The sequence below is a fragment of the Jaculus jaculus genome, chromosome 6 (assembly GCF_020740685.1).
Source record: "Jaculus jaculus isolate mJacJac1 chromosome 6, mJacJac1.mat.Y.cur, whole genome shotgun sequence".
NCBI lineage: Eukaryota > Metazoa > Chordata > Mammalia > Rodentia > Dipodidae > Jaculus > Jaculus jaculus.
Window position 1 is genome coordinate 107,893,193 of NC_059107.1, and position 288,358 is coordinate 108,181,550.

The following is a 288,358-nucleotide window of genomic DNA, read 5'->3' on the forward strand; positions in this document are numbered from 1 at the left end:
CACGACACCCTCATGTCAAGAACTCATGGCTATAAGCCACCGACACTTGAATCCTATCTGGTAACGTAGTGTGAACCTGAGGCCGACACAGGGCGCACACGTGGCCTGGGACTTTATAACCAGGAACAGCTCAGGTATCCAGAGGGACCGGCAGGCCGATGCTCCATCCCGGCATGCATCACACGCCCGGGGACCACGCCCCCCCGCCCCCCCCCCCCGTGAGCTCCCGGGGCTCGTGCGGCGGCCGCCCGGAAGCCCCGCAGCACGTTGCATGCTGGGAGTTGTAGGCCCGGGCCCCAGCCCGCGGGCGGCAGTCCGGACTCTCCATGAGGCTGCTGGCGCCGGTCCGCGCGGCACCGACGCGGGGAGCGCGCTTCGCGCTGACTCAGCGGCGGTGGCGGCGGCGGCGGCGCTAGCAGGTCCTCACGCTCTGTCCCTTCCTCGGGCGCCGACCCCGCCCGCTGGCCAGCCGGCCGGCCTGCCTGTCTGCTCAGTGCCCTGCTAGGGAAGGCGCCCGGGCACGCCGAGCGGGGAAGGGAGCGCGGCCCGGCCAGCTTCGTGTCGGTCGGCAGCGCGGCGCTGCGGCCGTGGCGGAGGACTATCGCCGCCTGGAGGGCCGCTCTCCCCGCGCCCTGCGTGCGCGGCCGCTCGCTCGGCTGGCCGGCCTTCGGGAGTGCAGGCGGGCGGCGGAGATGGAGTGATAGGGAAGGTGAGTCGGCTCGATCCGCGCCAGGCTGCGAAGAGCTTTGCCCAGCCAGGGCGGATCGGCCCCGGGAGCCCGGCGCTGGGCTGCGGGCCGGGGACCCTAGGTGGCGGGGCGGGTTGGAGCGTCCCGAGTGCGTGGCGGCCAGTGGCTGGGTGTGTTTCATCACCCGATCGGCCACGAGGCTTCGTTTAGGGAGGGATCCGGGAGAAGGATGGGGGTGAGTCCGTGCCCCCCAACCCCATGTGTACAGTTGGAGTGTCTCCCACCAATTTCAACTGTACAGACCGCAAAAGTTGATTTGGTCCCCAACCCAGGATAAAAAGGAAAGTGTTATTTCTGTGTAATAATTTGCCAGCAAGGACATTCCATTTCCCCTCTTTCCTTCCTGCAGTCGTGTAGCCGTGGAGAAGCGTGATGTTTCCCTGTAACCAGAAAAACGAGTACTTTTTGAAAGCACTAATTAGTTGTTACTGGGGGAAGTTACGTTGTATTAAAGCGACTTGTCAGCCTGATGTTAAAAGACTGGGAAGATTAAGTCCTAATCTTTTAAACAGTCTTAAGTAGGTGTGGAGGAATTTTTCAAATTGTTTGATTCTTGACTTCATGGCTATCCAGGCTTTATATTTTAAAGGTTGCTCTCGCCCCACCTTTGCAGGATGTAAAATTGAAATGTACCATATTGTAACAAAAGTGGAAACCTGCAGTGGCTATGTCCTGTTAGAGTACCATGTGCGCCTGCCCAGCTTTTTTTGTTTTGTTTTCCGAGGTAGGGTCTCCACCCAGGCTGACCTGGGATTCACTGTGTAGTTTCAGGGTCGCCTCAACTCATGGCGATCCTTCTACCTCTGCTTCTGGAGTGCTGGATTAAACATGCCAGCTTTTTTATTGAGAAGCTTGTTACCTTTTTACTCAGGCTTAACTTTTTAGTTCTTAGCTCCATTGCATATTGATCATCCAAGTGTTTTTTTCTGGGTTGTGTAACTGTAACAAATTTGTTCCCTTGGGTTGTTCATTGACCATGTTTTTCCACAACACTTTTTTTTTCTTTTTCCCTAGGCAGGGTCTCACTCTAGCCCTGTCTGACCTGGAAGTCACTGCAGCTCTAGGTTGCCCACAAACATTAGGATCCTCCTACCTCAGCTTCCCTAGTGCAGGGATTAAAGTTGTGGGCCACCATTCCCAGTTTTCCGTTATCAAAACTCAGAGTGGAGTAACAGACTTTAAGTAGTTTTACCTAAAGCTCTGACAAATTAAGAAGGGCATCACAAGATTTCTCAGACTGAAATTCCAAAATTGCCTTTTCTATATATAGAGAATTGGTACTCAATTTTTCTTGTCATTTTTGTCCCAGGCAGGAAAATATCTTTTTTGTTTTGTTTTCCTATCTGTTCAAAATATTGTTTTACTAGTTTAGGAATGTTCCAGATAGTTCCCATCCCCTGTGTCCCCACCTCTGAATTTATAACCTTTTGAGGACCACTATGTCCCCTTTGCAAGCATCATATCATTAAACCGTGGAATCTTTGCAACTTTATAAAGTAGATTGCCATTTTCCTATTTCAGTAGATAGGAAAGGGATATCAGGTTTTGTTTGTGGCTCTAGTTTAAAAAGAAAATGGCAAGATTGGACTGTAACTTCAGAACTTTTTAAACCTCAATCCTAGGAACATGGTGATGAGTATTCCAGACAGCCTTGCCTTTGGAGATTACTGAGAGATAACTAACTGGCAGTGCCAGCATGGTGGTGCTTAGAAGGGGTAGCTCATCCAATTTGGTAGGGTTGGATAGTAGTCAAAGAAACGTTCTTGAAAGAGAGGACCTATGAGTTGAGATTTGAAGGACTTCTGGAGTTTAACCTAGTAACTGAAAAGAGCAGTGTGTGCAAAGCCAGAAGGCAGAATACTACTGTAGAACTGCCATGTGATACAGTGTTGCAGACCTTCCTGAATTGGGGTGCAGGCTGGTAAGGAGTTCATTCAGAAGTACTTGGATCTTAGTCCTGTGGGACAGTAGGGAGTTACATTGCCTTGCCTTGGTCTTCAGGTGTGCTATGAATGGTAGGAGAAAAGGGTGAGCTTTCTTCCTAAGACTCTTAGCTCATATCCTGATTTATCATTTGATCCCAGCAGGCTCAGGGAAGGCAAAAAAGCCTAGGCTTCCTGTAACCTGGATCTGATCCTGGCTTCACCATTGCTAAAAGGTTGTGCTGCCTACCCTACCTACCTTGATTAGTCTCTTGGCCTCTAATGATTCTTTTTGGTTATGGAAATTTTAAAAACAAAAAAGCCTCACAGCTTTGTAACAGGAACAGTAAGGAAACAAAGTTATCTCTTTGCCCTCACAGAGTTGCAGAAAATGTGGTTTTCACATTGTTTTGAGTTTGCCACACATTTGCTCAAAACAAATATATAGTCTTTCTAAAATCATATGCATTTTGGGGCTTTCCATGTTCTGATTTGAAAATGTTAGATTATATTGTAGTATTTTTTTTTAAAAGAAGTTCTTACGAGACATCAGTGTAAGTCATCTATAAATTCTGTATGTGCTGTTATGGTTTTCTTTGAAATACATTTCTAGAATTGGCTGGCCAGAGAAGAGATCTGTGAAGGCAGAACTAGCCCATTGTTGAAAAGCTAAATGATTGGTTTTCACTTGTATAGCCTTCCCTCTTTCATGTGGCTTCTTGTTCAGTATTTTGTAAGCACTCCAGTAAGAGATCACTCATTCTCGTTATTTAAAAGATTTTTATACTGTCAGAGTAGGGAAATTATTGTAGTTACTACAAGAAGACATAGATTTGTCCTTTTTTTTTTTTTTTTTGGGTTTTTCGAGGTAGTGTCTCACTCTAGCCCAGGCTGACCTGAAATTCACTATGGAGTCTCAGGGTGGCCTCGAACTTACAGTGATCCTCCTACCTCTGCCTCCCAAGTGCTGGGACTAAAGGCGTGCGCCACCACGCCCGGCTAGATTTGTCCTTTTTTAAACCTAAGCACACAGTTGGCACTTTAAGAATAGCAGGTAAGTAATCACACTGCTTACTTCAGAGACTAATGCTGTTTGAAGAAGAGAATTACTTTCTGTACTGTGTTGAAGATTTTGCAGAAAAAAGTAACTTGAGTACCTTAATGACATATTTTAGCATTTTCAAGATTACATTGGTATAGTAGGTATCAGAGCCCATTCTTCTAAGACTTTATGCTCCTTTAATTGTCATATGGGTGAATTTCAAAAATTCTATAAACATTTAAATCTGTATATTTTGCATCCACTTAATATATCCTGAATAATCGAGTATTGTTTTACTCTTATTTTTATGTGCAGATGTTTGTGGATTTTTCTGTGGGATCAGAGGCCACAACTATTGTACCCAGAGAACTCCACGTTTAACAGCAGGGATGGATGAACAGGCTCTCTTAGGGCTAAATCCAAATGCTGACTCAGACTTCAGACAACGGGTAAGTTAGCTTGATCACTTTTTAAAGCCAAGTTACCACAAATGTGCATTAGAGGCTTTGAATAAAGACTCTCTGAGAAGGTATAGGAGTAAACAAGTTTGCAGTAAGTATATTCTAAATGTGATTTATTTTTGTCTAGTTGGTTGATGTGAGATAGGTTTATTAAAAGTTATACTACAGGACTGGAGAGATGGCTCAGCAGGTAAGGTGCTTACCTGCAAACCTAAGGACCGTGGTTCAGTTCCCCGGTACCCTTGTAAAGTCAGATGCACAAAGTGGTGCATGCATGTGGAGCTCATCCCCAGTACCGATGTAAAGCCATGTGCACAAAGTGATGCATGCACATGGAGTTTGCTTGCAATGGCCGTGGCTGAGGTTCTGGAGTGTCCATCCCCCCCCTTGTCCCCTCTCTGCTTGCAAATAAATAAAAATATTTTTAAAAAGTTATACTGTAGAGCTCAGGAAACTTTCTTTAGTAGCACATGTACATATTTTATTTTCCCATGGGTTGATTTGAATTATGTGCGTTGTAAAACCCTTCGATTAGTGACATTGGTTACTTAGAACAGGTAGACATGTGAATAAACAGTTTGATATGTCATGTCTTGAGTTACATACAATGACTGCATGATAGGAAATTCATTAAGAGATGTTAATACTCGGATAAATGTAAACAATTAAACATATTACAGCCTATAACTATGAGACTGACTCTGAATGATAAAAGAATCCAAAGGACAAACCTTTAATTAAATTTTTTTTTACAGACATGTGGGTGTTCTGAAGTACAGGATCAGAGGATAGAGAGGAATTTTCATTCTTCTCTACTTCTCATAGCATAGGTTACTTTCTATATTATTTCTATGTACTTTCTGGGCTAAAATCTTTTCACTAAATAGTGTAGTCATTTTTGTTTTGCTTTTAAGCAGAGACTTTTTTTATTGTGTGTTGTTTTTCGAGGTGGGGTCTCACTCTGGCCCAGGCTGACCTGAAATTCACTATGCAGTCTCAGGGTGGCCTCGAACTCATGGCAATCATCCTACCTCTGCCTCCCAAGTGCTGGGATTAAAGGCATGTGCACCATGTCCAACGAGATTTTTTTTTTTAAGTAGTAAAAAAAAGTTCAAGTAGTTTCTAATGTAGTGAATGCCTGTGTTGTTAATAAGTAGCCAGCTTACTGCAGATGCAGGAAATAACAGGATTGAGACTTCATTGTCTGGCCAATTCAAAGATACCTCTCAAACTAGTTAGAACATCAAAAGACATGAAAAGCCTATGTCATCAGTGTAAAGGTTTCTTTTCACAGGAGTTTAAGCTATCTACCTTCAAAGTAATTGAAACAGAATCTTACTTTTAGTCTACATTTGTGTTACATGCTCACTATAATTACAAGCCTTTAGCTGTCTTTTACATTATTAGATGAAGTTCCCTGTTTTGTTTGTTTTTATTTTTGATTGTGTTTGTTTATTTGTTTTTATGCTGGAGATTGAACCTAGGTCCTCCTACTATATACTAGGCAAACACTCCCATTAAGCTACATCCTGGAATTTTGAGACAGAGTTACTATGTTACCCAGACTGGCCTAGTACTCACTATGTAATCCAGATTGGCCTCTAATGTGCCATAGTCCTCTGCCTCAGCCTCCCAACCCTGAGATTACTGGCATGAATTACCACATCCAGCTATCCCCCCCCCCCCCCACCACCACCTTTTAAAAAATTTATTTGCAAGTAGGGAGAGAGAATGAGCATGCCTGGACCTCTTGCCAATGCAAATGAACTCCAGATGCGTGCACCACTTTGTAAATTTGGCTTTACATAGGTACTGGGGAATTGAACCTGGGCCATTAGGCTTTGCAGGAAGTGTCTTTAACCACTGATCCATCTCCCCAGCCCTGACGTTCACTTTTTGAAATCTGCTTTTTTTAGAAATTAAGTAACAGATACATAAAAATGTGCTATACTTTTCTTCAGAAAAGAAAACTGGTAACATTATTAGTGGTTTTAATACAGAAGTTGTACTTTTTGTCAGTAAAAATGCATTCTGTCATAGGAATATTTTAAGCATGTAAGCTTAACCTGATATCCCATTCATCAACCTGAGTAACGATCAGTGAGGATGAGAAGAAAGGACTCTTGTAGAACAGTGAATCTGGATAGTTCTGATGTTACAGTTCAGAACTAGGGGAGCTTTTCAGTTTGGTGTTCAGGTGACTTAACGGTCAGCCCCAGTTGCTCAGATGCCCATAAGTAGCTCTCTGTTTTCTGCATGGGCGATGTGAGGTAGCTGAATGTCTGTGTTGTCACTTGGATGCAGAGAAGAGGGATGGGCTAGAAGAACAAGGTGATGAAAGTAATCTTGTACATCATTGCCCCAAAAGTTTTTTGGTTTTTTTAGAAGCAGGGTCTCACTCTAGCTCCAGACTGGCCTCGATCCTCTGCCTCCCAAGTGCTGGGATAAAAGGCATGCACCACCATCCCTAGCTCACAGAAGCTTTTTTTTTTTTTCAAGTTTGTTTGTTTTTTGTAAATATTTTATTTTTATTTGTTTACTTATGAGAGAATGGGCACACCTCTAGCCATTGCAAATGAACTCCAGATGCATGTGCCCTCATGTGTATCTGGCTTACGTGGGTTCTAGGGAATCAAACCTGGGTCCTTAGGCTTTGCAGGCAAGCACTTTAACCATTAAGACAACTCAGCAGCCCTCACAAGTTTTTTTTTGTTTCTTGTTTTTTTTTTTTTTCTTTTGAAGCAGGGTCTCATTCTAGCTCAGGCTGACCTGGAGTTCACTGTGTATTCTCAGGATGGCCTCGAACTCACAGCGACCCTCTTACCTCTGCCTCCTAAGTGCTGGCAATAAAGGCATGTGCCACCACATCTGGCTCAAAAGTTTTTAATGCTAGTGATACAGGGACTGAGTATACAAACAAAAATGTGAGTGTCCAGGTTATTTCCCTTCCTCCCCACTTTTAAAAAATGGAATGCTCCTGGGCTGGAGAGATGGCTTAGCTGTTAAGGTGCTTGCCTGCGAAGCCTTAGTACCCAGGTTTGATTCTCCAGATCCCATGTAAACCAGATTCACAAGGTGGTGCATGCATCTGGAGTTCATTCACTGTGGCTGGATGCCTTGCCCATTCTCTTTGTCTCTATCTTAGGCTTGAGATACTCTTCACAAGTTAGGGTGACTTTACTATTTGCTTGTTATCGATCGTCTGTGAATTCTGCACATAGTGGACTATGCAGTGTACAAGGACCATGTGACACCCATGCTCCCAGGTGTCTGGGAGAGCAATGTAGCCAGCGTGGCATCCATTCAGCAGTGCACCGCTGCTGGTGGCAGTCTAGATTGTGATTGTGAGAGTGCTGAAAAACATTTCCAAAAGCTTTTACTTTTAATTTTGATATTTCCCAGAGTTAATATCATGCACATGTATGCCATCCTTCATTGTTAGAGAATTTGCATAGATGAAATAATGTATGCATTATTTTCTCTTACATAATGAATTTAATAGATTTGCTGTGAAATAAGAAAGTACCCTCATGTGTTGTTTGATAACTGCACATACCACAGTGTTAACTGTCCTTGATAACTTGCTTCAGTATTCTCCCTCAGATACTGTGATAACTGACATCTGCAGGCCAGTATTGTGCTGTAAAGAAATAGGAGTTTGAGTATCTGATAGACTTTGTCATGGATTTGGTCTTTTGTAACATACATACATATGTACATACATACATACATACATACATACATACATACCATACATACATACATACATATATATTTATGTGGGGGCAGATAGAGAAAGAACAGGTATGCAGGACCTACTAGCCACTGCATATGATCTCCAGATGCATGCACCACCTTGTGCATCTGGCTTATCTGGGTACTGGGGAATCAAACCTTGGTCCTTAGGCTTCACAGGCAGCACCTTAATCATTAAGCCATCTGTCCAGCCCTGGTATGTGTGTATGTATGTATGTGTTTATTTATTTTGAGAGGGAAAGTGGAGAGAGAGAATGGATGCACCAGAGCCTTCAGCCACTGTGAACTCCAGACACGTGCGCCCCCTTGTGCACATGTGTGATATTATGCATTGTGTCACTGTGTGCCTTATGTGGGTCCTGGAGATTGAAACATGATTTCTTAGGTTTTGCAAGCAAGCGCCTTAACCACTAAGCTATCTATCCAGCCCCATGGTCTTTTTTTGAAATTATTATTAATGATTTGCATGTTGTACATATTCAGAAGCCTGAGTTGGATTAGTTTTTCTATTAAATTTGTTGATTTTTCTACTCTCAAAATATTCAGGACTAGTAGGACATTGAAATTGACTATTCCAAATGCATTTCTTTGTTTTGCAATTTTACAGGCCCTGGCCTATTTTGAGCAGTTAAAGATTTCCCCAGATGCCTGGCAAGTGTGTGCAGAAGCTCTAGCACAGAGAACATACAGGTAATTACAACAAAACTGCTATGTCATGTAAAAGAATTTAAGTTTCTGTGAATATGATAGGATCCTTAATTTTACCTGTATTTGAAAAGTGTACATGAAAACATTTTGTGACTTGCCTTTTAGAAAAAAAAATTATATATCTGTTTAATATACAAGTGAGAAAAGTAATGGGCCAATAGTTGGGCCACTCCAAAGCTGATATTTCAGTAAAATTATCCTTTGCTCTATGTCATATACCTGATAGCCAATCCCAGCTGGAATAGACTAAAGGAAACGCTTCCTTGTCTTACAATTGGGAATGAAGGAGGTGATCATGAATGGTGTCTATCTTGACTTGAAGCCTCAGCCTCCAGTATGTCCATGCTTAGTTACCATTCTGTGGTGTTATACCAAGGTCATCTTCACCTCTGGCTTGTTGATCAGTTTGCAGCATGGATCTCTGCAGTGAACTGAGGGACTGTGAGTGTAGATTCCTCCAGTTCTCAAATCCTCTGCTGGTTGAGGCCACATCAAATTTAGGCAAGTTCCCCCTTCAATGTGACTTCTTATGAAGTCTTTATAAAGTAACAAGCTTAAATTAATTTTTTTAATTAAAAAAAGTAGAAGCCAGGTGTGGTGGTGCATGCCTTTAATCCCTGCACTCAGGAGGCAGAGGTAGGATTGCTATGAGTTCAAGGCGAGCCTGGAGACTACATAGTGAATTCCAGGCAGGTCAGTCTGGGCTACAGTGGGACCCTACCTGTGTGTGTGTGTGGGGGGGGGGCACACAAGGAGACATGGTGGAGCCTGCATGTATTCCCAGCAATTTGGATGTTGGGGTAGGAGGATCAGAAGTTCAGGGCTAGCTTCTCTACACATAGCAAGCTGGAAGCCAACCTGGGCCACACAAGACCTTGTCTCAAAAACCAAAAATGATAGAAACTCTTTTATTCATTTGATCATTAGTTGTTAGCTTCTTATTAACAGAAATTAACATCATAGGACTATAGGAAAGAGCAGACTAGCAGTACACAAGCAACCCATCAGTGGGAGCATGCTCACATGACTTTAGTGATGGCCTTCTGACTAGAGTTGTTACAGTGCTGTCTGTTATCCTGGTTGACAGCTGAAACCTGTTGCTTGAGTTGATTGAAAATTGGTTTTCAGAACATGTTAGATGCTTAGAGTAATTAAAAGGTCGCTCCCCCTGCCCCATGGGCCTTTATGAGAGAGACAGGAGAGAGAATTGGAGTGCCAGGGCCTCTAGCCATTACAGTTGAAGTCCAGATGTGTGTGCCACCTTATATGTATACACAGACTTGTGCATTTGTGTCACCTTTGTGTGTCTGGCTTTGTGGACCTGGAGAGTGGAACATGGGTCCTTAGGCTTCGAAGGCAAGTGCCTTAACCCCTAAACCAACTCTGCAGCCCAAGAGATGGTTTTTAATTGAAGGCTTCCTCTAGTTTCTTGCTTAAATTAAAAAGACCTTACATAATTCAGTTAAGGTGATGATGTTATTCACAGTGAAGACAGAAACCTATGGTCTTAGAAGAGATATTAATTAAATCTCACTAGAAATCTCCATTATGGAGATTTGGACTAATACTTTATATAGGAAAAACTGTTCCATGACTAAGCTTGTCCTAAACCTACTGCCTTGACGGAGCAGACTGTCATGCAGACTCTGCAGGGATTGATCAGGGTTGGTATCATGCCCATTACAACCCTACATCACCCCAAGAGACAGTGGGAAGTGGAAAATTTGTGGGTGCTCATTTTTGTTCCTATCTTATAAAGGAACTGTTCTTGTAATTTAATTTCCTGAGTGTACTTTGTGGGTGGACGCATAGTCATCCACCTGGCTCTGCTTGTTTTACATTTATCCATAAGAGCTCTGGCTAGGCTTGTGTTCCCAGAAGGCTTAGAGGTACATCTGTGATTTGACACGGTGCCTTGTTTGTCGTACTATTTGTCATCTTGCATTATTCTGGGAGTCCTGAATCTTCACATCTAGAATTTAGGGGAAATGGCTTGTACTTATAAAGCACTTTATATAAGATTTATATTGAATGTGTGGTTGTGGCTGTTTTACTTGCCAGATTTTAATAGAAGTATTAAATATCGCATATAACTTGAGTTCTCTTTACTTTTTAAACAAATAGATTTGAATGAATGAGATTGGGGTTGAGAGTATGGCATGTTAGTACAATATTCGCCAGGTATATCAGGCCCTGTTTTAGATCCCTAGCATGGAAAAATAAAACAAAACAATAATAAAAATAAACTGACATTGGTAAGTAGAAAACAATTCAAGGGGTTTCATTTGAAATACTAGATAGTTGTTAATTCAGTAATATTTTGTTGTTGTTTCCCCCAGTTTACATTCTGATTATCTAACTTGTTTTTATTTTTCAGTGATGATCACATAAAGTTTTTCTGCTTTCAAGTATTAGAACATCAAGTTAAATACAAGTAAGGCTTTTCTCACTGTTTGATTCAGATTCATGGAGAGATTTTTGTTTGTTTGTTTGTTTGTTTTGGTTTTTCAAGGTAGGGTCTCAATGTAGCTCAGGCCGACCTGGAGTTCACTATGTAGTCTCAGGGTGGCCTTGAACTCACCACGATCCTCCTACCCCTATCTTCCAAGTACTGGGATTAAAGGCGTGCACCACCGCACCTGGCAAGATACTTTAAAAGAAAAAACAAAAAACTATTTGTTTGAGAGAAAGCAGCAGATAGGGAGAGAGAATGAGCATGCCAGGATCTTTAGCTGCTGCAAACAAACTCCAGACGCATGTGCCACCATATGCATCTGGTTTACATGGGTCCTGGGAAATCAAACCTGGATCTCTTGGCTTTCCAGGCAAGCATCTTAACCACTAAGCCATCTCTCCAGCCCAAAAGATACTTTTTAAATTTGTTTTTTCTTCCTTTAAAGAAACAGTAATGCAAGTAGTCAATTACCAGTGTGCACAGGTTACAAAATTGTTTTAGGGTTTAGAGAGATGGCTCATCAATGAAGGGCACTTAACTTTCAAAGCCTAATGACTTGAGTTTGATTCCCCAGTACCCACATAAAGCCAAATATTCAAAGTGGTACATGTATTTGGAGTTCATTTGCAGTGGCAAGAGGCCATGGTGCACCTATTCACTGTCTCTCTGTCTCCTGCTATTTCTCCTTGCAAATAAAAATAAGATGTTGGTTTTAGAAAACATTTTGACTTGCTCACACTGACTTGGCTGGTTGTAAAAGTACAGACATTTCATACACACAAAGTAAATTTAAATTTCCAGGTTCTCTAAAAGAATCAGAAGATGTAGCAATAGTAATAGTATGCCTTTTTCTGTTAGTCTGTTTTTGTTTTTCAAGGTAGGGTTTCTCTAGTTCGGGCTGACCTGGAATTTACTGTGTCGTTTCAGGATGGCCTCGAACTCACAGTGATCCTCCTACCTCTGCTTCCCGAATACTGAGATTAAAGGCGTACACCACCACGCCCAGCACCCTATTTTTCTTTTTAATATTATTTTATGAGAGAGAGAATTGATGATCTAGGGCCTTAGCCACTGCAAACAGACCCCAGACACATGCACCACCTTGTGCATGTGGCTTACATAGGTCCTGGGGAGTCAAACCTGGGTCCTTAAGCTTCGCAGGCAAGCGCCTTAGCTGCTAAGCCATCTCCCCACTCCAATTGGCCTATTTTCTAATGTAAGGAGTAGCTCTGTGTTTAAAACCCATTTTTTCATAAAGGAAAAACAGTTATCTGCCAATTTATCCTTTTTTAAAATTTATTTATTTGCATATGTGTGTGCATATTGTGCATGCATGCACACATGCCAGAGTCTTACCAGACAGCAGGAGATGCTGTTGCTACTTTTTGCACCTGGCTTTATATAGGTAGCTGGGGAATCGAACCTGGGACAGCAGACTTTGCAGTGCTGAGCCATCTCCCCAGCACCTTTTCTGATTCTGTACACCACAGAACATGGATTAATTTTTCTATTTGAAAAGTTGCAAACCTAGTTGGGCATGGTGGCACGTGCCTTTAATACCAGAACTCAAGAGGCTGAGGTAGGATTGCTGTGAATTCAAGGCCAGTGTGAGACTGCATAGTGAATTGCAGAGCAGCCTGGGCTAGAGCAAGACCCTTCTTTGAAAAACCAGAAAAAAACAAAAAGAAAGAAAGATTGCAAACCTCCCCTAGCTGATGCTGTCATTCATGTGTTCTTTATAACAATATTACTAGGCATTTGTAGCTTATTTTAGACTTGAGATAACTGAGTGCCATAAAACTTTACACTTCAAATGATTTTTCAAAGCCATAGACACCAAACATAGCCACTCTTTTTCTCTCTTTTGAACAGATATTCAGAACTAACCTCTGTTCAACAACAGCTAATTAGGGAGACACTGATATCGTGGCTTCAAGCTCAGGTAAAATAGTTAATTTCATTCAATGCCTCATATTATCAACTATTTCATTTTTAATATTAATAGAAAAGTGTTGGTTTTAAAGATCACAGACAGGAAGAAACTTAGTTTTAATTACTTTCTATATCATATTGTAGAAACTTTGGCTTTAAAAGGCACTATTACTATTATATTTTTATTATTTATTTTTAAATTCATTGTCAGTAATTGCTTTTCTCATTGGCTGTTACAGCTGCGCCCTATTGAACAGCCTCTTTACAAGAACCTTTTCAAAGAGATGATTTTTTTATTCACAACATGCTCCTTTTGATTTATTGTAGCTAATCTTAACATAAAGCAGTTGTGTAGCTAGTTTTTTTTTTTATCTTCTTTGACGACCCGACAGACAGAAGAAAAATAAATTTTTTTCTTAGAGGAAATTATATGAATTATTAAAACTCCTGAAATATGAGATGTAACAATGAACCAGTTTTGGTGGTTCATGCCTATAATCCTGTAATTCAAAAGGCAGAGGGAGAAGGATTGTGAATTCAAGGCCATTTGGGGTATATAACAAGATCAAGGACAACATGAGCTGCATAGAAAGGCCGTCTCAAAGAAACAAAGGCTGGGATGTAGCTCAGTGGTAGAATGCTTGCCTGGCATGTACAAGGTCCTGGACTCAATCCCTAGTACCATAAGACAAAAACCACTAGGAGGCAACCATCATTCGCTTGTTACCTATCTGGCTGTTCACTTAATACTTAGGTAATTTTGACACAGTTTTGTGACATTGCTAATGTGAGTAATGTTGAAGTTTACTTGGGATTTGCTTATTAATGAAAGGGGGAAAATAATTTTATTTTTAATTTTTTTCAGCTTGAATTCAATTTTATGCAATATTTCTGTTTGTTAGATGCTGAATCCCCAACCAGAGAAGACTTTTATAAGAAATAAAGCAGCCCAAGTCTTCGCCTTGCTTTTTGTTACAGAATATCTCACTAAATGGCCCAAGTTTTTTTTTGATATTCTCTCAGTTGTGGACCTAAACCCTAAGGGAGTAGATTTGTACCTCCGAATCCTCATGGCCATTGATTCTGAGTTGGTGGATCGTGATGTGGTCCATACATCAGAGGTAAGTCACTTCCTTCAGTTTTTAATGCAGATCTGTAGGAGAAAAACAAACTTAATGAAAGGGAATGGTAACTCTTTTTTTTTTTTTTTTCTTTTCTTTTAAAGTTTACTTGAGAGAGGAAGGGAGGGAGAGAGGGTGAGGGAGAGGCAGATAGAGGCAGGACCTCCAGCCACTGCAAATGAACTCCAGGTGCATGGCTACCTTGTGCATCTGGCTTGTGTGGGTGCTAGGGAATCGAACGTTGGTTCTTAGGCTTTGTAGGCAAATGTCTTAATTGCCAAGCCATTTCTCTGGCCCAATAAATCTTTTTACTTTTACACATTCTTTTTTTGGCTTTTTAAACTTTTTTTAAAAAATTTTATTTTTGGGCTGGAGAGATGGCTTAGTGGTTAAGCGCTTGCCTTTGAAGCCTAAGGACCCTGGTTCAAGGCTTGATTCCCCAGGACCCACATTAGCCAGATGCATAGGGGGTGCACACATCTGGAGTGTGTTTGTAATGGCTGGAAGCCCTGGCATGCCCATTCTCTCTCTCTCTCTCTCTCTCTCTCTCTCTCTCTCTGTCACTCTCAAATAAATAAATAAAAATGAATTTAAAAATTTATTTTTATTTATTTATTTGAGAGAGAATGGGTGCACCCAGGGCCTTCAGCCACTGAAAATGCACTCCAGACACACATGCTCCCTTGTGCATCTGGCTTACATGGGTTCTGGGGAATCAAACCTGGGTCCTTTGGCTTAGTAGGCAAGTGCCTTAACCGCTAAGCAATCTCTCCAGCCCTCTTTTACACATTCTTATGAATAATTACAATGTACCTAGTATCTTGAGTTTTGTTGACAGAAAAAATTGATTTTTTTTTCCCACAGATGTAGACTGACTGACAGAGCATTCATTAGATATTTAAAAGCTAGGAAAATACATTCACCAGAGAAATGGCACAAGTTGGCTTTCTCATTAATTTCTTGAGTGTGGCCTGTGGTTAATACTTCTGAAGGAGCAAGCTGAGTGTTGCTTACTGCTCCAGGTTAAGTCATGTTGTACAAGCAGTACTTATACTGTCTGCTGGTAGCTTTGGTTCTCCTTCCTTACAGGTGATGTTGCTGGTGGTTTTTCAGGATTGCAGTTCAACATAGTGCTCACACCTACCTCGGAGCACTTGCCTAGTCTGCACAGGGCCCTGGGTTTGATACTGAGCATGAAAGTGTCGGGAGGAAGAAGAGGAAGTTGTTGCAATAGTAGTAAGAACTGGGGATTTTAAGCAGGAGTTCCTAACACTTGGGAGATGCAGGCAGGAGAAACAGAGGTTTGAGGACAGCCTGAGTAACGCAGCAAGCCCTTATCTCAAAAAACACACACTAAAATTAGCTATAACTGTATTTAAGTTGCTGCCATTTCCTAAAACGTGTTTGTCCATGACTCAGAATATCACATGCTTAAGATTTCTAAGCTGTGCATGGCAGCACATGCCTTTAATTCCAGAACTCAGGAGGCAGAGATAGGTGGACTGCTTTGAGTTTGAGGCCAACCTGAGACTACATAGTAAATTCTAGGTCAGCCTGGGCTAGAGTGAGACCCTTCCTCAAAAAACCCAAACAAACGAATAACAACAACAAAAAGATTTCTAAGTAGTACTTATTTATAGCTTATATTTAATAAATTAAGCCTGGCACCAAGGAATAGAACGGAAAAAGGAAATGAAAAGAATCACAGGATATGGTTTTAGAGCTGATAAATAGGAAACCATGGTAGGGAATGTGTTAACAAGTCTAGAAGATAGTGCAGAGGAAATTACTGTGTGCAGATCTATTCAGATGTCAAAAGTTATTTTGGGGCTGGAGAGATGGCTTAGCGGTTAAGACACTTGCCTGTGAAACCAAAGGACCCAGGTTCAATTCCGCAGGACCCATGTAAACCAGATCCACAAAGGGCACATGCATGTGGAGTTTGTTTACAGTGGCTAAAGGCCCTGGTGCACCCATTCTCTGTCTTCTCTCTCTCCCTCTCTCTCTCTGCTTGCAAATAAATAAATAAAAATAAGTTAAAAAGAAAAAGAAAAAGAAGGCAAGTGTAAGAAGAAAAAAGTTATTTTGTAATATACTTCATATTTTTGTGTTTTTTAAGAAGTATCTATTTGTTTATTTGAGAGGTAGAGAAAATGGGGGCACTAGGGCTTCTAGCCACTGCAAATGAACTCCAGGCATCTGGCTTCATGTGGGTATGGGGGAATTGAACCCAGGTCCTTAAGCTTCGCAGGCAAGCACCTAAACCCCTGAACCATCTCCAGCTCTTTATTTTGTGTTTTGTTTTTTAGGAGGCTCGTAGGAATACTTTGATAAAAGATACTATGAGGGAACAGTGCATTCCAAATCTGGTGGAATCGTGGTACCAAATCTTACAAAATTACCAGTATACAAATTCAGAAGTGACATGTCAGTGCCTTGAAGTAGTTGGGGCTTATGTCTCTTGGATAGATTTATCCCTTATAGCCAATGATAGGTAAGTACGCCTATAATTTTTTTTTTATTTTTATTAACATTTTTCATGATTATAAAATATATCCCATGGTAATTCCCTCCCTCCCCACCCCCACACTTTCCCGTTTGAAATTCCATTCTCCATCATATTACCTCCCCATTATAATCATTGTAGTTACATATATACAATATCAACCTATTAAGTATCCTCCTCCCTTCCTTTCTCCACCCTTTATGTCTCCTTTTCAACTTACTGGCCTCTGCTACTAAGTATTTTCATTCTCACGCAGAAGCCCAGCCATCTGTAGCTAGGATCCACATATGAGAGCGAACATGTTCGCCTATAATTTTTACAATAGAAATCTAAAGAGTACAGAAAATAGCATTGAAAACTCATGTGTGAAAATAATAAAAACAGTTTTGTTACCCTCTTACTAGGTTTATAAATATGCTGCTAGGTCATATGTCAGTAGAAGTTCTACGGGAGGAAGCATGTGACTGTTTATTTGAAATTGTAAATAAAGGAATGGACCCTATTGATAAGATGAAGCTAGTAGAATCCTTGTGTCAAGTATTACAGACTGCTGGGTTTTTCAGCATTGACCAGGTCAGTAAATTTATATGGAATTTTGAAATTTGCAGATGGTAAACTAAATATAATAGCTTCTCCCCCTAAACATTGGAGCCTATACTTGAAGTGACAGTAAACGACTATGTCTAGAGAGCTAGCCATAAATGTTACTTAGAACATTTCTCTTACACAATCTATTATACCAGTTTCTCAATGTGAAGATCTGGATAGCACACTTCCCTGTGTGTTCTTTACAACTGTCCAGTGACTATAATGTAGCAAGGCAACATACTATTTACACAGAAATGCATGTTGACCAATTACTCCCATAATCATAAGTTGTTGGTTTTTTGTTTTTAAATTTTAGGCTTTTCAAGGTAGGGTCACTGTAGCTCAGGCTGATCTGGAATTCACTATGTAATCTCAGACTGGCCTCAAATTCATGTCTGTCCTCCTCCCTTTGCCTCCCTAATGCTAGGATTAAAGGCATACACCACCATGTCTGGCAATAAGCTGGGTTTTAATCTTATGTTTACATTCTAACACATTTGAGCTGTATCTGGTTTTTTAAAGAAAAACAAAATCTAAGACTTAATGTAGAGCCTGTCTGCCAGAGAACAGCTTAAAGGTAACTAATGAAGACATCTTTGTTCTGGCTTTAACACTGACAGTGACCTAAGTAAGCTAGGTTATTATAATAGCATTTTCATGTCTTTATAGGGAAGTTGAGGCCCAAATCAAATAGTCAGAAATTTTGCTACAGAACTGTTCAGCAAATTGAACAACACGGGGAGGAGATGGTTCTGACACAACTGCTTTCTTTTATTTAAGCTTTTATAAAGTTAGTAATGTCCACAGGACAGTAATAAAAATGACTGCTTTTAGAGTACTGTTAGATGTTAATGGTAGCAGAAGAATAACACATTCTGAAAATCCTCCTGTCAGAACTGATAACTGTCTGCTGTCTTAAAGAGAACCCTGTAATAGTCATTGGGTTCATCTAAAGGCTAGGGTTTTCCCTCCTACCCTTGCCCTAGATGGCTGTAATTGAGTTCTTTCTTGATTGCTTATAGGAAGAAGATGTGGATTTCCTGGCAAGATTTTCTAAGCTGGTAAATGGAATGGGACAGTCATTGATAGTTAGCTGGACTAAATTAATTAAGAATGGAGATATCAAGAATGCTCAAGAGGCACTCCAGGCTATCGAGACAAAAGTGGCACTTATGTTACAGCTGCTAGTTCATGAGGATGATGACATTTCTTCTAACATTATTGGGTTTTGTTATGATTATCTTCATATTTTGAAACAGGTAAGTTCTTGTTTTATTTTTTTTCCAGCACATTATATAAGGAGCTATAGCCATGGAAAATTGAAAACACCTGTAATTATTTAGTCCAGTGATATTTACCATTAATTACATAATGTATTTCTCTCTATTTTGTTTTATTATTGAAAAATTAAGAACACTGGACTTTCATAATTACATAAATTTAAAGTATTTACTAAAGAGAGAGAGAGAGAAAGAATGGGTGCACCAGGACCTCTAGTCACTGCAAACTAACTCCAGCTTGATGCGCCACCATGTGCATCTGGCTTACGTAGGTTCTGGTGAATCAAACCTGGGTCCTTGGGCTTTTCATGCAAGCACCTTAACCACTAAACTATCTCTCCAGGCTGAAAGTGTTTTATTAAAAAATCAAAAATGTAGCCTGGCATGGTGACACACACTTTTAATCTCTGTAGAGGATAACTAAATTTGAGGCCAGCCTGGGAACACTGAGATCCTAACTTGAAACCACCCACCCCCAAATAAGTAGCAAATGCTAGAAGACAAGAACAATAAAAGTTCTAACATTCACTAGATTGCACATGATGACATGCCAGTAATTCCAGCGCTTGGGAGGTGAAGGAGACAGGAAAGTAGTTCAAGTTTATCTGTAGTCCCAAAGGTGTTCATTGGAAGGGGGAGAGGGAGACAACAGAAGTAATGGGGGGAGGAGGGTTGAATATGATCAAAATACATTATATGAAAATGGGTCAGACATGTGTTAAGTACATAGGTGCTGCCAAATTCCCCTGCAAATTGAGATTCTACTTGTTGTTGCTGCTTTTATTTTTTTCTAGGTAGGGTCTCACTACAGCCCAGGCTGACCTGGAATTCACTATGTAGAACTCGTAGCAATCCTCCTACCTCTGCTCCTAAGGTGCTGGGATTAAAGGTGTGTGCCATCACACCTGGCCGAGATTTTTTTTTTCTTTCTTTCTTTCTTTTGTTTTTTTGAGGTAGGGTCTCACTCTGGTACAGGCTGACCCGGAATTCACTATGGAGTCTCAGAGTGGCCTCGAACTCACGGCAGTCCTCGTACCTCTGCCTCCCGAGTGCTGGGATTAAAGGCGTGTGCCACCACTTCCAGCTATTTTTTGCCTTTTTTTTTCTTTAAGTTTTTCTTGGTGTTGAGGATTAAATCTGGGGCCTATACATGCAAGGAAAGTGCTCTATAACCTAGCCATATGATCTCTGTGTATGTTTTAGAAGATCTTAGTTGATTAGAAAAACACTCTGATCTGTGACTAGAACTTCAGAAAAACTAATTATTGCTTTTTAACAGCTTACAGTGCTCTCAGATCAGCAAAAAGCTAATGTAGAGGTAAGTAACTCCCTTATGCTTTTTTAAACCAATGAAGGATTCATTTTCTGGAGTCTGCCTTGAAATATAGCTTAGTTACAAAATAAAACTAAAGAAACTGATTAACAAAAGTTATTTTATTCTTAACGCTTAGGCAATCATGTTGGCCGTAATGAAAAAACTGACTTACGATGAAGAATATAACTTTGAAAATGAGGTAAGGAGTTTTGCATCAAAGACATGCTAGTTTGATTGTTTGTTTACATTAAATTAATTATTTTTCACACTGCTTTTGGAGCCTTTTAAAACAAAAAATAGTATTTTATTTAAAAGTCCAATTCAGAGCTGGAAAGATGACTTAGTGGTTAAGGCATTTGCCTGCGAAGCCAAAGGACCCAGGTTCTATTCCCCAGGACTCACATAAGCCAGATGCACAGAGGGGCTCATGCGTCTGGAGTTTGTTTGCAGTGGCTACAGGCCCTGGCATGCCCATTCTCTCTGTGTCTGTATGTCTGTCTGTCTCTCTCTACCTCTGCTTGCAAATAAATAAATAAATAGTTTTAAAAATCCTATTCATACTGGTGTCAGTTTTGGATAACACTTTAAGACCTCTTAATCTTTCACTTTTGATAGTTTGTCGGTTAAGGTCCTTTTTAAGCTGGGTGTGGTAGCATTATGCCTGTGATCCCAGCACATGGGAGACAGATTTAAGGCTAGCTTATATTGGATAATGAGTTCTATGCTAGCCTGGGCCACAAAGAGTGCCAGACGCCGTTTCAAAACAAATAAAAAGAATTCTTTATTATTTTTTAATTTTAAATTTAATTTTATTTATTTGCAAGCAGAGAAAGAGATAGACACAGAGAAAGTGGGCATGCCAGGTCCTCTAGCCACTGCAAATGAACTCCAGGCGCATGTGCCCCCTTGTGCATCTGGCTTACATGGGTACTGGGGAATTGAACCTGGGTCCTTTTGGCTTTGTAGGCAAGTACCTTAACTGCTAAGCCATCTCTCTAGCCCAAGAATCCTTTCTAAAACACACTGTGGAGCTCAGGATGTAGCTCAGTGGTAAAGACTTGATCTACCATGTGCAAGGAAGGCCTTAAGCATAACCCCAGCACCCAAAGGAAGAAAATACTCCTTGACAGTCTTATTGATGAGATAGTAAGAATAGTGAATTGAAGCCCAGTCAGCAAGCCTGGAGTCAACAGACTATGTGGGGAAAATGAAGCTTAACTGTCTGGACTTACTGTAGTTAAAAATGCTGTCCAGAATTATGAGAGTCAGTTTTCCATAAAATACAACTCAGTGGTGGCTTGTGCTGTTTAGATGTGTGCTAAAATAGTCTGTTTCCCATTTCAAGCATTCAGAAACGTTGAACTGTTAAAAGATGATGAAAATGACCAACTTGTTGCATTTAGGATGTGCTAGGCTCCTAATATTTTATGTTTCTAGTCATAGAATACTATTATTACTTTTGGGGGTAATGATGAGTGAAGAAGATGGGGAAGTCTTGAAGCCTAATGTGAACCCATTCTTGCCTGCTTTACCATCCACCTTAGGATATCCTGACAGAGGCCTGTTTTTTGGGGGGGGATAATGTTCAGAAGTACTTACTTTTGAATAAGATAGGAAGGGCTGCTAAGCATGGTGATTTTTCTGTATAGATATTGATGACACTTGTAAATGCATAATCCATAGAATTGAAGATTTATGCGAACCTTAAATTCTTAAAATTTTAAAACAAGGATTTTTAACTGGTATCCTAACAGGGTGAAGATGAAGCCATGTTTGTAGAATATAGAAAACAACTAAAGTTACTGTTGGACAGACTTGCTCAAGTTTCACCAGAGTTACTGCTGGCTTCTGTTCGCAGAGTTTTTAGTGCCACACTGCAGTAAGAGATATTGCTTTCGTAACTTCTTAGTTTTTATCCCTGACTATGTTACCAAATAAATGATTCAGATAACTTATTAGTCTGTTTTTATATATATCTCTGAATACAGTGTATTTTTCTTCTATAACTTATGTTTCTACTTTTGTGATAAATTACATTGCTTGGCAAGATTAAAAATGCTATGACTTTTTAATCATTAGGGAGGTTTTGGTTGGTGGGTTATTGTCTTGTGTCTAGAGTGCTTGTTCAGATATCACTGACATATTATAACTTGGTAGGAACTGGCAGACTACACGGTTTATGGAAGTTGAAGTAGCAATAAGATTGCTGTATATGTTGGCAGAAGCTCTTCCAGTGTCCCATGGTGCTCACTTCTCAGGTGATGTTTCAAAAGCTAGTGCTTTGCAGGATATGATGCGAACTGTAAGTATACTGAAGATAACTTATTTCAAACATAATTTTTTCTTGTCATTATAAGCTAGTGGGAGTTCCTTAATGTTAGAGTTTGATACATGTTTATACTGGGACTTTTTGATGTTGGAATAAACATAAATAGGTTTCTTCATTTTCTGCCTCCTCTAGTTGGTAACATCAGGCGTTAGTTCCTATCAGCATACATCTGTGACACTGGAGTTCTTTGAAACTGTTGTTAGATATGAAAAATTTTTCACAGTTGAACCTCAACACATTCCGTGTGTATTAGTAAGTATACACTTTACTCTGGGTCCCCCCCCCCCCCCCCCCCCCCCCCGCCTCGAACTCCTCCTACCTCTGCCTTCCAAGGGTTGGGATTAAAGGTGTGCATCACTATGCCCCAGCCTGGGTTTTTGTTTGTATGTATTTCAGCTAATTGTTATATGATGTTTTTTTCAGTCTGTCTGTCTGTGTGTATGTGTGCATTCCTAGGCCATGCCTTCTAGTATTCTAAGTAAACTGATGTGACTAAATATAACATGACATTAGCAATGAAAGCTTTGATAAGGACACAAATAATTAGTGTCCCTCTCTTTAGATGGCCTTCCTGGATCACAGGGGTCTGCGGCATTCTAGTGCTAAAGTCCGGAGCAGAACTGCCTACTTATTTTCTAGATTTGTCAAATCTCTCAAGTAAGTTTACAGTTTCAGCCATTATGTTTAGCTTTCCTTTTTTCAACTATAAAGTAGGCATATAAAGGATTGTCCGATCCTCGAGTAGATTTGATTTATTCTTTACTGCGATATGCTCTGCCTTAAGCCTTTCCTGCTTACTAACTAGATTCTTTGTTTTGTTTGCGTAGTTTTGTTTGTTTTCTTGGTGCTAGGCACATGCTCTGACCCTGATTGCATACTTCACTGTTGGCAATTGTTAGACATTTAATCAACAATTTTATTGCAGTAGGTCACTGTATAGTTTCCTTAAAGTTCTTAAATACCCTTGAAAACACATTTTTAATTTTTTTAAAAAATATTTTTATTTATTTACTTATTTGAGAGAGAGAAAGAGGTAGAGAGAGGGAGAAAGAATGGGTGCTGCAAGGCCTCTAGCACGGCAGACAAACTCCAGATTTGAGATAAAGAGGCAGATAATGAGAGAATGGGCATGCCAGGGTCTCCTGCCACTGCAAACGAACTCTAGACACATGTGCTACCTTATGCATATGGCTTTGCATGTGTACTGGAGAATCAAACTTGGGTTCTTTGGCTTTGCAGGCAAGCACCATAACTGTTAAGCCATCTCTCCAGCCCCAGCCCCACATTTTTAATTTAATATGTTCTATTTTTTAGTAGTATCATTTTTTTTCTTAAAACTTTTTTTTTTTTTTTTCAAGGTAGGGTCTCACTCTAGCCCAGACTGATCTGGAATTCACTATGTAGTCTTAAGGTGGCCTCAAACTCACGATGATCCTCCTACCTTTGCCTCCCAGTGCTGGAATTAAAAGTGTGTGCCACCACACCCGGCAAAACATTTTTTTAAATTTGCGTGTGTAACTGTCAGTGTGTGCCTGTCAGATGTGCCAGGGTCTCTTGCCACTGCAAATGAATGCCTATCCACTTTATATGAGTGGGAAGACAATTACACCCCAGCCACCAGGCTTTGCAAGCAAGTGCCTTTTACTCCCAAGCCATCTTCCCAGTCACTAGAATCTTTTTTTTTTTTTTTTTTTGTATTAAGAGGTTTATAGTATAAGCTGTCATGATAACCCATTATTACAGAGCAATTTTAATTAAAAACTTAGTCATGGGATAGTCTACATTCAGATTGGTAACCTAGAATTGAACTTTTCTTCTTCCTGTCTTAAATGGAAATTTGGTATTTTAGCATATTTTGAGGACCATTATTTACCTATGATTTTCCTTTTGCCTTTATTCAGTAAACAAATGAATCCTTTCATTGAGGATATTTTGAATAGAATACAAGATTTATTAACCCTTTCTCCACCTGTAAGTATTAGTCCTTCCATGGTATTTTCCCAAAATAACATTGAGGCTACATATGCCATTGGCTTTGCCTCTGGGTGTTATATTTAGCTGTTGTGAGGAGAGGTGTATGTGCAAAATACAGTTGGTTTTATTTACCAGAATTATTTCGATAATGGTAATGGGAAGGAATCTAGAGTTGATTAGTAAATTTGACGGTGTACAGTATTGTCAGATTTGCTTGTTAAATGTAGCTGGAATATTTTATAGAGAAGAAAAGTTCATTGTCTGTCCTGTATTACTATGATCATGTTTGCCCTTCTCAGCAACTGCTACTGTTAAACTAATGTTTTTCAGTGTATTTTAAGCTTAAAGCTAAAAAAAAAAAAAAAAAAAAAAAAAAAGTGTTTGGTTTTATTTCACTAAAAAGACTTATGTTGAAATAGTTTGTAAGTACATTTGACTTGTACCTTAAAAAAAAATATATATATATATATATATACACATATATATATATTTATTTATTTAGTTAGTTTGGTTTTTCAAAGTAGGGTCTGTAGCCCTACTAGGTAGGCTCTCACTCTGGCCCAGGCTGACCTCAAATTCACTCTGTAGTTGGGTGGCCTCGAACTCATGGTGATCCTCCTACCTCTGCCTCTCGAGTACTGGGATTAAGGGTGTGTCACCACGCCCAGTTATGTACATGTTTTTGTATAAAGTAAAATGCTGACATTTACTTAATGAAAGTCAATACCCTTGATGTTCAGTTAATGCCAGTTTTTCTCAACTGATTATGACCCATGCATTCAAAAACAGTCTTTGTACCAGCAATCAAGACTTTTTTTTATAACTGAAACATAATTAACCCAAATAAGATTTTTATAAAAATAAGTATGAGGTCTATTAATTATATGATTAGTTGAGAAGTTTTTTTGTGACTAAATATTACTTCATTTATTCATTTGTGGTACAGGGGATTGAAACTAGGCCTTCGGTCATGCTAAGCACATGGCCACTGAGCTGCAGCTCTAAAAAAATTAAAACCATGATATTTTAAAGTCTTTTTTTTTTTTTTTTTTCCTTTGGTTTTTCAAGGTAAGGTTTCACTCTTGGTTAGGCTGGCCTGGAATTCACTATGTAGTCTCAGAGTGGCCTAGAACTTGTGGTGATCCTCCTACCTCTGCCTCCCAAGTGCTGGTATTAAAGGGGTGCACCACCATACCTGGCTCTAAAGTCTTTTTTATATGTTTGTGGGAGAAATTGTGTTTTTAATAAGTGCTTGATATATAAGTTGATGCAACAGATTTTTATCTCCAGTCCCCTCTTACCCTTATTCTGATTAAATTGAATTTTAAAAAGTTAAAGTCAATTAAGACTAAATTTCATTCTAGGAGAATGGTTACCAGTCCTTATTGAGTAGCGATGATCAACTATTTATTTATGAAACAGCTGGAGTGCTGATTGTTAATAGTGAATACCCAGCAGAAAGGAAGCAAGGATTAATGAGGAATCTGTTGACTCCACTAATGGAAAAGTTTAAAATTCTGTTGGAAAAACTGATGCTGGCACAAGATGAAGAAAGACAAGCATCTCTTGCAGATTGTCTCAACCATGCTGTTGGATTTGCCAGGTGTGTCTGTTTGCACTTGAAACCATGAAGCCTCTATCTACACACAGGCAGAACCACTGATTTGGATATTCTAACATGGACACAAGGAAATGTGTTTACTTTTGAAGCTACGTCACTCAAGATTGTCTAACCTTTCTCTTTTCAGTGAAGTAGATGATGTTAACTAACAAAAGAACAGATCACATGCCTACAGTATTAGTTAGCTGGAATGTTTATGCAGCAATGATATATTGGGACATTTGCGGTTGGGATTGGTACCTTTAAGAATAAGTCCTGAGACTCCTTAGTTGTTGTATTGTGTCCTTCCCAAGCAGCCATTTCTTCGTTATTAACAGCCTGAAAGTTGCAGTGTTTGCTAATCAGAAGTTATATAGAGAAACTGTTCTACATAATACTTCAGAGTAAGAGTTAGGTTATAGGTTATATACATGATTTGATTCTAAAGATTGTTTTCTAAATTTGAATGAGTCACTTGCAGAAAGCTTAGCTAGTCATAATTACAGGATTTTTTAACATATTTTAATCAGAATGTTAGTATTTAGATAGAATCAGGAATTATATTAACTAGATCTCATTTGCCTAATTTGCTTTGGCCATTTTGTTACCTAGTAATAATATCTGGAAGCAATAGTTTATACATAATTACTAGCTAAAGATGGAAATAATTGTGATGTGGGAAATAAATTGGTTTTGCCGGTTACTTGGCATGACGTTCATTGTATTTGAATATACCATAAACTTTAAGGAACAAATTTAAATCTACTTGCCTGGTTTTTGATTGATAGTCGAACCAGCAAAGCTTTCAGCAACAAGCAGACTGTGAAACAGTGTGGCTGCTCCGAAGTTTATCTGGACTGTTTGCAGACGTTCCTGCCAGCCCTCAGTTGTCCCTTACAAAAGGATATTCTTAGAAGTGGAGTTCGCACATTCCTTCATCGAATGATTATTTGCCTTGAGGAAGAAGTTCTTCCATTCATCCCATCTGCCTCAGAACACATGCTCAAAGACTGTGAAGCAAAAGACCTCCAGGAATTCATTCCACTAATCAACCAGATTACAGCCAAATTTAAGGTAGTACGAACCTACAGAGATATATGACTCCTGATTTCACCATCTTCTAGCTTAAAAATTAGATGTAGTTATTTAAAATACCCCATAGGTTTTGTCTTTTTATTTGCTGTTTGTTTACAAATAGTTTCATGTAGCCCATGCTAGCCTTGAACTCAACTTTGTACCAAAGGATGACCTTAAACTTTTTGTCACCCTGCCTCTACATTCTGAGTTGGAATTACAAGCATGTTCTACCATGCTGTTTATGCAGTGCTGAAGATGGAGTTCAGGACTTCATGGATGCTACTACTAACTGAGCTACATGGATCATAGGAATTTTTAGCATCCCCAGTGTCTAGCATACTGACACAGAAGTCAGGCTCTCTAGATAATTAAAAAAATTTTTTTTTGTTGTTGTTGTCTGTTTGAAAGCAACAGAGAGAAAGAGGGAGAGAATGAGCACACCAGGGCTTCCAGCCACTGCAAATGAACTCCAGATGCATGCACCACCTTGTGCATCTGCCTAACGTGGGTCCTGGGGAATTGAGCCTTGAACCGGGGTCCTTAGGCTTCACAGGCAAGCGCTTAACTGCTAAGCTATCTCTCCAGCCCCTCTCTAGATATTTTAATAAAAATGCCTTATTACTTGATGTACCAGAAGAAAGCAACTAAGAAGAGCAAGTAAGTGAAAGGAAATTTAGTATTGAGTACTAAATATTATAAGCACCATAAATTAGGTACCCACACAAGCATCTTGAAGCAACTGTATATACTGAAGTCAGTTTTATTGGCAAAGAAATTTAAATCAGGTATAAACTGACTAATAAAATGACCGGCACTTAAGTGATAACTTTCTAAATTCAAAACTGTTCTAAGTGTTTTTGGACCTTATCACTTAATCCTCATAGTAACCACAGGCAGTAAGATTTCTGTCTTACAGATAAGGAAAATTGAGTCTGATAGGTTTGGGAATTAGAATAAGGTAAGTCATATAAGTTGGTTGTAACTTTGCAGAATACATTTCTCAGGAATTTAAATTTGAAAACATTTCATAATAACTTTTGCTTGGGACCGTTATTTTAACCCAAATCTTAAGATGTAGGCAGTGGCATGAATTTAATCTTGAGTCCCTCAGTAATGTATATGTTGTATAGATTTTGTTTTAAAACTGGCATTCACTAACTTACATAAATATATAAGTGCATTTTATAAATATATCCTACATAGAAACTGAAGAAAAACTTTATGTAACATCTTCTCTACATTTCACTTGAAGGGTTTCTTACTTCTGAGATAGTAATAGTTTTTTTCTTATTTTCAGATTCAGGTATCCCCATTTCTACAACAGATGTTCATGCCCCTGCTTCATGCAATTTTTGAAGTTCTGCTCCGGCCGGCAGAAGACAATGACCAGTCTGCAGCGTTAGAGAAGCAGATGTTGCGGAGGAGCTATTTTGCCTTTCTGCAGACTGTCACTGGCAGTGGAATGAGCGAAGTTATCGCAAATCAAGGTAGCATTTGTGCCATGCCTACTTTGTCTGCTTCAGTCCTTTTCACAATTGTACATCCATGTGAGCAAGAGTGAATAGAGTAAATACGAAACTTGTAAGGTAGTGATATGTTGGTCCTTAAAATTAATTTGTATTGAATTAATTTGTATTTCTCTTTGCTGAAGTCTTTAATTGCTTCATTAATAATAGTGACTGTGGGGCTGAAAGATGGCTCAGTGATTAAGGCTCTTGCCTCCAAGGCCTAGACACCCAGGTTTAAATCCCCAGTACCCAGGTAAAGCCAGATGCACAAAGTGGCACATGCATATAGTGTTCATTTGCAGTGGCATGTGGCCCTGGTGTGCCCATTCTCTCGGTCTCTCTTCTCTTCTCTTCTCTTCTCTTCTCTTCTCTTCTCTTCTCTTCTCTTCTCTTCTCTTCTCTTCTCTTCTCTTCTCTCTCTTTTTCCGCTTCTAAGTAAATAAATTTTTTAAAAAAATTATTCTTAAAAAAAAAGTAGCGACTGACAGAACTGACCTGCCCATATAGTCTGGCTGGGTTTGTACTTGGGAGGCTAAAGCAGGAGATCCAAAAGTTCAAAGCCAACCTGAGCAACTGTTGACCCTGTCATAAAAAGAAAGAAAAAAAGATGGCTGGACAGTTCAGTGATAGAACACATGCCTAGTTGCATAAGGCCCAATTTTTAATCTCCTGACCAAAAAATAGAGAGGACTGTATAGATCAACATCAAGAATTTTATCCTAGAAGATGAACATTGGCAGACTATCAAGGAATACTGGTTTTTCAAATGCTTAAAATATAGGTGCCTAGTTAATGAAAATCAAGGGATCTTACCAAGCATAAATATTTTATTTTATTTTATTTTTGGTTTTTCGAGGTAGGGTCTCACTCTAGCCCAGGCTGACCTGGAATTCACTATGGAGTCTCAGGGTAGCCTTGAACTCACGGCGATCCTCCTACCTCTGCCTCCCGAGTGCTGAGATTAAAGGCATGTACCACCAAGCCCGGCTAAGCATAAATATTTTTGACTTGTTAATATATGTGAAACAAAAGGTTCAGGTTGCCTTTTGCTTTTCAAAATTGAACTCTACTTCCTCTGTCAGGTGCAGAGAACGTAGAACGAGTGCTGGTTACCGTCATCCAAGGAGCAGTTGAGTACCCAGATCCTATTGCCCAGAAAACATGCTTCATCATCCTCTCAAAGCTTGTGGAGCTCTGGGGTAAGACACATCACATTCCAAGGTTTTCACTCTATTCCCCAGCCCTCCTAGAGCTGGAAATCAAACCCAAGACCTTACATTTGCTAATGAAGTACTCTATCACTGAGCAGCATCCCCAGCCTGATAATGTTTGTAAACCTTCATTCCCCAAATGTCTTATAAGAGTCTTAGAAGTGAAATGGAACTCTTGACTTAAACTTAGGCAGCAGCTGGGAGTATTTTTCTCTGATGTTGATTCAACTGCGTTTCTTTCTTTCTTTTAGGTATATATTGACAACTTCTATACTTACAGACAACAAACCATGATATTTCCTTCCCCTCCCCCACTTTCCCTTTCATAATTCTGCTCTCCATCATATCTCCTCTCTTTCTCCATTAGTCTCTCTTTTTTTAATTTGATGTCATCATCTTTTTCTCCTATTGTGAGGGTCTGTGTAGGTATTGCTAGGCACTGGCAGGTCATGGATATTGAGGCCAGTTTCTCTCCGGACAGTTGCATGTAAGGAGTGGTCACCATCCTTTGGCTCTTTCATTCTTTCTGCCACCTCTTCCACAGTGGACCCTGAACCTTGGAGGGTGTGAGCTGTTTCAGTGCTGGACACGCCTCCGTCCCTTTTTCTCACCACTTTCTTGCCTTTTGGGTCATCCCAGTGGTCATGGCCATCTGAAAGAGAAGTTTCTCTAACAAGATGGGAGAGTAGCATTAATATATGAATATGAACATTAAGTGTAGTGCTTTCAGGGCAATTTGGTGAGAATAATATATGCATTTATCCAAACAAGAGCAGACTATATATCCCTAAGGCTCATTACTTCCCCTGCCATAGGCTTTCAATTATTAAGTTTTCAGTACCAGGCATGTATTCCCTCCCATAGAGCAGGCTTTCAGTCCAATAGAGAGCAGACATGCCACTGTTGCACTTGTTCAGATATTTGGCCTGTCTGGCCAAACGTGAGGCTTCCAGTGTCTACTGTTTTTACCAATGATGACTTCTGTCTCCCATAAAGCTGCATACAGTACAGTTTTTTCCAGCTTTCAGTGGGCTGGTCTATAGGGAGAAGGTTTTCTGCTTGTCACTAGCTTCATTTCTTAGTGATTTTGCCACTCAGGCATGTGAAGTCTTCAGCAATAGGGTCTTCCCATCTCTTTCTCAAGGGAAACCAAGGGCCTTTGTAATAGCCTGTAATGTTTTGGAGGCAAGAGGGACCTACGTGGCCAACAACTCACTGGAAGGCATCCCATCCCAAGCACTGAAAATTTTCTAGTAACAATCTATGGCTTCTGGATGTTCCATTATTCAAAAAAGTAGGTTTTCATATGTCTTATTCAGAATATCTTGAATTTTGATAGACCTCCCTCCTCCCTTCTTTTACACAATCTCTTCCCCTGATGTCACTTAGGCCTTTCCTTTCCCTGTAATCTGTTCTTCTACTGACATATATACAATACCATGCCCTCAAGTTCTTTCCTATTCTCCCTCCCTTATAGCCTTTTTCTAGCTTACTGGCCTCTGCTACCGATTTTTGGTTCCAGCTTACACACAAGTCTATACATTTGTAGCTAGGATCCACATATGAGAGAGAACATGCGATGTTTGGCTTTCTGGGCCTGGGTTAACTCATTTAGTATAATCCTTCCCAGATCCATCCATTTCCCTGCAAATTGCATAATTTCATTTTTCTTTACTGCTGAATAGAACTCCATTGTGTAAATGTGCCACATCTTTATTATCCATTCATCTGTGGAGGGACATCTAGGCTGGTTCCATTTTCTAGCTATGGTGACTAGAGAAGCAATAAGCATAGTTGTGCAAGTATCTCTAAGGTAGTGATGAATCATTATGCCTAGGAGTGCTATAGCTGGATCATATGGCAAATCTATTTTTAGCTGTCTCAAGAACCTCCACACTGATTTCCACAATGGCTGTACCAGATTACATTCCCACCATCAGTGTAGAAGGGTTCCCTTTTTTTGCATCCTCACCAACATTTATTGTCATTTGTTTTCTTGATGGTAGCCATTCTGACAGGAGAGAGACGGAACCTCAAATTAGTTTTAATTTGTATTTCCCTAATGGCTAAGCATGTAGAATACATTTTTAGATATTTATATGCCACCTGTATTTCTTCCAGCAAGAACTCTATTTAGTTCCAAAGCCCATTTTTTAATTGGGTTGTTTGATTTGCTATTGTCCTGTTTTTTGAGTTCTTTATATGTTCTGGATATTAGTACTCTGTCAGATGGGTATGAACTGCTTTCTTTTTATACAAGGTAAAAATTTGAATTCTCTTGACAGGAGGTAAAGATGGACCAGTGGGATTTGCTGATTTTGTTTATAAGCACATTGTCCCTGCATGTTTCCTAGCGCCTTTAAAACAAACCTTTGACCTGGCAGATGCACAAACAGTATTGGTAAGCATCTAAGAATCTTATGTTTACTTTTTTTTTTATCTTCAAGGTAGGGGCTCACTCTAGCCCAAGCTGACTTGGAATTCACTATGTAGTCTCAGGCTGTCCTCAGACTCACAGCGGTCCTCCTACATTGGCCTATAAGTGCTGGGGTTAGAGGCGTGGGCTACTTTACTTTCGGTTGTTTACTTTCGGTAGACCTTACATAGTTAGAAATTCTTCCTTCAGCGCATGCATCTAGAGCTTGTTTGCAGCAGCTGAAGGCCCTGCATGTCCGTTCTCTCTCCTTCTATCTGCCTATTTCTCTCCCTCTCTCAAATACATAAATAAATAAATTTAATTAAATACTTTTTTAAAAAAGAAATTCTTCCTTCATGCTTCTTAAATGTGTCTCATTGATACTTTTTAATGTAATGATTTCAAGTTAGGATTATATATTTATTGTTCCTATGCTAGGAATAAAATTGGGGACTTTGCACATAGCAGGCAGGTGCTCTGTCCCTGAACTATGGTCTCGGGTCCTAAGATCTCACAATGTTACCCTAGAAGATGTGAAACTTGCTCTGTAAACAGAGCAGGCCTCAATCTATGTGTAATCTCCCTGCCTCCGCCTCCTGAGTACTGGGATTACAAGTGTGCACCACACCTATAATCCCAGGCTCTCCTACGACCTTTTAATGGTTTTCTCTACCTTTTAGAGTGTGAAATAGAAACTCTTCTCTCCATGATGGTTTCCCACAATCTCTTCTTCAGAATACATTATGTGAAAGAGTTGCCAGTTTCTTACTTTGCTGCAGTAGAGTAAAAGCCATACTTCATCACTAAAATTACTACATTAAGGCAGCAGTTTTCATTTTTATTTACTATACACTTATTCCACTTACCTATTATCATTCCTTCTGTGTCTGGAAGCCTATACTTAGCAATACATGTTTTCCTGGGAAATTAAAAGTTGGAAAGATTGACCATAACTTTTTTTTTTTTTTTGGACAGGCACTTTCTGAATGCGCCGTGACATTGAAAACAATTCATCTCAGACGGGTAAAGCTGGCCTTTTTCTCCATGCTGACTCCATAGCTATCTGTCATGTGCCTGGCTCATGTTTTTGAAAATTATCTTTTATAAAAGATAATTCACTTCAGGCCTGGCTTCTTTGAATACATGGGAGGGACTGAATGAAAGTAGTAGTATCTGTGTTGTCCTCCTTATTTTGGGTCATAACAAGATTAAAATGTGTGTTTGTTTTGGTTTGACAGAGTCCGAAAAAAAACCAAACATTATTTAAAATCCCAGTACTCAAGTCTTTATGACCAGATTTCTCTTATCTTCTTTGTGTATATTTGTGTATGTTATTTGGCTTTTTATAAAACTTGTTTCATTTATTTGCAAGCAGCGAGATATAGAAGAGAGACAGATGGAGAGAATTGGTGTGCCAGGGCCTCTAGCCACTGCAGACAGATTCCAGATGTATATGCCACTTTGTTCATCTGCCTCTATGTGGGTCCTGGGGAGTCAAACTCAGGTCCTTAAGCATTGAAGACAAACACAGTAACTGCTGAGCCATCTCTCCAGCCTTTATTTGGATTTTTAAAAATATTTTTGGGTTGCTAGAGTGATGGTTCAGTAATTAAAGGCAGCCATGCGTAAAGCCTGACAGCCCGCATTGGATTCCCCAGTACGCAGGTACAGCCAGATGTACAAAGTGGTGAATCTATCTGGAGTTCATTGGCAGTGACAAGAGGCCCTGGTACTCCCATTATTCTCTTTTCCCCCTTACGAATAAATAATTTAAAAAAAAAAAAAAAAAAACTTTTTTTGAGGTAGGATCTTGCTCCGTGCTGACCTGGAATTTACTGTGTAGACTCAGGCTGGCCTCAAATGCAGTGATCCTCCTACCTCTGCTACCCAAGTGCTGGGATTAAAGATGTGCGTTACCACACCCATCCAATTTTTTTGTTGTTGTTTTTTCAAGTAGCATTTTTAAAAAATTTTATTTCATTTTTCAAAGGTTTATTTTATTTATTTATGAGAGACCTAGGCAGAGAATAGGCATGCCAGGGCCCCTAGCTACTACATACAAACTCCAGACACATGTATCACCTTGTGCATCTGGCTGTATGTGGTTACTGTCGAATCAAACCCAGGTCCTTAGGCTTTACAGGCAAGCGCCTTAACTGCTGCACCATCTCTCCAGCCCCTAGTTCATTTTTTTTGAATTTGTGTGGTTCGTTGTGTGTGGAGACCAGAGGCTGAAGTCAAGGATCTTTTTAATTATTCCACCTTATTTAATGAATCAAAAGTACTAGATTTGGCTAGTCTAGTTGGCCAGTTGGTCTTGGGGATCCCCTGCCTCTGCCTCCCAAGCCACAGGAATACAGGCAGGTTCCACACTCACCTGACATTTATGTGTGTACTGGGTATCCAAACTCTAGTCCTTATGTTTACATAGCAAGTATTTTGGGTTTGTTTTCCACTATGCCATTTCCCCAATCCCTTAATTATTAAAATGATTGTTAATGTCCAGAAAGAAAATAACTTAGTTACTATTATCTTTTAATCTTCAGGGTCCAGAATGTGTTCAGTATCTCCAACAAGAATACCTGCCGTCTTTACAAGTGGCTCCAGAAATAATTCAGGTAAGAGCTGTCCTAACAGACTTTGCTCTCAGCTTAACTTGGTATGAGTATATCTTCGGTGTAAATGTTAATTCAAGACATTTACCTTGATGTTTTGTCACATAGCAAGAATAGCTAAGTAGTCTGGAATCCAGACTTAAGGGAATCCATGAAATTGAATGGAAAACGTCTAACACATACTTAATTTCCTGCTGTTTTGGAAGTGACACATCCTAGTAATAGTAACATAGCCTGTAACTATGTTCAGTAGGAATCATAGATATTTTCATGTCACATTTGTGGTAGATATCTCAAAATAATTTGTGCTTACAACTATTTTGATGTGAATTACTAGGTAATGTCACACCTTGTTACTTAGTAAAGTTTAAATATTTTTAAAATTATAATGCATTATAATTTCATTTGTAATCCAATGGTATTTTATGCTTTTAAAAACAAAATATTCACTGGGTGTGGTGGTACACACCTTTAATCCCAGCACTCAGGAGGCAGAGGTAGGAGGATCGCCATGAGTTCAAGGCTACCTTGAGACTACATGGTGAATTTCAGGTGAGCCTGAGCTAGAATGAATGAGACCCTACCTCAAAAAAAAAAAAAAAAAAAATCATCTAGGTGTGGTGCTGTACTCCTTAAATCACAGCACTCGGGAGGCTGAGGTAGGAGGATTGCTGTGAGTTCAAGGCCAGCCTGAGATTAATTCCAGGTTAACCTAGGCTAGAGCAAGACCCTATAACAACAAAAGAAATCATAGCATATAATCCCTATCAAGGGTGGGGAGAGGGAGGAAGGAAGAGAAGAGAGGAGAGAGAAATAGACTGTTCTAAAGGTTTGCACCAGGTTTATCAATGTTCAATTGTACATCTATGTTTTGAGGGAATGGCTAGAAAGTAACTTGAATATATACTAAAATTTTTTCTTCAGTGTTTTATTTATTGGGCTAGAGAGATGACTCAGCAGTTGAAGGCACTTGCTTGCAAAACCTTATGGCTTGGGTTTGATGTTCCAGTACCTAAGAACAGTCAGATGCACAAAATGGTATACATTGGGAGTTCATTTGCAGGAGCAGGGGTCCTTGTGCCCATTTTCTCTCTTCTCTTTCTCAGATAGATATATAAAAAATAAATTACATTTTATTATAGTAAGATTTGACATGAGATATACCTTACCATTTTTAAGTGTACAGCACAGTATTATTAAGGAACAATATTGTCCCTGTACAACATTAGATAGGGCTTTAGAATGAATTCATCTTGCCTTATTGAGATTTTATTCCTGCTAACAAGGCTGTTTCCCCCTTCCATAACCCCTGTTTGACCACCCTGTTCTCTGATATTCTATAATCCTGTTTTCACTGCCTCTATGTAGAATCATGTAATACTTGTCTTTTTGTGACTGGCTATTTCACTTAGCATAATACCCTCAGAGTCCATCCATGTCTGTGTACATAGCAGGTTTCCTTGTTAAGGTTCAATAACAGTCTGTCATGAGTTTACCATATTTTTCTGTCCTTATTCCATGGGAAAGCATTTAGGTTTCCAAATCTTGTCTGTAGTACTGCAGTGAACGTGGTAGTGCTGACATCTCTTATTAGAGTTTCTGGTTTCAGGGGCTGGGGAAGGTGGTTCAGTGGATCAAGAGTGCTTGCTGCACAAGCATGATGACCTGAGTTTAGATCCCTAGCACCCATGTACAACGTCAGGCACTGAGTGAAACACTGGATTGCTAGGTCACGCTGTCAGCCAGTCTAGCTAGAAAATGGCGAGTTGCAGCTTCCAGAAGAGACCTTGTCTCAAGGAAATAAGGCAGAAGAGTTACAGATGATACCCAGTGTCACCCTCTGGCCCCTGAATGGGAATACACATTTGTGTACACATGCACAATTTATTTTGGGTAAATACTCAAAAACGAGATTGCTGGGTTGTGTGTTAGTCCTATTAAAAAGTTTTTATGGGGTGGAGAGATTGCTTAGTGGTTAAGGCACTTGCCAGCAAAGCCAAAGGATCCTAGTTTGACTCTCCAGGTCCCAGGTAAGCCAGATGCACAAGATGGCACATGCATCTGGAGTTCATTTGCAGTGGCTGGAGGCCCTGGTGTATCCATTTTCTCTCTGTCTCTCTTCCTCTTTCTCTCTCTCAAATAAATAAATAATATATATTAAAAACTGTTTTTATGGGGCTGGAGAGATGGTTTAGTGGTTAAGGCATTTGTCTGCAAAGTCAAAGGACCCAGGTTCGATCCCCAGGACCCACATAAGCCAGATGCACAAAGTAGCACATGTGTCTGGAGTTTGTTTCCAGTGGCTGACAGCCCTGGCTTACCCATTTTCTCTCTCTCTCTCAAATAAAGTAAATAAATTGAAAAAAATTTAATAAGTTTTTACGAGTGTGGTGGTACACACACACCTTTAATTCCAGCACTCTGTAGGTAGAGGTAGGAGGCTCACTTGGAGTTTGAGGCAAGCCTGGAACTACAGAGTGAATTCCAGGTCAGCCTGGGCTAGAATGGGGGGGGGGGGAAGAAAAATGTTGGCAATCTTTATAATGAACTGGGGATATAGCTCAATGAGGTCATTGTATGTGCTTAGCATGATTGAAAGGCTTAATTTCAGTCTTTAACATCACCTCTCAAAGAAAAAGAACTTCCATACTTTTTTTCTACACTACAGTTTCTTCAGCAGCTGTACCATTTTATTATTTATTTATTTTCTTTTTCAAGGCAGGGTTTTACTCTAGCCCACTCCAAGCTAGCCACTAATTCACAATCCTTGTACCTCAGCCTCCCAAGTACTGTGATTAAAGGCATGTACCCCCACAAAGACTTCATTTTGTATTCCTACAGGCTGTGTGGATAGGCTACAATTTTTCTACATCCTCATCATCTTTTTGGGGGAGTATGTAAGGAGATGTTATGCAAGTTTGTTTCAAATTTGCAATCCTTCTATTTCAGTATCCCAAGTACCTGAGTTTACAAGTATGTGTCACTGTGCCCAATTATTTTGTTGTGGTTGGTTTTAGTTCACATTTTGAGAAAAGGATTTGCCATGTTGCTCAGATTAGCATTGAACTCCTGGGCTCAAGCACTCTCGCTTCTGATTCTGGAGTGGCTGAGTACAGGCATGCCACTATGCTTGACTTCCTGGAGGGTGTTTGGTGGTGCCCATCCTACCAGATATGCAGTAACTCGCTGTGCTTTGGATTTCTATTCCATGATGATTAAAGAGATTAAGCATCTTTTCTTGTACCTTTGACAAATCTTCGGCACTTTGTCTGGGTAGGTTATTACCTTTTTACTTTTGAATAGATTGTGTTCCTGACATGTATTAATTCTTCCTCAGATAAGTGGTTTATAGTTCTTTCATTCCATTTCCATTCTATAGGTTATTTTCCCACTTTATTGGTCTTTTTTAAAGATATTTATTTGAGAGGAGGGCAGGTAGAGAATGGGCACACGAGGGCCTCTAGCCACTGGAAGTGAACTTCAGATGCATGTGTGATCTTATGCATCTGGCTTTATGTGGGTACTGGGGAATTGAACCTAGATTCTTTGGCTTTGTAGGCAAGCACCTTAACCGGCGAGCCATATCTCCTGATTCCCAGAAGCTTCTAGCTTGATGTAGACTAGCTTTTACATGTGTGCTTGTGGTTTTTTTGATACTAATTAAAACACTGCCAACATGAGTGTCCTAGAGCCTTCTCACTGTTTTCTGTTTGTACACTTTGAGATCTTAAGTCTTTACTAGGTGTTAAGGTGATTGTGTGTGTGGTATAAGGATCAATTTTCATTCTTCTGTATATGAATATTCAGTTTTCCAAGTACCACTTATTGAAGAGACTTCTTTCCTCATTTTGTATTCTTGGATTGATTATCAAAACCAATTGACCACATAGGCATGAATTGATTTCTGGGCTCTATTCTGTTCTGTATTTCTGTATCCTACTTGTATGACTATAGCCTTGAAATATATTTGAAGTCAGAATGACTGCATTCGTTCTTTTTCAAGACTGTGTTGGCTGTTTGGGAGCATTGTGATTTCATGTGCTCTTTATGTTAGATTTTTTTTTTTAATTTTTTATTTATTTATTTGAGAGCGACAGACACAGGGAGAAAGACAGATAGAGGGAGAGAGAGAGAATGGGCACGCCAGGGCTTCCAACCTCTGCAAACGAACTCCAGACGCGTGCGCCCCCTTGTGCATCTGGCTAACGTGGGACCTGGGGAACCGAGCCTCGAACCGGGGTCCTTAGGCTTCACAGGCAAGCGCTTAACCACTAAGCCATCTCTCCAGCCCATATGTTAGATTTTTTTTGTTGCTGTACACTGTCAGTTGAGATATTGGTGATGGGGTTGCTTACGAATCAGATTTTTTGGCCTCAGAATGAATAAGAAGCAGTTTGTTGAGATGATGGAGCAGAAATATTTGTTTTGCATCTCAGAAATAGATACTACCGTCCGTAGATATTTATAAACACATGTACAAAGAGACTGTTTAATGCAGTGCAATATTTCCCATCTCTGGGGATGGACGTCATCTTCCTTGTGTTCAAAGTAATTCTGTAGCCTTGGGTTTTAGGCCTCCACACTGAATCACAGTTTCTTAGTAATTCCCTGTCATCTTGGGTGATAGCACTAAGTACTGGGTCTGTGCACTTCACATATAACATTCATTCCTCCAGGAGATATTTCCTGACCAGGGTGGGCTGGGTGAGAGTCTGCTTCTACCCCTGCCCCTCTTTATGATTACACTTTGTTTATTTTTCGAAATAGGGTTTCCCTCTAACTCAGGCTGACCTGGAACTCTATAACCCCCAAGCTGGCCTCAAACTCACTGTGATCCTCTTACCTCAGCCCCCTATGCATTGGGATTAAAGGTGTGAATCACCATGCCCAGGTCATGAATGAATAAATAAATATGTATTTATAGGTTTTTTGTTTTTCCGAGGTAAGGTCTCGTTCTAGCCCAGGCTGACCTGAAATTCACTATGTAGTCTCAGGGTGGCCTCGACCTCATGGTAATGCTTTTACCTCTGCCTCCTGAGTGCTGGGATTAAAGGAATGCACCACCACACCTGGCTCATATTTTTTATTTTTTTCTTTGAGAAACAGAATGGACGTGCCAGGGCCTCTTGCCATTGCAAATAGTATTACTCAGCCTTAAAGAAGGAACTAGTCAGGGCTGGAAAGATGACTTAACTGTGCTTGCCTGCAAAGCCTAATGATCTGTGTTCAATTCCCCATGTAAAGCCAGATGTGCAAAGTGGCGTGTGCATCTGGAGTTTATTTACAGTGACTAAGAAGCCTTGGCGAGCACAGGCTCACTCACTTTCTTTCTCCCTCCCCCCTTGGAATAAATAAAGTATTGGGGAGAAAGTGCCTTAACATGGAGGGCCCTAGGGATGTCATTCTAAGTTACAGAACTCAGACACAAAAAGAAATGCTGCATAGTTGCACTTACATGAGATTATATAAAGCAGTCAGACTTAATAGGCTAAGGAGGGGAAATGGGGAGTTACTTGATAGGCACACAGTTTCAGCTATGCAAGATGGAAAAGCTTGAGATCTGCTGCATATATAATCAACCCTGCTGCATTTCATGTGTAAAAGTGGTTGAGAATAGTAAATTGTGTAGTTTAATCACAATATGAAAACAAAAGGAATACTATGGGTTTGAAAGTAAGTTTTCCTTTCTCTTTCCTCATTGCCCCCAGGAGTTCTGTCAAGCACTTCAGCAGCCTGATGCTAAAGTTTTTAAAAATTACCTAAAGGTAGGTATTTGGGGATTTCCCTTATCTTTACACAGTCAGGTAATTTGAGGGCACAGAGTTTAACTGACTGACTTTGGGATCACTTTTTGCTACTTCTAAATATGTAATCATAGAAGTCCCGGTAAAGCCCCTTTCAACTAAGCTTATGCAAAAGATTGTTTATACATGCCCTGAATGTTGACATATTGAGTTTACTGGTTTGAAAATTATCACTTTCTCTTTCAGTTTCATGCTGTCATTGGGAACTAGAGGGTGGGAGAACAAGAAGTATTGAGAAAAGATGTCTATATAAAGTTAAGGAAAAGTCTAAAAATATAAAAACTGAAGTAGGATTTATTTGCCTATATTCCATTTGAAGCATTTGGATTGGACAACAGTAAAACAGTTCTCAGATTTGGTCTTCAAAGCTCATTTTACATTCAAATACTATAGAATTAAAAAGGAAAAGGAAGACAAAACTGTCAAGGCAAGCATGTGGTGCCTACTAGTAATCCCAGCAAATGGGAGATAAAGGCAGGAGAATCATGGATTCCAGGCAAGTCTTTGCTACATAGTGAGACACTGTCTTAAAAAGAGATGTAAGAGGGCTGGAGAGATGGCTCAGCAGTTAAGGTGCTTGCCTGCAGAGCTTAACAACCCAAGTTCGATTCCCCATTTCCCCACATAAAGCCAACTGCACAAAGTGGCACATACATCTGGAGTTCATTTGCAGCATCTGGAGGGCCTTGCATGCCCATTCTTTTTGTCTCTCCTCTCTCTTTCTCTGCTTACAAATATTTATTTGAAAAAAAAAAGAGAGAGAGAGAGAAAGAACCCAATAGATTGGCCAAAGGCTCCATTTGGTATTTATGTTTGCAGACAAATTCATGAGCTAAAACTTGCTCTCTAGTCATTTCACATTTCATGACAGCTTTTTTGTTGTTGTTTTGTTTTTTGATTTTCAAGGTAGGGTCTCACTCTAGCTCAGGCTGACCTGGAATTCACTCTAGTCTCAGGGTGGCCTCGAACTCACGGCGATCCCCCTGCCGGCCGAGTGCTGGGATTAAAGGCATGTACCACCATGTCCAGCTGCTTTTATTTTTTATCCCAATGATAAATAATTCTTAATATTCTACAATCTTTGAGATGTTAAAGTAAGAAAATAACTGTCAAGAGGTGTTAGAACCAAAGAATGGCATACAACTATTGTCTCAGCAAACCTGAGTTACAAAGATGAAAGAATTCTACATCCTGTCACACTGTAACTGTTTCAAGACCATAAGCAACTGGGGCACAGAGAAATCAGTAATCTTGGCATTTGCAGCAGTTATCTAGTACCTGGTACATAAAAAGCTGTTATAAGTCAGTGCAGGCCTTTAATCCCAGCACTTGGGAGGCAGAGGTAGGGGGATTGTCGTGAGTTCGAGGCCACCCTGAGACTACAGAGTGAATTCCAGGTCAGCCTGAGCTAGAGTGAGACCCTACCTTGAAAAACAAAAAAATAAAATAAAAGCAAAGTGCCCATGGAATTCACTTTTGTTCAATAATTGTTAAATTTGATCAAACTACTCAGAATTGGATTAGATGGATACTAGTCTAGATACATTATGGAAGGCTTATGTTCATCTGTACAGCACTTATGATGCCATCCTCTCAGGCCCAACTTCTCTGCAATGCTAACATGATGTTAGTTGACCGACCACAGTAATGTGTTAACATTATTCAACTTGAAAACATTCTTTCTGTTCTCTTCTTCCTTCTAATGTGGCTGATCTTACACCTTACTGACTTTTTCTTCCTTTTTTGGGTAGGAAGGCCTGCCTTATCTAATTCCAGTATCCTTTCCCTTATTCTAGCAGTCATTTTAAATTCAATGTCCTTCCTTAGACCCTCCTTAAACTAATGTATGTTAAAACAAATTCATGTTTCTGTTTTGTTTGCTTTTTGTTTTTTTAAGGTAGGGTCTCTCTCTAGCCCAGGATGACCTAGAACTTACTCTGTAGCCCCAAGTTGGCCTCAGACTTACGTCAATCCTCTTTATCTCTACCTCCTGAGTGTCAGGATTAAAGGTGTGTGCCACCATACCTGGTTTACAAGTTCCTATTTCTTACTTGTTACTTAAATATCTTTCACACTCTGATATCAGACTACATTTCTGCTTTCTTGCAGAACCCATCTCTGCTATTTTTGATGTTCAAAAATCTTGCTGTATTAGCAACTCTTCCCTCTCTTGCCTTGTGCCCTTTCTTCTAGGCTTACCTTAGCATGGCCTTCTTACAAGGCTTTCTTATGCTTATACAGTAGCCATTCTTTTCTCTGTACTTCTTGGTTTTGTTTTCTTTTGAGAAAGGTACTCTTAATAAAGCTCAGGCTAGCTTGGAACTCAACATCCTCTTGCCTCAACCTCCTGAGCACTAGAATTACAGGCGTACATTACCATGCCCTTTGGTTCTATCTCCATAGTAGAAAATAGTGATAGATGTAGTCCTTGTCCTCTGTGAGTTCACTGGCCACCATGTAGCACTCATGTAGCACGTACACCACTAAATGTCATGCTGGGCAATGCCTACAACTGCCTCTAGCTTCTTGAAAGTCTAGGTGTTGAATAATAAAATTTCATAAGGCTTAGAACTTCTATCAAAATTTAATTTCCTAGTGTTAATTTTGACAGTAGTGGCCAATCAATAGAAAGATACCATTTTTGACATTTATATTTAATTTTTTTTTTTTTTGGACAGGTATTCTTCCAGAGAGCAAAGCCCTAAGAACTGGATTTCCTTGTGCCTATTTCTTGATCAAGAATTCCAATTAATTTATAAAGAAACAGGTTTACGTGTGCCATCCTCACTCATCCTTTTAACATTGTTCTGAGCTTACTGCAGTGTATGTATGGGGATTTTTCTGTAAAATGGGTGTGAATTGCCCCTAATTCAGGTATGTGACAACAAGAAAAGTTGCTTGCATGCCAACTCAAATTGTTCTGTATACAAATGCTGTTAAAGACAGAGCAGAGCTATCCTAGTACCTTAATTTTCTTTATTTGAAACTTTAAGACCTTTATAAAAATTATAGCAGTGGAAAACTGTACTTTTTAAAAAAATGCTTAATGTAAAGTTTGAAAATTTATAATTTTATGTGTGCATACACATAAGGTATGGGGGTAATACAATCAAAACTAATTTTTTTTGTAGATAGCCATTACATTTCTTTAAACTGGTTCAATGCCAATATGTATTCTACAAGAAACTGGGCACATAAATTAATTGATTTAAAAGTAGGTGTCAGTGTTACACATTTTTATAAAAAAATAATAAATTTTATGTAGTGAAATCAACCAAGTCTTTTCTGGAATTATTATGCATACTTTTTAACCTCATTTTCCCACCAGTCACTCCAGTTTCTCATTCAAAGTTGTGCAAATAGGTGTGTGGATGCTGTACTTCATTTACTGTGCTCCCAAAGGTAGCATGGCAATTTAGCTCTGGTAAGTCTTTTAAAAGCACTGGAAACAGGCTGTGTGAATCTGCTGATAGAATTATAAGTCCCAGTTTTTCTTCTGATGTTAGATATACTTGAAGCACACTGTACCTATGAGTCTATGATGTTTGTAAATACCAGCTGGATTACAACTGGAGAAAGCAAGAGAAAAAATAATAGCATCCCTAGTAGCACTGCAAGAGAAAGAGAACATTAGAGCAGAATAACTACAGGCATTTTAAGTTTAAACTTTAAAAGCCCATTTAGGATTTTAAGGGGAGGTCTGTTGGTAGACCTAAATGTAGAGCATTTGCTCCATGCCTAAATTTGATCCCCTGACGCCACCAAAAGAGGGAGGGGGACAAAAAGATTTGCAGTAAGGGTTTGTTTTGGTTTGTACCTTGGACATGTGTTGCTTGCAGTTTAGTAGATGAGTTTCAGTGGCCTGTAAATTCCCTAAAATTTTAAATTGTGCCCATGAATCTAATTCCTGAAAGCATTTTCCAAAGGCATTAAACTAAATGACAGTTAATTATCAAAATAGATCAGTTATATATAATATTCAATAAAATGATTTTTAAAATGGGCTAAGTGTGCCAGGTGTGAAAGCTCACATCTTAATCCCAGCCAAGGCAGGAGGACATGCATACCAGGCCAACCTGAGCTGCAGAGTGAAAACTGGGTGTTTGTTTGCTGGACTCTTGTGTACTGTGGAACAGGTAAATGCATTTATTGCCATAATAATAGTTGTTTAAAGTAAACTTATGAGTAGCATAGCAGTCAATAGCTCATACAACATGGGCTCTGGACCTCTGTACCTAGATTAAGGATGTTCAAACAATACTTCCACCAGAAACGGATTTTAAGGCTTCAAGCAAGTTAAATAGCTTTCCTGTCTTAGTTTCCCTCTCAAAAATGGGGAAAATAATGGTAGTTACCTCACAGCTCATCAAAAATTCAATGACTAGTGCCCAGAAAGACAGCTTACTAAACTAACTGGCAACTGGCACATAAGCCTTGACATCAGCATATATACTGTGCTTCAGTCCACACAGAAAAGTACAATCCCTTTCCCTATCTATATAAATCCTATAGCAGATTCATGTGTACTTGAAGCTGAGAATTTGGGACATGGAAATCAGACTGTAAATAAGAATTAAGCTACATGTTATATATAGTAATTCTCATCCTTATCCCAAACACCACAATCAAAAATCCGTTTCAGGGCTGGAGAGATGGCTTAGCGATTAAGCGCTTGCCTGTGAAGCCTAAGGACCCAGATTCAAGGCTCGATTCCCCGGGACCCATGTTAGCCAGGTGCACAAGGGGGCGCACGCATCTGGAGTTCCTTTGCAGTGGCTGGAGGTCCTGGCGCACCCATTCTCTATATCTGCCTCTTTCTCTGTCTCTTTCAAATAAATGAATAAAATAATTTTTTAAAAATCCGTTTCACTATTAAGAGCCATCTTTCTAAAAGGAAGCACCAAAATAATTATCTCAAGTGAATCTCACTTTAGGGTGAGAAAAGTGAGGAAAAAGACGTAAGGAAGACATACAGGGTTTTGTATGACTTACTATGCTGTCTGACTAAGTCTTATACCTGTTTGTTTCAATTTATGCTAATGTCAGCTACACCTTTTAAGAAAGTAGTACCTAGTGGTATTTTAATGTGCATCACATATAACGAAGTCCTTTGGCTGTGACATTTCCTCCCAGTACTTTTGGACTGTGGGTTTTACTGTTGGATGGAACTTTTTGGTGGGCATTCAGTCCTGACATTCAGTATCAGAACTGAAATTGGTGTTAGTTGTAAGCGGTAAACACGTTTGCTGTTACAACGATTTCATCACTTAAATGTTTAAAATTGTAATAAAACAGCTTCCTTTCTAAGACCTCACTGGAGTGGGCTTTTGTGATCGGCATTTTGCATTGGATTTTTTTTTTTTTTAAGTGGATAAAGAGAAGGATCTTGCTTTCAAAGTCAGTAACTGGCCAGAGGTGGTAGCACGACCCCCGGGTCTGTTCATTCAAAGCCTCCGCCTCGAACCTCCGTCCGCAGTTTGCTGGCCAGCAGCCCCCCTTCCTGCCGCAGAAGCCCGCTTTGCGCAGGCAGAGGCTTCGGTGCTGCCCTGTGCGGAGCTCGGGCCTAGCGCTGGTTTCAGTTAGGCTTAGACGGCCGTTTCCTAAGGTAGCATCCGGCCGGCCCTAGTAAGTGAACGCGCGGGGGGTCCTGTGCGACACAGCCTTGGCTCCAGGCTGGCACTGCCCACCTGGGATTGTGTGGCGTCCGGGTGTAGTCGGCGCGGTGCCCGCGCGTGCGCGGGGCAGCGTTCGGTGGCGCTCGGGGACGGCAGCGCTGCCGCGGCGGGCTCTTCCCCAGCGCCACCCTGGGCAGGGTGGGTCCGGTCACTCGCGCTGCCCTCGGCCTGCGTCCCCACAGGCGCCCGCGCGTCTCCTCAGCCGCAGCGGCGACCGCCGCCAGGGCTGGCTGACGTGCGCACGCGCAGCGGCCGTCGGTCACGTGCTCGCCGGCCGAGGCTCGCGAAGCCGGAAGTAGCCTGGGGCGCGAGAAGGCCCCGGGAGCCCGCTGGCGGTGGCGCGGCCGAGAGTCGCCTGGTAAGTGGGGCGGGAGGAGGACGGGCGCGGGGTCGGGCGGGGCGGCCTGCCGCGCCCAGCGCCCCTCCCCGCGGGGACCCGGTGCTGAGTCAGCGGGGGCCGAGCGAGCGGCGACCCCGGGAGCCCGCGGGGCCGGAGGCCGAGCTCGCCCGGGACCCCGGCTGCGCGGACACCGCCTCCCCGGTGCGCGAGCCCGCGAGGTCCGGGGAGCGGCCGTCGCCGCGGCCCTGTCCTCTGCATCTCCGGTCGGCCCGCGGCCGGTCCTCTGACCCGCTGCCCCGGGCCTTCCCTTGTCCAGCGGCGCTGGGCGGACCCGGGCCGGGCCGCCCCGGGAAGAAGGGCTGCTTCTGTCGGGTGGACTTAGGACCCGCCACTGCCTAGCCCGCGGTGAGAGCTTTGACAGGACGGAGTTTCTAACTGCGCTGATTGTTCTGAGCAGTAAATAACGAGACGGTCAGCCAGCGTTGGAGTGCTGGGAACTGCCGAGGTTGACTCACCGGAAGCTAGAAACAAGGCGTTTATAATATACGCTGAAAAACTGCAAATTCCCAACTGGTTTCTTTGCTCCTGCCTTATGAGTGTAGTTCCTAATCCGTTTCCCAGGTAGTTTCAGCAGGTAGCCCCAAAACAAATTCTCCCCAGTAACTCGGATGTTATGATCAAAGCCTGACTTTTTCCACTGGAACCTCTTAATATCTATGGAATAAATGATTGACGTGGTGGAGTTTGGAAATCGTGTAACTTTGTCCATAGGCCATGTCACCAAACCTGTTTTCATTCATGGTAACTTTCGTTTTGCATAGGTAAGGGAAGTAGGCTTAAGGCAACATCACCATTAACGTACTTGTTGAGTGCCTGCTTATAGCTCATGCCCAAAATTTGGTAAGATGTATATAACAAGTACCTGGTGGGTGTGCTGAGTCATGTTTCGGTAATGAGGGTTAATTGAAAGGTAGTTTTAAAAGACATTTGCCCTCGTCACTCTTGTAGAACTCTGTTTTTATATTGGCATATGCAAAGCAGCTAGCTGATAAGTGTGTTTTATATTATCCACTAGATACATATATGGACTTAGTGGTACTGATTTGCCTTTCATAGTTATCTGAAATAGATTAATCAGGGAAGATTTTTATTACATATTTGAGTATATTACATCTTGAGTGGAAGGTAATAACTGGATTCCTTATTTGTGAAAAGGGAATCTTATTTTTGCTTATTTAAAATAAGTTAATGAGTATACAATTCCTTATCTAAATTAGACAGGTGATAAAATTATAAAATATGCCGTAGTATATACGAGAATGCTGGAACTTGGACCCTTGACCATTCTGCATGTTCCCAACCCTTCTTCAAGTGTTGGCAGTCATTAATTCAGCATGGAATACCTTGTCTGGTGTATCTTGCTTTTTGTTCTAACTTACCATGAGGGGATACTAAAACTTATGTTTTGATTTGACAATCACAGCAGGTTTAAAGGAGTCTGTTGAGGCTAGTGTTATGCCATTTTTATTATAATGGAGAGCTCAAATCTTTGTAATAACTTTATAGTTCCATAGCTTTTCTGTACTAAGGCACAGATAAGAGGATGATGCTTGCTTAAGTCTTGGTGATGTTTAGTATGTGTGTATTTATGTACTCAGAAGTTAAGGCAACTCCTTCAGCAACTTAAGAGGAGTTATTAACTTTACAGAAATAATTCTAGACCTTTCCATTATGATAGCTCTATGTAAATGAGGTTTTTTTGCATTATGGAAATGTTATGCAGTAACAGCTGTTTACATTAGTGTTGCCCCACCCTTGAAACAGAGTCATTTTTCTTTTATATTACTACTATATTTTTCTTTAAAGTATTAAATAATATAAATTCTCTTCCAGCACTTGGGAGGCTGAGGCAGGAGAATTGCAAGCTCATTTTCTTGCCTGGAATTACATCAGGAGACCTGGTCTCAAAAAGTTTTTTTCTTTTATCATTGATTGTTTTTTTTTTTTTTTTTGGTAGGATCTCACTCAAGCCCAGGATGACTTGGAATTCCCTGTGCAGTCTCAGGGTGGCCTTAAACTCACAGTGATCCTCCTACCACACCCTTCCAAGTGCTGGGATTAAATCATTTATTAATTTTTTAAAGCATTTGGAAGAGCCAGGAGTAGTGGTACAACCCCTTTAATCCCAGCACTGGGGAGACAGAGGTAGGAGGATTGCTGTGAGTTCAAGACCACTCTGGGACTACAAAGTGAATTCCTGTCAGCCTGGGCTAGAGTGAGACCCTAGCTCAAGGGGAGAAAAAAATTGCAGGTGGCAGTAGTAGTAGCCAATATTATGCTGTGCTCATTGTTAGACACAAAATCAGAAGGAAAGTAGATGCCTTTTTAGCCCTGAGACATGAATTAAATTGAATGTATGAAGAAAAAAAAAAAAGCGAGATGTGATGATACATGCCTGTAATCCCAGTACTCTGGAGGCCAAGACTGGAAGAATTGCTGAGTTTTTGAGGCCAGTCTTACATGCATAGTAAAACAGTATCTTAAAAAAATAAATAAATAAAATAAAATAAAATAAAATAAAAACTGAGCCAGGAGAGGTGGTGCAACACTTTTAATCTGAGCACTGGAGAGGCAGAAGTAGCCATGAGTTGGAGGCCACCCTGAGACTACGTAGTGAGTTCCAAGTCAGCCTGGGATAAAGCAAGACCTGACCTTGGAAAAAAAAAAAAAAGAAAACCTGAATGCATGTCTGGTTTAATATGTTATTTTTCTAGTGCCCACATAACATTTTAAGCCCTTAATGTTGTTAGAAACTTGAATATTTACATTGGACTGTTTATACATTTCATTTTAGAAATAAATAATGGATAGTCCTACTTCACACTGAAAATAGCTAACATTTGTTTCTTAACTATGTTATTTCCTTAACAACGTACATGCAAATTTTTCTTTTCTCTTAGTTTAATGAGAAGCGCCTGACCAAGCCGAGATGCAGAGCACTTCTAATCATCTGTGGCTTTTATCTGATATCCTAGGCCAGGGCGCTACTGCAAATGTCTTTCGAGGAAGACATAAGGTAGGTACACTGAAACCTTCAGACTTTTTGTCACTTATTCTCTGCATAGAAGCACATTTAGGTTTAAATGTCTGACTTAATGATTTTGATCCTTTTTTTTTCTTTTCTTTCTTTCTTTCTTTTTTTTGGTCTAAAAGAAAAAAATTTTAGGATATTTTTGGTTAAGGCTTAGTGTGTCAGAGACACTGAGCATGTCTATGTACTGATACCAGAGCTTATGTTTTACCAAATACAAAATATCAGAAGGTTGGCTGATAAGCGCCGTTGTGCCTTTTGGTTCTTTCCCCACCTCACACTCCCTATGGTAGTTTTGTGTTCTCAGTGACAGAGTGGTTTTGGGTGGAGAGAAACATAGTGAACAGTCGTAGAATGGCAGGAACATATAGGTGATTCTCATCTGCTTCCCCCTCCAATGATAAGGTGAATTAGAGTATAATGCGATTCCCAATAAGGGGCTGAATTAAAGGGACTATATCCCGGTATAAGCTAAGTGAGACTTGGGAATTAAAAGGGCAAATGACAGACTGGAGAAATGGTCCAGTGGTACTAAGGCACCTTGCTTCAGTTTCCAGATACCCACATAAAGCCAGATGTACAAAATGGCACATACATCTGGCATTCATTTGCAGTGGCAAGAGACCCTATTGTGTCCATTTTTCCTGTCTCTCTCTCTTTCTCTGCTTGCAAATAATAAAATATTTTTTAAAAGACAAATGACAGAAGAATTTTACTGAATTCTATATTGGAGGATGAAATTAAAGGTAACTAAAATAATGTAAAATGAGGAAATGAAGATTATTAAAGCCAGGCCTGGTTACACATGCCTCGAATCCCAGCACTCAGGAGGCCCAGGTAGGGAGGGTTGCTGTGAGTTTGAGGCCAGCCTGAGACTACAGAGTGAATTCCAGGTTAGCCAGGGCTAGAGTGAGACCCTACCTCAAAAGCAACAACAACAAAAGATTATTAAATCTTCTTGGAAGAAAGCTAGGAAATAATGGAATAAAAAAAATCTTACAAGGCAAGCAGTCACTAGTGTTTCAGCACAACGAATTTTAACATTATGGTGTTTGGAGTATTCTAATTCTTATTCTTAGGAACAGGGACTCTATAAACACTTTAGTAAGAAGAAACTTTTATTTTCCTATAGCCTTGAAGTTATCATTCAGTTCTGTCAGTGGTAATGAGACAAGCATGGATGGAGGAGGGGCTGTTGCCTCTGGGAGGAAATATAATATTCTACATACTTGAAATGAATCATAAGTGTCATGTGGACAGCTTTTAAGTTTTCCCCCCCTCTGATTCTGGAATTGTCCACAGCGTCTTGTGACCATTCTTAGATACTCCTATGCTAGAAATTATTTCATGCCAAGAAAATAGTGGCACAGAATTTAGCATGACAACACATCAATTGTTTCCCTGTGTTCCAAATTAGCAAACAATCTTTTGATGTGTAATGGTCTTGACTAAGTTTGCTGAATGTAACTCCATGCAACTAGTAAGCAATCCATACACTTGAAAAGTCTTGATTTTGAAGCATAGTGGCATTAGAAAATACTTAAATTAGCTGGGCATGGTGGCACACACCTTTAATCCCAGCACTAGGTAGCATGAGGTAGTGGTAGGAGGATTGCCATGAGTTCAAGGCCACCCTGAGACTACAGAGTGACTTCCAGGTCAGTCTGGGCTAGAGTGAGACCCTACCTTGAAAAAACTAAGAGAGAGAGAAGAAAGGAAGGAAGACGGGAAGACTTAAATTGGGGCTCGGAACATAGCTCAGTAGTTTAAAACACTTGAAAAGCTTGCTGGGCCAAATTCAGTTCCCTAGCATCTTTGTCAAGCCAGATGCAAAATATCACTTGCATCTTTGATCCCAGTACACCTATGAGAATGGGAAGCAGAGACAGGAAAATCCAAAGCTTGAGGGCCAGCTCATCTAATAGTCATTTGTAGTCTGGCACTTCATTTGCAGTGGCAAGAGACCCTGTCTCAAATAATTTAGAGCATAGGCAGCTCAAAATTGTCCTCTGGCCTCCACAAGCATGTCCACACACACACAATAAATAATTTTTTTTCTTTTTTCCCAGGGTAGGGTTTCACTCTAGCCCAGGCTGACCTGGAATTCACCATGTAATCTCAGGGTGGCCTCAAACTCATGGCAGTCCTCCTACCTCTGCCTCCCAAGTGTTAGGATTAAAGATGTGAGCCACCACACCCGGCAATAAATAAATATGTTAAAATAGGAAATAACTTGGAAACTAACTGGATGACAATAGTGATAAGAGATTGAGTGAGGAATATTTAAAATGCCCAACAGTAAATATTTCACATTTTCTGGTCCTTTTTCTTTAGTATCCTTTACATTTCACATTTTCTGGTCCTTTTTCTTTAGTATCCTTTACATAAGTACGTGTACATATTAGATCCTTGGAGAATGCTCATTGACTGAAAGAAGAATGAAGAAGGATAGATTAGGTACCTTAAAACATGATAAATTTATTTCTTAAGGTTCTTCAAAGAAACAAAGGTGTATAATGTGGAAATATAAAGGATGTGAGAAGAATAGAATTGACTAAAAAGGTTTCTGAGGAGTCCCAGCTTACTATTTGGCCCTGAACAATCTTTCTAGAGCTATGTTTTGAGAAACACTGTTCTTAGTGACATCAGTTTCAAGTATGTATAACTGCTAAAAACTTGCTTCCCCATAACTCTTCAAAGAAGTTTTAATCATGCTAGGCATTTTCTATATCACTTAAAATGACCATTTTTAAATATAAAATTGAAAGTATTATACTTAATCATTCTCATTAAAGTTACCTTTAGCAATTTTATTTTGTATTTCAAGATCTTTAATATAATTAAATCTGCACAGAATACATTTATCCACATAAGGAACATTTATAGATTCCAAAGATTAGACCTAATGTCTTTGGGAGCAACTATAGGAGGCAGTATATCAAAATTATTTTTTTATTTTGGTGTGGGGAATCTCTAGACTAGACTGCCCTTAAACTCAAGGATGTTCTTGAACTTCTTATCCTCCTGCCTCTGTCAATCTAATACTGGGATTGCAGGCATGTGTTTATGGGTGCTAGGGACCAAGGGTCTCATGTAACCTTTAGCAGTTTTTTATTTTGGGGAGTGGTTTAGATCTCAAGGAAGGGTCTCACTCTAGTCCATGCTGATCTGAAACTCTGTAATCCCAGGCTGGCCTCAAACTCACTCTGATCCTCCTACCTCTGCATCACAAGCACTGGGATCAAAGGCATGCACCACCACACCAGGCTCCTTTAGCAACTTTTCTCTTGTGTGGGTGAATATGTGTGTTTGATTACCATGGTGATGGTAAAGAAAGCTGTAGGAGGTATGGTGCTAATCTGCACATGCGTATATGCCTTCTGGTGTGTTAATGACTACCTCTGCAACTACTATACCATTTGTAAATTTTGTTTATAATATTAAAGAAGGTAACCTTTGAAAAGTCAAATGTAATATATGAAAGAAACATTGAGTAGTTAGTTGTTTTTTTTTTTTTTAATCTTTTAGGATGTCAGGAATACTAATCCTGAAGCTCTGTCTAAAGGATGCTTAGTCTACTATAATAAATATAAATTGCTATCATAAGTATTAGAGATACCTTTCTCTTCTTTTTCTTTTAGAAAACTGGTGACTTATTTGCTATTAAAGTATTTAATAACATAAGCTTCCTTCGTCCAGTGGATGTTCAAATGAGAGAATTTGAAGTGTTAAAAAAACTCAATCACAAAAACATTGTGAAATTATTTGCTATTGAAGAAGAGGTAAGTAGCTAGGCTATTCCACCATGTTCATGTTATTAAGATTTGAGAGATAGAATCTAACAAAAAAAATGGTTACACAATTGGTGAAAATTACAAAGAATAGGGCTGGAAAGATGGCTTAGCGGTTAAGCGCTTGCCTGTGAAGCCTAAGAACCCCGGTTCGAGGCTCGGTTCCCCAGGTCCCACGTTAGCCAGATGCACAAGGGGGCGCACGCATCTGGAGTTCGTTTGCAGAGGCTGGAAGCCCTGGCACACCCATTCTCTCTCTCTCCCTCTGTCTTTCTCTCTGTGTCTATCGCTCTCAAATAAATAAATAAAAAATTTAAAAAATAAAAATAAAAAAGTAAAAAATTACAAAGAATAGGGTATAAAAGTTGGTTACCTGTATTATAACTGGAAAAAAAAGGGAAAGCTGACAAATAAAATAATTATTAAAAGAACTAAAAGATTCTGTCTGTCTCTCTCTCTCTCTCAAAAATTTAAAACAGGCGGGGGGGTGGTGTCCTGGAGAAATGGCTTAGCAGTTAAAGCACTTGCCTCTAAAACCCAAGGATCAGTGTGCGATTCCCCAATGCCAGATGCGTATGGTGGTGTATGCATCTGGAGTTTGTTTGCAGTGGCTAAAGGCTCTGGTGTGCCCATTCATTTCTCTTTCTCTCTCTCTCTCTCTCTCTCACACACACACACACACACACACACACACACACACTTTAAAAAATAGAACCAAGCTGGGTGTGGTGGCGCACGCCTTTAATCCCGGCACTTGGGAGGCAGAGGTAGGAGGATCGCCTTGAGTTCAAGGCCACCCTGCGACTACAGAGTTAATTCCAGGTCAGCCTGGACCAGAGTGAGACCCTACCTCAAAAAACCAAAAAAAAAAAAAAAAAAATAGAACCAAAGAGTCAAACAATACATAAACTTTCTCTCTCTCTAATAAATTATTTTTAAAAAGAACCAAAACAGAGTCAAACAATCATAAAAGTCATTTTAAGAGCATAAGCTTCCTAGTAATCTAGAGATTAACGTGCAAAATTTGCTTATAATTGATTTCAGGGGGAAAATATCAAAAATTAAGGATATCATTAAGAAAATAACCTAGATGGGCTGGAGAGATGGCTTAGTAGTTAAGGTACATGCCTGTGAAGCCTAAGCACAAAGGTTGGATTCTCCAGTATCCATGTAACCCATATGCACCAAGTGACGTATACATCTGGATTTTGTTTGCAGGGGCAAGAGGCCCTAGCAGGCTCATTCTCTGCTTCTCTCTCATAAATAAAATATTTAAAAATTAAAAAAAAATTAAGAAAGAAAATAACCTAGAAACAATGGAAGTAGAATCCTGTTAGACATGGATAAGAATTTCCTCTTTTGAAAACATGGTTTGATAGTTTGTTTTTTTTTTTTTTGGTTTTACGAGGTAGGGTCTCACTCTGGTCCAGGCTGACCTGGAATTAACTCTGTCATCTCAGGGTGGCCTCGAACTCATGGTGATCCTCCTACCTCTGCCTCCCGAGTGCTGGGATTAAAGGCGTGCGCCACCACGCCCGGCTTGGTTTGATAGTTTTTAATCCTTAGTGATTTCATTTCCAGTGATTATCTTATGTGTTAAAACATTAATTGGTATTCTGTCATTATAATAGACTGGTTAAGAAGTTGAATAAGATAAAATATGTGGTGTCTAGTTAAAAACTAGTAAAATTCAAAGTGAAGAGCATAATCTTTCAACCAGGCTTAGTGGTATGCGTCTGTCATCTCAACACTTGGAATGCTGAGACAGGAGAATTGCCGTAAGATTGAGGCGAGCCTAGGCTACAGAGTGAGGCCTTATTGCAGAAATAACAAAACAAAGCCATGTGGTATGGTGGCCCATGCTTTTAAAACTAGCACTCAGGAGGCTGAGATAGTGAGTTCAAGGCCAGCCTGAGACCGTGTAGTGAATTCTAGGACATCCTGGGCTAAAGCAAGACTCTACCTTGAAAGAAAAATGATGACAACACAAAGAGCATATCTTCAGATTGCATGTCTGTAGGAGACTAGAGTTTGGCAGAGTGAGCAGAGAGTGAATCCCCAAGGCTACTCTCACTTCACATCAGATGGTCACAGTGTTGAAGATTCCTAGAACACTCAGATATGGTAATTTGCAAGAGTGTAAACTATTGCACAGAACTCAGAAAACTACAACAATAAAAACTAGAGTAGCCTAAGGATCCTATACATGCACAGAATAGGCTAAGAGAGGTTTCCAAACATGAGCATGTGGCCCTCGTTAAATAAAGAAAACTTAAAAACCACAACAAAGAGTGTTACTAACCTGACAGTGCCCCTCTGTGCCTTTAGTATGTAGAATTTTTATGGGATTCCTTCACATACTGCCCATATAGCTAACCTTTAGTCCTGGTTATAGATTTGGACTAATTTCTGTTGTTTATATTTCTCTGGAGGTCAAAATTAATATGTGGCCTAAAGCCTCCACAATAAAACCACATTATTAGCTGTGTAAGTGTTACACCCTTATAATCCAAGCACTTAAGAGGTTGAGACCAGAAGATCACAGATTCAAGGCCAGCTTGGGCTATATAGCAAGACTGTCTCAAAAATTAACAGTATACTAGTAAGGAAATTCATATCTATAATCCTAACACTCAGAAAGCCTTGGGTTTAATCCCCAACACTGCAGTAACACCAAGAGTGATGGTTCATGCCTGTCATCCTACCATTCAAGAGGTGGAGACAAGAGGATCAGAAGTTCAAGGTCATCCTTACCTACTTAAGGAGCTCAAGGCCAGTCTAGGCTAGAAACTATCTAAAAAGTAAAAAAATAAAAAAGGGACTGTTCACCTATTCTGCAGCCCATTTGTTTTTTCACAGAATCATTAATCCCAGGTGAAGGAATTCAAAGTTCCTTTGTCATTGTAGCAACTCTTACATGTAAATGAGTCAGATAAGTACTTTTATATAGACAAAACCTGGTTTTTCTCTTGTAAATCAGTGGCTTTTCTTTTCTTTCAGACAACAACAAGACATAAAGTACTTATTATGGAATTTTGTCCATGTGGGAGTTTATACACTGTTTTAGAAGAGCCATCTAATGCCTATGGGCTACCAGAATCAGAGTTTTTAATTGTTTTACGAGATGTGGGTATGTTTACTTATATGATTTTAAATATGTGTGTGTGTGTATGTGTGTGTATATATATATGTGTGTGTGTGTGTATATATATATACACACACACACACACACACATATATATATATGGTTTAATGACATAAAATAAGAAAGTTAATTTCTTACATTCAAAACAAAAGACCTTTATGCAATGCTTTCTTAGGTATGACACCAAAAGCACAAGTACCAAAAAGAAAAATTAGATAAATTGGACTTTATCAACATTAAAATCTTCAGTACTTCAGAGGACAAGTAAGTGAAAAAAACAACCCATAGAATGAAAGAAAATGTTCGCAAATCACATGAAAGGTATTTTTATTTAACAACCCAACAAGGCAATCCCAATTTTAAAATGAACAAAGGATATGAATAGGCATTTGTCAAAATACATTTATACAGGTAGTAAGTACATTAAAAGATGCACAACTTCATTAGCTATTGGGGAATTCGAATCAAATCCATACAGAAATTCCACTTTACCCACTAAAATGGCTAAAGTCACAAAAACAAAAACAGGGCTGGGAAGATGGCTCCTTGGGTAAGAGTACTTGCCACAAACATGAAGTTCTAAGATCACTTGAGTTGGATCCCCCAGGACCCACGTAAACAGCTAGATATGGCTGTGCACTTCTGTAACCCCAGTCCAGTGGGTAGGGATGGTAGGATCACTGAGGCTATTGAAAACTGCAGCTCTGCATTCATGGAGAGACTCTGTCTCAAGGAAGTAAGTGGATAAGTGATAGGCCTGCCTGTGCATCTGCACATACATGTGCTATACACATACCACATCACACATACTAAACATAAAAAAAAAAAGACAAAAACAAGTGTTAGCAAAGATGTGGAAAATTGCATCTGTGATACATTGATATAGCCCCTTTGGGAAACAGTTTGGCAGTTTCACAAAAGAGAAAATACAGAATTACTATATGATGTAGCAGTTCATCCAGGCATATGCCCAAAAGAATTTAATTTAAAATAAATTCATGTAAAAATTTCCATATCTGTAGAGTTTATATGCATTGTTCATAATAGTCAAAGTATGTGGACAGCCCAAATGTCTATTAGCTGACAAATGGATAAAATGTTATATATCTAGCTGGGCATGAGAGGCAGAGGTAGGAGCGTCTGTGAGTTCAAGGCTAGCCTGGGACTATAGAGTATGTTCCAGGTCAGCCTGGGCTAGAGTGAGACTCTACCTTGAAAACACCAAAAAAGTAAAATTAAATAAAAATGTCATATATCCATACAATAGAATATTATTCCAAAAAAGTAATAAAACTAGGTATGGTGGCACATGCACAGAGCTTGGGAGGGTAGAGGTAAGGAGGATCAAGAATACAAGATTGGGCTGGAGAGATAGATGAGTAAAATCACTTACTGCATAAGCATCACTACCTGAGTTCAAATCCCCAGATCCCATGTGAAAGCCAGATGCTGTGGCAGATGTTTGTAATCTAGCCCTCTTACAGTGAGATAGATGGGAGGCAGAGGCAGAAGATTACCTGGAAGCTCAGGGGTCAGCTGGGCTGATGTAAACTGTGGTGAATGAGAGACCTTCTTCAAACAAGGTGGAATGTGAGGAGTGGCTCCTGAAGTTGTCTGAAACCTAAAGATCTCCTCATGGGTACTGTGGCATGCATATACCTGCCCTCACACATGAATATATAAAGATTAAAAGCAAAGTTCAAGTTTGGTGTGGTGGCACATGCTTTTAATTCCAGCACAAGGACAAGGTGGGAGGATCACTGAGTTTGAGGCCAGCCTGAGATTACATAGTGAATTCTAGGTAAGCCTGGGTTAGAATGAGACCCTATCTCAAAAAAAAAAAAAAAAAAAAACAAAGTTCAGGATCATCCTGGACTACATTGTAAGATCAAAACTGACTTGGGTTACATGAGACCCTATATCAGTAAATAGATGGCTGGGTGAATAAAATGAAGTAGTAATGCATACTAAAATGTGGGTGAACCTCATGGTTAATTAAAGAAGCCAGAAACAGAAGGCCACAGTTTTCTGATTCCATTATGTGAAATATTCAGGATAAAAACAAGTCCATAGTGGTTGTTTGGAGTTAGAGGATAGAGTTCAAGAGGAGTTGCTAGTGGGTATTGGGGCTATTTTTGGCATGATAGAAACAGGATAGTTACTTTGAGCATAAGTGTTTGATATTAGTGGTGATGGTTACATAACTCTGACTATACTAAAAATTACTGAGCTGCCTGGGGAGATGGCTCACTGGTTAAAGGCACTTCCTCTGCAAGGCTGCCAGCTGGAGTTTGAATCTGCAGAACCCACATAAAGCCATGATGTAAATGTATAATCCCATCACACTTGCAGGAATAAGGGGCAGTCAGTAGAATCCATAAGGTTGGTTGGGATTGGACAATTAACCTGGCTTTCCCAATAGCAAAACAAGAGAGGCCTTGTCTCAAGGATAAAAGGAGAGGACCAATACCTGAGATTTTCCTTTGACCTACATACACACACACAGTGACATACATACTGAATTATATATTTAATTGTTGCCTAGAGGTTTCTTTGAGAGTGGGGAGGAATGGTGTTTTGTTTTGTTTTTCCTGAGGTAAAGTCTCAGTTCTAGCCCAGGCTGACCTGGAGCTCACTCCATAGCTCTAGTAAGTAACCAAAGGAAATAATATCTTCTTGGAAATAAATACTTGAGGAAGCCAGGCATGTTGGTTGATGCATGCTTGCAATCTCAAATTCCAGCAGTATAATTTTGTTGGCCTTTAAAAATAATAAGAAAGAAAAGAAAATGGGCTTCTTAAATGGTACTAAGCATATGTGAAGTACATCTTAGGGAAAAACCTCTGACACTTTGCCTTCCTTCTGCTACTTTTTTTTTAAACCATTTTATATGTTGAACCAGTTTATTTCCTATGGATTCCCACCCCCAAGGAAAAAAATGTGTGTGTGTGTGTGTGTATGTGTGTGTGTGTGTGTGTTTTGAATGATTGGCATCTTTCTAAGAGTTTCCTTATTCTTACATCACATGCACATACACACGTACATCTCCAAAAGTAATTCAGGAAATAATATATTATTTACTCCATTTGACTGGTAGTATCATGAACAATGGATTCCTCTTTGGACCATCTGATTCTTACTCTGAAAACTTCTTGTTCTTGAAATGAGATTTGTATGCATGTACATGGGTAGCAAGGAAGAAATAGAGTCTATTCGAATAAGACGATTTTGGACCAACTTACAAAAAAACAAATTTGAGTAAATATGAATGAATTTGAGACTTATGTACTACAGAGGCATACATTATGATTTCTCTTGTTTTATGTGTATTGCCAAAGTGGGTGGAATGAATCACCTCCGAGAGAATGGCATAGTACATCGTGATATCAAACCAGGAAATATCATGCGTGTCATAGGAGAAGATGGGCAGTCTGTGTACAAACTCACAGATTTTGGTGCAGCTAGAGAATTAGAGGATGATGAGCAGTTTGTTTCTCTGTATGGCACAGAAGAATATTTGGTAAGTTACGTACCACTAGTCATTACATTTTAATAAGCTAGATGTATTATGCATGTTACTGCTGCTCAAACAGTTGACCATCTCTAAAATTCTGTATGATTTTAATGACAAAAGTTGAATGTTCTATTCTAATGAATGTGATATGTAAGGGAATTAGGAATTGGTTTCTAAAGGTACTGTTCCCCAGAACCCACAGTCCCTGCACTTGAGAGGCAGAGGCAGGAGAATTGTCCTAAATTCAAGACTAGCCTGGTCTACATAGTGAGCTCTAGACCAGCCAGAACTACATAGCAAGACCATATGGGGGGGGGGGGGAATTAAGGCTGGAGAATGATTTTATTAGATTAAGAGAAAAGAAGGAGGAGAGAGTATAGAAAGCTCTTGCACATGAGAAAGTAGGAGTGGTTAAAGCCCATCTAGAGACCCAAATTGGGGTCACTTAAAGGTTCTGAATGGGGACTGGGCTAACCAGTCCTGATGCTAAATTTTGGGCCTAAACTAATGAAAAAAAAATTCTTAAAGTTTTTTTTTTTAATTTATTTATTTGAGAGCGACAGACACAGAGAGAAAGACAGATAGAGGGAGAGAGAGAGAATGGGTGCACCAGGGCCTCCAGCCTCTGCAAACGAACACCAGACGCGTGCGCCCCCTTGTGCATCTGGCTAACGTGGGACCTGGGGAACCGAGCCTCGGACCGGGGTTCTTAGGCTTCACAGGCAAGCGCTTAACCGCTAAGCCATCTCTCCAGCCCCACAATAAATTTTAAAACATTTTTCTTTTGAAAGTGGGAAAGTGAAATTATTAGGAAAATAGAATTTCTAGGCATCATTGTCTACTCATAGTTTGTGTGTAGTACATTAAATAGATGGCAAATTCATTATTTTTTCATCCTTTTTCTTAGCATCCTGATATGTATGAGAGGGCAGTGTTAAGGAAAGACCATCAGAAGAAGTATGGAGCAACAGTTGATCTTTGGAGTATTGGGGTAACATTTTACCACGCAGCTACTGGATCACTGCCATTTAGACCATTTGAAGGGCCTCGTAGGAATAAAGAAGTGATGTAAGTGGTTTCTGCACTTCAAATTAGAATTAGGTTTTAGGTGTGTATCTAACTTTGTTTCCCCGTATGTTTGAAGTATACATTAATGAAAATAGGCCATTTTTGATATTTGAAGCTATCTGTGTTTTAATAATGCAGCCGTATAAAAGTGCATAGGCATTGTTTTCCATATCATGTTTAAATGTCTTATAAGTGAGGTATAAATATTTCTAGTCTTGGACCTGTTATTACAGTATACTGCTTTCTGAGTTTTACTTTAGCACACTATTTTACATTGTGTGCTTAGCAGTTTTCCTCCATACAGGTGAAAAGGAAATAATTCTGTAGAGAACTAAAACTAGAGAGCTAATAATTTTAACCTGTACTGAAATGATTCGTTTCACCATTTTAAAGATGACATTTTGGCAGTACTGTAATGTTAATTGTTTTACGTAGTGTTGCAGATACAGACCAGTGACAGAATGCACCTTATTAGTATAATATTCATGTCACTAGATTATTAGGAAATAATTGGTATACAGAGTCAAAAAGAGATTATTACAGAGTGAAATTTATTATCAAGTTCATCTGAGTACTGAATGTTTTGTTTTACTTTCTAAATTGGCAACAAACCTTGCTTCATGAAAAATGGGCAGTATGTATTTGCATAAAACTATGAGGTTATGAATGTTTAGTGAATGGTTTGGGACAATAACTTACAATCTAACTTCACTCACATCATTCTTTTAAGTCTCCACACATCTCTCAAACCTTTATATATGTAATTATCATTTTTTAGGGTAAGAGACTGGAGTGAGAAACAGTCTTGCCATGTAACTCTGGCTGGTATGGTACTATGCATATGTAACCCAGGCTAGCCTTGAACCTGAGGCAATTTTCCCATCTTAACCTACTGAGTTGCTGATATTACCGACATTCACTACTGTACCTGACTGACAGTTTACATACACATATAGTTTATAGTAATTACAACTGTAAAATTTTACTGAAGGTTTTGGTTTAGTATCAACTTATGTTTTCTTTATACCAGAGCACTTTTTATAAAATCCCTTATTGAGCTTCATTTCCATAGATGTTTTTAAAGTAGTATCAGCATTTATTGCTGTTCTAAAACTGGATTAAATGAGTGTGGTGCTTCTAATAAAGGAAATGTGACTCATAAGCATCCTGATGATTTTGTATGATCTCTATGTGGACAGTTATGCATTAACAGAATTGTGTTTGTTTATTTGTATAGCAACTCATTTTCTTATGAACACTGATTGTAACAAATGTCTTGGAGTGCAGAGTCAGTCACTAGTGATGACCCTCACTAACAAATGGTGCATTCATGTCCATTATAGCAGAGTTGCTCCTTCACTTTACTTGCTGGTTAAAAATATTTATATGTGCCAGGTGTGGTGGCACACGCCTTTAATCCCAGCACTCGGGAGGCAGAGGTAGGAGGCTTGCCATGAGTTGGAGGCCACCCTGAGACTACGTAGTGAATTCCAGGTCAGCCTGGGCTAGAGCAAGACCCTCCCTTGAAAAAATGAAACAACAAAAAAAAGTTTATATGTGAATCTCACCAAAATTAAACACTGGAAGCTGGGCGTGGTGGCACATACTTTTAATCCCAGCACTTGGGAGGCAGAGGTAGAATCGCCGTAATTTCGAGGCTACCCTGGGACTACATAATGAATTCCAGGTCAGCCTGAGCTAGAGTGAGACCCTACCTCGGAACAAAAAAAAATTAAACACTGGGGTTAGGGAGATGCCTCAGTGGTTAAAGATGCTTGCTTTCAGAGCCTGATGGCCCAGGTTCAGTTCCCCAGCACTCACATAAAGCAAGATGCACAAAGTGGCACATGCATCCACAGTTTGTTTGCAGTGTTGGGAGTCCCTAGCATACCCATTCTTTCCCTCCGTCTCATGCTTTCTCCACCCCTTTCTCTGCAGATAAATAAATACAATATTTTAAATTAAACATTTTTGAAATGTGTAAAGCACTTCTGCTGTTCATTCTGTTCACTTCTCTTGTACACTCTCACATGTCTCCACCTAGTCCTACATAGTCAGATCCTTCACATGTGAACAAGCACACCTTATTTTCTACAGTCATTCCCTTTGAAAAATACTGTCAGGTAGAAATTATGGCTGCCTGTGCTTAGTAAGCAGCAAACATGTAAATTTGTCTCATTGGTTGGGGTATGCTTGACCAAGAAAAAAAATTTGGTTTACTCAGAATACATTTAGATAATAAACCAAAGAATTGAAACAAAATATGTATAGGCTTTTAAAAATGTTTTTTATTTATTTGAGAAAAATAGGAGGGGAACTAGTATGCTAGGGCCTCTAGCCAGTGCAAACAGACTCCAGATGCTATCTTGTACAACTGGTTTATGTGGGTCCTGGGGAATCAAACCTGGGCCCTTTGGTTTTACCAACAAGAACCTTAACCACTATGCCATCTCTGCAACCACAATATACATAGGCTTTTGTAAGGCTCTGCTATATTGTGTCCTACATTTTTCTGTAGGTAAAAGTGTTCTCAAAGGCATAAAGAAAACAGTGTGATATAGTGCACATCTATAATCCCAGCACCTTACAGAGACAGTAGATTCCGAAGTTCAAAATAATCCTGGGCTTCTCTATAGGGCATTCTGGGATACATGATATCCTGTCTCAGAAAAAAAGAGAGGCCAAAAAGCACAAAGCTATTGTATTTTCTCCTACTTCTAGGTTTAGGAAAGTTCAGAAACCTAAATGACTGCTTTCATTGACTTACTATATCATGACATTATTGTGTTTTTTTTCTTTCTTCATTGATCTGTCATCAGTTCATCCTTTTTTTTCTAAATCATGCTCATCAGAAATCATGTTGATTTAGCTTATAACTTTGGTATGTATATTCCTACATGTTTATTTTTTTGATATGCAAGGAATTTTTCAGAAACTATGCTATGTATAGTTTAACCTTATTTATTTATTATTTTTAAAATTCTGTTGTTGATTCTGAGTAATTGTATGGTCCAAATTGACTGTGCCTTTGGGTAATTAGTAAAAAGGATTAGATGCTTTTTTATGGTCTAGAGATATTCTGTGACATAACTTTTTTGTGTTTGCTCCATTTTTTCAGATGGAAAAATTAATATTTTTGTTGTGAACATCAAGATGCTGTTAATGGCACTCTGGGATCCCAAATGAAAATTAATTATGGCATATATAAAGTAATCGTACAGCCACTATTCCACTTCAGTCAGTCAGATTCAAAGTATTTTGGTTGTTTTATGGATCCTGTGACCATCAATCACAAAGTTTCGTCTAAGTAGATAATTGTAGGTGCGATTGAGGAAATACTTTTGCAAAGTCCATTAGTAAGCCATGCAATAAGGAACTGCTTATTTTATTCTGCTTTTATTCCTCCCAAGGTACAAAATAATTACTGGAAAGCCTTCTGGTGCAATATCTGGAGTACAGAAAGCAGAAAATGGACCGATTGACTGGAGTGGAGACATGCCCATGTCTTGTAGTCTGTCTCAGTGAGTATGGTATACCTTGTTCTCATCTTTTGCACTTTGGTATTTAATGCTTAAAATCACACACATTCAATATTTAGATACAGTGAAGGGATGGCAGGGTGTTATTATTAGCTTATTGGTGGTGTTCCCCACCCTACCCCCTCCCTGTGTAGGGTCTCACTCTAGCTCAGGCTGACCTGGAATTCACTATGTCTCAGGCTGGCCTCAAACTCATTGTGATCCTCTTTCCTCTGCCTCACAAGTGCTGGGATTGAAGGCGTGTGCCACCATACCTAGCTGGTAGGTTTGGTGTTTTTTGTTTTTTTTTTTCCGAGGTGTTTCACCCTAGTCCAGGCTGACCTGGAATTCACTATGTAGTCTCAGGGTGGCCTCGAACTCATGGTGAACCTCCTACCTGTGCCTCCTGAGTTCTGTGCTTAAAGGCATGTGCCACCATGCCTGGCTTGGTAGTTTTTTTGAGAGAAAGTCTTGATGTATAATAGCCCAGGTTGGCCTTGAACTCAATATGTGCATCCGAGATGCATAATCCTCCTGCCTCCACATGTGGCTTTGTAGTCTACTTTTAGGGTTTCTTTTTAATATTGTTATTGTTATTTATTTATTCACTTTTGACAACTTCCATAATATAAACAATGAAGTATGATAACCCCCTCCCGTCCCCCTTCATAAATCCACTCCCCTTCATATCTCTTCCACTGTCAATCAGTCTGTCTTTTATTTGGATGACATCATCTTTTCCTACTATTATGAGGGTCTTAGGTAGGCAGTACCAGGCACTGTGAGGTCATGGATATCCAGGCCATTTTGTGTCTGGAAGATTACATTATAAGCAGTCATGTTCTTCCTTTGGCTTGTTTTTTATTTACTTACTTCCAAGCAGAGAGAGAATGAATGTGGGTGCATCAGGGCCTCCTGCCACTGCAACTGAACTTCAGACACATCAGTCACTGTGTACATCTGGCTTTATGTGGGTACTGGGGATTCTAACCCAGGCTACCAGGTTTTGCAAGCAAGTGGTTTTGACCTCTGTGCCATCTTTCCAACCCAACGTGGTTTTTTTTTTTTTGTTTTGTCTTTTAAAGAAAGAAAGCAGGGTCTCACTCTAGCCCAGACTAACCTAGAATCTACTGTAGCTCAGGCTGGCCTCAAACTCACAGGAGTCTTTCTACCTTAGCCTTCTGAGTGCTGGGATTAGAGGCATGAGCTACCTCATCTGCCTTTAGTTTTGCTTTAATTAAATAGTAAAGCATGTAATTTTTGCATTTTTAATGATATAAAGGTTTATTCTGAACTATTTAGATAATGTCCTCAGGATATAGGACATCTATTTTTAAGATTATTTATCACTTGAACTATTTCCCAAATGTGGAGAACCTACGAAGAATTTTGGTATATTTAATACTGACTTTCATATTAGTGGACCACAGATAGTGGGCATAACTATGAATAAACTTAGCACTATAAAGTTGAATATTCCTTTTTTTGTTGTGTTTTTGTTTTTTCTAGGTAAGGTCTTGATCTAGCTTAGGCTGATGTGAAATTCGCTATGTAGTCTCAGGGTGGCCTCAAACCCATGGCAATCCACCTACCTCTGCCTCCCGAGTGCTGGGATTAAAGGTGTATGCCACCATGCCCAGCTTGCAAAGTTAAATATTCTTAACTTTAAAAAGTATTTAAGTGCTGGATGTGGTGGCACACACCTTTAATCCCAGCATTCGGGAGGCAGAGGGAGGAGGATCATGGTGAGTTTGAGGCTACCCTGAGACTACATAGTGAATTCTAGGTCAGCCTGAGCTAGAGTAAGACCCTACCTTGAAAACCCAAAAAAAAAAAAAAAGTATTTAAGTTATCCAAGGTACTCATTTTCTAGTACTGTTTTCAGCATTTTTTAATCATTATTGGGGTCTTATTTACTTTTCTTGTTGAATTTTTTTTTTTTTTAAGGCAGGCTCTTACTTAGCCAAAGTTGACCTAGAACTCACCCTGTAGCCCAGGCTGATCTCAAATTCATAGTGCTGTAACCTGCACACACCCGTGGTGGTATATGTGCTTCCACACACCCACATACAATTTACATAGACATCAAAACTGTATTGGGAGGCTGGGAAGATAGTTCAGTGGATAAAGCTCTCACCACTGAAGCTGGAGTATGTGAGTCCAATCCCAAACCCAAGTAAAAAGCCAGAAGCAAACTTCTATAATTCCAGCACACTGGTGGCTAGATTGCAGGCAGAGACAAGAGAGTATTCTCAAAGTGCATGTCAAGTACAGAAAAGAAAAGCAGAGGGAGAATCCAAAGCAAGAAACCCTGCCTCAAAAAAAAGTTGGAAAGGCAGGGACCAACTGGAAAGTTATCCTCTAGCCTCCACACACACAACATGGCATGTGTGTGCCCACATTCCCATAGTCACACACATGAGCATGTACACATGAACACACAAATATTTTTTTTTCAAAAATTTAAAGGAATATCTTAAACTGTGTTTTATGATTTTTGTCTGTATTAAATAGAAAAGATTTAAGTACTACAAATGAAAGTATAATGAGTTGCAAAGAAAATTATATAATGGAAAAATAACCATCCTATTTATTTATTTAATTATTTATTTTGTTTTTTCAAGGTAGGGTCTCATTCTGTAGCCCACGCTTACCTGGAACTCACTATGTAGTCTCAGGCTGGCCTCCAACTCACAGAAATCCCCCTATCGTCACCTCTTGAGTGCTGGGATTAAAGGCATGTGCCACCACATCTGGCTTCCATCTTCTTTTTTATAGTCAAGACTGATAGTAAAAGAAAGAAACCTAACTCAGCTGATTTAAATGAGAAGGGACTTTGTAGTTAAAGGTTTATGTGTGTTTACAATTCAGAGCTCAACTGAATCTTTGGCCTCAGAGTATGTGGTCAAGATTTGTTCAGATCTGCTTTTCTCTGCTGTTTCTACACTGTAGCCATAGATGGCTGTTACGATGCTGGTTTTCCCAGACCAGCATTCTCATGACTTCAAAGCCCAACAGGAAGAAAGACTTGCTTTCTTATCTGCTTAGTAAACATATATTGGTTCATTTCTTTTCATTGAACAAACATGCCACCACCTGGCAACCTTCAGTTAACTATAATAATAAAACCTTGCTGTCATACCCTCTAGTGCTCAGGGAATAACACTAGAGAATAGAAAAGTTTGGAGTCCTTACGAATGGAGAGAGAATGTTTGGCAAAAAATAGAAAAATATCAGCCAGGCATGGTGGCGCACACCTTTAATCCCAGCACTTGAGAGGCAGAGGTAGGAGGATTACTATGAGTTCGAGGCCACCCTGAGACTACATAGTAAATTCCAGGCTAGCCTGGGCTAGAGTGAGACCCTACCTTGAAAAACATATCACCGTGTGCTTTAGACTAATAGACAAAGGATTATTTTTAGTATCTGTTACAAAGCCAGATTTAAATTTTTTAAATGTTTATTATTATTATTATTAACAATATGTTTTATATGGATACATCATGTGTGGGTACCCTCTTTCCACTCATCCCTGCCCCCATTCCATTGGGGACACACCTCAGTAGGGTTGTAGGTATTCCCCATGGGGTTGTGGTTTATGTGTTGTGGGAGCAGTAGTCAGTTATTTTGAGGGGGGAGGGAAAGAATGCCTCTGGGTATGATGTCTCAAACCTGTGGCTCTTACAATCTTTTTGCCCCCCCCCCCCTTCCACAAAATTCCCTGAGCCATGGTGGTTGAATTTTAAGTTACTTCAGTGATGAGCTCTTAGGAACCTCTGGGTCTGCTTTGGTAGGTGTTGAGTATCCTCAGGGTCTGTCTCCTAGACCCTGGCACTGATTATCAGGTTCAGCATGGAAGTAGCACTCTTACTAGTCTCCCCAACTCTTCTGTGGATTCAGCTGTGGTTTGGCTGAAGTTTGAGGGGTAATTTATCTCCTCTGGTCTCACTACCTTCTGAAAAAAAAAAAAAAAAAAACCAAAAAAACAGATTTTCCAACAGAAAGTGAAATCAGCATAGTTTAAATGGTATGGAGCATACCTTTAATCCTAGCACTTGGGAGGCAGAGGTAGGAGGATCACCATGAGTTTGAGACTAGCCTGAGCTAGAGTGAGACCCTACCTTGAAAAAAAAAAAAATTTAAATTTTGATGGCTTTTTGAAATTCCACATTTAAGATTCTATTCAAACATGCTTTATAATGTGAAAGCACAGGAAACATTAAAGGTTCTGAACCTTAATTTTTAAAAGTATATGTATTTTTTAGTCAGATGATTCCTTTAATGAATTGATAGTAATTGATTACTAGATCATCACAATAATTTTATTTCCCAGAGCTATATACTAAAAAGGCTACATATAAAAGTATGTATTGGGGACTGGGGAGATGGCTTAGCAGTTAAAACACTTGCCTGTGAAGCCTAAGAACTCATGTTCGAATCTCCAGGTCCCACATAAGCCAGATGCACAGTGATGCAAACACGCAATGTCTCACCTGCACACCAGAGGATGCATGCATCTGGGGTTCTTTTGCAGTGGCTGCAAGCCCTGGCATGCCCATATATTCTCTCTCTCTTTCTCTCAAATAAATAAATTAAAATAAAATATTTAAAAAGTATGTGTTGGAGTGTCATATTACAAGGACAATAAAGACCTTTGCTAGAAACTAAACCATTATCATATCCTCTTGAACATCTGGTTCTGATTATCTGCTGCAACCTGGGTAGCCATATGTGTAGATAATGTGTTTGGAAAAGTGAGGAAACTTGATAAGGAGAGAATAAAAGAGAATAATAGGGAAGTTAACATGAAATGCTGCAATCATTAATTCATTGTCAAGTGCTATTAAATGAAGGTTATCTGGATTTCTGAAAAGTTTGTAAGTGAGGGCTAGCAAGATGGCTCAGGGGTTAAGAGCACTTCCTATACAAGCATGAGGGCCTGACGGGGTCTGAGAGACTGCTCAAATTCAACCCCAGGACCCACATAAACAGCTGGGCATGGCTACATGTCTGTAACCCCAGTCCTGCAGGGGAATAAAGACCCAATAATCTTGGCAGTGCTGGCAGAGCAGTGTGGATCCCTCAACAAACTCTGGGATCAATAAGTGACTGTGCCATAAGAATGGGTAGAAGAACAAACACCAACTTTCTGTTCCACCACCATGGGTGTGCATATGGGGCACCACAAGAGCACATGCGTATGCATACACCACACGTGAGCATATGCACACAAGCAACCAAAAAACTCTAGTGATAGAGTCCATAATTTGTTCTGTGCCAACATGATACCACAAATGGAAAATTCCACACCTCACCTAATGGGCACACAAAATGCAGACTCACTAAAAAGACTGAAGTTTCCTTTAGGCTATGTGTCTAGTGAGTATATGAAACATGAATAAATTTCATATTTTGACTTGGGAGACAAGATATATATTCCAAAATCTTTAAAATAGTTGTAAATATGAAACACTTATGGTCCCAAGCATTTCAGATAATGAATATGCAACATACAGTAATAATGATAATAGCAATATTTTGGATTTGTTGCAAATATGTTGTACCTGGATAAAAGCATAAGATTCGGGATTGGAGAGATGGTTAAGTGGTTAAAGTGCTTGTTTGCAAAGTCTGACAGCCTGGTTTCTATTCCCAATACCCATGTAAAAGCCAGATGAACAAAGGGGTACCTGGATAATAGCTTGAGATTTGGGATTGATGAGATGGTTAAGTGGTTAAAGTGCTTGCTTGCAAAGCCTAATAGCCTGGTTTCTATTCTCCAGTAACCATGTAAAAGCCAGATGTAGTAGTATGTGCATCTGGAGTTTGTTTGCAGTGGCAAAAACACTGGTGTTCCTATTCTTTCCCTCCTCCACCCCTCCCTTCGCCCTACGTGTGTGTGTATGTGTATTTTTCCAAATAAATAAAAAATATTTTTTGAAAACTAAGATTCACTTTTAAGTCACTTTTTTCCAATACTATTTTAGGGGACTTCAGGTTCTACTCACTCCTGTTCTTGCAAACATCCTTGAAGCAGATCAGGAAAAATGTTGGGGTTTTGACCAGTTTTTTGCAGAAACTAGTGATATACTTCACCGAATGATAATTCATGTTTTTTCGCTACAACAAATGACAGCTCATAAGATTTATATTCATAGCTATAACACGTAAGTACCTCTTTGTGTTTTGTTCTTATGTCCACATGTTGTGTGATAGAGAAAATAGAGAAGATGCCTTAGCTTCACTAGTGGACCCACTCCTCTAGAAAATGAAGTTTAAGTGCTTAGTAAATTCCTGCTCACTTATCTCTGGAATAAAAAGGATTAATTTTCTTAAATGTGCAAGTTTTACAAAGCTAATTTTATGACTGCTTTCAGATGTTATATACTAGGAAGTGAGCTACGCTTTACTAAGTATATTATCCTGTTCTTTTAGAAACCAAAAAGTCTGTGTCTTAAAATGTGTAGTTTTCATATTAAATATGGTCTAGTTTTTATTTGCATTTGTACCATAAAACATTGAGTACTAGAAAAATATTCAACATTTGATTTACATTAAATTGTTTTGCATTAATGAAAATAAAACCATGTGATAAAACATCATGTAACTAAATCTAAACACATGTATACTTGCATGTAAAACTGGAGAAATCTGAGTTATCAAAGTTAATATCCTTAGTGGTGACATTTTACATGTTGAAAAATGCTATCACTGAGGGATACTGGATGAGGGTATAAGAATCTCCACGTGTTATTCTTACAACTAGCTGTTAATACAGTTACTTCGGAGTAGGATGAAGAAGCTGGGTATGGTAACTCAGTTTGTAATCTCAACACTCAGGAAGCAGAAGCAGAACTTATGAAAATTCAAGGCCAATGTGATCTACATAGAAAGTTCCAAGCCAAAGGGCCAGACATGGTGATGTATGCCTTTAATCCCATCACTTGGGAGGCAGAGGTAGGAGGACTGCTGTGAGTTTGAGGCCACCCTGATATTACAGTGAATTCCAGGTCATCCTGGGCTAGAGTTGAGACCCTACCTCAGGAGGGAAAAAAATAGAATGAAGAATCAGACCCATGTTTTTGTTCTTAGTTTCTGTTTTGATAAAATTCTAATGGCAGGACTGAAGAGATGGCTTAGCAGGTGCTTGGCTGAAAAACCTAACAACATGGGTTTGATTCCCCAGTAACCATGTAAAGCCAGATGCACAAAGTAATGCAGGTGTGTGGAGTTTATTTGCAGTGGCTAGGGGCCTGGCATGCCCATTCCATGTCTCTGTCTCTCTCTCTCTCTCTGCTTGTAAATAAATAAATGAAATTAAAGAAATTCTAATGAAAGTGTTTGATGTCTTATAAAATTCATAAAAGAGGGACTGAGGTATAGCTCAATGGTGAGTGTCTGCTTAGCATGCATGAAGCCTTTAGTCAACCCCAAACACCAAAAATCCCAAAGAATATAGATAAAATATTTTAGATACTCAGATCAAATCTATAGCTAATACAAAAGAACTAAAAAAATATAATAGTACTAGTAGTATAGCATTAGATTATAGCAAAATTATTTTGCTACTTAGTAGCCTAAATAAGTTGACATGTGGTAATGTGCTAGCCATCATTTTTATTTTCAAAGTACAGTTGAACATAAAATGATCTACCTAAGCCTGAGCCAGTCAAAATGGAAGCTTAAGATAGAGCCATATCACAGCAGTGGCATCCTTCAATTTCATAGACTTATTAAGGGTATTCTCACTTTCCCCCCGAATATCATTTTGAAAATAACATTTTCTTTTTTTTTGAGGTAGGGTTTTGCTCTGACCTGAATGCACTATGTAGTCTCAGGGTGGCCTCAAACTCATCAGTACCCCCTATGTCTGCCTTCCATGTGCTGAGATGAAAGGCATGCAACACCATGCCTGGCGGAAAATAACATTACTTACTTACCAAACATAGGTTTGTTCAGGTACTATCTCCAGTTCTTTAAAAAAAATTTTTTTTAAGTAGGTTCTCACTCTAGCCCAGGCTGGCCTGGAATTCACTATGTAGTCTCAAGGTGGCCTCGAACTCACAGCAATCCTCCTACCTCTGTCTCCCGAGTGCTGGGATTAAAGGCGTGCACCACCATACCTGGCGAAAAAAAAAATTTATTATTTATTTGCAAGAAGAGAGAGAGAAAAATGGGCATACGAGGGCTTCCTGACAGTGCAGACAAACTCCAGAAGCATTGCCACTCTGCATCTGGCTTTTGTGAACACTGGGAAATCAAACCTGGGCTTCCAGGCCTTGCAAGCAAGCATTATAACCAATGATCCATCTCTTCCATCATTTAAAAAATATTGTTTATTTGCAAGAAAAGAGAAAGAGAGAGAATGGACATGCCAGGGCTTCCTGCCACTGCAAATGAAATCCAGATGCATGCGCCTCCTTGTGCATCTGGCTTATGTGGGTACCGAGGTCCTTTGACTTTGCAGGCAAGTGCCTTAACTGCTAAGCCACCTCTCCAGCCCTCCTTTTCCTTTTTTTTTTTTTTTTCTTCGAGGTAGGGTCTCGCTCTAGCTCAGGTTGACCTGGAATCCACCATGTACTCCTCTTAGGGTGGCCTCGAACTCTCAGCAATCCTTCTACCTCTGCCCCCCAAGTGCTAAGATTAAAGGCATGTGCCACCATGCCTGGCTCCTTTTCTATCATTTTTAAACATTGAAAACTATGTATTACATAAGTGTTTATATTTTAATATTGACTACTGAGGAGTCAGGTTACATGGAATTTCTATGTTAACAAGCTTTTTTTTAAAATTTTAATTTATTAGTTTTCTTTTCAGCAAATACAGGCAGTTTGGTACCATTGTTTAGACTCATCTATGATCTACCCCCTCCCATTAGACCCTCCTTGTTGATGTAAATGGGTCGTGCATTGTGGAGTTAGCCCACGGTTATTGGTACGATAAATGTCTTCATATATCATGACCCAACATGTGACTCTGACATTCTTTCTGCCCCCTCTTCCGCAAAATTTCCCTGAGCCATGTTGGGTTCATTTTTGGTCTGCTTCAGTGCTGAGGTGTTGGGGGCCTCTGAGGCTCTGACTCTCTGATTTGGTAGGAGTTGATTTTTCTCTGTGTTGGTCTCCTTCCCCTTTGTGCTGGTATCCGGTTCACAGGAAAACATCACCCTTGCTTGTTTCGCCAATTGTCCTTAGTTTCAGTCGGGCCCCTTTTGAGGTATGTTGGGGCAGCTCTCTTCTTAGGATCTGTATCTATCTGAAAAAGAGAAGCAGATTCTCCAACGGAGAGTAAGTTAGCACCCGGAAAATTGAGATAACACTTACTTTTTTTTTTTTTTAACACTTTTTTGATAGAGAGTTTGATAGGTGTAGGCCCTCTTGTACCCCATGATTGATGGTAGCTTGATATTGGTGAGTGGGCTTATGTTTGGGTATGGTTCTGACTTGTTTCCCAGCTCCAGCTATGGGTCTTGTACCGCTGAGGGGATCAGTTAGCTAAATCAAGAGCAGTTGGTTCCCCACCATGGCTGTGTGCCACTATTGCACTTGTGTGGGCATCACATCAGGTTATTTGTTGCTAATTAGGTTAGACAATGAGTTGCTTGGACAGATATTGGTCATTTCCCCCAGTCGCCCATGTAGCACCTTCTGGCACTAGACACGCTGACTGACTGGGGACTGACTCTCTCCTGGCTTCCAGCCATGCCATTCCATTTTACATGTCAGCTTCATATGGAGTCTTACCACTGGCCTTTGGTGGGTCATCAAGTACTCTGACAGAAGTCTGTCATTGTTTTGGGAAACCTTGTAGGTTTCTCTGATCAAAAGCTCATTGTGGATGTTAGCCCCAAGCTGGAAGTGGGGGTTACAGGTCAGTGCCCACTAAGAAATTGAGGAAAAACATGTCTAATATACAAGAGTTGGAGAGAAAGAGGGGTGAGGGGAGAGGGGGAGAGGGAGGGAAGATGTGTTTATAGGAATTGCTTATGATCTTAGAAATCACTTAGAAATAAATGTTACTGTGCTCAAAGATTTTAAAGCCAGATTTTCATCCAAAATTTTAAATCTCTTTTTTTGAACTTTCTTTATGCAGTGCTGCTGTATTTCATGAATTGGTGTATAAGCAAACTAAAATTATTTCTTCAAATCAAGAACTTATCTATGAAGGGCGTCGCTTAGTCCTGGAACTTGGAAGGCTGGCACAGCATTTCCCTAAGACCACAGAAGAAAATCCTATTTTTGTAGTAACTCGGGAATCCCTGAATACCACTGGATTAGAATATGAAAAAAGTAAGTTGGGATTTTTCATATTGTTTTTACTGGCCATTAAAGAAACAGGGCCCAGAGGGATGGCTCAGTGGTTAATTGTGCTTCCTGTGAAAGCTTGAAGGCCTGAAACTGAGTTCAGATCTCCAGATCCCACAAAAACCAGCTAGTTGGGAACACTGTGTACACCTGTAACCCGAGTCCCACAGGGGAACAAAAACCTGAGACTCTTTAGAGCCTTCCAAGCTCTGGAATAGTAAAAAGGAGGCTCTAGTTCAAAACAAGACCAGGCAGAAGAGCTTTGGAGCAGTTCATCCACAGGTAAGCAACCTCCCACAGGCAAGCATGAGGGCCACAAAGCACTTATACATATGGACAACACACGCTTGCAAAAATAGAAGAAAGAAGACCATCATTGTGAAACTGATGATAATTTTTAGAAAGTTAATTATGTTAATGTAAAGCTTGCATAAACATTAACATTTTATAAAAACTGCTACTAAATTGAAAGATACATATATTTTAGATATATATATATTTTAATATAATTATTTGCAAGCAAAGAGAAAGAGAATGGGCATGTCAGGGCCTCCAGTTGCTATAAACTCCAGACATATGTGCCATTCTGCATCTCTCTTTATGTGACTACTGGGAAATCAAACCCAGGTTGTTAGGCTTTTCAGGCAAGCATGTTAACTGCTAAGCCATCGCTCCAGCCCCTCATAGATACAATTTTATTTCAATGTCTACCTCAAATACTTTGTTTTGCAAAGTAATAACTTATTGTGTAATATTTTATTATAATTGCTTTAGTACTTTGATAACATTCACAATAGTGTTTCTATCATAAATTTTAGCAGATGTTTAGTATATCTTATATGTATATATCATATATATATATGGTGGTGTGCCAGGCTTTAGAATCTGTTGCTTAAACTATTCATCCTCAAGGAATTACCCAGATTTTTACACACATATTTGAGTCTTTTGTATTTGATTTAGATATATAGACAAGTATTGAGCTCACTATGTTGGAATATATCTATATCTATATCTATCTATCTATATATATATATGTATATATATATATAATTTGTTATTTTTGTTTTTTTGAGGTAGAGTCTCACTCTAGCCCAGGCTGACCTGGAATTCATTATATAGTCTCAGGCTGGCCTTGAATTCATAGTGATCCTCCTACCTCTGCCTCCCAAATGCTGATGTTAAAGGTGTGTGCCACCATACCTGGCAGGAATTTTTTTTTTTTAATGATATGTGTAAGGAATATTGGAGTTACTTAGAGGATGAGCATTATTGTTTCAAGAGATTTTGTTTTGTGTTTTTTAACCAGTAAAAGTTTAAACTTTAAGACTTTAAAGTGTTTTTCCACTTAGACTTAATTTAGACCTGTTTGCCATATAGAGGATTTCTAATTGTAAGTCTTCTACTTCATATTTCAGTTTCCCTACCTAAAGTACATCCACGTTATGATTTAGACAGTGATGCTAGCATGGCTAAGGTTAGTATTTAATTAAATTACTATGTAAACACTTGTGTTATCTTACCAGTAATGAAAGCAGTAAAATGTATTTTTTTTTATGTATTATGTTTTACCCATATGACTCAGGAAATTATTCAAATTGCTACCCTTTCCAAGTTATGTTGTTCTTTCTACTTTCTTTAACTCATAAGATAATTCACTCCATTGAGACAGTTCATGTTTAGCTAATGTTAAGAATGAAGTACTTATTCTAGTCTCATCTCTCCTTAGCTTTTAGACATTGATAGCTTATTATGTTTTAAATTTACATGATAGAAATATATAAGCCCGAAATTTCTTTGTGTGTATAAATGTTTTTCTTACCCTATTCCACAGTTGGCACCAAATACTTTTTTTTCTCATTAGGCAGTTACAGGAGTTGTGTGTTATGCCTGTAGGATTGCCAGTACCTTGCTACTTTATCAGGAATTAATGCGAAAAGGGATACGGTGGTTGATGTAAGTAGTAAACTGAAATTTGAAAATTACCTTCTATGACCTCACTAAATAACTGGCCATCATCCTGTCATTGATCCTTTCCCACTTCAGACTAATGAGGGTCACATGCTTGATTTTGTTATATTTGCTTTGCACTTAGTTTACAAAACTAAATTGAGCAGCTATTTTTCATGCATTTTCTACAATAACCTTGTGACAGACAGGACAAATAGTCTGAATTATAAAACATAAACAGCTTTTTAAAATGTGAATTCCTGGGCTGGAGAGATGACTTAGCAGTTAAGCGTTTGCCTGTGAAGTCTAAGGACCCTGGTTCAAGTCTCAATTCCCCAGGACCCACAAAAGCCAGATGCACAAAGGGGCACACGTGACTGCAGTTTGTTTGCAGTGGCTGGAAGCCCTGGCATGCCCATTCTCTCTCTCTCTCTCTGTCTCTGTCACTCTCAAATAAATAAAAATAAAATGTGAATTCCTTTTCCAAAGAGCTTAGCTTGGTGCATGACTATCTTGCTCTCTTGGAAGGTTTTAGCATTGTCCTAATCTAAAGCAGTCTATTCTTTTTAGGCACTAAGTCCTCAGAATCTTCTGATCTTCCTTCATTTCTTACCTTTTTCTCAAGTCAAGTACCCTTTCTATTTTTTTTCTTTTTGACAGCATTATTAAGTCCTAATTAAGTAATTCATCCATTTAAAATGTACAATACATAGGCTTTAATGTATGTTCAGAGTTATGTAACCATCATTACTATATTTATAACTTTTTCATCACCTCAAAAAGAAACTATAAGCCAGTATGGGCGTGTACATCTTTAATCCTAGCACACAGGAGGCAAAGGTAAGTGGATCACTGTGAGTTTGAGGCCACCTTGAGAATGCATAGTGAATTCCAGGTCATCCTGGGCTAGAGTGAGACCCTACCTCGAAAAACCAATTAAAAAAGTAACTAGAACATTAGCAGTCATTCCTTATTTTTCACTAAACCCCCAGTCTTAGGCAACCACTGACATACTTGTCTGTGTAAATTTGCCTATTTTATAAAGGTAGATGCATTCATATGAGTTTACACTCACCTTGACAAGCAGATTTTTAATTTATTTTTTTTGTTCATTTTTATTTATTTATTTGAGAGAGAGAAGGAGGCAGATAGAGAGAGAATGGGCATGCCAGGGCTTCCAGCCACTGCAAACAAACTCCAGACGTGTGCGCCCTCTTGTGCATCTGGCTAATGTGGGTTCTGGGGACTTGAGCCTCGAACTGAGGTCCTTAGGCTTCACATCAAGCACTTAACCGCTAAGCCATCTCTCCAGACCGACAAGCAGTTTTTAAACCTATTTTTCTCAGTCATTTTATACTGATAGTCTAGAACAGAAATTTGATCTCCTTACTCCCTTCCTAAAAATGACCATAAGAAATGTAAAGTGTTTATGATTTTGACCTCTAACCTTTTATTATTTCTAAATGTCATTTTTCCCAATGAGTAGAAAAGTTTAAGAATTACTGCTTTCTGAGCGTGGTGGCGCATGCCTTTAACCCTAGCACTTGGGAGGCAGAGGTAGGGGAATCGCTGTGAGTTTGAGGCCACCCTGAGACTACATAGTGAGTTTCAGGTCAGCCTGGACTAGAGTGAGACCCCACCTCACAAAAACAAACTGCTTATTGGTCTTCATGTAGTTTGAAGCTTTTTTTTTTTAATGAGAGAGAGAAAGAATTGGCATGCCAGGAACTCCAGCTACTGCACTTGAACTCCAGACACATGTGGCCCCTTGTGCACATGTACAACCTAACGTGCTTATGTTACGCTGTGTCTGGCTTATGTGGGACCTGGAGAGTCAAACATGAATTCTTAGGCTTCACAGGCAAGGGCCATAACCGCTAAGCCATCTCTCCAGCCAACTTTTGAATTCTCACGTCAGTTTATCTTACCTCCCTCACAACTGCCCTAACTGTAGGGTCTCATTGTAGCCCAGGCTGACCTAGAACTCACTCTGTAACATAGGGTGGCCTTGAACTTACAGTAGTCCTACCTCAGTCTCTTGACTGCTGGAACTAAAGACATGCACCATCATGCCAAGCTCTATGAAGGATTTTATCATTCTTATTCTTACCTCTTGGGTTTTGAGATGTTCCCACTGAATATCTTGAGCTGGCCTAGAACTCTTTGTAGAGTCTAGATTGCCTCCACTTCCCAAGTGTGCTGGAATTAAAGCCATTTATGTCCCCAGCACACCTGACTCTTATTTAGACATCTTTGCTGTTAATAATGTATCTGTCAAGCTTGTGCTTACTATAATTTTCAAACTATTTGCAAGTCCATCTCTAAGCCTACTTTCTCTGTTTCCATTAATAAGTATTGTAGTGTTGGAGGTATGGCTCACTAGTAAGTAGAGCTTGTTCTTGGCATATTCAAGACCTTTAGGTTCAATCCCCAGAAACACCCCACCCCCCACATACACACACACTCACAAAAAGCTATTTGCAAGTCCATCTCTAAGCCTACTTTCTCTGTTTCCATTAATAAGTATTGTAGTGTTGGAGGTATGGCTCACTAGTAAGTAGAGCTTGTTCTTGGCATATTCAAGACCTTTAGGTTCAATCCCCAGAAACACCCCACCCCCCACATACACACACACTCACAAAAAGCCTCCTTGTTTTTAATAGTTTCTGAAAAAAAATCTAAATATGTTAATACCATGTGTTCTTCCTGTTCTGACACTGCTCAATGAAGCTTTTCTTGTTCTTATTTATTAGTTTATAGTTTTTTAGACTTTTTTTTTTCTTTCTGGGGTAGGGTCTTGCTCTAGCCCAGGCTGACCTGGAATTCACTATGTAGTCTCAGGCTGGCCTTAAACTCACGACTGTCCTCCTACCTCTGCCACCACACTGAGCATGTGCCACCATGCTGAGGAGCTCTTTATTAGTTTTGATTTGTGTGTGTGTATGTATAGGTATGCACATGCCATGGTGCATGATGGAGGTCAAAGGACAACCTTTGTGTGTTGCTTCTCTCCTTTCCACCTTGTTTGGAGACAGGATTTTTTGTTTGCTGCTGGGAAGGTCTGACCTGGTGCCTACTCAACTTCCTGATCCTCCTGACTCCATTTCCCACTGCATAGGCACCTTAGTATTACATATGTATATATGTCACTTTGGCATCTGTCATTACTTGGTTGGTGGGTATCCCGACTCCAGTCAGCAGGCTTGCAGAGCAAGCACCTTTAACCACTGGGCCATTTCCCTAGCACCTCAAAATACTTCTATTTTTTTTTTAATTTTTTTTGTTCAGTTTTTATTTATTTATTTGAGAACGACAGACACAGAGAGAGAGAGAGAGAAACAGAATGGGTGCGCCAGGGCTTCCAGCCACTGCAAACGAACTCCAGACGCGTGCGCCCCCTTGTGCATCTGGCTAACGTGGGTCCTGGGGAATCAAGCCTTGAACAAGGGTCCTTAGGCTTCACAGGCAAGCGCTTAACCGCTAAGCCATCTCTCCAGCCCTACTTCTCCTATTTTTAAAATTTTTTAAAAATTTATTTGAAAGAGGCAGATGGGGGGAGAAGGTGGAGAGATGGCTTAGCAGTTAAGGCACTTGCCAGCAAAGCCAAAAGACCCAGGTTCGATTCTCCAGTACCCATGTAAAGCCAGATGCACAGGGTATAGTATGCATCTATAGTTCACTTGCAGTGTTTGGAGGCCCTGGTGTACCTATTCTTTCTCTCCCCCTTTCCCTCTTTTTCTTTCTCTCTCTCTGAGAGAAAGAGAATGGGTACAGCAGGGCCTGTAGCCACTGTAAATGAATTCCAAACGCATGTACTACCTTGTACATCTGGCTTACATGGGTCCTGGGGAATCACACCTGGATCCTTTGGCTTTACAAGCAAGTACCCCAACCGCTAAGTCATCTCTCTAGCCCCAAAATACATTTTTTTAAAAAAATATATTTTTGTTTATTTTTATTTATTTGAGAGCAACAGACAGAGAAAGAGGCAGACAGAGAATGAGAGAGATTGAGAATGGGCACACCAGGACCTCCAGCCACTGCAAATGAACTTCAGACATGTGTGCTGCCTTGTGCATCTGGCTAACGTGGGTCCTTGGGAATTGAGCCTTGAACCGAGGTCCTTAGCCTTCACAGGCAAGCACTTAACCATTGAGCCATCTCTGCAGCCCCCCCCCCCAAAATACTTCTTAATGTAGATCTCTGTTGGCAGAGTTTTTCTTTAAAAGATCTACCAGTATGTTAGGCTCCATTAGCTAAGAGATTGATGTTCTCTCTCTTTATTTTGAAGTTTTCAAAAGGGTAATAGTACTTATAGACATGCAGAAACAGGCCTTTTGCTTTAGTTTGCTGATCCCTCATATAGTCTACAAGCCCTTCACATACATAAGTTTCACTGTTTATCCTTTTTCAGAGATCATCAAATCAGTTGTTTAGTAATTGAAACCAGACAGCCCACTATGAGTAGAAAAACAATTCTGGTGATACAGTATTTTAGACCAAAAAAAAATACTTTCTGATACAAAAAGTTATATATAATCTATATAACTTATTGTATATTTTTAATTTTATTTATTTATTTGAGAGAGAGAGAAAGAGAAATAAGAAGATAGAGAGAGAGAAAAGAGAATGGGTGTACCAGGACCTGCAGCTACTTCAAATGAACTCTAGATGTGTGTGCCACCTTGTGCAGCTGGCTTATATGGGTCCTGGGGAATCAAACCTGGGTCCTTTGGCTTTGCAGGCAAGTACCTTAACTGCTAAAAACTATCTCTCCAGCCCAACTTATTGTATAATTATAGATTAATATTTGCTCCCTAATGTAATTTAATGTCTTAGGTTTCTAACTGTACCCTAACTAGTAGTAATGGTTTGTAAAAATATAAATGTCCTAAATATATATAAGTGCCACAGAAATACTTTAGTGTCCTAAAACATGATGATTTTGACTTTTATAATTTGTCAAGAATGTTAATAAGTACATTTGAATAATAATACAGTAGTGTAAATAGTGATAAATTGTAAAAATAGTTCCAAAGATAAACTTACAGGAATAAATTTTTTTTCAGTGAATTAGTTAAAGATGATTATAATGAAACTGTTCATAAAAAGACAGAAGTTGTAATCACATTGGATTTCTGCATCAGAAACATTGAAAAAACTGTGAAAGTGTGAGTAGATACTTCTTTACTAGCAGTGTTTAAAATATTGTGTTCTATTTCGGTTTCATTTAAGTACCTTTAACATGGTTTGGTATGCCATGACTCTACTCATTGTGATCAAATCCCTGACCAAGGAAGGACGGGGTTTATTTTGGCAAGAAGCAGAAGCCAGGGTCACATTGATCCATAGACAGGAAGTGGTACCAGGCTATAAAACCTCACAACTCAACACCAGTGATTCATTTGCTGTAGCAAGCCTCCCCCTCCTAAAGGTTCAACTACCTTCCCAAACCACCAACAGCTGGGGACCACATGTCATGATCCTGTGGGGGACATTTTACATTCAACACATGCCAAGTGTTTATGTTATGAAGCTAACCCCTAAGTTAGTGGTCACTTTGTCTCAAAGGGAGAATGCCAATTTTCTTAGTGAGAAGTGAGCACCATCTTTTTGGTGGCATTTTCTCCCCCCCTTTCTGAATGACAAGGTGGTGATCAGTAGAAGCATCTGGTATCTGTCTCACAAAACAGAAGATCTAGGAAAATACAAAGCCTGGACTCAACTAAGCAAGTAAGCACTATCTAAAACAGACTTTTGATATTATTTTTTAAATTTTTAGGAATGACTTTTAGACTGATTGATTGCTTACTTGTTTGTTTTCATTTTTTAAGTATATTTTTTATTAATTGCAAAGACAGAGAAAATGGGCACACCAGAGCCTCTTGCTGCTGAAAACAAATTCCAGATGCATGTGCCACTTTGCGCATCTGGCTTTACATGGGTAACTGGGGAATCGAACCCCGGCCAACCTAGGCCAGGTTGTCTTTGCAAGCAAGTGCTTTTAACCACAGAACCATCTCCACAGCCCCTGTTTGTTTGGTTGATTGGTTTGCTTTGAATCAGGGTTTCACTCTAGCTCAAGCTGTCCTAGAACTCGTTCTGTAGCTCAGGTTAGCCTCAAACTCATAGTGATTGTCCTACCTCAGCCTCCTGATTGCTGGGATTAGAGGCATTAGCCACCACACCCAACTACTATTCTTAATTTACTAATTTTATATCTAAGAATATATTGTGAAATATAGTGATAATTTAGACAACCCTCCTTCTAAGATAATACTGTTTATACTGTAGGAGAAATATAGTAAATGAAATCAGCATTATTGACCTCTCTTAATTCTGAACTCTGGTATTTTCACAATTATCCTAGCATAAAATGATTTGAAATTAATTTGGCTTCTCTATTTTATCTTAATCTGCATATTTAGAAGTAGAAGTAGGAGCCGGGCGTGGTGGCACATGTCTTTAATCCCAGCACTGAGAGGCAGAGGTAGGAGGATCACCAAGAGTTCAAGGTCACCCTGAGACAACTTGGTGAATTATAGGTCAGCCTGAGATAGAATGAGACCCTACCTTGAAAAACCAAAAAATAAAAATAAAATAAGTAGAAGTATGTATAACAGGTACTCCTCAGTTATGCCTGAGGCATACATTCCCAGAGTCTCAGTAGGTACCTGTGAGAGTACCAAACCCTACATGCTAGCTCTGCAAGCAACTTGACAGTTCATCTCATGACTGATATCACTCCTAAGTGACTCAGGAGTGGGTAACATGCTGTGGATCCACAGGACAAAGGGTGATTCATATCCCAGGCTGAAGGAACAGATAGTATGTGACTTCATCACAATTGTCAGAATGACATGAAACTTAAAACTTGGGAAGTGTTTGTGGAATTTGTCATACTGGCCAATAGTAACTGACACGATGGAATACAAAAACCAGAGATAGTTGGGGAGTTTCTATATATAAAATTTCTTCTTCAGGAAGGCATGATTTTCTTATAATCTGCTGGTTTATAGACTTTGAATAAAGTTTTTATTAAATGATTATGATATTAGAGCAAGTTATAAAATATTTTTTAAAATCCATTATACTCATTTAATTTTTCTGGTGATTTATTTTTCATATAGATATGAAAAGTTGATGAAAATCAACCTAGAAGCAGCAGAATTAGGTGAAATTTCAGACATACACACCAAGTTGTTGAGAGTAAGTATTTGAAAATTTATAAGCATTGTAAAGACATGAGCTATTCCTTTACTGTCAAGAATTGATGTAAACCTACTTAGAATAGGGATGTTTCTAAAGCTTTTAATGGGTTGGTTGGTTTGTTGTTTTTGGTTTGGTTTTTTTCAAGGTAGGGTCTCACTTCACTGTAGCCCAGGCTGATCTGGCACTCTGTAGTTTCAGGGTGGCTTCGAATTCATGGTAATCATCCTACCTCTGCCTCACAGTGCTAGGATTTAAGGTGTATGCTGCCACACCCAGCAGTAATGTTTATAAATAGGATAGAAAATATTGCATGTATCATATACTAGGAAATCACTGTTCCATGAAACTTTCCTACTGTTAGTCAAAAATTTGGAAAATATTGTTATGAAATAAAGTAATTAGAAGTCAGAGAAACGAGATAGTCTTCCCCAGTATTTGCCCACAATTCAGTATAAGTAGTCATTTTATTATAAAAGTTTTGCATTCTCTCCCTGCTTTTGGCATACAACTTGTCTTACCATCTCCTAGGCCTAATGGATACTTACTTCAGTACCAGCATATGATGAACACTTTCAATTGAAACTGGTTTGTTTGTTTGCTTGTTTTGAAAGCCTAGAGCTTCTCATTTTAATGGAATTTTTGTGAGATTTAGATTTCTTATGAGAATCTAAGCACAGATAAGTAAATGGCTTAATGACACGAGTCTAAAAACATCAGAGTAGCTAGATTAAAGTTAATTTTCACAATATTGCATTATGTTTATTCATAAAGTAATGATTTGTATCTCCTTTCCCAATAGAGACCTGAAAAATTGTTTTATCCAGGAAGGTACCTTAACCACTGAGCCATCTCTCCAGCCCTAAAAATTATTTTATGAAGGGTGAATTTATAAACCAAAAAAAAAAAAAAAATAGCACCTATGTCTACCGACCCCCAAAATGGTTTGTTTTTCTTGTTTTTGTTTTTCAAGGTAGAGTCTCCCTCTAGGCTGACCTGTAATTCACTATGTAGTCTCAGAGTGGCTTCAAACTCATAGCAATTCTCCTACCTCTGCCTCCTGAGTGCTGGGATTAAAGGTGTGCACCACCACACCCAGCCCCAAAATGATTATTTAAAGTTTTTTTCAGTGTCCTCCAGCAGTGTTTCACAGAATAATGCCTGAACCATCAGGACCAGCCTTGCCTGGAAACTTGTTAATAATATAGATGTCAGGACCCCACTCCATAGGAAATTGTAGACGAGGCCCAGCAGAGTCTCTAGATGATTCTGACCCTGCCAACAGCCACTGTTTCACTTTCTTCTTACGTATATTCAGTGATTGTTACTCATAAACTACCATTGTTTTGTTGATGATGATGATGTTTTGAAACTATTAAGCCCAGGGTAACGTCACACTTACTATCCTCCTTCACCCCCTGAGGAAAGATATATACCACCGTAAGCCGGGCGTGGTGGTGAATGCCTTCAATCCCAGCGCTCGGGAGGCAGAGGTAGGAGGATTGCCCCGAATTTGAGGGCACCCTGAGACTATATAGTGAATTCCAGGTCAGCCTGAACTAGAGTGAGCCTCTGCCTCAAAAAACCAAGGTCCCCCCACCCCCCCCAAAAGATGTATACCACTGTGAATCAGCTCAAGATCTAGTGGGGTGAGGGGAAGTGTGGTTTATGTGTGGTGTGTGCATGTGCCCATGCAGTAGCCCTTGTAGTGGGCATACTTCCCTGTGGTAACCATAGCAGAACATTATCAGGTATCCCACTTCATCACTCTTTTGCCCATTGTTATTTGAGCCAAAGTCTCTTACTGATCCCAGAATTGGCCATTTTTCTGTGAACTTCAGTGATTTTCAGGTCTCTGCTCTCCTGTAGGACTGGGGCTACAAACATTCATGGCCCAGATTTTTTTTTTTTTTACAAACTTTTTTTGTTGACAGCTTCCATAATTATAGACACTAAACCATGATAATTCCCTCTCTTCCCCCACTTTCCCCTTCACAAATCCACTGTCCATCATGTCCCTTCTCTTTCTCCATTAGTCTCTTTTATTTCAGTATCATCATCTTTTCCTCCTGTTATGAGGGTCTTGTGAAGGTAGTTCTAGGCACTGCAAGGTCATGGATATCAAGGCCAATTTCTGTCTGAACAATTACATTGTAAGCAGTCCTACCCCTTCCTTTGGCCCTTACATTTTTTCCATCACCTCTTCTGCAATGGACCATGAGCCTTGGGAGGTGTGATAGAGATATTTCAGTGCTGAGTACTCCTCTGTCACTTCTTCTCAGCACTATGGGTTATCCCAGTGGTCACCACCATCTGAAAAGAAGCTTCTCTAACCAAAAGTGAGAGTAGCATTAATATATGGATATGAATATTAACAAAAGTGCTTACAAGGCAGTTTGGTGAGCATAGTGTATGCATTTAGCCAGACAAGAGCAGGTGTTACACTCCTAGGCTCATGACCCTCTCCCACCATAGGCTTTTGATTAGGTTTTCAGTACCAAGCATGTATTCCTTCCCATGGAGCAGGCCACCAGTCCACTTGGAGAGCAGTTGGTGTCCTCATAACAGACATGTCACTATTGTACCCATTGGGTCATTTGGCCTGGTTGGCCAAACTTAAGGCTTGCAGTATACACTGTTTTCACCACTTATGACTTCTCTCTTCCATATGGATGCATTGTAGCTTTTTCTGCTTTCTGTCAGGTAGTCTACAGGGAGGAGGTTTTCAGCTCAGCTCCAGCTTGATGTCCCAGTGACCTTACATCCCAAGCATATGGAGTCTTCAGCAGTAGGGTCTTATCTATTTCTGGTGGGAAACCAAGAGCTTTGGCAATAGCCTTTAATGTTTTGGGGGCATCAGCCACCTCCCAAAAAAGTAGGTTTCCATATGGTTTATTCATGCATAACATCTTGAGTTTTGATTACCCCACACACACACACAAACACACCCTTCTTTTACTCAGTCTCTTCCTATGACCTCACTTAGGTCATGGCCCAGCTTTTATGTGAGTCCTGAGAATTGAATTCAAGCAGTCTCTTATCCCTCCTTTGGCCCTCATGCTAACACAGGAAGTGAAATGCTCTTAGCCACTGAGTCATCCCTCATGTATGTATATATGTGTTTGTTTTTTGACTTAGGGTCTCACTCTAGCCCAGGCTGGCCTAGAATTCACTCTATATCCCAGGCTAGCCTCAAACTCATGGCCATCCTCCTACCCCAGATTACTGAGTGCTGAGATTAAATGTATGAGCTACCATATCCAGCAACAGTACTTTTTAGTAATAAATGTGATATTGCAACCATTGGAATTACAAATTTTAAGTACTATTCTCTTATTGTTCCTTCAGCTTGCTTGCTTCTTTTCTCTTGTCAATGTAACATAAATACTTTTGCCACAAAAGTTCTTTCAGCTGGGTGTGGTGGTGTACACCTATAATCCCAGCACTAGTGAGGCAGAGCTAGGAGGATTGCTGTGAGTTCAAGGCCAGCCTGAGACTACATAGTGAATTCCAGGTCAGCCTGGGCTAGAGTGAGACCCTACCTCAAAATACCCTCTCCCCTCAAAAAGGTTTTTTTTTTTTCATATATGATAATTCTGTAGGGCTGGAAAAATGGCCTAGAAGTTAAAGACACTTGCTTGCAAAGTCTAATAGCCCAGGTTAATTCACCAGTGCCCTATAGAAGCCAAATGTACAAAGTGGCACATGTGTCTGAAATTTATTTGCAATAGCAGGAGGCCCTGGTGTACCCATTCTTTCCTTCTCCTTCCTGTTCTCTCTCTCTTTCCTTGCAAATAAATAAAATTTAAAATATTTAATGTTAATAAAAATAAGTTGGGAAAATGTTAATTTTTCATAAAAATAATTCATGCAATTTGGTAAGAAACATTAAATCTAGCTGGGTATGGTGGCACACACCTTAATCCCAGCACTCAGGGGGCACAGGTAGGAGGATCACTGTGAGTTCAAGGCCACCCTGAGACTACATAGTGAGTTCCAGGTCACCCTGAGTTAGAATGAAACTCTACCTCAAAAAAAAAAAAAGAAGAAGAAAGAAATATTGAATCTATAATGGATGAGTAAAGAATATATAAAAAAAAGATTATAAACCCACTGTGGTAGCACATGCCTTTAATCCCAGCACTCAGGAGCAGAGGTGGGAAGATCACTCTGAGTTCAAGTCCAGCCTGGGACTATAAAGTGAGTTTCAGAACAGCCTAGGCTAGAGTGAGACCCTATCTTGGGGGATATATCTATATCTACATATCTATCTATTTATATATAGTGGGAATACTTCACAGGTCCAGGGATATATTTCTTTTTTTTTTTTTTTTTTTTACTGGAATAGGGATATATTTCAATTGTAGATTACTTGCCTAACAGACCCTGAGTTCAATCCAGAACAACAACAACAAAAAATTCAAAATTCAGGCCTAATAATAGTAGAAAATCATATATTGTAGTAATGGTACATTTTGCCACTCAAATTACAAAATCTTTAAACAAAAAAAAAAAAAGGCTGGGTACTGGAGGGATGGCTTAATAGTTAAGTGCTTGCCTATGAAGCCTAAGGACCCATGTTAGCCAGATGCACAGGAGCACACATGTCTGGAGTTTGTTTGCAGTGGCTGGAGGCCCTGGCACACCCATTCATTCTCTCTCTATGTCACTCTCAAATAAATAAAAATGAACAAAAAATTTAAAGAAATGGGCTGGAGAGATGGCTTAGTGGTTAAGATGCTTGCCTGCAAAGCCTAAGGACCCAGGTTCAGTTCCCCAGTACCCACATAAGCCAGATGCACAAGGAGCCACATGTATCTGGAGTTCATTTAAGTAGCTAGAGGCCCTGGTACGCCCATTCTCTCTCCCTTTCTCTTTCTTCCCTCCTTCCCTCTCTCTCTCCTTTCTGTCTCTCAAATAATTTAAAATACTATAATGCCAATATTGACAATAGTGTGCTAAGCAGGACTCCCTTATCTATTTATTTGAAAAGAGTAATGTATATCAGGACCCCTAAAATATTTAGATACATTTATCCTTTAAGTCTTCTACCCTTTCTTGTTAAGTGTTACAAATATGCAATTCTGTGATGATACATTTATTAGACTTAAAATGGACATGATCTTAGATGGGGTTCTCTATTCTTCTCTCCTTTTTTGCATGTATGTGGTACGGATGTGTTACGTTTATGCAGGTACATTATGTGGAGGTCAGAAGTCAATGTCAGGTGTCTATCACTCTTCACCGTACTGTTTTTTATTTTATTTTTGACAGTTTTTATGTGTAGAGAATGTGTTTTGATCATATTCACCCTCCTCTCCATTACCTTCTCTTGCCTCCCTTACCTTTCTGCTAAACATCTACCCAAATGATCCCACTTCCTCTACTGAGTTTAATTAGGGTTGCTTATATGAGCATGAGTGAAGGATTATTTTGAGACATGTTTTCTCACTGAAAACAGTTCACCAGTTCATTTAGAAAAACTAGACATTGAAGACTAATTATTAGAACGGGCATGGTGGCACGCTTCTTTAATCCTAGCACACAAGAGGTAGAGGTAGGAGAATTACCTTGAGTTCAAGGCCAGCTTGGGGTTACAGAGTGAGTGCCAGGTCAGCCTAGGCTAGAGTGAGACCTTACCTTGAAAGAATAAAAAAAGAAAGAACCTTAGTTTCCCTTGAACTGAAGTAATCTAAGAGAAAATGGTCTGGACTCTAGCCTCCCTTGTACGATTATGATCATATCTGACTTTGGCCATCTGATCTAAACCCATTGGTCTGTTTAGCTTTCCAGTTCTCAGGGAACAATAGAAAGCAGTCTTCAGGACATCGACAGCAGGTTGTCTCCAGGTGGATTGCTGGCCGATGCCTGGGCACATCAAGAAGGCACCCATCCAAAAGACAGAAAGTAGGTTATAGTTTTGTAGGTCATTTCTTCTCTTAGTAATTGTCCTTTGTCACATCAGTTCTGTTCATTTACTTGGGTTTTTCTTCTTTAAATAGTGTAGAAAAACTACAAGTCCTGTTAAATTGCATCACAGAGATTTACTATCAGTTCAAAAAAGACAAAGCAGAACGTAGTAAGTAAAACTTGCTATTTGTTAATCTGATGAGTCAGGCTTAGTAGTTGGGTTACCTTGCTGTATTTGTGACTTCTTATTTAAATGTGTCAGAGGTTGAATGAACTAAAAAAAATACTGGTATTAAAACCAACCTCAACCAGGTATGGTAGGGCACACCTTAACTCCCAACACGAGGGAGGAAGATTGCTATGAGTTTGAGGCCAACCTGAGCTACAGAGTAAGTTCTAGGTCAGCCTGGGCTAGAGTAAGAGCCTGCCTCAAAAAGAAGCCAAAAAAAAAAAATCTATTATTTTAAGTCAAGGTCAGGAAGTTGAGTCTCTGTAACTGTAGGAACGAGAGCCATCAGTGGGATTGGAGTGTATAGCTCATCTGAATTGGGGCACATGGCTCTGAGTCATTCATTATTGCCCAGATCCCCTATTTCTTAAGAGCTAAAACTAGCATGATTGATAAGTATTGACAGATAATTGCTATTTTAAATCTTAACATTGTACAGACAAAATAAAAACATCTATGGGTCATATATGTAGGTTATGAGCCTCAAGTCTGTGATAACTGTTTCAAGCAGCCTTTTTGAAGCAGTTATCTGAGAAGAGAAAAATATTGTGTATGATATTATGATTCTATATGTACAAAAGTATGGTATTTTCTTATTTCTAGGACTAGCTTATAATGAGGAACAGATCCACAAATTTGATAAGTAAGTATTTAAATTATGTTTAAAATGGATTGATTTGCTACTATTTTGGTTGTCTTTATTAATATTAATACGATTCTTGTTAAAATTGTACATCACTATAATAAATATATACTTTAGTGCTGGAGAGATGGCTTAGTGGTTAAGGCACTTGCCTGTGAAGCCAAAGGACCCAGGTTCAGTTACCCAGTATCCATGTAAGCCACATGAAAATGGTGGCAAATGTGTCTGGAGTTTGTTTGCAGTGGCTAGAGGCCCTGGTGCATCCATTCTCTCTTCCTCCCTCTGTCTGTCTGCCTCTTTCTTTTAAAATAAATAAAAATTTTTTTTTAAATATACTTTACTCTGGGGCTGGAGAGATGGGTTAGTGGTTAAGCACTTCCCTGTGAAGCCTAAGGACCCTGGTTCGAGGCTTGATTCCCCAGGACCCACGTTAGCCAGATGCACCAAAGGGAGCACGCGTCTGGAGTTCGTTTGCAGTGGCTGGAAGCCCTGGTGCACCCATTCTCTATCTGCTTCTTTCTCTCCCTCTCTGTCACTCTCAAATAAATAAAAATGAACAAAAAACATTTTAAATATATATATATACTTTACTCTTGACTTTTTGGGGTTGTTACTGTGGGTACACATTTTGGGCCCACTCACCTGATCCCTTCTTGGGAGATTACCAAGAAAGGATAATGAAGGGAGAAGGGTCTTGTTGTACAACTGTCTTCTATCTCAAGTGTAGTGTGTGTGTGTGTGTGTGTGTGTGTGTGTGTGTGTGTGTGTGTGTAGAAATGTTTCTCTTTTTTGTGGAAATGTTTTTTTCCTCTCAATTTTTATTAACATTTTCCATGATTATAAAAAATATCCCATGGTATTACCCCCCCCCCCCAAGTGTCATGTTTTCTAAAGGGTAGAGAAGAAAGGACAGAGATAACGATGCCACAGCCACCATCTTAACTTTTTACTCCAGCGAATAAGTAACTTTTGAACATTATCCATTTTGGACCTTCTTTCTCCCTTTATTGCTAAAACATCTACCCTAGAGACTTGTGATTTTTACCATAAATATTTAAAAACAGTAATCATATAAAATGGCTGAGTTTCATATATGAAAATTTTAATATTGGAGGTAGAAGCTATGAGATTACTTTAAGCCTCTGGTTATTTCTAAATTGCAGGCAGAAGCTGTACTATCATGCAACAAAAGCAATGAGCCACTTTACAGATGAATGTGTTAAAAAGTATGAAGTATTTTTAGATAAGTCAGAAGACTGGATGAAGTAAGTAAAATTGTTTGGTGGTAACTGGTGGTCAGCTGCACAGTGTAGTGTATGTCATGTATTTTAATTGAGAATTTGACACTGCTGCTTACTAATGGATTGTCTTTGGTTTTCAGAAAGATGTTTCATCTTAGGAAACAGTTATTATCTCTAACTAATCAGTGTTTTGATATTGAAGAAGAAGTGTCAAAGTATCAAGACTATACAAATGAGGTACAACTATCAAAAGTATCTAGAAAGAAAGCTTTTGACTACTAGAAAATATTTTAAATCACCTGAGGAGAGAAATGGGGCATTTCATATGCCTGTGTTCAGCTCTACTACCTGTTTTCAAAAAGGGTATTAGCTGGGCATGGTGGCGCATGCCTTTAATCCCAGCACTTGGGAGGCAGAGGCAGGAGGGTTGCTGTGAGTTCGAGGCCACCCTAAGACTCCATAGTGAATTCCAGGCCAGCCTGGGCTAGAGTGAGACCCTACCTTGAAAAACTAAAAAAAAATAAAAATAAAAAAGGGTATTAGATTAACTTACTGCATCATTGATGGTTATGAGACAGGAATTCAAAGCTTTAAGCTGGGAATTTAGCTCAGGTGGTTGAGCATTTGCCTAATATGCATAAGATTCCCCAGCGCCACAAAAAGAAAAAAAAAAATTAAAGCTATTAAAAGGACATATTAAAACCTGTGGGAAAAAAGCTGATCTATAATCTGCAATAAATACTTTTGTCCACTTAGTGATTTTTTTTTTTTGTTCTGTTTTGTTTTTGTTTTAGTTACAAGAAACTCTGCCTCAGAAAATGCTAGCAGCCTCCAGTGGAGTCAAACATACTATGGCCCCAATTTATCCAAGTTCTAATACATTAGTGGAAATGACTCTTGGGTAAGAATCTTATTTGGAAATTATGAAGTTTCCATTTGCTTTTATTTCTACTTATAATCTTGCTCTTATTTTGAAATTCTTGATGTTTATCATGAATGCAGTGATAACATTACTTAATGACTGGTTAATTCTAGGGAACATGAACATAATGTAATTGTGATCTTAAAACTTTTGCATACTTTTTTGAACAGAGGTGCTTATTTATCCTTATTTTGTATGTTTAGTATGAAGAAATTAAAGGAAGAGATGGAAGGAGTAGTCAAAGAACTTGCTGAAAATAATCATATTTTAGAAAGGTGAGTAATGCAGAACTCACCCTGCCTTATGATTTTGTATGCAGTTAAACATGTGCACATGAGCCGGGCGTGGTGGTGCATGCCTTTAATCCCAGCACTCGGGAGGCAGAGGTAGGAGGATCGCCATGAGTTCAAGGCCACCCTGAGACTACATAGTGAATTCCAGGTCAGCCTGGACCAGAGTGAGATCCTACCTCGAAAAACCAAAAAAAAAACCAAACAAAACATATGCACATGATGCTTGTACCTATCTGACATTAGGTAAAGCAGTGAGAAGGGCGCACAGAATTGTGCATACTGATATTTTCTCTATCATAATGGTGAATTCTTTTTTTTCCCCAAAGGTAGGGTCTCACTCTAACCCATGCTGACCCAGAATTCACTATGTAGTCTCAGGGTGGCCTCGAACTCACGATGATCCTCCTGCCTTTGCCTCCCAAGTGCTGGGGTTAGAGGTATACACTATCACACCCAGCAATGATGAGCTCTTAATTAAAAGCCTGTTTGTGATTGTTTTGTTACTAGAATTATTTGAACCAATATGTAAAAACTAAAATCTTCTTCACATGATTTCTCATAATATCTGTTCATAAGAACATTGACCTTGAATTTTGGAATTCAGAGTTGCCTATACAATACCAGCACTCAGTAGTGCTGAATAAACTTGCAGGGCCCTCAGTATTTCTACTTGCAGGTAAAGTGTCTGATTGCCATAGAATCTTAACAGATAAGACTGAAAAAGAGTTGAAAATATACAGAACCAAAATGCCACTCTGATCCCTCAGAGAAGTCCACTTACATCTGGCTCTGAAGATCCACTCTTTTAAAGCCTGTGGATACTACAGTAGAGTAGGCTTCTTAAATTTTTTCCCACTTGTGCCCCCTTTTCACCAAAGGAACTTTTATGTGACCCTGGGCGTATAGGTATATAAAATACATATGCAAGTTGAACATTTACTGGTAATCATAAATTTAAAACAGCTTATTGGTATAAATATAATCTGACTATTTATTAAAGATGAAAGCAGGGCTGAGGAGATTGCTCAGTGGTTAAAGGCAATTAGCTTGCCAAGTCTGATGGCCCAGATTCAGTTCCTGAGTACCCACATAAAGCCAGATGCACAAAATGGCTCATGCTTCTAGAGTTTGCTTGTAGTGACAAGAGGCTCTAGCAGCCTATTATCTAGGGATATGAATTTAATACCTCTCCCTCCCCCTCCAACAAATAAAAACTTTTTTTAACAAAAAAAGATGACATGCTGGGTATGGTAGCACACCAGAGGCAAAGGTAGGAAGATTACTGTGAATTCCAAGCCACCCAGTTCCAAGTCAGCCTAGGCTAGAGTAAGACCCTACCTGGGGGTGGGGGGAATAAACAAAAGAAGATAATAGCAGGGGCTGTCAGTGGTTAAAGCACTTGCTTGCAAAGTCTATGGACTCATGTTCAGTTTCCTAGTACCCACATAAGCTGGATACAAAATGTAGTGCAAGCATCTGGTGTTCATTCAAGCAGCCCTGGCTTCCCCACACTCACACACACATATATACATGCAAATGTTTCTTTAAAAAGATAAAAGCAAGGGACTGGAGAGATTACTTAGTGGTTAAAGTGCTTGCCTGAAAAGCCTAAGGACCCATGTTCTACACTCCACGTCCCACATTAGCCAGACACAGAGGTGAAGTAAGCACAAGGTCGCACATGCCCACTAGGTGGCACAAGTAAGTGTCTGGAGTTCAATTGCAGTGGCTGAGACCCTGGCACGCCAGTTCTCTTTCTCTCTCTGTCTATATCTCTGTCTCCCTTCCTCATTCAGTTGTATCCCGCACAGTTTAAGAGCTTGATTCACCTGGGCATTGTGGCTCATGTCTTTAATCCCAGCACTTGAGAAGTTGAGATAGGAGGATCAATGTGAGTTCAGAACCAGCCTGGCTCCAGAATGAGTTCCAGATCAGCCTGGACTAGAGTGAGACCCTGACTCAAATGAAAAAAGCCAGGCGTGGTGGCGCACGCCTTTAAACACAGCACTGGGGAGACAGAGGTGGGAGGATCACTGTGAGTTCAAGGCCACTCTGAGAGACTACATAGTGAATTCTAGGTCAGCCTGGGCTAGAGTGATACCCTACTTTGAAAAATAAAAATAAAAGCTTGGCTCTAGAGGCATATGCATGTCATTAACATGCTGTACCACCATGCCTGGCTGTACTTTACAATTTCTTCACAACTTTTTCAAATTCCTGTAAGAACTAAACAGTAGAAAATAGAAACTGGGCTAGAAAGAAGGCTCAGCAGTTAAGATACTTGCCTGCAAAGCCTAACAACCCAGGTTCTCTGTCTTTTCTCTGTCTCTCTGCATGCAAATATATACATGCGCGTGCATACACTATTTTATTTATTTAAAAGCGAGAGAAAGAGGCAGATAGAAAATGGGCAAGCCAGGTCCTCTAGCCACTGCAGTTGAAGTCCAGATGTATGTGCTACCTTGTATATCTGGCTTTAAATGAATACTGGGGCATGGAACATGGATCCCTTGCTTTTGCTGTCAAGTGCCTTAACCTCCAAGCCATCTCTTCAGCCCCAAATTAATTTTTTTTTTGAAAATTTTTTTTTTAATTTATTTGAGAGCGACAAACACAGAGAGAAAGACAGAGAGAGAGAGAGAGAGAGAGAGAATGGGCGCGCCAGGGCTTCCAGCCTCTGCAAACGAACTCCAGACGCGTGCGCCCCCTTGTGCATCTGGCTAACGTGGGTCCTGGGGAACCGAGCCTCGAACCAGGGTCCTTAGGCTTCACAGGCAAGTTTAACCGCTAAGCCATCTCTCCAGCCCTCAAATTAATTTTTTTTATTTTTATTTTTATTTTTTTTTAATTTTTTAATTTTTTGTTTTCAAGGTAGTAGGGTTTCACCCTAGCCCAGGCTGACCTGAAATTAGTTTCAGAGTGGCCTCAAACTCATGGTGATCCTCCTACCTCTGCTTCCCAAGTGCTGGGATTAAGTGCATGTGCCACCACACCCAGTTAAAATATTTTTAATTAATTAATTTTATTTGCAAGCGGAAAGAAGAAAAAGAGAGATGCAGAGAGAATGGGCATGCCAGGACCTGTAGCCTCTGCACATGAACTCCAGATGCATGTGCCACTTTGTGCATCTGGCTTTACATGGGCACTAGGGAATCGAACCAACATTGTTAGGCTTTGCAGGCAAGCGCCTTAACTGCTAAGCCATTAAAAAAAGAAAACAGAAGAAACTATTGAGATATGCTTTAGCAGACTTTTATATTGAACCTTGTGGAATAATAAAATCCCCATTTCCTAGTCAGGCATGGTGGTGCAGCCTTAAATCCCAGCACTCAGGAGGCAGAGGTTGGAGGAGCACTGTGAGTTTTAAATTCCAAGTCTGACTGGGCTAGAGCAAGACCCTACCTCAAAAAAGCAAAAAATAGGGCTGGAGAGATGGCTTAGCGGTTAAGCGCTTGCCTGTGAAGCCTAAGGACCCTGGTTCAAGGCTCGGTTCCCCAGGTCCCACGTTAGCCAGATGCACAAGGGGGTGCACGTGTCTGGAGTTCGTTTGCAGAGGCTGGAAGCCCTGGCACGCCCATTCTCTCTCTCTCCCTCTCTGTGTCTGTCGCTCTCAAATAAATAAATAAATAAACAAAATTTTTTTAAAAAAGAATATACTTTAAAAAAAAAAAAGCAAAAAATAAAATAAGGATTATTGTGAATTTAAGGCCAGTCTGGACTAGAGTGAAAGCCTGCCTCAAAGCAGAACAAGAGAGAAAGAAACAGAAGCTAGAGGGATGGCAGAGTGGCTGAGCACTTCCTAGCATGCACAAATCTGAGTTCATCCCTAGCTCTGCAAGAAAAGAGAACAGGAGACTGGTTCTGTCCCAATGTTTAGTTACTAAGAATAGTAAGGGTTTATTTAGAGAAAGTGTTTCCAGAGCTATTTGTTAATGCTTATATCCTGGATATTGAAGTTCAGAGCTTTCAAGTTCAGAACCATGTGTTGGAAGTCATGGAATCACTGAGACACTGCCATTGCTCGCTCACTCTCTTGTCTCCAGCATATACATATATTGGTCACTGGGAAAAAAGAGTGAATGCAGTGCAATCTTAGGTGGTCCTCTTTTCCTCTTGGTGTTGGGGATGGAATCCAGGGCAATGTGCATGCTGGGCAAGTGCTGTACCATGAAGCTACCCCTAGCTTTCATGTAGTTCATAGTACTATGTGGTATTTCAAAAAAGAGAAAGAAAGAGCCTTCAATAATATTTAAATTTTGTAAGAAAGGAAACAAAATCATTGAATGCTTTCATTACAGTATCATTTTATATTGGCTAAGTCTCTAAATGAAATATACAGACAAGCTGTTTAAAATGGCTTTTTTTTTTTTTTTTTTTTTTTTGGTTTTTCAAGGTAGGGTCTCACTCTGCTCCAGGCTGACCTGCAATTAACTATGTAGTCTCAGGGTTGCCTCAAACTCTCGATGATCTCCCATCACTGCCTCCCAAGTGCTGGGAGTAAAGGCGTGCGCCACCACACCCAGCTTTAAAATGATTTTTATATGAAGTACTGTATGCCAAATATGAACTTTCTTTGAAGACATAAATAAATTTGTAAGTCACTCTCAGTAGAGTAAGTTAATAAGATAGTGAGGTGATTGTATGCTGATTGAGGTTTATCAGTTTTTGCTGTACATTACTCCTTGACTTGATGTCATGTAAAATCAGAATTGGTAGAAAATATTTTGAATAAATAACTTTTTAATTTAAAATATTAATAAAATAAAAATCCCTGTTTCCTAAAGCACTTTCTTTAAGTTCCCTCTGTTTTATTTCAAGGCTTATTTGGCAATATATGGGTGATGCATTACATAGTCTGAACACAAATATAATGTGACTAAAATAAGTTGAGTAACCCTTTTCAAAATGTTTGGAACCACAGCATTTTAGAGTTTAGGTTGTTTTCAGATTTTGGAATATCTATATATTAGTAATGAAATACCATGAGATGGGACCCCAGTCTAGACCACAATATATCCATGTTTCATATGTACTTTATGTACATAAATTGAAGATAATTTTATGCAAAATTTTTAGTGTGCCTATAACTTGTCATATGAAGTCAGGTATAGAATTTTCTTGTTGTAGCCTCTTGTCAGTACTCAAAGTTTCAGATTTTAAGATTAGTTTTGTTCAACCTGTAATTCCAGAGGATATGGTGCATTGTATCTAACCCACTAATACTTCCAAGGTTTTAGTATCTAAATACATCTTTCCCAGCTGAGTTTCCCATCTGTTATTTTGTGCTTTTCAGTGGGACTGCCTTTCTGCTATTTTTTTTTAATTTTTTATTTATTTATTTGAGAGCGACAGACACAGAGAGAAAAACAGATAGAGGGAGAGAGAGAGAATGGGCACGCCAGGGCTTCCAGCCTCTGCAAACGAACTCCAGATGCATGCGCCCCCTTGTGCATCTGGCTAACGTGGGACCTGGGGAACTGAGCCTCGAACCAGGGTCCTTAGGCTTCACAGGCAAGCGCTTAACCGCTAAGCCATCTCTCCAGCCCCTTTCTGATATTTTTAAAGGAGCTAGAGAAATAGCTTAGCCAATAAAGTACTTGTCTGTGAAGCCTAAGAATGCAGATTCTGTACCCCTGTAAGCCAGATGCACAAAATGGCACATGTGTCTAGACACCCTGGTGCACCCATACTCTCTCTATCTGCCTCACTCTTTCTAAAATAATAAATAAAACATTTAAAAATAAATATGTGACTTACTTGGACTGGAGAGATCAGTGGTTAAGGTGCTTGCCTAAAAACCCTAACAACCAAGGTTTGATTCCCCAGTACCCATATAAAGCCAGATGCACAAAGTGGTGCATGCATCTGGAGTTCATTTGCAGTGGTTGGAAGCCCCGGCACACCCATTCCCTCCCTCCCTCCGCCGTCTCCTGTCTCTCTGTGCATGAAAATAAATAAATAACTTCATGAGCTTATTCTACTCTGTCTGTCTGGTAAGCTTTCTTGAGAATGCTTCAAAAAATTCATTTAACTTTCTCCTTTTCAGGGAAGCTGTGATAATAATTTGAGAACCTGTTTCCTTAACTGCACTCTTCCCATCTATCTTGGGCATTTGTTTCCAAAATAACCTTTGGAAATACTGATATAATAATAATGCCTCTCTCCTTGACTCAAAAGTATCTAAACCCAGCCAGGCATGGTGGCACACACCTTTAACCCCAGAACTTGAGAGGCTAAAGTAGGGGGATCACCATGAGTTTGAGGCTAGCCTGGGCTAGAGTGAGACCCTGCCTCAAAAACTGTGTGTGTGTGTCCTAAAAAGTATAGTCTTGCTGGGCGTGGTGGCGCACACCTTTAATCCTAGCACTCGGGAGGCAGAGGTAGGAGGATCACCGTGAGTTCAAGGCCACCCTGAGACTACAGAGTTAATTCTAGGTCAGCCTGGACCAGAGTGAGACCCTACCTCGAAAAACCAAAAAAAAAAAAAAAAAAAAAAAAAAAAAGTATAGTCTAAAGTCATATTTTCAGAGCTGGAGAGATGGCTTAGTGGTTAAGGCTGTTGCCTGTGAAGCCTAAGGACCCAGGTCCAATTCCCTAGTACCCATGTAAGCCAGATGCATAAGGTGGCACATGCGTCTGGAGTTTGCAGTGTCTGGAGGTCCTGGTGCACCTATATTCATTCATTCATTCTCTCTCTCTCTGCCTCTTTACCGTCCCCTCTCAAATAAATTAAATTAAAAATACCTGAGACTATATAGTGAATTCTAGGTCAGCCTGAGCTAGAAAGAGACCTTGCCTTGAAAAATAGAAAAACCAAATAATAATAATAATAAATTTTTTAAAATAAAGTCATATTTTCATTCAAGGAATAGAATAGTCTCATTGTAGTCTGTGCACTCAACTTTATTTCCTAGTACTCTTCTTACATTCTCTTCTAACAAGATTCCATTCCCAAGCCACTGAATTGTAATTTTTCATGTATCTATGATAATGCCATTCTTTTTTAGTGAGAAATAGAGTAAATTACAGTTGTTTCAACTCTTTTGTTGTTGTTGTTGCTGTTGGTTTGGTTGGTTTTTCAAAGTAGGGTCTCACTCTAGCTCAGGCTGACCTGGAACTCACTCTCAGGGTGGCCTTGAACTCCTGGCAATCCTATTACCTCAGTCTCCCAAGTGACAAGATTAAAGCCATGCACTACTACACCTAGCTGCTTAAACTCTTTAAAACTAATTATTTCAGGCTGGGGAGATAGCTCATTGGACAAAGTGCTTATTGCACGAGCTTGAATGCCTGAGTTTGGATCCCCAGGCCCCACATAAAAGCTAGAAGCTATGGTATGCTTCTGGAATCCTAGCATACTGACTGCAAGAAGGGAGACAGAGACAGGAGAATTACCTGGAAGCTTGCTGACCAGTTAGCCTGGCAAATGAAGCAGTGAACAACAGTGAGAATAAGAGACCCCCACCTTAAAGTGGAAGGCAAAGGCTGATGCTTGAAAGTTGCCCTCTGACCTCTTACGTGCATAGTATGGTATGCACACACCTGTACTCACACACATACACAAACACATGATACAGATTTACATACCAAAATAAATACATAAAAATGCCTATTCCTGTGAAATCTGTTCTGAATTTTTATCTGAAGTGTTGGGGACAAGGGCTGGGCTTGGTTCACTGGTAGAGTACTCACCTAGCATGCACGGGTTCAATTCCCAAGATGTTAGGTATGTGGATCTTGGAGACCAAATGAATGAATCTGCTGAGATCATCCTTTTTTCTCTCTCTTATATGTTTACTTGTTTTTGCTTGTTTTAGGTTTGGGTCTTTAACAATGGATGGTGGCCTACGCAATGTGGACTGTCTTTAGCTTTCCAAGAAGTTTCAGAAAAGTCTTAGTTTACACAAGAAGATATTGCTGGGGCGCTAAAGAAATGCCTTTCTAGATGGTCTCTTATTTGTACAATTCAGTATTTGATGTGGTCATGTAAATATGTACAATATTGTAAATACATAAAAATATATAAATTTTTGGCTGCTGTTAAGATGTAATTTTGCCTTTAACATTTATAAGTACATGAGGCAATTTGACCTCAAATGAGCACTAGAAGAAAGCCATGACCAGCCGATGCATTGGGGTGCTGGTCCTCCACTCTCCAAGCAAGGCTGGAGACGTCATATTGCGCGGTGCCTACTGGGAATATTTTTAAGTGCATCCAAAATTGGCATCCTTACAAGTCAGAAGAGGCTCATAATTGACACATCTGTAACTGTTAGATTAGCTAGGGGCTTCTGCAAGTGGAGAGCAGAACCAAACCACTGGTTTTACTAGGATCAGTTTCTTTGAGAAGGATAAAGTGGCATTATTTCATTTTACAAGATGCCCAAATCCCAATTTTCCTTGTATGTTTAATTGCAGGTGAATTATTGAGCAAGTTTTTAAGGTGAATTCATTATTTAAAATAATTCATCTTTTCTTTGACCACAGGTGTATAATTGTCAGTCAAATTCTAGGATCATTTCAGTTGTTTTAAGTTGTATATTTCTTTAATTCTGCTTACTATTTCATGAAAAAAAATAAATTTCACAATTTTAATGTAAGAAATTGGTGTGTGTTTGTTTTTCTGCAGATCTAGTTTGAGAAACAAAAGGGTGAGGTTGGTTGGTTGAAACCTAGGACTCAAGTATGCTAGGCAAGTATAAATACATGAGGTCAAATTGCCTCATGTACTTATAAATGTTAAAGGCAGTGAACTTCATTGCAGTCTGAAAGTTACCTTTTTTTGAGGTAGGATCACAACTCTAGCCCAGGTGACCTGGAACTTACTGTGGCTTTGAAGTCATGGTGACCCTCCTACTTCAGCTTTCCAAGTGCTGGAATTATGAGCATGAGCCACTGCACCTGGCTCAAAATTTATCTTCTAAAGGGAGAAATTGGGTAGTGATGATAAATTACTCTCAGAATACTGGGTATAAGAACAACTTGGCGACTCTTATTATAAATACCACTTTCAAACTTAATAAAAGTTCTTCTGTCAATTTATGCTATACACACAGAAAGGAAATATTTTGTTTGGAAAACTTACCCAGATTTCTAGACTGAAAGAATTTGCTCATCAAGAAATTGATCATTGTCTTACCAGTAACTTAATGCTAGTCATTGAAATTTGAACTCCTACAAATCAGAGTAAGATGACTTCAAGAATATTGTCTTTATGTTGGCCAACATAAATCTGCCTGGTTAAAACACATTACTAGGGGCAAAAGTTGAATTTTTAATTCTATCCTGAAGCAGAATTGGAGTATATCAAGAGATTTTTAAGAACAGGACTCAGGCTGGAGAGATGTGTTGGTGTTGCCTGCAAAGCCTAATAACCTGAACTCAGTTTCCCAGTACCCACATGAACAACCATATGCACAAAGTGGCACATGCATCTGGAGCTTGTTTGCTGCCGCTGGAGGCCCTGTTGTGCCCATTCTCTCTGTCTCTCTTCTATTGCTCTTTCGGCTTGCAAATAAATAAATGAAATAATTTTAAAAAGTGGAACTCTTCATGAATTTGTGTATCATCCTTATGTAGGAACCACGCTCATCTCTGTCATTCCAGTTTCAGTGTCTGTGCTACCAACACGAGCACAGCCAGAAATTATCATCAGTTAAGATTTTTAAATGTTTAGTTAGTTGAGAGAGAAAGAGACAGAATGGGCATGCCAGGTCCTCCAGCCACTGTAAACAAACTCCAGATGCATGTACCACCTTGTGCCTCTGGCTTTACGTGGGTACTGGGGAATCGAACCAGGGCCCTTTGGCTTTGTAGGCAAGTGCCTTTAACCACTAAGCCATCTCTCCAGCCCACCTGTCAGGATTTTTATTGGTTTGGGTTTCTGTCTTGTCAAGTTATTGAAGTATGATTATACAGAACTTGTTGACCATAACGTTTGAGTTCTGTGAACAAAGAACTAAGTCCTCTCAAAGCAGAACTGCACTGGGATGTTATGAGATTAGGATGTGTTATTGGAGAGATTTTCAGTGTCACATGTTGTATTAGTTTGAACGGGACCTGTCTCATAGCCTCGTGTTTGTGGTTGAGCTTTATACTTGGTCCCCAGCTGATGCCAGTTTGGAAGGTTGAACCTTGCTGGAGGAGGAGATGGGTCACTGGGGGCAACCTTGCAGGTCTGTTAGTCTAGCTGGCTGGTGCTAGTCTCCTCAGACAGCTCCACCTAGGCCTGTGACAGCGGCCTGCTCATACCACACTGTCCCACCATGATGCAGCTTCCTCGTAGACTGTAGTCTACCCTCTCCTCGCACCAGCTGCCTTTGGTCGGTGTTTTGTCTCAGCAGTGCAAAGCTAGCGACAATACAAGAACACATGATAGAAATAAGCACAGTCATGGAGCTGATGGTTATTTAATCTTTGCTTTTGATTTTCCATTTCATTGTTTAACATTATATCTGGAATTGTATAACTTGAGTTTGTTGAACAGTAGATAAAATTGTCCTCAAATTCTGTCATCAGTTGATATATTTGCAGATTTAGTTTTTACTGTATACCTTTTTTTTTTTAATTTTTATTAACATTTTCCATGATTATAAAATATATCCCATGGTAATTCCCTCCCTCCCCACCCCCACACTTTCCCGTTTGAAATTCCATTCTCAATCATATTACCTCCCCATTACAAACATTGTAATTACATATATACAATATCAACCTATTAAGTATCCTCCTCCCTTCCTTTCTCCACCCTTTATGTCTCCTTTTCAACTTACTGGCCTCTGCTACTAAGTATTTTCATTCTTTTTTTTTTTTTTTTAAATTTTTATTTTATTTTTTTATTTGAGAGCCACAGACACAGAGAGAAAGACAGATAGAGGGAGAGAGAGAGAATGGGCGCGCCAGGGCTTCCAGCCTCTGCAAACGAACTCCAGACGCGTGCGCCCCCTTGTGCATCTGGCTAACATGGGACCTGGGGAACCGAGCCTCGAACCGAGCTCCTTAAGCTTCATAGGCAAGCGCTTAACCGCTAAGCCATCTCTCCAGCCCTTTTTTTTTTTTTTTTTTTTTGAGGTAAGGTCTCACTTTGTAGCCCAGGCTGACCTGGAATTCACTATGTAGTCTCAGAGTGGCCTTGAACTCGTGGTGATCCTCCTACCTCTGCCTCCCAAGTGCTGGGATTAAAGGCGTGCACCATCACGGCCAGCTTTTTTTTTTTTTTTTTTTTTGTCATTTTTTTTTTTAACTTTTAAAAATTTGTTTGCAAACAGAGAGAGAGAAAGAGAAACAAAGAGAATGGGTGTTCCAGGGCCTCCAACTGCTACTGATGAACTCCAGATCATGCACTGCTTTTGCTTCTGGTTGTATATGGGTACTGGGGAATCAAACCAGGGTCATTAGGCATTGAAGGCAAGCAATCTTGCCATCTCTCAACTCTCTATGTTAGCATTTTTTAATTATTGAGTTCTTATGTTCACTTTTCCCATTGTAACATGGAGGGTGCTTGAAATGTAGCTCAGTTGGCAAAGCACCCTGCCTAACATGTACAGGTTTCCTGAGTTCCATCCCCAGCCCTACAAAATACATTTAAAAAATAAAAATGGGGGAACAAAACATAAACACAGACTTCAGTTTTCTTCCTTTTCTTTTTCTTCTTTTTTTTGTTTGTTATTTTTAGGGAGAGAGCACAAGAGAGAATTGGCATGCCAGGGCCTCACTGCAATTGAATTCCAGATACTTGTGCCACCTAGTGCACATGTGCAATCTTGCACTTGCATTACCTTTCTGCATCTGGCTTTTGTAGGATCTGGAGAGAGATTGAACATGGGGCCATCTCTACAGCCCTAAGCCCTAATTTGTTTTTTGGGGTTTTGTTTGTTTTTTTCAAGGTAGGGTCTTGCTCTAGCCCAGGCTGACCTGGAATTCACTACAAAGTCTCAGGGTGGCCTCAAACTCACAGTGATCCTCCTACCTCTGCCGCCCAGTCTTTCTTTTTTAAATATATTTTATTTATTTATTTATTTATTTGAGAGAGAGAGAGAAAGGCAGATAGAGAGAATGGGCGTGCCAGGGCTTCTAGCCACTGCAAATGAACTCCAGAAACATGCACCACCTTGTGCATCTGGCTTACATGAGTACTGGGGAATAGAACCTGGTTCCTTACGCTTTGCAGGTAAGCACTTTAACTGCTACACCATCTCTCCAGCCTTTCTTTTTTTTTTTTTTTTAAGTATTTATTTGAGACAGGCATGGTGGTACATGCCTTTAATCCCAATACTTGGGAGACAGAGGTAGGAGGATCACCATGAGTTCAAGGCCACCCTGAGACTACGTAGTAAATTCCAGGCCAGATTGGGCTAGCCTATCTCTAAAAACAAACAAAAACAAATTATTTGAGAGAATGGCCAGGCCAGAGCCTTCTGCTACTGTAAACAAACTCAAGACACATGTACCACTTCGTTCATCTGGCTTTACATGGGCACTGGGGCAATCAAACCTGGGCCATCAGACTTTGCAAGCAGGGGCCTTTAACGGCTGAACCATCTCTCCAGACCCCTTGGTTTTCCTTTCAAATGACGTTTTTATTCTGTTTACAGATACCATTTAGTTACCATTTAGTTCCACCTCATTTGATTTTGGACATACTCAGAGGCTGATGAGAGGAGAGACACGAGCCATTTCATGGGCTCAAAGTAATTTCTGAGGGCTGAGGAGATGGCTCAGTGGGTAAGAACACTTGCTCAAGAATGAGGGCATACAGCTATACATCTGATAGAGGATTAATATCTAGGATATACAAAGAACTCAAAAAGTTAAATAATAAGGAATCAAACAAGCCAATCAAAAAATGGACTATGGAGCTAAATAGAGCATTCTCAAAGGAAGAAATACGAATGGCATATAAGCATCTAAAAAATGTTCTACGTCACTAGTCATCAGGGAAATGCAGATTAAAACTACATTGAGATTCCATATCTTGTCAGGTTGGCCACCATCATGAAAACAAATGATCATAAATGTTGGCAGGGATGTGGAAAAAGAGGAACCCTTCTACACTGCTGGTGGGAATGCAATCTGGTCCAGCCATTGTGGAAATCAGTGTGGAGGTTCCTAAAACAGCTAAAGATTGATCTACCATATGACCCAGCTATAGCACTCCTAGGCATATATCCTAAGGACTCATCTCATTTCCTTAGAAGTACGTGCTCAACCATGTTTATTGCTGCTCAATTTATAATAGCTGGGAAATGGAACCAGCCTAGATGTCCCTCAACTGATGAGTGGATAATGAAGATGTGGTACATTTATACAATGGAGTTCTACTCAGCGATAAAGAAAAATGAAGTTATGAAATTTGCAGAAAAATGGATGAATCTGGAAAGGATTATACTAAGTGAGGTAACCCAGGCCCAGAAAGCCAAGCACCACATGTTCTCCCTCATATGTGGATCCTAGCTACAGATGATTGGGCTTCTGCGTGAGAAGGAAAATACTTAGTATCAGAGGCCAGTAAGTTAAAAAGGAAAGAGAAAGGAAGGAAGGAGGGTACTTAATAGGTTAATATTGTATGTATATAAGTACAATGATTGTAATGGGGAGGTAATATGATGGAGAATGGAATTTCAAAGGGGAAAGTATGTAGGGGGGAGGGAGGGAATTACCATGGGATTTTTTTAATAATCATGGGAAATGTTAATAAAAATTTTTTAAAAATAAAAATAAAAAAATCTATGTAAACCTGCTCTAAATCCTGCCATAGCATACTACTGATTCTTATCAATGATTTATGGATTAGATTACACCTCTGATTTAAAAATGTAATTGAATTCATTTTTATTCAGAGCAGCAAATGTCATTTTGTTTTTTAAATCCCTCCTATGAGTTATGTTTTAAAAGCACAAACAGGGCTGGAGAGATGGCTTAGCGGTTAAGCGCTTGCCTGTGAAGCCTAAGGACCCCGGTTCAAGGCTCGGTTCCCCAGGTCCCACGTTAGCCAGATGCACAAGGGGGCGCACGCGTCTGGAGTTCGTTTGCAGTGGCTGGAAGCCCTGGCTCGCCCATTCTCTCTCTCCCTCTATCTTTCTCCCTGTGTCTGTCACTCTCAAATAAATAAATAAAAAATGAACAATAAAAAATAAAAAAAAAGCACAAACACAGATGCCAACAGTGGAGGTCTAAGTACACCAAAGAGGAAGACATGTGAGTAAACAGGGACAAAGGAATATGCAAAGGCTTTTAAAAAGACACATAGACATGTATATTCTCCCTGTAGTAGTCTGCCTTTAGGGAGTAGGACTTGAAAGACATTGTAGTAAGATAGACCCAGAATATGTAGACTAGAAACAGCAAAGCTGTGTGGTGAGTAAACAAGTGTAATTCAAGCACAAATGAGCAGTTAACAGATGAGGAAGGTATCACTGGTACATCTACAAGGGACTTGTCTGCTGACACATCTGTACTTTTCTTCTGGGTGCACAAGAGCTATCACCAGGTTTTAAGCAGCGAGGTTTCATGATGAGCTCTGAATTCTTTAGAATAAATATATTTTGAAATAATGCTATTTGAAATTAAAAAAAAAATGAGGGCATAATGCAGTTTCTAGTTGTGAGGACCAAGGTCTAAAGGAGAAGCCAAAGGAATGACAGAAGAAGATTCAGGGCTAACAGATGGCCCCTGACATGGTGGCTGAGAAGAAATTCTCAGCTGAAGTGTCACAAGTGGGTGTGTGACTGATCCATGTCCATGCTGTGTGGAAAGTCATTCTGCCACAATTAGTCACAGCTATGTCCATATATAAGAAGTGACTTTAACAAGACCTTCAGAAGGTTATCCCGGCTCTTTTACTGGTTCCCCAAATCTCTGGCCTGAGTAAAGAATTGGAAATCCAGGTTGTTCTGGAGCCAAAGAGGTAACTTGCTTCCAGCTAATCCTTAATTTCAAATATTTTCTGTACCAAAGTGGATCCTACTTCAAAGAGGGAGAAAATAAAAGGTCTTAAAGTCCTTAGAAATTATTGACAGTCGTTTGGGGAGGGGCTGAGAGAAAGCGAAATAAAGCACACACACACACACACACACGTGAATGCATCAGGGTCTGTTGCTGCCGCAAATGAACAACTATCGGGCTTTATGTGGGTTGGGGAATTGAACCCCAAGCAGGGAGGTCCTGCAAGCAAGCACCTTCAACTGCTGAGCCAGCTCTCCAGCCCCAAGAAGTTTTCATAAAACAAAAACAGCCTTTGCTGTCATTAAACCATAACTTGCTTCCAGTACTAAAATCTCAAAATAGCTGGGTGTGGTGGTCCATACCTATAATCCCAAGCACTGGAAGATGGAGGCAAGAAGATCTGGAGTTCAAGGCTAGCCTGGGCTACATGATATTCTGTCATGGGGGAAAAAAGTGACTATGATCTATACTCACCCATTCTCTCTGAGGATGGTCAGAAAGTCAAACCTAGAACACAGCACAGCAGTTTTTAGGTGGGCTTTTTTTTTGTTTTATCAATTGGTTTGGATTTTTCTTTCTTTCGAAATAGAGTCACAGACTGTCCTTGAATTCCTGATCTTCCTGCCTCCCTCTCCCAAGTGCTGGGATTGCAGCCATGTGCCATTGCTCCTGACTTTGATGGGCTTTTTAAAATTACATATAGTTTATTTGTGCAGACAGTGGGGCTAGGGAGGAATGTCAGACTACCTGGCCCATGAGTTTTGGATTCTCTTGGCTCTGCCTCCCATTGCCATAGGCATGTTCACATCATAGATGTATCCGCCCCTTTGCATCTGACTACATGGATGCTGGGGGATTAAACCCCAGGTTGGCAGGCTTTGCAAGCAAGCACCTTGAACTATTGAACCCTTTCCCCAGCCTCCTGGTGGGCCTTTTTATTCACAAGATCTCTGGTTTTCCCTCATACCCCTTCCTATCTCAGGTTTAAGTAACTCAATGACATTGACAATGAGCAGAGCTGCTCACAAGCAGCATGCCATTTGTTTCTATTGCCCCACTTTCTCCAGGACACCTCTGTAGGGAAAGAGCCCTGACAGAGTCAGCCTGTTTGAGTAGGAAGATCTGGGAAGGATGTACACTCAAGTGACCTGCCCACTAACTAGCAGGGCAAACACAGTTGATCCTCTGGGTCTCTGTGGAACAGCAAGCAGTCCAATGGACAAGATGATGTCGCCAAATCTCAACCTGTCCTGTAGTGGCCTAAAAAAGCAAGCTATCTCTGTCTCTAGGCAAGAGAGGAGAACAAACTTGAACCAAATAGAAACTATCATTGTAAAAGTCAAGGAGAGGAGGAAGTTTAGATGCAGGAAAAACATACAAGAGTTTGTACTGATAACTTAACTCAGACCTTTAAAAATATTACCAAGCCATGCTAAATGAAATAACAATACTAAGCCTTAAATATAGAAGCCAAGGATAAAGATCTCCTACATTAAATATAGTTCTCTCTCCTGTAAACAGACAAGGCACTTTTTGGCAAGCATATGTACGTATGTGTATACATGTGTTCATATGTGTGGGAGCACACGTGTGCAGATGCATGTGTCTGTGTGAGTAAAGGACAGCCTCAGATGTCACCTTCAGGAATGCTCCACCTCCTTTGAGACAAGATCTCTTACTGGCCTGAAGCTCTCCAATTAGGCTAGTGTGTTTGGCCAGTGAGCCCCTGGGATCTTTCATTTCTCTCCCAGTGTGGAATTACAGACATGCTCTGCCACACCTGGTACTGGATGTGGGTTCTGAGAGCCAGCTCAGGTTGTCATGCATACCCAGACCAGACAAGGCCCCTCTTGAATAAGCAATCTTACTGATGTCACAGTTCCTCAGCTGCAAATTGTGAAGTTATGCCACTGAGAACAGTAAGGACAGGCCATGACAGATTGGCTGATGCTTGGCTGAAAGTAAAGACTTTGTTGCTGAGACTCTCTGTTCTCATCCCACAGTGACACTGCCAAGACCACTAACACAAGAATTAGCAGCTCCTCAGGAGGCCCGGTGTGAATAGCAGCTCTCTCTCAAAGTGAATTTCTTACTCAACGAGACTTAGAAATGTTCTTAGAGACGAACAACATCTACCATTGAATAAGCAGTCAGAAGATAGGGAAAAGCACTAAAGGCCAAAGTCCACCAGAAGACATCAAAGTCTGATTAGGACCCTCAACTCTGAAGAGACCAGTAATAGCATAACCCTGAAGGGCCAAAGAGATAATGAGCCTGCATCCAGAACAAAACTTGGATGCATCTGAAGACAGGCCTGGAGCAGGTGACTCAGGGAGACTCCAATATGCACTCATCATGGAGAAAAGCTTTGATCAAATCTCAAGAGCCTTCAAACTAGTCTAGTCTGGTCAGTCTGAGGCCCGTGGAGACAAACGTGTAGAAGGCCTTGCATGGAGGACTACAGATGTCACCAGTAACAGTGGTAGAATTGTAGCATTTGAGCGAAGAGTGAAGCAATATTCTGGCAGGTTCAAAACAAGGCTGTGTGTAAGGGTGTCCACATCAGATCTGGACTGCAAAAGCAATCAAGCTCCTGTTTCCTTGGAAACCACACTGCTAAGATGAATGAAGAACTCCATGCTCTGAAAATCCTCATCTCCATATTGGAGATCAACAGTACTTGGAGGCAGAGGTAGGAGGATCACTGTGAGTTTGAGGCCACCCTGAGACTACATAGTGAATTCCAGGTCAGCCCCGGGCTACAGTGAGAACCTTCCTCAAAACACTAAAAAACAAACAAACAGAGTAGAGAGCAAGGCATCCTTACTGCTGGTATTTCAGTCAGCAAAGTGTTATATATATGTTCTGGAGACATCTCTGGAGATCGTTAGGACACTTGAGGCAGCAGCATTGTCTCCTTCCCAGTCTGAAGAGCTGCAGGAGAGAGTTTAACTTTCTCAGTCAAAACTACTCTGCACTATCTCTAGTAGTTCAAAGGTGCTTGCTTGCAAAGCCTGCCAACCTGGGGTTTAATCCCCCAGCATCCATGTAGTCAGATGCAAAGAGTCAAATACACCTATGATGTCAACACGTCTATGGCAATGGGAGGCAGAGCCAAGAGAATCCAAAACTCATGGGCCAGGTAGTCTGACATTCCCCACCCCCAGCCATCTGCACAAATAAAGTGTATGTATTTATTATTATTATTTTGTTTATTTTTATTTATTTGAGAGCAACAAACAGAGAGAGGAGGCAGAGAGAGAGAGAATGGGCACTCTAGGGCCTCCAGCCACTGCAGATGAACTCCAGATGCATGTGCCACCTTGTACATCTGGCTTATGTGGGTCCTGGGGAAATCAAGCCTCAAACCAGGGTCCTTAGGCTTCATAGGCAAGGGCTTAACCTCTAAGTCATCTCTCCAGCCCCCAAATATATGTATTTTTAAAAAGCCCGTCAAAGTCAGGAGCAGTGGCACATGGCTATAATCCCAGCACTTGGGAGAGGGAGGCAGGAGGATCAGGAATTCAAGGCCAGTCTGGGCTACATATGACCCTATCTCAAAAAACAAAACAAAACAACAACCACAACAAAAAATCCAATTGATAAAACAAAAAAAAAGCCCACCTAAAAACTGCTGTGCTGTGTTCTAGGTTTGACTTTCTGACCATCCTCAGAGAGAATGGGTGAGGTGAGTATAGATGATAGTCACTATTTTCCCCCTATGACAGAATATCATGTAGCCCAGGCTGGTCTTGAACTTGTTATATAAATCAAGGCTAGCCTTGAACTCCAGATCGTCTTGCCTCCATCTTCCAGTGCTGGGATTATAGGTATGGACCACCACACCCAGCTATTTTGAGATGTTAGTACTGGAAGCAAGTTATGGTTTAATGACAGCAAAGGCTGTTTTGTTATTTTATGAAAACTTCTTGGGGCTGGAGAGCTGGCTCAGGAGTTGAAGGTGCTTGTTTGCAGGACCTCTCTGCTTGGGGTTCAATTCCCCAGCCACCCACATAAAGCCAGATAATTGTTCATTTGCAGCAGCAAGAGACCCTGATGCACACACACACACTTACAAAAACAAACAAACAAACAAAAAAAACAGAAAATGAAACATTCTCTCTAGCAAACCTTTCTGACTCTAGATGCCTAAAAACACACAACAGGTTTACAGAAACGTTCATGGTTTTGAATACCTCAACCTCAAATTGCTTTATTTCACTTTCTCTCAGCTCCCCCCCCAAACGACTTAGCTAGGGTCTTGTAAGGCTCTGTCAAACCTGGAAACGTGTCTTTCAGTTCTGGGAATTTTTTCTTATGTTATTTCTTCAATAACTTCCTACTTTCTCGTGTTTTGATTCTCCTCGAAGTTGTTGGACTTCTTAGCTTGACCCTCTAACCTTTCCTTTCCCAGTGGTCACCTATCCTGTCTTACCTCCTGGCAACTGAGAGAAGGCTCCACGAGGTCAGAACCCTATTTTGTTACTCTCCTTGGCCCCCCTACCCAAGACCAGATATGCCTTGGACAAGTGTTTACGAGTGTCTTTCCTGTTTTGGAAACTCTTACTAGTGTGGTTACTTAAGAAAAAAAATCAGGCAACAAACAAACTGAAACGGTCCTGAGAGCATTGCATCTGGCTTTCGTACTTGTGCAGAAAGAGTTGGCTCAACTAATTGTTAAGAGAGCATGCAGTGAGCAAACTTCTTCAGAGCGCTTGATTACACACATTATTTACCTCCAGGGTCATTTTTGGCTATAAAAATAGGTGCTCATCAATTTCATTAAAGATGACTAGAATTGGGGCAGGAGAGATGGCTCAGCAGTTAAAAGTGCCAGGCTTTCAAAGCCTCATGTCCTCAATCTGAATCCCCAGTGCCCACATGAGGCCAGATGCACAAATTGTCCTACGCATCTGGAGTTCCTTTGCAGTAGCAGGAGGCCCTGGTGCCGCCGTTCTCGTTCTCTCTCTCTTTCTCTCTCTCTCCCTCCCTCCCTCTTCCCTGCTTGGAAATAAATAAATATACTTTTTTAAAATATGACTGGAATCTTCTTTAAAGCTGGCCACCAGAAAACTGGTTGATTTAGTAATGTATGAAAAGAAACCAAGTTTCTTAAACAATCTGAAATACAGTGGTTCCGAGCATTTATTTGTCTAGACTAAGATTTTCTTAGTTTTTCTGTGTGTGTGCATGATGTGTGTCTGCAAGTATGTGAGTGTGAGCACATATATGTCCACAGCATACATGTGGAGGTCAGAGGACACCCTCCAGACGCCTTGTTTGAGGCAAGGTCTCTTGGTCACCACGATAGCCACAGGGAGCTGGCTAGCGAGCTTTGGCGGTTCCTCTGTCTCCACCTTCTCTCTCAGCATAGGAACAGTAGGTTTACATATGTGTGCTGTCATGCCTGGCTTTAACATGGGACCTGGAGATCCTAACTCGGGTCCTCACACTCAAATGACAAACACTCTTCCCACTGAGCCGTCTCCATTGCCCAAAGCCTATGATCCTTTCATAGGATACATGTCCTAAAATTCACCATCCATTTCTGGCGTGTATGTGTGTGTGCGCATGCACAGTGCTGGGGATTGAGCCCAGGGCCTTGCATATACTAGGCAAGGACTCGACCACAGAGCTACATGCCCAGACTAACCCATGGTAGTGCCCTCCCCCCACCACTTTCCCCTTTGAACCTCCACTCTCCATCATCTCCCCTCCCCCTCTCACTCAGTCTCTGCTTTACTTTGATGTCATGATCTTTTCCTCCTATGATGATGGCCTTGCGTAGGTAGTGTCAGGCACGGTGAGGTCATGGCTATCCAGGCCATTTTGTGTCTGGAGGAGAAAAGTAGGGTCTTTTGTTTTGTTTTGTTTTTGAGGTAGGGTCTCACTCTAGCCCAGGCTGACCTGGAAAAGTTGTTTTTGTTGTTTGTTTGTTTGAAAAGCATTCAGGGGCTAGAATGAAGCTGCTTCATTTCATAATCCTGCCCCGCCAGCTTCCAAGTGTGGCCGTGGTCAAGCTTTGTACTCTCCCTGTTAAGTGGGACATGAACAGGACCTCCCTTATGGGCTGCCTGAGAAGATTAAGTAAGCTGGAAGACATAATGCATTTTTAATCCATAACGAGTACTCAATGGATTTTATCTTCTATATCTATGTAAAATAGTGCATGCAGGACAGGAGCACATTTTCCAAGAAAAAAAAATAAAAGTAAGTCCCCAGGCTGCAAGCTGAGGAATACATTTAAATAGAATTTGGATTCTTTTTCAGTTTTTAGATTCTTGTTACTATTTCTGAGAGCTAAAAAGTATTGAGGTCTTAACTGAAAAGAGGACATTGAAAATAAAAAGGGACAGGAAAACACATGATGATGAATTGAAAAGATATGTGGAGGTATAAGCTCTGGGGAGTCGACATGAAAGACTTAGGATAGATTCAAATACCTACAGGCCCCAAGGAGATGGAAACAGACCTTACGCCTCCCTGGGTGGGGGGAAGGGCTACTTAAAGATTTCCTTTCCTTTCTTTCTTTTTACCTTCCTTCTCACCACCCAGGTAGGGTTTCGCTCTAGCCCAGGCTAACCTGGAATTTACTATGTAGTCCCAGCTTGGCCTCAAACTCACGGTAATCCTCCTATCTCTGTCTCCCTAGTGCTGGGATTAAAGGTGTGCACCACCATGCCCAGGCTTTTCCCTTTTATTCTTTATCAATATATGTACTTACTTTTGGTTAGCCCTCTCCCTCCTCCTCCTCCTCCTCCTCCTCCTCCTCCTCCTCCTCCTCCTCCTCCTCCTCCTCCCCATCTCCCAGCCCCCTCCTCTTCTCTGATTTCACCCTCCCATCCCTGGCATTCCCCCTTTGACTTTCATACCTCTTAAGATCCGCCACCGTCCCTCCCTAGAAACCTTCCACTCCCACTCTCATGGGCTCCTTTCTAAATCTCTGGCATTTACACATTGTCTCACCCACAATAACATAAATATATAAAGGCTCTAAACTAGGATCTACATGTGAGGGAAGAATATACAGTGCTTGTCTTTCTGTACCTGGGTTACCTCACTTAGTATGATATTTTCCATCAAATTTCACAATTGTTCTTGATGGCCATATAGGGTTCCATTGAACGAATGTACCATATTTTCATTGTCCTGATCCGTTCTTCAGTTGCTGCACAACTCGGTTGATTCCATTTCCTTGCTATTGTAAAGAGCACAGCAGTAAGCGCGGATGCTGTAGCAAGGTCTGGAGTCACTGGGTTCCTGTCCATGCAGTGGTATACCTGGGTCACATCGTAGTTGTATTTTTAGTATTTTGAGAAATCTCCACACTGATTTTCATAATGGATGCACCAGGTTAGAGTGCTAGGAACAGTGAATAAGGGTTCCTTTTTCCCCACATCCTCACCAGCACTTGTTATTTTTTATTTATTTTTATTTTTTATTTGGAAGGAATGAAAGACAGAATGAGTGTGCCAGGGCCACTAGCTACTGCAGATCAGCTCCAGATGCATGTGCCACCTTATGCATCTGGTTTACATGGGTACTGGGGAATCGAACCTGGGTCCTTAGGCTTTGTAGACAAGCGTCTTAGCTGCTAAGCCATCTTTCCAGCCTTTTTTTTTTTTTTAAATGGAAGTCACCCTGATAGACATGAAATCTTAAAGTAGTTTTAATCAGCATTTTCCTAATGGCAAAGAACATTGAGCACTTTTTAAAATATTTATTAACTATTTGTATTTCTTCATTTGAGAACTCCCTGTTTAGTTCTTTAGGCTATTTTGTTTTTTTGAAGGCAAGATATCACTTGAGCCTCAGTTGACCTGAAACTCACTTTGTGTCCCACACTGGCCTTAAACTCAGAGTGAGCCTTCTCCCTCAGCCTCCTGATAGCTGAGATTAAAGGTGTGAGGCATCATTCCCAGAATTAGCCCATATTTTTGATTGGGCTATGTGGTAGCTTGAATAGATGGCTTCCAATATATTCAGTTTTTTATTGTTTGTACTTTGCATCTGCAGCCACCTGGCTGGAGACAATGTGACTGGGAAGATCTTAAGGTGTGGTGGTGGGTTTCAGATTTCAATCTAAAGATTGAAAAGTGTGCCTAGCAGGAGTTCCTGAAGTGTGCTGTGTGGTGTTTGGCTTGTGCTTCTTTCTCTCCCTCCCTCCCCCTCCCTCCCCCTCCCTCCCTAGTCTGTTGGGCTTGCCTCAAAAAGAAAAAAAAGTGGTTCCAGAGGTTCAAAGAGGCTAAATAATTCATTCAGCCCCACATCTAAAAGCAGCATAGTAAGAGACAAGTGTGCCCAAGCGAGCGCCCGCTCACCTTCCTGGTGTCTTGGAGCGCTCCATGGTGCTGCAAGTCATTCTAAGACTTAGGAGGCTGAGTCAAGAGCATCATGAGTTTGAGGTCAGATTGGGCTACATAGAATGACCTTGCCTCAAAAAAGAATAAAAGGAGCTGGAGAGATTGTTGAAGGCACTTGCTTGCAAAGCCTGCCAGCTCAGGTTCAATTACCCAGTACCTGCATAAAACTGGATCCACAAAGTGGCACATGCATCTGGAGTTTGTTTGCAGTGGCAAGAGGCCCTGATATGTCTATTCTCACTCTCTCTATTTGCCACTTTCTCTTTGTCTCTCTCAAATAAATAAACTTTAAAAATATTTCAGGGATGGAGAGATGGCTTAGCAGATAAGGCATGTTGCAGTCCAGTTCACATTGCTGGTAGAAATCACCCAACCAAGAGCAGCTTCTGGGAAAAAGAGATTTATTTTGGCGTACAGGCTCAAGGGGAGACTCCATGATGGCAGAGGAAAACGATGGCATGAGCAGAGGGTGGACATCACCCCCTGGCCAACATAAGGTGGATCATAGCAACAGGAGAGTGTGCCAAACACTGGCATGGGGAAACTGGCTATAACACCCATAAGCCCACCCCCAATAATACACTCCCTCCAGGAGGCATTAATTCCCAAATCTCCATCAGCTGGGAACCTAGCATTCAGAACTCCTAAGTTTATGGGGGACACCTGACTCAAACCACCACAAGACACATGCCTGCTAAGTGTAAGACCCAGGCTCAATTCTCTAGGTCCTACATGAGCCAGATGCACAAGATGGTGTATGCATCTGGAGTTTGTTTGCAGTGGCTGGAGGCCCTGGCGTGCCCATTCTCTCTCTCTAATAAATAAATAAATATTTTGAAAGTGCCAGGCATGGTGGTGCATGATTTTAATCCCAGCACCCAGGAGGCAGAAATAGGAAGATCCATGTGAGTTTCAGGCCACCCTCAGACTTCACAGTGATTTCCAGGTTAGCCTATGCTACAGTGAGACCCTACCTCAAAAAAACTTTTCTCTCTCTCCCTCTCCCTTCCTCCTCCCTCCCCCTCTCTCTATACACACACACACACACACACACACACACACACACACACACACACACACACACATTTGCAAACAGGGAGAGACAGAAGAGAAACAGGCAGAGAATGGGTGCACCAGGGCCTCTAGCCACTGCAAACAAACTCCAGATGCATGTGCCACTTTGTGCATCTGGCTTTACATAAAGTACTAAGGAATCAAACCAGGGTTATTAGGCTTTGCAGGCAAGAGCCCTAACTGCTGAAAAAATCTCTCTAGCCCTATATATATTTTTAATTTTTATTTATTTACTTATTAGAGAGAGAGAAAGAGGCAGAGAGAATGGGTGCACCAGGGCCTCCAGCCACTGCAAATGAACTCCAGATGCAAGCACCACCTTGTGCATCTGGCTCACATGGGTCCTGGGGAATTGAACCTGGGTACTTAAAATAAATAAATAAATAAAAAGCAAGGGCTGGAGAGATGGCTTAGTGGTTAAGGCACTCGCCTGTGAAGCCTAAACCTTAGGTTTGATTCCCCCCAGATCCCACATAAGCCAGATGCCTATGGTAGCACATGCATCTGGAGTTTATTTGCAGTGGCTAGAGGCCCTGGCATGCCCATTCTCTCTCCCTCTCTCTCAAATGAATAAATATAAAAATACTTCTAAAAGGAAAGGAAAAACAAGACAAGGAATCTTTTATTCAAAAGTGTTTCTTATTTTTGAGTTGTTTAAAGGTATCAAACTTCCAGCTGGGCATGGTGGCACATCCCTTGAATCCCAGCACTCAGGAGGCAGAAGTAGGAGGATTGCCCTGAGTTTGAGGCCACCCTGAGACTACAGAGTGAATTCCAGGTCAGCATGGGCTAGAGTGAGACCCTGCCTCAAAAAAACAAAACAAAAAAGTATCAAACTTTGGGCTGGAGGTACAGATCAGTGGTAGAGTTTGTGCTTAGCATATATGAGTGCCTAGGTCCAATACCTAGCATTGCAACATATATATAAAATAAAAACAGCAATCCTTTTAGAATACTCGGAGCTGTGAAAATGAATGCCTTTGGAAATTAACTGTGTTTCTATGGCATGGACTTCCAGATAGGTCTGGGAAGCTCAGTCAAGGGAGACCTGCTTTGAAATGTCAAAAAATCATGGCCCAGGGTAGATCATGTCCAGGCTTAAACCTCAACCCCCACCCCTTCTCTTCTTCTCTTTCTCTCCCTCCCTGTCTCTGTCCATATAAAATGAAAGGCAGAAATTTCAATAGAATTTCTGTTCTCCAGATGTCAAATTTGTAAATCTGCTATTTTGATCTCAGCTCATGCTGAGGGACATGGGGAGAAATCAACAGGGATCCAAATTCAATGTCACTTTGTCACCAGGCATTAACAGCCAGATGGGTCCATGATTGGACATGCTCAGTCCTGGTGATGAAATGTGTGGTTAAAATATTTAATCCAGCTGAGCTTGGTGGCGCACGCCTTTAATCCCAGCACTTGGGAAGCAGAGGTAGGAGAATTGCTGTGAGTTCAAGGCCACCCTGAGACTACAGGGTGAATTTCAGGTTGGCCTGGGCTAGTCTGAGACCCTTCCTCCAAAAAAATAAGTTTAATTTTACCCAGGTGTGGTGGCCCACACTGTCAATCCCAGCACTCAGGAGGCTGAGGTAGGAGAATCATGAGTTCCAGACCAGCATGGGGCTACAGGGTGAGCTCCAGGTCAGCCTGAGCTTGAGGGAACCCTTACCTTGAAAAGTTAAAAAAAAAAAAAATTCCTGACGGGCACAGTGGCACATACCTTTAATCCCAGCACTCGGGAGGCAGAGGTAGGAGGATTGCCGTGAGTTCAAGGCCACCCTGAGACTCCATGGTGAATTCCAGGTCAGCCAGGGCTAGAGTGAGGCCTACCTGGAAAAACAAAACAAAAGTTCCCATCAGGAGAAGCTCTAGGTTGTGGGTCTCTTGGGCACTTTCCCCCATCACAGGACCCACTGCTTCACTTTTCATGTTTCTTTTTCAGTTCTTTAAATAAAACACCCAGAACCTGGAAACACCCAAACAGAGAAAGAACACTAGTAACACTTCCTCGTTTTTTGGTTTTTGTTCACTTCTTGCTTCTCTGGAGCTCTGTGAACCAGCACCTCATTCCCTCACACCCCACTTTTGAGCAAGCCTGACTCTTTCCCAAGTTCTCCTTCCTCATATCCTTTGGCATCTGCCACACATATCCTCCTACCTTTTCTTTTCTTTTTCTTTCTTTCCTTTTTTTAAGCCTTTTTTAGTTCTACCTATTTGGCCTGCACAGGATCCTCATGAGCTTCAGCTTGAAGAGGGACCTCGCCTGGTAGCTGGCAGTGGGAACATGGGAGAAAATTCCACACACATTTTTGCCTGTGATTCCTTCTAACTCTGCTCTTCTCCTGTCACAGCTTTGGAGTTATTTGTGTTTCCGGCAGCGTGGATCTACTGCCTGAGCATAAAGGGAGTCAGGTTCCTCACTGCTACTGAGATGTTTGTAAAAGGAAAGGTTGGGGCACATCCTGGGGCTGCTATTCAGGAGGCTGAGGCAGGAGGGTGGAAAGATCAAGGCCTGCCTGGCTGCAGAGTAAGTTCAAGGCCAGTCCTAGCAACTTAGTGAGATTCTGTCTCAAAATAAGTAAGGGGGCTGGAGAGATGGATTAGTGGTTAAGGCACTTGCCTGCAAAGCCAAAGGACCTAGGTCCGACTCCCCAGAACCCACGTAAGCCAGATGCACGAGGGGGTGCATGCATCTGGAGTTTGTTTGCAGTGGCTGGAGGCCCTGGTGTGCCCATTCTTTCTCTCTCTACCTGCCTGTTTCTGTATCTCTCTCTCTAATAAATAAAAAAGAATAAATAAAAAAATAAGAAGTAAGGAGGGCAAGGGGGTATGGCTCAGTAATAAGACACTTGCCAGCGTGAGCAAGGCCTTGGGTTCTGTCCCAACGTGAGGAAAATAGAAGGAAGAGGCTCAACATCAGCACGTCACCTGTGTCCCATGGGTGCAAATAAGCTTTATGTGTGAATGAGAAGCCAAGTGACCAGGGAGCACCTTCTGTAGTGGGCCATCTCTCCATTATGACTTTTTTGTTTTTGTTCTTTTGCTTTTTCAAGGTAGGGTTGAGCTCTAGTCCAGGCTTACTTGGAATTCACTATGCAGTCTCACAGTGGCCTCGAACTCACAGCGAACCTCCTACCTCTGCCTCCCAAGTGCTGGGATTAAAAGCGTGCACCACCACGCCCAGCTTGCCATTCAAAAATATATATTATTTATTTATTTATTTTATTTGACACAGAGAGAAAAAGAAGTAGATATACATAGAGAATGAGCATGCCAGGGCCTCCAGCCACTGCAAATGAACTTCAGGTGCATGCACCACCTTGTGATTATGTGGGTACTAGGGAGTCAAGCCTGGGACCTTAGGCTTTGCAGGCAAACACCTTAACTGCTAAGCCATCTTTCTATCATCTCTCCTTTATTAACCCATGGTTAACAATTGCTTAACCATCATGGCAAATGTTTTTACTAAATAATTTTCTCTTTTAACATTATCCTAAGAAGTGGTATCTAGGAACTGATTGGATATGTTAAAATCAATATATAACTACAGACAATTTTTTCAGTTTTATTGTCTCTCTGACAATTTCACACATGTATATAATGTATTTTGATAATGTTCACCCACCATTACCTTCTCTTATTCCCCCTCCCCCCCCACTAAATATGCCTTATTTTTCCCAATTAGTCCCCTTTCTACATTCATGATTTTTTTTTTTTTCGTGACCCGCCAAGTTAAATTAGGGTTGTTTGCAGGAGCCTTGGTGGGAAGTTACTTACTGGCAACTTACCAGTGGCTACACCAATAAAGTATATGACTCGCTGCTCTCCAGCAGCCATTAACTACCATTAGCTCCTCTGGGAGGAGTGGGACCTTATGCCCCCTCCCCCATCCATCACAGCCTGGTGCAGTGCCTAACCATGCGCAGGCAAGCGCGGGTGCTATGGGCACACGGTGAAACCACCACACCTCCTCATCCTCCTGTGCTCCCGCTCCTCCACCCTCTCCTCTGTGCGCTTCCCTGAGCCTTGGAGAAGGTTATATGATTGTCCTGTTAGAGCTGAGCCCACGCGAGTCCCTTATCCTCAGCACTTTGTCCAGCTGTGTGTCTCCGCATTAACCTCTGCCTGCTGTGCAAAGAAACTTCTTTGAGGCTGAGAGCAGCCCCAACCCTTGAGTACAAATGTGTCCATTTGCCATAACAACAGTAATGGGGTCCCTCCTAGGGCAGATGACTCCTCCAGCCATGGACTCTTGACCCCCAGTTCTACCTTACTGTGAAATTTTAAAATGTGGAGGCTAGGAGATAGCTCATGGGTAAGAGCACGTGCCAGGGAAGCATGTGGGTTTGGGATATCCTGACTCTCCCTGAGTTCAATTGCCTGCACCGTGTGAACACCTGGCTGTGCCCCCTAGTCCCATGAGAAGCTGACACAGAGACCTGAGAATCTCCGGGGCTCACTGGTCAGCCAGTCTGAGTGAAAACACAAAAGGCCTGTGTTCAGTGAGAGACTCCAAATCAAGGTAATATGAAGGTGAGCCAAAGAAGGACTCCTGATGGTCTCCCGTGGCCTCCATGCATGCATGCGGGGTGTGACATCTGCACACACATGCACATACCACAAACACATCACACAACACAAACACACAAAATAAATCAATATATAAAACTTTTACAAATGAAATGTGAGCAGGGCGTGGTGGTGCATGTCTTTAATCCCAGCACTCAGGATGCAGAGGTAGGAGGATTGCTGTGAGTTTGAGGCCACCCTGAGACTACAGAGCAAATTCCAGGTCAGCCTGGGATAGAGCGAGACCCTACCTTGAAAAAAAAAAAAAAATAGGCCAGTCTGGGACTACAAGAGAGAGAGTTCCAGGACAGCCTGGGCTAGAGTGAGGGCCTAACTCAAAATGAGTAAATAAAAAATAAAAATAATTAAACATGCATCTAGGGTACCACTGTGGTATGTTTACCACCAGGATACAATAATATAATTCAACTGTGTTCAGGCAACTGATGCTCAGAGAGCATAAGTGATTTTTCTTTTTTTGTATTTTTATGGTATTATTACTTATTTATAAGCAGAGAGAGAAAATGGGCATGCCAGGACCTGTTGCCACTGTCAATGAACTCCACATGCTTATGCCACTCTGTGTGCATCTGGCCTTACTTGGGAACAAAGGAATAGAACCCAAGGCCTTCAGGTTTTGCAAGGAAGCCCCTTTAACCACTGAGCCATCTTTCCAGCCAGGTAAGTCGGTTTTCATAAGGTCACATAGGAAGTTGTTGCGAAGGCCAAAGTAGAGGAATTTGGATCTGCTCTCTAAGTAGGCCAGTGCTCTTTATTCTACGTCAGTTTACTGCTTTGACAGTGCTTAAAAGGCGCTCTGAAAAGTACTGAAAATGGACCCTCCTTTTGTTAGCCTGTCCCGAGGAAACTGAAATAAGCCTTCCTTCTACATCAGGCTGGCTACAAAGGCAGCCTCCCTTTAACATGCAGCAGAAGGGGAGGTTAAAAGCAGAGGCTGACCTCATTTCTTCCCTCCCAGCTAAGTGCGGTGCTTTGGACATGAAGGTGAGGTCGATGCCTCCTGGTGACTGGTAACTGCAGACCCATAGGTTAGGAACAGCTGAAAGCGCAAGCTCTAGTGTCAGGGGTGCCTGTGTTCAAGCCCCTCTCCCCTGGAGCTTGGTCTTGGACAAGTTACTTCACCTTTCTGAACCTCAGTCCTTCATCCAGGCGTGCTTGCAGGCTTCTTGGAATGAGCTTACGCCATCCGAGAAGCTGCGAAGCTCAGCAGAGGTGGAGAGTGGTCCACTCAGTGTGTGTCCTCTTCCACCGAAGGATCACGAGCAGTGACATATGAACTCTTAAGCGACAGTTTAAAGGGAGCCAGGCTACTACACTGAGTGGTTAAACCTTAAAATTCTCTTCTGTTTGGCTGAGTTCATGATTTTATGTCTTTAATACAAAAAGCCATTTTTGTATTAAAAAGCCAAGTTTAAAAAAGAATTCAGCACCACGTTAAGCTAATTTTGGTGAAACATCTATTTCCTATTTATAGCTGACCCCGGGATGGACATATGGCCCATGTTGGTTTAAGATCAGCATCTTCTAGCCGGGCGTGGTGGCACACGCCTTTAATATCAGCACTCGGGAGGCAGAAGTAGGTGGATCACCGTGAGTTCGAAGCCACCCTGAGACTCCATAGTGAATCCCAGGTGAGCCTACAGTGAGACCCTACCTCAAAACAAACAAACGAACAAAAAAAGAAATAACAATCAGCATTTTCTATTTTCTTTTGTCAGTGTAAACTTAAACTGATGTATAATAACTACATATTTATACATTATGTGGTATTTCATGGATACATGTAGACACTGTATGAGGTATAAGTCAGGTTAAACAGATCTGTCTCCTCAAGTGATCTTTTCTTTATGGTAAAAACATTCAAAAATCCTGCCATGGGGGCTGGAAAGATGGCTCAGCAGTTAAAGTCACTTGCTTACAAAGTCTTACTGACTATGTTTGGTTCTCCAGATTCCATGTAAAGCCAACTAAACAAAGTGGCACACACATCTGGAGTTCGTTTGCAGCAGCTAGATGCCCTGGCATGCTCATTCTCTGTCTCTTTTCTCTCTCTGCTTGAAAATAAATATTTTTTAAAGATGCAATACATAACTTTCATGTCTAGTCTATCCTGCTTAGGGCTGAGGGGATGGCTTGGTGGCTAAGAGTGCTTTCTGTGCAAGCACTGGGACCTGAGTCTGATCCACAGCACCCACATGAAAAGCCAGGCTGTGCATGTCTGTGACTCCAGCACTAACGGCCAATTGAAAAACACAGAGGAGGCCTAGGTTCAGTGAGAGACTCTGTTTCTCGGGGAGATAAGTTCATAGACGGGTGACCGGAGGAAACCAAAATCTTCCTGTGACCTCTACATGTATTCATATGAAGAACATGCATCTGCTTGTACACACACACACACACACACACACACACACACTTGACTGTAACGAACAGCACTGGTGGTTCAAGAGGGTTCTTTTTTTTCCCCCTGAGGTAGGGTCTCACTCTGGCCCAGGCTGTCCTGGAATTCACTATGCAATCTCAGGCCGGCCTCAAACTCATGGCAATCCTCCTACCTCTGCCTCCCCAGTGCTGGGATTAAAGGCGTGCGCCACCACACCTGGTACCATTTTGCTTTTTTGAAATAGGGTCTATGTAGCCCAGGCTGGCCTCAAACTCTCCATTCTCCCCCCTCAGCCTCCTGCAGGTTAGGATTACACATTTTAACCATTTAAAGTATATAACTCAGTGACACTAGCTACATTTACACTGCTTTGCAGCCATCAATCATCCTTGTTTCTTCCCCTCCCCCCCACAATGAACATTAAAAAAAAAAAAACTTACAGTCTTTTCCTGAAAAAAAAAACAAAACAACCTTTGGAATTTTCAATGGCATTCCATTATATTTCCAGTTTTGTTTCAATACAAAAGCAGTTGGGGCTGGGAAAATAACAATGATAGGGCACTTGCTTGCCATGCTTCAGGTCCTAACTTCGATCCCTGCCACTACAAATTTTTCTTTTTAATTATTGATCCTCTATAAAGATAGACCACACACAGCAAACACAGGTTTGACGCTCAGAGGAAAGCGGAGAATGCCCAGAGCCCCAGAAGTCCTGAGAGCATCGTTCATCCCCCAAAGGTGACAACTGGTACCCCGGGATCACATAGCTAGTGAGTGACAGACCCAGCTGAGAGAAAAAGAAAAGCTATTTTTGTGCTGTTGAGGGTTTGCACCAAGTCTGGACGACCTCCCTTTGGGAGATTAGACTGTGGTCAAGCCACCTCGCCGTAGGACGGCAGCGAAGCAGAGAACCGACCTAGAGCGATGGGTGCGGGGGAGCCTGGGTGGAATTTCTCACCTCCAAAGAGACTGCGCGTTGCTGAGGACGCTCAGGTGCGGGAGCAGCGCCCTCCTCTGAAGATTGCAGACCGCTACAGGACCCCGTGTGAGCCCCTGCCCTGCTCTGGGGTCTTGACTGTGAAGAGTGCTCCCATTTCTCCAAAGCCTATTAGCCCAACCCAACTTACCTCGTGAAGAGGGGTTCCTGCTTTTCATAGAAGTAACTAGAAATAGCGCCCCAATAAATCAGCAGCATTGGGCTGGAGAGATGGCTTAGCGGTTAAGCGCTTGCCTGTCTGTGAAGCCTTAGGACCCCGGTTTGAGGCTCGATTCCCCAGGACCCATGTTAGCAAGATGCACAAGGCAGCGCACATGTCTGGAGTTCGTTTGCAGTGGCTGGAAGCTCTGGAGCGCCCATTCTCTCTCTCTTTCTCTTTCTGTCTGTCACTATCAAAATAAGTAAATAAAAATAAACAAGTTAAAGAAATATCAGCAGCCTTGCTCATGAATGCAAGTTTTCTTAACGAGTAGCATCAAAATTTTCTTTTTTAAATATTTTATTTATTACACACACACACACACACACACACACACACACACAGAGGCAGATAGAGAATGGGCACCCCAGGGCTTCTAGCAACTAAAACTGACTTCTGGACACATGTGCCACCTTGTGCATCTGATTACGTGGGTACTGGGGAATCAAATCTGGGTCCTTTGGCATTGCTAGCAAGCACCTTAACTCCTAAACCATCCCTCCAGCCCCTCAAAGTGTCCTTAGACAACACGGAAATCAATTTGCAGAGCACTTCCTACCATGCTGCCTTGCCACTTGTCATGCCTGTTACAACTCAAAGCCAGGTTTAGTAACATGGTGGTTTGGGCCTATAATCCCAGCTACATGGGAGGCTGAGGCAGGAGAATCACAAGTTCAAGTCCTGCCTGAGCTACAAGTGAGTTCAAGGCTAGTATAGGCAACTTGGTTAAATAAAAACTAAAAAGAGGGCTGGGGATGTAGCTCAGCAGTAGAGCGTTTGCCTAGCATGTGGGAGGCTCTGCAGGATCAACCATCAGCACCGTATAAAAGAAAAAAAAATAATAATCCCAGTAAAATGGGAACTATACTTCTCATCATAGAGCAGAAATGGAGGCACGGAGATGTTTAAAAATTACCCAAGGTCACACAGATCTCCTAAAACACCTGGGTCCAGAGGCCTTGAGCTGTACATCACAGACACCTCTAATCCTGTGTTTGAAAAACAGCACTGCATCTTCTGAGGCTTAGGGATGGAGCTGTGGAAGTCTGCAAGCCCCAGCATGGAGCCAGAAGCGGAGGGAGGCCAGGCCCCTGCCTGCCTGGCTCTGAGTCACACCGGTCAGCGGGGCTGGTCTCCTCCGCCTGTCACCCACCGTCAGCTGTCTCTCCATGCTACACAGCAGGGCTGGGCTCAGCTGGGAGATGGGGACCGCGATTTATAAGCTCTCGGACAAAATCAACTTTCAGGTGAAGAAAACGCACAGACGCGGTAGGTTCCCCTTGCTGCAGATGTCTGAGGGCCCCAGGGCTGCGGAGAGAAATGAGATGCCCACGTTGGTTCAATTGTTTGTGCCTTTGATGTTACCAACAGATCCAGCTGGTCTACCCCGGGCCCCCAGGGGAGTATCACTTCAGCCAGGCCTGCTGTTTGGGTTTATCGTCATCTGAGGACGGTTTATAAGCCATTTCCCAAGGAAGCTTTATTTCTTGTAGGCAAATGTGCTTCTCAAATGCTGCATGAGTTAAACAAAGGGTGGCGACCACACAGCCCTGCAGCCTCTTTGTATTACGGGACAGCTCAGAAGGTTTAATTCTCCATGGCAGATGCAACATGGACATTATTTTGGCCAGTTATAAATACCAAGGACATGTGTTTTGCAGTTCAGTTTCTTCCAAAAAAGAACTCAAGAACTTTCAGACTTCAGTCTGCAACTCCAAGTTTGTCTCTGGGACAATGAAACATTTGGGGTGGAGAAGGGGGTGGGGAGGGAGTTGCTCAGGTGAAGAGGCATGCCTCAAAAATGTCTGGGGAAATGGGGTTCCTTGGGGCTACATAAAGTGGGGAGCTTATTATCAACAAAAGCTTTTCCAGGAAGCCTTAGGAGAAATAAAATATTAAAGAAAAGAAGAGGTCCCCCACTTTCCTCTTGCCAAAGGATGATAAATACCCCACCTTCCCAGCCTCTGGGAGATCAGGAATAGGCGTGCAAGCATCCCTAATAGGACTGGGTGGGTAAAAGAACAGGCATGAAAGGAAGATGGGGATTCATGGGGATGAAGAAGGGCGTTTGTGGGGCGCGGCGGGGGGACAATAAGAGAGTAACTGGGAAAGCAAGATCAAGATATTTGTGTACAGGTATGAAAACATCAAAAATAAATAATTTTTTTTTAAGATTGGGAATGGAAAGAGGGCCTTGCAAGTGTGAGTATGTGCATGAGAGAGAAAGAGAATGAGGGAATTTGTAAGGTGACAAGGGTTGAAATGTTCTCAGAAAGGAACACTATGACCTTGAGCCATGACCTGCTTGTCTCTTAGTGTGAGTGGCAAACTGCCAGGCTGCGTGTTTGCCACACAACCATCTTACCACTAGGATATCAGTGGCTCAAGACAGCCCAGCAGGAAATCATAAACTTACCTAATGCATTTTGAGGTTTCTTTTGCAAATTAGTTTTTGAAACTCAGTTACATGGTTGTCAGACGTGAACTGGAAGATGACAACGTGGCACAAAAAAAAAGAAGCCAAAAGAGGCCTGAGAGCTACAGAAAGTAGTCAATTTTCTAGAACAGCTACAGGAAGGCACAATGTGACCATACTGCACCATGTCTACAGTGCCCTCTCTTTTGGCATATGACATCATTTTATATATAAGGGAGGAAAATGATATCAATTATACTGTGACATGCCATTCCCTACAGAATGTACACCATTCAGAGACGCTTACACGTTACAAAGAAGAGCCTTTTAGTATAGATGAAATTTGGTAGATAACCTTCCACAGTCCTTTTCATCTTGTAAATCAGTGCTTGCTCACAGAGAGCATTTCCCTTCTATTAAAAGTACATTTATAAGAAGCAGATTGGGCTGGAGAGATGGCTTAGCGGTTAAGTGCTTGCCTGTGAAGCCTAAGGACCCCGGTTCGAGGCTCGGTTCCCCAGGTCCCACGTTAGCAAGATGCACAAGGGGGCGCACGCGTCTGGAGTTCGTTTGCAGAGGCTGGAAGCCCTGGCGCGCCCATTCTCTCTCTCTCCCTCTACCTGTCTTTCTCTCTGTGTCTGTCGCTCTCAAATAAATAAATAAAAAATTTAAAATAAAAAAAAAAAAGAAGCAGATAAAACTTTCCCATGGCTTGGGTTTTGTTTTTGCTTCTTTCAAGTAACATTTTACCATGAGAAAGTCGTAGGTCTGCTGTAGGCTCAAGATTGGAGAGAGATTAGAATTAATTATGAATGAGAGAAGATGCAGCAAAAGAGAAAATGTTTGTTCATGTTACTAGTGAAATTAGAAAATTAAGCAAGTGTTGACTAGTACACAGCTAATTCAACTTGTCTATATTGGGTTTATTACCACATAAGCACACATAAATAGCAAAATGATCATTTTAATCTAGTTCTCAGATACTGGGACTTAAAATAAAGATGGCACATAAGGGAAAAATATGGAATATAGTAATAAGAATATGTCGTATATCCCATGCTATTTTGAATCCAGTACATAATTCCATGTGATTACTACTCTGGTCCATTTGAGGGTTACAGGCAAAGGGTTTACTGTCTTTTTCTTCCCAGTGCATTTGGATTCCCAGTACCCATACATAACACCAGGTATGGTGGCGTGTGCCTCTGGGGAAGAGGCAACAGGTAATGCCTGAGGCTCACTGGCTAGTCAAGCCAAATCTGTGAGCTCTAGGTTCAACAAGAGACTCTGTCTCAAAGAATAAAGTCGGGACTGTGGAAACGGTGGGCATGGTAACCAGCCCTGAAGCTTGTGGGTCAGTGAGCCTGGCATTTACAGTGGCCAACAAGAGAAAAGACAAGGGGCTGGAGAGATGGCTTAGTGGTTAAGGTGCTTGCCTGAAAAGCCAAAGGATCCCACTTTGATTCTCCAGGACCCACGTAAGCCAGATGCACAAGGGGGTGCATGCATCTGGAGTTTGTTTGCAGTGGCTAGAGGCCCTGGCACACCCATTCTCTCACTCTCTACCATATTCTCTCTCAAATAAATAAATAAATAAATTTTTTTTTAAAGAGAAAAGGCAAGGACCAACACCAGAAGCTGTCCTCTGACATTCACATACAGGCCACAGGACACAACACACCAAGATAGCTTTTTAAAAATTGTAAACCCATCATAGTGGTGAGCACCTCAAATTGCAGCACTTGGGAGGCAAAGGCAGGATGATGAAGTGTTTGAGGTCAGCATATTCAACAGAGTAAGACTAGGTTTCAAAAAGAAGGGAGGGAGGGAAGGAAGAAAGAAGAAAGGTACCTAATACTTTGCCTTTGTGAGAAATATTCAGTGATGTGAAGGCTATGACTGCATTTCAAAGCAAAGACTGTCTAGGATTAAGTGCCTCAGCATTTTGTTGTGAATAGATGGGCCCAACACACTGATTTTTATTACTTCAAGTTTTCCTCAGCCTGTTGGATGAATAGAGAACTTCCCTATACCTCTAACTCAGAACCTTGTGTGCTTTCTGTTTCAGAGGGTAAATACGTATGCCACCCTCACTGCCGAGACCTGGTGCATCTAGATTATCCACAAAATGGAAAGTTGCCCAGCCACATGTCCACTTCTGAAGTAAGAGGTTCAAGCAAACAGAACAGTCAGGTAGGTGAAGAATGGTGACTGCAGCATTCTGGATTTCAGGTCACCTTCATATGTAATAGCACGAACTTCTTCCCCATGACTCTCTTCAGTGGCTCTCCCATATGTAGTAGAATGGACTTCCTCCCCATCACTGTCTTCAGTGGGTCTTCCATATGTATTTGAATGGACTTCTTCCCCATGACTGTCTTCAATGGGCCTAGCTCATGAGTTTGCACTTTGTCATTATACTAGAAGCTTAACTCTGGGTTGCAATTTAGAAATGATATGGATGGTAGCTATACACACCACTATACCACCAACTCTAGAAATAATATGGAAGCAAGTGTCAATGTTTTTTTCTAAACATTTTTATTTGTTTATTTATTTATTTGACAGAGAAAGAGGGAGAGAATGGGCGTGCCAGGGCCTCCAGCCACTGAAAATGAACTCCAGATGCGTGTGTCCCCTTGTGCATCTGGCTAACGTGGGTCTGGGGAATCGAACTTTGGTCCTTTGGCTTCACAGGCAAGTGCCTTAACCACTAAGCCATCCCTCCAGGCCTGTGTCAATATTTTTATCCAACAGATTTGTCTTAAAATGCAGTGCTTTTATATGATCACTTGAACATTCAGGTTACAGTCTTGTTGACCGACATATTTTTGGCCACTGATAGAACATAACATTTGAATGTGTGCTGTGTTAGTTGGTTTTTCATCTTATCAAAAACCTATGCATGCCAGGCACAGTTGCACATGACTTTAATTCTAGCTTTTGGAAGGTTGAGGCAAAAAGGATAGCTATGAATTAGAGGTCAGCCTGGGCTACAGAGGGAGTCCAGGTCAGCCTGAGCTACATTTAGACCTTGATTCAATCAATCAATTAATAAATAGTGCTGGAGAGATGGCTTAGCAGTTAAGGCACTTACCTGCGAAGCCTAAGGATGCAGGGTTTTTTGTTTTTTGTTTTGTTTTGGTTTGGTTTTGGTTTTCCAAGGTAGGGTCTCACTCTGGCCCAGGCTGACCTGGAATTCAATTCACTATGTAGTCTCAGGATGGCCTTGAACTCACGGCGATCCTCCTACCTCTGCCTCCCGAGTGCTGGGATTAAAGGTGTGTGCCCCCACACCTGGCTGGATGCATGTTTGATCCCCCAGTACCTACAAACAGCCAGATGCACAAGATGGTGCATGTGTCACGAGTTTTTTTTGCAGTGGCTAGAGGTCCTCTCTCTTTCTCTCCCTCCCTTCTTCTCTTTCCCTCTCTCTTTCTCTCAAATAAATAAAAGTTAAAAAAAATAAATATGTAACTTGGTGCAGGGGTAATAGCTCAGCGGTTAAAGGTGTTTAGCTTGAAAGCCTGCAGGCCTGAGTTCATTTCCCCAGCACCCACATAAAGCCAAAAGCAAAAAGTGGTCCAAGCATCTGGCATTTCATTTGCAGTGGAAGGGACCCTAGTGTTCCCATAAACCCATACATACACAGACACATGCACGCAAATACTTTTTAATTTAAATAAATAAAATAATGATCAAAGAACCTGAGTGTGACCATTATGTGGAGAGTCCATTGGTTTTGTGAATCTGCAACTAGGTCACAGTAGTTCCCCTTGGTTGGGAGGAAGCCATTCCCCTGTGGATGCTGGAGACCTCAGAGAGTACTTTTTATATATTACTGTCTTTCCTGTATCTGCATACCTAGGAAATTTTTTTGTTTATTTTTATTTATTTATTTGAGAGTGACAGACAGAGAGAGAAGAAAGAGGCAGAGAGAGAAAGAGAGAGAATGGGTGCACCAGGGCCTCTAGCCGCTGCAAATGAACTCCAGACACGTGAACCCCCTTGTGCATCTGGCTAACGTGGGTCCTGGGGAATTGAGCCTTGAACCAGGGTCCTTAGGCTTCACAGGCAAGCGCTTAACTGCTAAGCCATCTCTCCAGCCCGAAAAATTTTATCTTACTAATTACACACAGTAAGAGGTTGATAGCAATTATTTTTGCAGTAGAGCAATTATAATAACATACTATAATAAAAGTTATATAGAAGGTGGGAATTATTTCTGCAATATTTCACTTAATATTTATTTATTTACTTACTTACTTATGCATTTATGTGTGTACATGGGCACATATGCCATGGTGCATGTGTGGAGGTCAGAGGACAACTTCTAGGCATTTTTGCCCCACCTGCCTTGAGACAGGGTCTCTTGCCAACACAAACACGCTGTCAGAGCACAAAGGAACGTCAGACTAGCTGGTCCAAGAGCTCCAGGCTCTCCCGGTTCTACCTCCCACTGCTGCAGATGCATTAGGATCCGAGATGCATCAGGCTTTACGTGGGGCCAGGTGATTGATTCGTGGCCAGTAGGCTTTGCAGGTAAGCAGCTCTTTTAATCACTGAGCCATCTCTCCAGCCCCTTTCCTTACTGTTTTCTGATGGAGGTTGACCACACGTAACCCAAACATGAAAAAGGAAGCCTGCGATATAGCAACAAGTAGCTGGAAATCATGGTTTACTTCCTACCAGATCCTCAGCTGGGTTCTGCAGCCTGCATGCTCACTGTTCTCCCAGGAGACTGCGGAACATGGGCGTTCCCCTGGCAATGCCTGCTCCTCCCCTGCACGTTGGGTTTTTCTTAAAAGGCTGGCAATGTGGGTGTGTGTTCATGTGTGTGTAAGTGCCCGTGAGCGAAGAACAGAGGACGACCTTACATGTCGTTCCTAGGACATGGTCCACCTTCATTGAGACAGGGCTTCTCATTGGCCTGGAGCTTGCCGCATACACAGTGGACACCAGGGATTATGCCTGTCTTCGTCTTACCAGTGTTGGGATTACAAATGTGCACCACCATGCCTGGCCTGTGTGTTTATTGTTGTTGTTTTGCATGGGTTCTGGGAATCAAACCTAGGTCCTCATCCCAGCCCAAAGAGTTGGCATTTTAAAAATTTTTTTCAATATTTTATTTTTAGTGATTTGTTTGTTTATTTGAGAGAGAGAGAGACAAAAAGGGCACACCAGGGCCTCCAGCCACTGCAAACAAACTCCAGATGCATGTGCCACCTTGTGCATCTGGCTTATGTGGGTCCTGGGGAATTGAACCTTAGTCCTTTGGCTTTGCAGGCAAGTGCCTAAACCGCTAAGCCTTCTCTCCAGCCCTTAGATGTGTAGGCCAGGCTAGCCTCAAACTCCTGATCCTTCTGCCTCTGCCTCTTCAGCAATATCCTACTGGCATGTACCACCACAGCCAAAAAAAAAAAAAAAAAATTATTGGGGCTGGAGAAATGGCTCAGTGGTAATGCACTTGCCTGCAAAGCTTAAAGACCCTGGTTTGATTCCATAGTACACATGGAAAGCCAGACGCCCAAGGTGGCGCATGCATCTGGAGTTCATTTGCAAAGACTAGAAGCCCTGGAGAATCTATTCATTCTCTCTCTCTCTCATAAATAAATAAAATATTTTAAAACACTTTTATTTATTTATTTGCAAACAGAGAGAGGTAGAAGAGAGACAGACAGACAGACAGAATGGGAACATCAAGCCCTCTAACCACTGAAAACAGACTCCAGATGCATGCCCCACTGTGCACCTGGCTTTTCATGGGCACTGGGGAATGTAATTCAGGTTGTTAGTCTATGCAGGCAAGCACCTTAACTGCTGAACCATCTCTCCAGCACAAGAGCTGGCTTTTTTTGTGTTTGTTTGTTTTTTCGAGGTAGGGTCTCACTCTAGCTCAGGCTGACCTGGAATTCACTCTGTAGTCTCAGGGTGGCCTTGAACTCATGGTGATCCTCCTATCTCTGCCTCCTAAATGCTGGGATTAAAGGCGTGCACCGCCACACCCGGCCTAAGAGCTGGCATTTTTCCCTAAGGGTCAGGACACTTGAATTAAATGATCTTGGGGTGTCTTGTCATTGGCATGTCTGTGTAGAATTAATAAAATTAGGCAGCACTATTCCATCTCCTTCCTATGTGAAAGAAACTCTTCGTGAAAGAAACTCTTCAGGATCAACAGGCTGTTTCCCTGCTGGCCCCGACCAACGCTGAGAACAAAGACCAGATACACAGTTCAGCCCCTTGTTCTTTCCTCAGAAAGTTAACTCTTAATCAGAACAGTCATAGCTGTTCAGGGGAGTCGGTTCAGCATGTGTGGCTCACATATGGAGATTCCCACTCAACTTAATTACACTCAGCAGGAGCAGAGGAAGCTGGGGTGGGGGCCGAGGGGAATCTGTAAGGGGCATGAATAGTGGCTCTTCTGACAGGCGGATGGCTTCGTTTTAAGTAGTGACTGATGCTGTGGATTATACAACTGAAGTCCTGCAAGTTGTGCCAGGTTTAACATTAGTCTCCCTCTCCCAGAGGAAAGCATAGCTTGGTATGCAGCTGGTCGTTTAATAGGATGACTTGGGAACAAGCAGAGGAGATAATAGGGGTATTATGTGAAACTCCAGGGGGAACAAACATATGCTTGTTGGGCTTCAAAGAAAAATGTACAGTTCAAGTGTAAAGTTGAAACAAATGCTTCAGGAAGTGGATCAAATGATACCTGAACTATAGTAATGCTTGAATAACTTACAATTATTTTCTTATGTTGGTTTTTTAACATGTCTACATGTCTGTGGGGTCCAGCGTCATAATTTGACATATGTATACAATATAGAGTCGTCAAATTAGGGTCATTAGCATTTTTTTACTTCTTAAACATTGATCATTTCTAGTCATGTCTCCTAGTTCTTTCTCCTTCTCCTTTTTAAAAATATTTTATTTATTTATTTATGAGAGAGAGGAGAGAGAGAGAGAATGGGCATGCCAGGGTCTCTAGTCACTGCAAACAAACTCCAGACACATGTGTCACCTTGTGCATCTGGCTTATGTGGGTCCTGGGGAACTCATGCACATGCATGTGAAGGCCAGAGGAAGACATGGGTGTCCTCTATCACTCATCTCCTTACTTCCCTGAGACAGAGGCTCTCACTGAACCTGAAGCTCCCCATTTTTCAGTCAGACTGGCTGACCCCAGTGGTCCTTCTCTCTCTGCATCCCCTCAACACTGGGGTTAAGGGTATGCACAACTATGCCTAGCTTTTTTATGGGTATCAAATTTAGACCAACTTGCTTGAGCAATAAGCACTCTTGCCCACTGAGCCATCTCCCTAACCCTCTCCTAGTTTTTAATAAAATTATAATGAGGGCTGGAGAGATGGCTTAGTGGTTAAGGCACTTGCTTGCAAAGCCAAAAGACCTCGGTTTGATTCCCCCAGGACCCACATAAGCCAGATGCACAAGATGGCACATGTATCTGGAGTTCATTTGCAGTGGCTGGGGGCCCTGGAGCACCCATTCTTTCTCTCTCTTAAATAAATAAATAAAAATAAAATATTTTTAAAAATTGTATTGGTTCTTTTAATGTGCTTCTGAGTTCTCCTATGTGGCCTTAAGTATTTTAGGAAGTGATAAAGTAATTTGGTATAAATTTAGTCCAATTATTTTAAAATTATAGAATTTAGGACTGGAGAGATGACTTAGCAGTTAAGGCACTTGCCGGCAAAACCCAAGAACGCATGTTGGAATCTCCAGGTCCCACATAACCAGAAGCACAGTGACCCAAGCATGCAATGCTGCACATGCACACAAGGGGGCGTACACATCTGGAGTTCATTCACAGTGGCTGAAAGGCCCTGGCATACCCATTCTCCCCCACCCCCTCTCTCTCTCTCTCTGTTTCTCTCTCAAAAACAAAATAATAAAAAATTATAGAACTTAAGACTCAAAAGTTAATGTTTTGGAGACCCCAGATTTGGTTCATTAGATAAGGTGATGCATGTGAGGAAAAAAGAGAAGATCCTTCCCAACAAGGTGAGTAACAGTTCCTCCTTATGAGAATCCTTCCCTGTTCTATACTGGAATGACAATGACATTTGGGGTTGTCAGGGAAAATAACTTATACCTCATAGGAGGTCATGAGAACTACATTATGTCTTGAATATTTTCCTTTCATGAGTTATAGCCAAGCAATAGTGCTACCAAAAACAAAACAACAACAACAAAAAAAAAAAACAGTCTATGGATGGGATGGGGAGATTGCTTAGTGGTTAAAGACATGTGTTTTCAAAGTCTGCTAGACCTAGTTTGATTCTCCAGCTCCCATGTAGAGACAGATGCAAAAACTGGCATAAGTTGGGCATGGTGGTATATACTAGAATTTGGGAGGCAGAGGTAGGAGGATCACTGTGAGTTCAAGGCCACCCTGAGAGTACATAGTGAATTCCAGGTCAGCCTGGGCTAGAGTGAGGCCCTATCTAGAAAAAAAATAATAATTACTCCTGCACCTAGCTTTTCTCTTTTTTTCTCATTGGCTTTCAATGTACAAAATGATAAATGAAGTCATTCTAAGTTACTAACAAGGCTGCCATCTTAGCAGTATCTTAGAGCTTGGAATTTTCACCTCTTGGAAACACGTGGCAGCCAATTATGTTACACAGTCTCCCAGCCCTATTATAACCCCTGTGCTGATGGCTTTAACCATTGACAGAGGATGAAGATCAGTGTGGAAATTAACTTAGTGGGGACCCTTAAAAGAATAGTTCAAGCAGAATATCCTAGAAACTAAAGATTTAAGCCAAGATCCAAGAAAACAAACCCTTACTCTTACTTAGCTCCCACTGTATGATACGGCAATGGCTTGACTTTGAAACTGTGTTTGAATGCACTTTACAACAGTAAACATACATTAAAACATATTTAGTTATTCATTTATTTTAGATTTAAAAAATATTTACTTATTTATTTGAGAGAGAGAGGCAGATATAGAGAAAGAGAGAGAAAGAAAGAGAAAGAATTGGTGTGCCAGGACCTCTAGCCATTGCAAATGAACTCCAGGTACATGAACCACCTTGTGCATCTGACTTTATGTAGGTATTAGGGAATCAGACCTGGGCCTTAGGCTTTGCAGGCAAGTACCTTAATCGCTGAGCCATCTCTCCAGACCCAGTTTTAGATTTTTAATTTAATTTATTTATTTGCAATCAAAGAGATGCAGACACACACACAGAGAGAGAGAGAATTGGACACTAGGGCCTCTTGCCACTGCAAACAAATTCCAGATGCATTTTCAACCTTGTGCATCTGGCCCATGCAGGTACTGGAGAATTGGACTTATGTCATTAGACTTTGCAGGCAAGTGCTTTAACTGAAGAGCAATATCTCCAGCCCATTTTTAAAAATATTTTACTTTTATATTTATTTACAAACGAGAAAGGGGGAGAGAAAAAAATGGGCATGCCAGGGTCTGTAGCCACTGCAAACAAATTCCAGACACACGTGCCATCTTTTGCATCTGGCTTTAGGTAGATACTGAGGAATTGAACCCAAGTCACTTGCCTTTAACCACTGAGCAATCTCTCTAGCCCCTTTTAGATTTTTTTGTTTTGTTTAGAGTTAGGGTCTCACTTTAGCCCAAGTTGACCTGAACTCACTCTGTAGGCCCAGTCTTGCCTCAAACTCACAGTTACTCTCCTACCTCTGCCTCCCAAGTGCTGGAATTAAAGACATGCATCACCATGCTTGGCCTAACTTTAGATTTCGATAAAACTTGGTATTCAGTTTCTACATTCAATACCAAGATTGTGAAACTCAAATTTGGCCAACATTTGTATTGTATGTGATTTTATTATAAATGTAATACATAATTATTATAGAAATTTTGGAAAATGCAAACTGGGGGTGGTGGCTCACATCTATAATCCCAGCACTTAGGAGGGTTGCCATGAGTTCCATGCCAGCCTGGGCTACAGAGTGAGTTCCAGGTCAGCATGAGCTACAGTGAGATGATGCTGTTTCAAAAGAAAAGAAAGAGCCAAGCGTGGTGGTGCACGTCTTTAATCCCAGCACCCGAGAGGCAGAGGCAGGAGGATCGCCATGAGTTTGAGGCCACTCTGAGACTACATAGTGAATTCCAGGTCAGCCTGAGCTTGAGTGAGACCCTGGCTAAAAAGACAAGAAAGAAAGAAAGAGAGGGTGGGGTGTGTGGGAGGAAGAAAATGTTAAAACTATACTTCAAGCCAGGCATGGTGGCTTGCGCCTTTAATCCCAGCATTTGGGCTGCTAAACCAGGAGGATCGCTGTGAGTTTGAGGCCAGCCTGAGACTCCATAGTGAATTCCAGGACAGCCTGGTCTAGAGTGAGGCCTACCTTGGGAGAAAGGAACAAATAAATAAAATTGTACTTCATGAGCTGGTCATGGTGACGCATACCTTTAATCCCAGCACTTGGGAGGCAGAGGTAGGAGGATCGCTGTGAGTTCGAGGTCACCCTGAGACTACAGAGTGAATTCTAGGTCAGCCTGGGCTAGAGTGAGACCCTACCTCGAAAAACCAGAAAAAAAAAATAATTGTACTTCATTCTTCTCCTTTTTGTTCTTGAAGGATTTTTTTCCTTTTTCCTTTTCCTTTTTTTTTTTTTTTTCTTTGCTATTGCTTTGAGTCAGGGTCTCATGCAGCCCCAGTTAGTCTCAAAGTCACTATGTAGCCAAAATGACCTGGAACTTGGTGATCTTCTCACTTCTACCTTCCCAAATGCTGGAATTTCAGTCACATACCACCACACCCAGTATAGGCAGTACTGGGGAACCCAGGATCTCTACCAACTGGACTAGCCTCTCCCCTCCATTTTCTTTTCTTTTTTCTTTTCCTCTGGGGGCGGCGTGTATGTGGGTGGAGTGCAGTGTGTGTGTGTGTGTGTGTGTGTGTGTGTGTGTGTGTGTGTGTGTGTAGATGTGTGTACCTCATGCACATGTGCACGTGCACAGGACAGAGGAGAAGATCAAGTGTCTTCCTCTATCCTTGATCAGTTTATTTCCTTTTTCCATCAGCTAGCCCCAGTGACTCTCCAGTTCCTATTCCTTACAGGACTGGGGTTATAGACATGTGTGGTCACTCTCAGCATTTTGCGTGGGTGCTGGGGAATTGAACTCGGGTGCTCTTGGCCCTCTTGGGCTCTCACACGTGTGTGGTGGTTCGAACCAGCGGTCCCCCTTGAGCTCCTGCGCTCTGGATGCTTGCTCAGCCTCTGGCGGCCGTTTAGGAGGTGGAGCCTTGCAGGAGGACAAGGGTGGCTGAGGTTTATTGGCCCCTGGCTTGCCGCTGGTAGCTGACTCACTGTCCTGCTGCTCTTGTCCAAAATGTTGGCAAGAGATGATGTCCAGCCTCTGCCCCGCCGTCTTTCCCCTGCCACAGTAGAGTTCCTCCTCAGAGACTGTAAGCCCAAACCAACAACTTCCCTCCCGTCAGCTGCTTTTGGTCAAGGGCTTTGTCCCAGCAGCACAAAGGTAACAAGGCAAAGGACTCAACCGCTGAGCTATCTCCCCAGCCCGCCTCCTGTCTGGCTTGAGTGTCCATCGTTCACAGGTATGGCGTTTGCAAAGTAGAATTGTTGTACAACCCACAGCTATAGACTCATCTTTTCTTAAATATTTTTTTTTAATTTTTATTTATTTATTTATTTGAGAGCGACAGACAGAGAGAGAAAGACAGATAGAGGGAGAGAGAGAGAATGGGCGTGCCAGGGCTTCCAGCCTCTGCAAACGAACTCCAGACGCATGCGCCCCCTTGTGCATCTGGCTAACGTGGGACCTGGGGAACCGAGCCTCGAACCGGGGTCCTTAGGCTTCACAGGCAAGTGCTTAACCGCTAAACCATCTCTCCAGCCCTATAGACTCATCTTCACTGTGGCTGGGTTTCCTGTTCTCTGATCTCCAAGGTGTATTACTCCATCAAATGCTTGGCTCAGAAATTGAGTTCTTCCCGTGCTGTGTCTCACTGGTACAAGCAAAGCTCACTATGTAGCCCACATGGGCCTCACACTCAAGATTCTTCTGCCTCAGCCTCTCAAGTGCTGGGATTAAAGATATGTGCCACCACACCCTGCAATAATATCTGTATATGAAAACTTTTAAATATATATATATTTACTGACAACTTCTATACCTACAGACAACAAACCATGGTATTTCCCCTCTCCCCTCTCTACTTTCTCCTTCACAACTCTGCTCTCTGTCATATCTCCTCCTTCTCTTCATTAGTCTCTCTTTTAATTTGATGTCATCTGTATATGAAATTTTTTTCCACTTTCTATTTGTTTTCCTAATGCAGAGTTCTGAGGGAAAATTGGAGAATTACTTGGTCAAGAACACTAATGGTTCTGGATCCATTAACAGAATGTTTATTGTCAGCGGTTCATAGGCAAGGCTATCTTACTATAAATTTACCTGAAGTTTCCAGTGTTGTCCCTTTTTTTAAAAAAATATTTTTTGAAAGCAAGGCACACACCTTTAATCCCAGCACTCGGGAGGCAGAGGTAAGAGGATCACCATGAGTTCGAGGCCACCCTAAGACTATATAGTAAATTCCAGGTCAGCCTGGGCTAGAATAAAACCCTACCTCAAGAAAACAACATATGGATGGATGGATAGATAGATAGATAGATAGATAAAGAGAGAGAGAGAGCTGTGAAGATAGCTCAGCAATTAAAAGCACTTACATGGAAAGTCTGACAGCCAGGGGTTCAATTGCCCAGCACTCACATAAAGCAAGATGGCACAAAGTGTCACATGCATCTGTACTTTGCGGTGGCAAGAGGCCCTGGTGAACCCACACTCACGCTCACACTCTCTGCCTCTGTCACCCTCCACCACTCAAGTAAATAAGTAAAATTAAAAATAAATAAAGAGGGCTGAGAGATGGCTTAGTGGTTAAGTGCCTGCCTGTGAAGCCTACAAACCCTGGTTCGAGGCTCGGTTCCCCAGGACCCACATTAGCCAGATGCACAAGGGGGCGCATGCATCTGGAGTTCCTTTGCAGCGGCTGGAGGCCCTGGCACACCCGTTCTCTCTCTCTCTCTCTGCCTCTTTCTCTCTGTCACTCTCAAATAAATAAATAAAAATAAACAACAAAAAACCTTAAAAATAAATAAAGTATTTTATTCATTTATTTGCAGTCTTCTAAAATTATATCACATTGGTAATTTTAAATTTTTATTTAGTTATTAGAGAGAGAGGAGACAGAGAAAGAATGGGAGCACTAAAGCTTCTAGCCATTGCAAACAAACTCCAGATGCATGTGCCACCATGTGCATCTGGATTACTTGAGCTCTAGGCAATTGAACCTGGGTCCTTAGGCTTTGCAGGCAAGTGCCTTAACTGCTAAGCCATCTCTCCAGCCCAAATGGGTAATTTTTTGAGCCTCCAATTTGGCCTTTCTCAGAAGAGCTATGTGGAAGTCGTGAACTTCACAATTGCTTGTCTTCATGAGACTCTGACAGGGAACCTTGTTGCAAAGGAGGAAAGGGTTGGAGTATCTCAGTGAACCAGTGGAAAATGGGGTGGGGGAGACAGCAGCCTTCTACCACTTTTAGAGGGGAGTTCAAGATAGGGTCTCGCTCTGGCCCGGGCTGACCTGGAATTCAGTATGTAATCTAAGGCTGGCTTCAAACTCATGGCAATCCTCCTATGCCTCCCAAATTCTGGAATTAAAAGCGTGTACCACCACACCCAGCCTCCTACCACTGCACTGAAGGACAAAGATGTTAGATGCTGTAAAGGAGATCAGAAACACAGCCTGTTTCATTAAGACCCCTGCAGGTCCGCATGAATGTGAACAGAGACCATAGGCATCCTGAAGCCATTGTGTACGTGTTTCCTTTGCCTTGACAGTTTAACTGCACACTCGGTGTTCAGTGCCCTTGTAGCAGTCATTATTAGGTTCTGTGGGTGAGAAATGGTTAACTACCAGCTGATATCATATGGTTCAACCTCAGATAGACCTAGGGTGTTCTTCCTCACTATGAGCACATGGCGACGTTTGTGATGAAGACAGTTGGAGCAAGGCCTCTGCAGTGCCTCTTTGGCAGGCTTGGGGCAGAAGGATACTGGTTGTGTGTGCAAGCAATGCCAGCAGAGGGAGCTCTAACACTGACGCCCATGTGTTTGTAAATTTGCCAGTCAGGTTAAAAAGAAAGAAGAAAGAAAGAAAGAAAGAGAGAGAGAGAGAGAGAGACAGACAGACAGACAGACAGACAGACAGAAAGAAGGAAGAGAGAAAGAAAGAAAGAAAGAAAGAAAGAAAGAAAGAAAGAAAGAAAGAAAGAAAGAAAGAAAGAAAGAAAGAGAAGGAGGGAGGGAGAGAGGGAGGGAGGGAGGAAGGAAGGAAGGAAGGAAGGAAGGAAGGAAGGAAGGAAGGAAGGAAGGAAGGAAGGAAGGAAGGAAGGAAGGAAGGAAGGAAGGAAGGAAGGAAGGAAAAGAAAAACATAAACATAAACATGAAATGACTGAGCTTCGATTGAGGACTCAGGACTAAGGTCTAGACACGTACCTGCATCACTATCAGATATCTTGAACATTCATGAAGCTTCTGGGCACTTTTCTTTCTATTTGCACCACAATTGTGTCAGCAAGGTGCTGCTAATTCTCACAACATGAAGGTCTAGAAACGAAAACATTCTGACCTGGAATTCACTATGGAGTCTCAGGGTGGCCTCGAACTCACGGTGATCCTCCTACCTCTGCCTCCCATGTGATGGGATTAAAGGTGTGCGCCACCACGCCCAGCTTCGAAAACATTTTTATATTCATGCTCAATTGTCTACTAAAGTTCTCTCTCCTTCCTTCTCTTTTCTCTTTTCCTACTGGAAATCTAAGAGACAAAATCTGCTTTTAACCAGGGGTGGACGTGCTAGGGATGTTGTTCAGCAGTGGAGCTTTGCCTAGCATGTGGAAGCCCTAGACTCGATCTCCAGTACTGATATTAGGGGGAGGGGGGAGAAACGGAAGCATGGAAGGCATGGGGGTGGGGAGGGAATGTGCTCAATATAGATGCATACTTGTATCCAGGTGAGGTTACTCCTAGAACTGGGAGGGCTGAGTTAGGAGGATCACTGTGCGTTTAAGGCCAGCCGGTACTGGGACTGGAATTGATTAATTGTCAGATGCCTGGGGGTGTAATTCAGTGGTAGAGCACATGTTAAGCATATGGGAGGCCTTGAATTCAATCATCAGCACCAAAAAAGAAGCATTCCATTTTGTGTGTAAATCATTCCTCAGTGTATTTGACATCTGGGATAAAACAAAAATGGAAATGGGAAAGGAAGGAGAGGGGAAGGGGCAAGGAGAGGAGAGGGGACACATAGCTGGGGCTTGGCATTATGGAAATCAGTAAGAAGGCTGGTAAAGCTAAAAACAGACCTACCATGTGACCATGTATTTACCCAAAGGGCTCCAGTCACCATATCACAGAGATACTTGCACATCAGTGTTTACTGAAACACTGTCCACGATAGCCAAGTTATGGACCCAACCTAGGTGCTTATCAACAGAGGAATGGATAAGAAAAATGTGGCATAGATTCACAACAGAAGGTTTTCGTCAGCCATAAAGAACAAAAGCTATTAAATTGACATGAGGTCAAGGCTAGCCTGGGCTAAAAAGTGAGGACCACCCCCAACTAAAAACAAACAATTTTTTAAAATTGGGTTAAGGAGATGGCTCAGCAGTTAGAGGTACTTGCTAGCAAAGCCTGCAGGCCCTGGTTCAAATCCCCAGTACCCACCAAAAAGCTAGATGCATAAGTTGGTACATACCTCTGGAGTTTATTTGCAGTGGCAGGAAGCCCTTTCTCTCATAAATAAATTTAATTTTTTCTTTAAATTAAAAGACTTCAGATGTGAGGGAGGAGGGGACCACTCTGATAGAGCACTTTTGTAACATGAGTCCATGAGGCCCTGGGTTCAATCCCCAGCACCCAGGGGATTTCAACACCTAGAGATGAAATTGAAAGCTGAAGAGTGAGTATAGACAGAGAAGAGGACCAAGAACTGAAAGTTGGAACACTTCTGGAACAATCCAGGGAGAGAAACAAACAAAAGGAACTAAGAAGGAGAAACTGGTTAGGTGGGGGAATCACGAGAAGGGAATTCTGGAAGCTAAGAGGAGAAAGTGACTTCAAGAAGAGGCACTCATGAACTGTGACAAATCCCAGATGCTTGAGCAACTTTCTGCATATGGCTTACATGTGGCTTGGGAATTGAACCCAGGCCACAGTATCAAGTACCTTTAACCACTAAGCCATCTCCTTGACTCCAAGAGAATGGGTTTTACAGAAGACTTAGGTCTGAGAATATAGATCCCATATAAGGATTTTGTCAAGGAGAAATAGAAATGGATGAAAATGAAGCAAGAGAAAGATTTTTGTTTTAATTTTTAGGAGAGATAAAATTTCAACATGTTTGAAATGAAAGCTTTGTGTCTGTATACTTACTTGCCTGTGGTCTGGCAGCAAAGCCTTGTCTCCACTTGTTGATCTTTAGACCAGACACATGGTAGAGGCAGGAGGAATAGTAATTAGATGAATGAATAGTAATACAAGTTAATCTGGTTCCTAGTCCCATAGTTCTTGAATGACTATTTCCCATTCTCCACTTTCTAGTCACATGAGCAAATAAGCAAAAGTCTCTGAGGAATGGCTGCAAGAATGATTCCAGTCCATATTTACCAGTATTGCAGGGGCCTTCCTTCTGGAACCCAGTACTTCTCAATCATTCCAGATTTGAAGTCTGGTTCCAAGAACAGGAAGAACTTGAGAGGATTGTAGCTTTAAAATATATATATTAGCCAGGCATGGTGGTATACACCTCTAATCCCAGCACTCAGGAGGCAGAGGTAGGAGGATTGCCATGAGTTCAAGGCCAGCCTGAGACTACATAGTGAATTCCAGGTCAGCCTGGGCTAGAGTGAGACCCTATCTGAAAAGATTTATTTATTTGAGAGAGAGAGAGAGAAAGAGAGAGAGAGAGAGAGGGAATGGGCACGCCAGGGGCTCCTAGCCACTTTAAACAAACTCTAGACATGTTGCACCACCTTGTACATCTGGCTTTATGTGGGTACTGGGAAATTGAACCTGGGCCCTTTGGCTTTGCCAGAAAGTGCCTTAACCACTGAGCAATCTTTCCAGCCCCCTTGTAGCTTTTTAAATTTTTTTAAAATTTTTATTAGCATTTTCCATGATTATAAAAAATATCCCATGGTAATTCCCTCCCTCCTCCCCACCCCCCACTTTCCCCTTTGAAATTCCATTCTCCATCATATTACCTCCCCATCACAATCCCCTTGTAGCTTTTTTAAAAAGATTGTATTTATTTGAGACAGAGAGAGGGGGGAGAGAGAGAGTGAGACTGGGTGAGCCAGGGCCTCTAGCCACTGAAAATGAACTCCAGAGGCATGCACCACCATGTGCAGCTGACATACATGGGACCTGGAGAATCAAACCTGGGTCCTTTTGCTTTGTAGGCAAGCATCTTAACCACTAAGCCATCTCTCCAGCCTGCAGTTGCAGCTTTTTATTTGCACACCTCGCTCCCAGAGCCTCTCTGGGATACATATTACACAGCACTCTCCTTATTACCCATTACTTTTGTCCCCAAGGACATCATCAAGCTCTCTGAACTATCTTCCAATTCCTTTTAGGTCAAGCCCCCTTGGCTGCCCCTCTGACCTCACTAGTCATTGATGGTAATTGTGGCCTCTGGTCTCCTGACACTTAAGTGATACCACCTGCCCCCTATTACTTTGGGGCCTTGTGATACCCCCTGGATATTAATGAGCCCAGTTCTACTGAGACTACCATCAACCTGGACCTGAGGGGAGAGCTACTGCTGCAGGATTTTGGGGTTCAGGTGCCCCAAGTTTATGCATCTCAAGTTTGGGTTCTGTCCTGCCTTTAACAAAGAAATGATAAAGATGAACTCAAGAAGGGCCAATTATGAATTAAGTTTATTTGGGGAGAAATCACAAATTCTGGGGTTTGTTTATGGGAGATTGGGATCTAGGAAGGAAGGCTAGAGCACAGTCATAAACAGGAGGAAGAAGGAAACATGTATTCATGTGGAAAACACTGCATAGTGCATCATTTAAGAAAAATTGAGGATTTTAGGGAAAGTCGAGTAGAGCCACGGGCACATGGAGGGTAGAATGTAGTACCAACACTTGGCAACTTCAGCATTTGCCATGTGCTTTCCCTCTGAGGGGAGTTCAAAGGGCAAACGGTGAGGTTCAAGGAAGAATAAGTGGGAACATATCAAAGCAGAGACCAAGAAACCCAGATGAGAAATAAGGAGAAAAGAAAGAGTTGTCCCCATAGTCACCCTGAGTTTAGAGACACAGGTAACCGGCCTAGAGTTAGTGAAAGGAGCCATGTTGCAGATCTGGGGAGTAAGGGAAATATGCACAGGGCAGATTCAGAGACCACAGGAAAATGACGTATGTTATTTGAAGTGAGAAGCTTCCTCAAGGTATGAAACAGAGGCAAGCAGAGAATTATTCAGACCAGGAAGCCATATTATGCTCTCTCCCCATCCCCCAGCCAGGCTGAGTATGTGGGTCGGGGGAGGCCAGGCACATGTGTCCCCAAGCAGCACAGAGCAGGGCTGGGAGAGGCGCACTGAGGGGGGGGGAGGGGCCCTTTGTCGTGACTGATGGTGTGTTCTTTCATCAGACTCAGGTAGGCGAGGGGACCGTCGTTTTGTAGGTTTGGAGGGCAGACCCCAGATGGCTGCCCACCTCGCTAGTGCGCTAGGCTGTGGGCAGCAAGGGGGCACTGGAGCCAGTTGTAGATGAGTCTCAAAGATGAGTCTTGATCAGACCTGAGTTTTATTTCTGCCAAGGAAGGTTGGCATGTGGGATGGCGTCTCTTAGTTATCTCTGGGTCTCAATTTCTAACTGAAACTGCCTAAAAGAAGCTAGCTTTCTCCTGTTCTTCACCACCACCAAACTGACTTCTTAGTGACACTGGCAGCCCTCTTGAGCCCTGAAGGCTGTAGTAGATGGTGTGCCCTCTGGATCCTGGCAGATTCGCCTTTCTGTGCTTATCCTTTCCTAGTTGCTGGCGCAATTTAAATATTTTCATCCTGCTCATATTGCCAAATATTTCTCCAGCCTTCGAAGAACCACTTCAGCTTGACTTGTCCTTAGGACCCCTTAGGGTATTAAATCCCATGTTCCAAAATGTATCCTAGAGTTAAAGAATATTTTTTCTTAAAGGTGTGCACCACCATGCCTGGCTCAAGATTCTTCATTCTTAAAAAAAAAAAAAAAAATTATTTATTTATTTATTTGAGAGAGAGGCAGAGAGAAAGACAGAATGGGCACGCCAGGGCCTCCAACCACTGCAAACAAACTCCAGACGCGTGAGCCCCCTCCCTTGTGCATCTGGCTAACATGGGTCCTGGGAAGTCGAACTGGGGTCCTTAGGCTCCAAAGACAAAGGCCTTAACTGCAAAGCCACTTCCCCAGCCCATGAATTCTTATTATCTACACTTACCTTCTAGATTCCTTGATCAAATACTCTCAAATGTGACCTCAATTTATTCCCTATTTCCTAATCCATGCTAGTACGTTCTTCTAGGTCCTTTGATGGATAGTATATTTTTTCCCTATCAACCCAGCACATCAGATCTTCTTGAGATAACTTGGGGTTTTCTTTTAATGTTTATTTTATTTTTATTTATTTGAGAGAGAGAGAGAAAGAAGATACCCCAGGACCTCTAGTCACTGAAAACAACCTCAGATGCATGTGCCACTTGGTGCATCTGGTTTTATGTGAGCTCTAGGGAATCTAATTCTGGTCCTTGGGCATTGAAGTCAAGCATCTTAACTGTTGAGCCATTTCTCTAGCCCTCTTTTAAATGTTTTTATTTTATTTATTTATTATTTATGTTTTATTTTATTTATTTATTTGAGAGACAGAAAGAGGCAGATACATATACAGAGAATAGGGCTACTCAGTTTTGTGGGGTTTTTTTTTTGTTGTTGTTGTTGTTTTTTTTTGAGGTAGGGTCTCATTCCAGCCCAGGCCTGACCAGGAATTCACTATGTAATCTCAGGGTAGCCTCGAACTCAAGGAGATCCACCTACCTCTGCCTCCCAAGTGCTGGGATTAAAGCCATGCGCCACCATGCCCGGCTTTTAGGGCTACTCAGTTTTAACTCTACTTTATTGGGTGTCATCTTTGTGCAAGGGCCATGCTAATCTTCTCTGTATCATTCCAATTTTAGTAGATGTGCTGCTAAAGCGAACACAATACTGCTTTATTGGCATGGTTGCCAGGAGAGGACTTGGGGACAGCTCCTAACAGAACTCCAGTGGCTTTGCTCTGGGAGAATCTCCACTAGAACTTCCAGTATGATGCAACTGCTAGCTCTTTCTATTAAAAAGTGGGCCATCTATGAAAGCTTGCTGTATCTAAGGGACCCTACAAAGCTAATATCCCAAGAGACATTTGTGGTGGCTTGAATGTATGTCCCCCATAGACTCAGGCGTCTTGTTAAAGCTTGTAGCTAGGGTCTCCAGCTGCCTGGCTGGAGGAGATAACACTGGGAGCAGATCCTGGGATCTAGCCCAAAGGTGTGTTTGGGGGCAGATCTAAATTCCAGCCCAAAGGTATGCAGAGAAGTCTGAGCTTTGGGGTCTTGCTTGCTGCCAGTTTGTGTTTGCTGCTTTTGGTTTTTGCTGGCTGTTTGGTTTCTCTCTGTGTGGATCCATAAAGGGGACCCAGCTTCTTCCACATAAATGGAACTTCCCCTGGATCTGTAAGCTTGAATTAAATCCCTTCCTCCTATAAACTGTGCCTGGTTTGGATATTCATCCAAGCAACGTGAAACCGACTGGTACAGCATTCGTTCAGATATCCTTATTCCATGTTTTAGAGTCTGAGACTTCCCCAACAATAACATAATAGAGGGCCCGAAAGGTGGCTTAGTGGTTAAAGGTGCTCACTTACAAAGTCTGATGATCTGAGTTCAATTCCCCAGTACCCACATAAAGCCAGCTGCACAAAATGGCACACGTATCTGGATTTGCAGTGGCAGAAGGCCCTGTTGCTCCCATACTCACTCTCTCTGTGTCTTTCTCTTTCTGTCTCTCTCTCTCTTTCAAATAAATAAAATATTTTTTAAATAACATAATAGATTTTCCACAGCTAAACATCCCATCATGGCTGGAGCTCTATGACTTGATTAGACCCTCAGTCTACTGCTCTGTGTCTCCCCTAGAACAGGTAAGAACCTCTCTGTCAGTTACCAAAGAGGTTCTCAGGTTCTCATACTTAGTCTTTCCTGCTTGTTATGCTTGGCAAGGCATCAACACAGGAGAGCAGGAACCAGCCAGTGGTGCCGTCTTTGTAGATATCATTTCCCTAGATCAAATGCCTCCATCTAATTCTCCTCCACAGGGACATTTTCCCAGGTCACCTCTGGTGAATGCTGTAGCAGTTGTGCCCCCAACTATGCCAGGGACTGGCCCTGTTCCCATGCCATTTAGGATAGCATCCTTTTAGTCTTCAGGGCAATGAGTAAGCCAGAGTTCAAACCTCATCTCTCAGGGGAAGATGGCTCAGTAGCTAAGGGTGCTTGTTTGCAAAGCCTGTTGGCCTGGGTTCAATTCCAAAGCTACCCACAAGCTAGATACAAACCTCATCTCTTACCTCTTGGCATCACTTGAGTTAGCTCACATTCTTTTCTTTTTTGAAAAGTATTTTAAAAAAGATTTATTGGGCTGGAGAGATGGCTTAGCACTTAAGCGCTTGCCTGTGAAGCCTAAGGACCCCGGTTCGAGGCTCGGTTCCCCAGGTCCCACGTTAGCCAGATGCACAAGGGGGCGCACGCGTCTGGAGTTCGTTTGCAGAGGCTGGAAGCCCTGGCGCGCCCATTCTCTCTCTCTCCCTCTATCTGTCTTTCTCTCTGTGTCTGTCGCTCTCAAATAAATAAATAAATAAATAAATAAATAAATTTAAAAAAAAAGATTTATTTATTTATTTATTTGAGAGAGGGAGGGAGAGAAAAAGGGACAGATAGAGAGAAAGAATAGGAATGTCAGGGCCTCCAGCCACTGCAAACTCCAGACACAGGCACCACCTTTTGCATCTGGCTTACATGGATACTGGGGAATTGAACCTGGGTCCTTCGGCTTTGCAGGCAAGCATCTTAACCATCTCTGCAGACCTATTTTTTTTTTTAAATTTTAATTTATTTATTTGAGAGCAACAGACACAGAGAGAAAGACAGATAGAGGGAGAGAGAGAGAATGGACGCGCCAGGGCTTCCAGCCTCTGCAAATGAACTCCAGACGCATGTGCCCCCTTGTGCATCTGGCTAACATGGGTCCTGGGGAATCGAGCCTCGAACCGGGGTCCTTAGGCTTCACAGGCAAGCGCTTAACCGCTAAGCCATCTCTCCAGCCCTAGACCTATTTTTTTTTAAGGTAGGGTCTCACTCTAGCCCAGGCTGACCTGGAACTCACTCTGTGGTTCCAGGCTGGCCTCAAACTCACGGTGATCCTCCTACCTTTGCCTCCCAACTTCTGGGATTAAAGGTGCGTGCCACCATGCCTGGCTCTCCACCTCATTTTTCAAAGGTCCGTGAAGGCAGTGAAGTCCAGAGTAGAGACACTGAGCAGCTCACTGGCATCAAAGTCAGAGTTAATATCCAGAACTCATCCCTGCACAATGTACTTCTATAACACCAAGAGAAATTCTAGACACTTCTGTAATCATTCACAATGCCAATGCCCTTTTTTTTTTTTTTTCTGATGCAGGGTCTCACATCTCATTCTAGCCCATGCTGACCTATACAACTCACTCTATAGTCCAGGCTGGTCCCAAACACATGGCAATCCTACTACCTCAGTCTCTTGAGTGCTGAGATTAAAGCTGTAAACCACCTTGGCTACCCCCATGTTGCCTTTTAATGTCTCCACAGCTGAAAGTTACCCCAATACCAAACTTGATTTTCCACCCTTTTTCCCACACTGCTTTTCCCCATCACTGCCCTGGTCTGCTCCTTCTAAATCAGTGATGATTGTTTGTAGTTGGCTTTTCAAGCTATGAACTTTAGGAATTTCCTCCAGTTTGCCTTTTTCTTACTCAGTGCATCCAGTCTATGAGTGGATCTAGTTGGCCTTCAGCCCAAAGTTAACATCTACCTGCTTTTCCGTGTGTCTACTGCTGCTGAACTCACCAAGCCACCGTTTCTCAGTACAACAAGACCACAGCCTCCTGCCTTTGCACACAGCATCCAGAATTTTTTTTCTTTTAGTATTTTATAATTTTTTAAATTATTTATTTGAGAGAGAGAAAGAGGCAGACACAGAGAAAATGGGCACTCCAGCCACTGCAAACAAATTCCGGACGTATGTGTCATCTTGTGCATCTGGCTTACGTGGGATCTGGGAAGTCGAACCTGGACCCTTAGTCTTCACGAGAAGCACCTTAAGCACTAAGCCAGCTCTCCAGCCCTCTTCTAGTATTTTGAGGAACTCACTCTAGCCCGTGCTGACCTTGAACTCATTCTGTAGCCCCAGGTAGGCCTCAAACTTACAGCAATCATCCTACCTCGGCCTCCCAAGTGCTAGGATTATAGGTGTGAATCACCACTTCTGGAAGAAAATATGTTTTTGTAAATGAGACATTTATATCACATCCTCCAAGGCTCAGGGACTATTTAGGAAGAGGCGGCAGAAGGAATGTGAGAGCCAGAGGATGAGGAGGAGAGCACTGGAAAGCGGTCATCCAGACACAAAGCAATTGTCACATTCACAGCCCCACAGTTGTGTGGCTACCTTCACAAGACCTGTACAATATATTCTAGGAATCAGAAACAAAGGGTTGGTCCGTAAATGGAAAAATAAAACCCCTGCTTTGGGATGGGGAGTGTAGCTCCATGGTATAATGCAAAACCTACATACATGAGGCCCTGGGTTCCATCTTCAGCAATCTTCTTCCACGAGCTTGGAGTGTGTGTTAGAACGCACCCAAGGGCATGTCTTTTTATATCAATTACTCACACCAGAGGACTGAGGCATTTTGCTGATAGAACTTGTACTAGTAAGCTTTTTGCCACTATAGCAAAAACACTTGAGATCACATACTTTATAGATTAAAGGAGTTTCATGCATCTCACTGTTCTGGAACCTGAAAGCCCAAAGAGTTGCTGGCAACAGTCCCCTTGGCTACAGCACATCATGGTAGGAATGCATATGTACTTCTGTGTCTATCTTTTTTTTAATTAAAATTTTTTATTTATTTGCAAACAGAGAGAGATAGAGAGACGGGAGACGGAGAGAGAACGGACATGCCAGGGCCTCTAGCCACTGCAAATGAATTCAAGATGCGTGTGTCCCTTGTGCATCTGGCTTATGTGGATCCTGGGGAATTAAACCTGGGTCGTTTGGCTTCTCTCCAGCTCTCTGTGTCTAACTTCTATCTCAACATTTTAGAAGCCCCCAGGATCCACCCTAAAGACTTAACCTAATCACTCCAGGGATAAGGTTTCCTCCCTATTAATACCACTAACATATGATTCTGAAGTTCAAACTCTTCTATGAATTGGGGTGGGGAGGGCAAGCCGTAGCAGAGACTATTCAGAGTATGTGAGGAAGAAAGCTTTCCTAAGAATGTTTGCCATCTTAGACATTTCTGTTGTTGTTTTTTTCTCTCTCTCCAAGGAATGTGAACCATCTTGTTTTACATTTTTGCATTTTATCATTTAATCCATTTGCATGGCCGGTTTGCACAGCGTTTGAGAAACACATCCCAAAGCAAAACTCAGTGTCCAGCAGTGCCTTCCGTCCTGCGGGCACTCGGTCAGTGTACTGGACTAACATGGACTCCTGACAGGGCCCCCCAAGCCAGTGGCTCAGTCACGAGTCTCATTGCTAAAATGATCAAGAGCATAGGCGGAAAAGTGGGGGGCTAAAACAGTCATGAATAAATCCTCAGTGAGCCACGTCGCGATGTCTGGATCAAACAGAGAATTGAGGGTTCCACACACAGCCCCCACGGACGTCTGGCTGCTGTGATGAGAAGCCCACCTCGAAGATTCCCTGGCTTTGCTAGGCACGCTGTTACACGCGGCGTCTGGAAGACAGAGATTTTGGCTGCTCCCGTCTCCTCTGGGGGAGGGCTTCCTGCCTCCCGAACCGCCGAGGTGGGGAGCTTCACCGTGCAACGAGTGCTCGGAGCAGTTGCTGGAGCGCGCAGGCCTTGAATCCTGCCCTGGGGCTGCGGTGCCTGAAGGAGCAGCTGGGCTTCGCAACTGTTGCCACAGATCGATTTCAAAGAGGACTGGGTACGGGAGACCTGTTGCAGGAGCCAACCTATGAGACAAAAGCATGGGAGTCATCAGCAATTCCCCAATGGTGAAACCTGGGTGATATTGGACTTGCACCTAAGAGAGTGAGAGTCACACCCTGGTTCTTGGTTCTGCCTCTTTAAAAACAAAAAAATTACTTTTCATTCATTTATTTGTGAGAGAGAGAATGGGTGTGCCCAGGGCCTCTCACCTCCGCAAATGAATTCCAGATGCGTGTGCCACCTTGTGCATCTGGCTTTATGTGGCTATTAGGGAAGTGAGCCTGTGTCCTTTGGCTTTGCAGGCAAGTGCCGCAACTGCTAAGGCATCTCTCCAGCCCTGGTTCTGCCTCTTTCTCAGTTTCAGCGGGTCTGGATAAGGGCCGATACAAAGAAATGGCAGGAATGCCCTCAAGGTGGTCACAGGCCGGCGCTTCCTCTATGGAGAGAGAGCCCTGCCCACCCCCACCCTGTGTCACATCCCCCAGCCTCCCTGAGTGTGGCCAGGTAACTGAACTGCAGCCATATGAGCACTGCCAGCCCTGGTCCCTCAAGTCACCCAGGCCCAGCCATCATTCTCTCTTCACTTATTGTGCATGGAGGCCACCTTGGGGACCTGACATGTTGATGCTACGGCACAAAAGCAGCCTTGACACCTGGATGGCTGTCCCCCACCCCCGCATTGGGCTACAGCGTGAAGAGTAGGGTCTGGGGCTTCTTTGAAACAGTTAACATGCCGTGAACACTAGCCAGCCTTTTGGAAATCACAGCTGCTACAAATGCCATTCGTTGAAAGGGTCTTTGTCCGTTTTCTGTTGCTATAGCAGAGTATTTGAGACTAGATAATGTATAAAGGAAAGAGGTTTAGCTCTGGATTCTGAATGCTGGAAGGACAGAACGGGGTGACTGTAACTGGCATGGGCCCTGTGCTAAGTCACAGCATGATAGAAAAGCAGAAGGGGAATTGGACACATGTAAACATACTAATGCATCTCAAGGGCACTGCTCCATGACCCAAACACCTCCCACTGATGTGAGCAATTAAGGTTTCAACTCATGAACTTCGGTGAGACATATCCAGGCCATATCAAGAACTTACAGATTCTCCTTGGTAGCATCACTGGCCAGAAGATGGGTCTCCAAAGGCCTGAGCTTTTCCTCAGAGACCTGTACCATGGGCTTCCCCTTCTGGAGAGGGCACTGTGGAGAATCAGCATTACACCAGGCAGGGCAAAAATGCCTCTCTGCTCTGACTCAGCTGGATGCTGTAAGAGAGTTGGCAAATAGACTGTCTGCCTCTGTGTGTGTGTGTGTGTGTGTGTGTGTGTGCGCGCGCGCACGCGTGTGTGCGTGCGTGCGCACGCGCTTGTGTCTGTATCTGTCTGTTTCAAAACTGTATATGTAGGCTGGGCATGGTGGCGCACGCCTTTAATCCAGCACTTGGGAGGCAGAGGTAGGAGGATTGCCCTGAGTTTGAGACCACCCTGAGACTCCATAGTCAATTCCAGATCAGTCTGGGCTAGAGTGAGACCCTACCTCAAAAGGAAAAATAAATGTGTATGTATGTGTTAAAATAGGTATTATATAACATTTGCCATTTTAACCCCTCGCTTGTTTTTCTTCTATTACAACACAGGGCCCAGGACCTAATGGCTATTCATCCCCATTCTAGGTAGGATAGGGCCACTTTTCATAGCTTCGTTCACTCATGCTTACACACCCCTTCCATTCTCTCTAGAGCAGTCTCTGACCCCACCAGAGAAGGATTAGTGTGAACATACACTTCTCTATCTATTTAGGGCTTAATGCTACTGAAAATTCCAGAAAGCTTCTTCTCCCACCAGCCCCAATCCCAACCTCAAAGTGCGATGAATTCAGTTACAACTGCCACCCACCCTGTGAAGTAGGTGGGTTAATGGGAGAGTCTCAGAGTGGCCTAGGCGAAGTGTTGATGAGGACGAAGCTTGAAAACCAGAAGAAGGATGGGCCAAGACAAGGCTGGACCCATTGGAGTGTCCCGTGACCGAGGCATACAACCATGCATGAAATGGCAGCTTTTCCCTGGTTCTCCGCTCTTGAAACCCTTTTCTTTCCTTCTTTCTTTCTTTCTTTTTTTTTTTTTCACATTTTCAAGATAGTGTCTTGCTCTAGCCTAGGCTGACCTGGAACTCACTATGTAGTCTCAGGGTGGCAATCCTCCTACCTCTGCCTCCCAGGTGCTGGGATTAAGGGTATGTGCCACCACACTCAGCAAGAAACACTTTTCTAGAAAAGGTGTCTTGTGGGCTGGAGAGATGGCTTAGCGGTTAAGCGCTTGCCTGTGAAGCCTAAAGACCCCGGTTCGAGGCTCGGTTCCCCAGGTCCCACGTTAGCCAGATGCACAAGGGGGCGCACGCGTCTGGAGTTCGTTTGCAGAGGCTGGAAGCCCTGGCGCGTCCATTCTCTCTCTCTCCCTCTATCTGTCTTTCTCTCTGTGTCTGTCGCTCTCAAATAAATAAATAAATAAATAAATAAATAATAATAATAATAAAAAAGGTGTCTTGTGCTGTTACCATGGAAGCCTCCGGAGCATGTCTGGAGCCTAGCTTTTTGCAAAGATGCAACAAGGCTTCCCTTCTGGAGACACAGCCAGCTCTGGAGGCCCGGCGTGGCTGGCACAGGGCAGGCTGGATCTCACCCTCTGTGTGGCCTTGAGCCTGCTGCTTTGTGCCGACAGCTCACTGGACACCTGCAGCTCTGACCCCTTCCCACCTGGCTGCTGAAATCTTTCCCCAACATTCCAGCCAGTTCTTTCTGCCTCTACCTCATTGGTATCACCCTTATGGCTCAAAAGCACAGAATTAGGGGTCTTAGAATGACCAGGGGTGATTTTTTCTTTCCCAGGCAGGGTCTCATTCTAGGACAGGAAGACCTGGAACTCACTCTGTAGCCCCAGGATTGTCTCAAACTCTTGGCCATCCTCCTACCTCCGCCTCCTTGAGTAATGGGATTACAGGAATTCACCACCTCACCAACTCCAGGGGAGATTTTTTTTTTTTTTTTTTTTTTAGGTAGGGTCTCACTCTAGCCCAGGCTGACCTGGAATTCACTATGGAGTCTCAGGGTGGCCTCAAACTCACAGTAATCCTCCTACCTCTGCCTCCCGAGTGCTGGGATTAAAGGCGTGGGCCACCATGCCCAGCTCCAGGGGAGATTAAAAAATATATATTTTTAGCCAGATGTGGTGGTGCACACCTTCAATCCCAGCACTCAAGAGGCAGGGGTAGGAGGATAGCTTTGAGTTCACAGCCACTCTGAGACTCCATAGTGAATTTCAGGTCAGCCCAGGCTAGGGTGAGATCCTACCTTGAAAAACCACAAAAAAAAAAAAAAAAAAAAAAAAAAAGATTGGTGTGCTGGAGATGTTACAGGAAACTGAGTCACACAGAGAGATGGCTAAGTGGTTAAGGCACTTGCTCACAAAGACTAATGGCCCAAGTTTGAATCCTCAGTACCCCTGCTAGCCAGATGCACAAAGTGATACATGTATCTGGAGTTCTTTTGCAATAGCAAGAGGCCCTAGCACCCTTTTCCCAGCTCTCTCTGTATTCTTGTAACTTTTAAAAGTATAGGCCTAGCCAGGTATGGTGGCACATGCCTTTAATAGAGCACTTGGAAGGCAGAGGCAGGAGGATGGCTGTGAGTCTGAGGCCTCCCTGAGACTACATCATGAATTCCAGATCATCCGGGGCTAGAGGGAGACTCTACCTCAAAAAAAATAAATAAATAAATTAAATATACCTATAACATATGTGACTTTCCTCTCTTATACCTTTAGGCTTCTAAGTGCACATGGCTCACTCTTTGTCCTTGGCTGGATAATATTTGACCTTGGCTGTCTTAGACTTTGATCTAAAAGTGCACAAGTTTAGGAGGATAAATTTCTAGACTTAATCTTTTCTTTGAAACCTGAACCCCAAGTGGAGAATGTGTCCTGGTAAATGGTTGATTTGATTAAAAAGTGGACGAGACTGGTTGCATGTATTTCTCCTCTAGGAATGCTTCTTTCTGTGCTGTCCTAAAACTGATGCTTAGTGGCTGGTGGGTGGGAAGGACAGATGTTTTGGCTCAGCCTCTGCCTTTTATATTTCTCATCTGGGCATAATCATAATGCCAAGGGACAAGCAAGGCTGAACTCAGCACCATCTCTTGACCTCATTTCTGATTTATGAATTCTCTCTGTGACCATGTGATCCGAGGAGAAGGCAGCCTCTGAAATGTGTTTTGCATTTTAATATCTTTTCATACTGACTTCTTTCTTTGTCAAACCACCATGTGTGTAGTTGGCTTAGCTTGCTGACTAGAAAAATTGAAACATACTTCTCTCCAGCAGTCAGAAACAAAGGGGAAAATTGTCTTTCTAAGTCTTTTGGCTGCCTGTGCCCTCCCCCAGTGACCCCTATGGTATATGAGCACCCTTTAAGAATCTACCCTGGGAGCGAGGGGGAGGCTCAGTAGTGAAAAGTGCTCACACAACACCTGCCACTGGAGTTAGGGTCCATGGAATCCACATAAAGCTGGGCAAAGTGGTGCGCATAAGCCCTGGTGCGCCTATGGCAACGGGAGTCAGAGTGAAGAGAGCCCCAAATCTCACACACCCCCTGCTCGGTATCCTGTTGCAGTCAGGTTCTCATTGCCGGCAGAAATCACCTGACCAAGAGCAGCTGGTGGGGAAATTTTAAAAAAGGTTTATGTTAGCTTACAGACTCAAGGGGAGGCAGAGGAAAATGATGGCATGAGCAGAGGGTGGACATCACTTCCTGGCCAACATCAGGTGGACAATAGCGACAGGAGAGTGTGCCAAACACTGGCATGGGGAAACTGGCTCTAATACACATAAGCCTGCCCCCAACAACACACTGCCTCCAGGAGGTATCAGTTCCCAAATCTCCATCAGCTGGGAACCTAGCATTCAGAACACCTAAGTTGATGGGGGACACCTGAATCAAACCAGCACATCCTCCCAGCAGCACACAGATCCTCTCTCAATCAAGGTGGAAGGGGAGAACCAGTGGCCTCAGGTTGTCACTGTCTTCCACATGCGCTCTGAGGTGTGTCTCTGTTTATACACACATACAGGCTCATAGGAAAGAATCTTCCACTCACAGCGTTCTTATGTGGCATAGTCACAGCCCCATGAAGTGGGCTACTTGGCCTCAGAGGAGGAACTGAGATACATCCTAACTTGAGGCTGACTTAAAAGTATGTAGAAGACCTCACTAAAGGGCTTGTGTTTAAACTCTGCCTGCACCCAGCTCCTTAGAAGTCAAGACACTTTCAAAGAATGGCAGTGAGTTCATCTGGAAGCATTTTCCTGGAGCACATAAATACTTATTTCTTTATTTCTTTTTTTTTAATTCATTTATTTGAGAGCGACAGACACAGAGAGAAAGACAGATAGAGGGAGAGAGAGAGAGAATGGGTGCACCAGGGCTTCCAGCCTCTGCAAACGAACTCCAGACGCGTGCGCCCCCTTGTGCATCTGGCTAACGTGGGACCTGGGGAACCGAGCCTCGAACCAGAGTCCTCAGGCTTCACAGGCAAGCGCTTAACTGCTAAGCCATCTCTCCAGCCCTTATTTCTTTATTTCTAAGAGAGGCTTTCTGACTACAGAACAGCGTATGCTGGCGTGTGTTCTATGGAGGGAGGACAAGCAGAGCTCATGGGGCACAGACAGGGATGACGTTTTATCAAATTGGTCAGAGAATTTTGACACAACTGAGCTATCCCATCACTGGGATGAGCACATGAGATTAGAGAAGCAGGGTAGGAGGGAAACAGGCAATACCTGAAAGCCAGGCTTCCAGACCAAACCCACTGAGTCCCTGGGGCGTGTTCCTAGGCATGCCAGGATGGAGGCTGGGGATGTAGCTCGGTTGGTAGAGCACTTGCTTAGCAGGTACAGCCCTGGGTTCAATCTGTGATTGGTGGTACATGCCTATAATCCCAGCACTGGGGAGGTAAAGCTAGGAGGATCAGAAGTTCAAGGTCATCTTTGGATATATGCAGAGTTCCAGGCCAGGAAAGAAAGAAAGAAAGAAAGAAGGAAGGAAGGAAAGAGAGAGAGAGAGGGAGGGAGGGAGGGAGGGAGGGAGGAAATAATAGGATGTCACTGAGTCTGTCATTCTCCGGGTTTCATGATGACATGCTGCAGGCCCTGATCAAAGAGAGGGACTTTCATGTCGTCAAAGTCTGGGCTTTAGAGACTGTGACACCTGGCAACAGGAAATGAGAACACTCCTGCCCTATGTGGGTGCCAGGATCCCAATGGCTGCCAGGGAGAGCGTACATGAAGCCTCAATGTCACCTGGCAACAGAGGGAACGTGCGCCTGTAGCTGTGAATGGAGAGCTGCCCGCTGGGCCAGGCTTCACTGGAAAAGCTTCCTGATCACTCAGCACTCTGGGCTGCGCTTTCTTTTCTTAGAGACACCTGTGGTTTTTGGCTGTCATGGGAGGGGGTAAAGCCAAGCTTTCATCAGCTTCCTCTGTTCTGGACTGACATCATACCAATCATTTCCAGCAACGATCTCCCTATCCAAGAGGTTCTGTGGAGGTCTGTGACACTGTCTGGGTGCCTTTCGATGCATTCTAAATGAGGAGGTAAATGTTGTCTGTGTGGTCTCTCTTCTCTCCCCGCTGATTCCCACATGGCTAGTCATGCTCAGTGATATGTTAACCAAAACATGGGATAAATGCAGAGAGGGCAAGCAAGGACTTTATTTATTGATTCATTTACGTTCACACATTTATTTATGCTTCATTTATACCTGGTGCTGGGGATTGAACTCAGGCCCTAGTGAATGCTAGGCAAGTCTAGCACCAGGAAAGCAGTGTTTTTTTTTTTTTTCCAGTGTGTATGGATATGTGTGTGTATGCACTCATACCTGTTCATATGTGTGAGTGGAAGCACATGCATACCATGACACATGTGTAGAGATCAGAGGATAACTTGGGAGTGGGTCCTCGCCTTCCACCTTGTTTGAGGCAAGATTTCCCCTTGTTTATCAGTTGTTTGTTCGCCAGGCTAACTGGTCCATGAGCTTCTAGAAAATTCTTTCTCTGCCGCCCATCTCACTGTGGTGTGCTGGGATTATAGAAGCCAGCCATAGCTTCAGGCTGGTGCAGCTCTGCATCCACTGGGCCATCTCCCCAGCCCCGAGTGGGGACTTCTGAGATTTGTGCATCAGCATCACTGCCTTTCTTCTTTTTGAGAGCTCTAGAGGCCTAAAATCCTTCCGCCAAGCTGTGAATTCATAGGCTATGGTGTTTACAAACTTGTACCTACTTTGGATTAGGTTATTCTAATTTCTCCCAAATCCTTCCTTCATGGCACTGAACACAACTAATACTTGTATATTTGGGTGTGAAGTGATTCATTTTATATTTTCTTCCCATTACGTTGTGCTATGGGATGAATTGTGTCTACTTCAAATTCTTATTTTTAGACCCTAACCCTTTAGGTCTTTGAAACAGAGCATTTGGGAGGTGATTAAGGGCGGGTGAGGTCTTGAGACTTGAGCCCTCATGATGGGGTTAGTACCCTTATAAGAACAGAGGTCAGGGCAAGAGGTGGAACTCAGTGGAGAGGGACATGCTTAGCATGCCTGGGCCCCTGAATTCCATTTATAGCAGCTAGAGAGTCCTCACTGTCTCCCACACTTTGCAATGAGAAGGTTGCCTCCTGAATGCCAAGCAGGAGGGGCCTCACTAGAATCCAAGTCTTGGACTTCTAGCCTCCAGAAGTATGAGCAAATGAGTTTATGTCTTTGTATTTTTGGATTTAAAATTTTCTTCTAAAAGCTGAGCTGAGTGGTGGTACATACTTTTATTCCTAGTACTCAGGAGGCAGAGGTAGGGAGAATCATTGAATTCAAGGCCAGCCTGAGACTATATAGCGAATTCCACATCAGCATGGGTTACCCTATCTTGAAAAGTCAAAAATATTTTTTTTTCTATTTATTTGAAAGGGAGGGAGGAAGGGAGAGAGAGAGAATTCCAGATGCATGCACTGCATTGCATTGTACATCTAGATACTGGGCAATTGAACGCAGGCCTGCAGGCATCGCAAGCAAGTGCCTTTAACCACTGAGCAATCTCCCCAGCCCCTCAAAAGTTTAAATTATTTATTTATTTCAGAGAGAAACACACACACACACACACACACACAGAGAGAGAGAGAGAGAGAGAGAGAGAGAGAGAGAAAGACAAGAATGGGCATACCAGGGCCTCTTGCCACTGTGAATAAACTCCAGATGCATATGCCACATTATATATCTAATTTTACATGGGTATTGGGGAACTGAACCTGGGGCCAGTAGGCTTTACAAGAAAGTACTTTTAACCACTGAGCCACCTCCTCAGCACCCCAAATATTTTTATTTAGTTGCAAGAACAGAAAAAGGGAGAATGGGTGCTCCAAGGTCTCTTGCAACTGCAAATAAACTTTTATTTTATCTTATTTTATTTTATTTTTTTGATTTTCCAAGGTAAGGTTTTACGCTAGCCTAGGCTGACCTGAAATTAGTTACAAGCTAAACTGTCAGTGATTTTCCTACCTCAGCCTCTTGAGTGCTGGGATTTAAGACATTATGCCACCAAGCCCAACATGAAGCACATTTTAAACCTGGCTTTATGTGGCTACTGGCATGGCAGGCTTTGCAAGCAAGGGCCTTGCACCACAGCCTGTTTTTGTTTTTTTGTTTTTTTCAGCGAGGTCCCATTCTAGCCCAGGCTGATCTGGAACTCACTCTGTAGTGCCAAGCTGGCCTTGAACTCATAGCAATCCTTCTCCCTCAGCTGTCCAAGTGTTAGGATTAAAGGTGTGTGCCACCATGCCTGGCTTGTATTTGTTGTTTTTGAGTTTCCCAATATATGACTTTTTAAAAAAAATTCCAAACTGACCAACATATATGTAAACTATGAGAGCACAAACTGCATCTGTTCTGCTCACTACTGAATCCCAGCACCAAGCACAGATCCTGGCATATAGTTGGGATTCAATAAAGTTTTTGTTTGTTTTTGTTTTTTGAGGTAGGGTCTTACTCTAGTCCAGGCTGACCTGGAATTCACTATGGAGTCTCAGAGTGGCCTCGAACTCACAGCAATCCTCCTACCCCTGCCTTCCGTGTGCTGGGATTAAAGGCGTGCGTCACCACGCCCAGCTCAATAAATATTTATCAAGCCAAGTGCTTATGATGAATGAATGTATGAGTGGAGCTTCAAGAAACCATGGGCTAGGGCTGGAAAGAGCTCTGTGGTTAAAGGTACTTGCTTGTAAAGCCCAAAAACCTGGGTTCAATTCCCCAGTACCTACATAAAACCAGACTCATAAAGTAGCACATGCGTTTGCAGTTTGCAGCAGCAAGAGGCCCTGGTATGATCATTCATAGAGATAACTTACACAGACAAGTTCATTACTGCTCTATTCATAATATTTAGGAAAGGGAATCAGCCTAGATGTTCATCAACTGGATAACGAAAATGTGGTCTATATACATAACAGCTTTACTCAGCTGTAAAGAGTTCAAACTTTATTTTTTTATATTTTTTATTTACTAGAGAGAGAGAGAGAGGAAGACATATAGAGAGAATGGGCATGCCAGGGCTTCCAGCTACTGCAAACAAACTTCAGACACATGCACCACCTTGTGCATATGGTTTACATGTGTCCTGGGGAATTGAACCTGGGTCCTTTAGCTTTGCAGGCAAACACCTTAACAGCCCCACTCATATAAAGAAAATGAAGTTATGCAATTTGCAGGAAAATGAATGAAAATGGAAAAAATTATACTATTTAAGATAACCCAGGTCTAGAAAAACAAAAATTGCATGTTCTTAGTCGTACCTGGATTATTTTATTGTCTATATTTATGTAAATAAGGGAAGGTGAGAGTAAATATAGGCTATGATTCAAGATAGGAGACCATGAGAGAGGAAGAGGTCACAAAAAGGGAAGAGATAGGAAACAAGTGTGAAAACAGAAAGGAGGACGGGTGCATCGTGAGGGGAAAACAGGAAAAGAGGTAAAGGGAAAGAGAAAACAAAATTTGCTTGAAAACATAATGAAATCTAATTCTTTCTATGCTAATAGAAATTGAAATGTGGCCTGAAAGGATGGCTTAGTGGCTAACGTGCTTGTCTGTGAAGCCTAAGAACTCATGTTTGAATCTCCAGGTCTCATGTAAGCCAGATGCACAGTGATGCAAGTGTGCAATGTCATATATGTGCACAAGGGGGCGCACGCCTCTAGTGTTTATTCACAGTGGATGAAGTCCCTGGTGTACCCATTCTCCCTCTCTCTCTCTCTCTCTCTCTCTCTGCCTCTTTCTCTCTCTCTTTCCCTCTCAATATAGAAAATAAACTAAGAGAAAATGTAAAGAAAAATCTAAAAAAGAAAAGAAATCCAGTTTCCCTTAGAAATGTAGTAATACAGTGTCAATTGTTCACTTGGACTCCAAGGAAGTCCTTTAGCACTCACTCCATAAGGAGTACAAGGTCAGGAATTCTGGCTTGTTTCGAGCCCTGTTGACAGGCTGGTGATGGAGTTCACGCACGCCCGTCCGGCTTTGCCCAGCTCTGAGGCTGGGAGCAAATCCACTTGCTGCTGCCACTTAGACTGTGATGTTTTCACAGTTGCGGAGATGCAGCTACTGTCTATGATATTTCTCAGTCATTTCAAGTGATGACGGTTCTTGTTGTTTTCAAGAAATCAGTGTCATTTGTGAAGGAGAAGTATGCTGCTAGAACTCAACATACTTTTTAAATTTTTTTTGTTTATTTTTATTTATTTATTTGAGAGCGAGCGAGTGAGAGAGAGAGAGAGAGAGAGAATGGGTGTGCCAAGGCCTCCAGCCACTGCAAACGAGCTCCAGATGCATGTGCCCCCTCTGCATCCAGCTTACGTGGATCCTAGGGAACCAAGCCTCAAACAGGGGTCCTTAGACTTCAAAGGCAAGCGCTTAACCACTAAGCCATCTCTCCGGCCGGCAACATGCATTTTACTATTGGGTACCTACTGTGTGTAAGGCACTATGTTCAGTGATGAACATATGCCAGGGTGCTTAGCTGTGGGTTTTACCTTCAAGGTACTTTAAGTAAGATAATGATGAAAGACCGAATATTTACTCAGGGTATACAATGTGATAGGAAACATGCTAAATTATATGTTCTAACAGCAATATTATAGGGTGGTGGAGGTTAATGTAATTTAAATATTTTTTGTTGTTGGGTGCTGTGGAGATGGCTCAGAGGTTGAAGACACTCACTTAAAAGCCTATTGGCTTGAGTTCAAATCCCCAACACCCACATAAACCAGGATGCAAAGTGGCTCATGCCTCTCTGATCTCCATATACCTATAACAATGGAAGCTGGAGCTAGGGAAATCCTGGCATGTCCATACTCTTTCTCTCTCAAACAAGTAAATTAAAAATTTTTTAAAGATGGGGCTAGGGAGATGGCTTAGTGGTTAAAGGCATTTGATTGCAAAGCCAACCTGCCCAGTTTGATTCCCCAATACCCCATGTAAAGCCAGACACACAATGCACATGCATCTGGAGTTTGTTTGCAGTGGCAAGAGGCTCTGGTGCATCTCTACTCTCTCTGTCACATAGATATAATAATCTTTTTGTTTAGTTTTTCCAGGTAGGGCCTCACTCTAGCCCAGATTGACTGGAATTCACTATGTAGTCTCAGGGTCACCTTAAACTCACAGCAATCCTACCTCTGCCTCCCAAGTGCTGCAATTAAAGACATGCATCACCATGCCTGGCTAAAAAAAAATTTTTTTAAAGGTGCACAGAGGGCTGGAGTGATGGCTTAGCAGTTAAGGCACTTGCCTGGGAAGCCTAAGGACCTAGGTGTGATTCCCCAGTACCTATGTAAGCCAGATGCACAAGGTGGTTCATGTGTCTGGAGTTCATTTGCAGTGGCTAGAGGCCCTGGTACACTCATTTTCTCTCCCCCCAAAAACATATAAATAAATAGTTTCTTTTAAAAAAAAATAAAAGATGGACAGGGACCTGTGGAGATGTCTCAGTGGGTGTGGTGGTTTGATTCAGGTGTCCCCCATAAACTTCAGTGTTCTGAATGCTAGGTACCCAGCTGATGGTGATTTGAGAATTAACACCTTCTAAAGGCAGTGTATTGTTGGGGGCGGGCTTATGGATGTTATAGCCAGTTTCCCCTTGCCAATGTTTGGCACACTCTCCTGTTGCTATTGTCCATCTTATGTTGGCCAGGGGGTGATGACTACCCTCTGCTCATGCCATCATTTACCCCCACCATCGTGGAGCTTCCCCTTGAGTCTGTAAGCCAAAGTAAACCTCTTTTTCCCACAAGCTGCTCTTGGTTGGGTGATTTCTACCAGCAGTGCGAACCGGACTGTAACCGTGGGTAAAGTGCTTGCTGTGCATAAGGACTGGAGTTTGAATGCCCAGAATGCATGGTGAACTGGAGCAGTGGGGCACATCGCAGTGTGCCTATGGTAAGAAAGGAGGGACAGACGGGAGAATGCCCAGAAGTGTGTGGGCCAGCTGGTCTGGTGTATACAGCAGAGAACAAAGAGAGCCTACCTTAAACAAAGCGGAATGTGAGGATCCATTCCACAGTGTTCTTTGACCTTCTCATGAATATCATGTATGTGTATACCCACATTCACATATTAACACACATACACACACACACACATCACACACATACATGAAGATTTTTAAAAGGTGGGTGGTGCCTGAAGGAATTATCCTCTGGCCTTCACATACTCCCATATCCACACACAGAGACACAAGCACCAGATGGGAAGAAAGGGTTTATTTTTGGCTTACTGTCTCAAGAGGAAGCTCCATGGTGACTGGGAAAAACCATGGCATGAGCAGGGGCTGGACATCACCTCTGCCACAGCAGGTGGACAACAGCAGCAGGAGAGTGAACTGCACTTTGGCAAAGGGGAGCTGGATATAACACCCCAAAGCCCACCCCCAACAACACACCTCCTCCAACAAAGCTCCACCTTCAAAATTACCATCAACTGGAGACCAAGCATTCAGAACAATTCATTTATGGGGGACATCTGATTCAAACCACCATGTGCATACACACATAATTAATAAAATAATGCATTCTATTGTTCAAATTTATTTATTTGCAAGCAGACAGAGACAGACAATGAATGAATGAATCCACCAGGGCCTCTTACCACTGCAGACTCCAGACACATGTGCCACATTGTGCATACAGTTTTATGTGAATACTGGGAATTTGAGTCCAGGCCAATCCAGGCTGTTAGGTTTTGCAAACAAGTGCCTTTAACCACTGAGCAAAGCAATCTCTCCATCCTAAATAATGCATTTAAATCAAATAATAAAATAATGCCTCTGAAGAGTTTCTAATCAGACTACCATTGTCATTCTAGAATGCTAGGACCTTCAGCTGCTGCAAACAAATTCCAGACGCATGTACCTAAAGACCCAGATTCAATTCCCCAGTACCCACATAAAGCCAGAAGCACAAAGTGGCACATGCATCTGGAATTTGAATGTAGTGGCAAGAGGCCCTGGCATGCCCATTCACCTTCTCTCTCTCTCTCCCTTGCAAATTATAAATGAAATCTTTTAAATTTTTATCTATGTATTTTATTTATTAGATAGACAAAGACAGACAGAGAGAGATTGAGCAAGAGAGAAAGAATGGGCATGCCAGGGCCTCCAGCCACTGCAAATGAACTCCAGACACATGCACCACCTTGTGCATCTGGCTTATGGAACCTGGGTCCTTTGGCTTCCAGCCAAGCACCTTAACCACTAAGCAATCTCTCCAGGCCCAAATAAAATATTTTTTTTAAAGAAGAACAGAATAAAATTACACATGGTGAAGGTAAAGTCATTTAAAGAACTTGAATTCTCATCATTACACTCATCCTAGGGCTGCTAAACATAACAAGGTCCCACAAACTGTGTGGTTTAAAAATCAGATATGAAGGCCAGGTGTGGTAGTGCACACCTTTAATCCCAGCACTTGGGAGGCAGAGGTAGGAGGATCACTGTGAGTTCAAGGCCACCCTGAGACTACATAGAGAATTCCAGGTCATCCTGAGCTAAAGAGAGAACCTACCTCAAAAAACAAAACAAAACAAAAATTATTGTTGGTTGGGCTAGAGAGATGGCCTAGTAGTTAAGGTGCTTGCCTGTAAAGCCAAAGGACCCAGGTTTGCTTCCCCAGGACCCATGTAAGCCAGATGTACAAGATGGCGCATGCATCTAGAGTTTGCTTGCAATGGCTGAAGGCCCTGGCGTGCCCATTCTCTCTCTCTCTCTGCCTTTCTATGTCTCTCTCTCAAACAAATAAAATAAAGTTTTTTTTTTTTAAAGAAAGAAATTATTATTGCTTTATATTTTAGCAGGAAAAAAACATTCAATTTTTTTTGTTTTGTACTCAGTGTTTACAGTCAAGTTGGTACCATCGTTAGCCTCTTCCCTGTCCTCCCCCATCTGCAAGGACCCTCCTCGTTGGGGAATATGGGTCGTGCATTGTGGGGTTAGCCATCAGTTGTGGGTAGGAGGCAATGTCCCTGTGTATCATGACCCAATGTGTGGCTCTGACATTCTTTCCTCCCCCTCTTCTGCAAATTTCCCTGAGCCATGTTGGGTTCATTTTAGGTCTGCTTCAGTGATGAGGTTTTGGGAGCCTCTGTGTCTCTGGATATCTGGTTTGGTAGGAGTTCCGTGTTCTCTGTATCTATCTTTCACCCTTGTGCTGGTACCAGGTTCACCAAGAAAGCAGCAGTCTTGCTCATTTCCCCAGTTACTCTATGGTTTCAGCTGGGCCCTGGTGAGGTGTGATGGGCTGGTTCTCTCCTCAGGTTCTGCGTCCATCTGAAAAAGAGAAGCAAATTCTCCAATGGAGAATGAGGTTAGTGCCAGATAAATGGGCTAACCTTTGTTTTTTAGAGAGAATTTAATAGGTGTAGGACCTCTTGTAGCCTGCGATTGGTGGGAGGACCATTTCTAAAATGAGCCCGCTCTCCGTTACCAAAACATTCAATTTTATCAAAAACTATGATATAAGACAAATACTAATGCTTATAAATTCTGTCCCTTGAATTTCTTTTTCTTGAGTACAGGCATCATCTATTGACATTAATAAAACCTGGAAACAATAAAAAATAAATAAACAGATGCTGTCTCCCAGACTTTTGGAGACCAAAAGCTAAGGTGTCAGCAGGACCAGGGGAGTGGTCTGTCCGGAACTCTGGGAAGGGTCCTTCCTTGCCCCGTGAGCCTCTGCTGGTGGCCTGCAGTCCTTGGCATTTCTCAGCTTGCCACATCACTCTGGTCTCTGCCACTGTCGTCACAGCCTCTTCTGAGTACCTACATCTAAATTTTTCTCTTCCTCTAAGGACACTAATTATACTGGAGATCAGGACTCTCCCTAATGACCACATTTAACTTAATTATACCCATTTAAAGAAAAAAACATACAGCTGGGGAGATGGCTCAGTGGGTAAATGGTACTTGCTTACGAAAGCTGCCTTCGGTGGTTCAATTCCCCAGCACCTGTAGATACAGGATGGCACATGATCCTAGTGATCCTAGTGCCCCCGAGACAACGGGAAGTAGAGACAGGAATCTGAAGCTCAGGCTCATGCAAGAGACCCTGCCTGTCTCACAGAAAGCGAGCACGTACCCGACATCTGGGAGCTGTCCTCTGACCACACACACACACACACACACACACACACACACCATGGTGCATTTTATATACATATATATATATATATATATATATATGTATATATATATTTTTTTTTTTCGAGGTAGGGTCTCACTCTAGCCCAGGCTATCCTGGAACTCTCTCTCTGTAGTCCCAGGCTGGCCTTGAACTCACAACAATTGTCCTGTCTCTGCCTCCCAACTGCTGGGATTAAAGGCATGCACCAACATGCCTGGCTAATAAATATTTTGTTCTGTTTTTCAAGGTAGGGTCTTGTTCTAGCCCAGGCTGACCTGGAATTTACTATATAATCTCAAGATGGCTTTGAATTCACTGTGATCCTCCTACCTTGGTCTCCAAAGTGCTGGGATTAAAGATGTGTGCCACCATGCCCCATTTAAAAATAAATTTTGAAAAATTTTTCTTATTTGCAGCCTGAGCTATAGCAAGACCCTTCCTCAGAAGAAAAAATTGTTATTTGCAAGTAGAAAGGGAGAGATAGAGAGAATGGACATACCAGGGCCTCTAGCCTCTGAATATGAACACCACACTCATGCACCATTTTGTGCATCTGGCTTTATGTGGGTACTGGAGAATTAACCTAGGTCCTTAGGCCTTAGCAGGCAAGTACCTTAGCCATCTCTCCAGCCTTGTTTATATATATATATATATGTGTGTGTGTGTGTGTGTGTGTGTGTGTGTAATTTTTTTTTTTTAGGGCAGGGTCTCATTCTAGCTCAGGCTCACCTGGAACTCATTCTGTAGGCCAGACTAGCCTAGAACTCACAATAGTCATACTTCAGCCTCCTAAATGCTAGGATTATAGGCATGAACCACTATGCTTAGGTTAGACTTATCTTTTTTAAGGGAATTTCTAAATAAATCCCTGTGCTTGTTTTTGCACAAGAAAGCTGTACTATTTTTATCATAGATTATTATTTAGAGCCCAAAAGAGACTTTGGCTAATTGAGTCTTTTTCTGTCTCCAAGATAAATTGGAAATAGATTTTCAGAGGGAAGACTTTGGTAGATGGAGATGTATACCTTAAAATGAAAACAATAGGGGCTGGAGAGATGGTTTAGTGGTTAAGCGCTTGCCTATGAAGCCTAAGGACCCCGGTTCGAGGCTCGGTTCCCCAGGGCCCACGTTAGCCAGATGCACAAGGGGGCACACACGTCTGGAGTTTGTTTGTAGTGGCTGGAGGCCCTGGTGGCCCCATTCTCTCTCTCCCTCTCTCTCTCTCTCTCTACCTCTTTCTCTCTCTGTTGCTTTCAAATAAATAAAAAGTAAAAAAATGAAAAGAATAATAATGTAGAATTATTCTGCTGGGTATGGTGGTATACACTTGTAATCCCACAAGGAAAGCAGAGACAGGAAGTTTGAGGCCAGCATGGGCTACATGGTAAGACCCTGTCTTTATAACAAACAAAAAAATAGAAATAGGAGAGATGGGGAGATGGCTCAGCAATTGAGGGCACTTGCTTGCAAAGCCTGCCAGCCTGGGGTTCAAATTTATCTCGAAAGAGCACCTTGGGGGCTGGAGAGATAGCTTAGCAGTTAAGGCACTTGCCTGCAAAGCCAAAGGACCCAGGTTCAATTCCCCAGTACTCACATAAAGCCAGATGGTACATGCATCTGAAATTCACTTGTAGTGGCTGACGGGCCTGGTATGTCCATTTTCTCTTTCTCTGTCTATGTATCTATCTGCCTCTTTCTCATTCATATGTATATATATATATTTTTTTTAGAAAAGAGCCAGCCGGGTGTGGTGACACACACCTTTAATCCCAGTACTTGGGAGGCAAAGGGAGGAGGATCGCCATGAGTTTGAGGCCACTCTGAGACTACATAGTGAAATCAGGTCAGCCTGGGCTAGAGTGAGACCGTATCTAGGAGGAAAAGAGAGGGAACGAGTAGAGTGGTATTTGTTCACTTGTTAAAGCATGCAGCTTTCACTCACTCAGATCCACTCTTTTCTACCCAAGGCGAGGCAAGAACTGGGGAAGCTGCCTCAGGCCAAGAGCTCCATTCTTGGCCCCAGTAGGAGCAGAGAGGTCACCTGCTGACACAGTAGTGCAGCTGCCCTGTTTATATTCGTTCTGAAAGAAAAAGAACTTTTTTATTCACTAGTAATGGAGTGAAAAGCTCAATTGTTCTGAGTCAGGTTAGAGAAATTAGATATGCATTTTACAGAAAATCAAGACTTCAGTCATTCGGGGAACTTTGGTTAACCCTGGGCCCACACTGGAGCCTCTCACCTACCTTGCTCTGCAGCAAATCTATCTAGTAATGTTGTCACCACACAAGACTGGAAGAAACCAAGAAGTCTGGGAATAGATTTGGTGTGACTTTCACCCCCGACGCCCCCGCTCAGGTCCACTTCCTGTTTTCTTTGAAAGCTCACTGGCAATATATAGTGGGATAAATATTTATGGTGGGTTAAGCTATGCCATCAATTTCTGCTCAATTTCTATTTTTACTTTTTGGTTGTTTTGGTGGTACTGGGGATTGAACCCAGGGCCCCACATATGCTAGGCAAGCACTCTGCCACTGAGCTATACTCTGAGCTATACTCTGAGCTCAATCTTTATTTTAATGTCTGTCAGCCAATGCTTTAGGTACTAATGTTGCTTATGTAACTGCATGGTTCCTGCCCAGAAATGGCGCCGTCCAACTAAAAGCACACATTCAGGCAGCTGATTACAGACACTGACCCTGAGCTATGTTCCTGCACGGTAATCCAAACCATCTGGGCTCAACAACAATTAAAACCCTCAGATCTCTCAGGCGTTTCCTTCCTCTGATTATAACGTATGGGCTGCAGCAGAAAGCAGAGAGAAACAGTAGGTAGGGCAGGCCTTCATGCCAACTCGGTCTCTGCAGGGCATAAATCTCACTGCATGGAACAGCCCTTTCTACTCAGAGGCAGCCTCTTAACTTCTTTTTCTTTTTCTTTTCTACTTTGTGTTTTGAGATTTTCATACATATATATCACATTTTAATCATAGATCTCCCACATTACATTACCCTCCCTTTTGCCCCTCAGTCTCACTGTATTCCTTATCATCACTTACCGGTGGACACAGCATAGAGGAGAATGATCCCAGTACTAGGGAGATTGCTCAGTGGTTAAAGGCACTTGCTGGCAATGTCAGCTGAACTGGGTTCAATTCCCCAGTACCCATGTAAAGCCAGATGCACAAAGTGGTGCATGTGTCTGGAGTTCATTTGCAGCAGCAAGGTGGTCTGGCTAACTCATACTCTCTCTCTCTCTCTGTGTGTTAATAAATAAAAGCTATTAAAAAAAAAAAAAAAGAAGAAGAACGAGAAAGAGCTAGAGAGAGAGCTTAGCGGTTAAGGCACTTGCCTGTGAAGCCTAAGGACTCATGTTTGACTCTATAGCCAGATGCACAAGGTGATGCAAACACACAAGGTCACACATGCATGCAAGGTAGTGCATGCATCTGGAGTTCAGTTACAATGGCTGGAGGCCCTGGCACACCAATTCTCTCTCTCTCACACACACACATACACATAAAGAAAGCCAGTTTGAGCTGGGTGTGGTGGCACACGCCTTTAACCCCAGCACTTGGGAGGCAGAGGTGGGAGGATCACTGTGAGTTCAAGGCTACCCTGAGATTATATAGTAAATTCCAGATCAGCATGAGCTAGATTGAGACCCTACCTCGAAAAACCAAAAAAAAAAAAAAAAAAAAGAAGGCCAGTCTGTTGGGCTTGCCTCAAAACAAAAATACAAAAAGAAAGCAGGGCATGGTGGCATACACCTGTAATCCCAGCACTCAGGAGGAAGAGGTAGAAGGATCGCCATGAGTTTGAGGCCACCCTAAGACTACACAGTGAATTCCAGGTAGCCTGAGCTGGAGTGAAAGCCTGCCTCAAGAAAACAAAAAAAATAACAAGTAAAAAAAGAGAAAGAGAATGATTCTGGGGCTGGAGAGATGGCATAGTGGTTAATGTGTTTGTCTGCAAGGCCAAAGGATCCCAGTTCAATTCTCCAAGACCCACATAAACCAGATGTACAAGGGGGCACACGCTTCTGGAGTTTCTTTGCAGTGGCTGGAGGCCCTGGCACACCCATTCTTTCTTTCTCTCTCTCTCTGCATCTGTCTCTCATTTTCTCTCTCAAAATGGATAAATTTAAAAAAAATTAAAAAGAAATAATGATTCTGTCTTCCCTGGCAACTTTTAACTGTCGTTAATGAGATGAGGGGCCTCCCAAGTCTCTCCGGTATCTAGAACAGAAGGATGATTGGCTGCAGCACGTGCTGCGAGTTCATGAATGTGGTGGCCATGTCATCTGGATGCCAGGGCTCCTCCATAGTCATGTGGGGACTGGAGAGACTGCTCAGTGGTTAAAGGCACTTGCTTACAAAGCCTGGCGGCCTGGGTTTGATTCCCCATTACCCATGTAAAACAGTGGCAAGAGGCCCTGGTGCACCCATTCTCTCTTCTGTCTGCTTCTTTCTCTCTTTCAAATAAATAAATAGTATCTAAAGACGTCATACTACCTGGCCAGAGGATTCCCACGTGGAATGCAAAATATGCCATTTAATTTAAGAGATCTTAGGAGCTGGTAAGATGGCTGAGTGAATAAATCAATGGCTGTAGGAGGACCTGAGTTGGGACTCCTGACACATAAGTGCCAGGTGGGCATGGTGGCCAGCTGTGATCTCAGTGCTTGTCAAGTAGAGACAAGGTATCCTTAGGGCGGATTGATTAGCTGGACTAACCAGATCAGTAAACCCTGGCTTCCAGTGAGAAACTCTGCCTCAGTAAACAAAAGTGGAGAGTGCTGAGGAAGTCCTCTGACTTCTTCTTTATTATACACACACACGTGCACCCATACACACACAAGCACATCTATATGAGAACCACACGTATGCATCACACACTACATCAGCCAGTCAGTCAATAAATGAAAGACCACGGCTATGGCAGAGGATCCCCGTCCGTGGACTACCACGCTACCTAGGGGTGCCTCTCGCTTTCCCCTGTGGGCAGGAAGCAGACGCGTCGAGTACACACACTAGGCTCTCACTGGCATTCACCAGGCTGCTGGACTTGTACAGCTGTGCCTTCTGTACTAGGCTGCCAGGTCCTGGCTGCCTTTTAGGAGTTCGTCCACTTCCCCTAAGTAACTGAAAATAGAAACAGTGGCAGGTGATGGCTCACGCCTGTAATCCCAGCACTTGGGAGGTGGGGGCAGAAGGATCAGGAGTTTAAGGTCATCCTCAGCTGTATAGTGAGTTCAAGACCAGCCTAGCAATATGAGATCCTTGCCTCAAAAAACAAAAACAACAACAACAAAACACCGAAGCAGTTTTATTTTTGTTCTAGTTAGGCATACTTCAACACAGACAAGGGTATCGAAGTATTTTTCACGATCATCATATTTGATGATTTTTTGGTATCCATCAAATGAAAACCACTCCCCAGCTTATCTTCATGTTTCTATATGAACCACTTTCGTATTTACAATCACTGAATTAACACATTTGGACCACTTCGTGCATCTGGCTCTACATGGGTACGGGGGAATCAAACCCAGGCTGTCAGGCTTTGTAAGCAAGTGCCTTAACCGCTCAACCATTTCTCCAGCCCCAAATTAACACATTTGGAAAGAGCAAGTTATTCTAAGTTTTGACAATGTGATTAATGACTATAAGACAGGGAACAGAGAAAAAAATGTCTCAGTGAAATTTTCTTTGTATTTGGACTTTTGTTGCTGTAGTGAATGAAAGATTAGGAAGGTGAACTGTTAGATTTTCTTGTCAACTGCTCATTTTGTAACCTGATTCTGAATGACATTGGATTGGTGGAAGTTGTGTAATCACTATTAATAAAATTCATGAAAAAGATAAGGCATTCTTGGGCTGGAGAGATGGCATAGTGGTTAAGGCACTTGCCTGCAAAGCCAAAGGACCCAGATTCAAATTCTCCAGGATCCACATAAGCCAGATGCACAAAGTGGTACATGTGTCTGAAGTTTGCAGTGGGTGGAGGCCCTGGCATGCCCATACCCCCTCTTTCTCTCTCACACTCCCTCTATTTCTCTCTCTCCCCCTAAATAAATAAATAATGAAAAAAAGATAAGGGCTGGAGAGATGGCTTAGCAGTTAAGATGCTTGCCTGTGAAGCCTAAGAACCCAGGTTTGATTCTCCAGTACCCACATAAGCCAGATGCACAAGGTGGCGCAGACATCTGGAGTTCGTTTTCAATGGTAAGAGGCCCCAGTGCACCCATTCTCTCACTCTCTCTCTGTCAAATAAATTTAAAAAGATAAGGTATTTTCAAGACTTGGGTTGCTCTGTAACTATACACACTGTGACTCTTGCTGAGTATTAACTTATTAGCTCAGTTCTCTGCAGGAAGCAACGAGGGAGGCTGAGATAGCACACACACAGCTTGAATAAGCACTTGCTCCCCATAATTACTTTGTAGACACAAGCCCATGAGCCTGAATCTCAAACAAAAGGGAGGAGACACCTTTCATTTCATTGAAAAGGGAGAAGAAAGATGGAAACACACACAGGTTTTTAACTACTTCTAGACTGTTCATTACATAGAAGATTTAGGGTTTTGAGGTGATCTTTCTAATATGGAGGAAAACTTGGAATATGAGTTCTATTCTAACCTTGTTATATTAATGTCTTATGTGGTCTACATGTAATAGTTGCTGGTGTTTTGGGAGAGGGAGCTGAGTGTCAGTATCAGTTCAGGGTGATGGGGGAGAGATAGACTTATTGTCTGTGAAACTCAGTTCCCACCTGTGAAGAGGTAATTACAGATCCTTTAGGCTGAGATAAGTACATGAGAAAGTTCCTTGAGCGTTCTAAAAAGCATGGCCCATGATGCATCAAGCTATTATTATTATGCTCTGCTGTTTAATTTCTCCACAGAGAAGTGCAGCCATTAGCTGAAATGCCTCTCAATGACATGGTGAAGCTCTATCTTTAAGAAAAGCTTCAAAGATGAAAGGAGACCAGGAGGCTTCTCTGCATGGGTTCTGTTCTCACCTAAATTAAATGCTATGGGTGGCTGTGATATTGCTCCAGGGGAGAGCTTGTGCTTCTTTGAAAACTTTTATTTAGCCAGGCATGGTGGCACACACCTTTAATCCTAGCACTTGGGAGGCAGAGGTAGGAGGATAGCTGTGAGTCCGAGGCCAGCCTGAGACTACATAGTGAATTCCAAGTCAGCCTGGGCTAGAGTGAGACCCTACTTTGAAACCCCCCTGCAAAAAAAAAAAAAAAAAAAAAAAAAAAAAAGCTTTCATTTCATTTCACATAAGGTCTGAAGAGATGGCTTAGCACCTAAGGCGTTTGCCTGTGAAGGCAAAGGACCCAGATTTGATTCCCAGGACCCACATAAGCCAGATGCACAAGGGGCACATGCATCTGGAATTCATTTGCAGTGGCTAGAGGCCCTTGTTTGCCCATCCTCCCTATATCTGTTTCTCTTTATTTCTTTCTGCTCATAAATAAATAAAATTTTTTAGATATTTAAAGAAAATCAACACAAAAGTGTTGTAACAGACCCCCCATGCATGCCCGGCATCACTCACATTTGTCAATATTTTGCCACATTTTTATTTTGAGAGAAAGACATTGACAGAGAGAAAGAGGTAGACGGGGGGGGGGGGGCAAGAGAGAGACAGAAAGTGAGTATGGGTGCACCAGGACCTCCTGCCACTGCAAACAAACTCCACATGCATTGGCCACTTTGTGTATCTGGCTTTATATGGGTACTGGGGAATTGAACTCCTGTCATTAGTCTCTGCAGGCAAGTGCCTTTAATAACTGAGCTATCTCTCCAGCCCTGCATGTCTTTTTAGATAGGGTCTCATTGTATTTCCCAGGCTGGCCTCAAGCTCCTAGGTTGAAGGAGGGATACTCCAGACCCAGAATCCCAAGTAGTTAGGACTACAAATGCTGTCCCTATGCCTGGTATCAGACTTGTTTTATTTATTCTTTTTTCTTTCTTTTGCTCAAACAAACCTGAATGCCATGTTATTTCATTGATACATATTTCAAGATATATTTCTTTAAAATATAACATAGAAGCCAGGTGTGCTGGCTTGTACCTTTAATCTCAGCATTTGGGGAGCTGAAGTAGAAGAATCACTGTTGAGTTCAAGGCTAGCCTGAGCTACAGAGTGTGTTCCAGGTCAGCTTGGGCTAGAATGAGACCCTGATTCCCCATACCCGCCAAAAACATATACAGAGAGAGCCTATTACGGTGGTGCATGGCTAAGATCTCAGCACTTGGAATGCTGAAACAGAACCAGAGTTCAAGGCCAGCCTAGGTCACACATCAAGGCCTTGTTTCTAGCTGGGCATGGTGGCGAATGCTTTTAATCCCAGCACTCCAGAGGCAGAGGTAGGAGGATCATCATGCGTTCGAGGCCACCCTACGACTACGTAGTGAATTCTAGGTCTACCTGAGCTACTGTGAAATCCTACTTCGAAAGGAAAAAAAAAGCAGCAGCAGCTGGGCATGGTGGCATATAGCTTTACCCCAGCACTGGGGAGGCAGAGGTAGGAGGATTGCTGTGAGTTTGAGGCTACCCTGAGACTACATAGTGCATTCCAGGTCAACCCAGACTAGATCAAGACCCTACCTCAACCTCCCTCCCCCCGTGAAAAAAAGACCTTGTTGACTGGCGACCTGTGGCCATTTCCTCCTGGTCCAGTCTCTGCATCCTTCACAAAGCTCTGAGCAGTGCCATGCTGGGCCAGAGCATCTGAAAGTTCACAACCTCTGTGGTCTGAGGTTGTCACTATGAGGAGGGGCAGGGTGGGCGGGGGAGAACTTGCCATTTTCAATGGAAAACAAGTGGTGGTTACTGGCCATAATGATTGTTTACTTTGGATCTGGACTTGCAGCACCTTTCTTCATAGTAAGACACCAAATGCTTAAGAAATAAGGATTTTTTTTTTATTTTTTTAAATTCATTTATTTATTTATTTGAGAGTGACAGACACAGAGAGAAAGACAGATAGAGGGAGAGAGAGAGAATGGGCACGCCAGGGCTTCCAGCCTCTGCAAACAAACTCCAGACGCGTGCGCCCCCTTGTGCATCTGGCTAACGTGGGATCTGGGGAACCGAGCCTCGAACCGGGGTCCTTAGGCTTCACAGGCAAGCGCTTAACCGCCAGGCCATCTCTCCAGCCCAAGGATGTTTTAATTCATCCATTTAACAGATATGAATATTTAAGATATACAATCTCAGACATGTATCAGACTCTTAACTCCTACAACATATGCTTGTAAATAAACTAATGACATATACAAAAAGATTGCTTGGTACAAAAAAAAAAAAAAAAAAAAAGCCGGTAGTGGTGGCGCACGCCTTTAATCCCAGCACTTGGGAAGCAGAGGTAGGAGGATCGTCATGAGCTCTAGGCCACTCTGAGACTACATAGTGAATTCCAGGTCAGCCTGGGCTAGAGTGAGACCCTACCTTGAAAAACAAACAAACAAAAAACGATTGCTTGGTGATTATTTTGTACTTACAACTAGGATGTATAGTCAAAATACTGAGTTTTTTTTGTTTTTTTGAGGTAGAGTCTTGCTGTATCCCAGGCTGGCCTGGAATTCACTAAGGAGTCTCAGGGTGGCCTCAAATTCACAGCGACCCTCTTATCTTGGCCTCCCAAGCACTGACTAAAATACTGGATTTTAAACAACTTCATGGCCATTACTTTCTTTGGTATTAAACTCTCACTTAGGTTCCTTTGTTTGTTTGGTTTTTGTTTTGTTTTGTTTTTTGAGGTAGGGTCTCATTCTAGCCCAGGCTGACCTGGAATTCACTTTGAATTCTCAGGGTGGCCTCGAGCTCACAGCAATCCTCCTACCTCTGCCTCCCGAGTTCTGGGACTAAAGGCATGTGCCACCATGCCCTGCTTTCTCAGGGTGGCCTCGAGCTCACAGCCCTGCTTTCTCTATTTTATTTTTCCTTTATTTATATTTATTTATTATTTGCATGAAGAGAGAGAGAGGGAGACTGAGACTCCTTGTCACTGTGAATGCACTCCAGATGTACATACCACTTTATGCATCTGGCATTACTTGGTGTTGCAGTCAGGTTTGCGTTGCTTTCAGAAAACACCCTACCAAATGCAGCTTGTGGAGGAAAGAGTTTATTTGGCTTACAAACTCGAGGGGAAATTCCATGATGACAGGGGAAAACAATGGCATGAAGAGGGTGGATATCACCTCCTGGCCAACGTAAGGTGGGCAATAGTGGGCAATAGCAATAGGAGAGTGTGCCAAACATGGACAAGGGGAAACTGGCTGCAACACCCATAAGCCTGCCCCCAAAATACATCATCTCCAGGAGACACCACTTACCAAATTACCACCAACTGGGAACCTAGCATGCAGAACACATAAGTTTTTGTTTGTTTGTTTGTTTGTTTTGGTTTTTCGAGGTAGGGTCTCACTCTAGCCCAGGCTGACCTGGAATTCACTATGGAGTCTCAGGGTGACCTCGAACTCACAGCAATCCTCCTACCTCTGCATCCCGAGTGCTGGGATGTTCTAAATTGATTCTTTTCCTTCTGACATTTTAGCAATTTTATTCTATGACATAAACTAATCATAGCACATTTTATTATATGTCCAAGGCTCTGGAGTATTAAACTCAAAGAGGGGCGACCTTCATGTTGAGGCTTAGAGTTACAGGGGTTTCTGGGGCAAGGGAAGTGCTACGGTCTATGAAAGGTTGTGGGCAGGAGGTACACAGCAAACAGTGGCTGTCCTGCTAGACAGATGAAATCTCCCAGGTTACAGTCACTTCTGGTCATCTGGATCAACTGCTAGACTTTCAATCTCTTCTTCTTGGGGAGAGATCCCTCCTAGACAGGAAGAGGGACATTAGATAGAAACGCTTCTATCTATATTCCCTATACGTAATAGATGTACCTTTTTCTCAGAAAAGGTCAGTTTTCCAAAGCTGTCCCTAGGACTGCAGTTTCTCTTGAATAATCAATTCTAAATATGCTAAAGAAATGTATTTGAAGTAGGGTATTTTACACTTCTATGCATACTAGAAACAGAGTTTTTTTTTTTTTTTTGTTTTGTTTTGTTTTTTGAGGTAGGGTTTCACTCTAGTCCAGTCTGATCTGGAATTCACTATGTAGTCTCAGGGTGGCCTCAAACTTAGAATTTACAATGATCCTCCTACATCTGCCTCCCAAGTGCTGGGATTAAAGGCATGCCCCACCATGCCTGGCTTTAAAAACAGAATTCTTTGTTTCTTTGTTTGCTTGAGAGAAGAGAGAGAGAGAAAAAATGGGTGTATCAGGGCCGCTAGCCACTGTAAACAAACTCCAGATGCATGTGCCCCCTTGTGTATCTGGCTTACATTGGTCCTGGGAAATTGAACGAGGGTCTTTAGGCTTCACAAGCAATGCCATCTCTCCAGCCCAAGGATTTCTTGTTTTGGTTTGGTTTGGTTTTTTGAGGTGCTGGGTTTTCCAAGTGCTGGGATTAAAATTGTGCACCACCAAGCCTGGCAAGATTCCTTTTAAAAGGTTTATTCTGGGGGCTGGAGAGTTGGCTCAGGGTATAAAGTATGTGCCCTGCAAGCGTGAACACCTGGATTATATCCCCAGCCTTTTTTCTTTTATTGTGTTAGTTTCCTTTTAAAAATATACTTATTGAGGCAGGCGTGGTGGCGCACGCCTTTAATCCCAGCACTTGGGAGGCAGAGGTAGGAGGATTGCCGTGAGTTTGAGGTCACCCTGAGACTACATAGTGAATTCCAGATCAGCCTGGGCTAGAATGAGACCCTACCTCAAAACACCAAAAAAAAAAAAAAAAAAAATTATTTACTTATGTGTGTGTGTGAGAGAGAAAGAGTATGAGTACACCCGAGCCTCCTCCTCTGCAGACAAACTCCAGACTGTACTTGAACTCATGACAATCCTCTGCTTCAGCCTCCTAAGTGCTGGGATTATAGGAGTGAGCCACCAGGCCTGGTTTTAGCTTTGAGTTTTTAAATACATATTTTGGTTTCTCAAGGTAGGGTCTCGCGTTAGCCCAGGCTGACCTGGAATTCACTATGTAGTCTCAGGGTGGCCTCGAACTCACGACACTCCTCCTACCTCTTGTCTCCTGAGTACTGAGGTTAAAGATGTGCACTATCCAGCCTGTTTTAAATATATTTTTATTTGCAAGGAGTGAGAGAGAGAATGAATAGGCAACGTCAGGGTCTCTTGTCACTGCATGCTCCACTTTGTGCAACTGGCTTTACATAGATACTAGGGAATAGTATAGAACCCAGGTCAGCAGGCTTTTCAAGTAAGCACCATTAACCTCTGAGCCATCTCCCCATGCCTTAGTGTACATTTAAAAAAATGTTTTGTTTATTTATTTGAGAGAGAGAGATACAGAAATAGGCAGGGAGAGAGAGAGAGAGAATGGGAGTGCCAGGGCCTCAAGCCACTGCAAATGAACTCCAGATGTGTGCACCCTCTTGTACATCTGGCTTATGTGGGTCCTGGGGAATCAAACCTGGGTCCTTTGGCTTTGCAGACAAGCGCCTTAACTGCTAAGCCATCTCCCCAGCCCCCTTAGCATACATTTTTATTGTTAGTGAAGTGTGCTTACCTTGCTCTGGTTTTAAAAACCTGTGTATTGAGCCAAGTGTGGTAATAGAACTATGATTCCGGTACCCCAGCTTTAGCGATGCTCAGGCAGGAGGATAGCAAGTTCAAGGTCAGTTTGATTTACATAGTCAGAACTTAACTCATTAGAACAACAATGTGTCATTCATGTACAATAGGATTCATCCTCTTAGAGCACAGTTCAATGAAGTTTAACAAACATAGACAGTTGTGTAGCTCAGCACAATCACAAACAAGATTTGAAAGAGTTCCTGTAGTTGCCTTCTGACTGCTTTTATGCTCTATTTTGCCTTGATGAAAAACAAAACAGGTTATTTCAACAAATATCTAATTGTCTTTGATGTTCTTTATATTTTGTTTTTGTTTTTGCTTTTTTTTTTTAAATATTTTTTTTGTTCATTTTTTTTTTTTTATTTATTTGAGAGTGACAGACACAGGGAGAAAGACAGATAGAGGGAGAGAGAGAGAATGGGCGCGCCAGGGCTTCCAGCCTCTGCAAACGAACTCCAGATGCGTGCGCCCCCTTGTGCATCTGGCTAACGTGGGACCTGGGGAACCGAGCCTCGAACCGGGGTCCTTAGGCTTCACAGGCAAGCGCTTAACCGCTAAGCCATCTCTCCAGCCCGCTTTTTTTTTTTTTAAGGCAGAGTCTTGCTCTAGCCCAGGCTGACCTGGAATTCACTATGTAGTCTCAGGGTGGCCTTGAACTCACGATGATCCTCCTACTTCTGCCACCCAAGTGCTGGGATTAAAGGCATGCACCACCCCGCCCAGCATAATGTTATTTAAAATATATATTTTATTTATTTGAGAGAAAGATTGTGAGCATGCCAGGGACTTTTGCTACTGCAAACAAACTCCAGACACATGTGCCACCTTATGCATCTGGCTTACATGGGTCCTGGAGAATCGAACTTGGGTCCTTTAGCCTTGCAGGCAAATGCCTTAACAACTAAGCCAATTCTCCAGCCCTTTTTTTTTTTCTTTTTTGAGGTAGGGTCTTGTTCTAGCCAAGGCTGACCTGGAATTCACTATGTAATCAGTCTCAGGGTGGCCTTGAACTCATGGCGATCCTCCTACCTCTGCCTCTCAAGTGCTGGGATTAAAGGAGCGAGACACCACATCCACCTACTGTTTTTATTCATTTGTTTTACAGTCCTGAGGATTGAATCCAGGACCTTATTCATCCTACACAGAAATCTACCTCTAAGCTATACCCCAATCCCTCGTTCATGTTATAAACAGCTATGCAGTCTGAATGTATATCATGCCCAGATAAATGTATTGTTATCATTCATATAAATACTTTGTTCAAGACATTTTTATTTATTTATTTTTAATTTTTTTTGTTCATTTTTTATTTATTTATTTGAGAGCAACAGACACAGAGAGAAAGACAGATAGAGGGGGAGAGAGAGAATGGCGCGCCAGGGCTTCCAGCCTCTGCAAATGAACTCCAGACGTGTGCGCCCCCTTGTGCATCTGGCTAAGGTGGGACCTGGGGAACCGAGCCTCGAACCGGGGTCCTTAGGCTTCACAGGCAAGCGCTTAGCCGCTAAGCAATCTCTCCAGCCCATTTATTTATTTTTAAGTTTTGTTTATTTACAAACCTAAAGAGATAGACAGAGAATGAGGATACTAGGGCCTCCAGCCACTGCAAACTCCAGACACATATGCCAGCCACTTTGTGCATCCTGCTTTACATAGGTATTGAGGAATCAAACCCAGGTTGTTAGTTAGGCTATGTAAGCAAATGCCTTAACCGCTGAGCCATCTCTCCAGCTCAAGAAACTTTTAAATTTAAAATTTAGAAATTCTAGCTGGGTGTGGTGAAGCATGCCTTGAATCCCAGCACTTGGGAGGCAGAGGTAGGAGGATCATCGTGAGTTCGAGGCCATCCTGAAACTACATAGTGAATTCCAGGTCAGCCTGGGCTAGAGTAGGACCCTACCTCGAAAAACAAAACAACAACAACAACAAAAAGTTAGAAATTCCAGCCAGGCATGGTGGCTCATGCCTTTAATGCTAGCACTCAGGAGGCAGAGGTAGGCGGATGTTGTAGCATGAGCATCTGTAATTCCCATGTACCTACAGCAAGAGGAGAGCCTGACATGTATGAACGTTCCCAATTCCACCTTTAATCTCAGCACCCGGGAGGATCACTATGAGTTCGAGGCTCAGGTAGAGATAGGGAGATCACTGTGAGTTCAAGGCTACCCTGAGACTACATAATGAATTCCAAGTCAGCCTGGGCAAAAGCAAGGTCTTACCTTGAAAAACAAAACAAAACAAAACAAAAAGAAAGAAAGAAGGAAATCCTATGAGAAGACAAGAAGAAAAAGAAAGTTAGAAAAGGAAACCCCACAGTTATTTCTGATCTATTATTTCTAAAGAAGAATCCTCAGATAAGGTGATTTCACTGGACATTCTGTTAGCTCTTACTGGGTACCAGGCATTATTCTGAGAGCTTAGCCTGAAGGAATTCATTAAATGCTCATAACACCCCTTAGTGCTCCCAATCAAAGGGCAGTGTGGAGTCGGTGGTATAGCTGGGCATGGTCAAGTATTTTCACACCTAAGCTCACCTCTGAGCATGGCACACACTTCCTGTAAGGCTCAGTCAACTGAGGAAAGAGAAAAGTCAACTAGCCTCAGAGAAAATCCACCCACACATGATTTGAAATGTGTTGCAAGTGACTGCCTTAGTGTGAGGAATATTGGCTATTCAAAACTTTAATCACAGAAAATTTGTTTATTCTTCAATTGACTGTGGTACTGAACTTCCCAATATTTGTTTGTTTATACACATAACAGGTCTCTTCATATAGCCCAAACTCACCTTGAATTAGCAATTCTCCCGCCACAGCTTCCTGAATACTAGGGTTACAGGAGTATGCCACTTTAGCTGGCTCTCCAGGATTTATTTTCAACAATCCTTCTAAAGAATTCCAGGCATCTGCTATGGACTGTTAGCTCTCCAGCCTTATTTTGAACACAGGTAGGGTGACCTTGACCCTGAACTCTTTCTCTAGTGAGATATTTGCCAGAATTATGGCATATTCACACTGGCAGGGCTTCTAATAGCAGGCAGTGTCTGGGAGATGCATGCTGCCCTCAGACAAGTCACCACCCAGAGACTTAGAAGTCTGCTTCTTGTGACATCAGCTTAGGTGAGCTGCACAGTTTTTGTAAGAAAGGCATTCCAGGGAGATAAGGGTCCTTTTTACAGAGACGTAACAGTGGCTGTGCAATCTCTGTGAAGTCTACTTAGGAATGGCTTAAAGTCAGCTGCCTCAATTGTCTAAGAATAGGAGTCTGGCTGGGGGCCTGTGTCCAGTACTGGGTCTCCTGGCTCTCTGCTGTGTTGTACCAATTGGACAGTAACATCCTTTCTTTTACTATTTAAACGTACCGAGACCTCCCTAGACTCACAGCGCGATGGGAACTGGGAAAGACATGAAAGAATTATTAGATGGGTACCTGCCTTCCAAAAGGGTATAATTTAGCTGGGAAAATTATATCATGATGGCTGGTAGTCCGTGATTAGCCAATCAATAAATCTTTTAAGACCTTGTCAAAATACAAGACAAAGATCAGAAGACTATGATAAGGTTTTGTCTGGGAAGCCTTCAAAGGAGGTGGGACTTTGAGTCTTAAAGGCAAAAGCAGATGGGCGAGAAATGCTACTTGCAAAAACTTAAGTACAAACTATTTGCACGTGGAGTTAAATGTAAAATTGAGAAGAATTAGAAATAAAAATTTGTGTGGTTTTGGGTGTAGCTCAGTAACACAGCATGTGTTTAACATGTCCAAGGCTCTGTGTTCAAATGCCAACACAAGACAGAAAGGAAGGAGGTAAAGGAGGGAGGATGGAAAGAGAGACAAACAGAAAAAGAAAAGAATAGATGGGGCTAAGGAGGTGGCTCAGCAGTTAAAGGTGCTTGCCTGCAAAACCTACCAGCCCAGGCTTGATTTCCCCAGTACCCACATAAAGCCAGATGCACAAACATGGCACATGTGTTTGGAGTTTGTTAGTGGCAAGAGGCCCTGGTCTCTCGCTCTCAAATTAATTATTGAAATAATTAAATGAAAACGAAGAGAATAATTGAAAAGCCAGGCTTTGTAACATGCCTGTAATCCCAGCACTCAGGAGGTCGAAGCAGGAGGAATACAAATTGTAGGCAAGCCTGGACCACATAGGAAGTTCAAGGCCAGGCTGGGGTGAGACTGACTAGGAAAAAAAAAAAAAGTGACTCCACAGATGAAAGCCATAGGTGAAGATCAAGGTCTTTAAAGTTACCCTGAGGAAGTAAGACTATCTCTTCCCGAACTTTGGGACCTGCCAGAGTCAGGATACAACATGAACACTGAGGTGGGGTGTGAGCTTGGGGGCAGAGGCTGTGTTGTAAGAGCAGCGGAGAGGGGCAGACAAACAAGCTTTGCCCACATCTTGGGAAACTTCCTGTTTAGCAATGCATGTAGGGCTGCAGAGAATGGACTCTTGCTGCCCGTTGGGAAATGCAACTCCAGTTCTTTGACATTTGCTAATCATTGACTACTGTCGTCAAAAACAAACAAAAGTCACACTCCCACAAGCTCACAAGGCTCGTGGGGGGCATAGGAGAAGAAATTGTTTTCTTCCATCCCCTTAGAGTACGTGGCTGGGGTCCTACCAATTATATTGGCAAAATACAGGTAGACAAAAGAAAAAGTGTTCTTACATATCCTTACTGAAGCTTCCTGGAAAGAGAGAAAGCCCTAAGAGGTGGATATACCCAATGGCTTCATCTACCACTTTTAAAAATAAATTTTACTTATTTATTTGCAAACAGAGAGAGAGAGAGAGAGAGAGGGAAGAAAGCCAGAGAGAATGGGCTTATCAGGGCCTCCAGCAACTGCAAACCAACTTCAGATGCATGGGCCTCTTTGTGCATCTGGCTTTGAGTATGGGTACTGGGGACTTGACCCCAGGTCATTCGGTTTTACAGACAAGCACCTTAACTGCTAAGCCATCTCTCCAGCCCCTTATGTACCATTCTAACAAGGTGGGAGAAGCCAGCTTTGTACGTGGTGGGAGGAGAGCTGTCAGGTGTACAGCTGACTAGATGAATGGAAAATCTGGACTGTTTAGTAAGATCCTCCCTGCATAGTCTCGTCATCTGGGATGATGCATCATGAAGAGGGGACATTATTCTCACTTTCTGGGTACAGGAGAGGAGGACTCCTTTATAAGTGGAAACTTCCTCTTGTTTTTTTTGTGGTGTTGTTATGAGAGATCAAACCAAGGGGTTTGCATATGCTACGGGCATGCTATCCGTCCCTGCAAAAGAGGAATGCGTGCTCTAGTTCTAGGCCTTTTCCTGAATGTGCCATTGTTCAATTGCTTTCAGCTCAAAATAACCCTTATTCCAGAGCGACATATTTTAGAATGGCAGACTTCTTCCACATAGCAGCATGGCGGCAGTGGCAGAACATCTAAAACACCTTTAGAAATTGCTGTGTTCCTTTTTGCTGACTTGGTCTACTGCTTGCCTTGAAGGATTCTCCTGACGTTGCCTCCCATCGCCCTAGGCTCAAGGGATTGCAGACGCTAGCTCTGCTGCATTGGCCTTAGGAAGTGCTGGGTTGATAGGCTTGCGGAGCAAGAGTCTTTAACCACTAAGCTGCCTTCTCAGCCCCAAACCTTTCTTTCTTTTGTTTCATTATTTTTTTTTAACCTTGAATTTCTGATCCTCCTGCCTCCACTCTCCAAGTGCTGGAATTATAGGCCTTTGCCCTATGCTGAGATTTTGTTTCTTTATCTTTTAAAGGAGGCAATTGTCAGTTGGTGAGTTAATGTCTAGGGCTCTAAGGGTCTGAGATGGAAGGTAGCCCATTAAGCTTCATAAGGATTAAGGGCTTTTGCTTGGGGTAAGTGCTTTGGCCGGCCAGATCTTGCCACAAGGATGCAGAAATGCGGGTGCCTGTGACGGAATCTACTTAGGCTTGGATAGCAAACTGTGGGGAACATTTTGAAAGCATGCCAGATTGCAGGAAATGTTTCACTCGGTCTAGGAATGTTGGATTGGCAAATCTGGGCATGGGGAAAAATGTTTCTTTTCCTCCTGAACTTCAGGCTAGCCGTCTAGGTAACCTCAGGTTCATAGGTAGCACATGATTTTCTTAGGTTCTTAGATGTCCCCAACATGGAATTACTATCTTTCTTTTTTCTTGTTTTGGTTTTTCAAGGTAGGGTCTTGCTCTAGCCCAGGCTGACCTGGAATTCACTATGTAGTCTCAGGGTGGCATTAAACTCACCATGATCCTCCTAACTCTGCCTTCCATGTGCTGGGATTAAAGGTGTGTGCCACCATGCCCCAGCTGGAATTACTGTCTTTCTATGGAATCCTATGTATTTATGTTAACTGAGCTGTTACTATGTACCAGACGCAACGTCCTTCATGACTTACTTGATTTAATCTCTGGAAGAATTCAGTCATACAAATGATCAAACGGAAGAACTGCTCATTGTACCAGCTATCATAATGACTATCTAGTGATTATTACCCCACTGGTAGCCTTGATATAACAAACTTCTATAGTCTTTCAGCATGCTACAATTTTTTTTTTTTTTTTTTTTTGAGGTAGGGTCTCACTCTAGCCCAGGCTGACCTGGGATCTACTATGTAGTGTCAGGCTGGCCTTGAAGTCATGGAGATCCTCCTATCTCTGCCTTCTGAGAATAGGGATTAAAGGCGTGAACCACCACACTTGGCAATAAAATACAATAAAATAATTTAAAGACAGGTCTCAGCTGAGCATGGGGGCTCATGCCTATGGTCTCAGCACTTGGGAGGCTGATATAGGAGGATCCCCATGAGTTTAAGCCAAGCCTGGGCTAGAGTGAGTTCCGAGTCATGTGCTGGGTTAGAGTGAGACCCTGCCTCAAACAAACAAGAAACAAAAAGGCTGAACTTCTGATTCACCTGCCTCTACCTTCCAAGTGAGGGCTGAAATTGTAGGTGTGCACCCCTATGCCCAGTTTATACAATTCTGGCAACTGAACCCAGGAACTCATGCATACTAGGTGAGCCCATGCTGAGAGCCTGGCAGGGAAAGACAGCCACTGCAGCTAACCCTGACCATGAAGCCCTCCCCCCGAGCTGGGGCTGGGCCTCTTTCAAGGGGAGGATTCTTGGACCAACACCTTGTTTAGTTAGAAAGAAATAAATGGGCAAAGGATGTTGAGTATGTCCCAAGTTCTAATGTTTAGGGTAAGAAAGATTAATATTTTCTTGGCCCTATTCTATGCCAAGGGATTTTACAGGATTTCTCTCACTTAATCCTTATAGTAAACCTAAGAGAATACAATGGGGGCATTGTTATTCTTACTTTACTGATGACGAAAGTTGTGTCACCAAGGAGCTAATCAAAATAGTAAAGGTCATGCACAAGAGTATTATCATTTCAACCCAGACCTGCCCCTCTCACAAGGTCATGCTTTTTTCCATGCCACACAGGCACTAATGTAATAGTCCTGTCTGTCAATGTGACCTTTGGGCTAAATTGCCATGACAATTGATCTTATTCCTTAGTATGTATGAGGAACATTACCTGAAAAAAATGTACCTCCCTGTTTTATTTGCTTGAGTTTTCATAAACCTTAACTTTAGTCCCTGTCCAACAACAAAAGGGGGCCTTTAAAAAAGTAAGTCAAATATGCTCCTTTCTCTGCTCAAAATCTCTGGTGATTCTTACCTCAGAGTAAAAACAAAATCAAAGTCCGGAGTACTGTTTTCCAGTCATTATAGATTAGTAACCCCTCTGTTTCTGGCATATTTTTAAATTTCTTCAGTGCTAGGATAAAATTAAGTATTTTGCACGTGCTAGGTAAATGTTCTATTATTGAGCTATAATTACAACCTAACCCTCCTTTCAGCTTTTTTGTTTGTTTGTTTGTTTTGTTTTTCGAGGTAAGGTCTCTCTCTAGCCCCAGGCTCACCTGGAATTCACTATGGAGTCTCAAACTCATGGCGATCCTCCTACCTCTGCCTCCCAAGTGCTGGGATTAAAGACATGCACCACCACGCCCGGTCCTTTCGGCTTTTAATAAAAATCCCTAATATTGTCCTTTTTATCTGTGCCATTAGGAAACCCTGACTTCATTGCTCATATTTTTAAAATACTATTTTTATTACATTTAACTATTTATTTTATTTTTATTTATTTACTTATTAGAGACAGGGAGAGAGAGAGAGAGAAAAAATAGACGTGCCAGGGCCTCCAGCCCCTGTAACCGAACTCCAGACGCATGTACCACCATGTGTATCTGGGACCTGGAGAATCAAACCTGGGTCCTTAGGCTTCACAGGCATGAGCCTTAACTGCTAAACCAGCTCTCCAGGCCCCTCATTGCTCATATTTGAATATGCCAAGCTTACTTTTGACTCAAGACATTCACACTGGCTGTTGTTTCTCTCTGAAAAACATTTTTCATGCTCACCTGTGGGGCCAGCTCACTGGCCTCCTACACCTGTTTGTTGGAATGTGACCTTGTCAGTGAGACTTTTAATGGCCAGTTTATATAAAACATTACTTATCTTTCCCTTATTACTAATATGAAAGTACTTATTATGTCCTGTGGCACTTTGAATATGTAGCCCCCAATATATTCAGTTTTATTAGTTTATAGTTTGGATCTGCAGCCACCTGGCTGGAGGTGGTGTCACTGGGTGGATCTTAGGGTACAGCCCTAAGGTGTGGTGGAGGATTTGAGATTCCATTCTAAAGATATGCAAAGTGTGCCTAGCTGAAGTTTCTGAAGTGTGCTGTGCTATGTGGCTTTTGGCTTTTTGCTTTTTGGCTTGTGCTTCTCTCTCTCTGCTTGGACCTGTGAAAGCAGACCAGCTTCTTCTGCCATTATGGAACTTCTCCTCCAGCCCTAATTTTTCATTAATTAAAAAATAATTAGGGTTGGAGAGATGGCTTAGCGGTTAAGTGCTTGCCTGTGAAGCCTAAGGACCCTGGTTTGAGGCTCAATTCCCCAGGACCCATGTTAGCCAGATGCACAAGGGGGTGCGCGTGTCTTGAGTTCATTTTCAGTGGCTGGAGGCCCTGGAATGCCCATTCTCTCTCTCTCTATCTCTCTCTGTGTTCCTCTTTCTCTCTCTGTCTGTTGCTCTCAAATAAGTAAAAATAAACAAAAAAAAAAAAATTGAAAAAGAAATAATTAAGCCAGGCATGGTGGCTTTAATCCCAGCACTTGGGAGGCAGAGGTAGGAGGATCACCATGAGTTCAAGGCCACCCTGAGACTGACTACTAAGTGAATTCCAGGTCAGCCTGGGCTAGAGTGAGACCCTAGAAAATTATATATATGTGTGTGTGTGTGTGTGTGTATGATATTCAGGGGGCTGGAGAGATGGCTTAGTGGTTAAGGCACTTCTTGCCTGCAAAGCCAAAGGACCCAGGTTCAATTCCCCAGGACCCATGTAAAGCTAAATGCACAAGGTGGCACATGGCGTCTGGAGTTTGTTTGCAGCAGCTGGAGGCCCTGATGCATCCATTCTCTCTCTCAATCCCTCTTTCTGTCAAATAAATAAATAAAAATAAAAATTAACTAATTAAAATTTTTTGGAGGCAGGATCTCTTTCTAGATCAGGCTTACTTGGAACTCACTTTGTAGCTCAAATTGTCCTCAAACTCATGGCAATTCTCTTCCTTCAGCTTCCTGACAGCCAGAATTAAAGGCCTTTATTTATCTATTTTTGCACATGTATGTGTGTGTGGGGGGGTGTACATATGCATATATGTTCATAAATTTGTGGGTGTTCATGTGTGGGCAGGTGCAAGTGTGCACATGTGTGTGCCTGCAAATGCTAGAAGTTTACATCTCTTATCCCCTCCATTGCTCTCTGACCTGCTCATGATGATCTTCCTACCTCTGCCTGCTGAGTGCTGAGATTAAAGGCGTGCACCACCACACCTGGATAAATATTTTTTTAATTTTTCAATTATTATATTTACTGAGGGAAATACAATGCCAAGGAAAAACACCCATGTGGCTAGAGCATTTGAGTTTTAAGTGATGGCCATCCTGACTGGAGTAAGGTGGAATCTCACAGTTGTTTTGATTTATATTTCTCACATGAAGTATATTGAACATCCCTTTAAGTGAGTACTGGCCATTTTTATTTCTTCCTTTGAGACTTTTCTATTAATTTCTCTGTCCCTTTTCAGACTTGAATGTTATTTTTTTATTGAATAGTTTTTTTTTTTTATTAACTAGTTTTGTAGTCAGTGAATACAGTCAAGTTGGTACCATTGTTAGCCTCCTCCATGTCCTCTCCATCCCCCCTCCCTCATCCCCTCCTTGTTGAGGTATATGGGTCATGCATTGTGGAGTTATCCCTCAGTTATGGGTAGGAATGTATCATGACCCAACATGTGGCTCTGACATTCTTTCTGCCCCGTCTTCAGCAAACTTAACCTTAGCCATGTTGGGTTCATTTTAGGTCTGCTTCAGTGATGAGGTCTTGGGAGCCTTTGTGTCTCTGGATATCTGATTTGGTAGGAGTTGATTGTTCTCTGTGTCAATGTCCTTCACCCTTGTGCTGGTACCAGGTTCACCAAGAAAACAGCACCCTTGCTTGTTTTGCCAGTTATTCTTAGTTTCAGCTGGGGTCCTTTTGAGATATGATGGGGTGGTTCTTTCCTTAGGATCTGCGTCTATCTGAAAAAGAGAAGCAGATTCTCCAATGGATAGTAAAGTTAGCACCAGATAAATGGGATACCCTTATTTATTTTTATTTATTTTAGAGACAATTTAATAGGTGTAGGCCCTCTTGTAGCCCACAACTGGTGGTAGCTTCATAATGGAGAGCTGGCTCCTTTTTGGATATGGTTCTGACTTGTTTCCCAGCTCCAGCTATGGGTTCCATTCCACTGAGCAGATCAATTAGCCAAAATCAAGAGCAGTTGGTTTCCCACCATGACTGTGCACCACTATGATACTTGTGTGAACATCACGACAGGTTATTTGCTGCTAAGTAGGTTAGACCATAAGTTGTTTGGACAGATATTAGTCATTTTCCCCCAGTCATCCATGTAGCACCTTCTGGCACTAGATGCGCTGACTATCTGTGCACTGACTCTCTTCCAACTTCCAGCCATGTCACTCCATGTTACGTGCCAACCGCATATAATGTCTTCAGCAGTAGGGTCTTACCACTAACCTTTGGTGGGTCATCAAGTACTCTGACAGAAATCTGTCATTCTTTTAGGAAACCTTATAGGTCTCTCTGATCAAAAGCTCATTGTGACTGATAGCCACCTGCTGGTACTGGGAGTTATAGGTCAGTGCCCAAGAAGAGAAGGAAGAAAAAGATAAGTAATATAAAAGAATTAGAGAGGAGAGAGAAAGATGCTATAGAAGATTAAGGCCTGTCTTCATTGAACCCTCTCCAGTGCCTTGTGACTCAGGTGTTCCCTCTAAGGGCCTGGTGAAGGTTCAACCATTTTTTCTGCCTTTTAGGATGTAGAATTTTATGGTACCATTGCCGTTTGGATCTAGATTTGTGTCCCTCACCCCCTCCCTTCCCTTCCTCCCCTCCCTCCCCACCCACCCTATTGTCTAGTCCTGGAGATGCTTGCTGGGTATGTTGGCATCTTGGGTAGATTCAGGTTAGGTGCTGTAGATGAGTGAGACTACGTGGCAATTATCTTTCTGTGATTGGGTAAGTTCACTGAGAATTATCTGTTCCAGGTTCAACCATTTTTGTTCAAATTTCATTGTGTCATTTTTTCTTACTGCTGTATAGAATTTCATTACTACATCTTAATTATCCATTCTTCTAGTGATGGACATCTGGGTTGATTCCAGCTCTTAGCTATTACGAACTGAACCACTATAAACATGGTTGAGCAAATCTCTCTGGACTGAGGCTTGAAGGTTTTAGGGTACCTGCCCAGTAAGGGAATAACTGGGTCTGTTGGTAACTCTATAGTCAGCTTTTTCAGGAGTCTCCATATTGCTTTCCAAAATGGTTGTACCATCTTAAATTCCCATATATTGAGGGAAATACAGAGCCAAGGAAAGATACCCATGTGGCTAGAGCATTTGAGTTTTGAGTGATAGCCATCCTGACTGGAGTAAGGTGGAATCTCACAGTTGTTTTGATTTATATTTCTCACATGAAGTATATTGAACATCCCTTTAAGTGAGTACTGGCCATTTTTATTTCTTCCTTTGAGATTTTTCTATTAATTTCTCTGAGTTTCGGTCTTATACTGAGGTCTTTGATCCATCCCCAAACTGTTGAAGGTGATTAACTTCTATAGCAAAGTAGCAGGATACAAAAATCAATGCACAAAAATCAGGAGTCTCGGGCTGGAGAGATGGCTTAGCAGTTCAGCACTTGCCTGTGAAGCCTAAGGACCCCGGTTCAAGGCTCGATTCCCCAGGACCCATATAAACCAGACGCACAAGAGGGTGCACGCATCTGGAGTTCATTTGCAGTGGCTGGAGGCCCTGGTGTGCCCATTCTCCCTCTCTTTGCCTCTTTCTCTCTCTGTCTGTCAGTCTCAAATAAAGAAATAAAAATAAATTAAAAAAACAGGAGTCTTTCTATATGCAAATGACAAAGATACTGGCTAAATATTTTTATTTGTTATTTATCTGCAAGCAGAGATAGAAAATGGATGCAATGGAGCCTCCTGCCACTGCAAACGAACTCCAGACACATGTGTCACTTTGTGCATCTGGCTTTATGTGGGCACTGGGGAGTCAAACCTCGGCCTTCATGCTTTGCAAACAAGTGCCTTTAACTGCTGAGCCATCTTTCCAGCCCCATGAAACCAAATCTTAAATTCAGACTTTTTTTTTGTTTTTTTGAGGTAGGGTCTCACTCTAGCCCAGGGTGACCTGGAATTCACTATGTAGTCTCAGGCTGGCCTCGAACTTACGGCGATTCTCCTACCTCTGCCTCCCGAGTGCTGGGGTCAGAAGCATGCACCACCACGCCTGGCTTTAAATTAGAATTTTATTAAAAATGCTATGTGAACTGGGCATGGTGGCACATGCCTTTAATTCCAGCACTCGGGAGGCAGAGGTAGGAGGATCGCCGTGAGTTTGAGGCCACCCTGAGAATACAGAGTAAATTCCAGGTCAGCCTAGAGTGAAACCCTACCTCAAAAACAACAACAACAAAATGCTATGTGATGGGCTGGAGAGGGAGAGATGGCTTAGCGGCTAAGCGCTTGCCTGTGAAGCCTAAGGATCTGGTTCAAGGCTCAGTTCCCCAGTACCCATGTAAGCCAGATGCACAAGGTAGCACATGCATCTGGAATTCATTTGCAGTGGCTGGAGGCCCTGGTGTGCCCATTCTCTCCCTCTCTGCCTCTTTCTCTCTCTGTCTCTGTCGCTCTCAAATAAATAAATAAAAATAAACAAAGAAAGCTATGTGAAAAATACAAGCAAGCACTTTTTTTTTTTCTTACTTTAATGTGTGCGTGCACATGCGCCAAGAGCTTCTTGGCTGCTGAAAATGTCAGGCATATACACCACTTTTTGTGTCTGGCTTACATAGGCATCTTGGGAATTGAACCTGGGTCAGCAGACTTTACAAGCAAGTGCCTTTAACTGCTGAGCCATTTTTTCCTAGCCCCAGAAAGCACTTAAAAATGATTTAGGGATGGAGAAATGGCTCAGTGGTTAAAGTAGTTGCCTGCCAAGTCTAAGAACCTGGGTTCAGTTTCCCAGTACTTACATAAAGCCAGGTGCACAAAGTGGCACATGCCTCTGGAGTTCATCTGCAGCAGCTGGAGGCCCTAGTGTTTCCATTCGCTCTCTTTCCAGGGCGTGGTGGTATATGCCTTTAATCCCAGCATTCCAGAGGCCTTGAAAAATAAAAACAATATCAAAAAGTTTTTATTTAAAGGCATATTATTTATTTATTTTAGGGTTTTTTTTTTTTTTTTTTTTTTTGAGATAGGGTCTTGCTCTAGCCCAGGGTGACATGGAACTCACTCTAGGCCCAGGCTATTCTCAAACTCATAGTGATCCTCCTATTTCTGCCTCTCAAATGCTGGGTTTTAAAAGCATGTGCCATAACACCTGCCATGGGTCTCTTGCTGCTGCAAATGAATGTCCATCCAGCTTTACATGGGAAATTTACATGACTGGGAAACTTTGGCCAGTAGGCTTTGCAAGCAAGTGCCTTTTACTACTGAGCAATCTCTCCAAGCCCCAGGAAAAATATAAACATATGATAATTATGATTTTTGAGGTGCTGGGGAATCAAACCTGATTTTATACAGGTGCCCTACCATTGAACTACATCTCAGCCCCTTTTTATGCCTTTTTATTGCAAGTGATTCTGATGGTGTGCAGACAAATATAAAAAAAATTCAGTTATTTCAGTTTAAAAATAAGATGAAAAGTCTTCTGTTGTGTGGTGAATTATGAAGTACTTTAAATGTATTTTTTTCTTTTAATATTTTTCCTGAAATTATTTCAGAGACTTTGGTGTGTGGGGGTGTGTGTGCATGATCATGTTCGTGTTATAGGGTGTGTATTCAGAGAAGTTGAGGACAATCTTGGGGTGTTGGTTCTCTTCCATCTTGAGACAGGGCCTCTCATTTGCGGCTGGCAATGCCAGACTAGTTAGCCTGAAAGTTCTGGGGTTCTCCAGACTCCATCTCCCACGACTGCAAGGGGCTGTTTGAAACCTGGCTTTACAAGGGTTCTGGGGATCCGACCTCCAGTAGTTTGGGCAAGGGCTTTTAAGCACTGAGCAATCTTCCCCAGATCTGTATTTTCCCCATTGTATTTATAATAATCAAAACAAGCTATTTAAATGCTTTAACATTACTCTTAAATTGGGGTATTTATAATTTTTAAAAATTTTTTTTGGTTTTTATTTTTATTTATTTATTTGAGAGTGACAGACAAAGAACGAGGCAGAGAGAGAGAGAAAGAGAGAGAGAATGGGCGCGCCAGGGCTTCCAGCCACTGCAGACGAATTCCAGATGCTTGAACCGGGGTCCTTAGGTTTCACAGGCAAGCACTTAACTGCTAAGCCATCTCTCCAGCCCTGGAGTATTTAATAAGGACTGTGCTAATGAAATACAGCACAGTTGAATGATGAAACAGTAAGAGTGAAATAAGAAAATCTGTCATAAGGTAATTGTCTTGTTCCCTTACATTGGGTATGCGCATGCCCCACACAGGGGCAGCTTAGAGTGGATAGAATGATAATCAAGGTAGAATTCCTGCTTTCAGAAGATAGGTGGCTGGGAAGAAGCTTTAATGAAGGAGTGTAAAATGGGCTGTCACCCTAAGGCCCCTCTGGAGCTGTGAGTCACATGGAGTAAGACTATTTTGCAAGCTGGGCATGTGAGTAAGCCCGGAGGAAAGCAGAGCAGGTTTGCAAGCCTTCTTTCTGCCTAAGGGTGAAAGGATGGCACAAGAGCCGCTTCTTTCTCCTTCCCACTGGTTCTCAGCAGCGTGGCTGACTTCAAATCTAGCAGTGCTGCTAGGAGGGTCATATGAAAACTTCCGGTGCAGCAGCCCGGCCACCTAGGCACCCTGCTGTCTCGGCCTCAGCTGCCGCTCTGGGTGGAAAAGTGGCATAAAGTATCACGAAGTAGTTTACAGAGTTGTTTGAGAATTAGGGGAGGGAGGAGAGCGAGTGAGAGAGACGGAGAATGGGCTAACCTTTCTTTTATTGAATCTTCTGCTGAAGCCTGCATACTATTGCAGCGCTAAAGCTTTAAAACCACTTTTTAGTCAAGTTCTCGGCAAAGAAATGAGTAGGATTTAAGTCAATCCCGTAACACCAAGGTGCAAACGACCAATTTCTCTCACGTGACGATGACAATCATATTTTAAAAGCAGATTAGCTGACTGGGAGGATTAAACCCAAAAATCAGAAACGTTAAAATGTTTGATTTTTTTTTTTTTTTCGAGGTAGGGTCTCACTCTTGCTCAGGCTGACCTGGAATTCACTATGTAGTCTCAGGGTGGCCTCGAACTCTCGGCGATCCTCCTACCTCTGCCTCCCAAGTGCTGGGATTAAAGGCATGCGCCACCACGCCCGGCTGATTTTTTTTTTATAGCATTTTTTTTTTTTTTTTTTTGGTTTTTCGAGGTAGGGTCTCACTCTAGCCCAGGCTGACCTGGAATTCACTATGGAGTCTCAGGGTGGCCTTGAACTCACAGCGATCCTCCTACCTCTGCCTCCCAAGTGCTGGGATTAAAGGCGTGCGCCACCACGCCCGGCTTTTTTTTTTTTTTTTTTTGGTGAACAGAATTCTTTGACCTCCTTATCCCTAACACTATTTAACCCATTCCTTGTAAGGTTGACTGTGGAAGGGTACATTCACAAAGCATGTTTAATTATTAAAAGTACTCGCTTGGTCCCTACGGAATTGTGGAACTAGTCCCTTCTCCTTTGCATCAAATGGCTTCTAAAATCCTGACAGCCTAGGCCTTGTATTTGGGTACAAGAGAGGAGGGAGATGGGTAGGGCCAAAGTTCAAATGAACCACCAGAAAGGATGTTTTCATTCGAATAAACTCAACCCAGCTGCTATCTCCCCATGCATCTCTGCTAACTTTTAACCCTCCAGGGCCCGCGGGTTGCTAGCAGACGCCGGTGGCTTGGAGGGGGTGGGGGGAGAATGGCTTGGTTCTGGGAATCTCCATCGCCCTCCGCAGGACCCCGGGGACGGAGCCAGCGGGAAGAGTTCGCTAAGTTCCCGCCCCGTTCCCAAACTCCAACTAGCAGGGCAGAGAGCGAGCGGACGGATCACCCAAGAATTTGCAATTTCCGGGAGATTGGCGCAGCGTTCAAACGAGCTCTCCGGCAGCGCGCAGCCGGGAGACTGGAGAAAGGCAGCGGCCAGGAGCGGTCGGGAGCCTCCACCTGCGCGCGCCGAGCGTCCCGCCGTAGGGGCGGGGTGGGGCGGGCCCAGGGCGGCGGGCGGGGCTTCGACGCGCGGCGTGGGCGTGGCCTCGTGGGGGGGTTGAGCGGAGGGGGCGTGGCCTCGATGGGCTTGGGCGGAGGGGCGTGGCCTCGGCGCGCTGGCGTGGGGCAGCGCCTGGGGCCGGCGGAGCAGGCGGCGGGAGGGGCCCTCAGACGGCCGGTTTGAGCGGCGGCCGCAGCTGCTGCAGGACGGCCCGCCGGCGGCTCGGGGCCGCGCGCCGGGGACTTCGCGGCGGGGGCGGGCGGGCTCCGGACCCCTTTGCCTGGCCGCCTGCGCCCCGGGGAAGCCGCCCGCGCGCCACGGGACCAGCAGCATGAGCAGCGGCTACAGCAGCCTCGAGGAGGACGCCGAGGACTTCTTCTTCACGGCCAGGACCTCCTTCTTCAGGAGAGCGCCTCCGGGCAAGCTCCGCGGCGGCCAGCAAGTGAGTGGCGTGCGCGCCGGGCGCGGCGACCCGTGCATGCCCGGGGGCTCGTGGGGGGCGGGTGGTCCCGTCGCCCCCCAGTCCCAGGCTCCACGTGTCTCTCCAGCCGGCACTCGGGGGATGCTGGTCCCGATCGAGAGGAAACGAAGTGGGGGGTAGAGATCTGCCTCCGTGGGTCCCGGGAGCCTGTGGCGTGGGCGTGGGCTGCCCGGGGTGAGGGAGGAGGAGGAGGAAGGGCGCCGAGGCCGCCGGCCCGCTCCTGCCTTCCGCGAGGCCAAATGGCCGCGGCGCTCCGCCTGGGGGCCGTCGGCTGCGGGGAGCTGGTCCGTGGGCAAGGAGGCGCCCCCCTCCCGCCCCGGTCGTCCCGGCCGGTTCCACGGGCCCCGCGTCGTCTCTCTCTCCCCCTGCCTGCTCAGTGGCCGGTGGCCGGTGAGTGGCTTGAGGGCGCTGATAGCCGGCAGTGGCCCCCGAGACCGGTCGCAGCCCCCCGCCCTTGCTCCGCGATCGCTGGGGAGGGAGGGCCCCAAAGAAGTAGGCGCTCACTAAAATCTGGGCTGCGGTACTCGAGGTGGTGCGTCTCCTGTGAAGTCAAGTTCAAAGTTTTCTTTCTTGCAAACAAGCTGTGCGGTTTTAGGTAGACTCTAGACCGCGAGGGCTGAGCTTTTTTTCCCTTTTTTGGAGGAAGCATGCCGTGGGAAGCGTGGCTTGGGAAAAGATGGGAAGGGAATTGGTGCCAGTTTTGGCAATCGTGACAGTGTTTTTTTTTTTTTTTTTTTTAATAAAGGGAAGCTTTCCAGACGGGGCACGTCGGCCGGACTTCTAAGGTCGGTGCTTGAACCCACGGCCTGCAGGCCCTGGGAACCGCACCCGGGAGCATGGCCAATCCGGCCACGCTCACATCAGATTAGAGAAGAGTGTAATGCAACAAACTTGCTGCTCTTAAAAAGCAACAGGCGCGCACCAGAGCTTTCTACCAGGCAGTTATAAACACTGGAAACCGTTCAGGGACTGTTTTTTATTTTTATTTTTGGTGCTGTAGAGGGAATGAGAGAATCTGCCCCAGGGTGTCTTTGCCAGACCACTTTACTTTAATGAGCCACATTCTGAGTCCGCCCCCCCCCCCCCCCCCGCCAAGATTTGGAAGTTAAGGGGTGGTTGTGAAGGGCGAGTGAAGTCAAGTGCCCTTACTCTAAACAAGAGCTAATCCGTTCATCTTCAGTGAAGGGCTGACGGTGGGAGTGATGGGGTCGTTGTCTCAGCCTTATTGTTACTCAGATTTAAAGTCGCACAATTATCGGGTAATCTCTGTATTTTGAGTAAAGTGTGCTAATGGCATGACATTGGAAGTCAAAAATATTCCTCCTCACCCACTCCAGGTGGGTCATGAGGAAATGGTATTTCCTTGTGCCCTTTTCACCTTCCTTTTCCTTCATCCCTGGCCTTTATTTCCCTCCTTCATTTTGCATTTTTCCCTTCGACTCAAGTTGCTGTTGCCCATTGATTCTTGGCCAGGAGCTTGTGCTAGTTTGAAGTCTGTTCCAGAGGTGGTTAGTAATTTCCAGAAAACGAATGGGTTCTTGGATTGTGCAGTTGGGTGATTCTCCTTCACAAGGGCCAGTATTTTGAGGTTGGGATTGTATTAGAATCATTTGGTGCTTTAAAAAGTTGAGGCAGCTCTGACCAGCTGAACCATATGTGAGCTAGTTATATTCTAATACTGCAAAGATTATCATAAGTGGGTAAATTGGCTCTTCTGAAAATGTGTCCTGTGCTTTTAGACTTCTAAGTTAAACAAATAGTATAGTCTTCACTTTCATAAAAAGTCAATATATCATTTCTAAATCAAAAAGAATTTGCGCTAAAGATATAAGAAAGTAAAGGAGTTTTCTGCTTAAAAACAATATAGTTACTGAATATTTCTAAGTATGCCAAAAATAAAACATGGTTTCAAACTGGAAAAAAAAGGTTGAGGCAGCATTTAGAGTTAACCTAACGTGATTTGAAGGTGTGTGTTGAAAATCAGGTTAATAAGAGCTTGTTCCTGAATTGAAAACCTTAACACATATGTGCTGCAGCTCTACTGCTTATAATACATGCAAGTTGCCAAGTTATAGGAGTTATTCTAAACCCTGAATCTCAGTGTGCTTTTTGGTTTATTTAAGGAGGTGACTCGACCTTCGAAGTTCCTAATTGTGAATAAGGAAGGAAATACATAAAGCACTAAATACATAATACATAAATACACTAATGGAACATACCTTTAGGTTAGGTCACAACAGAGTTCTTTATTATGCTTATGATTATAAGAATAAGAACACTTTTTTTCAGTAGTGCAACTTATCTTTTTCTCTAGAAAGATTAAAAGAAGTATTGCTGTAAGGACCTATTGTTGATGATGATAATACTTTTTTTTTTTTTTTTGGATGCTATACCTCCTGGTGGGAAAGCTAGGAAAATGTGGTTTTTAGACCTCTTGAAAATATCCAGAGAAAGCAAGATGTTTGTGGTGAAGGCAGGATGGGGCAGATGAGGTGGGTGAACAGAAATTTTGTTTCTTGCCAGACAAGGAAACATTATCCAGCTTCTTTCCATTCCCAATAATAAAAATTTTGTACCTTGTTCTCTTAAAGAAAAAAAAAGGAAAAGGAAAAGGATTAAAATCCTGTTTGAAGGGTATAAAGGAAATGCACACATGGCCTTCTGGTGGCAGTTGGAATGGCATGCATAACTACTGTGTCCCCAGGGCCTGAGCCAGTACCTGACACACACTGGTGGATCAGTGAAGATTAGTTGAATGAATGAAGGCTTTCCTGGCTTGATAAATATTTGGAATATGACCATTTTCATACATACTCTATCTTAGGATTTTTCCAAGAACCTCTGAAGCCTTAGCCTGATGCAAGATGCATTTTGATGGCAAGAAGGCTGGAGCTTAGATTTTCTTACTCAGATTCCACTTTCCTCTTCTTGGCATAAAGATAATTTTAAAATTCCATTTCCCTTGCAAATGTAGGTTTCTCTAAATTGAGCATTTGTAAAAATTTCCACTCTTTCTCAGACATACTGCCATCCCAGTGCTTGTAGTTCATGTTTGTGTCAGAGGTTCTACCTAGTCTTAGTTTTAAGCAGAACTAAAACATCCTAGACAGTTCTGTAATTCCAAATTTGCTCTTTTCTTATCGTTCAGCAAAATCAGATTACTTAGAAATACTTGACACATTCAGATGTCCAAAGTGGGTGGCTTAAATTGTTAGCATAATATAGTGGGACATACTTTCATCACCACCCCTATTCTCCTGCCCACAGGTAAGGTCTCACTGTAGCCCAGGCTGACCTGGAACTCATTCTGTAGCCCAAGCTGGCCTAGAACTCATGGTGGTTCTCCTACCTCAGCTTTCCAAGTGTTAGTGATTAAAGGTGTGAGCCATAACATCTGGCCTTTTTTTTTTTTTTTTTTTTTGCTTTCTTTTGTGAGACAGGGTCTTATGTAGCCCAGTTTAGCCTGGAACTAGCTCTTATGTAATTTAGTGTGAATTATACCTGTTCTCATGCAGTACTGAGTATCAAACCCAGGGCTTCATACAGGTTTGGCAAGCACTCTACCATCCTAGCTAGATCCCGAGCCCATGTTTTCCCTTATAGCTGAGATAATCACTTGTCTTTAAAAATACTTGTGTTCATTTGTGAGAGAAAAGGAAGAATATGAATGAATGAATGGATTTGGTTGCATCAGGGCCTTTTGTTGTGTCTGGTTTCACGTGGCTTTTGAGTAATCGAACCCAGGCCTACTGGCTTTGTAAGCAAGTGCCTTTAACCATTGAACCACCTCCCCAGCCCTCAGTTTTCTTCTTGAGCTTTTTTATCCTGAATAGGAATAAGAAAATGGGACAGTGCTACTTACTGCTTTAGACCTAGAATAGCACAGACTTCTCCAGAAACGTGGAAGTGTCTCGTGAACCACTCACACTTTAAAAAAAGTTGTACTGAAGACTTGTTTAATAAGGCAAGCCTGTAATATGCCACAAGCGCAACAAGACAAGTTTGTCTTTTTTTCTTTTTAATTTTAAAAGAATAAAGTTTTAGAGTAAGAAGGAAAGAAAGCAATCTCCTCAGAGAGGGTGGGGCCTTCCAGAGCTGGAAAAAAAATGTTTTGGGTTTTCTTTTTATCCTTCCAGTAGTTTTGTGACTCTTAATTTGGTTGGTTTATTGGTAGGATTAACAGTAATTAGTTGCACTCACTTATTAGTGTTTTGGCTGGAAAGTTAGGAGGTAGACTACTATTCTTTTTGCTTTGGTGATCTACAGTATCAAAGGCATTTTGGCTATACTTATTTTAATCTGTACTGTTCAAGGTTGATATAAATATTCCCACCAGCCATTTTGCCAGGTGCAAGATGATTTGCACATCTCATCCACTTGACTGATACGTTCTGTTTTTACAGTCTTAATCCATTGGAATTTTGTGTTTGCATGAGCAGGACTCAAATTGGCATATTCCTTTAACTGAATTTCCAAAGGAAATTAGTCCCAGTCTTAGAACCTCTCGGATGAGCAATAGACTCTATGCTTGTTCTTTTGGATAACTTGCAAAATTTGGAGTAATTTGGAAAGCAGTGACACAAACATTTATGAAAAGACTGGCTAAAAATATCCAGTGATGTGGTTATTCTTTTCAGACTTCCTTTTGGCAGTTAGGGATTGTCATATCATCATTTTTTTTTCTTGTAGGAACAGAATGAGGCTGACCCCATACTTCCTCGTGGGCTCTGGTCAGCAACCCCTAGACCCGAGCTTCAGCCCTTGCTTTCACCTCCTTTCCCAGCAGTCATAGCTGCCTTTTGATAGAGGCTCCTCTTGGAGGCTTGCTTTTGCTCTTGAGTCAGTCCAAGGCTGCTAGCCAGCTGCAGGGTCTCTCTTCAGAAGCCACTGTGGAAAAATAGGGAAGGGTGTATGGAAGAGACATGCAAAGCAGCATTTCTTATATGATGTATTGTGGTCAACATGGTTCTCTGCGGAGTTGTTTTTTTAATTCTAATTTATTTGCAAACGGTGGGGGGGGGGAGAAGGGGAGAGAGAAAGAATGGATGAGAATGAATTTATGAGTGCACCGGGGCCTCGCAAACTCCAGGTGCAAGTACAGGTACATGCGCTAGTTTGTGCATCCAGCTTTAGGTGGGGTACTAGGGAATCAAACCTCGGGTCATCAGGCTTTGCAGGCAAGCGCCTTACCTGTTGAGCCACCTCACCAGCCTCTCTGCAGAGTTTTATATACATCCCAGCTTCTTAAAGGTGGGTTGTGGCCCGTGTAGCTGATATGGGGGTTGCCAAAAAAATTGGCAGCAATAAAAGCTTTCTGAACGTGAAACAACCAAAATCTAATTAAAAAATGAAACTCAGTAATGAGTGAAGGTGACTCTGACCAAGGTTACGCTGTAGACGTCCCTTGATTCTGAACAACTCAATTTGTTCTTCACACCATTCAGCACCCACCAGTACTGCCTGAGACACCCAGGCTCAGGTTCAAGACTATTGTGCATGCTGAAGTGATGTTACTGAACGTGCAGGATTTTTCTGCTCTTAACAGAAACATAATGGTTTAATTACAGAAAACAAAGACATTTAATGTTTTCCTACTGTCATTCCTCAGCATATGTCAAATTAACATTTTGGGTTGTATTATGTTGGGTTTTTTTGGCACACATGCATGTGTAGTATGTGTGGCGTGTACAGTGTGTGCATATGCATGTGCAGATGTGTGTGCCCTGTGCGCACATGTGTGAAGGCTAGAGCAGAATGATATATTCATACCTCCCTTCATTCCCTCCATCTTTCTTTTTTTGAGGTAGCTCCTGAGTGCTGGGATTAAAGGCATGCACCACCACACCAGGCTGTCTTTCTTATTTTTAAAAATGTTGAAAAATATATTGGAGTGAGTGAGTGAAAGGGGGGGGGAGTGCAGATAGAGAATGGGCACACCCGGGCCTACTGCCACTGCAAATGAAATCCAGATGCATGTGCCTCCTTGTGCAGGCAAGTGTCTTCGCTGTTGAGCCACCTCTGCAGCCCCTCCTTTTTTTTTTTTTTTTTTTTTTTTGAGGTCGGGTCTCACGCTAGCCCAGGTTGACCTGGAACTCCTTTGGAAACCCCAGACTGGCCTTGAACTCACAGCCATCTTCCTACCTCTGCCTCCTGAGTGCTGGGAATTAAAGGCCTGCACCACCATGCCCAGCTCTTGTCTGTCTTATTTTTACATTTGATCTTAGACAAAAGGCTGAAAAGCGATTGTCTGTCTGTCTGTTGTCTTTATTTTATTATTTGTATGTGAGAGAGAGGGGGAGAGAGAGCAAGAATGAGTGAGCATGGGCATTCCAGGGCTTTTTGCTGCAAAGGAACTCCAGATGCATGTGTCACTTTGTACATCTGGCTTTGCATGGGTACTGGGGATTCAAACATGGGCCATTATTAGGCTTTGCAAACAAGCGCCTTTAACTGCTAGGCTATCTCCTCTGCCCATTCACTTCTACCTCTCTCTGTTGTTTCCTTGAGACATGGTCTCTTTCACCATGTAATGAGCTGCCATTCTTGGACAGATGGGCTCACCAGTGAGTACCAGCAGTTCTGTCTCCCTACCTGTCCACCTGCAGAATCGAGGTTACAGGCATCCATGGACATGCTTTGCTCTTTATGTGGGAGCTAGCAATCAAACTTTGGCTCTCTTAAATGTTTCCACAACATTCACTTGTACACACTGAGCCATCTCCCTAGCCCTAGAAATGCTTGATTTTAAAAGTAGCTGTTTGAGGTGTTGGAGAGATGGTCCAATGGTTAAAGGTACTTTCTAGCAAAGACTGCTGGCCTGGGTTCAGTTCCCCAGACACTCATGTAAAGCCGGATGGTTGTTCGCAATGGTAAGAAACCCCAGCATGAAACACACAAATGTGTATGTATATATGTAGATATTTGTTGTTTTTCTGAGGTAGGGTCTTACTCTAGCCCAGGCTGACCTGGAATCCACTATGTAGTCTCAGAATGGCCTCAAATTTGCAGCAGTCATCCTACCTCTGCCTCCTGAGTGCTAGGATTAAAGCCTGGCATAAATAATTCTTTTAAATTGCTATTTGAATTGGTGACTTGAGTTGCATAAAACACATTATTAAATTAATTTTGGCTTGGGATTAGAGTCAAATTTCCAACTATTTCTGAAATGGTTGCAAACATAGTTCTGCCATTTTGCACTACATATTTATGCAAATGGGTGTTATCAGTGTTAACAGTTATAAAATCAAAATATTCATGAACTCTAATAAAGTGTTGAAGAAGCTCTACATTCTGAAATCTGATATTCAGCCAGGATTTAAGTCTTTATGTAAAAAAAAGGCAAATCCACCTCATTAATATACAAATTTGCTTTTGTCTTTAATATGTAATAAAATTATATGTATTCTAAAACTTGTTTTAAAATTTCTTTATGATTTATTATCAGTAACTTATATACTGATTTTTTTATACCTATAAGCTCAGGGTCATATAAAAATTTCTGACCACTGAGCTGATACATATATGGATATTAAACTCAAGTCCCCAGCCCTAATTTTTTAAACTTTATTTTTAACGATTTCATATGTGTGTTCACCCATCACTCTCTTACTTCTCTCCTACTTCCAAACTTCCCCTCCTGTCTTCCTGTGTATGTTTGTCCATCCCATTGAGTTTCATTAGCATTACCTGCAAGCGCATCAGTGAGAAGCTAATTTACTTAGAGCATAGGCAGTGTGTCAGTTGCTAAACCACTGAAGAAAGTAATTCTCCCTCTCCTGGCAACCATGAACACCAGTAGATCCTTGAGGGGTGAGACCTCATCAACCCCTCCTCATATTTTTAACTTTTACTTATTTATTTGTTCGAGAAAGAGGAGGAGAAAGAGAGAGAGGGAGAAGATGTGGGCACACAAGGGCCCTCCAGTCACTGCAAATGAACTCCAGACACATGTGCCACCTAGAGCATCTGGCTTATGTGGGCACTGGGGAATTGAACCTGGTTCCTTAGGCTTTAAGCCATCACTGCACAACCCCCCCACCCTTGTATAAGGGAGGTCAGCTGTGCCGACAGGGTTAGTGACATGATCTACAAGTGTGTTGGGTTGCATTCATGTCTATCCTGTGATATATTAGCTTACATGGCCCTCCCCCCAAGGTGGGGTTTCACTCTAGCTCAGGTTAACCTGAAATTAGCCTCAGGGTGGCCTCAAACTCACGGTGATCCTCCTTCCTCTGCTTCCTGAGTGCTGGGAATAAAGATGTGCGCCTCCACACCTGGCTCCAGGTTGCATGTTTTGCTGAGGTGTTACAGCCTATAATATATGAGTAAAATTTGAAATTCATGTAAGAACAATTTAAAAAATGTATTTATGTATTTGCAAGTAGAGAGAGAGAATGGATGTGTCAGGGACCCCAGCTGTTGCAAACAAACTCCAGATGCATGCACCACCTTTGTACATCTGGTTTCATGTGGGTACTGGGGAATTGAACTCCGGTCATTAGGCTCTGCAAGCAAACTCCTTAACCGCTGAGCCACATAAGAAATTCTAAACTGGCTCTGAGCAATAAGTTAGCAACCAAAATCTATGCTATACATTGGCCACCTGTAGCTATCAAGCCCTTCACTTTAACTAGTCTGAATTGAAATGGGTTGTGAGTAAAAAACAAAGTACACCAGGTTTTGAAGACTTGACTTGTAAAAGAAAGAATATTAACTATATCACAGTTATTTAAAAAATGCGTTGAAATGTGAATGCTGAACGTGTCACATGCTCTCTGGGGGCTTAGTTGCTAGTCTCTGTGGGTCAGCTAAGTTTGAGCACTCATAAATGTAGTTAGGCAGTATTTGACATTTTGTGTCTCTGTGGAATCTGAAATATGTTACATATCAATAATGATGTTTTGGGTATATTTGCCTAAATCAATTTTTACCTGTTTTTAAATAGCAGAAAGTTTAATATGTGGGGTTCACATTGCATTTCTGTTAGACAGTGCTGCATGCTAAAGCAGTGCTTAAACTTTAACCTCGTCATTTGTGTGGCTACAGTTAGAGGGATGGCAGCACCAGCCAGGCATGCTGGGAAACTTTTTCTTTGTGAAGGGGAACTTACTTCTGTTGTAGGAAGTAGTTTCTTTTGGCCTGTCTTGGGGTCATGCTTACCAGCGTTTTGAGGTTGTGAAACTTGTGTGTGCGGAACTTCTCTCTCTTTTTCACATATGAGCTAATAGGGTGACTGTTCTTACGATATTCTAAATGCAACTCTGTGTTCAGTTTACAGAGAGAATAGGAGTCATTATTTTCGAGTATTAAAACAGCAGTCTTCATACACATTTTATGGGCTATAATTGTTAACTGCTGCTCCAAATTCAGCGAAAAATAATTTACTAATTACATACTATAGTATTCAGTACTTTTTCCAGATGCTAAACAGTGAGATAATTAGAGGAGGGAAAAGGATAAATTTGGGAATTGAAGGCCAGAAAAGCAGTTTTTTTTGTTGTTGTTGTTGTTTCTTGAGGTAGAGTCTTGCTCTAGCCCAGGCTGACCTGGAATTTACTATGTTGTGTCAAGGTGGCCTCGAATTTACAGCGATCCTCCTACCTCTGCCTTCCGAACTCTGGGATTAAAGGTGTGCACCACCATGCCCGGCCAGATTTTTTTGTTTTAGATCTTGAAATTTTTTTCCTAAAGTACAGTCTAGCCCAGGCTGACCTGGGACTCACTGTGTAGTCCCAGGCTGGCCTCAGACTCCTGTTTCTGTTATAGTAAAGACTTCTGGCATAAGGCTTGTGTCCAGCAAAGGTCTTGAATTTCAAGACTTGAAATGAAAATCAACTAAGCTTTCTCTTGAAATCACCAGGTTTATATATGTATGTGTTTGTATGCACACATTTGTAAGATTGGTGAGGATAACTTTTAAAATCCATTTTCCAAGGGTTTACTGAATTGTCACAATGTGCGAGGCAAGAACTTAGGGACTTAGTGGTAAACAAAACAGATTGAAACCTTGGGGCTTAGTTTACATAGGCCATCTGATTTGGACAATTTATTAGTAAAATCATACAGTTTAGTCAAGTCAGTATAATGTCTTCAAGGTTCATCTGTGTGTAGCACATGCCAGAATTTCCTTCCTTTTTAAGATTGAATAATCATCATAATAAATAATCATATTTACATTATATGTATACATTGCTTATCTATTGATGGGCACTTTGCCTTTTGGCTGTGACAAATGCTGTTGTGTACAAGTATCAGTGAGAGGGCCTGTTTTTTTTTATTTTTTGATTAATATTATGCTGACAAATATGAATCCTGCTATTTAAACCTGAAATTCTTGGATATTGCTTTATGATTTTTAGTTTTTATTTAATATCTATTGTATTTTACTTTATTTTTCTTTGAGGTAGGGTCTTACTCTAGCCCAGGCTGACCTGGAATTCCCTCTGTCCTCTCAAGCTGACTTTGAATTTAAGGTGATCCTCCTACTTCTGTCTTCTGTTGGGATTAAAGGCATGTGCAACCATGCCCGGGTTATATTATATTTCATTTATTTTTTATTTTTTATTAACAACTTCCATGATTATAAACAATATCCATGGTAATGCCCTCCCCCCCCACTTTCCCTATTCTCCCATCATATTCCCTACCCCTCTCAATCTTTTATTTTGATGTCATGATCTTTTCCTCCCATTATGACGGTCTTGTGTAGGTAGTGTCAGTGCCTTACACTACCTGCCAGGCCGTTTTATGTCTAGAGGAGCACGTTGTAAGGAGTCCTACCCTTCCTTTGTCTCTTACGTTCTATCTGCTGTCTCTGCCACAATGGACCCTGAGCCTTGAAAGGTGTGATAGGGATATTGCAATGCTAAGCACTCCTGTCACTTGTGTCCAGCACTATGATGCCTTCTGAGTCATCCCAAGGACACTACCATCTGAAAAGAGAAGGTCCTCTACCAAAAGTGAGAGTAGCATTAATATATGGATATGAACATTAAGAGAAGTGCTTACTGGGCAGTTTGATGAGCATAGTATATACATTTAGCCAGACAGCAGCAGACATTACACCCCTAGGGCTCATGACTACCCCTGTTGTAGGTTTTCATTATCAGGGATATATTCCCTCCCATGGAGTGGGCCTTTAGTCCAATTAGAGGGCAGTTGGTTTCCACCATGACAGACATGTCACTATTGTACCTTTTGGCTCATTTGGCCTGGCTAGCAAAATATTAGACTTGCAGTGTCCACTGTTGAGTATCTTCACTGGTGATTTCCCTCTCTCCCATTGAACTGCATGCAGAATGGCTTCTTCCAGCTTTCTGTCAGCTGGTCTACATGGAGGAGGTTATGAGCTCAGTTCCAGCAGGATTTCTCAGTGACCTTGCAGCCCAAGTATGTGGAGTCTTCAGCAATAGGGTCTTACCAGCTATTCCTGGTGGGAAACCAAGGGCCTCGACAATGGCCTGTCCTTGGCCAACAACTCACTGGAAGGTATCCCATCCTTGGGACTGAAAATTTTCTAGCAACAATCGATGGCTCCTGAGTGTTCTATTGTTCAAAAAAGTAGGTTTCTGTATGATTTATTTATATTCTCTTAGATTTTGATTTGCCCTCCCTCCACCTTTCCTTTACTCAGTCTCTTCCCCTGACCTCACTTGGGCCTTTTCACCCCCATTAATCTGTTCTTCTACTTACATATATATGATACCATTTTATTTTATTTTTTAAAACATTGGGCAGGAGAGATGGCTTAGCAGTTACAGTGCTTGCCTGCAGAGCCAAAGGACCTAGGTTCGATTACCCAGGACCCATGTGAGCCAGATGCATAAGGTGGCACATACATCTAGAGTTTGTAGTGGCTGGAGGCCCTGGTGTGCCCATTTTCTCCCTTCCTTCCTCACTCCCCCCTCCCGCTCTCCTCCTTTCTCCCTCCCTCCCTCCCTCCCCCCCCTCATAAATAAATAAAAATAAAAATTTGAGCTTGGCTAGGTGAGCACACTTTAATCTCAGCACTTGGGAGGCAGAGGTAGGCGGATCACTATGAGTTCTAGACCAACCTGAGACTAGTGAATTCCAGGTCAGTCTGGGCTAGAGAGAGACCCTACCTTGGAAAACAAACAAAAATTGGTGTGTGCATGTTTGTGTGTGTGCAGGGCGTGCATTCCATGGCACTCATGTGGACATCAAAGGACAACTTTCCATTCGTCCTAGTCTTTCCACCTCATTTAAAGAAGGGTTTCTCTAAGTTTTTTTTTTTTTGTTTGTTTGTTTGTTTTGTTTTTCGAGGTAGGATCTCACTCTGGCCCAGGCTGACTTGAAATTCACTATGAAGTCTCAGGGTGCCCTCGAACTCATTGTGATCCTCCTACCTCTGCCTCCCAAGTGCTGGGATTAAAGGCATGCACCACCTTGCCTGGCTGGGGTTTCTCTATGGATCTCTCTCTGCTGCTATGTTGTTTCTTCTGCTTTCTCCTCAAGTTTCCAGGAAATTCTATTGTCTCTACCTCCTGTCTCACAGTCAGGGTAATAGAATTATGGAAACCCACCATGGGCTTCTAGCATTTAAAAAAAAACATTTATTTATTTATTTTGGGGGGGGTTGCTCCAGGGCCTCTAGCCACTGCAAATGAACTCTAGAGGCGGGCGCCCTCTTGTGCATCTGGCTTATATGGGTTCTGGGGAACTGAACCTGGGTCCTTTGACTTAGCAGGCAAATGCTTTAATGGCTAAGACATCCGTCTAGCCCGGGTTCTAGCTTTTTACATGGGATCTGGGAATTAAACTTGGATTGATTACCCCAATTTGGGCAGTGAGTACTTTGATCCATTGAGCCATCTTCCTGATCCTGTGTTGTATTTTATTAAATAGGCATTGGTCTCCAAATACTGGAAAATGATGTTTATAACCAAATACATATGTAATAATTACTATTATTGGTGCTGGGGATTGAGTCCAGGCTTCATGTGGACTAGGCAAGTGCTCCAGTACAGAGCTATACACCCATCTCTAACATTTGGTGTTTCTAATTTTTGCGACTTGAACAGTCAAGAACATCTTGAGCATGAAACTTTTCCATTATGGATTAATTTTTTTTAGAATAGATGTACAAAATGGAATTTTACTCAGCATGAGAATATGACCATTTCTATGGCTCTAATTATATATCACCAGCTTATGGCTATATTTTTATAATCAGTTTCTCTACACCCTTAATTTTATTAAGTTAAAATAACCAGTTGTGGGCTGGAGAGATTGCTTAGTGGGTAAGGCACTTGCCTGCAAATCCAAAGGACTCAGTGTTTGACTCACCAGATCCCACATAAGCCAGACGTACAAGGTGATGGAAGGTGCAAGGCTGCACATTCACAAAAGGTAGTGCATGTATCTGGAGTTCGATTGCAGTGGCTAGAGGCCCTGGCATGCCAATTCTCTCTCTCTCTCTCTCTCTCTCTCTCTCTCTCTCTTACACACACACACACACACACACACACACACACACACACACACCAGTTTGTTGGGCTTGACTCAAAAAAGGTGTTAAAAAATTAACTAGTTGTGGTAGGGCATTTCTAGAATCCTGGCACTGGGAGGCTGAGGCAGGAGGATTATTTCAGAATAGCCTGGGCTACGGAGATGATGTTTCCCATAGCATCAACAAAGAGCTCCCTGACTACTTTATTGTTGGTTAATTTTCATTCCTTTAACTGTAAGTTGCCTGTTTTTCTATCTTGGGTCTTTTTGTGTGGGCCTGGTACATGGCTGGCCCTTGACCATTGTCAGGCTGCCAGAAATCTCGAGTGCATCCACAGAGTCTGTGCATGTTGAGCTAGGTAGTTCTCCTTTTTTTGTGGTCTGCTGAACTAAAGGTTATTTTTTGGACTTTCTTTGTACCAAAGGGACATTACATATTTTGGTGTTTTGAAATACTTAAAGAATGTGTTGCAGCTGACATCAGAGACATCATCCGAGCAGAATGCTTATTACTCCTGTGGTTACCACATAGGAATGGACACCACCACTAGGAACAAAAGGGGTGGGGTGTAGTTGATGGTGTGCCCCTCGCTGACTGTGTGAGGAAGAGGGGGAGGGCTGTAAGCTCCTGTTGTCTTTGACTTTGAGTACACATAGGATCCAGAGAAACTTTAGCTGCCTCATAAATAGATGAGGGTATTGGAAACAACAATGGTGGGACAGCTATTAAAAACTCCACCCAGGGGCTGGAGAGATGGCTTAGCGGTTAAGCGCTTGCCTGTGAAGCCTAAGGACCCCGGTTCGAGGCTCGGTTCCCCAGGCCCCACGTTAGCCAGATGCACAAGGGGGCACACGCGTCTGGAGTTCGTTTGCAGAGGCTGATAGCCCTGGCGCGCCCATTCTCTCTCTCTCTCTCTCTCTCTCTCTCTCTCTGCCTCGTTCTCTGTCTGTTGCTCTCAAATAAATAAATTAAAAAAAAAAACAAAAAAAAACTCCACCCAGGAACAGAATTCCTTCTGCTTGCTTATAGACTAACTGTCTTACTGAAAAATTGCAATTAGAAAGGAATCTGCCATTGCCTGATGCCTCTGAGGAAAATTGTTTAATCTCTTGCATTCTACTACTATTTGTTTGCTTAGATACACACTTTTCTTTCAGTTTTTTAAAGCAAATATTTTAAAAGGATGGAAGTAGTTATTCTTTTGGCCTATGCTAATAAGCCTAATCCACATTTTCTTAGACCACTCAAACCTTCTCTGAAAACTTCCCACAAAGGGAATCCTTTTTTTTTTTCTTTCCCATTTAGATTTTTGTCTGTTTTTGAGGGTCTCACTCTAGCTCAGGCTGACCTTGAACTGAGCCATCTTCCTACCTCTACCTCCTGAGTACTGGGTTAAAATTGTGTGACACCATGCCCAGCTCATATAATTTTATTTTTGAGACAGGGTCTTATATACACCAGGCTGATGTTGAATCCCTCCTTTCCTGCCTGTGCCTCCCAACTGCTGGGATTACAGGTGAGTACCACTGTGCTTGGCCTGTTTGTATTGAGAGACAAGGTCATGTTATGTTGCCTAGGCTGCTCTGGAACTAGAGATCCTCCTACCTCAGCCTCCTGAGTGCTGGGATTACAGATGTACATTACTACACCTGTCTGGGAAGTTTTTGTTTTTTTTTTTTTTAATTTGCTAGCATGGTCATAGGGAAGTTTATATGTATATGATAATGTTCTCAAACAGAAAAATGAAACAAAAGGAAAATGTATGTAATTAGAATGCATTACATGGGACACAAAGTATTAATATTAATATAAAGTTTAACATTACATTGTGTTTTGCAATTTGGAGACCCTTGCAGGAAAATTAAAATTCAGTTTATTTATTTATTTACTTATTTTGTTTTTTGAAGCAGAGTCTCACTCTAGCCCAGGCTGACCTGGAATTTACTGTGTAGTCTCAAGGTGGGCTCGAACTCATGCTGCTCCTCCTACCTCTGCCTCCTGAGTGCTGGGATTAAAGGCGTAAATTCAGTTGATTTTTGTTGGGCATTAATTTCAATATAACTCTGAGATGAGGAATCAGTCAGCAGAAGTTTTCTTAATTAAGAAATTATCAGATGCAGGTTTCATGGCATGTTCATACTGAATTCAAGGGAGCTTGTGTACAGTGAGTAATTTCCCAGTTATGGGAAAATGTAAATATTATGTAGAAACAATAACATTACTTTTCTCCATTTCAGGTCTGTTTCTGTTTAAACAGGTTTGTGGATTCCTTTTTTTTTTTTTTTTCTTGCCAGTCTTCCTTTAGAGGGAAGGTACTGCCCTTTGAGATTTCTCTGAAGTTTCACAGTTGCTTTCCTGTAGGTTGTTGGTCATATGGTACAGTTTGCATCCACTGTTGTACTGTTTGATACTTAGCGTCCTCTCTTGGTCTCTACTAGAGGGGAAATGTAGCACTGCTATCAGCAAATAAACATCACACTCAATCCTATTGGAGGGAGCTCTGGTTCAGGTTTTTGTTTGTTTGTTTGTTTGTTTTTCAGGTAGGTTCTTGCTCTAGCCCAGCTGACCTGGAATTCACCATGTAGTCTCAGGTTGACCACCCATGTAAAGCTGAATAGGCATTTGTTTGCATTGTCAAGACACCTTGACACACACATACACACAAAAAAATTCAGGGCTGGAGAGTTGACTTAGCTGTTAAGGTGCTGTCTGTGAAGCCTAAGGACCCTGGTTCAATTTCCCAGTATCCACATAAGCCAGATGCACAAGGTGGCACATGCACCTGGAGTTCTTTTGCGTGGCTAGAGATACTGACATGTCCATTCTCTCTCTGTCTCAAATAAATAAATAAAATATAAAATTCAAATAAAAATAATCAGATTCACATTATAGTACCTCTGTATTGGTTGCGATGAAAACTTAAGACTCAGTTAATATTGATAGTGGGGAACTAGGTTTTGTTATGGAAGAAGTGTTCTCTACCCTTTCCTCCCTCCGCTGTGGAACTCCAGACCTTGTTCATGATGTCAGGCAAAAGCTGTACTGCTGGAGCAGGTACCTTCTTTTCATTGCTGAGACAAATCACCCAACCAGAAGCAGCTTAAGGACGACTTATCATGGTAGGAAATCATGGTAAGAGCAGCCAGCCAGCTTGGTATCCCATTTTGTCCTATCAACAGAAAGGAAGTAGTCTTAGTACTGGGTTTGGAGCTGGGCTGCACTACCCCAAAGCCTTTCCCCAGTGACACACCTTCTTCAACAAGGCTCCACCTCCCAAAGTCCCACCACTTTCCCAAATTGCTACCAGTTGGGGTCCAAGTATTCAAATCACATGAGCTATGGGGACATTCAAACCACCACAACCACTAAGCTACATCCTCAGCTGGATGATGTGTTCTTTTTTTAAAAAACAATATATTTTATTTATATTTGGGGTAGAGAAGTAGGCAGAGAGACAGAGGGAGGATGGGCGCGCCAGGGCCTCCAGCCACTGCAAACGAACTCCAGATGCATGTGCTCCCTTGTGCAGCTGGCTTATGTGGGTCCTGGGGAATTGAGCCTGGGTCCTTTGGCTTTGCAGGGAAGTGCCTTAACCACTAAGCCATCTCAGCTGGATGTGTTCTTAATCAGTGAATTAATTGATGAAAGCAGTTATATAGGACAGTCTGAGTTTAAATCAGTGCTGGCTGTGTTGTCCGGGGAAAGTCATTTCCATATGTGAACTAGCAGCCGGTATAGCAGGAAATAAACATTAATAAATATTAGCAGTTGTCATTAAAAGATCTCACTACATATGAATAATTTACCTCTTAATTTGAGGGTAGTGGACCAAATGGAGCACCAAACACAGGTGAGAGATTTAAACAATCAGCCAGAGTGAAAGTTAGCAGGAAATTAAATCTCTCCTTGGATGCATTAACTAAAATGAATGGGGTATGCGAATGAAAAATGTAAACTCCCTCTCTCTTTGTTACATGCCCCTAGCTGCAGGATTCTAACTGCAGAGTTCTCAGGGCTGCTCAAGTAATGTGGTCACAAACTGCCTCTTCCTGGAGCTTTCCTTTTTCCTCTACTGGGTCTTGTGTTCATTGTTTAGGGACTTAGTCACTGTCTTGTTTCTGGTAGATCAAGTGAGATGAGGTAACTATGCAAACTGCATAACATCCTGCAAAGGGAGACTCTACTGCAGACCTCACAGCTCAGGAGGAGGAATCCAGTCCTGGGCTGTGGCTGCCTGCCCAGCCAAAGTCCCTTCCACAGTGTCTGTCTCAGCTCCAAGAGATTGCAGCTCTGCTAGATACTTCCACAGTTTGAAGCAAGCTTGCTTGTGCTTGAATCCAGGTGCTGAAGTAGCGCAGCAGGTCACGGGATCTGGAGCTGGGATAGGCTGTGGCATCTGGTGGGAGCCTTCTTCCTAGGAGGGCTGGAGAGGTGATGAGCCCTCTGTGTTCTGATGTTCCCTCTCCACTCAGACTCTTCCTTTGGTTCTGTGGAGTCTTTTTTCACATTAGATATTTTTCCCTTTGGTGCATACATGCAGGTGTTAAGGGCAGACTAGGGCTTCTTGCCACTACAAATAGGCGCCAAGTGCATACACCACTTTTTGCATCTGGAGATAAGTAGGTGCTGGGGATTTGAACCCTGGGCCAGCTAAAGGTTTTGCAAACAAGTGCCTTTAATTACTGAGCCATCTCCCCAGCCCTGGTTCTGTGTTTTTTACAAAAAGGAGGGAAAATTGGTTGCCTGGCACTAGCTTTGTGTTACTTTTGAATGTCATGAGCATTTTTAGTAGTCCTTAAATTCATTCATTTCCTTCCTTCTTCCCTCCCTCCCTTTCTTGTCCAGAATTACCTTGAACCAAGATTACCTGATTCTCCTCCTGTTTATATCTCCTGAATGCTGTTATCACAGGTGTGCACCATCATACCCCCCCCTTTTTTTTCCCTGAAGTTCGGTCTCATTCTGGCCCAGGCTGACCTGGAATTAACTTTGTAGTCTTAGGGTGGCCTTGAATTCATGGCGATCCTCCTACTTCTGCCTCTGGAGTGCTGGGATTAAAGGTGTGTGCCATTATGCCTGGGAGCTTTTTCTCTTTAAAATAAAAAAAAAAAAATTATCTGAGAGAGAAGGAGAGAAGTGGGGGAGTAGCCTTCAGCCACTGCAAACAAACTCCATATTGCATCTGCCTCTTATGGGCCTTGGGGACTTGAACCTGGGCCTTTGGCTTTGTAGGCAAGTGCCTTAACCACTAAACCACCAGCCATTTTCCCCCTTTTTAAAATATTTGTTTATTATAGCAGGTCCCCTCTCCTCCCCCACCCCAGGTAGGGTCTCACTGTAGCCCAGGCTGACCTGAAATTCACTATGTAGTTTCAGGGTGGTCTTGAAATCGTGGTGATCCTCCTACCTCTGCCTCCCAAGTGCAGGGATTAAAGGCATGTGCTACCATACCCCGTTACTATGCCATTTTTTTTATGCAGTGTTAAGGATTGAATCCAGGGCAAATACCCTATCAATTGAGCCATATCACCAGCCTCACATATATATTCTTTTTAAAAAAACAACTTTTTTTTTAAGGCTGGAGAGATGGCTTAGTGGTTAAGGCACTTGGCCCGTGAAGCCTAAGAACCCTGGTTCGATTCCCCAGTACCCATGTAAAGCCACATGTACAAGGTGGTACATGTGTCTGGGGTTCCTTTGCAGTGGCTGGAGGCCCTGGTGCGCCTATTCTGTCACCTTGTACATCTGTCTTAGCAGGTGTTAGCTTATGGGAAGAAAAGGGTTATTTCAGCTTAGGGTTTCTAGGGGAAGTTTCATCATGGCAGAGCAAGTGTGGGAAGAGCAGGTAGCTGGGTGTCATGTGGTCTTATTAGCAGGCAGGATGGAGAGAGGAAGCCTGCTCCGAACAACCAGCGGGGCTGGACTGATAAACCTTAAGGCCCCCAGTGACCCACCTTCTCCAGCAAGGCTCAACCTCCAAAGGTTCCACCTGGGAATTGAGTGTGAGGTTTAATCACCAGCACATGAGGTATGGACATTTTACATTCAAGCTACCACATGGTGATTCAAAGACATGAACACTTGTTATCTATGTTTAAATTTCATTTGGAATTGATTTTGTTACTTAGAAAGCATTCTGATGATTTGTAGAAAGATGACATTCCAGCACATTGTTGAATGTATCAGGGGATTTGAACAGATGTAGTTTTAAGTCTTCCAAATTATACTTCCCATGAACTTCACATCACAAGGGCAGACCTACCTCTCATTCTCCATTGTATAGTCATGAGGTGATTGACAGAGATAAGTTCTGGGAAGTACATCACTAGGCATTTTCATCATGAGAACTGCACAGTGTACTTACAGAAACCTCCATGGTCCATCTTCCATGCAGCCTCTTTGTTGATGTGGTCCAGGAACTTAGCCATGGGACTCCATGAGGCTGCTGGTGGTGAGACGCAGCATCCTGTTCCACAGTATACCTTTTTTTTTTTGTAAGTAGGTAGGCCCTCTAAAGTCATGATTATAAAAGTATAGTGGTGGTGTATGCCTTTAATCCCAGCATTTGGGAGGCCAAGGCAGGAAGATTGCTGTGAATTTGAGGCCAGACTGAGACTACATAGTAAATTCAGGTCAGCCTGGGCTAGAGCAAGACTCTAACCTTGCCGGGGGTGGGGGGGGGTGGGGGGGGGTGGGGGGGTGGGGAGGAGGGGTCTGAAGGTATGGTACAGTAAATACATAAGTCAGTCTCAGCATCATTTATTATCACTGTCAAGTGTGTGTACTGTACACAATGGAATGTTGTTTCTGTACCACTGGCAGTAGTTTATACCAGCATCACCATAACCATGTGAGTATTGCAGTCAGCTTTGTGATGCTGTCAGAAAACACCTACTTCAGCTGGGCGTGGTGGTGCACACCTTTAATGTCAACACTCAGGAGGCAGAGGTAGGAAGATTGCTATGAGTTTAAGGCCACTCTGAGACTACATACTGAATTCCAGGTCAGCCTGGGCTAGGGCAAGACCCTACCTCAAAAAAAAAAAAAAGGAAGAAAACACCTGACCAAGAGTAGCTTGTGGGAGGAAAGGGTTTATTTGGGCTTACAGACTGAAGTGGAAGCTCCATGATGGTAGGTAAAACAATGGCATGAGCAGAGGGATGGATGGACATCACCTCCTGGCCAAATCAGGTGGACAATAGGAACAGGAGAGTGCCAAACACTGGCAAAGTGAAGTTGGCTATAATAACCATAAGCCCGCCCCCAACAATGTACTGCCCCCAGGAGGCTTCAATTCCCAAATTGCCACCAGCTGAGGATCTGGTATTCAGGACACCTAAATTAATGGGGGACACCTGAATCAAACCACCATAGTGAGATAGTAATGTTCTGTATTGTTATGAAGGCTGTTACTTCACTAGGCTACAGGAAATTTTCAGCTGTATTACCTTATACAACCATTGCTGTATATGTGGTTCATCACTGACCAAAACAATGTTGTGTATGACTGTATTGTCAGTGCTTGTGTAGTGCCTGGCACTGAGGAACAGAGGGAGGGAGTCCTGCTGTTTTTAGGAGGTGGGTGGTGAGGCAGTACCCAGATGGAACCTAAGGCCTTGTGCACATTAAACAAATGCTTTGCCCCTAATCTATACCCACAGCCCAATTACATTTTTATTTATTTGCAAGCAAAGAGAGGTAGAAGAGAGACAGACAGAATGGACACACTAGGGCCTACAGACGCTGCAGACAAACTCCAAATGCATGCTCCTCTGTGCATCTGACTTTATGTGAGTACTGAGGAAATGAACGCTAGATGCTAGGCTTTTCAGGCAGGTGCCTTAACTGCTGAACCATCTCTCCAGCCCCTAATTATATTTGTTAATTGACCATCTGCTTTTAATTTAATCAGACTTTTATCAGAATTATAATCAAGAAAAAGAAGTTGAAGACAATGAAACAAGTGGGTTTAAAAAATATTATTTAACAGAATGGGAAAAAATCTTCACCAGCTATATATCTGAGGCTTAATATCTAGGATATACGAAGAACTTAAAAAGTTAACAAGGAATCAAACAAACCAATCAAAAAATGGGCTATGAAGCTAGATAGAGAGTTCTCAAAGGAAGAAATACGAATGGCATATAAGCATCTTAAGAAATGTTCTACATTACTATTCATCAGGGAAATGCAGATCAAAACTACATTGAGATTCTATCTCACTCCTGTCAGATTGGCTACCATCATGAAAACAAATGATCATAAATGTTGGCGGGGATGTGGAAAAAGAGGAACCCTTCTACACTGTTGGTGGGTATGCAGTCTGGTCCAGCCATTGTGGAAATCAGTGTGGAGGTTCCTAAAACAGCTAAAGATTGATCTACCATATGACCCAGCTATAGCACTCCTAGGCATATATCCAAAAGACTCATCACATTTCCTTAGAAGTACGTGCTCGACCATGTTTATTGCTGCTCAATTTATAATAGCTGGGAAATGGAACCAGCCTAGATGTCCCTCAACTGATGAGTGGATAATGAAGATGTGGCACATTTATACAATGGAGTTCTAATCAGCGGTAAGGAAACATGGAGTTATGAAATTTGCAGAAAAATGGATGGATCTGGAAAGTATTATACTAAGTCAGGTAACCCAGGCCCAGAAAGCCAAGTGCCACATATTCTTCCTCATATGTGGATCCTAGCTACAGATGATTGGGCTTCTGCGTGAGAAGGAAAACAAACTCAGTAGCAGAGGCCAGTAAGTTAAAAAGGAGATATAAAGGGAAGAGAAAGGAAGGGAGGAGGGTACGTAATAGGTTGGTATTGTATATATGTAAGTAGAATGATTGAAATGGGGAAGGGATATGATGGAGAATGAAATTTCAAAGGGGAAAGTGGGGGGAGGGTATTACCATGGGATATTTTTTATAATCACGGAAAATGTTAATAAAAATTGAGAAAAAAAAAGAGAGAGACTGGGGCTGGAGAGTTAAGCAGTTAAGAGTTAAGCAGTTAAGCGCTTGCCTGTCAAGCCTAAGGACCCTGGTTCGAGGCTCAATTCCCCAGGACCCATGTTAGCCAGATGCACAAGGGGCGCATGCATGTGGAGGTCCTTTGCAGTGGCTAGAGGCCCTGGCGTGCCCATTCTCTATCTATCTGCCTCTTTCTCTGTCTTTCACTCTCAAATAAATAAATAAAAAACCAAAAATTTTTTAAAATATTTATTTATTTATTTATTTGAGCGGGGGTGGGGAGAATGGGTGCGCCCGGGCCTCCAGCCATTGCACACAAACTCCACATGCATGCACCCCTTGTGAATCTGGCTTATTTGGGTCCTGGAGAATTGAACTGGGATCCTTTGGCTTTGCAGTCAAATGCCTTAATCGGTAAGCCATCTTTCCAGCCCACAAGTGGGTTTTTTGTTTTGTTTTGTTGGAGGGAGTAACAAAGGACAGTGGTAATTGATGCTGCATTTATATAAGTGAGGCATTGAGGTGAAATGCAAAGTAGCACATTGGGCTGGGCTTGTGGAGGCCTGGGTACTTAGTAACTATCACTGGTAACTAAGGGAGAGGTACTGAATCATTTTGGGCTTTAATTTCTTTTTCAAAGGCTCTGACTAGTTCTTGAACAAATGATTAATATGCTCTGGAGCTAAATTATTGATTGGAGAGCAAGAAATAGTGATCAGATTGGGGAAGAATTTCCTCAATGAATGTGTTGAGGTACCCAATAATTTAGATTGGAAACAGCTACATTAGGTCATATCTGTTTGTGTGGGAAGAGATAAAGTGAGTTGATTAGTCATTGATGTTTGTTTAATGAGTAGAATTTGGAGAGGTATTTCTTTTTCAAAAGTGGCAATGCCCTGGGAAAGAGAAAGGGGTTTATCTTGGTATAGTTAGTTCATCCATTTATAGTGCCAGCAAGCATGGGTTTCACTCAAAGGGAACACTTGCTCTGAAATTCTCTGTTGTCGAATTTACAAATACAGTACCAAGAACTATTTAAGAAAGATTTCATATGGGCTGGAGAGAGAACTTACCTGCAAAGCCTAACCACCAGGGTTCAATTTCCTTGGCACCCACGTAAAGCAAATGCACATGTATAGCACATGCATCCGTTTGCAGTGGTTAGAGGCCCCACACGCTCATTCTTTCTCTCTTCACTCTGATTATAAATAAATAAAACTGGGCTGGAGGGATGGCTTAGCGGTTAAGGTGTTTGCCTGCAAAGCCAAAAGACTCAGGTTCAATTCCCCAGAACCCACGTTAGCCAGATGCACAAGGGGGCACACGTGTCTGGCGTTCGTTTGCAATGGTTGGAGGCCCTGATGTGCCCATATTCTCTCATTCTCTCTCTCTTTCCCTCTTTCTCTGTCAAATAAATAAACTTTTTTTTTGTTCTTTTGAGGTAGGGTCTCACTAGCTCAGGCTGACCTGGATTTCATTCTGTCGTGTCAGTGTGGCTTTGAACTCATGGCGATCCTTTTACCTCTGCCTCCCAAGTGCTGGGATTAAAGGTATGTGCCACCATTCCTGGGCAACTTGTTTTCTTTAAGAAAAGAGTCCACCAGCAGTGTGATGTTCCTTAGAGCCAGGGCTGGCTTACTAAGGCATCTAGCTTACTAAGCATGCAGGACAAGAGGGTGGACTGATAACTGTGCCTTTTGGAAGGGTGACGACTTGGGCGGGTGAAACTTATAGGAGTGAGGAAGCATGTTCAAATCCTTTGGAAGAGTGAGTCAAGGTTTTCATTGGCTTCTAGTGTCTCCTTTATTCCAATTGGTCTGTTCTTATCCTTGGCAATAAATGTTCTTAGAAAACCTATTTTAGCAAGTTAAATCCTATTATGCAAGGACAGTGTTTATTGGTTCAATTGAACGTGTACAAGCTTGAGGCTTCCTTGCCCACACAGTCTGTAGTACCTTACTTGGCTTCTCCATTCTGTTTTTGTTTTTTTTTTTTTATACAATGTCTTATTCTCTGATTGCTATGATTGTATTTAAGGGTTGCCTTAGTAAGAATGAAAACTAGAAAGCTAGAGACCTTTGCCTTACTGAGGACACACTGAATGAGTCATTTGTGTGATGATTAACTTTATTCATTTTTTTTTCTCCTCAGTGCTGGAGGTTGAACCTAGGGCTTTGAACATGCAAGGCACACACTCTTACCACTGAGCAGCATCCTTGGCCTCCACTTGATTCATGCTTGAGACCCCATCTTTTTCCACAGAAAAAATATTTTTCATTTGAGCCAGTTTTTTAGAACTGTCATCTGTTTCTAACTTTACGTACACCTAAGGGAATATTTCACCAAGACTATGGGAAAAATAATTCTTTAAAATTGGATTGTTTAGGGACTGGAGAGTTGGCTCAGCGGTTAAAGGCTCTTGCTTGCAAAGCATGATGGCCCCAGTTCAGTTTCCCAGTACCCATGTGAAGCCAGATGCACAAATTGGCACATGGATCTGGGGTTTGTTTGCCATGGCAAGTGAACCTAACATGCCTCTTCTCTTTCTCTTTATCTCTCTGAGCAAATAAAGAAAAAATATAAAATTGGACTTTTAAACATTTGAAGAACTATTGATAGTTCAGAGTGACATAGCTTTAACTCCCAAAGGATCAAACTGAATGCTTCCTTTTAACCTGAAAAGCCTTGGGCTTGTTGCTCTTCTAGCTAGAATGAGCATGCTAAATGACATAATTACACATAGTTTCATTTTCAGCCATCAGAATAAAAAACTCATCTTTTCTAGAAATTTTCTGTTGTCTTAACACAATCTAGTTCATATCCCTGGAATTGTATGGTATATTGTGGATGGGTGCTGTGACAGTGTGAAGAAGTGACTAGTTTTAGGTTACTACTACTTCCATTTTCAAATTAAAGCTAAGTGACCTATGAAAATATGGTATGTATAAAAATGGTTTATGTAAACTAAAATGTTAGCATCTTTAGCAGCCAAAGGTGCCCAGTCCCCAGATTCTAAATGTCAGTTATTAAACATTGGAAGTATCTCTGGATTATAAGCTTTCTATTAATTTATATACTCATTGATTTTTAACAATTTTCATGATCAAGAGGAAAAATATCGGCTGAACTCTAGAAATAATGGATTTCCCCCATGAGTATATGTCAACGAAAAAAAAAAGTCTAGAGTTACAAAGCTGCTCGGAAATACTGAGCCCTTTGTGCTATCAGCTCATGTGATGTCCAGTCACACAGTCATGTGTCTGAGGAGTGAGCTCTAGCTGGTTTTTAGTGGCTGTGTAGGAGTTGAAGACACTCAGTGGTAGAGGGCTTGGCTAGCGTGCATGAGGCCCCAGGTTCAATCCATAGTACAAGGACAAAACAAAATCCAATCCTCAGTGGCCACTTAGTTATTAAATTGAATGAAGACAATGAAGGTAGGGACACGGTGGAGGAGGCGCAACAGTAACCACACTGAAGAGTTGGGAGGATTTAGTAACCTTGAGAGTGTCCTGGGGGAGGGTGAGAGAGCAGTTGAGGTGAGCTGTAGGTAGCCTGCTTGGATGCCCGTATAGGTGGTGCTGTCTAGAAGGTAGACTGGACTACAGAGTGTGCTTGGGGATCATGGGTTTGGATGCAGTCTCTTGGTGAGAGTTAAGGTGAGGTCTTTGGAGGGAAGGAGATTCCACAGGAGCAGGGGGACAACAGCCTTTAAAGGGTGAACAGACATGAGTATGTCCATGGACAAGGAATGGCTAGAGAGGTAGAGGGAGAGGAGCTGCCTCTAGGACCTTTGGAGAACTTGAGGAGTACTTCTTCAGAGAGCTGAAGCCGTGAAACTAGACAGCAGCAGGTGGAAGGGTGAATGATGGATGTGGGGAAAGTAAGGCTAGGTGACGAGGAGGCCATCATTTCTGTGTTTCTTGACTTGAGTCTTGGTGATTGTACAGACAAGGGGGAAGCATGTTGCTCCATAGTGACAAGAATGGTATTGGAGGTTGGGCATGGTGGGGCACACCTTTAATCCCAGCATTCGGGAGGCAGAGGTAGGAGGATTGCCATGAGTTCAAGGCCACCCTGAGACTACAGAGTTAATTCCAGGTCAGCCTGGGCCAGAGTGAGACCCTACCTCGGAAAAAAAAAAAAAAAAAAAAAAAAAGAATGGTATTGGGACTCCAAAATGGAGGGAGGGGACTGCTTAGAAGGAGTAGGGCTCATCTGTGGTGAGAGGAGGGTCTGAGTGTGCAAAGCGTGTACTCTGTGAAGAAGAGGGGTGGCTATACGCTTTGTTGGTTAGTGCATAAGCACATGGACATTGATTGAAGGTGGATATGCATGTGGGAGGAATAGAGAGAAACCCACAAAGGCACCCAAACATGCTGGGGTGCCTGGGAAACCAGTTGTTGTGGTGGAGCAAAGGGTGTCGTCACCCATGGGTGCGGTGAAAAGTGAGGCTGGAAAGGGCAGACCTGCCAGCTCTAGAGGAGCCACATGACCAGAGCTCTGATTCTGAAACAAGCAGCAACTGAGAGAGAGAAAAGAGATGTTCGAGAGGCTGTTGAAGAAACCGGTGAAGGTGGACAGCCACAGTGGGAGAAAAGATTCCAGAGATGATTTGTGCTGAGGGGGGCCACGTGACCTGGAGGAGCGGGGAGGAAGGAAGAAGGAGGTATGGAGGGTCATGACCTAGAGGCAGTGGAGAATGTGGGAGGAAGGCATGCTGATTTAGTGAGGTAGTGGACACTTCAGTGTGTGATCATGCTCAGAACCTTCCAAGCAGCAGCTAGAATTGGTGTCCAAAGCTCTGGACAGAAGTTAGGACCAAAGACAAAGATTTGAATCTATGAGATCATTCTTTCTCTGGAAGTAGTTAAGGTTTATCTGAAGGAACACAATAAAAATAAATCTTAGCCAGACACAGTGGGCACAACTTTAATTCTAGCATGCAAGAGGTAGAGCTAAGAGTGTCACTGTGAGTTCGAGGTCAACCTGGACTAGAGTGAGATCCTACCTTGTGGGGGGGAAAAAAACCAACAGCAAAAAAACAAAACAAAAAAAAAAAAATCCTAAGATGTTGCTATGGACTACAAGAATAGACCTTGCATGCTGTTTGAGCATATTTTTCACTTTTTAAGAATAAAATCATTTGACAGAATCTGACTATACCCATCAAATAACTAAAATTTAACATTTCAGGAATAAATTAAGTAAATTCAAGAAGTTTCAATAAAGTTATCTTTTAACTTTTTAAAAATGTGTGTGTGTGAATGTGGGTACTCCACCATGTGTTGATGAAGTTAAGAGGACAACTGGTCAGGTGTTGTCCTTGCACCCCCTTTAAAGCAGGCATTCGTTGCTCACTGCTGACCTTCATTGTCAGGCTAGCTGGTAGGTGTGTATGATTACATACCCGATACAGCTTCCTGCTTTTATGTGGTTTGGGGTTCTGACTCAGGTACTCATGCTTGCCCAGCAAGTGCTTTATCACTGAGCCATCTCTCCATCCCCATGGTTTTTTGTTGTTTTTTTTTTTGTTTATTTATTTATTTTTTTTACTCTTTTTGTTTGTTTGTTTTTGAGGCAGATCTGACTCTAGACCAGGTTGACCAGAAAATCACTGTAGCTCTAGGTTGGCCTAGAACTCACAGTGATCCTCCTACCTCAGCCTCTCCAGTTCTGGTATTAAAGGTGTGTGACACCATGCCAGGCCTTTAAAATTTGGGGGGGGGGGGGGAGGTGGCGGCGGAGGGATGGCTTAGCAGTTAAGACGTTTGCTTGCAAAGCAAAGAACCCAGGTTCGATTCCCCAGAGCCAGCATTAAGCCCAATATACAGGGGGCTCATGTGTCTGGAGTTCGTTTGCAGTGGCTGGAGGCCCTGGCATGCCCATTCTCTCTTTCCCTCTTTCTCTGTCAAGTAAATAAATGAATAAAAATAAAATTAAAAAACATTCCTTCTTTTAAAAAAATATTTATTGGCGAGATGGGTGGGGGAGAAAGAGGCAGATAGAACGGGCGTGCTAGGGCCTCCAGCCATTGCAAATGGACTCCAGATGCATGCACCACCTTGTGCATCTGGCATGAGTTCTGGATAATTGAACTAGGCGTCACAGGCACGCATCTTAACCACTAAGCCATCTCCCCAGCCCTCTCTCTCCCCTCTCTTTCTTTTTTAATTTTTTAAAATCAGCATACAAGGCAATGGGTTTTATTATGGCATTTTCATCCATATTTGTCCTGTTACTTTCTTCCTTCACTGTCCTCTATACTTGTTTTTTTTTCTTCTTCTTCTTCTTCTCGGTAGGGTCTTGCTTTAGCCCAGGCTGGCCTGGAATTTACTGTGTAGCCACAGGCTGGCCTTGGCCTACCTCTGTTGGCCTCCCGAGTGTTGGGATTAAAGGTGTGTGCACCATACCCAGCTTTCATCCTTGTTCTTGCTGGGCCCCAGCATCTCCACAGACAGTCCCCCTTCTGCTTTCATGACCCATGGATACCATTACTCTCCCCCCCCTCCAAGATCTCAGAGAACATTAAAAAAAATGTTGTTAATAAGGGACTTTAGAAGATTAGTGTGAAGTCCAGCAGGCATGAGGGTGTAGTGAGGAGGGGCCAGAGTTTGGAAAGAGGTGCAGCATCTCTTTTTATAGCAGGACTACTATGAAACTCCTGAAGCTGTATTGAGAGGAGTATGCACATTGCATGTTTATGGGACCATTCGGAGGAAACCCTTGAGCTCTTGTTTTCCCAGCATTCTTATTTCCATACCAGCTATGTTCATTGCCATCTAAAAATATGTATGTGTCAACAACATGAGTATAAGAAGTTACAACGATTATGGTGAATGTTACTTATAACTCCAAAGAAGCTGGGGATTTCTGTGTCATTTATCCTAATTCAAAGAAGCGTCTAGGCTGGGAAGATGGCTCAGCATCTAAAGATGCTTGCTTGTAAATCCTGCTGGCCTGGGTTTCATTCCTTAGTACCTATGACAAGCCAGATGCATGAAGTGGCACCATGTATCTGGAGTTCACTTGTAGAGGCAAGAGGCCCTGGTATTCTCTCTCTACTCAAAAAAAAAAAAAAAATTAATTAATAAAAACAAATGTTCTGCAATTAGAAGGCTTTTGAAATTTGTTTCAAGGGATGGTAAATGAAGTAGTTCTAGAGGCTGGTTGCATATTGCCACATGCTTCTGTTCTCCAATTGGTAAGAAAATATAAAGAACCTGTGTGCATTTCAAATAGTAAAGGAAGTCACACATACCCTGATGGCACATTGAGATCACTCAGCATGTGCAGTGTTAACAGAGCCTGGGCAATGCACAAATCTGTGTACTACGTCCAGAAGTCCTGCTTCTTTTTTTTTTATTATTATTTATTTATTTATTTATTTGAGAGTGACAGACACAGAGAAAAACAGAGGGAGAGAGAGAGAATGGGCATGCCAGGGCTTCCAGCCTCTGCAAACGAACTCCAGACTCGTGCGCCCCCTTGTGCATCTGGCTAACGTGGGACCTGGGGAACCGAGCCTCGAACCAGGGTCCTTAGGCTTCACAGGCAAGCAGTTAACCGCTAAGCCATCTCTCCAGCTCCTGCTTCTTCCTGTGCAGAACTCACCAGTTTATATGGGGAGACCACCACCATTTGGTGTAGCTGGCAAACAGTAGCTGCTTATATGATTGAGGTGCAGAAACACTGCGCTGGGCACCTGTAGAATTGTGATAGCTCTAAAATTAGGATGTTCCTTTTCACTCTTTCCCTTTAGTTAAGTCAGAGAATACTAGAGAATCCAAGATTACAATAGAAAGGAAGTTATTTTTGAACTATTATGTTGTCAAGGTAAATGTTAACTTCTTTTTATTTTATTATTATTCTTTTGTTTTTGTTTTTCAAGGTAGGGTCTCACTCTGGCCCAGCTGACCTGGAATTCACTATGTAGTCTCAGGGTGGCCTCGAACTCACGGCGATCCTCCTACCTCTGCCTCTCAAGTGCTGGGATTAAAAGCATGCACTACCACACTGGCTTCTAAAAATATTTTTATTGATTTGTGAGAAGAGATGGGGGCAGAATGGGCACACCAGGGCTTCTTGCTACTACAAAGGAACTCCAAACCCATGTACCACTTTGTGCATCTGGTTTTACATGGGTACTGGGGAGAGCCAGCAGACTTTGGAAGCAAGTATCTTTAACTACTGAACCATCTCCCTAGCCCAGTATTAATTTCTTGAAGAAAGAGAAAATGCTAGGAAAGGGTTTTCTAGTAGGAAGCAATCAGGAGTACAGCAATCATTAAAATGCAGCATGAATACTTTTTGGCTACTTTTCAGCTTAGAAGATAAAATATTGAGGATATAGTTAGGTCCTTGGGTATTTCTTCCTGGTTCATTTTTTATTTGTCCCCTCCCTCCTTCCAGGTAGGGTCTTGCTCTAGCCCAGATTCACTATGTAGTTTCAGGGTAGTCTCAAATTCACTGTGATCCTCCTACCTCTGCCGCCTGAGTGCTAGCATTAAAGGCATGTGCCACCAGTTTGTTCTTTTTACCATGCCATGCATATGTTTTTTATTTCTGTTGTGGGCGTCTGTGCTGTTCATTAATAGTGTTGTTTCATGTCTTTCTAAAACATGAAAATGCTGTCTTGCTGCCCTCACACCTATAAATTGCTTGTATTGTTCAGACATGGCTTTGAAATTGGTTCTTGTTCTAGTTAATTTCCTTTCTTTCCTTCCTTATTTTTGTTTTTTCACAGTAGAGTTTTACTCTAGCCCAGGCTGACCTAGAACTTACTCTGTAATCCCAGGCTGGCATTGATTTTACAGTAGTCCTTCTACAGTGGGACTAAAGGTGTGCACCATTGTGTCTGGCCAACATCCCCCTTCTTCTAACTAGCATGTTGATATTTTTGAAACTAATAGAATTATGAGTATTGTTTAGATGGAAAAATTGAATTTAGTAATATTTATTGTGTTAGTGATCTATAACTTTATGTAAAGTTCCAGTCAATTTAATGGCTGCATGTCTTTGGGACCAGAGTGAGAAGACTATAAAAAAGAAATTCCTGGGACTGAAGAGATAGCTTAGTGGTTAAGGTACTTGCCTGCAAAACCAAAGGACCCAGGTTTGATTCTACAGGACCCACATAAGCCAGATGCACAAGGAGATCACATGTGTCTGGAGTTTGTTTGCAGTGGCTGGAGGCCCTGACACCTCCATTCTCTCTCTGTGTCTCTTTCCCTCCCCCCTCAAATAAACAAAAATTAAAATTAAAAGAAATTCCTAAGCTCTATTTTTTTGGTATCTCAGTCTCCACTTGGAATTTAGTTTATAGTGAGCTGCTTAGTATGGGACAGGGGAGGAAGGCAACTTTTTTATTTTTGGTAGCCCTTAAATTTTTTGTAATTTATTTAAAAATCTTTTTTTAAAAAAAAATCCTCCTGTCTAAAAGTGCTCAAATATAGCAAGGGAAAGGTACCTTGAAATATGAAGAATGGTGTAAATCCTGACAGAGTCTTTCATGAAAGCAGGTTCTGTTTTCTTATCATGTTGTTCTGCTTCAGTTGCCCAGCTGCTCTCTGGTTTCCAGGCTCCCCACTGCACTGGCTGTAGGCTCTCAGTATCGTCCCTTCATATTTCCTCCACAGCCTAACTCCTCTCTCCAAAGAGGCCCTACAACACTTTTGGTATATGGTGTAGTTGCTTCATGAAACATTTCTTTCCTGCTGCAGGCAAGTCAATGAGAGCATCACTTCCTGTTGATCTTGACAGCAGGTTCTGAGATGATCAATATTAGCAGCGCTAAAGGAATGCAGCATGAAAGATCTTGAAGCCATTCTGTGATGAGAAAGTGGGAGTGAGGGCATTCATACAGTGATTTTATGCAGCTAATCACTGACCTGTTAACCTCGGCCATCTGAGGGTCTTGACTACCTTATGGCAAGTTTCACTTAGAATCTTTTTAAAAATATTTTTTAATCTTATTCTTACTTATTTATTGAGAGAGAGAGAGAGAGAGAGAGAGAGAGAGAGAGAGAGAGAAAGAGAGAGAGAGGGAGAGAGAGAGAATGAATGAGTGAGAACAGGCATGCCACTACCTCCAGTCACTGCAAACAAATTCCAGACATATATGCCACCATGTGCATTTGGCTTATGTGGTTTCTGGGCAATTGAACCTGGTCCTTAGGCTTTGTAGGCAAGTACCTTAACTGCTAAGCCATCTCTTTAGCCCTTCCATTTCTTTTTAGTGGTCCACATTTCATTTAAAATCAATGCATCTTTTTACAGCTTTATTGAGGTTTAATTGATATGCAGAAAACCCTGCATATATTTGATGTATTCAACTTACGAGCTTGAACATACCATACATGTCTGCAATACTATGAACATTAATTATTAAGATAATAAACATGCAGCCTTTCTGAATGTTTTGTGTATCACTTGTGCACATCTGTGTGTATATTGAGAACACCTAGCATGACATCTGTCCTCTTACCGAATATTAAATACACAGTACCCTGCTGCTAACTCTAGGCACTCTCCTGTACAGCAACTCTCCAGGCTTCATCTCACATGACTGTAACCTCACACCCTCTCAACACCAACTCTTTTTTTCCCCTCTACCAAGCCCTTGGCAACCACCTTCCTGTTTTCTGCTTCTGTAAATTTCATGAGCTTATTTATTTGAGGGGACAGGGTTTTCATATAGCATAGGCAGGCCTATATCATATATATCCCTCTCTGTATAGTCAAGGATGACCTTGGACTTCTGATCTTCCTGCCTCTACCTCCCAGATAACAGGTATGTGCCAAGCTACTTTGACTATTTCGGATACTGTATTAGTCACTTTTTTCATTGCTGTGACAAAATAACATAAGCAATTTAAAGGAATACAGGGCTTATTTTGGCTCACAGTCTGAGGGTATTATCTAGTAGAGAAGGCTTGCATCCATAGTCAGGAAACAGATGAGTGCTAGTGCTTGGATTGCTTTTTTTTTTTTTTTAAAAAGAGAGAGAGAGAGAGTGGGCATGCCGGGGCCTTCAGCAACTGCAAGCAAACTCCAGACACGTGTGTCCACTTGTGTGCATGTGTGACATTGCGCACCTGCGTTACTGTATGCCTGCCTTACCTGGGACCTGGAGATTCAAACATGAATTCTTAGGCTCTGCAGGCAAGCGCCTTAACCACTAAGCCATCTCTCCAGTCTTGCTTTCTTTTCTTTATTAGTCTTATGACCCCAGCCATGGGGTGGTGCTGTGTTCATTTGGGGTAGATCTTGCCCCTTCAGCCAAACCTTTCTGAACACATCCTCATAGAGGCGTATTTCCATAGTAATTCTAAATCCTGTCAAGGTAACAATTAAGATTAACCATCACAGGGGCTGGGAAGATGGCTCAGTGGTAAAAGGTACTTGCTGGCAAAGTATGCTGGCCCAGGTTCAGTTCCCCAGTACCCACATAAATGCATAGAGTGGTGCATGCTTCTGGAGCTCATTTGCCATGGCAAAAGGCCCTGGCACTTCCATTCTCTTGTAAATAAGTAATTTTTAAGTTTAACCATCACAGACATTGTCTTCTGTGAGTAGAATCTTGCAGCATTTGTCCTCTTCGACTTCACTTGGCATCCATGTTTTCTTTGTAAGTGGCAGGCTTTCCTTCTTGGTAAAGGCTGGACAGTAGTCTTCTGTATGTATATGCCACACTTCTTTCTTTATCATTCTTATCTAATGTCCTTGAATAAGACATTCTTGAGCTGGAGTGATGGCTTAGTAGTTAAGGCACTTGCCTGCAAAACCTAAGGATCCAGGTTCTGTTCCCCAGTATTCACGTAAGCCAGATGTGCAAGGTTATATATGCATCTGGAGTTCATTTTCTGTGGCTAGAGGCCCTGGTGCACCTATTCTTTCTCTCTATATCTGCTTTTCTGTCTCAAATAAATAAATAAATAAAAATTAAAAAATAAAGGTGTTCTCATTTTTTCCACTTTAGCCAGAGAGAGAGAGAGAGAGGATTGACATGCCAGGGCCTCAATCTCTGCAATTGAACTCCAGATGGTTGTGCCACCTAGTGGGCATGTGTGACCTTGTGCTTGCCTCACCTTTGTGCATCTGGCTTACCTGGGATCTGGAGAGTTGACCATGGGTCCTTAGCCATTACAGGCAAGTGCCTTAACCACCAAGCCATCTCTCCAGCACCCCCTCCCACTAAGATATTCTTATTTAATGTCAGTAGTCATGTAGGTAGTGTCAAAATTGAAAAACAGTGGAAAAATCCTATGGATGTAGAGACATTGGATCCAACTGATGTTTAGGCTGGTTTATTTTTATTTTATTTTTTGTTTGAGAGTGACAGACAGAGAGAAAGAGGCAGGGAGGAGAGAGAGAGAATGGGCACACCAGGGCCACCAGCCACTGCAAACAAACTCCAGATGCATGCACCCCCTTGTGCTTCTGGCTAATGTGGGTCCTGGGGAAATGGGTTCCTTAGGTTTCACAGGCAAGCGTTTAACCACTAAGCCATCTTTCCAGCCCTGTTCAGGCTGTTTTTGAGAAGTATCTGACTCCAAGGGACATTCAAGCAGCTCATCTGTTCTTTTTTTTTTTTTTTAATTTTTAAAGAATAAATCGCATCTTCTTTTTTTTTTTAAATACCACTTTTTAAAAAAAAATTTATTTATTTATTTATTTGAGAGTGACAGACACAGAGAGAAAGACAGATAGAGGGAGAGAGAGAATGGGCGCACCAGGGCTTCCAGCCTCTGCAAACGAGCTCCAGACGCGTGCGCCCTCTTGTGCATCTGGCTAACGTGGGACCTGGGGAACTGAGCCTCGAACCAGGGTCCTTAGGCTTCACAGGCAAGCGTTTAACCACTAAGCCATCTCTCCAGCCCTCATCTGTTCTTGAATACAAGCATCTCTTTAGCTGCCTGTAGCCTTACTAGGGACTCTTAGTGATCCTAATCATAGTTATTTGTAGCAAATTGTCCTTTCTACTGTATTAGGCTCTTAAAAGCAAGTTAAAATAAGCTGTGGCTTATAGCTCATCTGGCTGTTTACATTGTTTGCTTTATCCTCTGGGCCTAGCCATTCTACTTTTTTTCCTCCCTCTGTCCCTCCCTACCTCTCTCTCTTTGTTTTGGTGTTTCAAGATAGGGTCTTGCTCTAGCTCAGGCTGAAGACCTGAAACTCATTATGTAGTCTCACAGTGGCCTTGAACTCAGAGCAATCCTCCTATTTCTGCCTCCCAAATGTTGAGATTAAAGGCGAGCACCACCATGCCAGCTTCTTTTCTTTCTTTTTGAGGCAGGGTCTCATTCTAGCCTAATCATCTAGAAATTACTATGTAGTCTGGGCTGGCCTTAAATTCAAGATGATCCTCCTACCTCAACTTTCCAAGTGCTGGGGTTAAAGACATGTACCACCATGCCTGGTCATTCTATTTCCAAACCTTTATTCTAAAGTAAAAAAAAAAAAAAAAAAAAAAAAAAAGGATGTATTAAAATATCTTTTACAAGAATGCTCATGAAAGCATTATTTTTAATAATGGGAACTTTGAAAACAGTTTAAAGGCTCAGTCTCAAGTTTGTCAGAGCTAGAGCATTTTGTTAGTGAGGCCCTAGGTTTGTTTGATTTTCTACATCATAAATCCCAAAACAAAACAAAAGTTGCAATGCTGTGGTTTAAAGCATAGATTTTGGATTCAGACTATGTGAGTTTCTAATTGGTTTTGCTATTTAGAACTTAGGAACTGTGGGCAAATTATTTGATGCAGTTCATAGTTGTGAACTGTTGACAGCTCTGAGGTGACTTGAACATCAGTTTTACTAATTCATGTAAGATACTGAAATTATGTTCATAGTCTGTGCTCTTTAACAGGAGCTTTGGCTATTAAAAGTACCTGATGCATACATATTCACAAATGAATTCATGCATGTGTGTGTGTATATGTCAGGAGCTTTTGTAGCTGCAAACATGCCATTTTATTTACTTGAGGGAGGAAGGAAGAGAGAAGGAAAGAATGGGCATGTCAGGGCCTTTTTTTGCTGCACATGAACTCTAGATATGTGCTGCTTTGTGCATCTGGTCTTATGTGGGTACTGGGTCCTGGAGCCCAGGCTAACCTGGGATGGTGAGCTTTGCAAGCAAGTGAATTTAACTGATGAGTCATCTCCTTGTCCACATTTTTTTTGAATAAAAGACTTAAAAACTATTTTAATATCTTATGTATTTATTATCTATTAGGGAGAGACAGACAGAGAAGAGAGAATTGAGCACACCAGGGCCTCCAGCCACTGCAAACCGACTCCAGATGCATGTACACCTTGTGCATCTGGCTTACAATGGGTACTGAGGAATTGAACCTGGGTCCTTTTGCTTTGCAGGCAAGCTCCTTAACCACTAAGCCATCTCTCCAGCCCATGAAAAATCGTTTTGAAAACAGCATGTAAGGGAGCTGAGGATATGACTCCGTAGGTGAAAGTACTTGTTGTGAAAGCGTGATGAGCTGAGTTCAGATCCCTAGAACCCATGTAAAGCCAGGCATGGTAATGCGCCTGTAATCTCAGAGTGCCTGTAGTTACATATGAGGCAGAGACAGGAGAGGCCTCAGAAGCTTGTGGGCCAAGTAGGTGTTTTTTTTTTTTTTTTTGGTGTGTGTGTGTGTGTGTGTGTGTGTGTGGTATGTGCCACCATGCATGTGTATGTAGATGTGAATTTTATTCAGAGATCCTTGCATAAAAAGGCCCAAAGATTATTGGCAAATTAATCCTGAAAATGACAATTTGGCTTTATATTTTATATCAGAGTTTCATTTGTTCCCAAGTGATTGACTATTTGAATAAAGGTTCATTGTGGTATGGGTACAGCTGTGTTGAAAGTACACTTTCATGCAAAGACTGCTTCCTAAGGGTAGCTTTAAATTGTATACAGTTTGTTAGACTTATCGTGGTATTTTGTTTTTCTTAAATACAGTTTCCTGTTCTTTTGCTTTTGCACTTTTGCGAGTCAACATTACTGAATGTAAACATTTTGTTCTGCAGGGCTTGTAAGCCAGATGGAGTGATGTTTATAATTCAAGGAAATAGCCCAAACTGTCGTCAGTTAAAATTGCCATAAAAAGCCTGGAGTGCTTTGATTAGTGTTTTTCATAAGATAGGGAGGCCTGAATACTCTAAATACCCTCCCCATGTTTGTGCTGTTAAAATGGCAATATAGGTATAGGCAAGGATTGAATATGAAGGGCTGAAGGTGACAGTGAGAGACCAGAGCACAGTGACCTGCAGCTAAAGTTTAGTCTTCTTTTCCCCTACTCCTTCCAGTACTGAAGATTGACCCCAGGGATTCACAAATGTGCTAGCAAGTACCCTCCCACTGGACTACTTGCCTAGTTATTGTTCATGCATGTGTGCGTGGAAGCCACAGGATTTAGGTATAGTTATCCTCAGGAATGCTATCCACATTTTTTGAGATAGGATCTCTCATTGGTTTGGAGCTCACCAGTTAGGACAGACTGGCTGGCCAGGCAGCTCCAGGAATCTGCCTGTCTCCATCTCCCCAGCACTGGGCTTGTTTCGCGTAAGGTTCAGGAGCTTGAAATTGGGTCCTCATGCTTGTGTGTTATCTCCCCAGCCTTGGTTTTTTTTTTTTTTTTTTTTAAAGCTTTAGGCTTTCTTAGGTTAAGAGCAGGAAAGAGAAGTACAGAGAGCTCTTGCCATGTGGAAGACAGAAGGAGGTAGAAAGCCCACCTGGGAATACGGGTTCCCATCCCAACTCCACTCAGCCAGGCTGAGGTGGGGCCTTACCAGAGCAGGAGCCTGGAGATTCAGGAGAGGTAAAAAGATGAAACAGAGACCTGTCCATCAGGTAAGCATCTATTTATATCAGCCTTAGTCTTTGTAATGTCTGTGTGCACATAAATATGGGTCTGTAATGTTTTTTGTTGATGACTGTCCTCAGACATGGGTGCCCTGCTTATGTTCAGTACATCAGAAAGTGCTGAGGGTTGTGAACAGCCCTTCAGAAGCAAGACCTGAATGATTTTCTTACAGTTAGGCTGGAAATTTTTGATTATTTGCTTGTTTTTAGATGGCTTCTCTAAATTGATTCAACAAGTGGTTTCTTTTGTTTGTTTTTGGTTTTTTGAGGTAGGGTCTCGCTCTAGCTGACCTGGAATTCAGGGAGGCCTAGAACTCAGTGATCCACCTACCTCTACCTCTTGAGTGCTGGGATTAAAGGCGTGTGCCATCACACCCGGCCAAATATTTTATTATTAGCCTTCTATCCTGCTTTCCCATCTATTACAAAACATGGAAACCCATTTTATGTGGGAAGTTAAGAGTGCGGCATATTGTATTTTTGCAGAATTTTCAAATTTATGTAAACACTTGAATTATTTTTTGAGACAGCATCTCATGTGACCCAGCTAGCCTCAAACTCACTGTGTAGTAGAGGATGACTTTGAACTTCTAATCCTCCTGCCTGTAGCTCTGAAGTGCTGGGTTTATAGGTGTGCACCACCATACCCACTGTTAATGAGATTCTGTGGATTGAACTCTTGGCTTCATGCATGCTAGGCAAGCTACATTCCCCGTCTCACATTTGAATTTTTTAAATTGAATTTTAAGGTCTATAATAAAACATATAACCTATGTGTTTTTAAGTACTAACTACCTGTCAATAAAATATAGTAAGTACATTTCTGTCACTCCATGGTGTTCATTAGTGCCCATTCACAATCACTACTAATTTTCCCAAGTCATGGCTAGAACTTATTTTATTTTTAAGTATTTTATTTAACGTTTCAGGGTGGAGAGAGAATAGGCATGTTAGGGCCTCCTGCCATGGAAAATGAACTCCAGATATATGTACCACTTTGTGCAAACACCGTTAACCACTGAGCCACCTCCCCAGCCCAAGAACTGAGTTTGTTTATATTCACAAGCAGAAAGGGAGAAAGAGAGGGAGAGAATGGTCGCTGCAGAGCCTCTTGCCACTGCACTTGAGCACCAGATGCATGTGCCACTTTGTGTATTTGGCTTTAATGTGGGCGCTGAGGAAGTAACCTCGTCAGGCTTTGCAAGCGCCTTTAGCACTGAGCCATCTTCCCCAGCCCTGGAACCAGACTGATCATCATAAATCAAGTTTGCCTCCCCTTGAATCTCATGTAGGTGACGACCTGCAGGCAGCGCATTCTCTTGCAGCTGGCTTCTGTTGTTGCCAGATTCTTGCCATCTGACCCCACTGCTCTGTTGCACACATTAGTAGTTCTGTATTGCTGTGTGACTTTTCCATAATCTATTTATCTGTCTTAGTGAAGGTTGGGATTGTTGTGCCTGCTGTGAGCATTTTTGTGTCTTTTAGTGGACATACCCCATTCCTTTTGTATATGTTCCTGAGAGGAGAATTGCTATGCTAGTTTTATTTTAGCATGATGGGGCCAACTCAGGGGGAGGATCATGAAAGGCTAGCCTGAGCTACATAGGGAAGCACACTTTCAAAGGAAAAGAAGCCAGGAAGGCATCCCCCAACCTTGCAGATATCTCACATTTAGGTATTGTGATCAGGCTATGTAGAGAAGCACTACTTAGCCCTCTCTTGTGTAGGTAATAAATATCTACAGTTGGGGGGGGGGGTTATAATGGGAAGATCCTAGGTGGAGATCTTAAATGTACCTTTAATTACTTTGTGGGTTTATCCTGCCTTCTGAGCCTGTGTCTGCTACCCCCTCTCCCCCAGCTGTCCTTTGTTATTTTGATAAGCAAATTCCACTCATGTCCAGGCCAAAGAGGAAACACCACCTCAAAGCAAGATGAGACAGCTATGTCTTCTGCCGTGGTCTTGGTGGTGAGCTGACTGATGAGGCCAGAGTCTGGTGCTTCATCCAAGTCTGATTCCTGAGTTACTTTTAAAGGACTTTTAGGAGTCTTGCAAAAAAAACCTTTTATTGTGCTGTAAAGAATAGTTTCACTGAAGTGGTCAGCTGCTTTAGAAGTTTCATATTGATTCTTACATGTTTGCTTAAAACACATCACACCGCTCATTGGAAAGTCCCTGCACTGTGCCTTTGCTTTAGTTACACTCTGTAACTTACGATTTGTCCATGTGAGGTCGTGTGGCCATGTCTGCTTGTTGCTGCTACTGCCACAAAAACAGATGTCTTACAATGTTTTTTTTTTTTTTTTTCTTTCTAGTGCTGGGGAAGGAACACTCTAGTGTTCATCTTGACTTGACTTCTGTGAAGATGCTCACATTCTGAGGTGCCGAGGGGGTGGGTTAGGACTTCACATGAATTTGGGGAGTGAGAAGCACAAGTTAGTCCAGAACAGTATGCTTAACAAGCAGCCTAAAGCTTACCTACTTGAGCACCTAGGTGCTGACCCCTCAGGACACTTCTCCATGCAGCTTCCTCCCCACAGGACCCATGGAGCAGTTCATTGGCTGCAGCTCCTTGTTGGTGCACCAGTTCTGACATGTCAGTGTGGAAGCCCAGGGAGGAGTCTTTTCTGCTTGGGCACCATGTTCTTGTCAGTAGTCTAACTTGTACTTAAAATTCTGTGTCTGTTCTAAACGGGTTTACTGACAAGCTGCCTTCTCTTATCTCCTAGTAAAGTGATGATGGTCAGTTCCTCCTTTGTGCTTTGCTTGACTTCTATGAATATTGTTAGAACACCAGAACCTGTCTCCAGTGGAGCGAGAGCCAGGAGAAACCTTCAATTCAAAATAGTCTACAGCCAGGCATGCTGGTGCACACCTTTAATCCCAACACTCTAGAGGCAGAGGTAGGAGGATTGCTGTGAGTTTGAGGGCAGCCTGGGACCACACAGTGAGTTCCAGGTCAGCTTGAGCTAAAGTAAGACCCTACCTCAGAAAAACAAAACAACAATTTAAAACACCTTCCATTGTCTCTTCTCAGCACTGAGGTGAATTTTGAGTCACCCCAGTGGTCACTGCCATCTGAAAAGAGAAGCTTCTCTAACCAAAAATGAGAGTAACATTCATACATGAGCATAAACTTAAGTGTTTAGAGGGCAGTTTGGTGGGCATAGTATATGCATTTAGCCAGACAACAGTAGTAGTTTTCCTCTTATGTTTTAGGACCACTTCAGTCATAGGCTTTTGACTAGGTTTTCAGTACCAGGCATGTACTCCCCCACATGGAGGGGGCCTCAGATCCAATCAGAGAGCAATTAGTTTTCCCAAAAACAGACATGCCACCTTTGCACCAGTTGGTACATTTCACCTGGCTGGCCAGCTGTAAAGCTTGCAAGGTCAACTGCTGGTTAAAACTTTGATGACTTTTCTCCTCCAAAAGGCTATGTGTTACATAGTTCTTCCAGCATCTAGACAGCTAGTTAATAGGAAGGAGGCTTCTAGCTTAGCTCCAGCTTGATTTCTCAGTGACCTGCAGCCCAAGCATGTGGAGTTTTCAACAAATAGGGTCTTACCATCTACTTCTGGTGGGCAACCAAGAGCCTTGGCAATAGCCTGTAATGTTTTGGAGGCATCAGGGGACTCCCTGGCCAGTAACTTGCTGGAAGGTCTCTTATTCCTGGCACTGAAAATTTTCTAATAACAATATATGGCTTCTAGGTTGAAGCCTTTCTTTTCTTTCTTTTTTTTTTTTTTTTTTTTTTTTTTTTTTTTTTTCTTTTTTAGGTAGGGTCTTGCTGTAGCCCAGGCTGACCTGGAAATCACTATGTAGTCTCAGAGTGGCCCTGGATTTGTTCATTAAAGGCTGTCGACACAGCCTAAGTCTGTAACAAAACTGAGGTCAGTCTAAAGGCCCTACTCAGTCAGAAACCATCAAAGAAATGGACCTTCCTGCTCACTTGATGGAAAATCGAGGATTTCCTGATTTGGGTTCCTTAATTGTTAACCATTCTAGGCTATCAACAAAGTAGTTGAAGTGAAAATTTGTGGCAAATGCTGCAACAATGGACCTTGAAGATACTCTGTGTCAAACAAGCCAAAGGATAAATCTATAGTAAGTACCTGGAGCAGCCAAATTCATGGAGAAGAGCTGTTATGTATGATTTTAGTGGGAAGGATGAAAATATTGTGGAAACGGGTGGTAACGATGTTACACAAGTAGGAGCATGCTTAGTGCCATGCAGCTGTGCTCCAAAAGTGGCTGAAACGGTAAAGTTTGTCTTAAGTATATTAGTCATCATCGTAATGATTTTTTTTTTTTTTCTTTCTGGACTGAGCTTTCCTTTTCCTAACCTGCCAAGATATGAGGAGCTCCACCACAGATAGATAGATCCACTCCTGCTTCCCGTGGCTTACCTTCCATGATGGGTTGTACCTTCAGAGCCATGAGCAGAGTAAATCCTTCCTTCCTTGCTTATGCTGCTCTGTCAGGTAGTTGGTCATAATGATGAGAAGTACTAACTAAACATATGCAAGAATTTTATATCTTATTATTTGAAGCTAAAGCATTAAGATGCCATAAGTTATCTCACATCAGTCAGTGGCTCTGGTGAGAAGCCCCAAAGGGTGAGCTCACTGATTGCTACTGAGAATACAGAAGAGAAAGCTCAAATCATGTTTTGTTGCCAAACATTTGGTATATCAAAAAAGAAAAAAATGTCGCAATATCTAATAGGAAATCAGTCATGGGGCTGTAGAGATGGCTCAATGATTAAAGGTGCTTGCTTACAAAGCCTAATGGCACAGGTTCAATTCCCAGTACCCACATAATGCCAGATGTACAAAATAGTGCATGCATCTGGAGTTTGTGCACTCATTGTCCTTCCTCCCTCTTCACAAATAAAAACAGCAACAAAAAAGAAAATCAGTTATGAAGTGTTTCAAATTCATTAACTGTACAATGAAAACAGAATCAAAAGAGCAGTACTATTTTCTGTCTTAATAACATTGTTAGTTTTTTAGGAAAGCAAAACAAGATAAGGAAAGGAAAAAACATTCCAAAATCAAAATAAATTTGATTCCAAATCAAAATAAATTTTGGGGGCTGGAGAAAGGGCTTAGAGGTTAAGGTGTTTGCCTGCGAAGTCAAAGGACCCAGGTTCAATTCTCTAGGACCCACTTAAGTCAGATGCACAAAGTGGCACATGCATCTGGAGTTTGTTACAGTGGCTGAAGGCCCGGGCTTGCCCATTCTGTCGCTCCCTCCCTCTCTCTGAAATAAAGTTAATACCAGGTTCCACATAAGCCAGGTGCACATGGTGGAACATGCATCTGGAGTTCATTTGCAGTGGCTAGAGGCCCTGGTGCGCCCATCATATTCTCTCTCTCTCTCTCTCTCTCTGCCTCTGCCTCTAATAAATAAATAAATGAAAATAAAATTAAAGAAAAATTCAGGGCCAGGTGTGGTGGCACATGCCTTTAATCCCAGCACTCGAGGCAGAGGTAGGAGGATCACCATGAGTTTGAGGCCACTCTGAGGATACATAGTGAATTCCAGGTCAGTCTGGGCTAGCATGAAACCATACCTCGAAAAAACCAAATAAATTAATTAATTTGAAAAATTTTGCTTGTTGTTTTCTGTCTTTAAAATGGGGTCTGATCTGGATGTGATGGTGCATGCCTGTAATCCCAGCACTCTGGGAGGCAGAGGTAGGAGGATCACTGTGAGTTCAAGGCCATCTGAGACTACATAGTGAGTTCCAGGTCAGTCTAGAATAGAATGAGACCCTACCTCAAAAAAAAAAAACAAATAAAATGGGGCCTGTAAGACAGAGTAAAATCACTTAGTGGAAAGAGGTTTGATTCTCAACTTAAAAAAAAAAATAATTTATTAGCCGGGTGTGGTGGCACATTCCTTTAATCCCAGCACTTGAGAGGCAGAGGTGGGAGGATCACTGTAAGTTCAAGGCCACCCTGAGACTACATAGAATTCACTATGTATATATACATATGATATATTTGCAAACAGAGTGGAAGGGAGGGAGGGAGAATATGGGCATGCCAGGGCCTCCAGCCACTGTAACCTAACTCCAGACACTTGTGCCATCTTGTGCATCTGGCTTTACATGGGTGCTGGAGAATCAAATTCTGGTCATTATGCTTTACAGGCAGGCACCTTAACTGCTGAACCATCTCCCCAGCCCAGTTTTTGGTGGTTGTTTTTGTTTTTGTTTTTTCAAGGCAGGGTCTCACTCTAGCCCAGGCTGACCTGGGGTTTACTCAGATATTTGGTTTTTTTGTTTGTTTTTTTTTTTAATTTTTTTGTTCATTTTTATTTATTTATTTGAGAGTGACAGAGAGAGAGAGAGAGGGAGAGAGAGACACAGATAGAGAGAGAATGAGCGTGCCAGGGCTTCCAGCCACTGAAAACGAACTCCAGACGCATGCGTCCCCTTGTGCATCTGGCTAACGTGGGTCCTGGGGAATCGAGCCTCGAACTGGGGTCCTTAGGCTTCATAGGCAAGCGCTTAACCGCTAAGCCATCTCTCCAGCCCAGTATTTGTTTTTTTGATGAGGGGTTCTTACCCTGGATCTCACTCTGCAGCCTAGGCTGTCCTCGAACTCACAGCAATACTCCTACCTTAAATGCCACAGTGCCTGGTTCAGACATGTTTATTTACTAAAAATTTTTCTTAGAGCAAGGATCCTGTGGGTGTTAGAGCAACTGTTCACTTTTTGAGGAGTGACTGTTGCTCAAGCAACAGAAGAAGCAGGGACTGACAGGCCAGTCAGCCAAGGAGACCAAAATATAAGCAGGAGCATGGCATAAACAAAGAAAAGCTAATTTCTGTTTAAAAACATAATTTTATTTGCAGGGGGCAGAGGTTTGTGAGTATGTGTGTGCCAGGGCCAAAGAACCTCTCGATACAACTGCTACTTTATATATCTGGCTTTATGTAGGGACTAGGGACTTGGACCCTAGGTCAGCAGGCTTTGCAAGCAAGTGCCTTTAATAACTGCTGAGCCATCTCCCCAACCCAAGGGAAAGTTAATTTCTTAAGAACAAATTATGGGCTGGGCATGGTGGTACACACCTTTCATCACAGTTCTTAGGAGGCAGAGCAGGAGGATCTCCATGAGTTCGAGGCCACCCTGAGACTACATAGTGAATTCCAGGTCAGCCTGGGCTAGTGAAACCCTACCTCAAGCAAACAAACTAAAAAAGAACAATGAAGGCTACTGGATCGGTGACCAAGAACCTGGAGGCTGTAGTTCCAAAGACATTCCCTGGCCCTATTAGTGTTTTAGAAATGTGGTTCTTCATCTGTTAAATGAATTCTCTGTGGGTGGGGAATGAGAGGTGAACTAAGGTAAGGATATGGTATTTCTGGAACAGTTGGAGATAGTAATTTCCTGATAAGATTAGTTTCCTCTTAAGTGAAACTTGTACTGTGGAAATTGTCTTACTGATGAAAAATCATAGCAAACTGCAGCTGGGAAGAGCCTGGGCTCTTGGCTCTGGGGTCAGATTTTGAGGCTATGTCCTGATGTGGCTTTGAGGATAAGGAGGTATCAGTTTTTATAGACTACCTTATTTTATTTTGAGATTTGTTTGTGAATTTGACAATAAACGTAAAGTTGTCTCTTTATTTTTCTGTTACTTTTCCACTTCACTCTGGGTGGAGAAGCAATAATTATAGCAAAATTTGAAAAGAAATTTTAATCATCAAAAGCTATTAGAATAAGAAGTAAAGCTCAAATCCCCGCACTGAGGTAGGACATTCCCAGTAACTTCAAGGCCAACTGGGCTATGGAATTGAGTTCCCAGGTCAGCCTGGTCATTAACCCCCTCCCAAAGAAAAAATCCAAGATCTAATATTACTGGAAGTAAATCCTTAGAAAAGGAAAGTAAAAAAATGATCATAATTCTGTGTCCATTACATTCAGGTTCATTGTAATGGATACTAAAGGCAAAATTAAGGAGCTCTGTACTGTTTCATGTGTATCTGAGAAGTTTATATTGGCCAGAACTGTGAGAAAACTGCCGGAACCTGGTCAGGTGCTATTACACGGATAAACATAGTACTATAGTTCACAGGGAAGAGTAACACTTAGTCATTAGTCTACTTTCTTAACCTTTAAGAAGGTCATAAAATTTCTTTTTTAAAAATAGTAGGGACTCATTTGCTTCTTTAAAAAAAATTTTGTTCATTTACTTATTTATTGCTTTGAGAGTGACAGACACAGAGAGAAAGAGGGAGAGAGAGAGAGAGAGAGAGAATGGGTGTGCCAGGGCCTCCAGCCACTGTACATGAACTCCAGATGCATGTTCCCCCTTGTGCATCTGGCTAATGTGGGTCCTGGGGAATCGAGCCTTGAACTAGGATCCTTAGGCTTCACAGGCAAGTGCTTAACCAGTAAGCCATTTCTCCAGCCCTCATTTGCTTCTTTAAAAGTGGGGAAATTTCTTTCTAATGTTTCCTCCAGTGCCTAAAAAACACTCTTATGCAAAAAATTAGGAAACTAGAAAAAATAAAAAGCTTGAAAACTTTCTTTTCAGTATATAGCTGCTGGTTTTGCTTTGAGGTGAGAGTGAGCCTTTCCCGCTGACTTGCCCTGGTCTACCCCAAGCAGCTATCCCTTCTGTCTGGCACCCTCCCACCAGCCTCTGGCCTTCTCCGGAACACCCACAGCCAGCTTTTCATTGCATTTGTCAACCACTGAGTTCTCTAATTCTCTGTACCTGCCACAGCCCCTCCCTGGGGACGTCTGCTCCCGAAGTTCAATTCTGAATCTGTGATGGATAAGCATAAGGTCTCTTAAAGAGGGTATGAGTCCTTGAAGGGCAGGCCTTTGGGTTTAGATTCTGGTCTCAGTCAAAGGGTAATGACAAGGCAAGTTGGGTTCTCTTTGTTTATGCTTTACTGTGGTAATGATTCTTAGATGAGATTATCTTTTCTGGTACTTGGCAGGCTCTGGAAAATTCTCTCCGTGGGGTCACATGCCCACAGAAAGCTGGATGTTCCTTTCAGAGAGATGTCCTACACACCACCGTGCAGCAGGCCTTCTGCGTGGGTGCTGGAGTCTGTTCACATGAACCCCCTGCACAGCAGGGTGCTGGTTCTTCCCAGGAATGAGGCAGTAAAGAAGACAAATGCCCATGGGCTGGGCTCTAGCTCACTGGTAGAGTGCTTGCCCAATTGTACATGGCCCTGTGTTAGAGCCCTGCTCCTCCTGATCCCTCCCATACACAGGAAGCTCTCAGAAGATAGATGCGTGCCTAAATGCTAGGCTACATTAGACAGTGGTGTCTAGAGGAAAGTAAAGCTTCTATGCAGCTTGGTGCGGGGGAGATGAGGGAAAGGGAATAGTAAGTGATTGTACCTGCAGGCTATTTTCATGTGAAATGTGCCTTTAAGCCCCAGATGTGGACCAGACCTCACTCACTCCTCTGTTGAAATGGAACTTCTGGCTGCCTCTGCCATGGTGGATCCTGGATAGTGCCCCAGGAAGGAGGCTTAGGGATTGAGAGGGGAAGTATGTGTGTTGGGGGGGCCCGCTTTGGATATACATGAAGAATGCTTTGGACAGTGCCAAGCAGTCAATAAATGTTTGTTATTATGTGTGTTAACTCTGTATTATATTTTCTATTGTAATATTCATAGCTTTAAATAGAAACTGGAAGAGCCATTTTTCTTGGAAACAAGTTCCCATTCCTAGAAGTGGTCAAGTACTGAACATAGAATATACACATCATGTTGATCCCCTCTCTCTCATCATGTCACTGGCACTGGGAATTTCCCACCCTCTGCCCTCCACCCCGGGGCTGTTTTGGAAGAATGGGTTTTAAGGTGGGAACTGCATCAGTCTATGTGTCTTTCTTGTCTAATTACTTAGTGAACTGTTAGACAAGAGGAAGAAACATTCCAGTGAAGGTGTGGTATGTGCTGATTGGAGGGGAAGAGCAATATAGTGCCCTTCCAAACTCTAGCCATATGTTTAGAGGTGACATTTGGAGCTGGGCATGGTGGCTGACATCTACAATCCCAGTACTTCAGAGACTGAGGTAGGAAGATTGTGTGAATTCATGGCCAGCCTGGGTTAGAGCTGCCTTAAAGAACAAAAAAAAAGCTGAAATTTGAGTTGTAGAAAATACAGAAATCATTTCAGGGATGTGAATTTACTCTGTGGTTTACACCTGTTCTATTTTCTTTTTAACTTTGTGTGTGTATGTGCCCCCTGAGGGCCTGCCATGTGGGAGGTTAAAGCATACGACAGAGGAGAACGCTGGGTGCCCTCCTCTGTTGCTCTCCTTCACTCCCCTGAGGTCGAGTCTCACTGAACCGGGAGCTTACTATTGTTGGTCATTCTGGCTGACCACTGAGCCCTAGCGACTCTTCTCTCTCCCTCCGTTAGTAGTGGGGTTATAGGCATGTGACACTATTAGGGATAAAACTAAGGCCCTCATACTTGCAGAGTATGAATCTTTTTACCCACTGAGACTTCTTCCCAGCCTTATACACCTGCAATTTTTTACATACACCTTGTGTTGGTTTTTTAACTTTAAGAAATTTGGGGCTGGAGAAATGGCTTAGCGGTTAAGGCATTTGCCTGCAAAGTCAAAGGACCTTGGTTCAATTCCCCAGGACCTACATAAGCCAGATGTACAAGGGAGCACATGCGTCTGGAGTTCATGTTCAGTGGCTGGAGGCCCTGGCGCACACCCATTCCTACTCCCTCTCTATGCCTCTTTCTCTCTTATTCTCTCAAATAAATAAAAATTTAAAAAATATGAATTCTGTAACTTGTGTTAACAGTAGGCTTAAGTCTCTTAATGAGTGGCACTGCTCACTATCTCAGTTTTAGTAGTGGGCACTAAGTTGTTTTCATAATGAGTCTCTATTAAGAATATTATAGTTGGGGCTGGAGAGATGGCTTAGCAGTTAAGGCCTTTGCCTATGAGGTCTAAGGGCCCAGTTTCAATTCCCCAGTATCCACACAAGCCAGATGCACAAAGTGGTGCATGTGTCTGGAGTTTGTTTGCAGTGGCTGTAGGCCCTGGCATGCCCACTCTCTATCTGCCTCTTTCTCACAAATAAATAAGATATTTTTTTAAAGAATATCACATTTGTCCTTGCTTCAGCAGTACATATACTAAAATTGGAAGAATATTAAAGTTAATCTGCTCCCCTAAAAAGCAGAGGTTCAGAATTAAAAGATATAAAGTCCTGTTGGGGATTGTATTTTGTAGACCAAATTGACTTCTAAAATCAGAAAAGTAATAACATGTTTAGGAGTTTGTGATGGATCTGGGTTGGAATCTCAGTCCTTTTTGAAACTGGATCTATATAGTTTGGGCTGGTACCTTTCTATCTCAGTTTTCTCATGTTTGAAGTAACTGATCATTTCTAGTTTATGAGGTTCTTATGCTGATTAAAATGGTTTAATATATGTGTATCTAGTATGAGATAGGTACTGAGATTTTTTGTTTTGTTTTGTTTTTTGAGGTAGGGTCTCACTGTAGCCCAAGCTGACCTGGAATGCACTCTGTATTCTCAGGGTGGCCTCGAACTCACAGCAATCCTACCTCCGCCTCCCGAGTGCTGGGATTAAAGGCGTGCACCACCATGCCCGGCGGTACTGAGATTTAATCCGACCAATTTGGCATCTGCTAGAAATAGTTTGTTCGCTTTTTTTTTTTTTTTTTTGAGACAAGGTTACTATAGTCCAGTCTGGCCTTGAACATGCACTTGACCCTCCTGCCTTAGCCTCCCCAAGTGATGTGATTATAGGCATGTGCCTCCATGCCCAATAGCTTGCTTACTATCTATCTAATACTGATTTTTGTAAAAATTTTTATTTATTCATTTTCAAGCAGAGAGAGAGGGAAAGAGAGAGAGAGAATGAACACATGCAAGGGCCTCTTTTTACTGCAGAGGAACTCCAGATGCATGTGCCACTTTGTACATCTGGCTTCGTGTGGGCACTTGGGGAATCAAACCCAGGCTGTCAGGCTTTGCAAGCAGGTGTGTTTAGCCATTGAGCCATCTCTACAGCCTTAGTACTGATTTTGTGAGGGCTTCAAATTGTCCAGTTGATGAACATTTTTACTGTTAGTTTTTTGAATTACCATTGTTACATAATGCCAAGTTTTTATCAAAGATAAGCAGTACAATGATGGTGATGGTAGCCAAGCCAGACATTGTGAAGGGTTCCCTGTGAGTTAACCCATGTACCTCTGAATAAGGCCCTTTTGAAATCACATAGCTTCATTCTGTTCATGTTGCTCACAAGAAAATGAGATTCAGCAAGATTTAGAAAGTAGTAAAAGAGGAAAAAAAAATGTGTTGAAAGACTACATTTTGTTGGTTGGAATGGTATGAAATAGTATGAGTTGGGAGGTCCGTGAAATTGCTTATAATAGATTAATGGCCTTAGAATCTTTTCTTTTTGAAAGGATATGCTTGCAGGGCAGGAATCGAGTTTGTGTGCTGACTGAATGGACTGTCAAGGCACAGCATGTGCATACCTGATGTCCTGAAGATTTTGTTTTCTTCCAAGTGGCTCTGCTTACCTGGAAAGTTGACTGGATTACTGCTCATTATTCTTAGTTCCCACAGAAATGATGATCCAGGAGAAGGAAATAATGTCAAAACCACAACAGACAGTTTAGTCATCAAGCATCTTGGGCAGGACTCAGATGGTAGATTTGTCTCAGTCCCCCCACCCTGTTTCCTGATGTTAATGCCCAGACACTCTCCAGGAAGCTGGAAACCTATGGTGAACTGAACCACCAGCAGTTTAGACCTTTGGATATAACTAATGTTGCAGTTCTCTGGAAATCAGAAAAGCTCTAGAATGTAAGATTACTTATTTGAATCATGCTTACTTCTCTTTAAATAATGAGGAAAGTTGTGTTCATTTTTCAGTGTTTTAAAATAAGATCAGGGCTGGAGAGATGGCTTAGCGGTTAAGCACTTGCTGTGAAGCCTAAGGACCCCGGTTCGAGGCTCGGTTCCCCAGGTCCCACGTTAGCCAGATGCACAAGGGGGCGCACGCGTCTGAAGTTCGTTTGCAGAGGCTGGAAGCCCTGGTGCGCCCATTCTCTCTCTCTCCCTCTATCTGTCTTTCTCTCTGTGTCTGTCGCTCTCAAATAAATAAATAAATAACAAAATAAGATCAAAGACAAGCTGGGTGTGGTACATGGTAATCCCAGCACTTGAGAGGAGGGGTGAGATTGTTGGGGCCATTCTCAGCTGCCTAGTAAGTTCTAAGCCAGCCTATAAGACCCTGTCATAAACCAACCAGTGAAAAGGAAAGGGGGACAAAAATCAAAGAAATCTAATAAACCAATATGACAACCTTAGATTGGACAAGAAACAACTGGGAAATACTGTTGGGACCCACGAGGAGCTCTGAATATGGGATGCATACTGCATAATAGTGAGAAGTTATGATTGATTTCCTCATATAAGGTTGATCTGTTTTGTTTTTTTTTTTATTTTTTTGTGGCGCTGGGCATGTTAGGCAAGGGCTTTACCTCTGAGTTATATCCTCAGCCTTATTCTTTTGGTGTGCATGCAGGGTAGGGGGGGGTGATGTATGCACATGGATGTGCAGATGTGCAGGCCCTATGTATACAGGTGCAGAGGCCAGAGGAAGACATCAGGTATGTTTCTCTGTTGCATTTTCACCTTATTTCTGCCATTGAGCCTGGAGCACCCTATTTTTCCGTTAGATTGCTGACCAGGGAACCCCAAAGATCCTCCTATCTCTGCCCTCCTCAGCGCTGGGATTTGAAGCATGTGTGACCATGTCTGATTTTTTACATGGGTTCTGGGGATCAAACTCAGGTCCTTACTTATGCTTGCACAGCAACTTCCCTCATTGTTACCTCCCCAGGCTCCATGGCCTTATTCTTAAGGGATTTGTGCTTTTAAGTATGAAGGGGTATGGTGTCATAACCTCCACAATTTTGCTCCTACAAAAATAAAACTTCACCCTTATGCAGGGGAGGGATTAACACACTGAGAGACCATGTGTGCCCTCACAGTTACAGTATTTGCCAAAGGGGTGAGGTCATTCCAAGGAAACCAGCCAGCCCTGTCCCTTCCCTAGATTGAGCTCCTCTAGTGCAGGGCTGTCTTTGACGCTTCCCAGAGCACCTTGCACAACTTGGAATACTTGCCAATCTCTGTGGCATAGACAGGAGAAAAATGTGACTAGAATACCTAGTGTTACAGCATAGGATGTGTAGTCTTCATCGACTGCTAATTTGCAGGAACCAAAGGTGAGTTAGATCTTCTTGGGCATTATCGGAAGAGTGAGGCTGAGATAGTGTGACTCTGAAGAGGACTTCAGGACTGAGCAGTCCAGCCATCTCCAAGACAGACATCTTTTTTTGTTTGTTTTTGTTTGTTTGTTTTCTGAGGTAGGGTCTCACTCTGGCTCAAGCTGACCTGGAATTCACTATATAGTCTCAGGATGGCTTCGAACTCAGGGTGATCCTCCAACCTCTGCCTCCCGAGTGCTGGGATTAAAGCGTGCACCACCACGCCCGGGAAAGACAGGCATCTTTTTTTTTTGGGGGGGGGGCAGAAAACAGCAGGTGCCATCATGCCTTATGGAATATGAATTTTGTGCAGCATCTTGTCCCACACCCTGGAATTTGGTTTGGCATTAGGCTTACCCTACAGTTAGTTAGTAAATCTCTGAGGTGGTATTGTGAGGAAACACTGTTCTGTGCTTATAATGTTCATATGTGTTTTACATTGTTTACATACTTTTTCAAGATATGCAGTGAGAAATAACAGCTGTAGTCAACTTTCTTCATCTGGTACAAAGCAAATACGGTGTTTGGCATAGGATGGAATTATATGGAATGCTGATTGTGCTGTTTTAGGATGAAAGACATGAGCCACAAAGAAAGAACATTTTTTACTTTTTAAACTCTTTTTCTTAAGTTAATTATTTTTATTTTTATTTAGTTACTTTGCTTTGTTATTGGATTTTCCTTGTATATTCCAGGCAAACACTACCACTGGGCTATACCCCCCATTTTGTAAATTTGAAATAGTTTTATTTATTTGTCTTTCCTCTGTCTTTTCACTTGCTTTTTAAATTTCTTTTGAACTGTGGAGGAGTTCCGAGGTGGCTAACTGAAATAGACTCTAAAAATACCCTGTAGCAGAATGCTAGGCATTTTCTCTTTATCTAAAATTAGCTGATTTGAGCTGTGTGCTCTGGTTTGCAAAGCCCTCCATTAAGTGCTCTGGCTACTTTTTGTGGTGCTTGTGTGTCCACTGGGTAACAAGCTTGATGAGGAAACGAGAGGAACGAAGGTTCTTCCTCAGAGGCCTCCGCAGCAGGGCTCATCCTTCAGGGAGCCTTCCCTGGTGTCCTTCCTGTGCTGCCCTCTGTGCTGCCTGCTCCCACCCACTTCCTGCCAGTTTGTGCCCCACATGAGCCCTTCAGTGCTGAACCCATGCTCTTGTGCCCCAGTATTTAATGCAAGTGTTTGCTAAGTATTCAAGTGCTGAACAAATATTTGTCAAAGGCCAAAGTTGTACCATTTACTGAAAGCAGCAGGAAAGAAAAATATTATTAGTTGGTGGTATCTGCAGAGATATTTTCACATGAAAGTTCAGGAGTTGGAGACAGAAAAGCAAGAAAGTGGGTGGAAACTTGGTGGAGAGTACACTCCAGCAGTGGCACAAGACAGGGTCTGGGAGAGCCCCACCGTGGTTAGGCTGCTCCAAGGGCATGGGCTACAGAGTGAGTTCATGCTGCGCCTGGTCGAGTTAACAAGATCCAGACTCAAAAAACAAAGGGGGTGGGGCTGTAACTCAGTGGTAGAGCACTTGCCTGGCATATGCTAGGCTGAAGTGCAGGGTGGGGAAGGAACATGTCACCTAGTCAGGTTCTGTGGTTTCCCCTGGTTACATAGCTAGGGGTCAACAGATTTCTCCCCTACCTAAAGGCCACTTGGTGTGAATAGAAAGGGCAGGTTTTGGAGCTGGCTAGGTCTTGTAGTCATAGTGTTCCTCTATGACCTTGGCCTTTGCTTGTACAGCTATATATACAATGGGGATAAACTCTACCTCAGGGCTTCCTGGGGTGGCTAAATGGCTGATGAAGCCTGTGCCAGAAATCAGTAGCTTGGAGCTCTGCTTGACAGCCATGCAGATGTCACCCAGCCAGCCTGGAGCACTTTCCTGCCCACTGGCCCTCTCCCTTTCCTCCCCTGGTTGGAGGGTAGTCTCAGTAGAATGAGAATGGATGTTGCCTGTCTTTATTTTGACTGTTTTTTTTTTTTTTGAAAGAAAATTGCTCCTAAGGAAGTAAAGTTCTAAGTTGAAAGAATTTTGTGTATTATGTGTACCCTTGACTAGTTGGGAGTCCAACTTGGACTGCTTAACCTTAAGGAGCAAGTGTGTTGTATTCTAACTACTGTGACTTTAGGATAGTCTTTGCCTGTTTTACAAGGTTGTTTGAATGTTAGAACACTCGATGAACTAGTTTCTAGTGTAGGAAATTGGTGGCTTGGGTGGAAGCGTGGAAAAAGGTGAAATCTTCACATCTGCCCAAGGGATCTGGGTTAGAACGTGTGAAATTCACCACAGCCCCTTCCTTAGTGTTTCCTTAGATGTCCAGGGTGAGACATCCCTGTGTGCTCAGGGACACTTCCTTCAGGCGATGCCACATGTGGGGAGAAGGATGCAGCTAAGCAGTGCACACCCTCTCTAGTCTGCTGCTGCTTCCTGTCAAGTCTTGAGCGTGGAGCCAGGTGTGGCTGTGGAGTGGAGCCCATAGCGTAGCCCTGCAGTTCTGATCCTTGTGGTCCCTTCAGAATTCCAGCGTGCCCACTGCTAGTTCCCTTCTCAGTTTTCTTTTCCTCCACTGCAGATCAGCTCTTTAATTTGAGCCATTTGCAGTCCAGGGGCTGAGCCCTTCCCCTGCCTTTCCTGGCTGACCCTGGCCCTGGTAGGGAAGGGGGAGGGCAGCTGCTGGCCCCTGAGGAAAGGTGGAGTGACTTCCTCTGGCTTGGGACTTCCTGTGCACACCACTGTGGAGGAAAGGAGCTGGAGAGCATGTGAAACCTCAGGTTCAAAGAGCAGAGACAGTGTAACTTGCTGCAAGTTACAAAAGAATAAATAAATAAATAAATAAATAAATAAATAAATAAATAAAAGCAAAAATGCTGGCAGGCCAGTTCTGGAGGTATTTGCAGGGTAGCTTTTATTAATAAATTGGTCAACTGATAGAGTGATGTTAACAATGCATCATTTCCTTTAGGCAATCCCTCCCTCCCTCCGTCTCTCCTTCCCTCCCTCTGTGTGTGTGTGTCTGTGTGTTTTGCACTGAGGCCTTTTTATTTCACAGACCAGAATGGTATTGGTCTACCTAAGAGATTTCTGGTTTGTTCTTTCTGGCACTTCTCTATGCTGGTCTCTAAGTGCAACTGGCAGTCAGCCTTGCTTTGTGGGTGCCTCTGTTTATTTAAGGGTGGCAGTCAGCATGTGAAGGCCATATTCAATCATATTGGCTGAATTGTTTTGTGTTCATTTTTTATTTGAAAGGCTACTTATTTTTTTAATCCACTAAAGGCCCCCTCCCCAGGATTTTGCTTTTGTGTTCTGTGATTAAGTGAGCCATACCATGAAGTTATTTTTAAAAAGCTTTTTAAAAAATTTATTTATTTTTGTGTGTGAGAGAAAATAGGTGCACCAGGGCCTCTAGTCTTTTCAAACAAACTATAGATGCATGTGCCACCTTGTACATCTGGGTTTACATGGGTACTGGATAATCAAATTGATGCAAGGTTTTGGAGTTTTACGAACCCAACTTTGGGTCCTATTATATTTTTAACAAAGAATTGATAAAAATGAAAAGAAGGACAAATCATGAATTATTAAGTTCATTTGGGGAGAAATCTCAAATTTGTGGGGTTTGAGGGAGACTGGGATCTAGGAAGAAGTGAGGAAACCTAATGGGGTCATGGGTTAGGCAGGGTCCCAGACCCTGTGCACTCCCCTTGCAGGAAACCTGCTTCTCTGGTCTCCTTCTGTGGCCCTTGTGTGAACATGGCCTGGAGGAAGGTAAGAGTCCTGAGATAAAACCAGCGCCTGCTCTGCATGTGTGAAACATAATCTACCAAGTCAGAGCTGCATGCTTGCCCTCCACCTCCATGTCCATGACACACGAGTGTGTCAGGGTGTCTGAATTTGGGTGTCTTTGAGATCAAGGGAGCCATTCTCTGCTCTTGTTTGGGCTCAGGAGTCAGGGTGTTTGACATTTACAGCCACACAAAACTTCTGCTGAGTCAGTGGCCTCTAGATTCTTGACTCAGGAATTGGATAAAGGAAATCCACCAACCATACAGGGTGAAGTTAGATTTTTATTATAGAGCTGAAAAGGAAAGAAGGCAGGAGGCGGTCCCAGGAAGTGGAAAAGTCCTCCTGGTGTCTCTGGGGTCTTACACGGGGATATACTGGATGGGGCCTGAGCTGGAAGTGGTGAAGGGTTTGCTGGCATTTCTGGCCTCCAGCAAAGTGGATGCTGAGAGGAGGCCTCCTTTAGGGAAACAGAGACAAGGAAAATCTAGATCCAGACCCCGGGGACCAAGTGTTTACTCTAGTAATCTTAGTCACATCCTCTGGTCAGGGTTTAGGGGGAAAGAGATGAGGAAAAAGCCAGATCCCTCCCACACCTTATAGGCTCAAGTGCATTCCTTTCTTTTTACTTTTCGGGGCCCTGATCCCCCATACTGCCTAACTTCTGAGATGCAAGGCAGCAGCGGGGAGGCATCCTCTTTCTTGTGCTTCCCATAGCAGTAGAAGGAATCTTGGTATTTTGGTCATGATACTTAAGGACTAGGAACAGACTTATCAGAAGAGCCATCTTGAAATAAATGTAGTATGCTCAGGTGACACATTCAGGACAAGTGTACGGATGAGTTTTATAAAGGGGAACAAGAACCATGTAAACAGTTTAGTTTAACCCTTTGTGGCCTTCTTCAGACTTTTAAATTTATGTGAAACAAAGCATTCATAGGACTGTGATTGTAAGTTCAGTGGTAGAGCGTTAACTTAGAGCTCTGGGTTCATCCCCAGCATTTGGGTGGAGTGTCCTCAAATACCAGTAGAACCAGGAAAATGCTCATAGTGTGGACATTGTAATTCCATTGTTGTGATCATCAACATTGCTTCATTGCCTTTTTTTAAAAAAAAAACAGAATCTAAGTTGGTATAAATCTCCTCTTACAATGTGGTGGTAACTTGCACTCTTAATTTCTGTAAACTTGCTTCAGATCATTTTGCTTGGGGTGCTAGTCTACAGAAATTCCTGATTTTATTAATACTGTTCTTTCTTCAAGTTGGGTTTCAGCTGGCAAAGCAGCCGTATGTCTTGCTTGCACTCTTTTGCCTTTGCCTTTCATATTCCTGCTGTTGGTGCTACAGTGACTTGGAGCCCACTGTTTTCTAGCAGGGCCCCTCCTGCCTTTCAGGTTGCTGCAGCGCAGCATCCTTTCTGCTTCCTTTCTGCTTGACCCCCAAATGAGCCTGTTCATTTCCTCCCCTCATCACTAAGGTTCAAAGATTCCGTAGAGGCTGTGGCAGTAGGAGGCCTGACCTTCTAACTCTGACCTCAGTAAAAGCTTCCAGTATCTTTGCATTGACCTGAACGTGGTGGGGGCTGAGTAGCTCCTGAGACATGGTTGTAGTTATTGTTAGTTGAAGGAAATGTATGGCTGCTGGATGACCTGAGGGGCCAGGTCCAGTGAGATGTTTAATCTGTAAGTTGAGGACTGTAGTATGTGGCCATTGTCTTATGAATCTCACTTCCTTCCTGGCTTTCAAGCGGTCTCATCATAATTTTCCCAACTAATTTTCCTAACCTCCAGTAGACTTTGTAGTACTTGATTGTAAACTGAAAAAGACAATAGTCCAATATTGTCTTAATACTCAGGGAAACTGAGGCCTTGCTTGAGTTGATGGATCCTTCCTGTGAAAACTTGGGAATCCGCTGCTGCTGCTGTCTGGATGGATGGAGACCACGGTGGGTCACTGCTGGTGTGCTGACTCACGGGCTAGCAAGTTCCTTTGCTAATTGCCCCAACTGATAAGATAGATTTGCATGCACCTGCTCACTCTCAGGAGACTAAAGAATCTATCCTTCTACCTAGTTCACCTAACCTCTGAAGAAAGTTAAACCAGCTGTGAAATGTATCACTGGGATTTCTAAGTCTGTGACATCTGTTTTGCTTTGAGGTTGGGACCTCAAACTGGGGCACTCTGTGAGACAGGTCCACCTCCAAGTTTGTTTTCTGGCTCCAAACAAACGAATGGCTGTTTGACTATTGGCACACAACCCGGTTTTAAAATCACAACCATATAGGGTATTGGAGTGGTAACTAGGGCTTTAAAAAGTGAGGTCATGGAAGGCCCAGATGAAGCTCTTTTAGTGTGTATCACAACTGCAATTAATCTTATTAACATGCGGGGCTTGGGCCTGCTTTCCCAGCCCTGAGTGCATGTGGGTACTTTTAAGGGGCATGCTTTGATGATACAGATGGATCACAGAAGCGTATAAAATGCCATATCTGATATTACAAAAGCCTTTTATATGCCTCTGCAGATTTATTTAGTTTTGAAACTTGAGCACAAACATTGCAAGAATTGATGAGTACAAGATAGATTGCAAACGCCGACTTGTAGCTGGCTCCATGGCCAGATCAGAATCCACAGAGTATAGGCCCTGCCTCAGTGTCCACATTCGGGCTAGTTCAAACGCAGTACTGTAGGAGTTAAAGATTAAAAGCACAGTAAGGGTAGCTGAGAAACAAAGGAGTAAACACTGTGTCCAAGAAGCCATAGAAAGTGCCCAGAATGCTGAATCTAAATATGCACAGGGCTCCACCCAAGGGCTGCTGGTTTGAGGAGTAGGCCTAGAATACAGAGGACCACAAGGCCAGGAGCAGGGGAAAGTTGAGCTTGTCGTCTTCTTGAGTAGTACAGTGCAGGTCAGTGGTACATGATGATCTTCCTGAACATCTTGTTTGTTTTTCTTTCTTGCCAGTGCATGTAAGAGAGATTGGTACAGACATCCATCCTCATAATGGCCTTTTATTTTAATACTGTATTTGTTATCCATTTTTGAGAACTAGTCTAAAATACTTTTCTACTCTGGTATCCTCTTGGTTGTTAATAGGTACCCTCAGGGACAGGGAGGTTGCTAATGGTCCCCTAATGAACATAGAATCTAAGTCAGATTTGGTGGTCTACGCCTTTAATTCCAGCCTAGGCTTGGGTGAGACCCTGCCTTAAAAAAGGGGCGGGGAATCTGGAGACATGGCTTCGTGGTTAAATGAGCTTGCTTGCAAAAGGCTGCTGGCCCAGGTTCAGTTCCCCAGTACCCACATAAAGTCAGATGTCTAGAGAGATGCATTTAAGAGGCTCTGGTGTATATGTGTGCACATGCACTCAGATAGTAATTTTAAAAAAGAAAGAAACCCACTCACTAAATGGCTGCTTAACAAGATACAAGAACTTAATAACTGGAGTGATAGCCTCCTGAGTACTATTAGTGTATGAGGCAGGAGGTTTGCAAGTTTGAGGCTAGCCTGAAATACATACAGATTAATCTTGGGCTATGCAATGAGACTCTGTCTTTCTCAGTAATAGATGAGTGTCACATTCACAACATTGTAAAAGCTTATATTCTTTGCTCTGTGCACTTTTTTTGGGGGGGGGGGTTTCAAGGTAGGGCCTCACTCTGTCTCAGGGTGGCCTCAAACTCATAGTGATTATTCTCCTACCTGTGCCTCCCAAGTGCTGGTATTAAAGGCATGTGCCCAACACTGCCATGCTGAGCACTGTTTTTCCCTGGTTGCTGCAGGAGTTCTCAGTCTTTAGCATTCTAAAGCACACTAGGAATCTTTAAGAGAGGGCTGTGGACAGAGAGGAAGGATATAAACAAGCGAGCCTTTCTGATACAGCACCTATGAGAGGAGGATTCTTGTTCCAGGGAACGGGCCTTGGGAAGCATGGCTCCTGCTGTTCTGCAGGGCTGATTGTCTATTCCAGTTGTCCTAACGTTTCCATTTGCTTCTTCTACCTTGAGATAACAGTGAATCATCCATAGACTGGGAGAATGCACACACTGAGTATCTTAATGTGGCTATATAAGAGGGTACTTGTCTGGGGCTGGAGAAATGGCTTAGTGGTTAAGGCTCGTGCCTGCTAATCCTAAGGACCCAGGTTCAATTCTCCAGGTCCCACATAAGCCAGCTGCACATGGTGGCACATGTGTCTGGAGTTCGTTTTCAGTGGCTAGAGGCTCTGGTATACCCATCCTCTCTCTCCCTCTTTCTGTCTCTAATAAACAAAAATAAATCTTCTTAAAAAAGAGTACTTGCCTACGTACAAGTTGACCTTGGGCCAGAAGGGCTCCTGAGTCCTCACAGAAATGGAAATAAGGCACTAGCTCTGTATCTTGCCATCTTAAAAAGAAAATTCCCCCATTTGGCATAACAACCCCAACTTCAGAGTGGCCAGGCTAAATCAACATGCCAGGGCCACAAACCAAGATAAGCACTGAGTCTCTGGGTGTGGCACCCTGTGGATTTGCACTACGGGTGCCCAGAGAACACAACAGCAAGCTGGCTGTACTTTTAAGGTTAAGAACAGGAACTGGAATATCCCAGAAACAGCTGTTCTGATTCTTCCCCTCAGTCATAGAATTGGGCTTGTTCTAGACTAGGTGTCGTTTTCATCTTAACATCCTACTGTACATTGTCTCATGAAACTTCTTACTTCCTTGTTCTTCATCTACCCTTGTGCCCATTATTGTCTAGTTCTGCAGTCAAGTACTGTGACTGGATGAAGCTCATTGCAAGTGCTCTTGGGTCTCCTGCCTGCTGTTGGACACCACAGGTAGGACATTGGTGTCCTTGCAGAAAAGGCTTCTGGATAACGCTGGTGTGATCAACAATGTTGATTTTTTTCTTTTCTGGGGGGGGGTGGGTTTCAAGAAATTCACTACGGGGGCTGGAGAGATGGTCTAGCGGTTAAGCGCTTGCCTGTGAAGCCTAAGGACCCCGGTTCAAGGCTTGGTTCCCCAGGACCCACGTTAGCCAGATGCACAAGGGGGCGCACACATCTGGAATTCGTCTGTAGTGGCTGTAGGCCCTGGCGCGCCCATTCTCTCTATCTCTCCCTCTATCTGTCTTTCTCTCTGTGTCTGTCACTCTCAAATAAATAAATAATTAAAAAAAAAAAAAGATTCACTACGGAATCTTAGGGTGGTCTCGAAATTGATGATCCTGCTTCCTCTGCCTCCCAAGTGCTGGAATTAAAGGCGTGAGCCACCACGCCTGGCTATTTATTTTTAGGCAGGGACCCACTCTAGTGCTGGAGTTAAAGGTGAGAGCAGAGCCACCATTCCTGGCAGTTTAGCAGTGCTAACTTTCTTTAAAAAACATGTTTGGGGCTGGAGAGATGGCTTAGCGGTTAAGCGCTTGCCTGTGAAGCCTAAGGACCCCGGTTCGAGGCTCCGTTCCCCAGGTCCCACGTTAGCCAGATGCCCAAGGGGGCGCACGCGTCTGGAGTTCGTTTGCAGAGGCTGGAAGCCCTGGCGCGCCCATTCTCTCTCTCCCCCTCTATCCGTCTTTCTCTCTGTGTCTATCGCTCTCAAATAAATAAATAAAAATTAAAATAAAAATAAAAACCATGTTTGGGGTAGGGGGTGAACAAGACCCATATGCTTGTACAGCAAGTGCTCTTACCCGCTAGGCCAATTTCCCAGCCCCCGCTAATTTTTGAGAAAACTTTCTGTGCCCCCTTCAGTATTTTGTAGGCTGTGGTACTGAAAGCGAGGAGGATCAGACATGCAGCAGATGTAAGGTCAGAGTTGTTCCCCAGAGCCCTTCTTCAGTAGGTTCATCCAGGTTGCCAAAGATGTGCTCTTGCTGAAGGAACCTCAAGGCTTTGCCGGTGACAGCCCCATCTACATCCACCCCAGGGCTTTGGCTTTGCACATCAAAAAGTTTCTTTTCCAATCTCACCAACGCTGTGAGTACCCACCTTGATTTCTCTTGGTGCCAGGCGGCCGGTGGGGGATGGGAGGCTTTGCAGGGTGCTGGAGCTGCTCGGCTGGTCCTGTTCGCGGTCTCCTTTAGCAGCTGCTCAGCTGGTCTCTACTGATTTCTTTGGTTTTCTTGGCTTTGTGAGGAGGCAGATGTGAGTTGGAAATCCCCTCACTTTGTTTCTGCTACTGGGGCCTCGGCGGGATTTTCTGGCCAGTTTTCTCCTTTCTAGAAGATCTTGGTCTCTCTTGTTTCTCCACTGTGGTTGATAATAACTTATATACCTTCACTTTTCAGTAGAAGAGTGTATGTTGCTGTATTTCTGTTTATTTCCCTCCCTATGCTGTTTTAGTGTGGCTGGTATGTCACCATCTTACCCAGAAGTCTCCCAAAATGATTTTCCCCTGGGGAGACGGCACAGAGTCAGACCAAAGCATGGTTGCACCAAAACCAGATTTGGTGAAACAGTCAGTTTATTGGGTCTACTTAAAGGAGGGTCGAAACCCCAGAGCAGCAGTAATGTGGTGAAAGATCTCATTCCAGCTGATCCCCACAAGTGCTTAGAGGGAGCTCCCTGTCCTTGATCTCACACCTCTGTAAACTCCTCTTCCCTTGTGCATCATGGCATACAGCTAGCACAGGGGACATCTGATGACTTTCCCCACACCCTTTCTCCTGTGGAAGATGTCAACAGGCCCATTCCTGAGTGGTCCTAGTTGCTTCTGATCAAGCTAGAATAGTTGTTTTCCAGAAGATAGTTTGCTTGACAGTCTGTACCTCAACGGTTGCTTACTGCTTTCAGTTCAGAGGAATTTACTTTACAACTTCCCAGAACAGCTTTTTTTTTTTTTTTCTTCTTTCTGCTCATCATACTTTTAAAAAATAGTTCAGGAGTCGGGCATAGTGGCTCACACCTTTAATCCCAGCACTCAGGAGGCAGAGGTGAGAAGATCGCCGTGAGTTCAAGGCCACCCTGAGACTCCATAGTGAATTCCAGGTCAGCCTGGGCTAGAGTGAGACACTACCTCGAAAAAACAAAACAAAACAAACAAGTTCAGGAACATCTAATGTCTCCAAAGTTCAAACACTTAAAGCCAGCCCCTGCTTGCTCTGGCTCCTAGATGACTTGTTTGTCAAAGGCACTGCTTCAATGTAGACCTGATTCCCATCTGTAGGAACCAGATGCCTGTCCCAGAGAATGGTTTTCTCTTGGGTAGGGTAGTTACTTGTGAGTGTAACCAGATATCTGACAAAAACCAGCTTAAGGGAGGAAAGGTTTATGTTGGCTCACAGTTCAGTCAAATGCAGCTCACCATGGCAAGGAAGCATGTGACAGGAGCAGTTTGATCATGGTGCCGGCAGGAGGCAGAGAAAGGGAATACCAATGCTCAGCTGGCTTTCCTGGCTTACCTTTTTATTTAGCCCAGGACCTCAGGGTGGTCCTGCCCACATTCAGAGTGGGTCCTCCCTCCTGAGTCACACCTCTGGAAACCCTCAAAGACATGTGCATAGGTATGACTTGGAAATGCCCTAAGCGTTTTTTTTTTTTTTCTTTTTCTTCTGTATGTATGTGATAGATATGCTGGAGACACAGAGAGTGTGTGTGTGTAGATTCATGTGCCCTGTGTTTGTGAATACAGAGGCCTGAGGAGACCATTGGGTATATTGTATCTCTGTTCCCCATAGGAGTGGGGTTCCTGATGTCCATGTGTGTGTGTCCACACCCAGCTGTTTATCCAAGTGTTGGGAAATTGAGCTCTGGCAGCTTCAGGACCCCTTATGTTCACGTGGGAAGCACTCCCCTACTAAACCATCTGTCTAGTCTCCCTAGGTGTTTAGGTGTTTCTTTTTTCTTTTTGGAGGCTGTGTGCATAGTAGATGTGGTGTGTGCGTTGTATGCTCGTGTGTGTACAGATGCCCACTTGTGTGTAAAGGCTGGAGGAGAATGTTGATGTCCTCCCTTATTGCTCATCCATATATTTTCATGAGATGAAGTCTCACCCTGGACCCATAGCTGTAGTTTTCACAAGCCTTGGTGATTCTCAGGTCACTGCTGCCAACAGACTGGGATTACAGGTGTACAGGGCATACCCAGCTGTTTACCAGGATGATGGGAACTCAAACTCAGGCCCCTCTGGCCTATACAAGCATGGGAAGTGTTTTTACACAGTATTCTCTCTGGCATCCCCTTCCCCTAGCTGTTTCTTTCTTTTTATTTATTTATTTGAGAGAGAGAATGGGAGCACCAGGGCTTCTAGCCACTGCAAATGAACTCTAGATGCATGCACCACCTTGTGTATCTGGCTTACGAGGGTCCTGGGGAATCAAACCAAGGTCCTTTGGCTTTGCAGGCAATTGCCTTAACCGCTAAGCCATCCCTTTGCACCCCCCCCCAGCTGTTTCTGAAGCAAAGCAAGGTGACTATCAAAATTAACCATCACAGGCAGGGTGTGATAGCACATGCCTTTAATCCTAGCACTCAGGAGGCAGAGGTAGGAGGATCGCCGTGAGTTTGAGGCCACCCTGAAACTACATAGTGAATTCCAGGTCAGCCTGAGGCAGAGTGAGACCCTACCTTGAAAAAAAAAAATCACAATCCACCATGTATTTAAGTTCCTTACTGGAATAAGAGCTGGCAGGAAGATGCTTAAAAGAGTCCATGCTTAGGATCAGTTCAGCTTAACCAGCCCTGAATTCCATTTGCAGCCAGGGCCCTCTGCTTTAGGAAATGTGCTCTTCTAGGTGTAGACTATTGAATGTTTTATTTTATGTACAGTTATAAGGCTGGGACTAGTTCTGTCTGTATACCATGGGGTACTCCCAGCCATTGGGATATGAATAGGCAGTTGCTAGTTACCAAAACTGGAGACAGACAGACAGACAGACAGACAGACACACACACACACACACACACACACACACACACACACACACACACAAAACAACAACAACAAAAACTGGAGGCACGATTGAAAGGGGAATCTTGGGGTTCCTCACCAATATAGCAACATATGCCAACACATCATAAATTTGAGTTATCCCCAGATTTTTATGAATTCAAAGAATTAAAAACCACAGACCAGAGGGTAAGGTTTAGAGAAACTTTATTAGATTAGATTAAGAGAAGGAAGTACTGAGAGAGCACCTACCTACCGTGTAAGTAAAGCTCTCTTCTCTGCTTGACCTAAATTGGTGTCCAATTATAGATTGTGAATGAGGGCTGAGCTAACCAGCCATGATGCCAAGTTTTGAGGCTAAGCTTCAACCAACCACAATACCAAGAGCAGATTTAAGTCTTAATTTCTAGGAAAGGGGAATTCCTTCCCAGGGATGGACTGGGGTTGTTTATAGGAAAACAGATCTAGGGAACTTCTTTAGGTAAGATCTCTTCAAAGTGGAGATTGCAAGGGCAGACTCAGAGACATTCCTGCTTTTACTTTGCTTTTGGGTCCCAGTTACACCACACTGCCTCACATTGAAAAGTAGCAATTCGTGATTTCAAAGTCTAGCCTGGAGAAAGCACTTGTAGGCCTAGTCAGTTTATCCTTCTGTGCAGCTGCACCTATGAGCCACAGCACTCCCCAGGACCTCTTGTGTCCAGGGTGCGTCTTCTACCAGTGACCTACATCCCCTGCGCTGCTTCATGTCTTACAGAGGCTATGGTGCCAGATGAAAAACACCCAACCACGCACAGTGGGTGGGGTAAGGAGTAAGGCAAACTTCACTAGGCACTTAGCCAAGAAGAGATGGAAAGGCGGAGACCACAGCTGTCTCTCTCAGCTTGAAATGCTTGGCACAGAGCCTGGCACCAGTAGGCACTCAGTAAATTGTTATCGAATCATGACTTATATTACATCTTCTCATAGTTGTGTAAAGTAGGCATTGTTTTACACATTTCATGAAGATGAGAAAACCTAGGCTCAGAGAGGTTACAAACTTGCCTCTGTGGTCACACAGCTAGAATGTGGCAAAGCCATAGTTTCAGACCTAAATACATGGAAGCCACAGCTCACATTCCTTCACGAGGCTAAAACAGAAGGGGCTATAGTAAAGGCATATTTATTTTCTTACTGCCTCTTTAGAAATCACTGTCAATTGCTATACACTTGGATCTTTATTATGTTGTTTCATTTTTTAATTTTTTAAATTTGTATTTATTTATTTGAGAGAAAGGGGAGGAAAGAGAGAATGGGTGAACCATTCTCTAGCCACTGCAAATGAACTTCAGTCATACGCACCACTTGTGCATCTGGCTTACGTGGGTCCTGGGGCATTGAACCGAGGTCCTTTGGCTTTGCAGGCAAGTGCCTTAACCACTAAGCCATCTTTCCAGCCCTGTTGTTTCATATTTTTAATTTTATTTCCAGAGTTGTAAAAGAGTTAGCCAAAAGAGAATTCGTGATTCTCAGACCCTTCCTCAGAGTTGTAGGTACCCTGTTTATGGAAATTCTGTGAGCCTTTGTGAACAGGCCACAGTGGGAATCCCTGTGTGTCAGTGAGGTGGAGTGTGCCCCTTATGAGAAAGTTTCCTGGTGAGAAAACAAACAGCTATTTGATGGGTCACCACCCAGGAAGTGAGGCCAGCCCAAGAGCATCTCTTCAAGCTCATTGGCTGAAATGTCACAGATAAGTTGAGCTCAGGGTTAGAATTTTGCAGGGCAGAACTCTCCCCGTGGCCTTAGACAAAGATGACTAGGACATAACCTGCCCAGCAGACACTTTTGGGTGTGACACCAGCCCCTCCCTGGCTGCCAAGAGCAATAACCGGGCATTATTCACAGAGTGCTGCACCCGTGGCATTTCCTCGCCTGCCTGCGAGAGTCATGTTGATGTTGTTCCCTGCCCTGCCTGTCCGGTCCACTTAACCCTGTCCTTGCTCCCGCCCTTCACCTTCTTTGCCCCTTCTGGGTTGCGTTTCCTCCTCTCCCTTCCCTACAGCTCTTGTGAATACTCAGGTGTTTGAAGGGGTTCTTCCCTGGGTAAAGAGAGAAGAGGCTCTCTTAAAAGGGTCTAATAAAAAAAACACCAAGCCGGGCGTGGTGGTGCACGCCTTTAATCCCAGCACTCGGGAGGCAGAGGTAGGAGGATCGCCGTGAGTTCGAGGCCACCCTGAGACTACATAGTGAATTCCAGGTCAGCCTGAGCCAGAGTGAGACCCTGCCTCGAAAAACCAAAAAGAAAAAAAAAAAAAAGGGTCTAATAATCTGGACATGGCCTAAGGTAGGGGTGCTTCTCCAGTGTGAACACTACTTGAAACCAGTGATCTGGGCTCATGGTCTGAGCTGTTACAATCCTCCCGAGCACTCCCAGAAACGCTGCTCAATAGTAATCACAATTGGCATTAGTCAGGCACACCAAGTCTCATTAGACAGACAGCGTGTACCTGAGACTGGGGTGGCATCCACCTTGGTGAACACTTGCCCACCCCCTTGAGTCCACAGGCCTGTTTATGATTGATTGCTGCATAAGTTGACCTAAAAAACAATTCCATATTCCTTTGGGCTTTAGCAGCTTTTCTGGGATTTTCTTTTCAGTTGACCTTTTAATGATGCAATGTTTAGCCTGGATAGGGTTGTAGGTTCTTAATTTTAAACTCTTAGCTGCTAATTTAAACTCTTGGCAATTTCCTTGGTTTTTTTTGAGAAGGAAAGAATTGTTATGGAAAAATGTCTTAGATATCTGACCGTGTGTGATTCCAGGGAAAGAGGCTCTGTTGTTCTTTTTATTTTTTGAATATTTTTGTTTGTTTATTTGCAAGAATAGAGTGAAGAGATAATGGGCACACCAGGGCCTCCAGCCACAGCAGATGAACTCCAGATGCCTCTGGCTCTGTGTGGCAACTGGGGAATTGAACCTGGGTCATTAGGCTTTGCAGGCAAGTGCCTTAACCACTGAGCCATCTCCAGCCCCTCTTTTGCTCTTCTTCAAGCTGCCTATGACCTGCTGGAGTGAGGGATCTAGGGATGGATGCTAAGTCCAGTATCAGCAGCAAAACCTGAACTGACCAGCATTCTCAACCTTCTTTGCTAATGATATGGATTTAGGAACAAGGCAGCTTTTTTCATGATAGGTAGTTAGCCCAGAACTGGCCCACAGAAATATGAATGCCAACTTGCCTGTCCTGGCAGAACTAGAACCCACATCTCGTCCAGTCTTATCCAAGATGGCTGAATAACAAAAACAGCTTCTTATTTCTTCCCCAGAATCACTCTTCTTCTTGGGCCTGACAACTAGTCAGGCTGATCTTGAACTCACCAATCCTCCTCCTGCCCCCTCAGTGCTGGAATTATAAATACGTGCCAGCATACTGGGCTATTCAGCTCTTATTGTACAGTCTTCTTCCCTTTATACCTATAGAATCCATCTGTACTGAACTTTTTTTTTTCTTGCCATTATTACCTAAACAATACATATGACAACTATTTACAGAGCACTTACATTGCATTAGGTATTATAAGTAATGTAAATATGATTTGATTGTATGGGAGGATGTGTATAGGGTTATATGCAAATCCCATGCCATTTTATGTAAGAGATATGCACATCCAAAGATTATGGAATATTTGGAAGGTGGGGAGAGAGGGGAGTCCTAGAACTAGTCCCCTACAGACACCAAGGAAGAACTGTATGTGCTTTGAAAAGTCCTTGAATAGTAACTGCTTAAAAATGAATTAAAGGGGCCTGGAGAGATGGCTTAGCGGTTAAGGCATTTGCCTGTGAAGCCAAAGGACCCAGGTTCGATTCCCCAGAACCCACGTAAGCCAGATGCACAAGGGACACATGCATCTGGAGTTTGTTTGCGGTGGCTGGAGCCCCTGGTGTGCTCATTCTGTCTCTATCTGTCTCCTCCCTCCCTCCCTCTCTCTCTCTCCCTCTCCTTGCAAATAAATAAGTAAAATTTTTAAAAGATTAATTAAAGGCTGGGCATAGTGACACATGCCTTTAATCCCAACAGTTGGGAAGCAAAGGTAGGAGGGTTGCCGTGAGCTCAAGGCCACCCTGAGACTACATAGCATAAATTCCAGGTTCTCCTGGGCTAGAGTGAGACCCTACCTTGAAAAACAAACAAAAAAAGGGGGCTGGAAAGATGGCCTAGTGGTTAAGGTGCTTGCCTGCAAAGCCAAAGGACCCAGGTTTGACTCTCCAGTGTCCATGTAGAGTCAGATGCATTAGGTGGCGCATGCGTCTGGAGTTTTGTTTGTAGTAGCTAGAGAGCCTGGTGTGTCCATTCTTTCTCTCACTATCTGCCTCTTTCTCAAATAAATAAGTAAATATATATGTATGTGTGTGTGTGTGTGTGTGTGTGTGTGTGTGTGTGTGTGTGTGTGTGGATAGATATAGATAGTTAGTTAGTTTGAGGCAGAGTCTCACTCTAGCTCATGGTGGCCTTGAACTCTCGACAACCCTCATACCTCTGCCTCCCAAAAGCTGGGACTAAGGTGTCTGCCACCACACCCATCTTATAGTTTATATTTAAATAGGATCATATTGTATATCCTCTGATTTCTAAAAATGTTTACATGACTTCATATTTAATTTGCAAAAAGCTTGCTGTGACTCAGATGATATGAAGGCTTGTTGCAAAGATAAATCATTAGAAGCCAGGTGTGGTGGCACACACCTTTAATCCTAGCACTTGGGAGGCAGAGGTAGGAAGATTGCTGTGAGTTTGATGCCATCCTAGGACTACAGAGTACATTCCAGGTCAGCCTGGGCTAGAATAAGGTCCTATTTCGAAAAATAAATAAAATGTATACCCAGTGGCTGTCTAGTTGAGACTGAAAAAAGCTGAGCAAGGGAGACAGGATATGTTTTACATTTTCTTGGAAATTTCTTTTTGAAAAGTTGTTTTAACCCACAGCCTTCTCTTCTCCCAACCGCCAATACCAATTATATAAACGCTTTAAAAATATTTTTTTATTTATTTGAGAGAGGGAAAGAGGCGGGGGGTGGGGGAGAATGGACGTGCCAGAGCTTCCAGCCACTGCAAACGAACTTCAGATGCATGTGCGACCTTGTGCATCTGGCTTACCTGGGTCTTGGGGAATCAAACCGATGTCCTTTAGCTTCACAGGCAAGTGCCTTAACTGCTAATTTTTTTATATTAAATTTTTAATGACAATTTTCATACATGAAAATAATTATAATTTGATCATAATCCCCCCAGTACCTTCTTTTGTCCCTCCCCTCACTGGTAATGGGAATGGTCCTAGGGGTTTTCAAAGTGTGCCCAAGGGGGAGTTCAATAATGAGCATATTATCTGTGTTGATATTTCTCCAGTATTTCTGCATAGTCTAGTCCTTAAGACTTTGACAGGACAATGCTCAAATAGAAAATGATGCAATACCAGCCCAGGGAGGTGGCTCAGTGGTTAAAGGCACTTGCTTGAGAAGCCTAATGGCCTGGGTTCAGTTCCCTAATAGCCACATAAAGCCTCATGCGTAAAGTGGTGCATGCTTCTGGATTTCTTTAGCAGTGGCAAGAGGCCCTGTGTACCCATATACTCCTTCTCATGTGTGTATGTGTGTGGGGATGTGGGGGTGTCTAGTATATCCACTTAGAATCTAAAATCAAAGGACTTGAATGGCTCAAGAGCCATTTTATATTCTGGCATTTCTGCGGGTTCTGTAGTGGCCATCCCTGGTGTCCTTACAACACATGGTCGCTGTGAGTAGATGGGAACAAACACCTGCTTGGAGAGAATATCCAGTAGTGAGGATGGAAAGCTGTGTCTGGCTAGAAGAGGCATATTTTCTTTTTGGGTGATAATCATCTGACTTTCAGTTGGAGAGAAGTACATAAAAACACCCACGTGGAGCTCCTTAGAGTTACTAAGGGTTATTGCGATCCGGCTTAAGGGAAGTTCCAGACCTCCACTAGGCAGTTAAGTTTCTTCTGGCAGATTACTTCCTAGAACCGGGTCTTACCTGGAAACTGCAGTTACAACGCTAGCTGTGTTGGGCTGCTGAGAGAACAGAATGTGCCTGGTAGAGTTGCCTTTGCTTGACTCTGCGTCACACCGTCACTTCTGCATGATACCACTCACTGGTTGAGCTTTTTAGACAGTAAGTTATGAGTGAATTCTAAAGTGGGATGAGAGTATTTACCAGTATTAACCTTCTAGGATATGGGGAGGCAAAGCAGGTGAGACTGGGGTGGGGGAAGTAGGAGTTGGGGAGAGGAAGAGGAAATCTGGCTGCTTGTATTTTGGCATAGGGATTGTTTGGACAATAAATTTTCTTGTAGTGCAGTTTGACAGATGAGTCATCTGTAGTGCTGGTCATTAGTATGTGCTAACTACTATACTTTTTGCTTATATGCCATAAAGCAATAGAGACTATAATAGCAGATTGTGCGAGTGAGAAGTTTTTGATATGTGTCTTTGAATATTAAATTAGAAATGTTCCATAAATGACATTCTGGGGGAGGGATGTTTTTTCTAGAAGAGAATATTTAGCAAAGACAGTTTGCAAAGTAATACTTACCGAAGTGTTGTTTTTTACTTTGGATATTAGTTGTAATTAATAGGCACATCTCCTAGGAAGACGATAGTCAAAGGACTGACAAACACTACTGGGGAATGAGCGCTGAATGGGTGAAAATAAGAGGGTACTGTGTGTGCGCCTCTGAAGCAAAGTATTCCTGGCTGTGTAGAATGTAGAAAGAATCCTGACTTATCTGCATTCTTTTTTTCCTGTGATTACTCATATGTGGCATGGCTTGTTTTTCTTCTAGGATGTGGAGAAAGACAAGGAAACTCACAATTACCTCAGCAAAGAAGAAATCAAAGAGAAGGTTCATAAATATAATTTAGCTGTTACAGACAAATTGAAGATGACCTTGGTAAGTAAGTACCCCTAACTGGTTCAGTTGACAGTCAACCAAAGACAAATACAAATTGCTGGTAGTATAATCTTTATTTTATCTGAGTAACTTTGTAGCAGTTCAATGGCCAATATTTGTAAAACAGGAAAATAAAATATTTTTGTAGCTTTCAAGTTAAATCCATATATAAATTTTTAAAAAAATTTTTAAGGGGGGAGAATTGGTGCGCCAGGGTCTCTAGCCACTGCAGTTGAACTCCAGATGTGTGTGCCATCTTGTGGGCATGTGCACCTTGTACGCATGCGTCACCATGTGCATCCGGCTTATGTGTGACCTGAGGAGCCAAGCCTGGGTCCTTAGGCTTCACAGGGAAGCACCTTAACTGCTAAGCCTTCTCTCCAGCCCTTAAAATATTTATCTTATTTGAGAGAGGGAATGGGTACACCAGGGCCTCCAGCTGCTGCAAATAAACTCCAAACACATGCCACCTTGTGCATCTGGCTTAGGTGGGTCCTTTGGCTTTGCAGGCAAGCACATTAACCACTAAGTCATCTCTCCATCCCTAAATCTATGTTTTAAGTAACTTAATCTGAAAATCAATGATAGGTGAACCTTCATAACAGTGAAGCTGCCTTAAGGGCAGCAGAGATAGCTCAGTGGGTAAATAAATGGCTTGCTTTGCAAGCACAAGAACTTGAATTCAATCCCAGTCCTCATAAAAATGTCAGGGGTGGGGCTGGAGATGATGATCCAGTGGCCAAAGGCACTTGTCTGGAAAGCATGCCAGCCTGGATTCAGTTCCCCAGTATTCACATAAAGCTGGCCATACACAAAGTGGTACATATGTTTGAAGTTCATGTGCAGTGGTAGGAGACCACGAAATCCTGTTGTGTCTGGGTATGTGTGTAGCCTAATTGGTGAACTCCAGACCAGTGAGAGACCCTGTCTCAAAAAGTAGACAGCAATTCTGAAGCTAACACCTGAGGTCCTTCAGCCTGCATGTACACAAGTGAACACACACATGACACACACAGTAAATCACTTTAAGTTTTTATTTTAAAAGACTGTGGCAGGGATGGTGGTGCATACCCATAATACCAACACTTGGGAGGCTGAGGTATGAAGCTCTTCATTGTTTGAGGCCTGCCTGTGCTAGAGAGTGAGTTGTAAGTCAACCTGAGTTAAGAGTGTGACCATGTCCCAAAATAATACAAATGGTTCTGTGTTCTCTCCTCCCCAACGAATCTTTAGTACTGTGTAACATACACATAGTAACTTAGATTCTAATAAGAGCTCTGATTGATTTCAGTCTTGTGGAAAATAGTTAAGATTTTCCTCCTTTGATAGTCATGTAAGATGAGTTACATAGCATTCAGTTTCATCACGGTCAGTTACAGCATCTTCAATAATTCGGTTCTCTTTGAAGCACAAATACAGAAGAGGAGCTGGGGTGTGTAGGAAGGAGGAGTCAATCAAGCTTTAGTAACAGCAAACTGAGCTGACTGTAAAGCCATAGTATTCATACTCCTCTAAAATTGAACAGGCAGTTACTTCCCACCCATTTAGTGATCTTCCACTAGCTCCTGTCATCCTTTGGTTCCATTTTGTAGGGCCCTTGGACCTTTGCCTGTGAGTCTGTTGTCTGTGAATTGACAAGCTTTTGAAAAGGACAGGGTGAGCCAGGCATGGTGGTGCACGCCTTTAATCCCAGCACTTGGGAGGCAGAGGTGGGAGGATTGCCATGAGTTTGAGGCCACCCTGAGACTACACATTGAATTCCAGGTCAGCCTGGGCTAGAGCAAGACCTTACCTTGAAAAACAAACCAAAAGAAAGAAAGGAAGGAAAAGAAGGAGAAAAGGAAGGAAGGGAGGAAGGAAAAGAAACATAAAAGGGAGGAAGGAAAAGAAAGAGAAAAGGAAGGAAGAAAAAGAGAGAAAAGGAAGGAAGGAAGAGAGAGAAAAGGAAGGGAGGAGGAGAGAGAGAGAAAAGGAAGGGAGGAGGAGAGAGAGAGAAAAGGAAGGGAGGAGGAGAGAGAGAGAAAAGGAAGGGAGGAGGAGAGAGAGAAAAGGAAGGGAGGAGGAGAGAGAGAGAGAAAAGGAAGGAAGGAGGAGAGAGAGAGAGAGAAAAGGAAAGGGAGGAGGAGAGAGAGAGAGAGAAAAGGAAAGGGAGGAGGAGAGAGAGAAAAGGAAGGGAGGAGGAGAGAGAGAGAAAAGGGAGGAAAAAAATGAGAAAAGGAAGGAAGGAGGAGAGAGAGAAAAGGAAGGGAGGGAGGAAGGAGGAGAGAGAGAAAAGGAAGGGAGGGAGGAAGGAGGAGAGAGAGAAAAGGAAGGGAGGGAGGAAGGAGGAGAGAGAGAAAAGGAAGGGAGAGAGAGAGAGAAAAGGAAGGGAGGAAGGGAGAGAGAGAGAGAAAAGGAAGGGAGGAAGGGAGAGAGAGAGAAAAGGGAGGGAGGGAGGAAGGGAGAGAGAGAGAAAAGGAAGGGAGGGAGAGAGAGAGAGAAAAGGAAGGGAGGAAGGGAGAGAGAGAGAGAGAGAAGGAAGGGAGGGAGGAAGGGAGAGAGAGAGAGAAGGAAGGGAGGGAGAGAGAGAGAGAAGGGAAGGAGGGAGGAAGGAAGGAAGGAAGGGAGAGAGAGAAAAGGGAGGGAGGAAGGAAGGGAGAGAGAGAGAGAGAAAGGGAAGGGAGGGAGGGAGAAGGAAGGGAGAGAGGAAAAAAGGAAGGGAGGGAGGAAGGAAGAGAAAGAGAAAAGGACAGGGTTACTTGTTTAAAACAGGTCTAAGTGAATTTTGTGACCCATGGGGTGGAACTTTTAAACATAACCCTCATGATAAAGGATCTCTCTCCAGTAACAATGTGCGATTAAGGAGGGACAGGAGCAGATAATCAAGATTATCTTTCATGATTCCAACAGTGAGGTTTCATGAGAAAAAATTCCTAAGCCACCCCCCTCCCATCAAAATAGATGTAAGTTTCTAAAAGGGGCATGGCCGGAAGGGGGCTGACTTCTCACCTGTCACATTCGTGTGGAATCTGGTGCTAAACCATTCGTAGATGACCTGCTTCTGGGTCGGGGTTTTGCATATGGCAGAGCAGCCCTCTCGCTGAGATCTATTGAAAGTCAGCCCTCAACACAAAGGTTTGTAGAAAAAAAAATGGATGGATGGATGGATGTAAGTTTTTGTTGCAATTAGGTTCACATTGCTGAGAGAAAACACCCGACCAAGCGCAGCTTGTGGGAAGAAAGGGCTTATTTTGGCTTAACAGACTTAAGGGGAGCTCCATGATGGCAGAGAAAATGATGGCATGAGCAGAGGTGGACATTACATCCTAGCTGACATCATGTAGACAACAGCAGCAGGAAAGTGTGCCGAACACTGACAAGGGAAAACTGGCTATATCACCCGTAAGACCACCCCCAACAGTACACTGCCTCCAGGAAGATACATTTCCCAAATTGCCTCCAGTTGGGGACCTAAGCATTCAGAACACCTAAGTTTATGGAGGACACCTGAATCAAACCATCACCCTTTCCAAACTGTTTATAAGATTTATTATCGTAGTCCCAGATTGGCCTTGAAACCACACCAATCATCCTCCTACGTCAGGCTCCTGATTGTCAGAACTATAGGTGTAAGCCACCACACCTGGCTGTAACAAAAATTCTTTTGTTTAATTTTATTTATTTATTAAAGGTGAGGGGGTGTGTGTGAGAGAAAATGGCTATTATAGGGCCACTATATGTCTAGCCACTGCAGACAAACTCCAGATGTATACACCACCTTGTGCATCTGGCTTATATTGGACCTGGAGAATTGAACCTGGGTCCTTAGACTTCGCAGGCAAGTGCCTTAACCACTAAGCCATCCCTCCAGTCCTCTTAACAACTTTTTTATTTATTTATTTTATTCATTTATTATTTATTTTTATTATTTTTTTATTTTTTATTTCTTTTTTGGTTTTTCAAGGTCAGGTTTCACTCTAACTTGGGCTGACCTGGAATTCACTATGTATTTTCAGGCTGGCCTTGAACTCATGGTTGATCCTTCTACCATTGCTTCCCGAGTGCTGGGATTAAAGATGTGCTACCACCATGCCCAGCTTACAACTTTTTAAATTTTTGAAAAATATTTATTTTCCAATTATTTAAGAGAGAATTGGTATGCCAGGGCTTCTAGCCACTGCAAATGAACTCCAGATGCATGTGCCACATTAAGCATCTGGCTGTATGTGGGTCGTGGGGAATTGAACCTGGGTCCTTTGGCTTTGCAGGCAAGTGTCTTAACTGCTAAGCCATCTCTCCAGCCCCTAAAATTTTTAAGTGTTGTATAAATCAGTGTCTTTTTTTTTTTTTTTTTTTTAGTTTTTCGAGGTAGGGTCTTACTCTGGTCCAGGCTGATCTGGAATTCACTATGGAGTCTCAGGGTGGCCCTGAACTAATGCAATCCTCCTACCTTGGCCTCCCGAGTGCTGGGGTTAAAGGTGTGCACCACACGCCCAGTTCAAATCAGTGTCTTTTATAAATTGATCTTGTGGAAAGAAAGAAAAATAATGGATAATGAAGGAAGTTTTTAATGGTTGACTTCTGGTTTTTATATATAAGACCTAGTGTTCATTTTTGTTTTGTTCTTTTTGTTGTTGTTGTTTTATTTTGTTTTGTTTTTTGAGGTAGGGTCTCACTGTAGCTCAGGCTGACCTGGAATTCACTGTGCAGTCTCAGGGTGGCCTTGAACTCATGGTGATCCTCCTACCTCAGCCTCCCGAGCACTGGGATTAAAAGCATGTGCCACCACGCCTGGCCATTTTTATTTTGCTCTAAGCATGATAGTAATTTTATTCTAAGTGAAGATTAGACCATTGTTACTATTGTGGCAACTAAGAAATAATAATTGTACCATACAGGAGGTAAATCCTTATATTATCTGTCATGTACATAATAGCTTAGATTTTCTTTAACAGTGTTGCTGCTTAAAGGTGTCTAAGATGCACCCTCCATGCTATATAATAAATGGGGCATATTTAGCAAAATTGAAGCCAGCTGCCATATAGCCTCATTACCGCTAGGAGTAAAAGCAGCTTGTTTTCTTACTGTCAGCCTCCTTATTGACATAGGTGTTTCAGAGCCCCTATTGTGACCTTCTTCTTTTGTGGATGGCTACTCATCAGTTGGGTATGTTGCATGGTGATCCTAGACACATCATTGTACTTTAATACTGTGACCTCTCCAGTGACTGTTTGACCCTCTTCTGGAGCTTTGAAGGCGGGAGCCTCAGGGTTATGCTGCAGTGGGCGGTGGTTTCCTTTGCTGCATCTGCCTGGCAGACCTGCCTGGGGAAGTCTCCATGGCTGTTAGCCTCCCTCTGAGGTATTCCCCTGGGCACAAAGCCCCAGGAGAAAGGAGGAGAAACAGCTGTTCACTTTTCTGTTGTTCTAGACACCTCCTCTTCTCTCTCCATAAAATGCCACTCTCCACCAACCATCTCAGTGTGGCCTTTCTTCCCTCCAGAATTCAAATGGGATTTACACTGGCTTCATTAAAGTGCAGATGGAGCTCTGCAAACCTCCACAGACGGCCCCCAGCCCTGGGAAGCTGACACCCAGTAGCAGCGGCTGTATGAACACGCTTCATATCAGCAGCACCAACACTGTGGGAGAAGTAATCGAGGCCCTGCTCAAGAAGTTTCTTGTGACCGAGAGCCCAGCCAAGTTTGCACTTTATAAGCGTTGTCACAGGGAAGACCAAGGTATGCTGCCACACTTAAAGTGAAAATGGTCTGTGCTTCCACTTATATCTCTTGTCCTCATTAGTGGAAGGGTGATCAGTTTATCTATGTCATATTGAGTCCGGGAACAGATTGGACGCTGTGCTGTCCTGGCAGATACTAAATGTTTCCTGCCTCTTGTACTTTTGAGTTGAGCAGTGTGGGTCTGGCAGGCTTAGAGGATCTGGGAATTTACAGTAGATTTGGTGATGTGCACAGAGGGCCAGCTTTGCTGGAGGAATGGCATTCATTCTAATGCTCTTAAGTATTTTCTTTTTTCAAGGCAGGGTTTCACTCTAGTCCAGGCTGACTTGGAATTCACTATGTAGTCTCAGGATGGCCTTGAACTCACAACGATCCTCCTACCACTGCCTCCCAACTGCTCCAGCACTTGGGAAGCAGAGGTATGAGGACCACAGTGAGTTTGAGGCCAGCCTGAGACCATAGTGAATTCTAGGTCAGCTCTGAGCCAGAGTGAGACCCTACCTTGGAAAAAAACAAACTTTCTGTGCATAAAGTGGATTTTTAAAATTATTTAAAAAAAATTTTTATTTATTTGAGAGTTGGAGAAACAGACAAAATGGGTGCTTCAGGGCCTCTAGCTACTGCACATAAACTCCAAGCATATGTACCACCTTGTGCATCTGGTTTATGTGAGTCCTAGGGAATTGAACCTAGGTTTTTTGGCTTGGCAGATGTTGCAGTCAGGTTCACATTGCTGGCAGAAACCACCCAACCAAGAACAGCTTGTGGGAAAAAGAGGTTTATTTTGGCTTGCAGCCTCAAGGGGAAGCTCCACAATGGCAGAGAAAAACTATGGCATGAGCAGAGGGTGGATATCACCCCCTGGCCAACATAAGGTGGACAATAGCAACAGGGGAGTGTGCCAAACACTGGCATGAGGAAACTGACTATAACACCCATAAGCCCGCCCCCAACAATACACTACCTCCATGAGGCCTTAATTCCCAAATCTCCATCAGGTGGGAACCTAGCATTCAGAACACCTAAGTTTATGGGGGACACTTGAATCAAACCACCATAGCAGGCAAGTGCTCAGCCATCTCTCCAGCACAAAAATATTTTTAATTTTTATTTATTTATTAGAGAGAGAGAGAGAGATAGAATGTGAATGTCAAGGCCTCTAGCCACTGCAAATTAACTCAGATGCATGTGCCACATTGTACATCTGGCTTACGTGGGTACTGGGGAATCAAACCTGGGACTCTACATTTTGCAGGCAAGCACCTTAACCACTAACCACTTATCTCTCTAGCACTGTTTTTTATTTTTTTATTTGCAAGCAAGGAGAGGAAAAGAGAGACCGAGAGCTTTTGCCACTGCAAATTAACTCCAGATGCATGTACCACTTTGCATCTGGCTTTACATGGGTACTGGGGAATCGAACCCAGGTGATCAGGCTTTACAAGCAAGTACCTTTAACCACTGAGCCATCTCTCCAGCCTCTTTTCTTCTTTCTTTTTGGTTCAGGGTCTTTCTCTAGCCTAGGCTAGAACTACTCTGTGGCACATGCTTGCCTCAAACTCACAGCTGTCTTCCTCAGCCAGTGCTGGGATAATAGATGTAAGCCACCATGCGTGTGTGGTTTGTTTGTTTTTTCATGCAATTTTCAATAGTGTATTTCACACTATTGTTCATGTGCATATGCAACAGAGTGGATCTACATCCTTTGAGATCCTAAGAACCTGAAGGGGAGGGCCATGTCTTTCACCTCTCATATCAACTTAATGTAAAAATGAGTGAATGAGGTTTTTAAAAAAAATTTTGTGCATTTTTATTTATTTGAGCATGATAGAGAAAGAGGCAGATAGATAGATAAGAGAGAGAATGGGCACAACAGGGCCTCTAGACACATGCATTCCCTTGTACATTTGGCTAACGTGGGTCCTGGGGAATTGAGCCTTGAACTGGGGCCCTTAGGCTTTACAGGCAAGCGCTTAACCACTAAGCCATCTCTCCAGCCCAGTGAATGAGGTTTTGATATGGGGTCCATCTGTTTGAACTTCATACCCATCCATACGTGGTGGGTAGAAAGAATATTAAATTTCTGCACGATAGTCATCGGGCTATTTGAACTTAGGTAGCTGGGTAGAAATGGATACCTATGGTAGACAGTAGCCATTTAGCAGTTTCCTATATGCTAGTTTGGAAACTGGTATGTGCAAGCAGTAAATACTTTCTAGATTTTCTCTTGGAAAAGCATAAAGCAGCTGTAGAAGAAAACATGCTGACCTTGACCTGATGCTAATGGCATTGAGCTGCAAAGTGTGTGTCTGTTGAACATGTGCCACAGAGCTAGTCTGCGTCTGGCCTAACAATGCAGAGTTAGGGAAGGAGAATTCCTTTCCTCCAGAGGCCACAGGCTGAGCAGCCTGGGGAAGGAGGTGTGGGTCACAAGGAAATCACCCCCTGCAATGTAGGTACATGTGGAAGTGCCTGGATAATGTAGTGCTAAGGAGGCATTTTGATTCTGCCAGCTCGCCTGGGCTTCAGGTGCTCAATCTAAAGTGATACAGCGTCCAGTTGAAGCAGTACCAGTACTGGGGGCCAGGAAGAGAAGAGAGAGAAAAACAATGAAACAAAACACGGCCCTGCTTGAAGCCACCAGAGCTTGCATTATGGTTTCTCTGTTGAGAAATTTGCTCTTAGAGCTTTAAATTTGTGTTCGTTAGCTGTATGTTTTCATTGTTGTTTCCTTATATTTGTGTGTAGCGTGCCGTGTGCAGTACATGTGCCCGTGCTGCGCTCTGTTTGCTCACCTCCATTGCTTTTCTGCTTGGTCTTGTTTTGAGCCCAGCCACTCCCCTCCCCCCCCCCAGCCCCTCTTTATCTCTGTCTTCTTTTTTTGAGGTAGGGTCTCACTCTAGCCCAGGCTGACTTGGAATTCTACACTCAAGTCAATCAGGCCATCAGTCTTTACAGGCAAGCTCCTTTAACTACCAAGTCATTTCCCCAGCCCTGAAGATCCTTTTTAAAAGTTTCCCAGGGTTGGGAAGGTGGCTCAGTGGTTAAGGCGCTTTACTGCAGAGCCTAATGACCTAGGTTCAGTTCATAAAGCCAGATGCACAAGGTGGCACATATGCATCTGGAGTTCATTTGCAGCAGCTGGAGGCCCTGGCATGTCCATATTCATTCAGTCAGTTTATATCTATCTATCTATCTATCTGTCCATCTATCCATCCATCCATCCATCCATCCATCATCGTCTCTCTGCTTGTAAGTAAATAAATAACTTTTTTTTTTTTTTAAGTATCCCATCTTGTTTTCTCAAAAGGGACAGAATCATTTATTATAAACATTTTGGGGCCGATACCTATTTGAATTTATCCTAGGAAAGTGTTTCTTCCTTAATCAAGACACAGTTTATACTGGGCAAATGGAATGAAAATGGAATTGATTTTGTTTCACAGTAGGATCTTGGTACCTAAATGGACTGGGTGGTGACTTAGACACTAAGAGGTGTGAACTGTGACTGCTATAGAGGGAGGGAGTCATGATGGGTGGAGGAGGACTGCTCATGAAAATGCTGTAACGTGCTCTTTTGTTTCCTTACCCAGTGTATGCCTGCAAGCTCTCAGACCGGGAACACCCACTCTACCTGCGTTTGGTAGCGGGGCCCAGAACCGACACACTTAGTTTTGTTCTTCGTGAACATGAAATTGGAGAGGTGAGCGAGTGAGTGAGTGTTCCTTACGGGCGTCAGACTATACCGAACAGCTGGCCTTGTTTTATTGCTCTAGTGTTGACCAGGGAGAAAGAAAGAGAGTGTTGGGGGAGGGGAGGGAGAGTATAATCTCTTACAGCATTATATTGGTCTGGGCTTTTCAGAGGTGGGAGTTAATACGGTTCTTTACTTATCAACTCATCCTCATGCAGGGCATTATTTTCACCTCTGCCCACCTCCAAATGACTAATTCAACTGAACCTTGAAAGTTGACACTCTCCACATATCTGCTGTTAAGGAAAGTCTCTGGCCAATGGCCTTCTAAAGGGAAATAAAATGAAACCTAACCCTTTACCACCAAGATGTTTACCTTGTGAGAGTCCTCATGAGTAAGAATTGCCATTTGCCTGTGCAGCATTTGGCATTGCTCTCCAGGGAGCACTGTAGTCAGGTGTCTGTTGAGGAAAAAGGCACTTTGGACTGTCCTGTAGATCAAGCCTTAGCTGTATCACTTAAGCTAATCTCTCAAGCTCTCGGTCTCAGACCTCCAAATGGTGTGATATGTCCGTGTTGGACATTTCAGGGAGTGATGAGGGCAGGGTTACCATGTTAAAATCAGGAGACCAGGACACTGTTTGCCACAGTTTGTTAGATGGGGAATGTGACCTTGGGTGAATCCTCTATAATCTTCTAATATTTTAACCTTCCATTTAAAAACAATCAATAAATTGGGAGTACATACTTTCTTCCTTTTTTTAAAGTTGTTTGTTGGTTGTTGTTTTTAAATATTTTCATTATTTAAGACAGAGAGGGTGGGGGGAGAAAGAATGGCACACTAGGGCCTCTGGCCACTGCATATGAACTCCACATGCATGTGCCCCATTGGGCATATGGCTTACATGGGTTCTGGGGAATCAACCTGGGACCTTTGGTTTTGCTGGCAAGTGCCTTAACTGCTAAGCCATCCCTCCAGCCCTTGTTTGTTTGTTTGGCTGGTTGGTTTTCAAGATAGGGTCTCACTCTAGCCCAGGCTGACCTGGAATTCATTCTGTAGTTTCAGGGTAGCCTCAAAGTAATGGCGATCTTCCTACGTCTGCCTCCTGAGTGCTGGGATTAAAGGTGTGTGCCACCATGCCAGGCTGCTGTTTGTTTTTGAGGCAGGGTCTTACACTCTTGCCCAAGCTGACCTGGAATTCACTACGTAGTCTCAGAGTGGCCTTGAACTCATAGCGATCCACCTACCTCTGCCTCCCGAGTGGTGGGGTTATAGGTGTGTGCCATCACACCCAGCTGGAGTTCATATTTTAAAAGGCAGTTTGGAGTGTATGTGAACATGGTAGTGTGTTTGTATGTAAATGCAAATTGCAGTTGATTTAGGAAGTTTTTGGAAGATTTTAGGCAGTTTTGAAGCTTCTTTCAATTCTGATGTTTTGGAGCTTTTTCTGCGATGTCCAGCTTAAGCTAAAGCCTCTGTTATTCGGTACTTGTTTTCTTCACATGGCAGTCTGTGCTTTCATACGGGTTCTGTGGAGTCTCCACCTCATTAGACAGCCTTCCTGGACTACCAGAGGTTCTTTCGGGTGCCAGGTCTTCTCCTTGGCACTCGGGCTTTGGTTATGAGACTGACACACTACCTACTGTGTTGATGAGGTACCCGGGGGCTTGGCTTCAAAGAATGATTTATTAAAAATATATATTTTGGGGTTGGAGAAATAGCTTAGCAGTTAAAGGCATTTGCTTATAAAGCTTGAAGACTAAAGTTGAATTTCCTAGTACCCACATAAAGCCACATACACAAAATGGCACATGCATCCGGAGTTCATTTGTAGAGCAAGTGGCCCTGGTGTGCCCATTCTCCTTTCTCTCTGAAATTAATACAATAAATATAATATAACCTATTCAGTAGGAGGCACTGAGCCAGAGTTGACATTCAAGGGCAAGAGAGACTGCAGACAGTGAGAGGTTCACAGCTGTGGTGAGGTGAGGTGAGGTGGCAGCGAAGTTGGCAGTGAGCAAATACCATCACTCATTTTAAAATCTGCCTTGTGCAAAGGGCATCTAGAGGATCACTGAGAGTCTCTGATAAACCTAGTCCTGCATGGGAAGAGAGAGGAGAATGTTCTGGAAGGCTTCTTAGAGAAAGTGGCATTTAGGTTGAACCCTAAAGGGTGACGGAAGTATGTCAGGCAAAGTGGAGCAGAGAACATGTGCTGAGCCAGCTGGGGAGGTGAGCAAGACTCAGTGAGACAGGGTTGGAGAGGTCAGGGTCTCCTGACCTCACCCAGACAACCAGTGGAAGCCAGCGAAAGGAAGGCTTCTAACGAGGGAGAGCAAGTGTGCAGCTGTGTGGGGGTGGAGTGAGGAGGCCAGGTAGGAGGCTGACGCAGGGTTACAAGGAGGGGGGAGAAAGAGAGAGAGAAAGTGTGTGTGTGTGTACACACACATACAGGTAGAAAGCAGTAGTAAACTTTGCAGAAGGCGATGAGAGTGACAGACGGGAGGATGACAATGGCAACTCCAAGTGAAGGTGCAGAGTGGCTGCTCTCCCCTTTCCTAAAACAGGGTTGCATATAGTCCAGGCTGGTCTCAAACTCACTATGTAGCTGACACTGACCTTGAACTCCTGACCCTTCTGCCTTCATCTCCCAGGTACTGAGATTACAGACCTGGACTGTCACACCTGGCTGGGAGTTCCCTTCTGCTACCCCTGGGGTTAGATACGTGGAGCCATGAAAGGGTCTGAGGGAGGTGGTGGAGAGTACCATGAGGAGAGGTGGGAAAGGGAGTGAAGGGCAGTGAGTGAGCCCAGAAGGGAGAGGAGTGAGGCATTGATGCTACTGGTACTCCATTGAACATGGTACCATGCGCTGGAGGGTTGGGCTGAGAAAGGAGGCAATCACATAGTCTGTGTTCCTACTGAGTTTGTTGGCACATGCCATTATCCCAGTCAGGCAAGAGGATCATGAGTTCAAGGCCAGCCTGAATTATATAACAAGAACTTGTCTCCAAAAAAAAGTTATAAAGTAATTCCTGGGCTAGGGGGTGTAGCTCACTGATAGAGTGTTTGCCTAGCATGCACAAAGCCCACCATATAAACCTGACATTATGGCCCACACCTGTAATCCTAGCACTTGGAAAATAGAGGCAGGAGGACCAGGAGTTCAGTGTCATCCTTAGCTACATAGTGAGTTTGAGGACAGCCTGGCCACGTGAGACCCTATCTTAAAAATAAAGGGCTGGAGAGATGGCTTAGCAGTTAAGGAACTTGCCTATAAAGCAAAGGACCCAGGTTCAACTCCCCACGTAAGCCAGATGCATAAGGTGGCACATGTGTCTGAAGTTTGTTTGAAGCCACTGAAAGCTCTGGTGTGCCCATTCTCTCTCTCAAATAAATAAAAAAAAATATTTTAAAACATAAATTAATTAAAAAATCAAGTAATTCCTGTCTAGATTGAGTTAACCATCTGATATTTCTCTGGTGTTCTCACAGTGGGAAGCTTTCAGCCTTCCAGAACTACAGAACTTCTTGCGCATCTTGGACAAGGAAGAAGATGAACAGCTGCAGAGCCTGAAGAGGCGCTATGCAGCCTACAGGCAGAAGCTGGAGGAAGCCCTGAGTGAGGGGTGGAAGCCTGGTTAAAGCACAGAGCTCCCTGCCAGGAAGGCACAGCTTGGGACCCATGCACAAAAGAGCAGTGTGTGCCTCTCTTCTCAGAGAGCCGTCATGCCCCATAATGCTAGGGTCCTCCCTTTTTCTCTGTAGGTGTAGTTCCCAAGGCCCGATCATGCAGTATCCTGTGTGAGGGACTCTAAGTTTGTTCTGTTAGAGCACGGGACATGACCTCTTGCAAGCTGTGAACCTGTGGTCACCAGGAGCATTCTAGATTGCTTGGAAGCATGAACTCTGGGTTGATTTTCCTTATTTTATCCTAGTTATTTTAATTATGTGATGAAGTTAAGCTTCAGGATGTGCAAATGTGTTTTAAAAGCTTAACAAGGAATCTCTGAATGCTTTCCCTATATTGAAACTACCTGTCTGTCTTGTTTTCTGTCCAAGGAATCTGCCCATGTGAACTGAAAGGCACAGGAATTTGGTGGTTGTGGGGGAATTGGAGAAGTCGTTTGTAAGAGTTTTGACGAAGAAAGTAAAGAGCAAGTTTCAAAGAAGGCCAGTGGGGAGGTGCAGGCCGAGAACTGGGGAAAGTGGTGGTCTGATGGATAGAGGTGATAGAGGAGAAATGTGTATTTGCTTGTACATGAGTTAAAAGCCTTTGGTGTTGAGATGTTTGCTCCATTTTAGAGTTGCTTGATTTCTTAGTGGGTAAAATGTGGGATCAGAGCCAAAGAAGTAGGAGCTGAGTCCAAAGAAGGGATCCATGAACTCCGCTGCTGACAGAAGAGCCCAGCAGGTGGATAGTAGAGGTGGATCTTGCAGCTAGACCTGGCCCTTCCCTGCACCTTGTCCCCCAGCTTTTGAGGGTCTTTTATGTGCAGGTGAAGCCTGATTGTTTCCTGATTCCTGTTAAGACTTACGTGTTTTCCCCCCTCAGAGGGTGTCTTCAAAGCTGAAAAAGAGTTTCTGTCAAGGCAGCTATTTTCCCCTCTGGTTGGCTAGATTTACCAAGTCCAGGGCTCACAGCAAACTTTGTGACAGTCACTCTTCCCTGGTATTCCACCCTTCTTGGCCTTCCTTTTTTTTGTTCCTTCCTTTCCCTTTCCTCTCCTTCACCCTCACCTTTTCCCCTCTCCTTTACTAAGTGAAAATCTGTTTTTACGAAATAGAGAACATAGATATTAAAGACCCACTCCTACCCCATCCTCAGTTCTAGGAGACTTGACTGAGTAGGAGGGCCCCAAGGAAAGAGGAAAGTCCACCCCCTGCTGACCACACAACAGGCCTTCATTATGGAACTATTTTAACAAAAGCGTATGTTCCTTCCAACCAAAGAAACACGTGTGCAATAGAAGCCTTCCTTCAGACAGGCACGACAGCCTCATTTTCTGCAGCAGCTCACACAGCTAAGAAGAGGGAACAAAGTGCTGAGCAGTTCCAGAGGGGCCTTACAGTTGGTCTGTGTCTAGTGTAGTTAATATTTGTTGTTGTTGATAAATTCCCAAGGAATTGTGAACACCTGATTGGTGACACCTGATGGATTCTTTTTGAAATTCCAAGGTGCTGCAGTTCTCTGCCTCCTAAGCAAACAGTGCCTTTGCCTGCCTGCCTGCCTGCCTGTCTCTTGCGATGGCTCTCCTGACTGTTCAGAGTACCGTCTTGTTGGAGGCGTTAGGTGTTGGTTATGCTGTGCCACACAGGCTGCCAAGACAATCAGCTCTTCTAAGCTTTTAAGGAAAGTTGAGGGGAGAAAAAAAAATAGGACTAGCTATAAAATATGCATGGCACATCTTGTTTAATTTTGCATGTAATTTTTTTAGTGCATTGATGAGGTTTAAGTGACATTGTCATCCAACACTTTGCCTTTATTGTTCAGGGAATGCGTCCATGATTTTTGTACTGGTTTTACTGCCCAGACTGTGGCTTGGGTTTGAGTATATTGTTATCCACCATCTGGTCTTTTAATTACTCATCCCAGTAAACTTAGAGTTTGTGAAGCATTTGTTTCTCAGAATAAGACACTGTTAGAACCTGAAGTAGCAGCTGATGGGTATCTGTGAATTTTTTTTTTTTTTACTTGAAGTAGATTGTCTGAAACAGGCATCCTCATCTGTTTATCCAGAACCTCGCTTGCTGTCAAGTGCACTACAAGTCTCCAGTTGGGAACGTCACTGTATTGAAGACTGATGTTCTCTCCCAAACACTGGTTACCGCAGCAGCATTTTTTAATGTGTAAAAGAAGAAAAGGGGCCCCATAGGCCACAGATTTTTAAAAACCGTTGTACAAATCTTTATGTAAAATGAAACTGAGCTTTGCTGTAATACTGTTTCCTCTTCAAAATGTGATGGTACAGGATGGTGTTAAATGAAGGGTGGTATCACAGGGGAGCTTTTTAAATTGTAGAAGTAAAATGTTATATTTATAAGTTTGATGAGTTTAAGTTTATTTTTATAGGAAGGTTTTTTCTTCCCTAAAATTGTTTCTGGAATGGCAAAATTGTTTCCACTATTAAAAATAGAAGTTGTTAGTTGGTATTTGTGTTTTTTTTACTTGTGATACACATGCTCAATTTTTTTTAAAAAGGTTACACCATGAAATCAGCTTTTTTTTTTTTTTAACTTTTTTTATTTTAGAGAAAGGAGGGAGAGAGAGAATATTGAGTATATTAGTAAAAACAAAAAATTCAGGCTGGAGGGATGGCTTAGCGGTTAAGGCATTTGCCTGCAAAGCCAAAGGACCCAGGTTCAATTCCCCAGGACTCATGTTAGCCAGATGCACAAGGGGGCGCACACATATGGAATTTGTTTGCAATGGCTGGAGGCCCTGGCACACCCGTTCTCTCTCTCCCTTCCTCCCTTCTTCCCTCCCTTTCTCTGTCAAATAAAAATTTAAAATTTTTGCATTTATTTGTGTATATACATATATGCCAGATACTTGTACCACTTTTTGCATCTGGTTTACATGGGATATTTGGTAATTAAGCCTGGGCTGGAAGGCTTTGCAAGCAAGTTACTTTACTGACCATTTCCCTGGCCTCAGAGTCATTTTTTTTTTTTCAGGTATAGAATTCAAAATGTTTACCAAGTTTTTTTTCGGGGGGGGGGAGCAAGGGGCGCACATCATTCTTCCCAATGCACTTGTTCTTTTTCTTTATTGGGGAAAAGTAATCCTTACTGCATATCTGCCCATACTGTATATTCTCTACTTGCATTATCCTTGTGAACTCTACAAATTCTGAGAACTGTAGTAGGAATGCAGAGCACTAAAAAACTACTGTGGAGTGGACCACCTATGAAGAAGATGTGGGTTCTCAGAAAACACCCCCTCCACCTTCTTGTCCTGGGGCCTCCTACCCTTAACACCCATCACTTTCACTATCAGGGAGTATTGCGACTTTTGCTCACCCTGACCATTTCGCATAGATGGGATGGAGAGGTGTGTTTGGACTCCATGGAGGATGGTCTGCACTCTGCCCTCACGCCTTTCCAGTGTTCTGCCTGCATGCCGGCTGCAGGAAGTTTGTTTGCTACTATGCAGCTCCCTAGAGGAGCCAGGCCATGGGGTGACTATTTATTTGGGGGAGCGGGGAGTTAGGTAGAGAAAGAATGGGCATACCAGGGCCTTCCCCCATTGCAGATGAACTCCAGATGCATGCACTACCTTGTTCATCTAGCTTACATGGGTCTCAGGGAATCGAACATGGGTCCTTTGGCTTTGCAGGCAAGTGACTTAACTGCTTAGTCACCATCTCTCAAGCCCCCATAGCTGCT

At 42.5% G+C, this 288,358-nt stretch overlaps 3 protein-coding genes, 2 non-coding genes and 1 pseudogene across 8 annotated transcripts; 4 read left to right on the forward strand and 2 right to left on the reverse strand.

The window, feature by feature from the left end:
* Positions 1-593: 593 nt before the first annotated feature.
* Positions 594-45,675, forward strand: Xpot (exportin for tRNA). 2 transcript variants are annotated; one of them, XM_004650056.2, is made up of 25 exons: positions 594-709; positions 4,028-4,161; positions 8,537-8,619; positions 11,015-11,071; positions 12,965-13,034; positions 13,927-14,145; positions 16,455-16,639; positions 17,056-17,224; positions 18,262-18,498; positions 19,799-19,837; positions 19,971-20,033; positions 21,589-21,713; positions 21,992-22,136; positions 22,296-22,415; positions 22,726-22,820; positions 24,065-24,134; positions 25,502-25,740; positions 26,526-26,811; positions 28,112-28,301; positions 29,405-29,521; positions 31,819-31,934; positions 32,925-32,972; positions 34,496-34,567; positions 40,273-40,329; positions 43,047-45,675. In XM_004650056.2, exons 2-25 carry the CDS (start codon positions 4,102-4,104, stop codon positions 43,071-43,073), a joined length of 2,889 nt encoding a protein of 962 aa, XP_004650113.1. In that variant the 5' UTR covers positions 594-709; positions 4,028-4,101; the 3' UTR covers positions 43,074-45,675. The 2 variants fall into 2 exon arrangements, with proteins under 2 accessions (XP_004650113.1, XP_045008335.1); XM_045152400.1 differs by lacking the exons at positions 594-709; positions 4,028-4,161; positions 12,965-13,034 and having other exon boundaries at positions 8,539-8,619.
* A 638-nt stretch (positions 45,676-46,313) lies between these two features.
* Positions 46,314-101,782, forward strand: Tbk1 (TANK binding kinase 1). 3 transcript variants are annotated; one of them, XM_045153489.1, is made up of 21 exons: positions 46,314-46,401; positions 49,344-49,459; positions 53,116-53,256; positions 56,266-56,395; positions 59,749-59,930; positions 60,832-60,992; positions 64,403-64,513; positions 70,498-70,677; positions 74,603-74,799; positions 76,233-76,291; positions 76,679-76,770; positions 81,834-81,935; positions 83,895-83,973; positions 89,759-89,880; positions 89,976-90,052; positions 90,716-90,755; positions 91,919-92,020; positions 92,137-92,233; positions 92,791-92,897; positions 93,122-93,193; positions 101,029-101,782. In XM_045153489.1, the coding sequence occupies exons 2-21, from the start codon at positions 49,373-49,375 to the stop codon at positions 101,078-101,080; spliced, it is 2,190 nt and encodes a 729-aa protein (XP_045009424.1). In that variant the 5' UTR covers positions 46,314-46,401; positions 49,344-49,372; the 3' UTR covers positions 101,081-101,782. The 3 variants fall into 3 exon arrangements, with proteins under 3 accessions (XP_045009424.1, XP_045009426.1, XP_045009425.1); XM_045153490.1 differs by lacking the exon at positions 46,314-46,401 and adding an exon at positions 46,732-46,788; XM_045153491.1 differs by lacking the exon at positions 70,498-70,677.
* A 963-nt stretch (positions 101,783-102,745) lies between these two features.
* LOC123461896 lies at positions 102,746-102,847 on the reverse strand. The gene has a single exon (XR_006637948.1). It is a non-coding gene; the product is annotated as a U6 spliceosomal RNA (small nuclear RNA).
* Positions 102,848-148,351: 45,504 nt separating this feature from the next.
* On the reverse strand, positions 148,352-148,459 carry LOC123461842. Its single transcript, XR_006637907.1, has one exon. It is a non-coding gene; the product is annotated as a U6 spliceosomal RNA (small nuclear RNA).
* Positions 148,460-177,995: 29,536 nt separating this feature from the next.
* LOC123461415 lies at positions 177,996-178,195 on the forward strand (annotated as a pseudogene).
* A 20,927-nt stretch (positions 178,196-199,122) lies between these two features.
* On the forward strand, positions 199,123-287,122 carry Rassf3 (Ras association domain family member 3). The gene is made up of 5 exons (XM_004650057.2): positions 199,123-199,287; positions 271,445-271,552; positions 277,034-277,271; positions 280,868-280,977; positions 284,465-287,122. Exons 1-5 carry the CDS (start codon positions 199,177-199,179, stop codon positions 284,612-284,614), a joined length of 717 nt encoding a protein of 238 aa, XP_004650114.2. The 5' UTR covers positions 199,123-199,176; the 3' UTR covers positions 284,615-287,122.
* The last annotated feature ends 1,236 nt before the right edge of the window (positions 287,123-288,358 follow it).

Bases quoted from the DNA above. Each gene is read 5' to 3' on its own strand.
- Xpot (XM_004650056.2), top strand. From the start codon at position 4,102: ATGGATGAACAGGCTCTCTTAGGGCTAAATCCAAATGCTGACTCAGAC. The intron at 16,640-17,055 runs GTAAGTACGCCT...CCCTCTTACTAG, and splicing joins TCCCTTATAGCCAATGATAG to GTTTATAAATATGCTGCTAG. The intron at 21,714-21,991 runs GTAAGAGATATT...ATAACTTGGTAG, and splicing joins GTTTTTAGTGCCACACTGCA to GAACTGGCAGACTACACGGT.
- Tbk1 (XM_045153489.1), top strand. From the start codon at position 49,373: ATGCAGAGCACTTCTAATCATCTGTGGCTTTTATCTGATATCCTAGGC. The intron at 83,974-89,758 runs GTAAGTATTTGA...TGGTCTGTTTAG, and splicing joins TACACACCAAGTTGTTGAGA to CTTTCCAGTTCTCAGGGAAC. The intron at 92,898-93,121 runs GTAAGAATCTTA...TTGTATGTTTAG, and splicing joins TTAGTGGAAATGACTCTTGG to TATGAAGAAATTAAAGGAAG.
- Rassf3 (XM_004650057.2), top strand. From the start codon at position 199,177: ATGAGCAGCGGCTACAGCAGCCTCGAGGAGGACGCCGAGGACTTCTTC. The intron at 277,272-280,867 runs GTATGCTGCCAC...TTCCTTACCCAG, and splicing joins TTGTCACAGGGAAGACCAAG to TGTATGCCTGCAAGCTCTCA. The intron at 280,978-284,464 runs GTGAGCGAGTGA...GTGTTCTCACAG, and splicing joins GTGAACATGAAATTGGAGAG to TGGGAAGCTTTCAGCCTTCC.